Source organism: Bufo gargarizans, chromosome 2, assembly GCF_014858855.1.
Source record: "Bufo gargarizans isolate SCDJY-AF-19 chromosome 2, ASM1485885v1, whole genome shotgun sequence".
NCBI lineage: Eukaryota > Metazoa > Chordata > Amphibia > Anura > Bufonidae > Bufo > Bufo gargarizans.
The window spans coordinates 273,705,302-273,993,659 of NC_058081.1; the positions used below are offsets into that span (position 1 = coordinate 273,705,302).

Below are 288,358 nucleotides of genomic sequence, written 5' to 3' on the forward strand. Positions count from 1 at the left end.
GAAGCCTGAATCTCTGCTATGGGACCTCTCTCCTCTGTCTGGGTGCCGGGGCCTAAATATAAGACAATGGACTGTTCCAGTGTTGGCTGACATGAAGCCTGATTCTCTGCTATGACATGAAGACTGATTCTCTGCTGACATGAAGCCTGAATCTCTGTTATGGGACCTCTCTCCTCTGTCTGGGTGCCGGGGCCTAAATATCTGACAATGGACTGTTCCAGTGTTGGGTGACGTGAAGCATGATTCTCTGCTATGACATGAAGCCTGAATCTCTGCTATGGGACCTCTCTCCTCTGTCTGGGTGCCGGGGCCTAAATATATGACAATGGACTGTTCCAGTTTTGGCTGACGTGAAGCCTGATTCTCTGCTATGACATGAAGACTGATTCTCTGCTGACATGAAGCCTGAATCTCTGTTATGGGACCTCTCTCCTCTGTCTGGGTGCCGGGGTCTAAATATCTGACAGTGGCCTGTTCCAGTGGTGGGTGACATGAAGCCAGATTATCTGCTATGGGACCTCTCTCCAATTGATATTGGTTAATTTTTATTTATTTTATTTTTATTTTTATTCATTTCCCTATCCACATTTGTTTGCAGGGGATTTAACTACATTTTGCTGCCTTTTGCAGCCCTCTAGCCCTTTCCTGGGCTGTTTTACAGCCTTTTTAGTGCCGAAAAGTTCGGGTCCCCATTGACTTCAATGGGGTTCGGGTTCGGGATGAAGTTCGGGTCGGGTTCAGAACCCGAACCTGAACATTTCCGGAAAGTTCGGCCGAACTTCTCAAACCCGAACATCCAGGTGTTCGCTCAACTCTACATATGATTGCCTTTTGAATCTGTGAAGCACAAAACAAGGTATACACATTCATGGACCAAAAGCAGTGCTGAAATTCAGTCTGTCTCTTCTATATCTGGACTGCTTTGAACTGCCTACCATCCATATGTAATGTTAATAAAAAAATAACATCAATTCCTAAAAAATTAAATGGAGCACGCATCACAAGGCCATGTTGGTAGTAGTAGTTACTATTCAGCTGTACGGACACTGTTGGCGCATCAGTATGCTCTATTTAATAAAGTGTATTATGTATGTTATTTTTTTTTATAAAAAAAATTGATTTTAGAGGACTATATTTTGAGGGTTTTTTTTAAAGATGAAAATATGTAAATGTCAATTACAGTACCGAAGAGGTACCGAAACCTAAAACCATCATAATAAAATTGGCGTGTATGTTCCAACAATTATGAACTATAAACCAAACTTTCAAAAATGGCTACACTATTCTGGGCCCCAAAAAGAAAACAGGCTTTTCTATCAATTTTCAAAATGATTACCTATACACAGGATAAGTACACAAGATCATATTGGCCGAGGAACAACAGCCAACCACCATGACGAACAACTGTATGAGGAGACAATGCGTGCAGTGCGCACGGGCCATCTCTCTTCCTGATTCCTGCTCTAATTGCTGAAATCTATGTGACTTGTTCCTGAAAATGGTGCCAGTTAGGGAATAAAAATATACTGGAGGCGCCATGTGCGCTCTGCACGTGTCGTGTCATCATCCTGCTCCTCATCGGTGGTGGCCGGTGTTACTAACCCACAAAAATAATTAGGTTCACCCACACAAAGGATAGTTCTACAATTGTTCAACGCCCATGGGCGTTGCTCTAGGCCAGGGGGTGCAGAGGTAACAGTCGCTAATGGGCCCAGGAGCCTGAGGTGGGCGAAATACCCTTGTGCCACATTAGAAGACACACAATGCACTGAGGGAAGGTGGACCAAAGCTGAACTCTTGCACCAGGGCCCATGAGCCGTTAGATACGCCCCTGACAACGCCACACAACTCGTTTCATTGTAGACCACTATGGCATAATTCCAAATTTGGTAGTAATAATTAGCATGACAAACACTTTTATTAACATAAAAAAAACGTACAGCCTCAAATCCATGACCGGACGCAGAAACTGCAATTGCGTTTTTTCGAACCCCCTTCACCACTGCGCCCTTGGGCATTCATCTCCCAGCGAAACTGGTCCCAGCAGCTGTTCCACCTTGTTTTTGTTAGCTTGACTAAAAAAAATAAAATAAAAAATTGTCATTTGTTGTGAACAAAAGTCAGTTTAAACAATTAAAATATATCTGTACAAATAGTAAAGGGCAAAAATTATTAAAAATCAAGTTGCTAACTGTGATAAATGTATGAATAGGCCGGATCATACAGCACATGGTACAGTACTGCAGGTGTGGGGATACTCATGGAGGAGATTAGTCGTGCAAGCCATTTGGCCTTCATGAATTTAGAATATGACATGGAGACAACTATATAGGATGCTCAATTACAAAAGGGACACGTGTGAGGAAATAACAAGTGCACATACAGGTTTGTGACATGAGTACTGTTTGCTGGAGCAAAGGGAGGCTCCGCCATTTTGCAGAAAACAAATGGGGTATAGTATTTAGTACACGACTGTTCCCAAAACCATCTGCAGGTTTTAAGCCAAATGAAGCTGGACCCCAAAATATACATTCTTCTAACCGCATGGAATTTATAGCTACATCATTTTATAGGGACAGACTAGGCAAGGACAGTACAACGACATTGATGGCACTTACCTAAAGCTGCTCGGCCACGTCCATCAGCTTTGGCTTATTCTTGCTGCCTCAGATTTCGGGCCACTTGCTCCCAAGCTGCATCTTTTCTGACACGGTCCTGATAATTCCTGGATCGGGTGTCCCAGAGTTCTGGCCTCTCCTGCACCAGACATATCAACTCCTCTACATTCCAGCGTGGTATATTTGTGGCCTCCAAACTGAATATAGCCAAAGATAAATCACAGTAGCCAGACAGCAATGGCTCACCACTCTGGAATTTCACCACAAGTGCCTAGCAATTTGCATATCCTGTGATATTAAACTTCCTGTATCTGCTTTTTTAAAATTTTATTGGCACAAGTTCTGGCAGACAGTTTTGCCATGGCAAACAAGAGAAATAAAATGGACGCGGACGACAATCGGATGTGCTTCCGCGTTTTTTCACGGACCTATTGACTTGAATGGGTCTGCAAAACGTTGTCCGTCAAAAAAATAGGACAGGTCTTATTTTTTTGACGGACAGGAAACACGGATCACAGACGCGGATGACAAACGGTGCATTTTCCGAGTTTTCAACTGACCCATTGAAAGTCAATGGGTCCGAAACGGAAAACGGAACAACGGCCACGGATGCACACAACGGTCGACAAAAAACGAATACCGTATATGCCGGCGTATAAGACGACTGGGCATATAAGACGACCCCCAACTTTTACACTGAAAATATAGAGTTTGGGATATACTCGCCGTATAAGACTACCCCTTTTTCAACACACAGCAGTACATTACTGCATCCCACCACCATCCCTGGGTACCTCTGCCATCCCTGAATCCCACCACCATCCCTGAGTACCACTGCCATCCCTGCATCCCACCACCTTCCTTGTCCTCCCTCCCTGCCTCCCAGACCCTAAACATGTGCCACCTGTACCCTGAACATGTTTTTGTTATGTTATTCTTCATATTCACATTCACATATGCACATCTGCGCCGCACTTAGGGCTCTTTCACATCTGCGTTATTGTCTTCCGGCATAGAGTTCCGTCGTCGGGGCTCTATGCCGGAAGAATACTGATCAGGATTATCCTAATGCATTCTGAATGGACAGTCCGTCCTTCAGGATGCATCAGGATGTCTTCCGTTCCGGAACGGAACGTTTTTTGGCCGCAGCAAATAGCGTAGCATGCTGCGCTTTTTGCTCCGGCCAAAAATCCGGAACACTTGCCGCAAGGCCGGATCCGGAATAAATGCCCATTGAAAGGCATTTATCCGGATCCGGCCTTAAGCTAAACGTCGTTTCGGCGCATTGCCGGATGCGACGTTTAGCTTTTTCTCAATGGTTACCATGGCTGCCGGGACGCTAAAGTCCTGGCAGCCATGGTAAAGTGTAGTGGGGAGCGGGGAGCAGCATACTTACCATCCGTGCGGCTCCCGGGGCGCTCCAGAGTGACGTCAGGGCGCCCCATGCGCATGGATGACGTGATAGCATGGATCACATGATCCATGCGCATGGGGCGCTCTGACGTCACTCTGGAGCGCCCCGGGAGCCGCACGGACTGTAAGTATACCGCTCGCCCGCTCCCCACTACTACTATGGCAACCAGGACTTTAATAGCGTCCTGGGTGCCATAGTAACACTGAAAGCATTTTGAAGACGGATCCGTCTTCAAATGCTTTCAGTACACTTGTGTTTTTCCGGATCCGGCGTGTAATTCCGGCAAGCGGAGTACACGCCAGATCCGGAAAACGCAAGTGTGAAAGAGGCCTTAGATACGCCGCATGGAGATCTCGCACATGCGCAGGAGCGAGATGTGAGCGGCCGTGAGGATCCCGTGTATCCACGCTCGCCGCATGAAATCTCGCACATGCGTAGGAGCGAGATGCGAGCGGCCGGGAGGATGGCGGTACAAGGAGCATACAAGGTACATAGCAGGGGGCGGTATACAAGGTACAGAGCAGGGGGGAGGCATACAAGGTACAGAGCAGGGGGCGGTATACAAGGTACAGCGCAGGGGGGGCATATGCCGTGGGTTACATCGCAGCTCTCAGCTGCTGGGGATACAAGGCAATAGCCCGGGCTCTCTCTGTTGATAATTCGGGCGTCCCGGCACTGCAGTGCCCGCCATACCCGGCGTATAAGACGACCCCCCACTCTAGAAAATATTCTCTAGGGCTCAAAAGTAGTCTTATACGCCAGTATATACAGTATTCGTTTTAACGAATATATTTCAATATATCCTAAATATTTGCAAATTATCGAAGTGCCAATATTTTTCGCAAGAAAAATTTGCTATTCGAATATTTGCGCTCAACACTAGTAATAACTAGATTATACAGAAAACCTACATCACATAGTCCTGTACTCAGAGCTAAGAGTTGTCATCCTTCTCACACTGTATGCAGTATTCCTGTGGGTAAGTATACACGCACACTACTCGCATGCTCTGATAGTCCTGATTTCCACATGGCATGTCACAACATTGATACACAGGTACAGGAAAGGGGTTATTAACCCTTTATGCTCCAAAGACCCAAACACATTCCACTAGGGACAGGTTTTCCCTTTTTAAAGGGGTCGTCCAGCCATTAATATTGATGACCTATTGTCAGGATAGGTCATCAATATCTGTTTGGCGGGGTCTGACACCCGTCATACTCGCTGATCAGCTGTTTGAAGAAGAGGTGGCGCTCCATGCGAGCACTGCTTCCTGTTCATTATACTGCACTTCGTCTTGGAAATGCAGTGTAATAGAAGCACTCGTTCCATTCAAGTGAATGGAGCATGTACTTGTAATTATACTATGCCCCCACTCCACAGGAGACAAGATGTGTTGTAATGACGAGGAAGCGGTGCTCACATTGAGCGCCGTCTCCTCGTCAAACAGCTGATCGACAGTGTCGGACCCTGACGATCAGATATTGATGACCAATCCTGACGATAGGTCATTAGTATCAACATTATTAATCATATGCCTGCACCTGTGACCAAAAAAACAGCTACTCATACCTTCTATACTAAGTACTCTCTTGAATATCATTGACATCATAAAAAAATATCTTCATATACTGGATGAGGACCCTGTGTTTAAAAATATATTGGGAGGGGATGCCAATTTGTTGCCAGAAGTGGAGTTTCCATTGGCAAGATGGTAGCCCTTCCATATATTCTTCTAATAACAAACAACCACAACATATACTGATAGCATATATAGATGTTGCTCTATGGAAGTGAGCTGTTCACACCTTGTCTATATGACCTATACTGTGCCCTAGTCATACACTGTGCTGTGCCCTCTTGTTGTACCCTGTACTGTGTCCCCTTATACCCTATACTGTGCATCTAGTCATATAATGTACTGTGTCTACTGTGTCCCCTTATAATGTGCCCCTAGTTATAGCCCTTAACTGTACTGTGCCCCCTTATACCATTCCCTGTGCCCCTATACTGTGTCTCTAATCATATACTGTAGTGTGCCTCTTTATACCCTGTTATCCAGTCACAGTCAATTGGTGTTATTCAGTCATTGTATGGTGGTGTTATCCAGTCACACAATATGGTAGTGTTATTCAGTCATTGTATGGTGGTGTTATCCAGTCACACGGTATGGTGGTGTTATTCAGTCATTGTATGGTGGTGTTATCCAGTCACACGGTATGGTGGTGTTTTTCAGTCACACGGTATAATGGTGTTATTCAGTCACACGGTATGGTGGTATTATTCAGTCATTGTATGGTGGTGTTATCCAATCACATGGTATAGTGGTGTTATTCAGTCATTGTATGGTGGTGTTATCCAGTCATTGTATGGTGGTGTTATCCAGTCATTGTATGGTGGTGTTATCCAATCATTGTATACTGCTGTTATCCAATCAGCGTATGGTTTATTATGCAGTCTCAATATAGTGGTGTTATCCAGTCACAGTATGGTGGTGTTATCTTGTCACGGTATGGTCATGTTATCTAGTCACTATATACAGGGCGGGAAAAAGGTATTTTGATTCCCTTGGCAGCTGTCAAATTGCACCCACTTCCTCCTCATACACACATATGATTTATTATTGCTCCAATGGCTGTTTTTGGCATAGAAAAGTAACTAACATGCATTTTACACTGCCCTTGCCAAGTCTACAAAAAGGAGGCATAATGAGGGTTTATCACATGTGGACCCAACCTAAAGTGGCTATCTGAAGGTTTTGACAATATTCAGGGGCGCAAAATGCTAATAAAACAAAAAAAGAATCTTAACGTACCTGCTAAAGGTCCCTCTGTGGGTCCAGTGCTTTGGGTCCTGCTTCAGGGCTTCCAGTCCCAATCAGACCAGAAGTGATGATGTGACATCCATTGTTCATGTGACCACTAACCCGATCACTGGTTAGGTGCCTTTTTAAGCACAGGTTACCATAGAGGCCATTTTTGGGCTGAGCTGCCAAATAAAACGACAGACGCAACGTCATCACTTCCAATCCGATGGAGACCAGATTCACAATGCTGGAATGGAGCAAAACAATTTTTTTGCTTATAAGCCTGTCTGCTCCCCTGAAGGTTTTCAAAACTCTTGTACAACCCCAAAAAAGACATTCTGAGAATGTTTTCTCTTGACACATCGTACTTCATGTTTGTGGTGAATTTGAGATGATACGTGCCATTTTCAAAATTAGAATTTGTTTGCTTTTAAGACGGACAGTGATACTTTATAAAATAGTTATCACTTTACATTCCCCATATGTCTACTTTATGTTGGCATCATTATTTTTTTTTGTAAATTAGAAGACTTAGAATTTTTTTTAAAATTAATCATCTTCATTAAAGAATTCATATTAACAAGAACACAAAAAAAATTATATTAACATATAAAATAACAACTTGACTGCCATTTATATTAAAGTATTCCTGCAATAAATCAGTTTTTCTCTTTTTCCACTTTATTGTTGGTTTAATACTCCTTTTCCCACCCCTACCTCGTCCCTCCCCATGACCCCCCAAAAAGAAGAAGAAAAGGAGGTAGAAATATAGAAAGAGGGGGGACAAGCTTTCCCTGCTTCCTCGCCCCCTCCCCACCTCTAGCTACTCACACTCATTACTCCACTTTCCCCACAACTTATCAAATTTTTCCTTCTTCTTCCAAGATCTTATACAGGTCCTTCTCAAAAAATTAGCATATTGTGATAAAGTTCATTATTTTCTGTAATGTACTGATAAACATTAGACTTTCATATATTTTAGATTCATTACACACCAACTGAAGTAGTTCAAGCCTTTTATTGTTTTAATATTGATGATTTTGGCATACAGCTCATGAAAACCCCAAATTCCTATCTAAAAAAATTAGCATATTTCATCCGACCAATAAAAGAAAAGTGTTTTTAATACAAAAAAAGTCAACCTTCAAATAATTATGTTCAGTTATGCACTCAATACTTGGTCGGGAATCCTTTTGCAGAAATGACGGCTTCAATGCGGCGTGGCATGGAGGCAATCAGCCTGTGGCACTGCTGAGGTGTTATGGAGGCCCAGGATGCTTCGATAGCGGCCTTAAGCTCATCCAGAGTGTTGGGTCTTGCATCTCTCAACTTTCTCTTCCCAATATCCCACAGATTCTCTATGGGGTTCAGGTCAGGAGAGTTGGCAGGCCAATTGAGCACAGTAATACCATGGTCAGTAAACCATTTACCAGTGGTTTTGGCACTGTGAGCAGGTGCCAGGTCGTGCTGAAAAATGAAATCTTCATCTCCATAAAGCTTTTCAGCAGATGGAAGCATGAAGTGCTCCAAAATCTCCTGATAGCTAGCTGCATTGACCCTGCCCTTGATAAAACACAGTGGACCAACATCAGCAGCTGACATGGCACTCCAGACCATCACTGACTGTGGGTACTTGACACTGGACTTCAGGCATTTTGGCATTTCCCTCTCCCCAGTCTTCCTCCAGACTCTGGCACCTTGATTTCCGAATGACATGCAAAATTTGCTTTCATCCGAAAAAAGTACTTTGGACCACTGAGCAACAGTCCAGTGCTGCTTCTCTGTAGCCCAGGTCAGGCGCTTCTGCCGCTGTTTCTGGTTCAAAAGTGGCTTGACCTGGGGAATGCGGCACCTGTAGCCCATTTCCTGCACACGCCTGTACACGGTGGCTCTGGATGTTTCTACTCCAGACTCAGTCCACTGCTTCCGCAGGTCCCCCAAGGTCTGGAATCGGTCCTTCTCCACAATCTTCCTCAGGGTCCGGTCACCTCTTCTCGTTGTGCAGCGTTTTCTGCCACACTTTTTCCTTCCCACAGACTTCCCACTGAGGTGCCTTGATACAGCACTCTGGGAACAGCCTATTCGTTCAGAAATTTCTTTCTGTGTCTTACCCTCTTGCTTGAGGGTGTCAATGATGGCCTTCTGGACAGCAGTCAGGTCGGCAGTCTTACCCATGATTGCGGTTTTGAGTAATAAACCAGGCTGGGAGTTTTTAAAAGCCTCAGGAATCTTTTGCAGGTGTTTAGAGTTAATTAGTTGATTCAGATGATTAGGTTAATAGCTCGTTTAGAGAACCTTTTCATGATATGCTAATTTTTTTAGATAGGAATTTTGGGTTTTCATGAGCTGTATGCCAAAATCATCAATATTAAAACAATAAAAGGCTTGAACTACTTCAGTTGTGTGTAATGAATCTAAAATATATGAAAGTCTAATGTTTATCAGTACATTACAGAAAATAATGAACTTTATCACAATATGCTAATTTTATGAGAAGGACCTGTATGTAGCTTTTCACAAGCCAGTGAGCATTTCACCAAGCTTTCCCACATTTTTATCGTCAGAGATATTTTGCTTACCCATTGCTTTACTATACATCTTCTGGCTTGAAATGCGATTTTAGCCGCAATTTCTTGAGATCTGGTATTACTTAAAGCCTACATATCACCCAAAACACACATACAGTATTTAAAGTTTTTGGGATTCTGATCTTATGATAGCTCCAAATTTGGGCAATAACTTTATTCCAGAACTTTTGTAAACATTGACATTCCCATAATAAGTGTATGTCATCTACTCCCTCCTCTCCACATTTAAGACATTTATTTTTATACCATTTCATCAATTTGGCTGGGGAATAATATAATCTATGTACCACATAAAACTACGTAAATCTATGGGCTGGATTGGGGGAGACCCTTCTGATTTCAGCATATACTCTACTCCAGTCTTCAGGAGTCATTGGTGCCACCCTATTGTCCCATTTATTTACTTCTACTCTATTCCCCAGTTTACATCTGCTTTGCTATTATTAAATATTATAAATCCTAGTTATTCTTCCTCTCCCCATTGCCATTACACAAATTTATAAGACTTAGAAGTTTTTTTTTCTTAAAAATTTAAAAATGTGCTTCTAAACTTCTAGAAGACTTAGAAGTTTAGAAGCACATTTTTAGATTTTTAAGAAAATTTCCAAAATCTACTTTGTTAAGGACCATAATCTGTGGGTTGATACAGTTAGTTATGTTTTACAACTTTTTCAGTAAAAAAAAAATCACTTTTGTGTTAAAAATAAATTATATTTTGCATCGCCATATACTAAATTCCATAACATTTATATTTGTTGACTATTGTAGCTGTGTGGCAGCTTGTTTTTTGCGTGATGAGCTGTACTTTTTATTGGTATCATTTTGGGGTACATATGTCTTTTTGATCACTTTTTATACAATGTTTTGTGAAGGTGAAGTGGGCAAAAATAGAAATTCTGTCAGTTTATTTTTTATTTTTATGGGGTTTCTCTTGTGGTAAATATTATATGATTATTTTATTCCGTGGGTGGATATGTTTATGGCGATACCAAATTTATGTAGTTTTTTTATGTTTTACTACTTTTTTCAGCAATAAAATCACTTTTGTGTTAAAAATAAATGATATTTTGCATCGCCATATACTAAAGTCTATAACTTTTTTATTTTTTCACCAACGTAGCTGTTTGGGGACTTGTTTTTTGTATGATGGGCTGTAGTATCATTTTGGGGTACATATGTCTTTTTGATCACTTGTTATTTATTTTTTGTGGACGTGAGGTGACAAAAACAGCAATTCCGTCATTTTTTTCTACATTATTTTTTATGGTGTTTACTATGCGGGATTAGTAATATGCTACTTTTATAGATCAGATTGTTACGGACGTGGCGATACCACCTATGTCTAGGTTTTTTATTTATTTAATTTTTTTAATGACATAAATGAACGGATATGAGAAAAGACTATTTTATTTATTTTTTTAATGTATTTTTATTTTTTAGTTTTTTATTTATCAAGACCAATATGGATTTTGAAGATCCAGTGGGCCTGATGGCTATACAGTGAATTGCAATAGTCATCAGTTGCAATGCACTGTATAGTCAGTGCTACACTTACACTAAGGCTGATCAGACCCTCAGTAAGTGATGTCAGCGGTGGCCCGATGCAAGAGAGAGGGAGCTCCCTCCCTCTCAACCCCATGGATGCCACGGGAGGCTGCTATCTATGGGGTTAAACAGCTTAACTGTAAGTTACAGCAGACACTCTTCTGATGGCAGCGCCTCCGTTTCTTGAGCCGCTGCCATCACAGCCGGCAGAGAGGACATGGCAGCAGGGGGCATCTGGGGAGCCATGGGGGGCAATGGATGCATATGGGGGCCACTTACATTTATCAGGAGCAGTGGGGCACGGTGGCAGTCATGCCTGATTTCTGGACTCTGGTCCCTTGCTGGCTTCCCCGGTTTCTCTGCTCTCCGGGGTAAGCAAATTGGACATGACTGTATGTCGAAATGCAGAAAGTCATTTACAATTTGGATGTACAGTTGCATCCAAATGCGTAAAAGGGTTAACAGAACTGGACCCAGCTATCGACGAAAATTGGGGGTTAGCAAAAGAAAGGGGCACACTCAGATGGGAGCACTTGAATTGCCAAGGTATACAATTTAATAAAACATATAAAACAGATACTAACCCCTAAAAAATGGGCATAAAACCATACATAAAAATGGCCCTATACAATAGTAGAACCACTTGAGGAGCAAATGGTGAGTCTCATGGACCAGTGTACTGCTTTTTGCCCTTGGCTGTTCAAGATATAAGCAATGGTGTAAGTGAGACCTGTATCAGCTCCGCACCGTGATGAGTGCACCAGATGGTCAGTCCAGTCTACAAATGCGCTGCAATGTGAATAGCCGTTTCAATGTAAATAGCCGTTTAGCGATTCGTCCACTCAGACATGTGGCTATCACAGTAGCATTAAAACATACTCCAAATGCAGTCCAGTTCATAAACGCGACTTAATCACAGTCACCCAATGCAGCTCAGAAATATGCCTCCGTGACAGTGCCCAGTGAATGCACAGCTACAAAACAAGCTCCCCACAGGAGCAGGGTCTTACCCTTCTTCACTGCCACTCTGCAGCGCTGGTCCCAGGCGGCCGCACACCAGCGGCATCTCACGTGGTGTGCTAACCATAGTTACAGTAAAACTGAGACATACCACTAGAGGAGTTTACATGATTATTAATAGTGAACTCCGCTAGAGGTAAAAACCTTCTACGTTCATTTTGGCAGTCCGAAGCGAAACACCTTAAGAAATACTCAAATACCTGGTTGACTCTTTCGGTTTGCCCATTTGTCTCAGGGTGGAATGCGGATGAGAAGGAGAGGTTGATCCCCCAACTTATTACTGAACTCCCTCCAGAGTTTATAGACAAACTGAACACTCCTATCCGAGACAATGGAGTCTGGAGTACCATGCAGTCTAAGGATGTTATCAACATACAAGGTAGCCAAAGACAGACGGCTGTACAGTCAGCGCTACACATAGCCACATTGGCAGCACCAACGTAGCCAAAATCAATACAACAATAAAATACACAACATACAAAATAAACTAAAGACAGACAATACAATCGTTAGGCAGTGTTTGTACATACGGTATATCGTTTTTATGCAGATATAGTTTTGTACTACAGGGCATCCAACTATATACTAAGCCTCTCAGTCAGGGGATGGTAAAGCAAGCGGGGAAGTCCTCTAGCCAATTACTTAGCACTGGGAAGTTTCTTTAAAGACACAAGATGACACATATTTGAAAATCTATTGATTACAACCCAAATGACCGACCTAACATGGGAGGGCGGGAGGTCCGTAATGAAATCCGTCAAGATGTGGGTCCAGGGTCTCTGTGGAATGGGGAAGGGACAAAGCAAATCTTCAGGATGTCTCCTGGGTTCCTTGGCCCTAGCACACACATCACACTCAGAAACAAAGGCCCCCACATCATGTGACCACGTAGACCACCAATAGGTGGTACAAAATTGGGGGCGATGGAGGGTAGTCAAAAATAGCTAAGCCAAAGTCAGAACCAGATGGGTATCACGGTACAGAAACATAAGACAGAGGGAGGTCAAAAGGCAAGTTGAGGTCAACATACCAAATACCAAGTACGCACAGACAGAAGCGGGAGCACAGCAAGGGAGAAAAACCTATAACTGGCAAAGGTGTATTGCCAGCAGGGGATTTAAATAGAACATGTAACACCAAAAATACTGGCCCTAGCACACACATCACACTCAGAAACAAAGGCCCCCACATCATGTGACCACGTAGACCACCAATAGGTGGTACAAAATTGGGGGCGATGGAGGGTAGTCAAAAATAGCTAAGCCAAAGTCAGAACCAGATGGGTATCACGGTACAGAAACATAAGACAGAGGGAGGTCAAAAGGCAAGTTGAGGTCAACATACCAAATACCAAGTACGCACAGACAGAAGCGGGAGCACAGCAAGGGAGAAAAACCTATAACTGGCAAAGGTGTATTGCCAGCAGGGGATTTAAATAGAACATGTAACACCAAAAATACTTCACTATGTAATAATAATTAACCCATATACATGATAACACAGAAAAGCAACAAACATATATGGATTCAACGCATAATAATTAGTATAGTCACAAACAATTCATAATTAATATATATCATTTTTTTAGCAAATAGAATGTAAACATGATTGGCACAACACAATTAAGTTAAAAACATTAAAATTCATCAGGACGGTGGTCTGAGAGTGGAAAAATCAGATAAAGTGCAAGTGCGTAAACTGGTCAGAAATCACTAATTACTAGAAGCCCCATGAAAGTGCATATAGTATAAAGAATACACAACTAATGCAAGTAATGACACAGCAAGTGCAAGACGAAGCAGACCGTGAAACACGCGTCGGGGGGTGGATTGGTGGTCTTAACTTTGTTGCTGTGGGATTTACTCTTGGTCAGTATGCTGTGTACCCTATGAATTGCTACTCTTGTTTAAAGCATTTTACATTGATCCTGTTGGACTTATCTTTTTCACTTGCTATGATCTTAATCTATATTAGTTTGCTGTCAGGGTTAATTAATTGCATTAATCCTTATGAATTTTAATGCTTTTAACTTAATTGTGTTGTGCCAATCATGTTTACATTCTATTTGCTAATAAAATGATATATATTAATTATGAATTTTCTGTGACTATACTAATTATTATACGTTGAATCCATATCTTTTTATCGGTTTTCTAAATAGAACATGAAGTCCCTGGATCAGAACCTGATAAGTCCACGGACTCGGTGCCCCCTATTTAACCAGAACTCTAGTATCCATAGTTACTCAGCCTGCATGGTGGCATAATTTGTATCTTTTACTAATTTGCTATATAATAAATAATGAAACCATAACAATTGAGTTAAATATGAACAATTTATTTATATTATGTAAGGGATCGCTCTCTCTCAGGGGGTCGTCATCACAAATTTCCTCTCAGACAACAGATTCCATGTCCAAACATTGCTTTTATTTGGCACTTTTCACACCATATATCCGAGTTTTGACATCACTCGGCACTTTGAAGTCGCAGCTTCAACTCACACTGTGTTACATCAACACAATAAACACTCGCCCGGCTAGGCACTCACTAAACTAAGATGCAATTCACATTGTACGGTATTCACTTCGGTCCGACAGCCAATGCAAACCACAAGTTCTCGTGGTGGCAGTGAAATACCTTGGGGGGCTTGGGTCCAGCAGTCCTCCTGACTCCGACCTTGCAACACCTCTCTTCCTTAGGCGTCGCGGGTGTCCCCCCAAACTCAGGCTTCCTTAGCCTCCTCCTGGCTGGAGCTACTCAGAGCCTCTGTTCCAAAATCCTCCCTCTCTCAATCTAAGGATCGTTTTATCCCCATGTGATGATCACACCTGGTCTTACGGCAGACCTGGTAAATGTGGGGAAAGCCCTGAAAATCCTGACATACATCTCCTCTTGTAGCTATGAGGCCTGTCACTGCCTCACAATTATTAATATTGTTTGTTGGTATAATAAAGGCTGCAATGTTTTATAAACTAAATAAAAATGTAGCAAAAATAATTCTTTAATATAATTTTTCATTATCATCACCAGGAACACAACGCTGGGCGACTTACCCCACGTTTTTAACGGTACATTGCGACAAGGGAGGAGTGGTGGGGGATGGTAGTTTCTTCTGTTTCCAGCTTCATGAATGCGCACTGACAGTTTACTTCTTTTATAGGTTTGCCGGACCACGTGACCGTCTCTTGCTGCCTGCTCAAGCTCTCCATCTTCATCCTCATGTGGACTCAGGACCCATGGATCAGATCAACATAACTATCGGTAAGTATATATATTATAACTTTAATCCTCTATTGCCCCCATGTGGCTCCTTTTGTAACTAACATACAAAAGGAGCCATGTCATTATCAACCCACACACCTAGGAGATATAATCCCTAAATATCCATCAACACAGACCACCTATCTCCCCCAGAGTGCGTGTGCTGTGAGGAGGCGGTAAGCGAGCGTCACCAGAGGGTCTGGTCGGGCCTGAGCCCAGACCATGGTCCAGACAGATAAGTTGATGATATCTATGGTGGTTGTGTTATCCAGTTATGGCATGGTGTATTATCCAGTCACACTATGCTCATGTTATCCAGTCAGTGTATGGTGTATTATCCAGTCACAATATAGTGATGTTATCTAGTTACAGTATGGTGGTGTTATTCATGGTATGGAGATGTTTTCCAGTCATGGTGTGGGGCTATTATAGTATGGTGTTTGTTATCCATTCCCAGTATATTATCCAATATGGTGGTATTATTTGGTCTCTGTATGTTGCTAATATGTAGCCACTAAACATATCATTATCATTATTATTTGGGGGTAGGGCTAAGCTACATACAGTATACGGATTCCAGTACATGATACTGTGCTGTCCCCTTTATTTCCCAATGGAAAGGAGTCTTGAGGAACACAGTCCACACCACAGATCCACAGGAGCAGGCTGTGCACTAGGTAGCAGGGAGTGGTGTTTCCATGTATTAATTGTGCCAGCAATAACTATTTTTAAAGCATCACCACTGATGTTCAATGATAAATGATAGTTTTATCACTGATCTTCTCTTTTGTTAACACTGTCCATTTTATTATTACATTTGATAGAAACCAATGAATCGTGGCAGTAGTTGGCAAGTGTACATGTACCTTTAATGAGGGCATATTCAACCTCAGTGCCTATGGTAGCTTGAGCTGTAAATCCAGCCCTGCCAGCAGGTACTGAGCAGTGATTGCCAGTTCGCCGCGTTCGCCCGCGAACACAAGCGGGCTGCCATCTTAAATCACAAGTCCGGCGAGGCACAGGTAAGTCCTTACCTGTGCCTGCACTGCGAGCCGGTCTGAAACAAATGTGGTCACCGGGAGCAGGCAGTTCCGAGAACAGCTCGGTGAAGGCCCCCGGTGGCTGTTCTCGGAACTGCCTGCTCCCGCTGTCCGCATTTGTTTCAGACCGGCTCGCGGCGCAGGCACAGGTAATGACTTACCTGTGCCTCGCCGACTTGTGATTTAAGATGGCAGCCCGCATGTGTTCGCGGGCGAACGCGGCGAACTGGCCATCATTGGTACTGAGTGCATCAAGCATCTAAAACAGGCGTAGCATACCTCCCAACTTTTGAAAAGAAGGAAGAGGGACACTATGTGCTTTGCGTGCCGCGGCAATTTTTCTACACTAGGCCATGCCTCTAACTCCGCCCCAATACATAAGTAAACGTCTAATCCCACCCAGTCCCCTAAATTCCCCCACATAGTAATTATTCCCCCTTTATGCCACCACACAGTAGTTATGCCAGCATTGTGCCCCCTCACAGTAGTTATGCCCACATATGTGCCCCCTTACAGTAGCAGTGCTCAGATATGTGCCCCTCACAGTAGTTATGGCCAGATATGTGCCCCCTTACAGTAGCGATGCTCAGATATGTGCCCCCTCTCAGTAGTTAAGGCCAGATAGGTGCCTCCTCACAGTAGTTATTCCCATTTATGTGCCCCTCACAGTAGTTATTCCCAGATATGTGCCTTCTTCACAGTAGCTAAAACCAGATATGTGCCCCTTCACAGTAGTTATGCCCACATATGTGGCCCTCACAATAGTGATGCCAAGATATGTGCCCCCTCTCAGTAGCTATGGCCAGATAGGTGCTCCCTCTCAATATTTATGCCCAGTTATGTTCCCCTCAAAGTAGTTATGCCTAGGTATGTGCCCCTTCACAGTAGGTATGCCCAGTTATGTGCCCCTCACAGTACTTATGCCCAGTTATGTGCCCCCTCACAGTAATGTGCCCAGCTGTACCCCCACACAGTAATATGCCCAGCTGTGCCCCCCTCACAGTAATATGCCCAGTTGTGCCCCCTCACTGTAATATGCTCAGTGGTGCCCCCTGACAGTAATATGCCTAGATGTGCCCCCTGACAGTAATATGTCCAGATGTGCCCCCTGACAGTAATATGTGCCTCTTTCATGCTGATGGAGAGGCACTGGGGGCTTATTGGGGTCTTATTAACATTGGGGATCTTATTGGCGCTGTCAGCTGAGGTCTGATTAATATTGGGGGTCTGATTGGTGGTCTGACCTAAGGTGTAATAAAATTATTATTTTTTCTGGAGCAGCTTGGAGAAAAAAGGCCTCACAGTCTCCTACACTCCTTTTGCCCAGCCAAGCCTGTCAGCAGCCCTGAGGCCAAGCCAGCCAGCAGCCCTGAGGCCAAGCCAGCCAGCACCCCTGAGGCCAAGCCTGCCAGCACCCCTGAGACCAAGCCTGCCTGCACCCCTGAGACCAAGCCTGCCAGCACCCCTGAGGCCAAGCCAGCCAGCACCCCTGAGGCCAAGCCTGCCAGCACCCCTGAGACCAAGCCTGCCAGCACCCCTGAGGCCAAGCCTGCCAGCATCCCTGAGGCCAAGCCTGCCAGCACCCCTGAGGCTAAGCCTGCCAGAACTGTAAGTAAATTATATATATAAGGGGAGCTTATAATATTAAATAGATGAATTATGTCAGAGTGGCTCTTCACCTACACGTGTATCAGCACTAGATACAGGCTGGGACTGACCCACAGGGGTACAGGTGAATCCCCCGGTGGGCCCCTAGTCTCCCACCCCCTGCACAAGTGGCATCATAACACAGTAGACTTACTGTACTACATACATATATTTAATGTACAGCACCTCAACCAGCCTATGTTCATATAAAAACCTGATAGATTATTGAAGAAACTCCTCAGTTTATTATTATAGACACAACCAGATAGCTGAGATGACTTCTAGGTATAGAGGAAAGCTCGCCAGTATCTTCTTCTCCCCAGGACCTACCTTCTCTATGCAGTGATCCCCATATTCAATCATCTGGAAGCATCTTTCTGCTGTGTGAGCAGGTAGTATTTGAATGTATCTGTACGGTGAGCCCCCAAAATAAATTTTACTGGAGGGCCCTAGGCACCCCAGTCCGACACTGACTAGATATATACCCCTTACTCTCCCTAATACCCAAACTACACAAGATACATATCCCTACCTTCTGTCTAATATACATACACACCCCACAATATGTACTTTCACCTTCTTGTGTTACAGACCCCTGTACAATTTAACAATCTTCTTTAATACACAGACATTTAGATTCATACATTTCCTACACTGGCACAAATGCGTTGCCAGTGACCAACTGTCTGTGCTCAGTCCTACGCGTAACCGTCGCAAGTGCATGAGGAGCTGCGGATGTGGCGGCGAGGTCCGAGAGGTATGTGGGGGGGAGGGCCATAATTTTTTTTTGCTATGGGGCCCAGTCATTTCTAGCTACGCCCCTGACTCCAGCTGTTGTGAAACTACAACTCCCAGCATGCATACTTTCTCTGCTCTTCTCAGAACTCTCAAAACAGCTGGCGTGCCGAAGGTTGCTTTAGCTCCGCAGTGAGCACATTACAAAGGTTTAACCGATTGCTGGCCACTGAAAGTCAATTGAAGGGTTAACTGAATTTTAATAGGGCAACAGTTCTTGGGCTACTTAGAACCATAGTCTCTTCTGTTTCTTGGCTAGGTCCCCCTGCTCAGTCTCAGGGATATATGTTGCTGTATGCATGTGCAGTATTTGTGTGCAAATATGAAAGTAACAAGCAGAAGGTTGGACACTAGATGGCAGTCTCGTTACATTTTTATAAAAGATTTCTACTTTAGATAATCTTGCAGTTTGGAGTATTTCATTTTGTGCAACGCATATGTATTTACTTCACTCACAGCAATTTGTGGTGTTTTTGTTGGTTTGTTTCACTCAGTCTTTTGCACATTTTTTATGGTTAAAAATTTATAAAAATATAGCATTTAGGTTTTCTGTGGTTTGGGGGTCTATTGCTTATTTTTAATCAAAACAGCATGCTAGGTATGGAATTTTTTCTTTGTTTTTCTCTATAGGCATCTCAATCGAACTTCAAAAACATCAGGAAGAATGTTGATCCAAAAATTTACAACAGTGAAACACCACTACCACTGCATATAAAAAATCCCATAGATAAAATGCTTTAAACAGCTGGTGTTTTTTGTGTTTTTTTAACATAAGTTTTAGTGAGCGTGTGAAGACTATGTGCTGAGATTATTGGTCATGTAAAATTTTATTTTGAGTTATTCATTTTACTGTACATAACCAATGACCCAATGGTCAAATGTATACAAATAAGATGCAAGTACTATGTTTAAACAACACTAGAAAGAGTAGATACACATCCCAGAAAAAAAAAAAAAAATTATAATCTTTATTAGGCCTCTTTCACACTTGCGTTGTCCGGATCCGGCGTGTACTCCACTTGCCGGAATTACACGCCGGATCCGGAAAAACGCAAGTGTACTGAAAGCATTTGAAGACGGATCCGTCTTCAAAATGCTTTCAGTGTTACTATGGCACCCAGGACGCTATTAAAGTCCTGGTTGCCATAGTAGGAGCGGGGAGCGGGGGAGCGGTATACTTACCATCCGTGCGGCTCCCGGGGCGCTCCAGAGTGACGTCAGAGCGCCCCATGCGCATGGATGACGTGCCATGCGATCACGTCATCCATGCGCCTGGGGCGCCCTGACGTCACTCTGGAGCGACCCGGGAGCCGCACGGATGGTAAGTATGCTGCTCCCCCGCTCCCCGCTACCCTTTACCATGGCTGCCGGGACTTTAGCGTCCCGGCAGCCATGGTAACCACTCTAAAAGAGCTGAACGTCGTATACGGCAATGCGCTGAAACGACGTTTAGCTTAAGGCCGGATCCGGATCAATGCCTTTCAATGGGCATTCATTCCGGATCCGGCCTTGCGGCAAGTCTTCAGTTTTTTTGGCCGGAGCAAAAAGCGCAGCATGCTGCGGTATTTTCTCCGGCCAAAAAAACGTTCCGTTCCGGAACTGAAGACATCCTGATGCATCCTGAACGGATTTATCTCCATTCAGAATGCATTAGGATAATCCTGATCAGGATTCTTCTGGCATAGAGCCCCGACGACGGAACTCTATGCCGGAAGACTATAACGCAGGTGTGAAAGAGCCCTTAGACATAATCACAATATGAACATAATCTTAATAATAATTTTACATGTAATAGCTGATAGACATTTAGTAAATGTATCCAATTAATAACACCACCTACTAGTTATATATTGGCCTCACTAAAGGTAAAGAAGTCTATGGGAAAATGCTGATGTGAAAGAAAGGGAAGTGCTATAAGCTGAATATACTGTATATATTGAATCAGGGGGGAGTGAACTATTATTTGAATACAGAATGCTTAGTACAATAGGGCTGGAGGGGTTAAAAAAAATAAAAAAAATTTAACTCACCTTAATCCAGTTGTTCGCGCAGCCGGCATCTCTTCTGTCTTCTTCTTTGAGGAATAGGACCTTTGATGATGTCACTGCGCGCATCACATGGTCCATCACATGATCTTTTATCATGGTGATGGATCATGAGACAGACCATGTGATGAGCGTAGTGACGTCATCAAAGGTCCTATTCCTCAAAGAAGAAGACAGAAGAGAAGCCGGGCTGCGCGATCAAGTGGATGAGGTGAGTTAAATTATTATTATTATTTTTTTTAACCCCTCCAGCCCTATTGTACTATGCATTCTGTATTTAGAATGCTATTGTTTTCCCTTATAAACATGATATAAGGGAAAATTAATAATGATCGGGTCCCCATCCTGATTGTCTGCTAGCAACCGTGCGTGAAAATCGCACCGCATCTGCACTTGCTTGCGGATGCTTGCGATTTTCACGCAGCCCCATTCACTTCTATGTGAAAAACGCACAATATAGAACATGCTGCGATTTCCACGTAACGCAAAAGTGATGCGTGAAAACCACCGCTCATGTGCACAGCCCCATAGAAATGAATGGGTCCGGATTCTGTGCGGGTGCAATGCGTTCACCTCATGTATTGCACCCGCGCGGAAATCTCACCCGTGTGACAGAGGCCTTAAGGACTGAGCCTATTTTCATTTTTGACTTTTTACTATCCACATTTTAATAGCCATAACTTTTTTTTTTTTTCCGTCATATGAGGGATTATTTTTGGCAGGACAAGATGCATTTTTTAATAGCACCGTTAAATTTACCATGTTGTGTATTAGAAAACTGGAAAAACATTTTTTGGGGGGTAAAATTGAAAAAAAAAAAAATATATATTCTGCCAAAGCTTTTGGGTTTTGACATTATGGTGTTCAATGTACACAAAAAATTTAATGACATCCATATTCTGTAGCTCAATATAATTACGGTGATACTAAACTTGTTTTTATTTAGTTTTATTACTTAATAAAAAATCTTTAAAAAAAATAACATTTTCTTTGCATTGCCATTTTCTGACAGCCACAACTTATTTATATTTATGTCTACAGAGCTGTATGAGGGTTTCTCTTTTGCAGGACGAACTGTAGTTTTTATTGGTTGGTATGTACAACTTTTTTAATCACTGTTATTGATTTTTTTTTTGGGGGGGGGGGACAAGGTGACTAGAAAAATAGTGAATCGTGTGTTTTTATTTATTTTTTCCTTTACAGCATTCACAGCTTAGCAGGAAGCTCACCATGGCAGGCATAGGAACCTCCAGCAGGGCCCAGGCTGTCATGGTAATTGATCGAAGCACTGCAGTTTCACTGTGGGGCTCCGATTGGAAGTCAGAGGGAGACGCATTCCTCTTTCTTACCTCATAGATGCCACAATCACTGTTGAACGCGGCATCTGATGGGTTTATTGACAGGATTCGGCGTAATCTCCAATCTTCGTCATTGCGGCTGGAGCCTGCTGTACTTAACAGCAGGCACCTGTCATGTATGAAGCGGAATTAGAGCATCAGCATGTAGGCATTATGCGTCTAAGTTTTTGTGTGTTACCGAAGTGATGGGGGGGGGGCCAGGTAAAATAATAAAAATCTTTACATTGCAAAAAAAGCTAAATGTAGCAGGCGGGGGGGAGGGGGTGGGGGGGGGGGGGCAGAACATGCCCTGTGTGTATTGCTAACTAAACTGGCTTCATCAGGGATGACACAATATATGTGGGGCATGTCTTCACCCTCTACTTTCATCCTGCTACGCCTGGACCCTTAGTATTTTTTTGTTAGGTTATTTTTATTGCATTGTTTTGTTGCTTTTCTCACTTGCAGGTCACAGTAGTTTTGCACATCACCCTGCAGCCAATCGCTTTGCTCAGCTATCAGTAATTAGTTGCAGCGGTCACATGCCATATCCAGGCAGATGACTGCTTGTTTGAAAACAAGCAATGGTGGGACTACTGGTCCAGCATTGCAGAGAACTAGTGAGTATATCATGTTTTTGTTATTTTACCCTTTAACCACTTAAGGACCAAAGGTTTATACCCCCCTAGTGACCAGGCCCTTTTTTACAAATCGGCACTCCACAACTTTAGCGGTTTATTGCTCGGTCATGCAACTTACCATCCAAATTAATTTTACCTCCTTTTCTTCTCACTATTAGAGCTTTCATTTGGTGGTATTTCATTGCTGCTGACATTTTTACTTTTTTTGTTATTAATCGAAATTTTACGATTTTTTTGCAAAAAAATGACATTTTTCACTTTCAGTTGTAAAATTTTGCAAAAAAAAAACGACATACATATATAAATTTTTCGCTAAATTTATTGTTCTACATGTCTTTGATTTAAAAAAATGTTTGGGTAAAAAAAAAATTGTTTGGGTAATAGTTATAGCTTTTTGAAGCAGCTCTGACTTTCTGAGCACCTGTCATGTTTCCTGAGGTTCTACAATGCCCAGACAGTACAAACACCCCACAAATGACCCCATTTCGGAAAGTAGACACTCTAAGGTATTCACTGATGGGCATAGTGAGTTCATAGAACTTTTTATTTTTTGTCACAAGTTAGCGGAAAATTATGATTTTTTTTATTTATTTTTATTACAAAGTCTCATATTCCACTAACTTGTGACAAAAAATAAAAACTTCCATGAACTCACTATGCCCATAACGAAATACCTTGGGGTGTCTTCTTTCCAAAATGGGGTCACTTGTGGGGTAGTTATACTGCCCTGGCATTCTAGGGGCCCTAATGTGTGGTTAGTAGTTTGAAATCAAAATGTGTAAGGCTACTTTCACACTAGCGTTCGGGTGTCCGCTCGTGAGCTCCGTTTGAAGGGGCTCACGAGCGGACCCGAACGCAGCCGTCCAGCCCTGAGGCAGTCTGAATGGAGCGGATCCGCTCAGACTGCATCAGTCTGGCGGCGTTCAGCCTCCGCTCCGCTCGCCTCCGCACGGACAGGCGGACAGCTGAACGCTGCTTGCAGCGTTCGGGTGTCCGCCTGGCCGTGCGGAGGCGTACGGATCCGTCCAGACTTACAATGTAAGTCAATGGGGACGGATCCGTTTGAAGATGCCACAATATGGCTCAATCTTCAAGCGGATCCGTCCCCCATTGACTTTACATTGAAAGTCTGGACGGATCCGTCCGAGGCTATTTTCACACTTAGCTTTTTTTTGCCATTTTAATGCAGACGGATCCGTTCTGAACGGAGCCACCGTCTGCATTAATATGAGCGGATCCGTTCAGAACGGATCCGCCCGAACGCTAGTGTGAAAGTAGCCTAAAAAATGGCCTGTGAAATCCGAAAGGTGCTCTTTGGAATGTGTGCCCCTTTGCCCACCTAGGCGGCAAAAAAGTGACACACATCTGGTATCGCCGTACTCAGGAGAAGTTGGAGAATGTGTTTTGGGGTGTCATTTTACATATACCCATGCTGGGTGAGAGAAATATCTTGGCAAAAGACAACTTTTCCCATTTTTTTATGCAAAGTTGGCATTTGACCAAGATATTTATATCACCCAGCATGGGTATATGTAAAATGACACCCCAAAACACATTGCCCAACTTCTCCTGAGTACGGCGATACCAGATGTGTGACACTTTTTTGCAGCCTAGGTGGGCAAAGGGGCACACATTCCAAAGAGCACCTTTAGGATTTCACCGGCCATTTTTTACAGATTTTGATTTCAAACTACTTCGCACACATTAGGGCCCCTAAATTGCCAGGGCAGTATAACTACCCCACAAGTGACCCCATTTTGGAAAGAAGACACCCCAAGGTATTGTGTGAGGGGCATGGCGAGTTCCTGGAATTTTTTATTTTTTGTCACAAGTTAGTGGAATATGAAACTTTGTAAGAAAAAAAATAAATAAAAATAAATCATCATTTTCCGCTAACTTGTGACAAAAAATAAAAAATTCTAGGAACTCGCCATGCCCCTCACGGAATACCTTGGGGTGTCTTCTTTCCAAAATGGGGTCACTTGTGGGGTAGTTTTACTGCCCTGGCATTCTAGGGGCCCTAATGTGTGGTAAGTAGTTTGAAATCAAAATGTGTAAAAAATGACCTGTGAAATCCGAAAGGTGCTCTTTGGAATGTGTGCCCCTTTGCCCACCTAGGCGGCAAAAAAGTGACACACATCTGGTATCGCCGTACTCAGGAGAAGTTGGGGAATGTGTTTTGGGGTGTCATTTTACATATACCCATGCTGGGTGAGAGAAATATCTCTGCAAAAGACAACTTTTCCCATTTTTTTTATACAAAGTTGGCATTTGACCAAGATATTTATCTCACCCAGCATGGGTATATGTAAAATGACACCCCAAAACACATTCCCCAGCTTCTCCTGAGTACGGCGATACCACATGTGTGACACTTTTTTGCAGCCTAGATGCGCAAAGGGGCCCAAATTCCTTTTAGGGGGGCATTTTTAGACATTTGGATCCAAGACTTCTTCTCACGGTTTCGGGCCCCTAAAATGCCAGGGCAGTATAAATACCCCACATGTGACCCCATTTTGGAAAGAAGACACCCCAAGGTATTCAATGAGGGGCATGGCGAGTTCATAGAATTTTTTTTTTGGGCACAAGTTAGCGGAAATTTTTTTTTTCTCACAAAGTCTCCCTTTCCGCTAACTTGGGACAAAAATGTCAATCTTTCATGGACTCAATATGCCCCTCACGGAATACCTTGGGGTGTCTTCTTTCCGAAATGGGGTCACATGTGGGGTATTTATACTGCCCTGGCTTTTTAGGGGCCCTAAAGCGTGAGAAGAAGTCTGGAATATAAATGTCTAAAAAATGTTACGCATTTGGATTCCGTGAGGGGTATGGTGAGTTCATGTGAGATTTTATTTTTTGACACAAGTTAGTGGAATATGAGACTTTGTAAGAAAAAAATAAATAAAAAATATTTCCGCTAACTATGGGCCCAAAAAAATTCTGAATGGAGCCTTACAGGGGGCGATCAATGACAGGGGGGCGATCAATGACAGGGGGGTGATCAGGGAGTGTATATGGGGTGATCACCCCCCTGTCACTGATCACCCCTCTGTCATTGATCACCCCTCTGAAAGGCTCCATTCAGACGTCCATATGTTTTTTACGGATCCACGGATACATGGATCGGAACCGCAAAACACATACGGACGTCTGAATGGAGCCTTACATGGGGGTGATCAATGACAGGGGGGTGATCAATGACAGGGGGGTGATCAGGGAGTGTATATGGGGTGATCACCCCCCTGTCATTGATCACCCCCCTGTAAGGCTCCATTCAGACGTCCGTATGCGTTTTGCGGATCCGATCCATGGATGCGTGGATCCGTAAAACACATATGGGCGTCTGAATGGAGCCTTACAGGGGGGTGATCAATGACAGGGGGGTGATCAGGGAGTGTATATGGGGTGATCACCCCCCTGTCACTGATCACCCCTCTGTCATTGATTACCCCTCTGAAAGGCTCCATTCAGACGTCCATATGTTTTTTACGGATCCACGGATACATGGATCGGAACCGCCAAACACATACGGACGTCTGAATGGAGCCTTACAGGGGGGTGATCAATGACAGGGGGTGATCAATGACAGGGGGTGATCAATGACAGGGGGGTGATCAGGGAGTGTATATGGGGTGATCACCCCCCTGTCACTGATCACCCCCCTGTAAGGCTCCATTCAGACGTCCGTATGCGTTTTGCGGATCCGATCCATGGATGCGTGGATCCGTAAAACACATATGGGCGTCTGAATGGAGCCTTACAGGTGGGTGATCATCCCATATAGACTCCATGATCACCCCCCTGTAAGGCTCCATTCAGACGTCCGTATGCGTTTTGCGGATCCGATCCATAGATGCGTGGATCCGTAAAACACATGCAGACGTCTGAATGGAGCCTTACAGGGGGGTGATCATCCCATATAGAATCCCTGATCACCCCCCTGTAAGGCTCCATTCTGACGTCCGTCTGCGTTTTACGGATCCGATCCATGCATGCGTGGATCCGTAAAACACATACGGGTGTCTGAATGGAGCCTTACAGGGGGGTGATCAATGACAGGGGGGTGATCAATGACAGGGAGTGATCAGGGCGTGTATATGGGGTGATCACCCCCCTGTCACTGATCACCCCCCTGTAAGGCTCCATTCAGACGTCCGTATGTGTTTTACGGATCCGATCCATAGATGCGTGGATCCGTAAAACACATACGGACATCTGAATGGAGCCTTACAGGGAGGTGATCAATGACAGGGGGGTGATCAATGATAGGGGGTGATCAGGGAGTGTATATGGGGTGATCACCCCCCTGTAAGGCTCCATTCAGACGTCCGTATGTGTTTTGCGGATCCGATCCATAGATGCGTGGATCCGTAAAACACATACAGAAGTCTGAATGGAGCCTTACAGGGGGGTGATCATCCCATATAGACTCCCCGATCACCCCCCTGTAAGGCTCCATTCAGACGTCCGTATGTGTTTTGCGGATCCGATCCATGTATCCGAAAAAATCATACGGACGTCTGAATGGAGCCTTACAGGGGGGTGATCAATGACAGGGGGATGATCAATGACAGGGGGTGATCAGGAAGTCTATATGGGTGATCACCCCCCAGTCATTGATCACCCCCCTGTAAGGCTCCATTCAGACGTCCGTATGTGTTTTGCGGATCCGATCCATGTATCCGTGGATCCGTAAAAATCATACGGACGTCTGAATGGAGCCTTACAGGGGGGTGATCAATGACAGGGGGGTGATCAGGGAGTCTATATGGGGTGATCAGTGGTTCATAAAGGGTTAATAAGTGACGGGGGGGGGGGGTGTAGTGTAGTGTAGTGGTGTTTGGTGCTACTTTACTGAGCTGCCTGTGTCCTCTGGTGGTCGATCCAAACAAAAGGGACCATCAGAGGACCAGGTAGCAGGTATATTAGACGCTGTTATCAAAACAGCGTCTAATATACCTGTTAGGGGTTAAAAAAAATCACATCTCCAGCCTGCCAGCGAGCGATCGCCGCTGGCAGGCTGGAGATCCACTCGCTTACCTTCCGTTCCTGTGAGCGTGCGCGCCTGTGTGCGCGCGTTCACAGGAAATCTCGGCTATCGCGAGATGACGCCTATTGGCGTTAGTGTGACCTGGGAGAGCCGCCGCGATGACGCCTTTCGGCGTTAGCGTGGCGGCAAGCGGTTAATATCCCTTGATAAACTTGTTAGCGATATTTCTGGGTCCCATTTTCTTTTCTGTATTTCCATATTAGTTATATTCATTGTCATTGCTGTATGAACTCAGCACAGTGCTCTGTATGAACACTGTATTATACGAGCATCACAGTGGTTCCGTGGTTAATACTCATGCCTTGCGGAGCTGAGATCCTAGGTTTGAATCCGACCATGGACAACATCTGCATGGAGTTTGTGGGTTTCTTCCCAAAGACATACTGATAGGGAAATTAGCTTGTGGACAGCTTGATGCTAATGTCGTGTTGCGGAATATTTAAGTGCGTAAAATAAATAAATTTGAGTTTTCTCAGATTTTAATACTGATGACCTATTATCTGGATAGGTCATCAGGATCTGATCGGTGGGTGTCCGACACCTGGGACCCCTGGCGATCAGCTGTTTGAGAAGGCCCCGGGGCTCCTGTGAGTGCTGCAGCCTTCTCAGTGCTTACCAAGTACAGCACCGTACATAGTATAGCAGCTGTGCTTGGTATCGTGCTCTGCCCCATTCACTTCAATCGGGGCTGAGCTGCGCCTAGGCCACATGACCGATGAACGTATCGTCGCTGGCCTAGAAAAGCTGAGAGGTTTGCGGCACTACTACAAACAGCTGATCTGCAGAGTCCAGGGTGTCAGACCCCCACCGATCAGATACTGATGACCTATCCAGATTAAGCCAGACAATAATTGGATTAAAATAAAGCGGAAAAATATTTCCTTCATAGCTCTTTTCTTTGTAGCACACTGCATGTTTTTACTAAAAATGCATTAAAACTGCACGCCCATCTGTCTTCAGCTCCGATTTACACAGTTTAGACTCTTGATCAGGATATTTAGCTATGCCCGTAATAGAGGCATCTAGCCCAATTCCCAACATTACACTCAAATAACTCACAGAGGAAGGCTATGACACTCATCTAACTGAGCTAGCAAGCAGCAGGAGTGGTACTATGCAGTAACAGAAGACCCTGTGAGATCTTCATATTGGCAGGGAAGTATTTATCTAAGGTATGCCAATGGGGTGAGTGCGTCTACTCAAACTCTTGGCTTTTAGCTGTTGTCTTGAGAGTCACTTTAATAAAACATATTTTATGTGATTTATTTTTTTAGGTTCTATTTTATTTACATTATTAATAGTGATTTTTCCTGAGCATTTTAATGAACTGAAAGCGAATGTGTCATGAGGAAATAACCTATTGTTTAAATCACGTTATTACACTGAACATATATTTTTAAAGTTTTTTGAAGATTTTTGTTTTAATGCTCCATGTCACTAATTATAATTTAAAAATATCTTAAACCATGCAGTTTTCACATTGGATACTAGGCCGAATAACCTGTCAGTAGTAATATTATTATTATCACAGGCATAATTACAATCAGGGATATTACCTATATTTAGATAACATATAAGCCACCATTCACAATAGGTGATGTCGCAACCTCTCTACCCTTTCCTCTGCACAGGTCACTCACCATGCCTAGAAAAATCTCCTCTAGAAGTCAGTGGGGTCCCCTCCAGTCTATTATATCTACGGACCATGTGGCGGCACTAAAAGAACAGTAAGTCTTTACAGATTTTAGGCCTAGTGGCCAGTATGAAATTTGCATAATTGTAGTTTTTTTTTTAAAATATAGAAAGGAACATGGAAAATTTAAAATAAAAATGTCTATAAAAATATGTTTAAAGGGGTTGTCCGGGCTCTTCAGGCTCTCCAATATTGATGACCTATCCCCAGGATAGGTCATCAATATCAGATTGGCGGAGTCCAACAACTGGCTGCCCTGCCAAACAGCTGTATGAGGAGATGGCGCACGCACGTGCTGTCTCCCTTCTCTCTTCCTGCTCGCTGCTGCTATGTCTATGGCGACCAGGAACAGAGAAGGGAGACGGCTTCTACGCACTACGCGCACCGTATCCTCATACAACGATAACCCCGCAGATCTGATATTGATGACCTATCCTGAGGATAGTTCATCAATATTAAAAACCTGGACAACCCCTTTAAAATAAAACTTTAAGCTAGACAATCACCATATAGAAGACACTATATAAAATGCTTCTGTCTTTACGTATCTTTTTTTTTACAGTTGAATGGCTTTGTATAAGATGTACCTTTTTTAGTGATAAATGGGAAGAGTCTGTCTCATCTATAAATTCTGTCTTGCCAATAATGAATCAAGGGCTGCACTTAAACATATCTATGCACCTGCTCTAGGTCTTCCACCACACAGATTTATTTGACTGGAAGGCTTTAATCATTACTTATTATGTCTAATCATTTCCAGATGTGACTTCTTTATTGTGTTAACTTGTAATAGCATTTTAGCTCTTTTCATTTTTGAGATTAATGAAAAAACTAACTGATCTGATATATGGTATCTGGCGTATACTATTAGTTTACTGTTTACATGCTTGAAACATTGATAATTGCTTACAATAATGCCATAAGTAAAATAATTGCTGCTCATCTCGAGCTATGAGATACCATCTTGCCATTTACACAATTTGCTGACTGAACACTCTGCAGTCAATAAATGTGATTGTATAGGTGTTCTTGTCCATGGCACTAGACAGATAGGGGCGATTTGTCAAGCTTCTATTCTATACCAGTTTTCTCTAGTAGAAAAGTCACAAATGTTGGTGCAAGTCTTTTTGCAACATAATTTGCAGCTTTTTAGCTTTTTCCGACACCCTTGCCCCTTTTCCAAAAAGTGGGTGAGTGTGGACTGGGTGGGACCTCCACAGCCTGTCTCATTTAACATCGAGTGCACTAGAAAACTGGCGGACATCACACCAAAAATCTACTTCAGCTCCTGGTCAATCTGGATTTCAGGAGCATGGGTAGAGGCGCATAACTTTGTCTTTTGCTGCCGCCGGCTGTGCGACATGCTTTAAACTATGCCAGCGCTCTTGTTGGCGTAGTTTAAGGCCATTTTCCATGCCATAAACTGATGTGTGAAATGATGAATTAGAAAGGCCAGCCTTCCCTCATCCCCGCCCATGGCAAGCCCCCTTTTTCTACAATAATGATTAAAGATAAAGTGCAAAAGTGCATATATATTATCATAATACAAATACAATTGTGTAATATCCATAGGCGAAAAAATCGCCACAGTGTTGCAACCAAAATACAATAAATGATATACATATTATCACCTACAGTGCGGTAATCAATGATAAGAGACAGGTGTACACAAAGTGGGAGGAACAAGAGATAATGATGCTGCAAGAAGGAGAGGAGAGCGGTGACAAACGTCGACCGATCTCAAGACGCGACTGAATAATCATCGATTTTATTGCGACAGGAGGCTCCCATTGTGCATTAACTTTCTTTACTACTCCCATTAGCAGCAAGAATAAGTATTACAACAGTTGAAAGTTTTTTCAAAACAGGTAGTAAATATGTAAATGAGGAAGTCCAGGTAGCCAATCAGTGATCCCCTTAGTGTATAAATGATGGTGCTGGTATAGATTCTGCCTCTTTCTTGCTGCTCCCAACCAAGGAAAGATATGTATTAGTACCATTTATGTTTTTTCAAATGCATAATATGTAATTTTATCTTTATCTACCATATTTACATGCGGTACTTTACTGCCGCATTTCCCCAGTCAGGTTCCGTATCCCCAGTCACCGCTTGTCATTGCGGTATTGCTTTTTCCTGACTGACTGACTGAATAAATCTTCCCTGTGCGCCTTTACATACACATTCCGGCCGTCCACCCATTACTGTATCCACAAATCTCACCTCCGTTTCCTCCTTCAGTCCCCAGACACCACTTCCTTCTATTCTAGCCGAAGTCTCGTGTATCGCGAGACTTCGAGCGCTCCACTCTCTGGTCTGTGAGGTGATTGCGCGCGCTTTTCAAATCTCCTCAGCGCAGCTAAATCACCTCACAGTGATAAAGCACGTCCGTACAGTTTGCTCCTCCTCACAATAAAACAACGATTACATATACACATATATATACACTTTCCTTCATATATCTACCTCATCTATCTAATTGTAAGTATACTTAATATTTTTACTGTGCATGCATTCAGGGACTTATACTGGTCTGTATATATTTATGCTGACTAAGTATATGTACCTGAGTGCGCGTACTTGTGTTCATACAGATAAAAAACACTGATTTTTTTTTTCCCATTTTCTCTCCCATTTCATATACACTTATTTAGCAATATGAATCCTTCTGAGGAACAAACTAATACCCAATCCATTCAACCCATTCCCATTGGATATGAGGTATTAATTTCGGATTCTATCCAACAAATGGTGGATCAATCCGTCTCAAAATCTGTATCTGTGGCGATACAATCAGCCATGGTATCCATTCAGGACTCCATTACTAAATCCATTTCCCTAGTAGTGAACCAAAGGTCCCCTCAAAATTATCCATCTACCCCAACCGACAACTTCCTCTCAGCGGAAGATTCAATTACGGAACTGGCCAAAGGTGTTAAACAACCGGGCAAATCAGCCAAAAAGAGAAAATTTACAGAAGACCCAAAATCCTATACACTGGGAAAGGGTCAAAATTTTAAAGAATGTCCGCACAAAACCTGCGGAAAAGATAATGGTGGCGAAAATCCCCACAAAAGACCCTCCACCCGGGAGGAGACTAACAATAGCCGGGTTATGACAGCCAGTAAGAGGGCTAAGTTCATCTCTTACAAAGATATATCGTCCTCTGCATCATCAGATGATTCAGATTCAATACTGAAAGATGAACTCCGATTTTATTATGAGGATGACTATCCCGAGGACCCTGAAGAATCCCCTTCAACCAGCCAAATACCAGAATCTTTAATTTTAGATAGTCAGGGTATCCCTTTCTTTAACCCCGACCAGATAAAACACCCTAGATCTGGAGAATGGGTTCCCCAACCCCAAATTTCTAAATTTCTAATGCACTGGGTCAATAAATCCCTGGATAGATCCTCTAAAAACAAATTAAAAGCAGAATGTCCAAGACCAACTCTACCACATAAAAAATCCCTAACTCCTGAGCTAGACCCTATCATTTTTAAATACTTAAATAAAACGGGTAAAAACCCCAAAAGAGGTCTGGACAGATCATTTAAAATTTGCCAAGATAAACTTCTAGATTTATTGGGGCCCCTCACAAAAATATTAGATCTATCTGAGCAATCCGCTATTACAGGCCAACCGGTAGACACGTCGGTCCTTCGGGGCTGGGCCCAAAGAGCCATCTGTTTCTTTGGAAATGCTAACTCTGCCCTGAGTGCGGAAAGAAAACGCAACATACTAATGAAATTAGACCCACAACTCTCTCATCTGGCCAATTCAGACCCTGATGAGTCGGCTGAGGGCCTCCTGTTCGGAGATTCCCTTATCAAGGAGATAGGGAAATTTGTAGGAGTATTTTCCTCTCTTGACAAGGCCAAGACATCCTTAAAGAAAGTGGGTCAACCCAAAATTTTTGGCAGGGCTGGGAAAGGCAGGGGCCGCTTTCCCAGCCGAAATACACAATTCAGACAAATTCAACAGGCCCCCTTCCAACAAGACAGACCTTTTACCTTCACACCATCCACTACACCATTTTTCCCTACCAGAGGACGCCCATGGAGAACCCGAGGCCAACGAGGTTTCCCTAGATCCAGACCATCATCAGGTAAGCTCTTTTACCCCAAACTATCCCCACATTCCTCTAGGGGGAAGACTGAAACATTTTTTCCAAACATGGTCTTCTCTAACCTCAGACTCATGGATCCTGAACACCATCTCAGGATATCAGATAGATTTCCAATCCTCTCCCTCACAGAACCACATTCCTCAACCAATACATTTCTCCACTCTAGATCAAGACCTCATAGAGTCAGAGATACTAGATCTTTTCCACAAGAGAGCTATCATTCAAGTACCCCTTCTATCCCCAGGCTTTATCAGCAACATCTTCCTAGTGAAAAAGAAAGACGGAGGTCACAGACCGGTCATAAATTTGAAAACCCTCAACGATTCCGTAACTTATCACCATTTCAAAATGGAGGGAATTCACCTTCTCAGGGACCTATTACTCCCTCAAGACTGGCTAATAAAAATAGATCTCAAGGACGCGTACCTCACCGTACCCATACATCCTCTCCATCAACCTTTTCTACAATTTTTCTGGAACAACCAAAAATGGCAATTCACTTGCCTTCCATTTGGCCTATCATCAGCCCCTTGGTGTTTCACCAAATTAATGAAACCAGTGATATCATCCCTAAGATCCCGAGGGGTACGTATAATCATATATTTGGACGATATCTTAATTATGGCACAATCACTCTCTTTAATTCTTACCCATTCACAATGGACCATTTCTCTTCTAACCAGTCTAGGTTTTCTAATCAATTACAAAAAATCCATCCTATCCCCATCCAAAGAAGTAGAATTTTTGGGATTCAACATCAACACCGACTCTGCTCTACTGAGTCTTCCTACCAAAAAACTCACTTTGATTCGAAAAGAAATCCGTTCAATACTAAACAAACATCTAGTCTCACTACGAACCATTGCTCGGATTGTAGGCCTTCTGTCGGCCTCCATACAAGCAATCTTCCCCGCCCCACTACACTACAGAGCCCTACAACGTCTAAAAGCTCAACATTTAAGGGAGGGCCTACAATATTCAGACAAAGTCCCACTATCCTCGGAAGCCAAAGAAGAACTGCTTTGGTGGCTTCAACACATTCAGATATGGAATGGGAAGATGATATTCAATTCCCTACCAGATCTGATTCTGGAATCAGACGCCAGCCTTTCGGGATGGGGCGCTCGCTGTGGTCCTTATTCCACAGGAGGGAAATGGTCAGGTTCAGAATCCCAGCTACACATCAATTGTCTGGAATTACTAGCCGCCTTTTTCGCCATGAAAAGTTTCGCGAAAGACAAATCACACTGCTGCATCCTTCTACGTATGGACAATATTGCGGCAGTTCAATACATCAACCGTTTAGGGGGCACTACCTCCAAGACACTAACCGACATTGCCAAAGAATTTTGGCACTTCTGTCTAGACAGGGATATCATTTTAAAAGCAGAATACCTTCCAGGTCTAATAAACTCAGTTGCCGACTGGAATTCCCGATACCTTACGGATTCCAGCGACTGGCAATTGAGCCCGATCATCTTCAAACAAATCAACAATCTATGGGGTCCCCTCCTCATAGATCTATTCGCATCACGACTGAACACCCAACTTCCCACCTTCTTCAGTTGGCGCCCAGATCCAGAAGCCTTAGCCCTAGATGCTCTCCGCCAAAGTTGGCCACAAGGACGCCTTTACGCCTTTCCCCCCTTTGCACTAATCTCCAGAGTTCTACTTCAGACAATCACTCAGAAATCCACACTAGTGATCATCACCCCATGGTGGCCGTCCCAAACATGGTTTCCCACACTACTCAGTCTGACGATAGATATCCCGAGAATTCTTCCCTCTCCACAAGATCTACTCCGAGACCCTTCGGGTCACCTACACCCTCTAATACTTTCGGGACACCTAACATTGATAGCTTGGCTGATTTCAGGCAACAAACAATCGATCACGACCTTTCACAATCTGCTATTGACATCCTATCCGACGCATGGGCCCCGGGTACCAAAAAGGCTTATAGATCAGCCTGGAAAATTTGGCTTCATTGGTGCACTCAACGGAATCTGGATCCCATTCATGCACCTGTTACCCACATATTAAATTTTCTTTCCGAATCTCTTAATATGGGGAAAGCTTATAGGACCATAAACCTCTATCGTTCTGCAATATCATCGGAACACGCCCCTATTAATTCAATCCCCGTGGGCAAACATCCCTTGGTTTGTAAACTTATGAAAGGTATTCGCTTTAGAAACCCCCCGAGACCTAGATATCACTCCACTTGGGATGTTACCTCCCTCCTAAATCTTTTTTCCACATGGGAAGATAATGAACATCTCCCATTAAAATTACTCTCTTTCAAAATCACGACCCTCTTATGTCTCATATCCATTAAAAGGGTTTCAGATGTCAGAGCCTTAGACATTTCTCACAGATTCTTCACCCCTAACGGTGTAACCTTCCAAATCACCAGAAGAACCAAAACCAATCTTCATACGGTCTCTTACCCGGCTTTTCCTTCTAACAATAAACTATGCATCGTCCGTTGTTTAAAAACATACGAATCCATGACCCAATCTTTACGCTCTCCTCAATCGTCCCAACTCCTTATCTCCTTTTGCAAACCACATCTTCCAGTATCTTCCCCTACATTAGCGAGATGGATTAAACTGACCATGCAAATGGCAGGAATCGACACAGCAATCTTTGGCCCACATTCTCTTAGAGGGGCGGTTTCCACTAAAGCATTCCAAAAAGGAGCTTCCCTCTCGGAGATTTTGAAGGCCGCGGATTGGTCTTCAGAATCCACTTTTAAAACCTTTTATTATAAACCAGATTCTCATGTATCCATGTCTATCATATAAACTATATATTGTGACTTCGGATATACATTTTAGCTTTAAACTTGCACAATGGGAGCCTCCTGTCGCAATAAAATTGGAGATTTTCCTAGCTACTGTAACGGAAAATATGGATTTTATTGAAGACAGGAGGCGAGCATTGTCCCCCCCTATTAACCCAACCCTAATCGGATATATTTTGTGTTTTTCATAGCATACTAGAATATCTTCAATTTCCTCAATCCTTCAGCGACCTTCGAATGTTCCTGTTACTCCGGTTTTGTTCCCTCCAGATTTCTTCTACATTCTGTTTATACTCAAGATCCATTTAATTCTACTTACTACATCTCAAGACATCAAGAAAGAGGCAGAATCTATACCAGCACCATCATTTATACACTAAGGGGATCACTGATTGGCTACCTGGACTTCCTCATTTACATATTTACTACCTGTTTTGAAAAAACTTTCAACTGTTGTAATACTTATTCTTGCTGCTAATGGGAGTAGTAAAGAAAGTTAATGCACAATGCTCGCCTCCTGTCTTCAATAAAATCCATATTTTCCGTTACAGTAGCTAGGAAAATCTCCAATTATCCATACGCAAAAGAAGAAAGGATCTCCCTGTTGCCAAACATTTTACGGAATTTAAACATTCCGAAAAAGATCTCAAATGTTGGGCCATTGATCCTGTAGACGTGGGGGCAACAGGGTGTTGATCCTTAAAAAGAGAGAGCTTTTTTGGATCTACACTCTTAACAGTTTGAAACCCAAAGGGCTCAATGTGGATTACAATCCGGGGATATATGTTTAGATGAGCAGTTTGCCCCTAATGGCTTTATATGCATTATGTGTATGAATATGAACACCATTAAGCCGTTTTTTCTGATTCTTTTTCTTCTTTTTTATTCACAGACAAGAATAATGCTGCGGGATCGAGAAGTGGGACGTACCCGGTGCATATACATTGTGTCCACATGTCTCCACTTGTCTATATGAGTGTTTATTTATATTTGTTTGGTTTGGTTAGCTATTCATTTCTTTTAGATTCAGTAATTTTGTGTTACTCCACGCTGTGTGGCAAATATTTGAGGTGGATTTATGGGGGATCTATGGGCGAGGTGGGTGAGGATCGCAACGGAATCCGTTGCGGTCTCCACTGTATTTTTCCCATATGATGTTGGATCTGTATCTCCAGTGAGCTGCAGCTTCTCCTTTGTCCCCCTTGAATTCATGTCACTAAACACGGTCTTTTGTCCGTGTTGCGCTGTCCGGTCTATTTTTTACATGGACATGCGCACACACAGCGATGGGACACATTGACCCTTTGCAAAATGGCCGACCAAGACACTCAGCAATAGTGCGCATGTCTCAGCAATGACTGGTTGGCACGTCATGCCGTGATCGGACGCTGTCTGGCGTCTGCGCATTGCTTGTATCCGAACGCCGGATTCAGCGGTATGCGACATGTTTGACACGATGAACGGCGCTGGGTATGTCACCGCTCTCCTCTCCTTCTTGCAGCATCATTATCTCTTGTTCCTCCCACTTTGTGTACACCTGTCTCTTATCATTGATTACCGCACTGTAGGTGATAATATGTATATCATTTATTGTATTTTGGTTGCAACACTGTGGCGATTTTTTCGCCTATGGATATTACACAATTGTATTTGTATTATGATAATATATATGCACTTTTGCACTTTATCTTTAATCATTATTGTTGATTGATTGGATTATGATGTAATGGGGGTTGGACTATATATACCCCAACATGCACTGTGTTCATTGCTTGAAAAAGGCTCTTGTTTGAGCTGAAACGTGTATAGAGGGACATCCAGTAGAGTAAGGCCTTGTTCACACGTCCGTTATTTGATCAGTTGCTTCCATCAGTGATTCTGAGCCAAAACCAGGAGTAGAAGGGAAAGATCTGCCCCTGTTCTGTGTTTCTGACCCGCACCTGGTTTTGACTCACAATAACTGATGGAAATAACTGACCAAATAACTGACGTGTGAACAAGGCTTAAGGGCTCATGCACACAAACTTATTTTCTTACCGCTTCGGTTCCGTTTTGTTTGCGGACCGTATGCGGAACCATTCATTTAAATGGGGCTGTAGAAAATACAGAAGTTACTCCATGTGCATTCCGTTTCTGTTTGTCCGCATGGCCACTATGCAAAAAAGTTGTGGATGTCCTATATTTTCCGCAAATCACGGTCCGAGGCCTCATTCAAGTCAATGGGTCCGCAAAAAATATGGAACGCACGTGGAACACATCCGGATGTCATCCGTATTTTACGGATCCATACTGTAGAAATGCTATGCCCAGCCCATATTGCTCATGTGTTTGGTGATTAATAAGTTACTGTTTCTGTATACGATCGGCAAAAAACGGATCAAATACGGAAACCATACGGATATGTTTTGTGCAATAAATAACGGAAGAGGACTTAAATAAGAGAAAAAAAAAACAGATATGGAACAACGGATCAGTGAAAAACGGAACGCAACGGTCGTGTGCATGAGCCCTAAGTCTGTAATGGCAGCCAGGCAAAAAATAATGAGAGATTTATCAAAACTGGCATACAGAAAAACTGGCTTAGTTGCCCATAGCAACCGATCAGAAACCACCTTTTATTCTCTACTAAAGGATCTCTGAAAATTGAAAGGTGGAATCTAAATGGTTGCTATAGGCAACTAAGCCAATTTGTGTTTACACTGGTTTTCATAAATCTCGCCATATATATTCCAGTCTCTAGAGGAGATTTTCCAGAGGAACAATCCCGCTCCCCACATAAGTCAATGAAGGAATGAATCATTGCACGTATCAATAGATGAGTACAATTATCACCCAGCAAGTGAAAAATACTTGCTTCTATGGGACGGCTCGTTCCAATTATACACTTGAATCGAAACGAGCCATCCCATTGAAATGAATAGTATGGCTTGTAGTTACACCTGCTCACCACTGCGATGTTGACAGTGAGCAGGTAAACAAACAAGGGTAGGCTGCGCTCAAACGGCCTTCCCTTCAACCAGCTGATCGGTGGGGGTGCCAGGTGTCGGACTGCCACCGATCTGATCAATATTAAAATCCCGGAAAACCCCTTTAAAAGTCTAATTACATTGTTATGCTGGATTGACACGTCTGAATTCTGGATGTGTTTGCAGGCCCAATCATCATAGACTCCTATGATACTGTGTGCTTAGCTCAGTAAACCCACTGTTAGGGCTTTGTGGTCCCCAAAACATGGATACCATCCGTGTGTGTTCCACATTTTGTGGGACTTACAGGCCATAAAAAAACAGTCCTATCCTTGTCCGTAATGGGGACAAGAATAAGACATGTTCTATATATTTTGCGGATGCCACTGAACGGACATGCGGATAGCACACTCTTTTGTGGCCCCATTAAACTGAATCCTCATCCGACATGCAAAAAATGTGGGTCGGATGCATACCAAAACTACAGTCATGTGCATGAGCCCTTAGGTTGAGACACACATCCAGAATATGGACTCCAGAATCCAGATTTGTTAATCTGGTTTATAACTATATATCAGTGAAGGGGTGTTCTGGTGTATGGACATTACCTGTTGGAGGTCTGTATCTCTGTTGTTTTTCATCCACTATGGCTTGTAATTAAAGGGAACCTGTCACCGGGATTTTGTGTATAGAGCTGAGGACATGGGTTGCTAGATGGCCGCTAGCACATCCGCAATACCCAGTCCCCATAGCTCTGTGTGCTTTTATTGTGTAAAAAAAACGATTTAATACATATGCAAATTAACCTGAGATGAGTCCTGTACGTGAGATGAGTCAGTGATAGGACTCATCTCAGGTTAGTTTGCATATGTATAAAAATCTTTTTTTTACACAATAAAAGCATACAAAGCTATGGGGACTTGGTATTGCGGATGTGCTAGCGGCCATCTAGCAACCCATGTCCTGAGCTCTACAGGGAGTGCAGAATTATTAGGCAAGTTGTATTTTTGAGGATTAATTTTATTATTGAACAACAACCATGTTCTCAATGAACCCAAAAAACTCATTAATATCAAAGCTGAATATTTTTGGAAGTAGTTTTTAGTTTGTTTTTAGTTTTAGCTATTTTAGGGGGATACCTGTGTGTGCAGGTGACTATTACTGTATATAATTATTAGGCAACTTAACAAAAAACAAATATATACCCATTTCAATTTTTTATTTTTACCAGTGAAACCAATATAACATCTCAACATTCACAAATATACATTTCTGACATTCAAAAACAAAACAAAAACAAATCAGTGACCAATATAGCCACCTTTCTTTGCAAGGACACTCAAAAGCCTGCCATCCATGGATTCTGTCAGTGTTTTGATCTGTTCACCATCAACATTGCGTGCAGCAGCAACCACAGCCTCCCAGACACTGTTCAGAGAGGTGTACTGTTTTCCCTCCTTGTAAATCTCACATTTGATGATGGACCACAGGTTCTCAATGGGGTTCAGATCAGGTGAACAAGGAGGCCATGTCATTAGATTTTCTTCTTTTATACCCTTTCTTGCCAGCCACGCTGTGGAGTACTTGGACGCGTGTGATGGAGCATTGTCCTGCATGAAAATCATGTTTTTCTTGAAGGATGCAGACTTCTTCCTGTACCACTGCTTGAAGAAGGTGTCTTCCAGAAACTGGCAGTAGGACTGGGAGTTGAGCTTGACTCCATCCTCAACCCGAAAAGGCCCCACAAGCTCATCTTTGATGATACCAGCCCAAACCAGTACTCCACCTCCACCTTGCTGGCGTCTGAGTCGGACTGGAGCTCTCTGCCCTTTACCAATCCAGCCACGGGCCCATCCATCTGGCCCATCAAGACTCACTCTCATTTCATCAGTCCATAAAACCTTAGAAAAATCAGTCTTGAGATATTTCTTGGCCCAGTCTTGACGTTTCAGCTTGTGTGTCTTGTTCAGTGGTGGTCGTCTTTCAGCCTTTCTTACCTTGGCCATGTCTCTGAGTATTGCACACCTTGTGCTTTTGGGCACTCCAGTGATGTTGCAGCTCTGAAATATGGCCAAACTGGTGGCAAGTGGCATCTTGGCAGCTGCACGCTTGACTTTTCTCAGTTCATGGGCAGTTATCTTGCGCCTTGGTTTTTCCACACGCTTCTTGCGACCCTGTTGACTATTTTGAATGAAACGCTTGATTGTTCGATGATCACGCTTCAGAAGCTTTGCAATTTTAAGAGTGCTGCATCCCTCTGCAAGATATCTCACTATTTTTGACTTTTCTGAGCCTATCAAGTCCTTCTTTTGACCCATTTTGCCAAAGGAAAGGAAGTTGCCTAATAATTATGCACACCTGATATAGGGTGTTGATGTCATTAGACCACACCCCTTCTCATTACAGAGATGCACATCACCTAATATGCTTAATTGGTAGTAGGCTTTTGAGCCTATACAGCTTGGAGTAAGACAACATGCATAAAGAGGATGATGTGGTCAAAATACTCATTTGCCTAATAATTCTGCACGTAGTGTATACCCAAAATCCAGGTGGCAGGTTCCCTTTAAACCTTGTAAATTACAGGTAAACAAAGAAGGGAAGGCTCAACCAGCTTATTGGCGATGGTCCCTTGTGTCGGACTCCTACCGATCTGATATTGATGACCTATCCTGAGGAAACCCAGCCTAAATTTTTTTTGAGTCAGAAGTATTGCATTACATTTTTCAGGAAGCAGCTGAAATGAAAAACACTTGTAGGTACTTTTGTTTCCCTTTAAATTTGGTTATATTATTCATCTACGTGACTCAGGTGTTTTGAGACAGGTTATTCTAAAAGGGAGGCTTTTCAATTCCCTTTCACAACCACTCCCAGTGATATCACTCTGGCACCAATGCATGTATCACAGCCAACTCTGATTTCAGCTGGTTATCTGTCTGTGCATGCTTTGAGCCCCACCTTCATGTCCACATTTGTAATAAAGTACTTAACTACTTGCTGACCGCCTGTTCACCAGGGGAGTTGCTAGGTTAAAACATTCGGGGCCTGGGCCCCTGATGTTTTGTCCTAGGCTCCGAATGTACGTACTGCCTGCCAGATATATCCGACTGTATTGGCATCCTCAGGACGGCAATATAATTTAATCTAATGCCTTGCAAGAGCTGAAGGACCTGTGATGACCTCACAGTCAATGTGATCAGTTCTAAATGCATTAGCTGAAAAGGACCTGCGATAATGTCACCATCATGTGACCAGTGCAGGAGAGGACAGCTCAGCAGCAAATAGAAGTCCTGGGAAGAAGCTGTGGTGATGTCTGTACATGAGGAGAGGTAAGTGAAGGGGTAGATAACTTAGTGTGAGAGGCAGGGCAATGTTGGGAGTTGTAGTTGGTTAACCACCCCAGGACCACTTATTCCGAGTGGACGCGCCGGCGCGTCCTCTCGCGAGAGGCGAGATTTCCTGTGAACGCGCGCACACAGGCCCGCGTTCACAGGATCGAAAGGTAAGCGAGTGGATCTACAGCCTGCCAGCGGCTCAACAATTGATGACCTATCCTCAGCGTAGGTCATCAATATCTGATCGGCCAATCAGCTGTTCGAAGAGGAGGCGGCCCTCCATGCGAGCACAGCTTCCTGTTCAATACACTGTACTTCGTCTTGGAAGTGCAATGGAATGACTAGTAATCGCTCCGTTCACTTGAATGAAGCAAGTAATTGTAATTACACTATGCCACCGCTCCAGAGGAGACGACACGTAGAGTACTTACCTACTTGTGTCCTCTGGTGGTCGATCCAAGCAAAAGGGACCACCAGAGGACCAGGTAGCAGATATATTAGATGCTGTTATCAATACAGCGTCTAATATACCTTTTAGGGGTTAAAAAAATCACATCTCCAGCCTGCCAGCGAACGATCGCCGCTGGCAGGCTGTAGATCAGCTAGTTTACCTGCACCTTCTGTGAACGCACGCGCCTGTGTGCGCGCGTTCACAGGAAGTCTCACGTCTCGCGAGATGGCGCCCCGGCACGTCCAGGAGGAATAACAGGGCCGCCGTAAAGACGGTTAAAGAGGATGCTGTGCTCCATGTGAGCACTGCTTCCTGGTAAGTACTCTACGTGTCGTCTCCTCTGGAGCGGTGGCATAGTGTAATTACAATTACTTGCTTCATTCAAGTGAACGGAGCGATTACTAGTCATTCCATTGCACTTCCAAGACGAAGTACAGTGTAATGAACAGGAAGCTGTGCTCGCATGGAGGGCCGCCTCCTCTTCAAACAGCTGATCGGCCGATCAGATATTGATGACCTAAGCTGAGGATAGGTCATCAATATAAATCACTGCACAACCCTTGGAATGTTTAGTTTAGTGTGATCAGGTAGCACAGTAGGGTCAGTAAACAAAGCTAGCAGAGCTGAATTTGATGTATAGCATCCTGTCAGTAGTGTTGGACATAGGAAGTGGACAGCATGACAGGTTCGGCCTTTGTCAAGCTTTTTACAAAGAACCAGCCACCACATGGGTCAAAACATTTCTTATCTTTTTGTATGCTGAAATTTACACAGTGAACAGAGGAATTGATTAAGGATGCGGTCCTCATGTGTGGTGGGGCATGTGGACCTTCCCCCTTTCAACACCAGCATCTCACTACATAGTCAAGTCTGTTGCTGTCTCATCTTTGTTATCTGTATATGCTTATTTGAAAATGTCAACATCAGTTCTGACAACCTTCCTAAAGGGTATATTATTAGAAGGGCAGATTTTTCTGCCCGATAATCGCTAACAGGCGTTCGTAGTAATGCTCATTAGAGATCATCTGGCAGTAGAATACTACCTCCAATTGCCTGATGAATTGGGCAATGCAGATCTTTCAGCATGCTGAAAGATCTGGATTTGCTGGGGTCATATTATGCTGTGCAATTCACTATCTGCTGCCGACACAGCACTGTATTGCATGGGGACGAGAGCTGGCATAGCGGTGGTTCCTCCTCATGCTGCGGAGGAGATACCTGCATGAAATAGCTGTGATGTCCTCTGCTAGCTAGCAAGCGACTGCTTCCCTCCCAACAATAGCTTGCAACATCTGGTGTCTAATACACTCCTAAGCAAATAAAATGATACAGAAAATTGCTCATCTGTTTGACCTAGAGTAACCAACAATGAGTTATTACAAAACAAAGTGCTTTTTATGCCATTTCTGTTATTGTGTTTGTCAAGATCTGTTTTTGATACTTTGGGGAAGAAGGGCAACTAAATTGAAGAGGACCTGTCACCACGTCTGCCCGTTTTAGTAAATGCTTCAGTTTACCATATCATAACAATTCTGCAGCATCTTCTCTTAGACCTCTGTGTAGTGCCTCTGTTGTTCCTTCTAGAAATGTATGATTACATTGACAATTAGGTGTAACCAGTTTACAGTGTGTCCCTGGACAATCTCACAAGGTCCCATTGGTCCCAATAGGAATGCTAATACAGAGTTGTCAATTTATTCATGAATATTTAAAAGGAATAACTGAGGAACAACACAGAGTTGTAAGAAAAGATTCTCCAGAATTGTTATTACATGGGGGACACATACATGTGCATTCCCACTCTCTCCTGACAGATATATCAGAAGTGGTGACAGGTCCTCTTTACTAAGGAATGTGGAAGTTATGGGCAAAATATATATATCCTAGTGTAGCATATGATATATATATATATATATATATATATATATGGTATATAAAACTGCACCCTATAAATGCAATCTTATTCTTTTACAGAGGGGAGTCCAACACCCGACAACCCTGCCAATCAGCTGTTTTGAGCAACAGAAACGGAAGCACAAGGTTCAGTCCACTGTGTAATGACTGTGCTGGAATGCTGCAGCTCAGCTCCAAATCATACGTCGGAGTGCTATATTACCGTTATACTGGATGGCTGCTAGAGATATTGATATGGGGTATGGTGTACATCTAATTCAGTTATCTCATAGTTATCTCAGAACCACTTCAATTTCCATACCATTAATAAACTGAAAAAGACTTAAGTGATATCAGGTGTATATTTCATTAAGGAGGCCTATGTACAGAATGGGCTGTCTCTGAAGCCAGCTATTTTTTTTCTGTACTTCCTGCCAATAAGCAATGCTATAGTGTGTTGTTTTTTTTTAGGATAATATTGATTTAGTTAAATCATGAGGTTTCTTCTTTCAAATTTATATTAGGAAAGTTCAATAATAATTTGCTAAAAGGTTAAGAGGAACTCTTATTGTGAAATAGAATATTTTGTTAAGAAAACAGGAAAAAAAATAATTCAAAGTGTGTCAATTTTCTAATTCACTTACATTTTTGTAAATAGCACTGGCGACAGAAGTATGCAGAAATGCTCTAGTGTATTTCACTTTTACATTATCACATGGGTCAGGAGATGCTCCCAACAAAAGACGGTAATAACATTTACTGCGACTATAGTAACAAATAGCCAGAAAGGCTGCTTGGATGTTTTACTAAACTATGTACTTCTACTAGTAAAAGGATTTACTTCTTTTGATCTTTTGAGCCATATCTTACTTTTCAAAATGTGTTTCACTGCTGGTGTTTAAAGGGAATCACCCCCAGATTCTGGTCTATTATCTATAGTAATACATTTGCCACAGCGATTGTGGACCATTGTCTGCAGTATTACATGAGTAGTACCGCAGATATGGAGTCTAGATCACTATTTTTTTATTTTCCTACCACCCCCGTTCCCCTGCTGATCTGCACTGAAATACATTGTCAGGACTACTGTGTAAGGAACAGCACAGGCGCATCTTTGAATGTTGACAGTGGGGTAACCAGGGGCAGTAAGAATTTATAAAATAGTGACCTGGACTTCTTATCTGCAGAACTACTCATGTATTGCTGCAGACAATGGTCCAAAATCGCTGTGGCAAATTCCCTTTAAATGCTAGTTTCTTGTAACAAAAAAAAGTGAAATTATTCCTTAGTCTTAAACTCCAAAATGAACAAGATCTCATAGAGCTGGAACTTTTTCATTTATTTAATGTAATCTAGTGAAGAGGGGCAGGAGCCTTGTTGTAGGAGCCTGAGGGTGCCCAAATACATACATATGAGGACATCATTATTTCATAGTACATGGTAGGTGGTGGCTCTGTTACATATTTTTTCTCTTGGGCCTAAAAACTTAAGTGGAACAAAAGAATTGTGTGTTTTAGTACAAAACACACCAAAAAAAATTGTAAAAAACTGTAAAATGATTTAGATTGTTAAAGGGGTTATCCAAGAGTATAAAATGTTCCCCCATATGCCCAGGCCCCCCACATGGAATATACTTACCCTGCTCCCTGCCCCCCCCCCCCCCCGACACTGGATGTTTTCATCCATGTATGGGAAGAAAGGCGGTGCGGGGACCAGAAGCAGTGCCGGGAGCGGGGTGGGGGTGGGGGGGTGGGGGGAGGGGGCCCGGGCATATGCAGGGACATTTTATACTCTTGGATAACCCCCTTAACAATCTAAATTATTTTACAGTTCTTTACAATTATCTAAATCATTTTACAGTTCTTTACAATTATTTTTGTGTGTTTTGAGGGGACATGTTATACTCTCTGAGAACCCCTTTAAAAATAATTGTTAGATCTGTGGCCAGCTCAAAACATGGTGTTTGTCAAATTCTTCATGTTCCAATGTTTGGATAAAACACACATAGCGTAAAATATTCTAAAATCATATGGATGTTCAATCTAAAACTGTATATTTGTAGGTGTGATTTATTTGGTGAGCAAGCAAAGCGGCGGGCGGTGATCGGAACCCTGTGCCTGCTCAAATCATTGAGCAGGCACCTAGGCTAAATGCACCGGGGGGTCCTGTGACCCCCCCATGTCGGCGATCTGCGTTTCCAGGTTATTCGGGTCTCTAAAGACCCGATAACCCGGAACAAGATGGTGATGGTGGTGTGATTTCACCCCACCAATCACCATCCAGCGATCCTGAGTGGTGATGGTGACATCACCACTCAGGATTGCTTCTGATTGGTCTGTGGGCGGGCCGGCGGCAGATTCAAAAGAGGCAGGCGCTCCTCTCCTCCTCCTTTTGTGTTCCGGAGCCGGAGGAGAGAGGAGCTGCCTGCACGTGTCGTCCGTCGGTGCCAGCATCACCGCATCTGTGCCCCCCAGGACCCGATCTGTGCCCCAGCACCCCCCATCTGAACTTCAGGTACATAGGGAAAGTATAGGGAAAGTTTGGGTTAGGCAGGAAAAAAAAAGGGAAAGTTAGCTTTGATTGCATCACCCTAATTTAGGGTGTCTGGGGTCCATGTTAGGGACCCTGTGGCCCAGCCTAGTACGAGCAGCTCTGGGGCTCGTACTGGTTTCCCGGCCCACCAGTTAAATCCACCGGAGCACCCTGCCGGTGAACTAGTCTGGTGTAGCCCAGAGCGATACAAGCCCGTGATTCCTGATTTTGTAGGCCCATAAGGAATCCAGATTTCCACAGTGGGCTACACTGAATATGAATTTTTTGTAATTTTTTCAGTGACACACTGGTAAATCTGATGGTGTACGCCCAACAGTTCGTTGCTCAACACCCGGGCTCCTTTTTGGTCCTTTTTGGCCAGGTCCGGTGGCTGGACGCCGGTCAGTGCAGCCGAAATGAGGACATTTTGGGGCCTTGTGCTGCATATGGGCCTGTTCAAGAAACCCAGTGTCAGGCTGTATTGGAGTGGGGACGTCCTATACCAGACCCCACTTTACAGTACGGCCATGACACGCTCCCGGTTTGAGGCCATCCGGAAATGTCTGCATTATTCCGATAATGCAGCATGTCCCCCCCCGAGGTGATCCTGCCCATGACCGTCTGTATAAGATATGGCCGGTCATCGATCACTTTGGGGCCAAATTCATGGAGACCTATGTACCTGGAAGGGAGGTCGCGGTTGATGAGTCTCTCATTGCGTTCAAGGGCATTTTGCGCCAGTATGTGCCCTCCAAGCGGGCGAGGCATGGCGTGAAGCTATACAAAATTTGTGAGAGTACCTCAGGGTACACTTACAAATTTCGTATATACGAGGGGCGAGATTCCTGGATTCAACCCGTGTTACCAGGAAACTTGTGTGGGACCTTATGCACCCACTGCTGGATAAGGGTTACCACCTGTACGTGGATAACTTTTATACCAGTATCCCCTTGTTCCAGTCCCTTGCCGCCAGATCCATGTCCGCTTGTGGGACCATGCGGAAAAATCAACAAGGCCTCCCTGCCCTCCCCCTCCAGGTACCTATCCCCAGGGGTGAGACCCGTGCCCTTACCACTGGAAACCTGTTGCTGGTCAGGTATAAGGACAAGAGGGATGTCCTTATGCTGTCCACAATTCATGGTAACGGCATCACCCCTGTCCCTGTGCGAGGTACCGCGGCAACGGTCCTCAAGCCCGATTGTATCGTCGACTACAATCGGTATATGGGAGGAGTTGATCTCTCTGATCAAGTCCTCAAGCCATATAACGCCATGCGCAAAACCCGGGCATGGTACAAAAAAGTTGCGGTCTACTTGGTACAGGTTGCCATGTACAACTCTTTTGTGCTGTCCCGGAGTGCTGGCAACACAGGGATATTCCTCCAGTTCTATGAGGCAGTCCTTAAGGCCCTGATCTTTTCGGACCGGGAAAGAGCAGACCAGAGTACCTTGGGAACTGTAGGCGCCCGGATCGTCCCTGGCCAACACTTTCCAGGTGTGGTCCCCCATACTGGAAAGAAGGGACGAACCCAAAGAAGGTGCAGAGTGTGTCACAGGAGGGGGATACGGAAGGACACCACAACTCAATGTGACACGTACCCCGATCATCCGGGCCTCTGCATTATTGGTTGCTATAGGGAGTATCACACTTCTATGGAGTACTAAATTTATATCCCAATTTAGCACCGACATCGGATAAAAAAAACTGGTTCTCAGACTTGAGATACCCAACAAAACAAAATTAAATTATTAAAAGTAGACATATTAGGTATCGTTGCGTCGGTAATAATCTCCTCTATAAAAATACCCCATGACCTAACCCCCCAGATTAACACGGTCCAGAAAAAAAAAAAAAGGTGCAAAAAAAGATTTTTTTGGTCACCTTACATAATAAAAAGTTTAATAGCAAGCGTTCAAAAAGTCATATAGCCCCCAAAATAGTGGCAATAAAACCGTTGTCTCATCCCGCAAAAAATGAGCCGCCACATAAGATAATCGGATAAAAAAAAAAATAATGACACAGACTTTAGAGATACAAAATTTTCTTGGGTATCAAAAAGGATAATAAATGTAAAAAAAGTTGACTTATTAGGTATCGCTGCGTCCGTAAGAATCTCCTCTATAAAAATACCCCATGACCCAACCCCCCAGATTAACACGGTAAAAAAAAAGGTGCAAAAAAAGAATTTTTGGGTCACCTTACATAACAAAAAGTTTAATAGCAAGCGATCAAAAAGTCATATAGCCCCCAAAATAGTGCCAATAAAACCATCCTCTCATCCCGCAAAAAAATGAGCCCCTGAGTTTTTTCCGGTAACAAAACAAGGGTTAACAACCAAAAAAAAGTTAATATTTATTACCCTGATACTGCAGTTTACAGAAATGTGGCCGTAAACTGCTGTATCAGTAAAAGGGAGGCCGCAAAAGGAAAGGACCAACATGGTTTCTGGAAGGCCGATTTTGATGGCCTTTTTTATTGACACCATGTCCCTTTTGAAGCCCCCCTGATGCCCCCCTAGAGTAGAAACTTCATAAAAGTGACCCCATCTATGAAACTACACCCCTCAAGGTATTCAAAACTGATTATACAAACTTTATTAACCCTTTAGGTGTTCCTCAACAGTTAATGGCAAATGGAGATGACATTTCAGAATTAAAATTTTTGGTAACCTTGCCTCACAAAAATGTAATGTAGAGCAACCAAAAATCATATGTACCCTAAAAATTTCAAGATTTGCTTCTAAATTTCTAAGCCTTGTAACATCCCCAAAAAAATTAATATCATTCCCAAAATAACTCAAACATGAAGTAGACATATGGGGAATGTAAAGTCTTCACAATTTTTGGGGGTATTACTATGTATTACAGAAGTAGATTAACTGAAACTTTGAAATCTGCAAATTTTTCCAAATTTTTGGTAAATTTGGTATTTTTTGGTGCAAAAAAATATTTTTTTTTTTACTTCATTTTACCAGTGTCATGAAGTACAATGTGTGATGAAAAAACAATCTCAGAATGGCCTGGATAAGTCAAAGCGTTTTAAAGTTAAAACACTTAAAGTGACACTGGCCTGGTCATCGGACCCCCCCTTCCTCCCTCTATTGTGATAAATCGTTGGTGGCACAGTGTGCGCCCCCCATCGGCCCCCCCTCCCTCCCTCTATTGTAATAAATCATTGGTGGCACAGTGTGCGCCCCCCATCGGCCCCCCTCCCTCTATAGCAGTAACAACATTGGTGGCCAGTGTGCGGCCTCCCATCTCCCCCCCCCCGATCATTGGTTGAAGCGGAGTTTCGATCGGAGTCCCAGTTTAATCGCTGGGGCTCCGATCGGTAACCATGGCGACCAGGACGCTACTGCAGTCCTGGTTGCCATGGTTACTTAGCAATAGTACAATAGTAGAAGATTCATAGTTACCTGCTTGCTGCTGCGATGTTCGTGTCCGGCCGGGAGCTCCACCTACTGGTAAGTGACAGGTCTGTGCGGCGCATTGCTAAATGAACTGTCACTTACCAGTAGGAGGAGCTCCCGGCCGGTCACAGACATCGCAGCAGCAAGCAGGTAAGCATAAATCTTCTACTATTGTAGTATTGCTAAGTAACTATGGCAACCAGGGCTGCAGTAGCTTCCTGGTTGCCATGGTTACCGATCGGAGCCCCAGCGATTAAACTGGGACTCCGATCGGAACTACGCTGCCACCAATGATCGGGGGGGGGGGGGGGGAGATGGGAGGCCGCACACTGGCCACCAATGTTGTTACTGCTATAGAGGGAGGGGGGCCAATGGGGGGCGCACACTGTGCCACCAACAAATTATTACAATAGAGGGAGGAAGGGGGGGCGATGGGGGTGCACACTGTGCCACCAACGATTTATTACAATAGAGGGAGGGAGGGGGGGCGATGGGGGGCGCACACTGTGCCACCAACGATTAATTACAATAGAGGGAGGGAGGGGGGCCGCACTGGCCACCAATGATATTCAAACTGGGGAGGGGGGGGGGTCTGCCCCCTGCTGCCTGGCAGCCCTGATCTCTTACAGGGGGATATGATAGTACAATTAACCCCTTCAGGTGCGGCACCTGAGGGGTTAATTGTGCTGATCACGGCCCCCTGTAAGAGATCGGGTGCTGCCAGGCAGCAGGGGGCAGTCATGTACACAGTTTGTAGTATATTCTAACCTGAAGCGTCCCCATCACCATGGGAACGCCTCTGTGTTAGAATATACTGTCGGAACTGAGTTTCACGATGTAGCTCATATCCGACAGTATATTCTAACATAGAGGCGTTCCCATGGTGATGGGGACGCTTCAAGTTAAAATATACCATCGGATTGGAGAAAACTCCAATCCGATGGTATAAAAGAACTCCAGACTTTACATTGAAAGTCAATGGGGACGGATCAGTTTGAAATGGCACCATATTGTGTCAACGTCAAACGGATCCGTCCCCATTGACTTGCTTTGTAATTCAGGACGGATCCGTTTGGCTTCGCACGGCCAGGCGGACACCAAAACGACTTTTTTTTCATGTCCGTGGATCCTCAAAAAATCAAGGAAGACCCACGGACGAAAAAACGGTCTCCGATCACGGACCTACGGACCCCGTTTTTGCGGACCGTGAAAATAAACTGTCGTGTGCATGAGGCCTAATGGTGCGTTTTTTAGCTGACAGGTTCTCTTCACCTAACCTGTGGAGAGAAGATTTTGATCAGTACTTTGCCGATTTTGCGATTCCGGTTGGGATCACATGGCTGTGTGACTGGCTGCAGGCTCTTCCTCTGACATTGGTTTTTAGCTGCATAATGTAGATGTAGCTGAACAGGAAGAATGAGGAGCACATCCGCTCACAATGTCAGAGGAAGATCCCACAGGCAGTTGGGCAGTCACATGATCCCAGCCAGGATCACGGAATTGGCAGAGCAATCTAAGGGTATGTACTGTACAATGTATCTCACCTTCACAGGTTACCTGAAAGTGGCTTTTTAGGTACAGGCCTTGAGAATGCCTTTAATGAATATGGGGCAAGCATATTTTGCTCTGTGACTGTCCCTCCAGCCATATGCAACATTTAATGGCATCATACTATATACATACAGCCTACATGCCACTTGTTCACTGTTTGTCCTATCTTTTTACCAGAATTTTGTTTTTTGTTAAATAAAGCTTTATGTTAGGTACCTTTTTCTTTTTTTACAGGATAGCCAAGGAAATCCGACTGAAGTCAGTGTCAAAAGAGTTGTAAAGTATTTCTGGGTTGTATTTTTCCTGATACAAGTGAAGGATATGGGATTCTGACATCAGTATAGGAAAAGGATCTTTACAATTTATGTTCTACCTCAAAAGGTAGTGATGGCAGATACATTACAATACCATTCATAAATGGGCTAGATGTTTACCTGATGACAAATGGCATTAAGGGTTAAACATAATTTCGATTTCTATGTAACTGCATAATATACAGGGAGTGCAGAATTATTAGGCAAATGAGTATTTTGACCACATCATCCTCTTTATGCATGTTGTCTTACTCCAAGCTGTATAGGCTCGAAAGCCTACTACCAATTAAGCATATTAGGTGATGTGCATCTCTGTAATGAGAAGGGGTGTGGTCTAATGACATCAACACCCTATATCAGGTGTGCATAATTATTAGGCAACTTCCTTTCCTTTGGCAAAATGGGTCAAAAGAAGGACTTCACAGGCTCAGAAAAGTCAAAAATAGTGAGATATCTTGCAGAGGGATGCAGCACTCTTAAAATTGCAAAGCTTCTGAAGCGTGATCATTGAACAATCAAGCGTTTCATTGAAATAGTCAACAGGGTCGCAAGAAGCGTGTGGAAAAACCAAGGCGCAAAATAACTGCCCATGAACTGAGAAAAGTCAAGCGTGCAGCTGCCAAGATGCCACCTGCCACCAGTTTGGCCATATTTCAGAGCTGCAACATCACTGGAGTGCCCAAAAGCACAAGGTGTGCACTACTCAGAGACATGGCCAAGGTAAGAAAGGCTGAAAGACGACCACCACTGAACAAGACACACAAGCTGAAACGTCAAGACTGGGCCAAGAAATATCTCAAGACTGATTTTTCTAAGGTTTTATGGACTGATGAAATGAGAGTGAGTCTTGATGGGCCAGATGGATGGGCCCGTGGCTGGATTGGTAAAGGGCAGAGAGCTCCAGTCCGACTCAGACGCCAGCAAGGTGGAGGTGGAGTACTGGTTTGGGCTGGTATCATCAAAGATGAGCTTGTGGGGCCTTTTCGGGTTGAGGATGGAGTCAAGCTCAACTCCCAGTCCTACTGCCAGTTTCTGGAAGACACCTTCTTCAAGCAGTGATACAGGAAGAAGTCTGCATCCTTCAAGAAAAACATGATTTTCATGCAGGACAATGCTCCATCACACGCGTCCAAGTACTCCACAGCGTGGCTGGCAAGAAAGGGTATAAAAGAAGAAAATCTAATGACATGGCCTCCTTGTTCACCTGATCTGAACCCCATTGAGAACCTGTGGTCCATCATCAAATGTGAGATTTACAAGGAGGGAAAACAGTACACCTCTCTGAACAGTGTCTGGGAGACTGTGGTTGTTGCTGCACGCAATGTTGATGGTGAACAGATCAAAACACTGACAGAATCCATGGATGGCAGGCTTTTGAGTGTCCTTGCAAAGAAAGGTGGCTATATTGGTCACTGATTTGTTTTTGTTTTGTTTTTGAATGTCAGAAATGTATATTTGTGAATGTTGAGATGTTATATTGGTTTCACTGGTAAAAATTAATAATTGAAATGGGTATATATTTGTTTTTTGTTAAGTTGCCTAATAATTATGCACAGTAATAGTCACCTGCACACACAGATATCCCCCTAAAATAGCTAAAACTAAAAACAAACTAAAAACTACTTCCAAAAATATTCAGCTTTGATATTAATGAGTTTTTTGGGTTCATTGAGAACATGGTTGTTGTTCAATAATAAAATTAATCCTCAAAAATACAACTTGCCTAATAATTCTGCACTCCCTGTAGTCATAAATTCTTCCATTGTACATCAGCCATCCAAAAGTCCTACAGAGCACTTGTAATATATAATATATTAGTATAGTTCAGTTTACCTCTTGGATACCTTTAAACTTGTCCAGAGCTCATAGAAGAAGCTTCCAGGCATGTGTGGTTCATTTGTTTGTAACAAGCTAGCTACCCACTGATGGGGCTCACTGATGGGGATCAATAAGACGTTGACTAGGATCATTCTTTACTTCCTTGAACAACAGCTGCACTTCAGTCCAAAGACTTGTGACTCCAAGCTTTCTTCAGGATGACTTTGATCCAGCTGAAAAATACTGACAATATAATTAACGTAACGTGAGTAATGTAGCAGCTCCTGCCAAACATTGTTAAAGAGAACTAGAGACCATCATGCGGAACACAAAGCTGAATCACTGAAGCCAATGTGATAAAAGGTCAATGTAACAAATAAAAGACACTTTTATCAGGGAGCTTAGGAGGAGGCGCATTGCTACTGGACATGGGAACAAAGATATTGACTTGCTGTTCTCTTGGCTCTTGTTGCTCGAGTATGTTATTTAAATATCATTTCATAGAAAGAAATTGCTGCAACAAGGAATACATGTGCTTTACTGTACAAGGTGGTGTATGTGCCCCTCAGACCAGATATGTGCATGTCTATCCTTCATTGTGTATGAAATAAAAATATTGTTTTACATAGTTACCACTGTTGAAAAAAACTAATTTTATTACTACTTTTTACTGTATTTGTCACTTAAATGTGCAGATATTTGAACCAGTGTTATGGATTTGATTGGATATTGTCTTACTGGTACTTCCCAGGGTGATGGCTTGAGTCCACCGACAGAATGAAATGCAAAAGATAGACAGCAATGGAAAACAATCAGAGGTCAATGCCACAAGGTCACTATCACATAATTACACCTTGAGAACCAGTGCAGTAATAGCATAGTGGAAAGAGGAGTCCTCAGGGGACCGATGCCATACTGTTATGGCACTCTGACAATATGGGTTCAGCTGCAGTCCAGCTCTAGCAATGGAGACCTCTGATCTCCATTGTTGAAACCCACTATATGCAACAATCATGGCTGACTGCGGCACCAAAGGGAAAGCAAAGTGGGATGTCTTATGACTTGATCTTCACCCATACCATGCATGGGTAAGCAGTCCAGTGTTCAGTGAAGGATCCTAGGACTGTCTGTTCAGATGTTAGGGCATATTTAGGTATGTGTACTTATTCAAACACAGGTTAAAGGGGTTGTGCAGTGTAAATATATCAATGACCTGTTGTCTTGTATAGGTCATCAATATCAGATCAGTAGGAGTCCAACTCCCAGCACCCCTGTCAATCAGATGTTTGAAGAGGCAGCGATGCTTGTGTGAGCTTCTGCTTTAAAATTATCTTTGTGACTTCTTGCTTGTAGTCATCTCAAGTGAATAGGACCAGCAGTTGTAATTACACATTGCTGGTGCTGCAAAGGAGACACAAGCGACGCTACCTCAAACAGCCGGTTGCGGGTCTCCTGGGAGCTAGACCCCCGCTGAGCTGATACTAATGACCTATCTCGAGGATAGGACATCAATATCTTTGCACTTCATATTTTCTTTAATGTACTTGTGCGTATATGTGTAGCATTATTTTATAGAATAATTTATGAAAATCCCATTAGAGTACAAATGTTAATGAAAATTTGTTAAAAATAACAGTGAAAGTAAAAAATTAAAAATACACCAACAATATTTTATATTTTATAAATTGTATTATGCAATAAAACAGAAAATAATATACACACATTTGATTTAACTATAACCCTAATATCCTGTCAAAACTCAAACATTGTTTAAAGTGATTGGTGAATATTGTAAAAATAATAAAATTAGTATAGAAAAATGACCTTTTTGTAAATATGGCAAAATATAAATGAATCATTGTTCATAATAAAAAAAAAAAGAATTTATCAATTAAAGGCGTCTGGCATAATGGCAAAACCAAACAGTGGTCTGAAAGCAGGGTTGAACTGGCACACCAACCAGTGTGCCAGAGGATCCTGTGGTGGCCCAAGTTTTAATAGTCAATCCCTAATACAATAGAGGCCCTAAGTCTAGAAGAAGATAATTTGGAGCTGGTGTTGGAACTAATAACCAGATTAGATATACCATATGCGCAGCCTATGCAGGTGCAGATGGCTGCCAGTAGGAAAGGGAAGCTCACAACCATCATATGAAGAAAATCACAGTGCTTCCTAATGTCTACTTTACTGCATGTTAACTACTGTCATAGCTATTAGGTGGATTACAATCCCCAAAAGAACTTGGTGCACCATTGAATAACTTGCAGAAAAGGAGCTCTCAAAAGAAGGGATCATTTTTGGACCACTTGTTTTAAACAAATCATTGCTTATTCCAATACCACTGTGTTTAAACACCTTCAGGTATCTGGTCCCAAGAGGCATCATTTCTGAGCAGCTTTTATTTTTAAAAAGTATAAAAATCTGACAGTGCAGCGTGTTACTACCGGCACCATCCATTTACCCATAGACTTATCCGTTGCTGGCACTTTGTCATCACTAATACTGTCTTTGTGTTAAAGAGCTTGGCACAATCCTAGGAGACCACAGAGTGTCATACATGACTGTTCAGGGCAACTGGGGAAAATTAGGTTTAATATTTATTCGGACAGAAACTAATCTGACAGCTGAATTGATCAAACCGGAAACAAAATACATTTCAAGAAATTTGTGAATCTCTAATGCAGATCCTAAACAAAGGATCCCGTCTTATTTACTCGGAGTTCCCTAAGGCTCCATTCACACGTCCGTAATAATGGGTCCACATCCGATCCGCAAATTCTATGGGGACGGAATGGATGTGGAGAGCACACTATGTGCTCTCCGCATCCGCATTTCCGTAGCACACCGCCGATCTTCTGGTCCGCGGTTCTGGAAAAAAATAGAACATGTCCTATTCTTGTCCGCAATTTCTATGGAGGTGGCGGCTGGGTGTTTTACGGATCCGCAATTTGTACATGTGAATGGACCCTTACATGGTATATTTATATGGGTTTAATAAACTGGACAACCCTTTTAATGATACTGGGGCAGCTGTCCATGCACTTCTGAGCGACACCTGTATGAAACGCTCAGTAATAGGAAATGTTGCAAGCTGATTTACCTTCTCTGATTGTTTCCATGACTCTTACTAAGAGTAGTTTCAGTACTTTCACAGCTAGTTTGTAACCTAGAAAAGAGTATTGTACCAACGAAGAGAGATATTTGTATGCTTCAGCCATCAGTTATCTTATTGTGTTAACTACCATTGATATTACTATTTATGTAAAGGCGGTAGGGACAAACACGGACAGTGAGCCCTGACCTAGAACCCAGCCTGCTTTCCAGGGGCGGATTGGGAACTGAAAGTGGCCCCGGAAAAAAAAAATTTGAAGTAGCTCCATGTTGTAGGCGGAACCAAAGTGGTAAAAGGTGTAGCCAAGCCAAGTACGGTAAGTGTTTTTTTTTTTATGGGGCACTCTGTTGGTTTTATTGACACAATTTTGGAATATATATGGCTTTTTGTCATTTTTGATCATTTTTTTGTTTTCGAGTTGAAGCAACAAAAAAATGGTGAATCCACAATTTTCATAATTTTTTCATTATGGAGTTTACTGTACAAAATAAATATGTTTATATTTTGATAGTACAGGCATTTTGTGTGCAACAGTGACAATAATCTTTATTTTTTATTGTTTATTTTTGTTATTACTATGAGAAGAGGGGCTGATAACTTTTTTCATATTTTTTTTTTTTACCTAAAGGGGTTGTCTCACTTTCTAATGGATTGTGATTGTCCATATTGCTTCCTTTGCTGGCTGGATTCATTTTTCTATCACATTATACACTGCTCATTTCCATGGTTACAGACCACCCTGCAATCCATCAGTGGTGGTCATATAGAAAAAATGCACTAGCCTATGTGTGCTCCCGTAATCCCAGCAACCAGGCTGATTCTTTTTCCTATAGTGTGCAAGCACGACCACCACTGATAGATTGCAGGGTGGTCTGTAACCATGGACACAAGCAGTGTATAATGTGATAGAAAAATGATTCCAGCCAGTAAAGGAAGCAATATGGATAATAACAATACATTAGTAAGTGGCTTGTATTAACTTTCTCAAAGTAATAAATGCCACATACTGAAGAGAGACAACCCCTTTAAAAAAGGTAAAAGTCATTTTCCCTTTACAGAGCTCAGATGCTCTATTAGCAGGATCTGAATTGTTTCTCTCTTCTGTCAGGCAGGAAGCTGATATGGTTCCTTATCTCTGCTCTTTAAGGCTGGGTTCACACTTGAGCGTTGCGCAAACGCGCGTTTTACGCGCGTTTTTGACGCGCATTTTTATGCGCGTTTTTGTAATAGTAAACGCGCGTTTGACGCGCGTTTGTGTGATTCACTACAGTGTCCTATGGCCACAAACGCCCCAAAAGTCGCTCATGTACTTTTTGGAGCGTCGGGCGTTTTACAGCGCGATCGTACGCGCTGTAAAACGCCCAAGTGTGAACCATTCCCATAGGGAATCATTGGTTTCTCCTTGTTGAGCGTTTTACAGCGCGTAGGAACGCGCTGTAAAACGCTCAGGTGTGAACCCAGCCTAAAGGGAGTCTTTCACGCTGATTGACCCTATTAACCTATTAACACACTTATGTCCACGGCATCCCCCCTATTAAAACTGTTCTTACCGTTAGTTCCCTGCTAGCATCATTCGTCCCAAAAAACACTTTTATTCCGTATGCAAATGAGGCTGTGAAGGTGCCCAGGGGCGGCCTTACAACGGCCGCTGCCCAGGCCCCTGGGTCATTTTCATACCAATTCACTCCCCCTCCTCCGCGTCTGCCCGCCCATCCACCGCGTCTGCTCGTCCATGGTCTCTTCTCTATCTTTCCTCCTACTGTCCGTAATCCCGCGCATGCGCCGATGACCGCGATATCGTCGCGTGCGCATTGAATGACCACAGTCTGGCCGGGGCATCACAGTTTACTGTGCGCATGCGCCGGCCCGAGCCTAACTTACGTTCTTGCCGTGATGCTGTGAGGCCGCCCCTGGGCACCTTCACAGCCTCATTTGCATACGGAATAAAAGTGTTTTTTGGACGAATGATGCTAGCAGGGAACTAACGGTAAGAACAGTTTTAATAGGGGGGATGCCGTGGACATAAGTGTGTTAATAGGTTAATAGGGTCAATCGGCGTGAAAGACTCCCTTTAAAGCTCAGTTATTATCTTACTGATAAGAATGTGGCTTAAATAAGTGTTTATGATCTCTTAGTCGTTTAGAGATAAGGGTTATTAGATGATCAGAACAAAGTGAAAGTAGGATTCACAAAGCTAGAAAAACTGTTAACCCTTTGTGACAGAACGGATCAATATTTTTAATAAAGACCAACAGAAATTTTTTTTTTAGCCCAAAATTAGTAAAATGCGATCTGAAGATGTACATAGACTTTAAAGGGAACCTTTCACCATGAAAATGCAATGTAAGCAGCAGGCAACATGTTATAGAGCCAGAGGAGCTGAGCAGATTGATATTTAGTTTTATGTGAAAAGATTCAGTAAAACTTGTATTTGTACAGCTCTCTCTGTATACACAGTCATAGAGGGAAGGCTGTCAATCACTGATAGGACCGTCTCCTTGATTTCAAAGCCCAAAATGAGCTGGGATGTAAATAAATATAATACAAGTTTTGCTGAACCTTTTCACAAACAACTATATATCAGCTCAGCTTCTCCTGCTCTATAACATGCAGCCTTCAGCATAAACACCATGTTCAACGTGACAGGTTCCCTTAGGGGACTTTAACATGATTTACCATCAGCAGCATGCACCCATCAGCTATGGTGCCTGCTCAACTTCTGAGAGGGTGCTATGTTTAAAATTTTGACTTCCACTGTACATGTATAGCAGAGGTTGGGAAGGGGTTAAAACAAAAGTCATTCCCCCACATAACTAGGGCCTTCAGCATTGAAATAGTGATTGAGAACACCCCTGTGTTTTTAAAAACTTTTATCCAAATGGTCACAAACCCAGGACCTTCCGTATCGGAGACAAAAACCTTACAAGCTGAGCCACAGACTTGACAAATTTACTAGTATTCTAATATTCTTTCCTGCCTTCACAGAGCCATAACTTTTTTATTGTTTTTTCGTGGGACAACTTGTACTTTCTAATTCCACCATTTATGATAGCATACAATGTAGTGGGAACCGGGGAAAAATTCCAAATTGGGTGGAACTGGAAAAAAATGCAATTCTGCCACAGTTTTACAGGCTTCGTCCCTACGGTGTTCCCTATGAAGCAAAGCTGACCTGTGCCCTTTATTCGCTGTGTCAGTATGATTACAACAATACCAAATATGTATAGGTATTTTTTGTGTTTTAATACTGAAACTTAAAAAAAAAATTTTACATCACCTGATTCTGACCCCCAGAACTTTTTTTTACAGTTATGTCTGCCGAGGATTTTTCGCAGGGCGATCTGTAATTTTTATTGATATAATTTGTGAAGTGTGTGACCTTTTGCTCACATTTTATTCAAGTTTTTGGGTAAGTGAAGCAATGAAAGAATGGCGAATCGGCCATTTTAAATATTTTTTTCCGTTACACCATTCGCCATATGGGATAAACTTTTTTATATTTTAATATTAGTGATGGATGAACATCTGTTGCAATCAAATGTTTGCAAACTGGAAGTTCGCGGCGGGCCCCATTCATTTTAATGGCAGACGAACCTGAAAAAGCTTCAGCTCATATTTGCAGCCAAGAAATAATTACTAGAAGTGCACAAATAGTCCCACAATATGGACAGTGACATACCAGATGCATAATTAGAATTTGCGATCTCCATTCATAATTTTTTTCAATGCAAAATTTGGGCAATATAATTTTCGTGTACGCGCATGCACACCCCAGTTATAATCATTTTTTCCAATACCGTTTGTCACTGTGTGTAGCAGAGGGAACGCAGCAAAATCACAAACAAATGCTGCTGTACCCAAATGCACTATATAGAAAGTATATTATTGGTATATAGCACCCCGTTTCTATCAGTTTTTTGGGGGGGTGACTGGTATATCACACCAGTTATAATAATTTTTTTCCAATACCATTTGTCACTGTGTGTAGCAGAGGGAAAGCAGCAAAACCGCAAACAAATGCTGCTGTACCCAAATGCACTATATAGAAAGTATATTATTTATATATAACACCCCATTTCTATCAGTTTTTTTGGGGGGCGACTGGTATATCACACCAGTTATAATTATTTTTTCCAATACCGCTTGTCACTGTGTGTATCAGAGGGAACGCAGGAAAACCGCAAACAAATGCTGCTGTACCCAAATGCACTATATAGAAAGTATATTATTGGTATATAACACCCCGTTTCTATCAGTTTTTTGGGGGGCGACTGGTATATCACACCAGTTATAATAATTTTTTCTAATTGCGTTTGTCACTCTGTGTAGCTGCAGTATTGCTGCAGAACCGCTCACCACTGCTGCAAAATACAAATCCACTATAATATGCTTTCTATGTTAGAAAGTATATTATAAGTGTACAGGGAGTGCAGAATTATTAGGCAAGTTGCATTTTTGAGGATTAATTCTATTATTGAACAACAACCATGTTCTCAATGAACCCAAAAAACTCATTAATATCAAAGCTGAATTTTTTGGAAGTAGTTTTTAGTTTGTTTTTAGTTTTAGCTATTTTAGGGGGATATCTGTGTGTGCAGGTGACTATTACTGTGCATAATTATTAGGCAACTTAACAGAAAACTAATATATACCCATTTCAATTATTTATTTTTACCAGTGAAACCAATATAACATCTCAACATTCACAAATATACATTTCTGACATTCAAAAACAAAACAAAAACAAATCAGTGACCAATATAGCCACCTTTCTTTGCAAGGACACTCAAAAGCCTGCCATCCATGGATTCTGTCAGTGTTTTGATCTGTTCACCATCAACATTGCGTGCAGCAGCAACCACAGCCTCCCAGACACTGTTCAGAGAGGTGTACTGTTTTCCCTCCTTGTAAATCTCACATTTGATGATGGACCACAGGTTCTCAATGGGGTTCAGATCAGGTGAACAAGGAGGCCATGTCATTAGATTTTCTTCTTTTATACCCTTTCTTGCCAGCCACGCTGTGGAGTACTTGGACGCGTGTGATGGAGCATTGTCCTGCATGAAAATCATGTTTTTCTTGAAGGATGCAGACTTATTCCCGTACCACTGCTTGAAGAAGGTGTCTTCCAGAAACTGGCAGTAGGACTGGGAGTTGAGCTTGACTCCATCCTCAACCCAAAAAGGCCCCACAAGCTCATCTTTGATGATACCAGCCCAAACCAGTACTCCACCTCCACCTTGCTGGCGTCTGAGTCGGGCTGGAGCTCTCTGCCCTTTACCAATCCAGCCACGGGCCCATCAAGACTCACTCTCATTTCATCAGTCCATAAAACCTTAGAAAAATCAGTCTTGAGATATTTCTTGGCCCAGTCTTGACGTTTCAGCTTGTGTGTCTTGTTCAGTGGTGGTCGTCTTTCAACCTTTCTTACCTTGGCCATGTCTCTGAGTATTGCACACCTTGTGCTTTTGGGCACTCCAGTGATGTTGCAGCTCTGAAATATGACCAAACTGGTGGCAAGTGGCATCTTGGCAGCTGCACGCTTGACTTTTCTCAGTTCATGGGCAGTTATTTTGCACCTTGGTTTTTCCACACGCTTCTTGCAACCCTGTTGACTATTTTGGATGAAACGCTTGATTGTTCGATGATCACGCTTCAGAAGCTTTGCAATTTTAAGAGTGCTGCATCCCTCTGCAAGATATCTCACTATTTTTGACTTTTCTGAGCCTGTGAAGTCCTTCTTTTGACCCATTTTGCCAAAGGAAAGGAAGTTGCCTAATAATTATGCACACCTGATATAGGGTGTTGATGTCATTAGACCACACCCCTTCTCATTACAGAGATGCACATCACCTAATATGCTTAATTGGTAGTAGGCTTTCGAGCCTATACAGCTTGGAGTAAGACAACATGCATAAAGAGGATGATGTGGTCAAAATACTCATTTGCCTAATAATTCTGCACTCCCTGTATTACACCCCTCTGTACTGCACACCTATCAATAGTAAACCTATACCAGTCCTTAAAAGGACTTTTGTGGACCTATTTGATAGAGTTTTTGTCCCTAACAGTCTGTCCCTGCTCCACACAGCAACCTTTCCCTACACTGACAAAAGACTGAATGTAAAATGGCGGCCAGATCAGGTTTATTTATAAGGTAGGGGGTCTGTCCATGTGCTGAAACTTTTCAATTGACTGTCCTGTACCACCTTATGGAAGTGTCATAGGTCAAAGTTCTTCACAATGTAAAAGAATATGGCGGGCGCGAATATCACCATATGTTCGCATGTTCGGCAAATAGCGAACGAGCAAAGTTTGCCGCAAACTGACCGCTGGGCGAACCGCAAGGCCATCACTATTTAATATCACAGCTTGGAGTAAGACAACATGCATAAAGAGGATGATGTGGTCAAAATACTCATTTGCCTAATAATTCTGCACTCCCTGTATTACACCCCTCTGTACTGCACACCTATCAATAGTAAACCTATACCAGTCCTTAAAAGGACTTTTGTGGACCTATTTGATAGAGTTTTTGTCCCTAACAGTCTGTCCCTGCTCCACACAGCAACCTTTCCCTACACTGACAAAAGACTGAATGTAAAATGGCGGCCAGATCAGGTTTATTTATAAGGTAGGGGGTCTGTCCATGTGCTGAAACTTTTCAATTGACTGTCCTGTACCACCTTATGGATGTGTCATAGGTCAAAGTTCTTCACAATGTAAAAGAATATGGCGGGCGCGAATATCACCATATGTTCGCATGTTCGGCAAATAGCGAACGAGCAAAGTTTGCCGCAAACTGACCGCTGGGCGAACCGCAAGGCCATCACTATTTAATATCACAAGTGTTTTTGGACAAAGCCACGCCCATGAGTGACTGCCACTTTCCCTACCTACTTGTAGTACAATTCCTAGGAAGCAAGACCGCAACTGGTCGACTGTCCATATACTAATAACATGTATAGACACACAAACAGGGTCCTATGTAAATCGTTCAGAACCAGACAGGCTATGCAGTACCAAACAAGAGACATAGGGCCAGATTTATCATTACTCTGACAGCTCACTCCACTTTCACATATGGCTAAAGTCAGTTTCAGCCAAGTCAGATTTATGATCGGTGCTTTAAGACTGTAATAAATGTGGTTTGACGGTAGCAGTTTATCCGTCAGGAAGCAGCTTTACAAAAGTCGCACATCTTTACGAAAAAGTTGCATGTTCTATTAAAAACTCTCATAAGATAAGCATGGTCCTCACTGGAGTGAAATTGCTCATTTTTGTGCGACTTTTTAAATAGTCGCAATAGTAAATGCCTAGAGATTCATTTACATAATAAGATGTATCTCAATTATATGGTAATGTCAGTTATAAAATGGCTTATTTCAGGATATGCACATATGAAATTCAGTTGATATGATTCAATCTTGTTCATACATATTAATAAAGTTACTTAAAGGACTTTTCTCACGAACAACACTTTTCACCCATCTACAGAACAAGTGATGAATGTCTGATTGTTGGGGGTTCATTCTGAATGTGATGGTTTGGTATGTACACTACCCCTTCGTTCACACTGTAAGGGATGGATTGGGATATCTCACCCCTGTACTCTTGTCAGTCCATCAGAGTCTGAATGGATTGGCACCCAATGATCAGACACATATGGGGTCATTTACTAAGACTTACTTAATACCCCTTGTGCTGGCGCATGATGCACCTAAGGCATATATCTATAATAATAGCATGAAGAAGAAAGCACCACGGCACTCACCACTGGTCACAAAGTTGCTGCTTGCAGTTTATTTTTCAAATACACATCGTGGACGCGGACAGGACACAGGTGAATGAACAGGCTACAGCTGTTTCGCGCTTTGTCAAGCCTCCTGTGACGTGGAGGAGGAGGGGTAAGAAATACCCTCATCTCGTGCACGTCACTGGTTACAATTGAAGTGATATAAAAGACATGTGTGCTAAAACCAATCAAATGAAAACAGCTAAGTCATTCTTGTCATTTAACCCTAGAGGGCCCATGGCTTGTGTTTTGATTATCCATGCAGCTTCTCTCTGCAGGAGAATGCGTTTTCTGTCCCCCCCTCTCATGGGGGTCTGCATGCTCATTATGTATATGCTCAATTAATCTAGTTGCTCCATTTCTGGTAATGATAGATTTTTTGTGTTCCCTAAAACGTACATATAGGCACCTGTTTGTCTTTCCAATGTAAAATCTCTCAAAATCGCATACACAACATATTGGGTCTTACAGTGTATAAATTGTTTGACTACATGTCCTACATGTCAAAGCTGCAGGTATTTCTGTTTTTATACATGTGCGCACATAGAGCAGTGTCCACATGGGAAGTTTACTCTGGGAGCACTCCTGCCCAGCCAGACTGGACGGGGGAGGTTGCTCCAGACAACGGCATCTCCTATAGTTTTACTTCTGTGAAAACTGACAATGGGAGGATTGTCCACCATAGCTGCCAGGGAGGGATCCCTCTGCAGCATCTGCCAGTTATTCAAAATTACTGTCTTGATAGTGGAAGCCATTGGGGAAAAGTCGAATGTGAACACCGCTCTACTCTTGCCATCATTATTTATTATTAAAGTGCCAGTTCACACCGTAATGCTGATAAGCGTCACAACGAATTCAAGCCAGGCTATTGTGTATTCAGGAGAAACACTATACGCACATGCTATTAGACCAGTTATTGGGGGGAATACTATAGCATTTAATAAGATTGTAAATTGTTGTGCTATACCACAGGCTACCCCACATCACACACCCAAATAATTGTTCCTGATTCTAGGGTAATAACAGGTATGGCGTGGCTGGTCTAGTTGAGCCCGCCTGTAGGTAAATTCACTTTACATCCCCTGGAGGGCGCCTCACTGTACAGAACAAGGGTCCCAGCCTCCTGGCTGGGTGTCTGTAAATGTATTCATGTGTAACCAGCATCTGTGATCGCGTTCATTACCATGTTTAAGTAAAAATACAGTTTAGGCAAAACTGGTGTTTGAGTTTGTGACTTCTCTGTGTCCTGGGGAGTCAAACCTGGTACACAGCTTACATATACACACTACATAGAAAGCTACAGAATGCCAATCTGCTAAGCTGATTTATGACCAAAGCAAATTTCAGCAGAAACTACGAGGGGCGAAAGTTTTGTGTCACAGTTGCACTAAGCTGTCAATGAGTATTAGACATTATGTCAGTAAGAAGGTTATGTCTGAGAACTTTAATAGCACTTGGAAACATCACAAATATTATACAATATTTTAACCATTGCACATTAACGTTATATTGTACATTGCATTAAAAATAAACATTTATTATAAAAATATAAAACTTTAACTGTCATACTTTAAATCAACATATCCAGTTACATCCCACACCAAATATCTGGACAACATTAAACAATTCCACAGGAACAAGCATGTTCTTTCAGGTCCTTTGTAATGTTATGTAATAAATGTGCTGCTCCAGTGTTCACATTCCTAATATTCTAGAATCACCAAATCTTTACATTATATACAAGTATGCTCTTCTTACATGGTGCAAACAAACGTCTGTTTTGGAAGTGCCAGCCTTTGAGAAAGGTAGTAAGAGGACGAGTCCTTGTCCATGCTGGGCTTCTTCCTGGCAGCTAGTCTGGTAGTTGTAACATTTGGCTCTGTTGATAGGATTAGTGGGCTGGCCTTGCTCAACCATTTAATAGAAAGGACATGAACTGTACATCTGAATTCCAGTGTTTAATTACATATGACAAAAGAAACATATTTAACATCATATTTATTGTACATCTCTCAGTTTCATCAGTTTTCCCCCACTCCCAAACACTCTCTAGAAAGGGGGTAGCGTCGTTTGTGCAATACACTATTCAATGTATGTGAGATCACAACATGCCCTTCACAGGCTTTACAAGAGACCTACCAGACGAAACCTATAAGGCCATGTAGTGTACATTACATTTTATATCTTGAGTCCTGAGATATGATAGCTTGAACTTTCATCCCAAATCATAAAGCTGCACTACTGAGAGATTTTCACGATAACATGTGCCCTTTCATGTATCTGTTAGGGGCACTGTGGCCATGGAGACCTTGTGTGAATTGAAGTTACCATCCACATCAATAACTAATGCCTACCTGTCTTGAATAGTGGCAGATACATGTGTATGACTATGTTGGCATTGAGTTGAATCCATGCAAAAGAGCCAACACTACATTTCAGAGTTATCAAAAAGAGACATGCAGGCCTCATCTCCCAGTAGTGCAGCCTCTGGCTTTGGGTCTAAGCATTTAAGCAACCTTATCTCAGCAGAGAAGTAAGATAACAAAAGTTTTTAACAATTTTATACATTACACCCTGTAAGTGCCTCTCATCAATGACTTCTGGCAGATACAATCTAAGCAACTTGCCGTATGACAGATTTTTTTTTTTTTTGGTTTCCTTAAACATTTAATAATAATACCTGATTGCTGAAACATTTTAACTTAATTCTGCCAATTATCTTTGACTACCAAAAATGTTCAGAATTAAACAGAAATGCTACTAAAGCATCACAACACATTGACTCGGTAACAACTATGTCGCTGACATGTAATCTTGGTCCAGTATGGGTACTCAAAACATCAGCCGAGATCACGCCCAAACGTTCTACCACCTATTCACCAATTACACATTTTTATTCTTTCTTGGCCTTCCAAGTTTTAACTATGGCATCTTCATCTGTTTCTTATGAGCGTTATATTTATCATATAATTGCCATAAGCTGTAGCAATGTTATCATTCTTCTTGAACTATATATCTTTTCATTGTCCATGTTTTTCTTCCATTATTGAGGATATTGACCCACTTACTTAGGCAGCAGTATCTGCTTAGATAAAAGTGCTATACAGACAACACAAAAAAAAATACGGTCACCACAATCACAAGAACAGCCATACAGTAGATTGTCCGCCTTTACTTTATGAGCTATTTTCTTTGTATTGGTGAACACATGGCAACTGAAGACTAAACAAAAAAAAAAACGTGAAAAATGTTGCTTATCTTGTACCATCTTCTGGATATCAGTCTTTAGTTGTCCTTATTTAAAAAGTTATGCTTCTAGTGCAATAAAACAAAACGCAATCCAGCGCCACCAGCGCTGACTAACACATTGAAGAAGTACATGGACAAATAGAAATCTCTTGAAGTGAAGGGAAGAATCACGTATTCAGGTTAAAATCCATGTTTTCTTCTGTCGGTAATAGAGATGGGTATGGAGCTGAACATTTTATGTTGACATATGTTGTGTTGATAAGGACATAATGCTCCCCAATGAAAGTTGAGAAGATGGAAGAAATTCTTGAGACCAGTTCAGAAAACGTTGGACGTAGCTCTGGTTTTGGATGCCAACATTTCAACATAACGTCAAATCTGTTTTGGAAAAAAAATAATATTGTTTATGGGGTCTAAAGACATTTTCTGTGTCTGGAAATATTATGAAATCAGCAAAACTTTCAAAATTGATTAATCATGTCTAACACTGAATTGACCAATTACCACAGACCATTGATAAATGTGTTCATGAGTAGATACATTATTAGTGGATTGCTTTAAGATAAACATTGCTGCTGATACTAGATAACAAAAAGCGGTACTCCCAGATTATAAATTACAAAAACATCCTCCCTCGGCAAATATAGCAAAGATCTCCTCTTAAGTTAGAAGTATAGCTAGATTTCTTTCAACTCGATTTTTGTTAATAATGTGAAGCAGAGGATACTATCAACAGAATGGGACAAGTAATAATCTTTAATACTTATCTTCAAAAGTCTACAAAAGGCTGCTGGGGTTCTCCAGATCCTGCAGTCTGCCTGCCGGACCCCATTGACTATAATGGGGTATGCAGAGACCTGGCTGCTACCTGGCAAATATGTTGTGAATAGTTCGCACAAAACATGTTGTACACAAAGGTTTTTGTCTGGCTGATTCCCAACATTCTACAGTCACAGCTGAACCCAGACATATCCCCCTCTTCAGCCAGGCCGCCACTCTGACATGAGCATCGGAGCATATCATGCTCCGATGCTCTCCTTTGCCCTGTGCTGAATCGCGCAGGAAAAAGGCTTTTTCTGGAGATCCAGTGACGTACTGGGCTCTCAATGGGTAAGCTAGACAGAGGTTTCTGACCTAATAGTGAGCCTGGTGACGTCACCGTAACTAATGGGCGGGCTTTAGCGCTGCCCTAGCCTGTAAAACAGCTAGGGCGGCGCTAAAACCCGCCTATTAGTGCTGGTGACATCACCGGGAACACTGCTAGGTGGAAGCCTCCACCTAGCAGTGTAAAAATATGAGCAACAAAGCCCCTGCCCATTTAAAAAATGGAGATTTCTAGATTGTAGGAAATGTATCTAGGTTGGGTTGCCAGCTTCCCCATAGTCACCTACAATGACTATAGTCATCAGCTTAAAATGAATTTTTTATGCTCAGAATCACATTTTCTGACCTAATATTATAAAAATTTTAGTTAGGCTTTCAGTCAATTTGTCAGCAAAATTTAAATTTAGAAATGTGGTTAAGTTCAGCAGTTAAAATCTTTAAATCCTAATGAACTATTACAATATTTTCAACACCTTTACAGGTTGCAGTATTATTTTTTATTAAATAAATAGTTGTGTCATATAGATATTAATATAACCAGAACATTGTAACAGCCATATGTAACATGGCGCATCTGAAACTTACAGTGCATCAGGGCAGTATTCAGGCTGCAGAAGTCTCCGTCCTTGCAATAAATATACAGTTATATCAAAAGAGTTAACATCCGCATAGGGGGGCGCTCCCCTGGTCATTAACTCCCATAGTAGTATGCCAAATGACCACTGCAAAATATAATGAGAGACATTTAGATATAGATACTTGATCACTATGTTGAATGTATTTGGCTTTAGATGTAGACATTTTTATTGCTGCCTCACATTAGTACTCCTTGCTAAAGTATTACACTGATCACTGTCCTGTAATGGCGGCTTAATATTCATTATGAAAGTTGTCATTCTGGAACATTCTGTTTAATAATGTGGTAACCAGATCATCAATGACAATCCCTTTCTGGGTTAAAAGACATCATTATGTAATTTATAATAAGCTCAAAACTGGAAATGCCTCAATTCTGCAGGATTGCAGTTACTACAAAGTTACGAACTGTAAGATCATAAAACCACCATGTCATTGTCGGACCGGGGTGCCTAGGGCCCACCAGTAAAATTTATTTTGGCCCATACTGATACATCAAATATTACCTGCTTATACAGCAGCAAGATGCTACCAGATGATTGAATATGGGGGTCCCTGCAGTGACTTTGAGAAGGTAGGTCCTGGGGAGAAGAGGATACTTGCGAGCTTTCCTCTATACCTAGAAGTCATCTCAGCCATCTGACCATGTCTATAATAATAAACTGGGGAGTTTCTTTAATAATCTATCAAGTTTTTATATGAAAATAGGTTGGTTGAGGTGCTGTACATTGTATATATATCTATGTAGTGCAGTAAGTTTTCTGTGTTATGTGCCACTTGTGAGGGGGTGGGAGACTAGGGGCCCACCGGGGGATTCACCTGTACTCCTGAGTGCCAGCCCAAGCCTGCACCAAGGGCTATTTCACCTAGGTGGTTTCTGTAAGGACTGTAGATGAATATATCAGTAGATACACAAGTGAGTAATTGACATGTAACACCACTGAGAATATTGATTTGCATGTAATACAATTAGATGCTATGACAGAGGTGATAAATTATTTGGCATTACTAGGAAACCTAAATATGATAACATTAATGTGACACTTGCATAGGTGCTAGGGTAAGGGAGAAAATGTCATCTTAAATTCTTTGTAACTTGTATTTTTTCTAGAAATACTGGCCGTATAGGGTATAGCAATAGTGGCACATAACAAATGTCAAACAGGGCCTCAGACCTCAGAGGCCTGCGGTCACGGTGGTCAATGCTAATCATGTGTATTGAACCCCATACGCCATTGATGTTACTCCTAATGTGTTATATAATACTCCAGGAAACCTGGCCCCTTGTGCAAATGTTACAGTTTATCTGGGCAAAACTCCAACCGCCCTAAATGAGTTGAAATACTGTACTACTTATAGGTAAATGAAAGCAATTGATTTTTTCCCCCACTATCGTTGAAGTACTGCCTCATCTCACTTTTAATTTGGCTATCAATTTATATTCCTGAAAAAAAAACATTAACTCTCAACACAAAAACTGCATTAAAACTGATAAAAAGTATAGTTAAACAGTAATGAATGCAATAAATAAAATAATTACCACATCAGATTTGGTGGTGAACTTCTGGGTCTGCAGACTTTCCAGGGCCATCCACTTCACTGGCAGTTTGGCTGCGGTTTTGTTGTGAACACTGTAATATTCCTTATCATAGACATCTCGGGCAAGACCGAAATCTGCCACCTTGACAGTGAATGTTTCATCAAGCCTACAGGAGGACATTAAATTCATGACTGAATAATTTTTTCACAGCCTTGCTCTATTTCAAACCAATTTGTCTAAAACTCTTGAAGAATTCAGCATTACGAAATATTATTGCAGAACATAAGGGTAGACTTGGCGTGGTGGATTTGCCAGGAATTGTTCTACAGGATTTGCACAGCGAATCTGCAGCAATTTAGAGTGTAATACAAGTAGACTGGATTTTCAAAACCCAATTCTCATCTATCAATGTGGATTTAGACATGTGGAGTAGATTTTGAAATAGGCAGCACGCTCATTATGTTTTGGATTTTTTGAAGAGGCCAAAATCCACAGCAAAATCTGGAGGTAATGTACTATTGTGTATTTTGCTTCAGATTACCCATGGATCTGCAGCAAAATCCACAACTATGGATTGCAAAACCATTGGCTTTTTACTTTTAAATTCTTTTCAGATTACATAGGAAAATCCACAAAGTAAATCCACACCAAAATCTGCATGATTCAGTGCAGATTTGTATGTTGAAACCATTGTAACGTGAGACCATAACTGTATAAAGAACTAGTAACTGGACCCAAAGCCCAAGTCATCCTATAATAAAATAGAACTAAGATTAACGGAAATGAAGCAGCTACATACTACAGATACAGCATGCCCTTACATATTAAAGTCAGGAATAGATGGAAGCTGTAAATCACTGAGGACAGGAGCTTCTTCAGGTTTAAGTACAATACACACAGTGCACCAGAAAAATAAAATGGACACCAGGTGAGAGCGGCTCCAAAGAGGCAGCTCATACAGATACAGGTAAAGGGCAGTACAAGACATGTAATACCACACTGTACTGTAGAGAGGCGCTACTAGACAGCCAATACTGGTGTTTGACCAGTGAAATGGCTGAGTTGACTGGTTGGGTCTTTAAGTCATTCACATGAACCACAAGTCAGCAGTGTCTAAGGCATTGCACATTATGTTAAAAGGGTTGCCTCACTTAAGTCTGATTCAAAGTTAAGACTGCTCAGAAAAGACTATTGGATGTTGAAAATATAGTATTCTGAGGCCATTGTAAGTTAAAGGACCTCTGTATTTGTTCACTGACAGTGTATGGGAACACACCTGTGAGCTAAATACATCAAGGGTAACCTGTCACCACAAAAATGCAATGTAAGCTGCAGGCAGCGTGTTATAGAGCATGAGGAGCTGAGCAGATCGATATATATTGATATATAGTTTTGTGGGGAAAGATTCAGCATAACTTGTCATTCATAACAAGGTGTTTGAGCGGCAGGCAGTATGGTTTAGAGCATGAGGAGCTGAGCAGATCGATATATATTGATATATAGTTTTGTGGGGAAAGATTCAGCATAACTTGTCATTCATAACAAGGTGTTTGAGCGGCAGGCAGTATGGTTTAGAGCATGAGGAGCTGAGCAGATCGATATATATTGATATATAGTTTTGTGGGGAAAGATTCAGCATAACTTGTCATTCATAACAAGGTGTTTGAGCGGCAGGCAGTATGGTTTAGAGCATGAGGAGCTGAGCAGATCGATATATATTGATATATAGTTTTGTGGGGAAAGATTCAGCATAACTTGTCATTCATAGCAAGGTGTTTGAGCGTCAGGCAGCCTGTTATAGAGCAGGATGAGCTGAGCAGATTCTATATAGTTTTATGGGAAAATATTCAGTAAAATTTGTACTTTACACATTTAGGTTCCTGTTCGTTCTGGGCTTTGAAGACAAGGAGACGGCCCTATCAGTGACTGACAGCCTTCCCTCTATGACTGTGTATACAGAAATAGCTGTCCGTCACTGATAGGACCAACTCCTTTACTTCAAAGCCCAGAATGAGCAGTAATTTAAATGTGCAAAGTACAAATTTTACTGAATCTTTTCCCATAAAACTATATAGAATCTGCCCAGCTCATCCTGCTGTATAACATGCTGCCTGCCGCTCAAACACCTTGTTTGACCTGACAGGTTCTCTTTAACAGGAGCTGCCTACCTGTTACTGATAGTTTGTTACACTGTATCACATTCTGAAGTCCAGGCTGTTAGGTGCTGCCACATGTGCAGGTTTTAGATGAAGTTTTGGAAGACAAGACCAGGAGTGGAGAGAGAGAGAAGGTATCTGTCCTGTATACTTTCCCTCCTTTTTTGATCCACTCTTGACTTTGGCTTCAAAAACTGCATAAAACACCTGACAGTGTGGCCCTACTCTCATAGAGCATTGCCTGAATCGTATCCACTTTTCAACAGTGAGCAATAAGTCTGATGACTCTGAGTGTGCTGCCGGATCTCATTCACTGACAACAAAAAAGTATCTTGATGGACAGAAACTGAAGCACAAAAATTATTAGAATATGACATCAGTGTTCCTGAGCCCTCCACAAATAGGTAAATCAAGTAGCAATCCGTTAATGTTAGAACACGTTTTAGCTGGAAGTTGGAGCCTACTCATAAATGCAGTTATTGCTTAAGATCCTACAGGATGAGAACTGTTCATATGTGTGCAATTTTATTATTAGCATCACTGTATTCAGGCTAATGAAAACTAAGAAATATGACACAGGAAATTTAGTATAAAGCAGGGAAACCTGTGAACCTATTAACATTCATCTTCATGATAAAATCATGTGGCTGAATGATGGGAAATTGATATTGTTCTTTCCGGTGATAAAACAATTTTTTCTTTTTGTGTGGAATGCCTTAAAATCTAAAAGATTCTTAACACATGGTTATGGCAACTCAGGACTTTTACATATTAACCCCTTGGATTCAGGATGCAGCCAATTTTTCCTCCCCGCATTCTTTTATTTTTTTTCTATTATGTTTTACTAGTTGAAAAAAAAAAAACATTTTTATTTTTCCTTCCACAGAGCTGTGTGAGTAATCATTTTTTGCTGGGCAAGCTGTTGTTTTGCCTGGTCCAATTTTGCGGAACATCACTTTTTATTCAATGTTTTTAGGAGCAATGTTGGCAAAAAAAACTGCAAATTGCAGCAATACTAATGATTTTTATAATTTTTATTATTTATTTGGAAAAGGGATGATTTAAAATTTTAAAATGTTTGTGTTTTTTAAATTTTATCATTGAAACATGAAAGAAAAAAATAGTCCTGTCGACAGGACTATTTTGTCTGTCACATATAACGGAACCAAAAGGAACCGTTATGCATCCCCATAGACATGTATTAGGACGGAGCATGTATTTTTTTTATACGCCATGTAAACACGCCCTAATACATATTACTAATACATACAACTGGTTTGAGTATACCAGTAATATACATTAGCTTTGTAAGCATACAGCCACTCTTCTCATGGTAAGGCTATAGTAAGTAGTGTATACGTACAAGATATGAGACATCTCTGCCCTCAGCATGCTGATTTCTAGTCTGGTCAATCAAGGTGAGGGGGGAGTCTGTAGAGCACAGGGGTGTTACAAAAGCAATGCTCCAAGGATTCAGCCGTGCCCTCTAATTTGAATATGAATAAAAACACAGATATCTCTGCAGTTGTTTCGTTGTTTCACATACAGACAAAAGAAAGGTGTCGTTTTAATCAGCATCATCAACCCTACCAGGCAGTATGCCATGTTTAATAGTGTTGACCATGCTGACAGAGGCTCTTTAAAATACTTGTATGACTTAGGTTTTGCAGGGAAAAAATAATTTCTTTTATTGGTTTGTTTTTATGTTAATTTTCTGGGGGTTTGAGTGAAGGAAAATAAAAGTACACGTAACATGCTGTTTTGTCTGTAAGTATACTGTACCTGGCACAGTATATTTAATTGATGTGCTTGAAACAATCCATATCCCTGAATAGGGGAGGTTTGGCCATAGACCTTACAGGGAAATTTCCCGGTGGGCCGATACCCAGGTGGGCCGCCTGGGCCTTGCTCACGGCCGTCCAGTGGAAGTTTTTGGAGATGTATTTTGTGCTGCTGGCAGTATTTTGCGATGGACTGTGGTATTTGGCTCAGTTGGGGTAGTATAATGTGCCACAATATGGTATTGCTGGCCCTGCCTACTTGTGTTCAGTGCCGGACTGGGGTGCCTAGGGCCCACCAGTAAAATATATTCAATTTATTATTGAATGTATCATATATACCTGCTCACACAGCAGCAAGATGCTACCAGATGATTGAATATGGGGGTCCCTGCAGTGACTTTGAGAAGGTAGGTCCTGGGGAGAAGAGGATACTGGCGAGCTTTCCTCTATACCTAGAAATCATCTCAGCTATCTGATCGTGTCTATAATAATAAACTGGGGAGTTTTGTCTATAATCTATCAAGTTTTTTTATTTTTATATGAACATAGGCTGGTAGAGGTGCTGTACAGTATGTAGTGCAGTAAATCTACGGTGTTATGTGCCACTTGTGCAGGGGGTGGGAGACTAGAGGACCACCTTGCTCAGGGGCCCACTGGGGGATTCACTTGTATCCCTGTGGGCCAGTCTGGGCTTGCTTCTGTTGGCCCTGCCTTCCATCTATCTGGACCCGACTACAAAACAAGGCCACTTTTAGTACTTTTTCCAGGGCCAAAGCATGCATACATAAATTCAAAGGTTATTCCTTTTTCCTTTGATTTTATTTTGCTAGGATATGCCAACATTTTATGATGAATGGGTGTTTGACCTCTAGAACCCCATCAATCTTGGGGCCACAGCACTTCTAGGTTTCTCCTGCACATTGACAACTGCAGCATAAGCCTATTCACTTTGAGCCATGCTGCAGTTACAAGCACAGATGGTGGCCTGGGTGCCATTAGACACACAACACTTGATATAATGAAGTAGGAAGGCTAGGAAAGGCAAAACAAGTTGCAGACCATGTTCAAATGCGGCTATAACGCAATCTTGGAATATATTCTACCTATATGTATGTGCCTCATCTGCTGCTGTGTCCCTTAGTGTATTGTATCTCCCAGTGAAGAAAAATAACTAAAGCAATAACATTAAGCTACTGTAGGAAAGCGCAAGGGGCCGTCTGCATCATAGTGCCCCTATTGGATTGGAGGCCACATTGCTGACTATAAAGTGTAACTAATTGCAGCACTATCATATACTTTGCAATAGATGGGGATTCAGACAACTGTAACTGAAGCAATATCTGTGAGAGGGGAAGTGGATCATGGGAACAGTAGTCCTTTACAATAGTAACCCCACCCCGAGCAAGTCCTGGCAGCATCAAAGCAAAAATGCAACACAGAACTGGGCAAGATAATGAAAATGATAAAAAATTACTTCTGAGCTATGCTGGCATCATCTATTGAGCATTCACTCACAAATAGGCCCTTTTTGTATTTGCTATAAGCTAGGGAAACCCCTTTACAGAAAGGTTTTTCTATGTTTTTCTGTAACAGTGAAGTAATAGAATTACATAGGATTTCAGATTAAATCTATTGTATATATTTAACTGTAGACTAATTAACAGAGTTTTCAGAGATTTTTTTTAAAAACGTAGCCCAGAGCCGGACGCTATATTAATAAAGGAAAAAACCCTCAATCACCTTTTCTATGTTCCACCACTCCTGCGCTGTGCTGTGGTCCTAGTTGTTCCAGTCCTCACTGTTCCTGCAGATATCTTGTGCCATCATTCACTTCACTACTGCAGCCAATCCATGGCCGCAGCTGTCATATGTGCATGAATGGCATGTGACTGCTAAGGCCAGTGACTGGCAACAGCAATTGGAAGAGAAAGTGATTGATAGACATGACATCATCGCTGCAGAATCGGGGGGGGGGGGGGGGGCACAGCACCTGGCACCACAGCTTTGGAGTGGCGGGACACAGACAAGGTGAATAAAGGTTTTCTACTTATAATATATAGTCACCTGCTCTGGACCAAGTTACAAAAATCTTGTGAAAAACTCTAAAACAACACTTCAGAAAGAACTAATATTAGCTCTGCGCCATCTGTAGTCCTCAAACAACATAGAAAAACGTTTGTGCTGTTATAATGAATGTCTATTTAGTAACATATTCTTCCAGGTCACAGTAAAAGCAATGTAACATTTCTAATGTGTTGTTCTCTACATTATAGATTACGTTACACTGCTGCAGCATAGACTTCTCCTGTTTGCCATTTGACCTATTCACTTTAACTTTAATTTACAGCTCTATGGCGTTAAAATCATTATGTCATAGTAAATTTAAAGACTTTTTAAGTACAATGACCTGCCTTTAATTAAATGTGGATTTTATTGCTAGAAGTCGAAATGAGAAATGACTCAGACATGGCATCAATCATCTAAGAATTACAAATACATCTATAAAGAAGGGGTAGACTGGATGGTGCAGGAAACATTTCTACAAGGACAAAAAGGCAATGCAGAATTGCATCTTTCTAATAAATGTCTCATGGTCTCGTGTTTATTCTATCTATCTATCTATCTATCTATCTAATATTTATCTATCTCATATCTGTCTGTCTGTCTATCTATCTATCTAATATCTATCTATCTAATATCTATCTAATATCTATCTATCTATCTATCTAATATCTATCTAATATCTATCTATCTAATATCTATCTAATATCTATCTATCTAATCTACCTATCTTGTCTATCTATCTATCTATCTAATATCTATTATCTATCTGTCTATCTATCTATCTATCTATCTATCTATCTCATATTTATCTATCTATCTATCTATCTATCTATCTAATCTACCTATCTTGTTTATCTACCTATCATCTCAATTTATCTAGTTTTATCACTGTTTCTCTATGGGCAAAAGGACGTGAGACATGGCATTGATTGCAACTGCAATATTTGTGTTGGTGAAGTTTTATTATGTTAACCTGACTTGCAATTTACCACATTCAATGATTCATAAAGAAGTACATAGCTTAGTTCCCTTATTGCCAGATGGGTAAAACCAACATTTAAATCTGCACTATAAATAACCTGAATGCCAGATCAGCTTCCTAAATATCCCCTGAAAAGAAATGTGCTTTGTTTGACTGGATATCCTTTTGTAGAGGCCATACACATTTCCTGGAATAAATATTTTCCCTCTGGGATAAAAATTGACACATAAAGCTATGTCTGTGACTATGCTATGCCCGCATCAATAAGAAAACATCTCTTCTGGTCTGGTCTTCTAAACTTTGAAGCCTTAAATGCATTTGTATATGAGAGAGAGAGAAATTATGAATAATAAAGAGGAGAGAGGTAAGAGAGAAAAAGAGTCCTTTGAGACCTCATAGTGTCATACAGAAATTTCCAAGCCAATAGGAGCATTCTTGATTCAGGTAGAATTTATCTGGATCCGAATTGAATCAGATGACTTTTAAGTGATTTGCCCATCCCTAGTGCTCAATGTCTATGTGCAGTGTCCAGTAGACCTAGACGTTTACTTCTGAGTCTTTCCCGCCATGGTGGCCTTAATATTTCATCCTGATGTGACAAACTGGAAAGTAACTAATGTGGTCTATTGCTTTTGGCAATTAGAATCATTTCCTAAAATGATGCCATCACTTTTCTGATAGGGAATCAAACCCATTTCCCTGAAAGGTCTGCATTGTCTCTTCCTGACTGGATTAAAGAGCTGCATTGTATATACAGACGTGGACAAAATTGTTGGTACCCTTTGGTCAATGAAAGAAAAAGTCACAATGGTCACAGAAATAACTTTAATCTGACAAAAGTAATAATAAATTAAAATTCTATAAATGTTAACCAATGAAAGTCAGACATTGTTTTTCAACCATGCTTCAACAGAATTATGTAAAAAAATTAACTCATGAAACAGGCATGGACAAAAATGATGGTACCCCTAACTTAATATTTTGTTGCGCAACCTTTTGAGGCAATCACTGCAATCAAACGCTTCCTGTAACTGTCAATGAGACATCTGCACCTCTCAGCAGGTATTTTGGCCCACTCCTCATGAGCAAACTGCTCCAGTTGTGTCCGGTTTGAAGGGTGCCTTTTCCAGACTGCATGTTTCAGCTCCTTCCAAAGATGCTCAATAGGATTGAGGTCAGGGCTCATAGAAGGCCACTTTAGAATAGTCCAATTTTTTCCTCTTAGCCATTCTTGGGTGTTTTTAGCGGTGTGTTTTGGGTCATTGTCCTGTTGCAAGACCCATGACCTGCGACTGAGACCAAGCTTTCTGACACTGGCTAGTACATTTCTCTCTAGAATTCCTTGATAGTCTTGAGATTTCATTGTACCCTGCACAGATTCAAGACACCCTGTGCCAGACGCAGCAAAGCAGCCCCAGAACATAACAGAGCCTCCTCCATGTTTCACAGTAGGGACAGTGTTCTTTTCTTGATATGCTTCATTTTTTCGTCTGTGAACATACAGCTGATGTGCCTTGGCAAAAACTTCGATTTTTGTCTCATCTGTCCACAGGACATTCTCCCAGAAGCTTTGTGGCTTGTCAACATGTAGTTTGGCATATTCCAGTCTTGCTTTTTTATGATTCGTTTTCAACAATGGTGTCCTCCTTGGTCGTCTCCCATGTAGTCCACTTTGGCTCAAACAACGACGGATGGTGCGATCTGACACTGATGTTCCTTGAGCATGAAGTTCACCTTGAATCTCTTTAGAAGTCTTTCTAGGCTCTTTTGTTACCATTCGGATTATCCGTCTCTTAGATTTGTCATCAATTTTCCTCCTGCGGCCACGTCCAGGGAGGTTGGCTACAGTCCCATGGATCTTAAACTTATGAATAATATGTGCAACTGTACTCACAGGAACATCTAGTTGCTTGGAGATGGTCTTATAGCCTTTACCTTTAACATGCTTGTCTATAATTTTCTTTCTGATCTCTTGAGACAGCTCTTTCCTTTGCTTCCTCTGGTCCATGTCGAGTGTGGTACACACCATATCACCAAACAACACAGTGATTACCTGGAGCCATATATATAGTCCCAATGGCTGATTACAAGGTTGTAGACACCTGTGATGCTAATTAGTGGACACACCTTGAATTAACATGTCCCTTTGGTCACATTATGTTCTGTGTTTTCTAGGGGTACCATCATTTTTGTCCATGCCTGTTTCATGAGTTTATTTTTTTACATAATTCTGTTGAAGCATGGTTGAAAAACAATGTCTGACTTTCATTGGTTAACATTTATAGAATTTTAATTTATTATTACTTTTGTCAGATTAAAGTTATTTCTGTGACCATTGTGACTTTTTCTTTCATTGACCAAAGGGTACCAACAATTTTGTCCACGTCTGTAAGTCTACCATACAAGCAAACTGGCAATTTTTTTCCATTGCGGAGTTCACTGTACACAATAATGTTATATTTTATTAGTTGAGACATTTTCGGGTGCGCAATACCAATTATGCTTATTTTTATTGTTTATTTTTATGTATTAACTTTGGAAAGGGGGTGAATTGAAATTTTTATATTTTTGTTTTAAACATTTTTTTACTCAGATATTTTTTATTAAGTTTTTGGCCATACGAAACAAAAAACAAAAAAGGATACACAAAATAAAAACATCCCCCCATAACCTGTCCCCCCAAGCTCTTTGTGTGCAGTCCAGTCCAAAGTTTTATCCAGGTAAATACTGTGTTGATTGCAGAACTTCATGTAAAACAAGCTAGGTCCACTGCAGAAAGAGCAGACCCCTCTAAATTACGCACTTTATTCCATGCAGTTCCATACAGGTAAGTATATATTCACAAAGGACACATTGGGGGAGATTTATCAAACTGGTGTAAAGTAGAACTGACTTAGTTGCCCATACCAACCAATTAGATTCCATGTTTAATTTTTCACAGCTCCTTTAGAAAATGAAAGGTGGAATATGATTAGTTGCTATAGGCAACTGAGCCAGTTTTACTTTACACCAGTTTGATAAATCTCCCTTATTGTGTCTACAAAGTAATTAGAAATATAACATGAATTTGACTAATAGTAGGAGGACCATCTACCACTACTCATGCGTCTTCCCTAATACGTCTTCTTCCCTACAGTATTAATGACAATACCTCCTATTCATCCTCATAACCTAAGACAAACTGGAAGTATCAATCCATTATCCCCATATAGCTCCACTTTTTTGATAAATATTTTTAAAAGTATTTTTTTAACTTTTTTACGGTATTTTTTAGTCCTTTTATGTGATCTTCCGATCCCTTGACCAAAGACTATGGGATTTTCACTGGTTTACTGTTCAGCCTTCTCAGTCTTTTGGCAGTAATGGCCTTGATATATTATCCTGCTGCAACAAACTGGAAAGTAACTGATCTTTATGTGGTCAAATTAGCTTTTGGCAATCAGAAGTATTGCCTAAAATTATGCCATTACATTTCTAATAAGGAAACAAACCCAGCAACTTATTTCTCTGAAAGGTCTACCAAAACGTATACATGCATTTGTCTCTTCCTTATTGGATTACGGCACTGCATTGTATGTAAATCTACCAGAACAGATCTGCAGCCAACAAATGTGCCCTTCAATTTCTATTGCCTTCCATAAAAATGGAAAATTATTTTTAAAAGGGTTTTCCGAGATTTAAAGGGAACCTGTCACCAGTTTTATGGTGTCCTAACTAAGGGCAACATAAATAAGTGACTGATTATTTTAGCAAAATGCTGGGTCACTTTCTTTAATTGACCCAGTCAATCTGCCAACATCTTGTATTGAAAAGCTCCAGCTGATAATGAGGAGTCCTGAATATTCATGAGCTCCTGACTATCCCCGCCCACCTGCTGCTGAGTGACAGTTATTTTCCATATGAATCAGCAGCAGGTGGGCAGGGGAGTGGCTATAGCTCTGAATTAAATATACCCTGGACTCAATGACATCACGCTGGACTCCAATCAGCTCATTAGCATACGGCATCTTTGTGTGTATATTATGAGGTAACCATCTGTCACACCAGTAAGTGAATACATCTAAGGTACTTTTTAGTAGTTAATGATTGTATATAATTAGTTAGATTATAATCAAATATCCACATGACAGGTTCCCTTTAAATACTGATGACCTATCCTCTGCAGTGCTCCAGACTAAAAAAAATACCTAGTAGCCATTGGCTCCTGAACTGAAAAATTTTTAGTCGCCAAATCAAAACCGAATCAAAATTTTGGTATCGTGACAACGCTACGCCAATCAGATCGGCATAGGGTTGTTTTGATACCAAAATTTTGATTTGCTTTCACCAAAAAAAGCCGCGTGCATTTTGCATTTTATGAAACGCTCAGCCCATAATAGAACAGTCCTATCCTATTTTTGGGGTGACAAGGTGACAAAAAAATGGCAAATGCTCACCGCAAAGGAGATATTTTTTAATAATTTTATAGTTTGGACAGCGCTATTTAATATGTTTATTTATTTATTGTTTATATATTTTATATGTAAAATTGTAAAATTGGGAAAAGGGGGGATTTAAAGTTAATATTTTAGGGTACTTTCACACTAGAACAAAATCACAGACATATAGTGGCCAATATGGGGGAACTGCCCAAACACCAAACACTGTAGCGTGTTTATCATTGGGCGAGCAGTCCCACCGCGTGTGAACCACTAAAATACCGTGGCAAGTATGGGGGAGCTGCTCAAACCCCAAACACTGTGGCGTGTTTCTCATTGGGGGAGCAGTCCCACCGCATGTGGACCGCAGCAAACGACCATCCCGAGCAATTATGCGTACAAAGGAGGACGCCCGCGCGGTCCACATGCACCACAACAGCATCCTACACAGACCGGAGCATTGTGCGGATGACAATACAATTATACAAATCACTGAAGAAAGTGCACCAAACGGATATACCACTGACTATACTAGCTGGTCATACAAGCAGATGTTAAAAGCTGAGACTTTTGCCAATATATTCCTGTCAGGAAGATATCGGAGCCCAACATGCACCACGTCACGGTTCTCAGCATGGCAAGGGGTCCTACCACTGCGCTAACTATGGTGTGAACACGGTCTGAAGGTGATGAAATCCAGCTCACAGCCAAGCTTCCACACAACCGCATAGCAGGACAGCTAATGCAATGTGAACAAAGCAATACTGTAAGCCACACCCATATCAGATCATGTGATGGAGGTTTCCAGGTGCAAAAGAATGTTCAATTGCCAGATGAAGGCACATTCAATACTTATAAAACAAAATCACAGACATATAGTGGCCAATATGGGGGAACTGCCCAAACACCAAACACTGTAGCGTGTTTATCATTGGGCGAGCAGTCCCACCGCGTGTGAACCACTAAAATACCGTGGCAAGTATGGGGGAGCTGCTCAAACCCCAAACACTGTGGCGTGTTTCTCATTGGGGGAGCAGTCCCACCGCATGTGGACCGCAGCAAACGACCATCCCGAGCAATTATGCGTACAAAGGAGGACGCCCGCGCGGTCCACATGCACCACAACAGCATCCTACACAGACCGGAGCATTGTGCGGATGACAATACAATTATACAAATCACTGAAGAAAGTGCACCAAACGGATATACCACTGACTATACTAGCTGGTCATACAAGCAGATGTTAAAAGCTGAGACTTTTGCCAATATATTCCTGTCAGGAAGATATCGGAGCCCAACATGCACCACGTCACGGTTCTCAGCATGGCAAGGGGTCCTACCACTGCGCTAACTATGGTGTGAACACGGTCTGAAGGTGATGAAATCCAGCTCACAGCCAAGCTTCCACACAACCGCATAGCAGGACAGCTAATGCAATGTGAACAAAGCAATACTGTAAGCCACACCCATATCAGATCATGTGATGGAGGTTTCCAGGTGCAAAAGAATGTTCAATTGCCAGATGAAGGCACATTCAATACTTATAAAACAAAATCACAGACATATAGTGGCCAATATGGGGGAACTGCCCAAACACCAAACACTGTAGCGTGTTTATCATTGGGCGAGCAGTCCCACCGCGTGTGAACCACTAAAATACCGTGGCAAGTATGGGGGAGCTGCTCAAACCCCAAACACTGTGGCGTGTTTCTCATTGGGGGAGCAGTCCCACCGCATGTGGACCGCAGCAAACGACCATCCCGAGCAATTATGCGTACAAAGGAGGACGCCCGCGCGGTCCACATGCACCACAACAGCATCCTACACAGACCGGAGCATTGTGCGGATGACAATACAATTATACAAATCACTGAAGAAAGTGCACCAAACGGATATACCACTGACTATACTAGCTGGTCATACAAGCAGATGTTAAAAGCTGAGACTTTTGCCAATATATTCCTGTCAGGAAGATATCGGAGCCCAACATGCACGTTGGGCTCCGATATCTTCCTGACAGGAATATATTGGCAAAAGTCTCCGCTTTTAACATCTGCTTGTATGACCAGCTAGTATAGTCAGTGGTATATCCGTTTGGTGCACTTTCTTCAGTGATTTGTATAATTGTATTGTCATCCGCACAATGCTCCGGTCTGTGTAGGATGCTGTTGTGGTGCATGTGGACCGCGCGGGCGTCCTCCTTTGTACGCATAATTGCTCGGGATGGTCGTTTGCTGCGGTCCACATGCGGTGGGACTGCTCCCCCAATGAGAAACACGCCACAGTGTTTGGGGTTTGAGCAGCTCCCCCATACTTGCCACGGTATTTTAGTGGTTCACACGCGGTGGGACTGCTCGCCCAATGATAAACACGCTACAGTGTTTGGTGTTTGGGCAGTTCCCCCATATTGGCCACTATATGTCTGTGATTTTGTTTTATAAGTATTGAATGTGCCTTCATCTGGCAATTGAACATTCTTTTGCACCTGGAAACCTCCATCACATGATCTGATATGGGTGTGGCTTACAGTATTGCTTTGTTCACATTGCATTAGCTGTCCTGCTATGCGGTTGTGTGGAAGCTTGGCTGTGAGCTGGATTTCATCACCTTCAGACCGTGTTCACACCATAGTTAGCGCAGTGGTAGGACCCCTTGCCATGCTGAGAACCGTGACGTGGTGCATGTTGGGCTCCGATATCTTCCTGACAGGAATATATTGGCAAAAGTCTCAGCTTTTAACATCTGCTTGTATGACCAGCTAGTATAGTCAGTGGTATATCCGTTTGGTGCACTTTCTTCAGTGATTTGTACTTTCACACTAGCTTTTTTCTTTTCCGGCATAGGGTTCCATCCTAGGGGCTCTATACCAGAAAAGAACTGATCAGGCATATCCTCATGCATTCTGAATGGAGAGTAATCTGTTCAGGATGCATCAGGATGTCTTCAGTTCAGTCATTTTGACTGATCAAGCAAAAGATAAAACCGCAGCATGCTACTGTTTTATCTCCGGCGAAAAAAAACTGGAGACTTGCCTGAATGCTGGATCTGGCATTTTTTCCCATAGGAATGTATTAGTGCCGGATCCGGCATTCAAAATGCCGGAATGCACCCGCGCTAAATCCGGACCCATTCACTTCTATGGGGCTGTGCACGCATCACTTGTGCGTTACGTGAAAATCGCAGCATGCTCTATGTTGTGCGTTTTTCACGCAACGCAGGCCCCAGTAGAAGTTAATGGGGCTGCGTGAAAATCGCAAGCATCCGCAAGCAAGTGCGGATGCGGTGTGATTTTCACGCATGGTTGCTAGGATGAAAGTCTATTCACTGTATTATTTTCACTTATAACATGGTTATAAGGGAAAATTATAGCATTCTTTAATACAGAATGCATGGTAGAAGGTCAATATAATAAACATTATATACACCCCAGTATAATAAACATTGGTGGCGCAGTGCGCCCCCCCAATATAATAAACGTTGGTGGCGCAGTGCTCCCCCCCAATATAATAAACATTGGTGGCGCAGTGCGCCCCCCCCAATATAATAAATATTGGGTGCGCAGTGTGCCCCCCAATATAATAAACATTGGTGGCACAGTGCGCCCCCCCAACATAATAAACATTGGTGGCGCAGTGTGCCCCCCCAATATAATAAACATTGGTGGTGCAGTGCCCCCCCAATATAATAAACATTGGTGGCGCAGTGTGCCCCCCCCTCAATATAATAAACATTGGTGGCGCAGTGTGCCCCCCTCAATATATTAAACATTGGTGGCGCAGTGTGCCCCACCTCAATATAATAAACATTGGTGGTGCAGTGCGCATCCCCCCATATAATAAACATTGGTGGCGCAGTGTGCCCCCCCTCAATATAATAAACATTGGTGGCGCAGTGGGCAGTGCCAATGAGGGTTAAAAAAATTGAAAAATAATTAACTCACCTCCTCCAATTGGTTGTCTCCTGTTCTTTTTTCAGGACTTGTCAAAGGACCTGTGGTGACATCACTGTGCTCATCACATGATCCATCACTATGGTAATGGACCATGTGATGAGCTCAGTGACGTCACCACAGGTCCTGAAGAAAGAACAGGAGACCGGTAGCTACGCGATCAATTGGAGGAGGTGAGTTAATTTTTTTTTATTTTTTTTAACCCTCATTGGCACTGCCCACTGTGCCATCAACGTTTCTTAAACTGGGGGGGGGGCGCACTGTGCCACCAACGTTTCTTATACTGGGAGGGCGCACTGTGCCACCAACGTTTATTATACTGGGGGGGACGCACTGCGCCACCAATGTTTATTATACTGGGGGGTGGCGCACTGTGCCACCAATGAAGATAGCTGACCTGTTAATACAAATACAGGAGGCGAGTGCCGGAATCAAATAGCCGACACCCGACCTCTGACAGGGAGCTGCGATCAGCGGCAGTTAACCCCTCAGGTACCGCACCTGAAGGGTTATCTCAACTGCCGCTGATCGCAGCTCCCTGTCAGAGGTCGGGTGCCGGCTATTTGATTCCGGCACCCGCCTCCTGTATTTGTATTAACAGGTCAGTTATCTTCATTGGTGGCGCAGTGGCCACAGCCCCTCCCCTCCTCCTCCCGTCTCTCTTCTTATTGACGGTGGTGGTGGTGGCAGCAGCACAGGGGGAGGGAGACTCCTCCACTGCGCTACTGAGAAGAACATCGGTGGCGGCGGGGCAGGGAACTATCAGCTCCTGTGCCCGCCGCTGTATTCAACGGCAGAGCTGCGGCGGCGGGTATAGTCGCAAATGGCGACAAGACTAAAAGGTCTTGTCGCCATTTGTAAATTCTAAGTCGCATTGGCGACCATTTTGGTCGCCATCTGGAGCCCTGTTGTGGGCTTTTAATTATTCTTTGAAGGGGTTGTAACATTCCCCTGTACTGGCCACCAGTGTGTTGTCTGTAGTAAATAAAGCAGTATGTGGTATGTAAGGACTTGAATATGGGTGGCAGTGGCGCAGTGGGATAGCATAGTCCTGAGTTGGGAAAACACCCAATGATAATAATAATGCTGCAGGCGGTGTTTAGTAATCTCCCAACTTGGCAGGACAAGAAGCACACAAGAGGTTAGTAGACCAATAGGATGAATCCTTCTTCCACTGTGGGCAGGCATGGAAATCTCCATCATATACCGAACATACGCAAAGATTTACACCTCCTGAACCATGCAAGATTGGAAAATGGATATGAAAAATGATTAAAAGACTTCTGCATTACTTACATGCAATTCCTTGCTGCCAGGTCTCTGTGTACAAACTTTTTGCTCGCTAAATATTCCATCCCCTTAGCAACTTGTAGGCCAAATCCTATGAGATCTTTCACTGTTGGGTTCTGAAATAAAACATTAGTACATGCATTTTATTCCAATGAACATAGAATACATTTTAAATATGCAACAATTGTTCCGCTCTGTCTGAATGCAATGTCTATAAAGACTACTATCTTAGCAGCAACCTGTTCCTGCTCTTGTCCATGGTCTGTGTCAGGTATTGCTGTTCTATCCACTTGATATAATGTTATAATTGCAATACTCCTCTTAGCTTATAGTGATATTTTATTGTGGTCTTTTAATACACTCTATTCTGCATTCAAAAAACAATATAAACTGCCATAAACTCTTTAAACCAACTCCATGTTATGTACTGTTGTCCATACTATAGGCACTGACTGTATCTCACCATTCACTCAAGCTTTCAATAGAAATTGGTTTAGACAGTGGCTGCAGGGCTGGCAAGGTACCGCATGATGCATAGTTTTATGAATGTGCTCATGCATCATTGTTTTCACATAGCATGGTTTCGCTATGAGGCCAGCACAATACTAAATTGTTAAAATTAAAATATAATTACTTATATAAGAATACAATTAATAGAGTTTAGATTAATATACCTTTTTTTTAAGCGAGTATGTCAGCAGTTTTGGCCATGCTGAACTGCTGACAGCTCTAGGTAGATGCTGGGGAGGGAAGAATAAACATACCCCTTTGTGGAGCTTTTATCATCAAGAGCAGTCTGGATATGAATCTTCATTCTGTCAGATTGTGCTCTTGCAAGTGCCATGGGGCGGGGCTTCATTGTGAATTGCTCTCTTCCTGCATTGAGCTACTTCACAGCCCCTCCTCTCTGCTATGATTGGTATATATAATGTACTGGTCTCCTGGTTGGATGCCAAAGCTATCACTCAAAGCAGAAAGGAGGGCCCATGAAGTGCAGGCAGAGATCGGGGGGCAGTCCACAGTGATGCCCCGTCCCCAGGATACTTGCAAAGGCAGAATAAAACTTCATACTATCACTACTCCTAATAAAAAAAGCTCCACAAAAGGTATGTTTGTATTACAAGCATAGCATGATCAAAAGTGCTGACAGATTCCCTTTAAAAATTCCTGACTTAGGCTACTTTCACACTAGCGTTAATATTTTCCTGTATTGAGATCCGTCATAGGGTCTCAATACCCCAAAAAGATGCTTCCGTTTTGTCCCCATTCATTGTCAATGGGACAAAACCTAACTGGACAGAACAGAATGCTCCAAAATGCATTCCGTTCCATTCTTATACCGGAGAGCAAACCACAGCATGCTGCGGTTTGCTTCCCGTCCTGGGATGCGGAGCAAGACGGATCCGTCATGACCCACAATGCAAGTCAACGGGGACTGATCCATTTTCTCTGACACAATAGAAAACGGATCCGTCCCCCATTGACTTTTAATGGAGTTCATGATGTCTTGGCTATGTTACAGATAATACAACCGGATCCGTTTATAATGGATGCAGACGGTTGTATTATCAGTAACGGAATCGTTTTTGCTGAACCCTTCCAGACCCAGCAAAAACGCTAGTGTAAAAGTAGCCTTAGGAAATGTATCATAATGTCTTCAGAAAGAGGTTAGAATTGTAGTAGGCGCTAACAATTGGCCAGACTTTGTTCTATGTCTTTATATGATAAATACTCAATGTACTTACATGAGATTCATTTCGAATAAAGTTTCTGAGATCTCCATGCTTCATAAATGGCAACACTACCAATGGAGAACCCTCTGTGGGCAGACAAATGCCCAGCAAAGACAAAACATTTGGATGGCTGAAATCTTTCATGATTATGCCTTCTTTGAGAAACTGTGAGACTTCTTCAATATCTGTAATACCTTTAAAATTAAATTAAGACATAACTCAGTATTGTAGTACAACCCCTTTAATTTTAGAAATAATCTTAGTAATAGATTTACAGGAAACCCGTTCAGTGTTTTAGTTTCATAGGTTGAGCAATCACAAAGGGGAATTAACTTCAAAGAAATGATAAATTATTATGTAAACAGGAAAAACTATTGTGAAATCTTCATTACTATGTAATAATTAGCCTCATATCATTACAGGTACAAGTTCACTTTCAATGTTAGATATGGATTGTGTGTTTAGAAAAAAGTAATAAATGTAGGTGATAACTGTATCCAGTTATTGAAATCGGTCTTTGCTTTGTGCTAATGTTTTTAGATTATACATTTTTTTATGAGGGCATATGGATGTCACACTCGGATGGACCTACATGTATTTCATGGTTGGCCATTCGTTTCAATTTGCTGCCAGGGAATCCAGGAGCTGGACTTCTGGTGATCATTTGTCTTAAAGGGGTTGTCCGGGTTCGGAGCTGAACCCCATACGTATCCCCTACTTCAACCAGGCAGCCCCTCTGAGATGAGCATCGGAGCAATTTATTAGCTTTCATTATCTTTTTCATTAGATCCGGTGATGTACCAGGTCTCTGCTCCATATATTTTTAAATATGATGCCATCTTCCTAGACTAGCTTTTTTCACTAGCCTAGCACATGGACCTAATACTAGGCTGGGTTACCCTACAAAATTCAGCTTCCTGTCCTGTATGTTTCTGTAATATTCGGACCAAGTCATTTGGGTCTTCAGTGTTAATAGATATTACAACCACTGTAAATATAAGAGGGTCTGGAAACTTTTTTTTTTTTGCCAGAGTTGGAATTTAAGTATTGCACCTTTTGGAGCCATATTTGCATTAAAATGACCCCTTACTCTGCTTTATTAATGTTGTGTTATTTTGGAGTGCTGTTACCAGTGCCATGGGAGAACTTTATCCCCTTTAAAGTGTAGTTTCTTTTATATTACAGATTCTATTTAATTCGGCAAACAGGTTACTAACAAAGAATATATCAGAGAATAATCAAGGTAATAAGTACATGTGATTAGTATATGTAAAAAATAATTCACACTGTTTCTATAGATATTTTATTATGATGATAGTACTTAGAGAAGACAAGCATATGTTCTCTGTTATACTTACGGTTTAGAGATTTCACGGCACAATGTAATTTCTTCCCATCAGTGTCTAAAAGCGTACCATGATACACACATCCAAAATGTCCTGAAATTAATCAAAATGTAGTTATGTTTGTTTCCCAACATGCCCAGTATTATTATTTTTTTTCATATTTTCAGATTATATCATGATATCATTTAGTACTTTTAATATAATGTATAATTCTTACCTCTTCCTATTACTTTGTTAAAGTGCACTAGGAGGCGGTCCACACCAATAACCATGTGCTCTATTTCTTTCACAAGGTCTGCACTTAGGAGACTTGAATCAATATGGACATATGTCTGTAACAATGGACTGGCAATGTCTGAATCTCCACTTGACAATATAGGGGAGAGGTCTCTGTGAGGATACTGAGCTACTCGGCATGATCCACCATGAGATGAATTTGGAAACTGATCTAAGTTGTGCAAAGAGAAAATAAAACTTTAAAATGAAGACATTCAGGTTTTGACAAACACACATTTAAGTAAATGCTTAGGATATAAACGTTGTGATGAACATGTGAGCATTTTGAAAACCCTAAAAACGAATTGTGTTCTGTTGTACTATACAAAAGATTAAAAGAGGTCGTTGGTCCAGTATAGAGTGCAGCATGGTGGCTGGTAAAGAACTGGAGAGGTTGTATACCCCCTGGGTGAGGTAAAAAAATTCAAGAAAGCTGGGTGTTTTCAGTGTAGTTGCTGAGGCATTTTTCTTTCAAGTATTTTATGGGCCTGGATTTTTATGGAATGGTGGGTAGGTTGATAGAGGGACCTGTCATTCTCACTCCACTTAAGTACAACTATTTCCCCTAGCCCAAGGTAAACCTAGGTGTAGCTACTGGGATCATTACTGGGGAATAAATACAGGGCTGAAATGATCATTCAGTGTTAGAAGCCTTTAAGCTGCATGACCTGTTGACTGTGTAAAGCCTGATCTCCCATGTGTTGCTGAGTGTTTTAGGCGCGAAAACCGAGGTTCAGTTAGAGCCCAGACGGGCAAGGTATTGTTGTTATGTTATGTGTCCTTTCACCGTGGAATTCATACCAATGAATGCCACTGCTTTATTTTAGAGAGAAAATATATATTAACTGCTGAAGCCTGTGACGTGTCATTGCCAACTCCACCCCAAGTAACAAATCCGTGATGAGTTATTATCATGCTTCTTCTCCTATAGTGTGTCCATAATATTTGAGGTGGCCATACTATGGGAGACATCGCACAGTCATGTTTCAGTCTGGTCTGACTGTATTATCACAATCCTTGTGAGATTTAGGTTAGCTGTAGACATATAATTTCAGTTGTTTGACCAGTCAGTTATTTAACCATGCTTTTGGCCCATTGCTCCAGAAATATGTGCAACTGGATTTAGCAGGGAGAAGAAAAAAGAATATATGCATTTTATAACAGGTACATGTAACTAACTAATTGTACCATAAGGTTCAGGCTATGATCAGTCACTGGACAAGAACATCCAAAACTACAGATCAACACTAGAGAAAAGTTTCACGGTGAACATAGTACACGTAATATTAGACTATATGGGTTCAAACACTGAAAGAATATATCAAATACTGAGCTATTTGTTATTGGGAATTCTCAAGACTGCATATGAAAATATGTAAAATGTATTTTATGATATGAGTAAAAGAAAGGTAAGATATGCTTTATACATAATCTATAAAATTATTCATAGTGTAATAGTAGAAGACTACAATTTACATATCTTATGTAAGAGAACTGCATGATACATATGAAATTATGTGTGTTCAGCTTTAAGGTTCAGTAACTATGAAATCAAGGAAATGCCAGGAGGTGATTCATATCCTGCAGTCTTAGGAATGAGAGTTTCACTAGCAATCTTCATCTTATCAGGAATGCAGAGAAGCAGATAGGACAGAAAGAAATGTATTGTTGGCTATCAAATCATCAGATGAACTGAACTAGACAATCTAATATGAGAGTCGGAACAAACCCTTCTACTGCACAGAAAACTCTGGTTTCAGAGGATTAAACTATTATTTACAACCAAAACCCAACCTTAGAATAATATGGGGTCTCAAAATTACAATTCAATATGTAATATCATGGTATTATTTATTATTTAAGGATCCTGTCATCGGTTTTTACCCCTCTAAACTCATAACACTGCTAAATAGGTGCTAGGGAGACAAAACATACCCATGTTATTCTACACCAAGTATCCCTGAGAAAATGAACTTTTATGTACTCACATACCACATGCAAACGAGTTTATGGGGGTTAAAACTGATGAAAGGCTCTCTTTAGAACAAACAGTATTCCATTGTAAATGTATATTACATGTGACCACCTACTGCACTGAATGTACATTCTCAGGATGATATCTATCTATCTATCTATCTTTGATAATCAGAATCCAAGCAGCACTGCAGATCAGCCAATGTACAGAGGACCAAGCAGGTGAAGATGTAACCAGTCATCCACAATATGAAAAACAAAATAGGGCAGCACTTCCAATGATGGTGATAAAGTAGTGTCCTTTATTCACCCAAGGAGTAACTTTTCAGTCCTCCTAGTGGGCATGAGACTAGTGCCCATTTTTCAGCTGTTTTAACATACAGACAAAAGAAAGGTATTGTTTTATCAGCATGATCAACTCTACCCGGCAGAATGCCTGGTTTAATAGGGTTGATCATGCTGACAGAGGCTCTTTAACGGAAACATCACATTTTCAGGTGCCCACTGACCATACATCTTCAAAACCACTCATTCGGCTGACAGCTATGTCTCCAGGCTCCCTGTAAGGTTTGCCTGAGCATGTATGTGCTTTCAATGGAGAGAAAGGAAAAACCCACTGCCAGACACCTCAAATTCAGTGCTCGATCCTTCAGTCTCCTTACATCATATGTCAGGCAGAGTTGGGAGCTCCCCAAAGACATAAGGCTGTTGACTGTTTCCAACAAAAACTGTGGGTTGACCAATAATAATTTATGATACTATAATGTACTTTTACATGCAGGTCTAGCTGTGGCAGCATGGAATATTGTTTTGTTGCGAAATGATTCAGTATAAACCCTCTTTCACATCTGTGTTGTGCTCTAATTTCAGAATATTCAATAGCAGGAACCGTGGAAACCTCTGGCCATGCTGGATTTAGTGAGCTCTGGCAGGCTGTCCTCTGCCAGAACAGCCTGTCGGAGAGCTAATGCTAGTGTGAAACTAGTCTAACTTATTTATTTAAATCTCTGCTCGTTCTGTGCTAAGTAGCCCAGTTGACGGTACTACTTATTGATTGCCAGCTATATTACTATGCACAATCATACAAGGACAGCTCACTGATTAGGACCGCCCACTGGACTCCTAAGCATAGAAAGAGCAGAGATCTAAATGAGTAAATACAAGTTTTACTGAATCAGCACCTCCTGCTGTATACCAAGCTTCCCTTACAGCCAGTGTACCATTCTTTTTTGGCGGAAGTGTTGTAAAGGAAGAGTAGAGGAAGTTAACTTAATAAGCTTAGGAAAATAATTGCTGGTCTGAGAACATGTACATCAGTCCGGGAACAATAATTCAGTTTTGAACATACCTTGATTAATGCTAACTCTTGTGTAAAATATGAACAGGGGAGTGTGTGTTGCAATCTACTATACTATCCATAATACAGTATGAATCATGAAGAACAAATATGATTCACACAAGAGTCATCCACTTAAAACCTGGCAAGGCAGAACATTAGAGAGTTGTCTTACCTTTGTAATGAGTGATAACTATATTCACTTTCAGTGGCTACGTGTGTAACGAACATCAGAGCATCTATTTCTTCTCTTGCTGAGACCTCACCCATCTAGTCAATACCTCTATATCATGGCCACTGACTATGTCTTAAAGAGACACCAGCATCAGAAATGTTTGTATCACATTACCAGCCGATATAGAACTATTCTATGTAAGTTTTTATACAGAAAAAGGATTGGATGGTTTTCTGGATATCATTTTTTTGAAGCACTTCATGTACTCAGCTTCCTGTCCTGGCGCTTTCTCTTAAGGTTGTATTACACAGCACAATGTTCAGGCGGTGCAGGCGCTGATGGATGATGACACGTCCATCTCACTCATTTGCCCGCATTTGCACCAGCCTGATTACTCAGGTCAATGTAATCTGAATGTGGGAGGAAGGATTGCTACCAATTAGTTCTGTTGATTATCGGCTGCAGATCCCTGATTACACAGGAAAATGTGCTGCCAATAAATGGGCATCTTTCATCCTGATGAGAGATGCCCATCAGCCAACAAACCCATCTGCTGATTGGCTGCATGATTATATGGGCCAATTATTGGGAAAGGGCATTCCTAATGAACACTTTCCACTAACTGGCTCAAAAATCATGTGGTTTAATAGGGCCCTTACTCTTTTGTTTGGACCTTTAGCACAGTAAACAACCACACTTGACTTGTTTACTTAGACCATTCACGGCAGAGAGAGCGGGAAGGGAATGACTGACTTAACTACAGCATCACATATTGCACTGATAGGTGCAGTGCTTTTCTATACGCATCTTTATCTCGGACTATCCAGAGAACAATAGAGCTATCATACTGTCATCCAAAATTCTACACCTACTATTATACTGGCAGATAAGAGCTTCCCCGTGCAGCAGCAGTACAATATCAGTAGGATCTCTGCTATTATAGGTTTTATCTCTCTGTGCTGACTGCTAGAGAATGAAACTATTTTATATTTAATTTTTAATGGTATAGTACTGCTGAAATGAAAAATTAAAATTCTTAGAAATCTTTTCTATGAATATTGAGTTGAACAAGAAAAAAACTCTTTCTGACAGTAGTGCCCCTTTAAAGAAGCATTGCTGCCTTCTTACCCACCTAGCTCACTGATAGAGACTGATGGTAGGAAGGAAAGCTCAGTGTGGGTTGGTTTAAATTATTACATTTAGACACAATTATTACATTTCGCATTTAGATATTCAGAACCGGGTTCTATATATCCTATGTGCTGTGTATAGTATATAATAACAAGTACCATTACAGTTTCCTTGGCTGACATGGTTTTTAGATGTATCATTCATGATGTAAATAAGTTCACGTATGGAGAAAAAAAAAATATAATTTGGAAACCATACATGTAAAGTTAACATATTAACCTGACCTAATATATTAGGTGATTAAGTGGTTTGGCAGGTGCCATAGACATCATATTTTTGGTGACAATTTTCATAAGTTCAGCACACAAGAAATGCTTATTCCTCCTGTAAGAGAATCCTGCCAAGCACATTGTCTGAATTCAGTCCCTTGGAGGTTTGAGGTCCCAGAAGTATCAGGCCATTAGTATGTACTTACAAAAAGTCCTGACAGGGAACACAGTGATTCTGAGGAACAAGTCAGATTAATGACCGATCATGTGAACTATGGCAAAGAATAAAGACTCTTACCTTCTGGAAATGTAGAGCGGTAGTCCATAGATTCACTGGATACCATTTCGGTTGTAGGACTTACACTCCTTGCACTCACAAGTCTATCCAGATGAGGTGTATGTACCCTGCCATCAAATAGGACCCGTTCACTGCCTATATCTGTAATAAAATATAGTTAGGAATCTGGAAGTAGCTCCTCATAAAGAATCCAAAGTCACTGAAGAACAAAAGTTTTACCTTTGAGCTGCTTTCTCTTCCTTACACATTTGAAAATCACAAGTGCAATTAAAACCAGTAAGACACAGGACAGAACCCCAGTGATTATTCCTGTGTAATTGTAGTTTGGTTGGACTTTCACCATGCCAATGACAATGGAGGAGGATTCCTGCAGGAGCTGATATTAAGATAACAATTAAAAAGTCATACAGGGTATAGGAAATCATCCAGTCATACATGTTTGGAGTTTTAAATGTATCTCTGCTTAAAAAAAGTTTTAAAGGCGTATGTATATTTGACAGTCAGAAAACAAAATTGCTGTTGACAGTGACTGGCTCCTTGGTCTCGTGATGTTCCATCATTATGGACTATATACCATTGCGTCTGCAGGGGCGAGGATCTATGAAGACTACTGGCAGAAGTTTATTATTTATATGGAGGTACTTAATGGGGTTGTCCCATGGAAAATATTCAGCAGTTTTCAAACTAGCACCTTAATACTCATTTACTCTATAACTTTTTCTGTCCTCATGTTCACATACTGTATAATTATTGATCAGGCACCATTGATTATGAAGCACCATCTTCTACTCTAAAGTTAGCTGATGGGCCTTTAACCTGTTCCAAACTGTCTTATACACATATATGTCAGCGGGAACAATAGCCACCAGATGCCTGCTGTTTAATAATGTATGCGATCACGCATTTAACCCCTCAGGCAATTTAAAATGGCCCTGGAAAAAATACTAAAAGTGGCCCCGTTTTGTAGTTGGGTCCAAGTTGATGGAAGGCAAGCCAGCAATACCATATTGTGGCACATTATACCATCACAACAGAACTAAATACCACAGTCCATCACAAAATACTGCCAGTAGCACAAAATACATGCCCAAAAACTTCCACTGACTGGCTGTTAGGAGGACTCAGGCGGCCCCCTGGGCATCGGCCTACCGGAAAACGTCCCTGTAAGGTCTATAGCCAATCCGCCCCTGGATAGTCATATGTGACAACGGCATCTGAGAGGTCAAAAACTGGGAGCCCAGCAGTGCACCAGCCACCCCTAGCGAGGATCAGGAGAGTTGGATGGTGTGTGCAGGAGTCTCGGTCCTCCTGAATGATCTGAGGCTGCCGCACATTACTTCCTAAGAAGGCTCAATAGGAACACAGTGACATCCTTATAGACCAGGGGTAGGCAACCTCCGGCACTCCAGCTGTTGTGAAACTACAACTCCCAGCATGCATACTTGCTATGCTTCTCTGAGAACTCTCATAGAAATGAATGATGCATGCTGGGAATTGTAGTTTCAGAACAGCTGGAGTGCCGAAGGTTGCTGATCCCTGTTATAGACTCTAATGCATTGGCGTCTATGAGAGAAGCAATCTACGGTAATCATTGCTTGTTCACATTCCCTTAGGGGAACATTTAAAAAGTGTAAAAAAAGAACAAATATTTGTAAAAATATTTACAAAATAAAAAATATATAAAAATTCAAATCATCCCTCTTTACCCCCCAAAAAAATTAAATGAAAATAAACATCATGGTCATATCTATGCCATAGGGAAAATGTCAGATTCGCTGTTTTTAGGTTGCTTCCAAAAAATGGAATAAAAAATGATCAAAGAATCATACATACTCCAAAATATCAATGAAAAGTACAGATCACCCTGCAAAAAATTTAGCCCTCACACAGCTCCATACACATAAAAATAAAAAAGTTATGGGGGTAAGAATATGGTGATGCCCAAAAATATAGTTTTTTCCATAGTTTTTTTTTTCAGTATTAAAACTCAAGAAAAACTATACATATATGGTATCGTTGTGATCGTCCAGACCCATAGAATGAAAGCAACTGGTCAGTTTTACAGCATATTAAATATTGTAAAAGCAAAACCCATAAAACTGTGGCACAGTTTTTTTCTTATAATTCCACCCCATTTAGAATTTTTTGCTGTTTCCCACTACATTTTAAGCAACCGTAAATGGTGCCATTAGAAAGTACAACTTGTTCCACAAAAACAAGCCTTCATATTGTTATGCAAATGGAAAAAATAAAAATTTTGGCTTTGGGAAGGCTGGGTTAAAAAACTAAAATGAAAAAATAGAAAAAGGCCTTTCATGATTTACCTGTGTAATCCTATTTAGCACACTTAGTTAAACAACAATGGCATGTCATTTCCTTATAGCTTGTGTATCTTCCCTACATTTCGATCATCCTGAACACGCAGTGGGGGAGGCTGGAGGGGGTCAGGAGCGCACCTGCCTTGTTCGGCATCTTCAGATAATTACAGATGAGCTCCACACACGCTACAAGTGGTAGACGTTTATAATTCACAGCAGACGTGCGGCTTAATTATTCATGATGTACATAAAAAGACATTCTCAATTCAATCAACAGTAGCCAAACATATGGACCGAACAAACACTGTAGTGCAGAACGATTATGAGGAGAAAACACGCTGACCTTCAGTAATAATATATAAGCAGATGTATGCAGACAACTGAAGTTTTCATTTGGACAAATAGGAACAGATCCTACCTCTATTTTCAGCTCACTGTTACTTTTCATCAAGTCACTGGAAACAGCACAAGAGACAAAATCTGATTTGGATTGAATAATTTCACAGCTCTTGTTACCAACTTTCAGCACTTCTCCTCTTATAGCATCAGAATCAATATTATCTCCCTAAAACCAACACAATCAGCATCAGTTATGGAAAGTAAGACTAAAACATACATAAAACGACCAATTATTGGTTTCAATAAAGCACCCATATAATATGGTTATCTAATATGATTAAATGGAATCTGTCACCAGAATATTCACTGTTAAGGCTACTTTCACACTGGCGTTTTGGCTTTCCGTTTCTGAGATCTGTTCAGGGCTCTCACAAGCGGTCCAAAACGGATCAGTTTTGCCCTAATGCATTCTGAATGGACAAGGATCCGCTCAGAAGGCATCAGTTTGCCTCTGTTCCGCCTCCATTCCGCTCTGGAGGAGGACACCAAAACGCTGCAAGCTGCAAAACTGAGCCAAACGGATCAGTTCTGACACACAATGTAAGTCAATGGGGATGGATCCGTTTTCACTGACACAATCTGGCACAATAGAGAACGGATCCGTCCTCCATTGACTTTCAATGGCGTTCAAGACGGATCCGTCTTGGCTATGGTAAAGATAATAACAAACGGATCCGTTCTGAACGGATGCATGTGGTTGTATTATCTGAACGGATTCGTCTGTGCAGATCTATGACGGATCCGCACCAAACGTGAGTGTGAAAGTAGCCTAAACCAGGCACAATGCCTTGCAGGGCTATCTAAGCTGAATGTAATGATGGCTTTCACTTAATGATCTGTTACTTTATTCTGGAGAAAAGGTACTTTCAATTAATATGCAAATGAGCAGTTAAGTGCACTGAGGGTGGGCCCAAGCTACTCTTGCTCTTCCCGCCTCCTCTGCCAGCCCCTCCCTCTCCTTATTGACCGATAGTCATCTTGCCTGGCCCTGTCAGTCAAGAAGGGGGGGGGGGTGAGCTGGCAGAGAAAGCAGGAGGAAAAAAAGTGCACACTATGGCTTGTGCCTGCTTTCGGTGGACTTGCAGGTACATTATGCAGCTGAACGGGAAGACAAAGGAGCATATCCAGTGGGAACTTCACCAGAAGAGTCCACAGTTACATGACCTCGCCCAAAGTACCCCTTTCAACTTTTGAGTTTGATTTGTACATATAATACATCAGCACAATCAAACATGCAACTTACAACCATGAGGGGGCCTAGCTATAAGCAGTACGGAGGTACTTGTTGCACCTGGGCCCTGGTGTCTAGAGGAACCAAAAGTCCTTTTGCCACCAGTAATATAAATGGTATATGATAAGTTAGGGACCCTGTTATATAGTTAGCACTGGACCCAGGAGATTCAAGTTAGGCTAAGCTCACACCTCAGTCATTTGGTCAGTGATTGTGAGCCAAAACCAGCAATGAAGCCTACTCACAGACCAGGTGGAATGATTTGATTTGCACCAATTCAGTGTTTTTGACCTGATGGAAATAACTGACCAAATAACTGAAGTGTGAACTCAGCCTTAGGGCTGTTTCACACGAGCGGATCCCGTGCGTGTCATCCGCAGCGTGAATAAGAGCCAAACCCCGCTCCGGACAGCAGAGACACGGAGCAGTAACATGATTGATAATTCTCTTTGCCTCTCTGTGATCTTTTTACTACAAAATCACGGTGACAACTTTATCTCACAGTGATTTTGTAGTATAAAGATCACAGAGAGGCACGGAGCATTATCAATCATGTTACTGCTGTCCGGAGCGGGGTTTGGCTCTTATTCCCGCTGAGGATGACACGCACAGGATCCTCTGGTGTGAAACAGCCCTTAAGGGTGTATTAGACACCCCAAGGCCGCAGATAATTGTCGGTAATCGTCAGCGATGTCCTCCGTGGCATGGGGAGGAGCGATCACTATGCCATCGCTTGTCCCCATGCAGGGCAGCAGTGTGACGGCAGCAGATCGCTTTAACACAGCACGATCTACCGCCAGCACTGTTGTGATTTTTAAGCATGTTTACAAATCACAATGGCCTGATGAACGAGTGCTTGTTCATCAGGCATTTAGAGGCAGTATTAGAATGCCATATGATCTGGCAGTGTAGCCCATCCTTTACACGTCCATAAAGGGAGTCTCCCTGATAAATTTCTGCTCTTCTAAAAACTTTTGGTTTGTATTTCTTTTTACCATATATTATGCCACACCTTCCTGACTGCATCCTGAATGCTGCCCACTTGATCTCTACAGAACACTGTGACTGGGTGTGAATATTTATGTTGGAGGATAATTGTGGAAATATCACTGGATTTTAAGGAAACCTGGTAAACAAGCATGGTGGTGATACATAGTAATACATTATATATTGCAACACAAATAAAGAAGATAGATTACATTATTTCAGATTGGCTGTAAATCTTACCTTAATTTCCAGGATGTTCCCCATTGAAATCACCAACGTTTTTTCAAATTTTTTAAATACAGGATTATTTACATAAATGAATTCAAAAGCAGAAGATATGGCTCCATCGAAAACAAAAAAAACTTGGGTTACAATTGGTGGCGCCAGATTTAGCCCTTTCAGGGAAGGGGTTGAAGTGCAGATTATCTCAGAAGAGGATTTATGTACACAGGTCTAGAAAAAAATGTAGGAAAAAGGTTAAGATAAGATATGGATTTTACGATACACATATATAAGAACTCCTTTGGATAACCCCTTTTTGAAAACAATCTTAATTGCTGTATGTTACACTAAGGAGGGTGGGTCACACATAGTGGCATAAATCTCAAAGTAGTGTGGGAAGTCTAGGCACATCATGAGCAAGAAATTATATCACTTAACATTTATTTTCGAATTAAAAGCACATAATGAAACATGTTGTTTCTAATCTGGTTTTATTTAGTGATGGTAATTTTTGTTAATTATTTTATGAATGATTATAGGGGCAGATATTTTGTCTAAACTGCCATTGACAGCATAATGGCACAATAGACAAGCAATGATTCCTTGTCCGGTTTAGAGGTCATTATGCAGGGAGCAAGAGAAGATAAACTATAACCTAGTCTATTGTGAATGGTGGATCCTGTGCTATCTAGATATAGGTCTTACCTGTCATTGAAATCCTGCCTTCAATGACAATAAGATAATATCGTGAAGTGATCCTTACAGAACAGAAATTGCAACCCTATTATTAGGCCTAACAGCCAGAGTGAAAATTGCATACATTTAGGATTTTTTAAAAATATAGATAGGGACATGGAAAATTAAAAACAAACCCAAAACTCTTGAAATTCCGACAACATATTCCCAATAAATACTTATTGGTGTTATTTCCCATGGAAACATATAATAAGAACGTGTCCATTGGTTTTCTAACACACACACATTGTACAGTGATGCTGCAAGCAGTAACCCATCGTAGGATAGCACCTAATTGTACTGCTGACGTCTTCTCTAACCACGAAAGGGTCATAAATCCCAATAAATCACATTGTTAACCTTTGCAGAGAAAGACAAAGATACTCCCTAGCAGATGAGAGGCTTTTATAACTAGGTGTGATGACTTTATTAGCGTCATAGTTTACTTCACAGTGATTGCAGACTTAGCAGCGGCTTATTCTCAGCAAACCCCTTGCTGTGTCTGTAATCATACAGTTAATGCATAACTAATCACTCAACCACACACAGAGCAAAAACAACTAACTGCCATGCAGTGACATCCTGCTGTTAGAACAGCACAACATTTCAGCTTTTCTTTCCTTTGTGGATTATTTTCAGTGCTTGTTGCAACCATATATCCGTGCATAGAGTATATACAGACGTGGACAAAATTGTTGGTACCCTTTGGTCAATGAAAGAAAAAGTCACAATGGTCACAGAAATAACTTTAATCTGACAAAAGTAATAATAAATTAAAATTCTATAAATGTTAACCAATGAAAGTCAGACATTGTTTTTCAACCATGCTTCAACAGAATTATGTAAAAAAATAAACTCATGAAACAGGCATGGACAAAAATGATGGTACCCCTAGAAAACACAGAACATAATGTGACCAAAGGGACATGTTAATTCAAGGTGTGTCCACTAATTAGCATCACAGGTGTCTACAACCTTGTAATCAGCCATTGGGCCTATATATATGGCTCCAGGTAATCACTGTGTTGTTTGGTGATATGGTGTGTACCACACTCGACATGGACCAGAGGAAGCAAAGGAAAGAGCTGTCTCAAGAGATCAGAAAGAAAATTATAGACAAGCATGTTAAAGGTAAAGGCTATAAGACCATCTCCAAGCAACTAGATGTTCCTGTGAGTACAGTTGCACATATTATTCATAAGTTTAAGATCCATGGGACTGTAGCCAACCTCCCTGGACGTGGCCGCAGGAGGAAAATTGATGACAAATCTAAGAGACGGATAATCCGAATGGTAACAAAAGAGCCTAGAAAGACTTCTAAAGAGATTCAAGGTGAACTTCATGCTCAAGGAACATCAGTGTCAGATCGCACCATCCGTCGTTGTTTGAGCCAAAGTGGACTACATGGGAGACGACCAAGGAGGACACCATTGTTGAAAACGAATCATAAAAAAGCAAGACTGGAATATGCCAAACTACATGTTGACAAGCCACAAAGCTTCTGGGAGAATGTCCTGTGGACAGATGAGACAAAAATCGAAGTTTTTGCCAAGGCACATCAGCTGTATGTTCACAGACGAAAAAATGAAGCATATCAAGAAAAGAACACTGTCCCTACTGTGAAACATGGAGGAGGCTCTGTTATGTTCTGGGGCTGCTTTGCTGCGTCTGGCACAGGGTGTCTTGAATCTGTGCAGGGTACAATGAAATCTCAAGACTATCAAGGAATTCTAGAGAGAAATGTACTAGCCAGTGTCAGAAAGCTTGGTCTCAGTCGCAGGTCATGGGTCTTGCAACAGGACAATGACCCAAAACACACCGCTAAAAACACCCAAGAATGGCTAAGAGGAAAAAATTGGACTATTCTAAAGTGGCCTTCTATGAGCCCTGACCTCAATCCTATTGAGCATCTTTGGAAGGAGCTGAAACATGCAGTCTGGAAAAGGCACCCTTCAAACCGGACACAACTGGAGCAGTTTGCTCATGAGGAGTGGGCCAAAATACCTGCTGAGAGGTGCAGATGTCTCATTGACAGTTACAGGAAGCGTTTGATTGCAGTGATTGCCTCAAAAGGTTGCGCAACAAAATATTAAGTTAGGGGTACCATCATTTTTGTCCATGCCTGTTTCATGAGTTTATTTTTTTACATAATTCTGTTGAAGCATGGTTGAAAAACAATGTCTGACTTTCATTGGTTAACATTTATAGAATTTTAATTTATTATTACTTTTGTCAGATTAAAGTTATTTCTGTGACCATTGTGACTTTTTCTTTCATTGACCAAAGGGTACCAACAATTTTGTCCACGTCTGTACATTTTCAGATGCTTCCCAATTCAGCATGTAACTTTATAAAATGGATGCTTTAACTTATATTCAATAGTGTTAGCGTAAATGGTTTTTCATGAACATATTAGGTAACCATGTAATGTTGGAATGGAAATGGAGCTATAGGCTCCATATATGGTTGTAAATAATTAGGTGTAAACTCTATTTCCTTCTGGAAACACAAGATAATATTTGATTTTGCTTCTACCACATTTGATGGAACAGAGGGCATGTATTTGGACATTATACAAATAATAAACAGTCTTTAATATTAACGCTATAATAAGCAATTCATCTTTTTTCTAACTGAACTAGAAAGCATATTAAGAGTAGGACCTTTGTATATTACTGTTGGTAATGTTTTTTTTACCATTTGACAACCCCCTAATGATTTTTCCATCCTGCGAAACCCCTACATGATCAGTTTGGATGTGAACTGTATACTGATTACCACTTCAGCTGTTGTTTTCAGTGGAACCATGCTATGGATCTAGCCCATCTAGTTATATAGGGCTAATATGAAACCAGTTCACTTTCAACTTGTGTTGCCAAAATGAATCACATGTACACCACAACATAATGTAAAACTGTGGTTCACACATTGTAAACTGCCAATAAAAGCTGCAAGGAGATGCCAGCAAGAAGGTGGCTTTTCATCATACAAGGTTTCAAAGGAAGACTTAGTCATAGACATAAAGTCTGCACACTTTACCACAGGTCTCTAAAGGAAGTGCGGCATGGGAGGAGTATTTCTTTCAAATGACTAAGGACCTCTAACCAAATCAAGGCAAGTTAAAAGTTTTGACATGACAGGTAAATGGTAGATCATTTTTAACCTTTCCTCTATTTTCACCTAACTGAACTTTTAATAGAAACAGTGGAAACATATAAAATAAAAAGGGAAGAACTTGGAATAAAAACACATATATGGCTAGGTTTACAAAGCTGCATGCAGTGGTATTTTATCTTGAGGAATGGGATCCATTGGGCAGATTTGGTGTTTGGCATATGCCAGACCAGGCAATTTTCTACTCTTAGGACATATGGGGGGGAGAATTGCAAAGAGGGACTTTTACCCGTTTGGCAAAGGCACTACATTTAGGAAGGTGGTTGCCCAACCCCTTTAAGCCTATTTTCACATTTGCGGCACAGAATTCTGGCAGGCTGTTCCATGAGTTCTCTGGATCTGGCATTGCCAGATGTTACCAGAATGCCTTCTGGCCCCATTAACTAAAACTATTAACTATGATGGAGTCCGGCGGATATTTGGCCACTACCTGCAAATATGCTGGGATTTGGGCTGAAAAAAAAAAAAAAGGTGCACTACACGCAACGGTTTTTGTCCGGCCAATACCTAGATTCTATGCCGGCATATCCTGCAGGAAGGCTGTGTATAAATGTGAAAGAAGCCTAATACATTCACGGCACATACTCTGTGTACCGAATTTTGAAAGCAAAAAATATTTGATAATTCACCAGCAGTGCATTGTCAGCACATCACATTTATTGATGAGTGTTAAGTAACAATAACGCACAATAATTTCCTGTCTCAAGGAATAGTTATATCAGCCTCATGAAATATGATGACACTAGACATTGTGGAACTTTATCAATTGCCAGTATCAACTTCACATAATTCAAATATTTAAAGACGTGGCAGTGATATTCCTACTGCTTCCTAATTCTTATTCTATTCAAGGCCATGGTAATTCTCAACTTGCTGTTCTAATATTCATTAAATATTAAATAATTTAAAAGGCAAACAGTTCTATGAAGAATGCCATTTATAATTGTAGTCAAAGACGTTATGAAAAATGGATAAAGCTAATTAATAGATGGTGCTTGTATATATATATGTACAGCTTTGCCTGTTGTCATTTTCCAGTTTATTTCCTTGCAGGACTCTTTGGGGTCAAGTCCTTGTAGGTCTTCTTGTGATCATAGTTTGTGAATATTTGGTTTGATGTTGTGTTTCAAGAAAATGACATCCAAAAAGTTGTTTTCTCTTTTGGTTAATCTAGGTTAAGAAACTATATACATGAAAAATTTTACCATATAATGCTGTATTATGTTTGTAATAAGAAAAAAACAAATTTACTTGTTGAGCTAAAAGCCTAAATAATGGAATTAAATGTACTCCAATATCAACCACAATTTTATATGTGTTTTACGTTTCTAAAATATTGTCTGCTCTTTAAATAATTGGAAAGATATGAAACAGAGGCACTAATGCTCAAAGTAACCCAGACACTGTGCATTGGCATCAGAATCAAGAACGGAGGATATACTTCAAAATTAAAGGGAATATATCATCAGAAAATTGCCTATGGTTTAAATCAAGAATTGTTGATGATTTTTTGATTAGTTTAATGTTGCATGTCACAAAAAAATCCTAAAATCTGGTATGTTTTCCGTTTAAACAATGCCCGCTGAGTTTGAGTTTTACAACTATGTAGAGATCACTTTTCAGCAGTCATCTCATTATCATCACAGGAAGGATTACAATTAAAGGCAACATCTCTATTATGAAGCTGGAGACAGATAACAAAGGATCACAAAATTAATAATGGATAGAGACAGCTTTGCTCTACCTCCTGTAAAGTGAGCTGAACACAGGTCACAGAACATGCCTAGAACATCCTCCCACGACTCAATGAGTCATCTAGAGAGACCAATTTATTAAGTTCATGTGACTGCTGTAAAGCAAATGACTGCTGATAATACAGAAAGAGCAGCAGGTCAGGCAACATGGTTTCCCCCATAATCACATAAAAATCTACAATCAGAAAATAAAAAAATATTAAACAAATATAATATGTTCCGTATCTGGTTTTACTTGCAATTTAAGTGAGGTCCTAAGCCCACACATTCCCTATAGAAATTCATACACAAGTCAAATATGTCTTTAGATATACTCAACAAAACAGTTTATACCTATTGGTTACCTTGCTTGTGTAAGATGAAGGTCATGCAAATATCGTATTCCTCCACCAGTAGGTGGCAGTAATCTAATAAATATGGGGAGGCTTGTCTAAGCAGATACAAGAAAGGCAGAAAAAAACAGAATTCTATTATGGGAATGCTGACAATATAATAAAATAGCTCAAAGTGTTATTGCTGAATTCTTTACTGCGTCTCTATTGAGTGCAACTGAATTCATTGTGGTCCTAATTTATTTGGACACTGTAACATAATCAATATTTTGGTGGGCTTGTGTCGTCTAAGACATTGTTGATATATTACTCTGGGACCCACACCTAGCTGTCGAATGGGGCCCCCAAAGTGAACAAGGAAGCACCATGCATGAACGGCCACCTCTCTATTTATCTGTGTGGGAATTCCGGAAATAGCTGAAGCGGCACTTGCTTATTATTGGAACTCCCACAGAAGCGAATGGAGGGTGGTCTGCACCTATCTGACATTGGGGCAGATCCTAGCGATATCTTAGATGAGACAACCCCTTTAAAGAACTTTTAAATCAAAGTCTGTTGCTCAAAGAAAGATCATTTTCTTATAGTTAGTGCTCTTCATACCCTAGGCTGACACCAAGCCCTTTCTTCTTAGAAGAGGGTCACGTTCCTTGAACTGTGACGGGCTCGTATATTCTGTAATCTTTCCTCTTTATTGTATTATTGGTGAATTCATTGCTCTAGTTATCAACTGAAGAGTAGTGATGTCCTTTAAATTAATAATGGTGGTATATGTAAGTCTCTTTGAGGCTGTTCCATAGAAGTGGTTCACGGGTGCAGACCACACACTTTACCAGACAGGTCAGTGGAGAAGATGCTCTTATGGAATGATAAAATCTAATAATGCTCTTTAGAAGTGATGCAATATGACTGATTGGTAGGGGCAGGAAAATCTCATTTGCGATGACCTTGCTGTTATGTGATTTGACATGACATTTTAAGCTCCAAATTGGTTTTAGCAATTGAAGAATACGATGGTTTTAGTTTTCAAGAAATATTGGATTGCAGAACAATGAGGAAATGCTGTAATTTAATCTACTGGATACTCAATTAGAATACTGCCCACAAAGCAGCACCTTTGGTTATGATTGAATTAAGTGTCTTTTAATGGGAAGACTGAATTTCCCCTCTGCTGTGTGTTTGTCTTATAGGAGAAAACTGAAAATTATCTGTTTGTCAATAGCAAAGACCACAAAAAAGTCCGGAGAGCTACATTCCCATGAATCTCTGGAATTGTAATAGTGCCAAGCTAAACAAAAGGTACTATCCGGCCAAGTCCTGTTCATTTTGTCTTCTACTACCAGTCTTATAGGTGATAAATAATGTTATTCATATGTGTGCGACTGCTTCCTGGAGTAGGGCAGGAAGGAACAGAATAGTAGAGATCAAGCCTATGGGTGTGAATGTTACGTAAAGATGTTACAGTAATTATATCTGCTTGAATTTATGTCTTATTCACGTAATACTGCTTCCGTATGTCCAAATCGGGATGTGTTCTGAAGCTCCCATAATGTAAAGGATAGACAATCATTAGTGCAAGATCTATGTATGCTGTAAAACTGATCTAATGCTTAGTCTGGTGTGATTACATTGAAAATATAAGGAACCATATATCCTTGCAGTGTGTGTTCTGCAAATTACTTGGATCTCCTTGGCCCCAATGCAAAATCTGTAACAGGGCCCCCACCTATCATGTATCATTTTTAATACCAATGTTTTCTTATGTGTGACTGTATTCTATGCACCCCTATAGCTACATGCCTGGCTATACACATATATATTTATAATTTGTTTTTGGTTTTCAGCTCTATTCATAACAATTATGGCAATTTACGATTGTTGACTTAATTTTTTACGGACAAGAAAAAAAAAATCCTACCCACAAGCCCTCAGGAATAGTGATCCAGTAACCATTTTAAAGGGGTTCTTCAGGATTTACATATTGATGACCTATCAGGTCATCAATATGTAAATCCCAAAGAACCTCAGGAATGATTTAAAATGACCACAAGAACCCTGACCTAGAATGTGAACAGGACACAGGACTCAGACCAAGCGGCTGCCTTAGGGCGCACCCTGGGGGAGGGTGGAAAAATGAACTTTTAAAAAAAAATCACTTACTTTTGAGTTGTGCCACAGCGCCGCTGGCTGCCCACCCCAGCCTGCGTGCGTCGTGCGGCCCCGGCCCTCCCTCACAGAGCGGCACGGGCCCGGCAGCACAACAACACGGTCACGGGGTCAGGCCAGGGGAGTGTGACTGGCGAGTGGCGCAGCGGGCAGCAGCAGGGACTGGAGCTGACTGTGTCTGTGGGACTGACTCACACACAGCAAGATTGCCGTAGCAGAAGGACAGGTGGGTAGGTGATCACTGATGAGCGCACTAGCGCCAGAGTGCACGGCATAAATGTGTTTGAAAAAAATGATTACACAAACAACAATCATACATTTATGTCTGTAGTCTGTGACATGGGGATGGGGCCAGGGCTGGCCGGGGGGGGGGGGGGGGGTGGATGATGATGTGCCATGGAGAGGGGGGATGTGACACAATAGGGGTAATGATGTGATCATGATGTGACACAAAGGTGGTAATGTGACAATGGTTTGGAGGAGAAGAAATGTGACAAGGAGGGCTGATGTGACATAGGTGATTTGACATGGAGGGGGAAAAATGTGACATTGAGGCCTTGAGGGGGAGAAATGTGACATTGAGAGGGTGAAATGTGACATGGAGGGGGAGAAATCTGACATGGGGAACATGATGGCTTACATGGGGGCATGATGGCGGGGGCATGATGGCTTACATGGGGGGCTGATGGCTCACATAGGGGGCTGATGTGAGGCATTGGGGGTCTGATCTGAGGTCTGATTAACATTGAGGGTCTGATTGCTGGTCTGACCTGAGGTGTTATAGAAAATATTTTTTTCTTATTATTCTCCTTTAAAACCTAGGTGGTCTTAGAGGGCCAAAAAATGTAGCTTCGCTTTTGTTTGGCAAAAATCCTTGCACCAGGCCCTGACAAGACTGGTTGCTTCCACAGTACATTTTGTACTGCCCTTTAGCTGTGTCTGCAATAAGATGCTCCATTGACCACAAGGTGAAGGAGACTTGATAATATTTTTCTAGTAAGCTATTTACTGTACATGACCCTGAAGAAGCTCTGTCCTCAACACAGAAATTGATTTATAGCTTCCAACAGCTATTTGCTACCTTTATATGTAGGAATTGCTTTATTTGTATTAGATATTCTATAACCTTAATTTTTTTCTTTGACAATTTGGAGGCTTCAGAACCAATTTTTGTATAGAGTTATGGTGTCAAGATAGATTGCTTTACAATGGTTGTCTGGGACCCAAATAACATTTTAACACTGTAACTTGGAAAATACAACAATTATTTAATAAAATATTTCAATTATTAACAAAACTCAATTCCCTGAATATTTCCCTGAAATATTATAAATCAGGATATATAAAACTTGCTAATTACTTGAAGTCTATCACTTTTGTTGGCGTCACTGTTATATTAATAACTCTTATAAGGAGGCAAGTTTGACTCATCACTTCCAGAGGTGTGCCATGTAAGTGATTGAAGTTCATGCTGTGTTCAGTTCTCTCATCATGGAAAAATGGTGGGACAGTGTGACAATACTGAACAGAAAATGCAGTTCCTAAAAGATCACATAAAAGCCTCACACTATGTCACTGGAATGAGGTGCAGAATCTTGGATGACTGAGATTTTTCCACATTCTGTTTATTTGTGCCTCATGAGAAGTGCTGCTGGTTTTCCCACAAGACATTATTTTTAGGCCAGTTAAGTTTCTACCATATTTCTGGTAAGTCTGCTCTTCCTACTACTATAAATGGATAATCAAATGCAGGAAGAACATTGATAAAGAAAATGTCTTCCTAAAACTTAAGGGTCAGATCAAAGTATAAAAGTGCATTTATTATAAATTAGCAGTAATAATAACATAAAAATATAATAAACTAGATTTTTTATTTAATGAATACTCATTTCTCAAACTTGCCCAAGATGCCAACCTCAAGAGGATTAATAAATCTATTTGTCCATCCATCCTTCCATTCCTATCTATCTATCTATCTATCTATCTATCTATCTATCTATCTATCTCTATCTATCCCTTTTACATACCGTATATATGTAATTGCTATATGGAGATGTTTGTAGAACTAATTAGTAAAAATGCAAACATCCTTATTCATGATTAGGACCCATTTACATGGGCTGATACACAGGGTGGTCATAGAGAACAAACTATTAATTCCTGATCCTTGCCCACTTGTTAGATGCATTTACATGCAGCAATCATTTCCTCTATATGGAGATGAAGGATTATTACCGTGATCGTTAAGGCCCAAACAGATTTGTTGCTTGTAGGAAGCAGATCCCCGTTTACAAAGGGTGATGTGTTGCAGACAATCGGATAGTCGGATCACCTGACAAACGAGTATTTGCTCATTTATCAGGTAATCATCCGCACAGTTAGACAGAGCAGTTACTGAGAACGAGGGTTCATGCGAACATTCTTTTCCGCCCTTAGATAGCAGACTCTATATAGTATATATATTTTTTTATACATCAAGGCTCTTAAAGGCTATGTATACCTTTAATGGACAATTCTTTTATGACTGCATTTGCTGCTAAAAATCTTTTTTTTCAATTGGTTTATTAACCACTTCAGCCCCCCTAGCTTAAACCCCCTTAATGACTAGACCACTTTTTACAATTCTGCACTACACTACTTTCACCGTTTATTGCTCGGTCATACAACTTACCACCCAAATGAATTTTGCCTCCTTTTCTTCTCACTATTAGAGCTTTCATTTGGTGGTATTTCATTGCTGCTGACATTATTACTTTTTTTTATATTAATCGAAATTGACCAAAATTTTTGCAAAAAAACAACATTTTTCACTTTCTGTTGTAAAATTTTTCTATTAAAACTACATTTCTATATAAATTTTTCTCTAAATTTATTGTTCTACATGTCTTTGATAAAAAAAATGCAATAAGTGTATATTTATTGGTATGGGTAAAAGTTATAGCGTTTACAAACTATGGTGCAAAAATGTGAATTTACGCACTTTGACTTTCTGAGCACCTGTCATGTTTCCTGAGGTTCTACAATGCCCAGACAGTAGAAACACCCCACAAATGACCCCATTTCGGAAAGTAGACACCCTAAGGTATTCGCTGATGGGCATAGTGAGTTCATGGAAGTTTTTATTTTTGTCACAAGTTAGCGAAAAATGTTTTGTTTTTTTCTTACAAAGTCTCATATTCCACTAACTTGTGACAAAAAATAAAATTTAACATGAACTCGCCATACCCCTCAAGAAATATCTTTCAGGATTTCACAGGGCATTTTTACGCATTTGGATTTGAAACTACTTCTCACGCTTTAGGGCCCCTAAAATGCCAGGGCAGTATAAATACCCCACAAGTGACCCCATTTTGGAAATAAAGACACCCCAAGGTATTCCGTGAGGGGCATGGCGAGTTCCTAGAATATTATTTTTTTTTGGCACAAGTTAGCGGAAAATGATTTTGTAAGAGGAAAAAAAAAAACATTTTCCGCTAACTTGTGCCCCAAAAAAATAATATTCTAGGAACTCGCCATGCCCCTCACGGAATACCTTGGGGTGTCTTCTTTGCAAAATGGGGTCACTTATGGGGTATTTATACTGCCCTGGCATTTTAGAGGCCCTAAAGCGTGAGAAGAAGTCTGGAATATAAATGTCTAAAAATTTTTACGCATTTGGATTCCGTGAGGGGTATGGTGAGTTCATGTGAGATTTTATTTTTTGTCACAAGTTAGTGGAATAAGAGACTTTGTAAGAAAAAACATAAATAAAAATTCCGCTAACTGAAAAAAAAAATCTTCTATGAACTCGCCATGCCCGCAGCGATTTTACAGTGTTTTTGCAGTGATCTGAAAAAAAGAATTCTGTCACTGCGGTGGGGCGGACTGAACGCAAGTGTGCGCACAAGATCAGGCCTGATCGGGCGAACACTGCGTTTTTTGTAGAGCCTATAGAACATGTCCTATTCTTGTCTGCAATTGCGGACAAGAAAAGGGATTTTCTATATAGTTCTGGCAATGTGCGGATCCGCAAAATGCGGAAAGCACATTGCCGGTGTCCGTGTTTTGCAGATCCACGGTGTCCGTGTTTTGCGGATCCGCAAAACACATACGGACGTCTGAATGGAGCCTTACAGGGGGGTGATCAATGACAGGGGGGTGATCAGGGGTTAATAAGTGACAGGGGGTGTGTAGTGTAGTGTAGTGTGGTGCTTGGTGCTACTTATTACAGAGCTGCCTGTGTCCTCTGGTGGTCGATCCCAGCAAAAGGGACCACCAGAGGACGAGGTAGCAGGTATATCAGACGCTGTTAACAAAACAGCGTCTGATATACCTTTCAGGGGTTAAAAATCGCCGCTAGCAGGCTGTAGATCCACTGGTTTACCTTCGGTTCCTGTGAACGCGCGCTCCTGTATGCGCTCGTTCACAGGAAATCTCGCCTCTCGCGAGATGACGCACCGGCGCGTCCGGGAGGAACAACAGGGCCGCCGCCAGGACGCAATCCTGCGTGCAGCGGTCCTGGGATGGTTAAAAATATTGATCCATTCTGTCCCAAAGGGTAAACAGTTTTTCTAGCTGTGTGCATCCATCCTACTTTAACTTTGTGCCATTCATCTAATAACCCTTATCTCCAAATTGCTAAAAGAGATCACACTCTTATCGGTAAGATAAGGATTGAGCATTGATGAGTGTTATAAGGTCTCAGCATAGATAAGGAGCCCAGCACCTCCCTGTCTGATTCCATACTTTTTATAAAGACCTACACTAATAACCCCCCTCCCCAAAGGTGTACATAGCCTTTCATTCCTCTAGACACATTTTCCTGGCTATGCTTCATTTTTATAAAGTTATCCATTAGATACAGCCTAAATAAAATATTTTTTTCAGAGATGCATTTACTCTGCAGTTTATTTGTGACACTTTTTTTACAGGTTTTTATAAAGTTAATGTCACAGTTCCCCAGGGTGCTGTTGCCTTCATGTGGCAGCAGCATCCAGTTGCCAGGTGTCCTTTCTGCTGTAGCTCTGTCCCTGTAGCTGTCACAGCTTATAACAGTAGAGACAGCTGGTGGCAGTTAAAGGATGGAACTGAACATCTCTGTCCACCTGAACATGGTGGACAGAAAAATAAGCAAAAGAACAAACAGCAAGTTGCACTGTATACAGATAGACTTTATTGAATAATTTGGTGGATATACTACATGGAAATACAAAAGTATTCAGATTCTGGTGCTGGTTTGTAAAATGTAGAATATTTTAGTGGGACTACCCCTTTAAAGACATCTTTACTATTCACTTCAGCTGTTTCTAAGTTATCGTGGTCTAACAGAAAAAATGAAAACCACTACATTGCTCCAAATTGCGGACTGTGAATGTCAGCTTTATAATCTCAGCAGATTTATTCCATTCCCATGTAACTGCTCATATGTCACTGTATTTCTGTCAGCCCAGTAGCTTTACATTATGTATATGAATCAACATGTTCAGGATGAAAAATGCTGTAGGCTTAGATAAAAAGTGGGTTGCCATGCATGTAATTGTGGGAGAACACCGGGACAAAGTTTATGTATGGTAGAATAAAGGATTTGTAGAATAATATTTGAATGCTTACCATATTGTACTGTATGTTCGGTTCGGATAACTGGATTACCATTCGAGGAGAAGCTACTACATTCAGATTTGATCCTTGTGCAATTATCGTGCTTCCGCCACTGTGGAAAGCATTAAACATCATGTCACAATACATGTCAGAACTTAGCAACAATATATGGATATATACTAGATAAATATATATATATATTAGATAGCCAGATGTAAGATAGATGAAAGAAAGGAAGAAGGGAAAGGATATTAAACATAATGTCATGACAAGAACTCACCAGTTATATATATGTATATATATAGAGAGAGAGAGAGCGAGAGAGAGAGAGAAAGAGAGGAATACAGGTAGAGAGTAAGAGAGGAAGAATGAGAAAGGAAAAAAATTAAGAAACAAAGAAAAAAATGAGTGGATAGTTCATACATAGACAGAAAAAAACTATTATGTAGGCCAAGGGTCTCAAACACATGGTCCATATGCGGCCCCCGAGTCAGTTTTCTGTGGCCCAGGAGACCTCAAGGATCAAGGCTATTAAAAAATTAGCGTTTCTATTGTGAAAGCACTCATTAGTACAGGAGAGATGATGCAGTAAGTATGGCACTGCTAGTGCCACGCTAGCATTAGTCACTCGGCACTCTTCACCTGGCACCGACCATGTCCTAATAGGGTACAGCTTCAAGATGTAGTATTTGTAGTCGAGCCCTATGATCTGATGCTGTGCAATGTCAGAATGCAGTGAAGCGCTGGCACCAGGACACAGTTCTGCACTTTAGAGCCAAAGTGGTGGCAGTGTACAGAGGGAAGGTATTTTTTTGTCTGTTCTGAGGTCTGCCTAGAAAACAGAGAGGTTGGGTGGGGGTTATAGGGTCGGGTCGGCAGTAGTCTAATTTGGGGTCTGTATAAATTTGGAATCTGATCTGGAGTCTATATGAATTTGGGGTCTGATTTGGAGTTTTAAATTGTAAGTTCTCGTGTGCAGGAAACTCTCCCCCTCTGTACTAGTCTGTTAATAAGTTCATGGCTATTGTACTTGCGTTTTTACATTATACATGTATACTCCCTCTTAGGTGTACAGTGCTATGGAATGGTGCTCTCTAGAGATGAGCAAATCGAATCGACAAAGTGGAATTCGACCCAAATTTCAGGAAAAATTTGATTCACACTGAATCCGAATTGCCACACGCTTCGTGGTACTGAATCGCATATTTTCCTAAAATAGCTGCTGCACGTGTTAGGACATGGAGAAAGCAACTCTGGGAATGAGGGATCACCCACAATGCCATGCATGCAGCCAAACAAGTTATATGTTCTTAAGCCCTTTTTGGAGTGTATTAGTGGCAAAAAAATATATATTATTTGCCGTTCAGCAGTGCAGTTTTATGTTCTAAAGCCCTTTTTGGAGTGTATTAGTGGCAAAAAAATATATATTATTTGCCGTTCAGCAGTGCAGTTTTATGTTCTAAAGCCCTTTTTGGTGTGTATTAGTGGCACAAAAAATGTATTTGCGGTCGTGTGGTGAAGTGAGAAAATTACAGCTCTTTTTGGCGTGTATTAGTGGCAAAAAAATATATATTATTTGCTGTTCAGCGGTGCAGTTGTATGTTTATTGGGATAATGAGAGAATAACACACACCTGGCCATGGAACAGCTGAGAAGCCAATTGTCCCATTACTTTTGGTCCCTTAACAAGTGGGAGGCACATATGCAAACTGTTGTAATTCCTACACCGTTCACCTGATTTGGATGTAAATACCCTCAAATTAAAGCTGACAGTCTGCAGTTAAAGCACATCTTGTTAGTTTCATTTCAAATCCATTGTGGTGGTGCATAGAGCCAACATTGTTAGAATTGTGTTGATGTCCCGATATTTATGGACCTGGCTGTATGTAGAACCGAAGGTAGGCCAGTCCTTGAGCCTGTTGTCTGCTAAAGTGCATTGCAGCGCCGACGTGTGGAGCTGTAACTACGGTCATGAACAATACATGTCCTTTACGACCTACTGGGTGAATGTGGTTCCTGCACAGCCACACCAGCAACTTGGCCAGGTGACGCCACATCTGCCTCGATGTTCTCATGGCTCATGGTCCTATGACAATGTCTGCCTCTGCCTCCTCATCTACCACCGTGTCCTCAGCCTCAACTGCAGGAACAATTCACAGTGCCCCTCTGCCAGCATACCACATGTGCAGGGCACGGCGGTATCATACTGTTCTACACCTCGTTTGCCTGGTCGAACTGAGTCACATAGGGGAGGAACTGCTTTGTGTCCTTCATCAAGAAATCGAATCCTGGCTTTTTCCACGACAACTCAAAGTCACAACCGTGGTGACGGACAATGGGAAGAAGATGGTGTCGGAGCTGCGTCAAGGAGGGCTGAGCCATGTGCCCTGCATGGCACACGTGTTCAATCTGGTTATCAAGCGGTTTTCTGAAGTCTTCCACCCATCTGGAATTCCACACTCCATATGTTGGACCGACTATACGAACAGAGAAGAGCCATAAACGGTTTGTTGATGATCCAAGCCAATGGCAGCTCATGCGTGACACCTGCCGTTTGCTTGGCCCTTTCAGGAGGCCACGTTATTTGTTAGTTGCCAGGACTACGTCATTCCACTGCTTTATGTCCTGGAACAGATGCTGGTAAATCTGGCTGGTCAGGGGACTGGAGATGTAGCGCCTAGATCTCACAGCCACATGAGCCCTGTGGGGGCTGAACTGGAGGAGGAGGAGGACATTGGAGCACAAGCAATGTGTAGCGAAATGGGTGGTTTTTATACACAGGTGACAGTAGAGGAGGAGCAGGAGGAGCCAGAGGAGCTACAGGGCGATGAGGAAGAAGAGGCAGAGGACCCAGACATACCATGGCACTATGCAGTGGAGATGGAGGCAGGGAGTCCCTCCGAGTCACATGCACAAATGGCCCGATGCATGCTCACTTGCTTGGGTAGTGACAGCCGAATTGTTACCATTCGGCAGAGGGATGACTTCTGGCTCTCCACCTTGTTGAACCCTCTCTACCGATCCAAAATGGTGGCCTTTTTTAAACCTGCTGAGAGGAAGTACAAACTGAACTACTTTAGAGACATCCTATGTAGTCAGTTGGCCGCTGCCTATCTGCGCCATCGCCCATCCTTTGGCAGGTCTGACCGGGGGGGGGCCCTCTGCGCTCACGTTCCACTGCCATGGCTGCTGTGGCAGGGTGGAGGGATAGGAGCAGTTCCACCTCAATCAGCAGCAACTTGAGTCTGGAGTCTCTGATGAGCAGCTTTCTTCACCCGCCTAGTTAAGAAACTACTCACCAGCAGCAGCAGGTAGTGGCATACTTGGACAGCACCCTGCCACCCCACATTGAAGATCCGCTGGACTACTGGGCAGCCAAACTGGATTTGTGGCTGCAACTGGCAGAGTTTGCCCTGGAAAAGCTGTTCTGCCCGGACAGTAGTGTGGCATCAGAACAGGTGTTTAGTGCAGCGGGGGCCATAGTTACCCCAAGAAGAACTCGCCTGTCCACCCAAAATGTGGAGAGACTGACCTTTGTCATGATGAATCAGGCGTGGATCAGCCAGGATTTCCACCCACCAATGCCTGATGCATCAGACTAGATCATCCATGGTGCCACACCAACACTTTGACAAAAGAGACCGGTTTCTTCTTGCTAGCTGCCTCAGCTACTATTCTGATGCTGCCACCCGCCTGATGCCACACATCTGATGCCAAGTGCTCCTTCTTTCACCCACCATCTTCAGCTGGTACTGGTATTGCCACCCACTTCCCCATTCTGTCAACCGGTCACTCTGTGGTCTCCTGATGCTGCTGGTCTCCTGATGCTGCTGCCACCTCACCACTCACGTCTCCTGATGCTGCTGCTGCGACCTCCACACTGTCAATATGCCACCCTATGGCCTCCTCCTGATGCTGCTGCTGCCACCACCTCCACACTCTGTCATTGTGCCTCCCTGTAGCCTCCTGATGCTGCTGCCACCTCCACACTGTCATTGTGCCACTCTGTGGCCTCCTCCTGATGCTGCTTTTGCCGCCACTTCCACACTCTGTAAGTGTGCCACTCTGTGGCCTCCTGATACTGCTGCCACCTCCACACTGTCATTGTGCAACTCTGTGGCCTCCTCCTGATGGTGCTGCCACCTCCAGACTCTGTCATTGGGCCACTCTGTGGTCTCCTTATGCTGCTTCCACCTCACCACTATGTCACAGGGCCACTCTGTGGAGTTCTCATGCTGTTATCTCCCTCCTTACTTTATTACTGGGCCACTATTTTACCTTTTGGCCTGGCTGACATCATAATTTATTTGACCCTTTTTCTGATCTGTCAGGAGGAAGGAAAAATGAGACGCACAATGGATCCTATCTATGTAACAGCCGTAAGGCCTGCATGACAGGGTCCCTATTTTGCATCAGAATTGGCTTATGATTTGGTAGCCAAAAGCAGTAGTATGTACAAAACACAGAAGACATGCAAATATTCCATTCACGTGTCATCTCTGTTTTGGATCCACTCCTGTTTTTTTGGGGCTTTAGCAATACTGATGGATTACTGACCAAATGCTGACCGAGTGAAGGCGGATGCTCCACAGACAGGATCAGTTTTTTGGGGGTCATTGTTCTGATGGATCAGAGGAAGGGCTAAATAATCAGTGATGGCAACACAAAGTTACTGCTGACACCAACTCCACTCTGTTGGGGGGCTCTACTTGTATAAGCGTTTAATAGCACAGGTTCTGTAGACATCTATGTGAAATCAGCTGACGTGGGTGTAAAATGAGTGCGCTCTTTTACGCTATAGTAGGATCTTGGGCCTCTGCACGGTTCTTTATACCTGGCTCTAACATTGACCTGTAAAGCTGAGTTCACACTTGAGTTATTTGGTCAGTTTTGGCCCTGTAACTGCCCAAATAAGTGAAGTGTGCAGTGATTCTAAGAGTGACGCCTGTCATCTGCATGTCATACTGACTCACATTATTTTTTCACTACCACAGCACACTCGCTTTGCATGTTACTGCAAGGCACAGTGTTCTTCACCACTATAAAGGCTCTCTGCAGCCAGGAAATTGCAGTTTTTAAAGAGATTCACCGCTAATAAATTTGAATCAAACCAAATTTTTTCTGAAAATTTGGCGAACCGGCCGAATTGAATTTTTGAGAAATGTGCTCACTTCTAGTGCTCTCAAATAAATAATAATAATTGACTATATAAATTTGGGAGCTGATTTTTAATCTTAGTTTTGTATGAAATTTGGGGGCTGATTTGGGGTGTAATCTGGAGTCTGTATAAATTTGTTGGCTGACCTGGTGTCTGTATTAATTTAGAGGTCTGCATTATTTTAAGGTCTGATTAGGAGTCTGTATACATTTGTGGGATTACCTGGAGTCTATATGAATTTTGAGGTTTCATCTGGGGTCTGTATTAAGAAGGGGTTGTCCAGCCATGTGAAATAAATTTTTGGAAAAATGATTAGAATGCCACAAGGAACGACATGGATACCAAAATATGTACTGTATGAAATATCTCATTTATTACTTGAATCTAAAACTAAAGTATTACTAGAATATAAATAAAATATGACAGGCACTCTTATCTTGTTTCTTAAGCATGTAATCTTTGTTTCCAGACACACTAAGCACATAACTAAGTAGCACAATCTTCTCTTTTGTATCAAGACTGTACGACATAAAGTATTCAGGAAGGAATCTGCTAATACCAATGGTTTTATAGGTTTGGATTGGTATAACCATTACCTCCCCACAAATTCCTGCCATTCTAAACATGTGCAGGCCACCCTTTTGTCTTGCTTGGTTTTAATGACACCTGTACTGTATTCAGTAAGTATAAACTACTACTGCAGGGTGAATTAAATCTCATAAAGATCAATGTGATTATTTCAAACTGTGGATGAAAAAATGGTCAACTGTGTACAATGTATCCTGGAAATGTTGCCTGTTCACCACTCTTATCTAATAGAAAGAAAATGCGGTGGTGTGTAAGAGGGTGGAAATGAAGTGCACTCCCTCTTAGAAAGAAGAACTAATAGAGGAGATGTACCAAAACTGGTGTAAAAGAAAACTGGCTAGTTTGATAAATTATTGCTACAGAAGTATGGACATATAAAGTCTGATATGTTTGAAATTTCTACTTTATAAGGTCTATACAAGAGCCAATGTTTCACTTAATTTATATTTACCAGCTCCTGCCACACATGCATGCTTACCTGAGGAAAGACTTGGTTGGGTGTATCTTAGAAATGACCGGATCATCTCTATATGTAAATGAAGCACTTGCCTCTCGGCGAGCATTGTCAATTTTCAGCATAATCCGATAAGAGTTACTTTTTTTTCTTGGTGTATAGCACTCGATAGCAGTACTGGAGACACTGTAAAAATGAGAGAAAATACAGGTACAATAGCCATAAGAACAAAAATGAAATAAAAAAGTGAATACTACAGAATAGATGATGCAGTTTAATGAAAAGAATACTGTACATACTGGGGGAACTGGTCAAATCTCTCATAACATGCATAGTTTTAGGAGACAGCAAAAACAGTGCAAACTAAGCCCAAGTTTTCAAAATGCCACATGTGGAATGATAAATTTGGCACAACGGGCTGGACATGTCTTCTCTCTTCCATACGCCACATTGTGAAGACTGCACTTTACAGAAATATATTGTGCTAACAAGATGGTGCATGCTATATGCCACATTATACATTATATGAATCCTCTGTTACTACTGTTGAGCAAGAAAAGAAAAAATACCAACTGCATTTTGCTTTGTAAATTTTCCCAAATGTGTTGATGCTTTTTAATATACTCTATGTATACAGTATTGTAGGTACACCATGTTTTTTTTTTGGGAGGGGGGGGGGGGGGGTGTCTTGATACAAATTTGCCATCAGGACCTGGGAGCTTCAAAGTGCACAGAAATATTACAAAAATGTATGTTTCCTACATAGGATTTCATGGGGGTGTAATATAAAGCAAGGAAAAGCAACAGGTTTGAAACAAGCTATCACACCTCCGCCACCCAGCTGTTGTGAAATTACAACTACCAGCATGCTCCACTCAATTCTATTGGAGTTCTGAGAACAGCTAGGCCAATTTGCATGGTAGGAGTTGTGGTTTCACGATGGCTGGAGTTTGGAGAATAAAACACAATGGTACAGAATATGATTTAGTTACCTCCTGATGGTGCAGATTTCATTACCAATATACACATTTCTGTCTTGTCCACTGTTCAAGTAATGTCCTTTCAAAGTAAGCAAAGTTCCTCCTGACTGTGGTCCATAGCTTGGTGTAATGCTTTCTATCACAGGATTCTTATACACAGAAACAAATAGAGAATATACAGGTGAAATCAACCAATATGTATATGTAGTGGAAATGCTCAAATTCACTGAAGATTGCACTTACCACAAAAGAGAAGGTGTTAAAATGGACGGTCTTCCTTCCATTTGACACACTAGTGCTTACATTAAATCTGGTAGTGCCTTCTTGGCCTACTCTGCAGACCAACCTTAAAATGAAATACAATTGTCAAATATATTAGAAACTATTTCCTGCTATGTATTATTACTATTTACTGAATACTAAGGGCCTGAACACCATTACCTCTGATATATACAGAGCTCTAGAGGATGCCCGTAGTTAATTTCAAAATCTGCTCTGGTGGCTACTTGCATTCCCCATGTAATACCAATTCTGGAGCATCTATTCTTATGACTCTGTGTTGTGCTGTTCCTTTATTATTCCTTCTAGAAGTTATGAATAAATTAACTGGCGTCTCCAATGAAGATCTAGAGAGGTGTTACCAGTTGGGGTGTGTGTCCCTGTACAGTCTGACACTGGCAGCACTGACTGGATAGTGTCAGAATGTCACACATCCCCAACTGGTAACACTCATCTGGGCCTTCACTGAAAACTGCTAGTAATTCTCTCATAACTTCTAGCAGATGTAAAAAAGAATGGCACATGATGAGTGATACGAATAGATCCTCCAGAACTGTTATTAAAAGGGGGATACAAGTAGTTGTTAAAACAGACATGTTAGGAGAGGTTACACGTCCTCTCTGAATAGCTTGGTACTGAATATTTCAATATTTCCAATATTCACACATTTTATTAGTGGCATGAGAAACGTGAAAATCTTGCCTGTCCACTAAATGGCCACTGACTTGGAATTCCTACATATATTACTTCAGGTATATTAGTAGAATTGTGTGAATTCCACGGGACGCTATGGCCCATCACCAGCAAGAAGATGCTGGCTGGCAAAAGATGATGAAGTGACGGCCACTAAACTGGGTGAATTCCTTTTCCTTGCTATCACTCATGGAGAGGACTCGCTGGCTGATATGAATATTGTTATACAGCATTAATGTATTCTGAACTTCAAACATCAGCATTAGAGAAAATCATCTTACTTGTTCTGTTTGCTATTCTTTCCATCTATTTTGCAATTGTTTTTTCCAACGAGGACTGAAGCTTCCTTAAATCCCAAATTATCTTTCCTGACAACCAGATCCCATCCACATATTGTTAAAGGAGTGCCACCATCAAGTGGAGCAGCTACTGGAAAGATCTGGGAAATAAAAGTCAAAAATCAGACATCAGCAAGAAATAAAGTGAGCTGTACTTAAAGGGGTATCCTCACATTATACTTTTAAGGCATATCTACATTGAACTCTATGAAACTTACTGGAAGAAGTAAGCATGCTAAGTATGCACAGCCATTGTTCCACTGAATTCAATGTGAAAAACTGCCACAGAATAGGTGGACAGATAAATAGATACGGTAGAGGAATAGAGAGATAGATAGATAGATAGATAGATAGATAGATATTAGATAGATAGATAATATGTAGATAGACAAATAGATAGATAGATAGATAGTAAATAAAAGCAGTGATTTGCAGATCTCATAGACCCACATGTTATTCACAATATACCATAGAACACATATCAGATGTTGAAAGTGAGACATTTTACCATCTCATGAAAAAATAATTTATTTTGAACTTTATGGCAGCAACGCTCTGAAAAAAGTTGGGACCGGGCCATGTCTAACCATTGTGTAGTATGCCCTCTTTTAACAGCAGTCTGTAAACATCTGGGAAGTGAGGAGTCCAATTGCTGGAGTATTGGCAGTCCATTGTAAATGAGCTCTTACCCAGAGAAGACAGCACAGTTTCTGGATCATGCTGACATATGGCCTCTTTTTTGCATGATACAGCCTTAACCTGCATTTGTGGATTCCACAGTGTTCACAGACAATGATGTCTGGAAGTGTTCCTGAGGCCATGGAGTGATTTCCAGTTCACAATCATGCCTGGGTTTAATGTAGCACTGCCTGAGGACCTGCAGAATACAATATTGACCGTCAGCCTTGTCCCTTGCACACATGGATTTTTCCAAATTCTCTGAATCTTTTGATGGTATTATGCACTGTAGATGGGATATTCAAAGTCTTTGCAATTTTAAATTCGGAGAGACTCGTCCTCTCTAACATACTCTTTATACCCAGTCATGTGAATTTGTTCCAAATTGCATATTCAGCAGTTTTTTTTATTAGTACTACTTTACTTTTCCAGTCTTTTGCTGCTCCCAACTTTTTGGAGATGCGTTGTATCAAGTTCTAAATAAGCTATTTTTTTTATGAGATGGTAAAATGTCTCACTTTCAACATCTGATATGTGTTCTATGTTCTACTATGAATAAAATAAGGGTCTATAAGATTTGCACATCATTGAATTCTGTTTTTATTTAAATGTGGTTTTAGAGGCAGGTATCACTAGTACCCACCTCTAAAACTGCCCAGAACAGCACCATATACCACCCACTTGAGCAAGTGATGTCACCGGGCTCCCTACTAGGTGGAAACATAGTGTTGTCAAGTCACTGGTAAGTAACTGGCTCAAAACAAATCGGCCTTACCTTGCTCGATGCAGAGTAAGACAAAGGGAGAGACGGAGCAAGGAAATCCTACATGCTAAGGAAGTGAAGGGAAGCTTATGTCCGGGTTCAGCCCTGAACCTGGACAACCCCTTTAAATTTTACACAGTGTCCCAACTATTTTAGAATTGCGGGTTGTAGATTGATATTAGAGAAACAGATAGAAATAGATAGACAGATTTCTGTACAGCAACCATTTTATATTTATTTGCATTTATGAAACTGCACAATTAATGTCTGTAACCTGAAAAGACATTTTGGGAACAATGAATTGCATGGAAGGAAGTCCTAAACACGGTCAGCTCAATTAGGTGTATACAGGACAAGAAACATATTCTGATTCCTTCGCACACACTACATACGGCCATTATTCCTCTGAACTTTGTTTGCCTCCTATTCTTTCGGTAATAGAAATAGTGAAATATGCCAAGCTGTGCAGTGACAATTATTAAAGGAAAGGCTTTTTTTCTATATTGTAAATTGTGTTAAAATGACAACAATGGTGGGAAAAATACAAACATGTCATTATGAGGCATTATATTGTTCTTTAACAACATAGGTAAAAAGGGACCAAAAAGAGTAATATAACAATTTAGTCCAAAATATAATAATAATATAAGAATTTGCCCCTCAAATGATTTCTTCTATTTCTGCTGATTTGACACATTTGAATGTTTCAGCTTTAAAATGATCATTCCTTTTATTGAAGATAAAGATTTATTCAAAACCTATATTGTCTATGTAAAAAGTAATTGTCTCCTAAACCTAATAACTAGTTGGTCCACCAAATGTTGCTACGTCTGCTCAGCTCCTCCTGCTCTATAACATGGTGCTTTCAGATTGCATTGCATTTTTTGGTGACAGGTTCTCTTTAAGTATGATGTTTAAGAGCAGGGTCAAGAGATTTTACAATAGCAAGATGAACGTTTGCTCTAAACTGTAGTGTCATTCACATTTGCCAGGTCAAATCTACATACATGGTTGACTGTCTCTTTATATAAGTATTTTACTACCTATAAACAGATTTCTGGTACATGACATTATTTTCTCCATTCAGCTCTGAAGCTTTTGTTGAAATTCGGCATACGGTCAGAGGTTTATCTCTCTTCTGCCAGCAGACCTGTTAGACATAGCTAAAACCGTGTAACAGCCTTCTGAGCTCACACAATGCTCCGCTGTCTACAGCTTGCATTGATGTCATTTTGGTTGTGTGTGTAAATGAAGAAGAATACATCATGCTATAAAAGATAAGCACAAGCCATTTCTAGCTAAAAGGTTACTTTTTTTCTGATGAAGATTGGGGGTCTGATGAAGATTGGGGTCTGTACTGAGGTCTGATGAAAATATTTTTTTTCCTTATTTTCCTCCTTTCAAACCTTGGTACAAACTTAGGAAAACAGCCGGCACTCCTCTCTTGCGTCGTGGTGCACGCGTCAAGGGCATGAAAAACCTACTTCAATATTCAGGAAAAGACCGGCACTCACTATTTGGTAAATCAGTTGGCTTTATTCAAAGCATTCAAAGGAAGCGACACGTGTTTCGGCTCAACACTGAGCCTTTGTCAAGCAAAGTGAAATCAATTACAAGGAAATTTAAATGCAGCGCCATATCCGGCGTTCAGACGTGGTGACGTCACACACTCACGGTTACAATGCATACACAAAATGAATACAAAATGAACAAATAGTAACCACCGAAGACGGATCACCTCAACCTATGGTCACAGTGGTAAGTAGATACTTGTAAATATTCATATATGCAAAACAAGATGAAGGAAAAAGGAAAAGGGAAAAAAAAGGGAAAAAAAAGAGAAGTAGGAATGGCAGGCATGTAGTGCAGCCCAATATATAGAAGCCACTGCAAAATTTAAATATTCAAAAAACAATATCTTGAGATATCTTCATCTCTTACAAACTAAATCTAATTACATAATTTTTATAATTTGTATTAATAGCAATATATTCCGCATTTTTCACATTATTTTCAAATATTTTCACTTTTCATTTTTTCTGTGACTGAAAAAGAAATGAAATTGATCAAACCCGTAATGTACCACAAGTAAAAGATATTTGAAAAATATTAAACATATAACATCTGATACCCTATAGGAAAGAACTCACTTCATAGTCTCGATTGAGACCTTTTGGTTCCAGAGTCTGCAGAGTGTGAATCCAGTAGCTTTCCCGTTTTTTTAACATTAATAACCTGTTACCCCCTCGACGTGGTTGCTGTATCTGTTCAATAATTTGAAACCTTAGTTGTGATATATTGTGGGAACAGCTGTCAAAATGAAAGGGGACAGGTAATAGCAGATTTTTCTTCCGTATACTGGATTTATGATTACTGAACCTATCTTTCATTCTGACAGATGTCTCACCCACATATATCAAACCACAGGGGCATTTCAACAGGTAAACCACATAGTTGCTGTCACAAGTAAAAAACCCTTAATAGGGAATTTTTTACCTGTGTGTGGGTGGGAAAAGGTTTCACCTTTAATTACTGCTGAGCAATGGACACACTGTAGACACGGAAAGGTGCCCTTCTTTGGAGTAGACAAAAACAATTGACGTGACATCTTACTGCCTCCTATGTCAGCCTTAACAATTGTATCCCTAATGTTTCTGGTTCGTTTGTAGCAAATCATAGGTACATCTCTGAATTCCAAAACATCAGGGTAGGCTGCACGCATAATCCCCCAATGTTTATTGATCACATGTCGAAATTTGTTGATCCATGGATGATACTTGACAATAAATGGTAACCGTTTTTTATCACTGTCAGGTCTTTTTTATTTTTATACACTTCGCCACTACACTTCTTTAGCTCATCATCCAATAAAGGTTTCGGATAACCCCTAGATGAGAATTTGTCTGCCATCTCTTGCAATCTTGTTTTCTTTAAAACTTCATCTGACACAATTCTTTCTACACGCCTGAATTGTGAGAGAGGCAGAGATTTTTTTACCGATGGTGAATGATTGCTAGAGAAGTGGAGTAGACTATTTTTATCAGTTTTTTTGGTATACAAATCAGTCTGTATTGAATTATCCGGCCCTTTTATTACCCAGGTATCCAAAAAATTCATTTTATTTAAATCACTTTGAACTGTGAAAGATAGTTCAGGCCATACATTGTTCAAATGTGTAGTGAATAAATTCAATGATTCGATGCCGCCCCGCCATACGCAAAAAATATCGTCTATAAATCGACGCCAAAAAATGCAGGATTGCGTATATAATGAATTGCTATATACAAAATGTTGTTCAAACCAGGCCATATAGCTATTTGCGTATGGCGGTGCGGCATGCGAACCCATCGCGGTCCCACGTTTTTGCTTGAAGAATGTATCCTGGAATAGAAAATAGTTCTCCTCTAGAACTAACTGTAATAATTGGAGAAAAAACATTTTCTCTTGTATGTTATAATCCGAAAATTCCAGAATCCATTCAACCGCAGTAAGGCCTTTCACATGTTCAATAGATGTATATAAACTCTTTACATCATATGTAACTAGAAGATCTCCTGATTCTAAGTGTACCTTTCTAATCTCCGATAAAAAATGGGTGGTATCCAATAGGAAAGAGGGAGTTTTCTTTGTCAATGGGGTCAGAACTTTTTCAAGGAGTATTGCTGGTGCAGACAATATTGAATCATTAGAGGCTACAATTGGCCGACCAGGTGGTGCCATCAAGCACTTATGGATTTTTGGCAACGTGTATAACACAGGGGTTACCGGATGTTGATTAACTAAAAATTGACATAATTTGTCATTTATTACTCCTTTCTCATTATGCCTATTCACAATTTCAGATAATTTACGCTTGATATCAAACACCGGATCCCTGTCTAATGAATGATATGTATCACGGTCAGATAATTGTGATAAAATTTCAGACACATAATATTCCTTATCCAACATTACCAAGGAGCCCCCTTTGTCCGCAGGCTTAAAAATAACAGTTTTATCGTCTAATATGGTGTGTAATGCATTTCTTTCCTCCTTTGACAAATTTTGTGCGATGGCCAAACCCTCATGACGAAAATCTGAGATGATTGCATCAAAATCTCTTTGCACCAAAGATATGTAGGTCTCAGCAGGATGATATATTTTTGGAGGCTGAAAATTACTTTTTAATCTTAAACCAAATTGATTCAAGTTTAAACCTGTTTGTATAGGAGTACTAGATGTGGAGACCGACATATCTTTGCCTGCAAAGTGAGCCTTTAAGCGTATACTTCTGAAAAACCGGCGACAGTCCATGTCAAATTGAAAACTATCAAATAATTCAGTAGGACTAAAGGAAAGACCTTTCTGTAACAATTTTAACTGTGTGGGAGTTAAACTTTTAGATGATATATTAAATAGCAAAGTCTCATTTATACCTGGGATCTCGTTGCCATCGGTGCTTGCGGCTCTCCTATAATGGCGTCCAGCTCTCCTGGTGTTCTTCCTCTTCGACGTCTTTGCCCTAAAAAAGACGCCGAGGGACGTTGATTGATGCTGTAATCGCTGCCAGATCCTGATGATTGGGACCCTCCACGGCGTGTGAAGCGACGAACCAACGGGGTAGCTGTGCCTGATGAGTCTTGCCATCTATATACTCTATGATTTTGATAGTCCTCCAAATCTCTGGTGTACTTCTTACGTTTAGTGGCCTCAATGTCCTTTTGCAAATCGTTACAATTCTTCTCAATTTTTTGTTTTAAAGATGTAAGCTCCTCCAATGATAAAGCGTCCTTCAATTGTTGCTCAATAGCACTTATCTGAGTTTTAATCTCCGCTATAGAGGTATTCAAATGTTCAATGGTCAATACCATCAAATCATATGAACATTTGTTCAATATATTAGCAAACTGTGTGCAATACTCTATATTATCACAGAAAAAGGTGGGTCTCAGATTTACCCTTAGTCCTCGTGGGATCCTATGATGTCTGCAATATTCCGCTAGTGTAGCTGCATGCAACTCCCACGCTACCAGCCTCCTTGATTCCCTCTCCCACTCCTTACTGCGTGATTCAGTAGGCGGCGTCTTCAGGAACTCCGTGCTGGTGGTGACCTCAGACACAATCTCCCGTGCTCTCTCCTCGCTGTATGTAAATGACATTTGTACGAAGGTGCTCGCGCTGTGATTCAATCGAATACAAACTTAGGAAAACAGCCGGCACTCCTCTCTTGCGTCGTGGTGCACGCGTCAAGGGCATGAAAAACCCACTTCAATATTCAGGAAAAGACCGGCACTCACTATTTGGTAAATCAGTTGGCTTTATTCAAAGCATTCAAAGGAAGCGACACGTGTTTCGGCTCAACACTGAGCCTTTGTCAAGCAAAGTGAAATCAATTACAAGGAAATTTAAATGCAGCGCCATATCCGGCGTTCTCTTTAAGTATGATGTTTAAGAGCAGGGTCAAGAGATTTTACAATAGCAAGATGAACGTTTGCTCTAAACTGTAGTGTCATTCACATTTGCCAGGTCAAATCTACATACATGGTTGACTGTCTCTTTATATAAGTATTTTACTACCTATAAACAGATTTCTGGTACATGACATTATTTTCTCCATTCAGCAGTGAAGCTTTTGTTGAAATTCAGCATAAGGTCAGAGGTTTATCTCTCTTCTGCCAGCAGACCTGTTAGACATAGCTAAAACCGTGTAACAGCCTTCTGAGCTCACACAATGCTCCGCTGTCTACAGCTTGCATTGATGTCACTTTGGTTGTGTATTTAAATGAAGAAGAATACATCATGCTATAAAAGATAAGCACAAGCCATTTCTAGCTAAAAGGTTACTTTTTTTCTGATGAAGATTGGGGGTCTGATGAAGATTGGGGTCTGTACTGAGGTCTGATGAAAATATTTTATATCCTTATTTTCCTCCTTTCAAACCTAGGTGTGTCTTATCATCAGGTGCATCTTATAAAGCGATAAAACAAGTACATAACTACTAATGATGAAGCTAATGGTACCTGAAAGCACACATCTCTGAATGTCATGCTTGGCTTTTTACATGCTACAATGTCTAACACAGGTAAAGCAAAGACAACAAAGACAGCAAAAGTATTCTAATAAATATTACATGCACCTACAGTAAATGATCATGCTGACAGAGACAGTAGGACACTAATTATATTATTCCATAATAACCCATTTTAGTTTTTTTTTCTACTGGAACAAACATGTATACTCATTCTTTACCTCTTAGGACAATGTTTCCTCTAATAACAGACCTTGAGGCAACATAGTTTGTGTTAAATGGAAACCATCCATGGAATATGGTTGCATAAAATCAGAAAACTGGAGGCACAGGTGAGTACACCATGGATGTGTAATGCAGCTACATGCATGAATTCTTTTGTGTGTCTACATATTGCTACTTTTGTGTGTAAGACTAGGCAGTTATGTAAAGAGCTATAATAAAATACACTGTGGTAATAGTTCAGACTTTATAACAAAGCACCACAGCTATTTACTCACAACTAACATGTAAATGGAATAGGATTACATTGATATCATTGGAACTGGTCCATGGCTATTTAAAGTGTACCTGTATTTCATATGTTATAGTGACATATTAAAAGTTTTGATTGGTGGGGTTCTGAGTGCTGAGACGAAGTGCTCACAGAGACTGCTCTCTCCTCAATGCAGGAAATGGATATGTGATTGTCTCATAGACAGTCTTCGGCAGTGAGGAGAGAGTGCTGTATGTGAGCGCTCCTTTCTCCTTGTGCTAGCAATCGGGTTTTATCAAATTTATCAAATTTGTAAAATAAAAAATTCCAATAATAATATAACTTTTTCTAACGTATCTTGATCAAAACAACCGTATTTGTGGGAATTGCTGTGATTCCCGGGCAGCAATATTATATACTGGTAAATCTCACACTCTAAAATGTCCAAAGAAAACACAATGGGTACATTTATCAATGCATTATTAATTAAAAGCTGGAGTGAAAGGGCCCTGGGAACTCTCTTGGGTGACTTGTATCATATTTATCAAGCAGCTAAAAGCATTTATTTTTTATAGGCTAAACACATCTACAAACTCATTTCTCATTCATTTCTCTTGGTATGTAAGAACCGCTATGCTTTTGTTATTTTTGGGACATCATTATATTTATGGTGATAGACTAAAATATGTTGACTGTTATGACGTGTCTGAGCACTGGCATGCACAGAAGAGAGGGGACCCCATACAAAAGATCAGAATGGGTCCCCTATCAGAGTCTCCAGGTTTGCCCTCCACACGCTTCCGATAACCCCTGGACTATTTCATCATATCTTAATAATTCTGGAGGGAAGAGTTGTACAAAAGTTATTACCACCTAATAGCAAAGAGGATAAGACCAACTCGAGCTAGAATCCCTCTCACCAGGGCACAGTATCAGCCCCATAGTCTGCCTCTTTGGTATGGACACCCTTGGGTCACAGCTGGTGCAGAGCTTGACCTTGCTTTATAGCAATAAATACTCTTTTAACAATTATTACAAAGTCCTGAACCTCTTCCAAGGCCAATGACGTCACTGTACATCGGTCATGTGGCCTAGGTGCGGCTCAGTCCCATTCCAACGAATGAGGCTGAGATGCAATACCAAGCACAGCCACTATACAATTATTGCGCTGTGCTTGATAAGCTTTGAGGAGGTCATGGTGGTCACCAGAACTCAGGTGAATGCATCGGCTGCTTCAAATAGCTGATTGCCGCCGATCTGATATTGATGACCTATGCTCATAGGCTCATCAATATCAGATTCCCAGATAACCCCTTTTACTTCTGTAGTAAACAGCTTTCCAGTGCTATTACTTGAAACTCTTCAATTATTTAGCTTGAAGTAACTGAATGTAAGAGAAAAATACTATAAGAGAAAACCAAGTAAAATCCTCCTGTCATCTCCATGTGACAGATGCATTATATATAAGCAGTCCGTTTAATGAATTGGCACTTGAAATGATATCTCTACTTACATGAATCATTTTCTCCACATCTAGAAATGGATCTAATTAAATACATTCACATGAATAAAAATAGTCTAAAACTGTAAATAAGAGAAAGCATAAAAACTTGGGCGTGGGCTCTGGGAAATCTATCTCATTTAATTACATCCATTGCCAATGTGAAAATGCTCTTAAATATGGCATACATAAACATGAATGCTTTTACATGGCAGTTTAATTTGCCCATCGTTTACAGGAATATTAAATGCAAACAAACTTAGTTTGGATGACCCAGATAACTTGTAAATTTGAAGGCGCACTTAAATTGCGCAATTGTGAGGCAGATTAAAGGGAACAAATGTTCCTATGAATGTCTGTTCACGATAATCTACACGTGTAAAGGTGACGCAGATCACCCGATTAATGAGCAAAATGCTTATTTATCGGATGAAATGATCTTTGGTGTAGACACCTCACCCATTGTTTCTGGGCAGCAGATTGTGCTGGGTGAACAACGATCTGATGTCCAGAAACAATGAAACTGTAAGCTTCACCCCCACTCATGAGCAGGTGATTGTTGGGAATTTGCGATAATTCTCTGCTAGCCTGCGCAGTGTAAATGCACCTAGTGATGCACAGTCTCATACTCCATGTTAGGTCTGCTTTATTTATTTATAGACCTTATTGCAGTATTGGGGCTGATCATTACACTAAAACTATGGTCACAGAGCCTTACTTCGATGAATATATGTTGGGAGTACTCCCTAACACATAGTTCTGATAGAAGGCGCTAAGATATGCCACTATGAAGACATACAATGGCACACATCAGCCATGGTCTACAAAAAAAGTATATATTATAGTGAAGGGCTGTCCCTGCTGCTGAAGAGGCTCCCCCCGCCACTTGATTGACCGGCCAGACACTAACAATCTTGTGCTGGTGTTCTGCCAAATCTCTATAAGTTTGCGAAAAGTCTATACCGGAAGTGACGCGGCCGCACAGGAATCAGCTGGATGAGGGTGTGCGCAAGCGCACATCCACCGGCTTAGCAAAGAATTATTGCAGCGCCGCGATAGAAGTACTTAGTACATTGGTTACCAAGGCGGCCAGGACGCTACTGAAACCCTTGCTGCCATGGTAATCTCCCTGCTGCTGTGTGCACTATAGAGCTCTATTAGGGTGAATAGGACAAGGGATTAAAATATCACAGGTTCTCTAGCCCCTAAGGGGGGGAAATAGTTATTAAATAAACAGTAAAAAAATATATATTTAAAAAACACCTAAATATTAAGTATAAATCACCCCCTTTCCCAATTTTACATATAAAATATATAAATAAATAAATAAACATATTACATATCGCCATCTCCAAAAATTCCAAACTATTAAAATATTTTAAAAAATCTCCTATGCGGTGAACGCCGTAACAGAAAAAAATAAATAAAACTGCATGATTCGCCATTTTTTTTAGTCGCCTTGTCCCCCCCAAAAATAGGATAGAACTATTTGATTATGGGCCGGACGTTCGATAGAATGCGGAACGCACATGGCTTTTTTTGGTGTTTTTTATTTTTTTCGCGTGGTATTGAATGGTATCGAGTATTGCAATACTTTTTTATGCTATAGAAAGCGAATCAAAATTTTGGTATCGAAACAACCCTAAATCAACACGAGCAAAATATTGCATGATATTAAAACTGCAAGTGTAAGCCTGCCACATAGGAGCCATGTCCCAACATATACCGTACATGAGCCGAGAAAAGATGTTTTTGCAGATTTGACTCTTCAGCTGTTTACTCCGACAGCTAAGGATTCCAAAATGAACAGTTCATTACATGCCTGTTTCCAGTGCGGATCCTTATGTCAGAGGGCGGTGTAATTCTAGCTTTCAGAGTCCAGTAATTTATGAGTCTTATCTGGGTTAGTAACACTGATTATTTCCTAAACTGGGAAACACGGAAATTATCTACAACTAATACCAAACAATTAAAACCCTGATAATAGTTGGGTCAATTTAAAATTTACCAATGTTGTGCCCTATGTAAGCAACTTCGTATACTCATCAAATTCTTTACCTTACTCACGACTGGAGAGCAGATTTCTTGAGTCCATTCGTTATTTGAACAATCCTTTCTTGTGGAGCAATGATCTTTGCACCAGCCACACTTCATATATGCAGGGGTTGAGATGCAACTGCTGCAGGACCTTTGCTGCTCGCACCCGAGGCCTGTTAATGGAACTTTTATTATCTGCAATACATATATATATACATAGAAATTAATAAATGTTTCCTGCAGTCAGTGACATGGCTAATCCGTGTGCTTGACATGAAAACACAGGATTCTTTGTAATCTATATCCATCCTCCAAAGGCTGCAATAAATATATTTTTGGGTAGAAGTTTGTTTTTTCCCTCTGTGTTCCATGTAACCTTCTGCATTGACAGTAAAATTGGTCTATATTCCTGTTGACCTCAGACAATAAAGAATGTGATCTCATGCAAGGAACGCTATACAACCTCCATGTACAGGGCTCTAATACAAAACCCATGGAAGTCTAGGGAGTTCTACTGAACCTTTGTATTCCTCTGATTTCATAGGCCATCAATATCAAAATCCTGGACAACCCTTTTAAAGTAAAGAAATTGGTGCCCTACAGTATGACATAATCTGAACTGTATAACTACAATCCGATATAGCAAACAAAATACCTCTTGAATAAAACATTTTGTCCAGACGTGTACAGATCAATTGCAATGTATTTTATATCCATGTAGTGATGCCAACAATCATTATTAACCCAAACCATATGTTATATTATGCATACAATAGTAATAGGCAATCCTAAGAAGTCTTACCTTCATTCCTGTGCTAACTAACATGTAGCCATTATCCTTGGATGTTTCATTAATAACGACTGTTGGAGAAACAGGATGTTGATCAAGTGGAATATTAACATGGGGTTTAGCATGGCTAGAACGAGAAACAACAACCTGAAAAACAGAAAAAGGTCACAAATATTTTTGGGCAGAAAATAATTAAATGTATTTTTATTTTGAAATCTATTTGACCGGACACTGAGAGCACATCGCGGCAGAGCAAACACTGTGTGTAAATGAATAACTGCCAAAAAGATGTCCAGAATACTGGTCAAAGTTTTGTCCATTTTCTTCCACCGCCAATAAAATGCTTCAGGGAAGTGATAGGGACGTAACACACCTAAAATATAAACAAAATGCTGCTCACAACAGTAGACAATGTAGACAAAGCAGCTTAGAACCAGCAGAGGACTTGCACTTGTTTTAAATCAGCTGTGACCAGGCCCTTGCCAGGAGGATCCAGAGGTTCCCCTCACCACAGCCATAGAGTTACAGCTGCAAAGTCCTCTCCATACCCTCCCTGCACTCATCTCTATGATCAGTGAAGAGAGGCATCAGGAAGCTATACAGCCGGTGCAGTGATAGAGCCTGGAGAGGTTGATAAACGTTGGACCTCATAGATGCAGCATTCTTTACTCAAGAATTCTGACTTCAAAAAGTCGCAAAATAGGGCTTTTGTGACTTTTTGCACTCGCTTGCACAAGCATTTTACGACTGCATTTTTACACAACCACTCCAGTTCTGTATTGTGGGTAGAAAAATGGGTGTGGTTAGCTATGTTAATGAGTTTCACTCCCGATTTATCATTGAGAATTTTTTTCAAAAGTCGCCCAAAAAGTCTCAATATCATTAAAATTGGGGGGCTGGAGTAAGAAAACAGAAGTGCTTGGTTTAAGAATAAGACAAATTTATCAAACAACCTGTGACATTTGATAAACGTGGCATAAAGTAATCTAATGCATACTTCTAATATTTCCCTAATGATAAATTTACCCCAGTGTATTTGGGAAAAATGCCCATGCAGTTGGAGTTTTTGAGTGAAGCCCTAATTGACTTATGGAATGGGAAATGCTATTTAAGCCACCCATAGAGAGATTTCATTACAAAGAGATGGCACAGAGATAAAAATGACATAATGTGGGCCTCTGTCTAAGACGAATTGGCTTGTTGGTGCTACCTCTGGCATGCAGTACTTCGAGCACATGCCCTGCCAGCCCCCCAAAGACAGACACTTTTGGGCCACAACTGTATGGACTGCACTGTGAACCTAGCCTTAAAACCAGAGATGGACTGGCCATAGACCCTACAGGAAAATTTCCCAGTGGACAGATGGCCAGGCCCCATCATGACCGCCAGCTGGTTACATAACAATCTGATGCGCTCAGCATTAATTAATGCTAGAAGCATCAGGTACTTATGCCCCTGGCCAGCATCCGCAGGCGCCCTCCTGAATTCAACTGTATTACCATCCTTAGGACAGTGATACAGTTGAATACTATGAAGGCAGCAGTATTTTATGCTGCACTGTGGTATTTAGTTCTGCTGGGGCGGTATTTTATGGTGTACTAATGTACTGTTGACCTCACCTACTTCTGTTGAACCGCTTTTTATCAGTCTGGATCCGCCTTCCACATAGGGCCACTTTTAAGGTTTTTTTTCCGAGGCCACTTTAAGTTTCCAGCCCCCCCCCCGGGCTTAAAATTTTTCTCCATGTGCATGTGTGGACATAAGGCCTCATGCACACGACCATTGTTTTGGTCCGCATCCGAGCCGCAGTTTTTGCAGCTCAGATGCGGACCCATTCACTTCATTGGGCCACAAAAGATGCAGACAGCACTCCGGATGCTGTCCGTATCCGTTGCTCCGTTCCGTATCTGCGGTTTGTGGACCACAGAAAACAGAACGGTCGTGTGCATGAGACCTAACTGTGTGCAGCAATGATCTGTAATTTTGAGAATAAAGAACTATGGGGGTCATTTTTCAACCAATATACGCCAGATTTTGTCGCAAAGGTGTTTTGCGGAAAAATCGGCCACTTTTCCACCTTGTACGCAACTCACACCGGTACAGAGAAAGGGAGCATGGCGTGGGCGTGTAAGAGGGCAGGCTTATCTCATTTAGCATTTTCTACGCCAGTTTTTGCAGTAGAAAATGGCTTATATCTACGCCAGCAAGGGACGATTGATGTACGCCTCCGGAACATGCGCCTAAGGCTACTTTCACACTAGCGTTTTTGCTGGATCCAGCAGGGGTCAGAAAAAACGCTTCCGTTACTGATAATACATCCGTCTGCATCCGTTATGAACGGATCCAGTTCTATTATCTTTATCATTGCCAAGACGGATTCATCATGAACTTCATTGAAATGATCCGTTTTCTATTGTGGCAGATTGTGGCAGAGAAAACGTATCCGTCCTCATTGACTTGCATTGGGGGTCATGACGGATCCGTCTTGCTCCACATCCCAGGACGGCAAGCAAACTACAACATGCTGCGGTTTGCTCTTTGGTATGGGAACGCAACTAAACGAAATGGAATGTATTTTGGAGCATTCCGTTCTGTTAAGTTTTGTCCGGATTGACAATGAATGGGGACAAAACTTAAGCATTTTTTTCCGGTATTGAGACCCTATGACAGATCTCAATACCGGAAAACGAAAACGCTAGTGTGAAAGTAGCCTAAGTTATGTAGACGCTTGCACCTTTACATAATTTAGGAGCATCCACCACCAGCGCAAGAGTATAAATCGCCGGTCTTAATAAATGACCACATGACCACATATATATTTAGCAGTATTAAAAACACATTATACTCATTAATTGTTGAACAGAAGGCATAGGGCCGGTCTTTGGTTATGATATCAAGTTTAAAGGTTTCCACAAAGTTTATTATATAAGGAAAAGCTGTCATATGTCTGCAATTTCACAATTCTTGAGTCTTCATGCTCTGGTTCTCGTGCATAATGAACACAACCGCTACCTTATAGCAAGCGACCCAGTCTACAATTTAACAAGTTCATCATGAAATAAACCCTGACATGCCTTTCACATTTCTGTGAAATATCTAATTACCTTGCTGACATTCTTACACAGTGGAGAAGTGATATTAACTGGCAACGCTGCTCATTTTTACACTTTCCAGAAACACATCCATTGTAAAATACCTGATTCACATTGCACCCAACAGCTGGACTCCGAGCACTATTTCCCAGCCCCAGCCTGGAACCTAACAATGTGAGAGGCTCAAACAGCTGCAACGTTTCAGAAAAAAACTAGCATGAAAAGCTTTTCACCAAGTCCCAGCATAGGAAGGAAGTGAAATTGTTTCTCTTTTCCGCTTTCTGCTTGGCAGCTGCCTCAAAAACTATATTACCCGTCTGCTTTGTCATATTCACACCGTCTAGTAAAAAGCTGCGAGCAGGAGACAAGCCCTAACACTTGTTTAGCCAAAACATCTCACTGCATACGCCACTATTCAGAACTTCAGGCTTCTCACTAAAAACATCTCACTGCATACGCCACTATTCAGAACTTCAGGCTTCTCACTAAAAACATCTCACTGCATACGCCACTATTCAGAACTTCAGGCTTCTCACTAAAAACATCTCACTGCATACACCACTATTCAGAACTTCAGGCTTCTCACTAAAAACATCTCACTGCATATATGCCACTGTAAGGGGGCACTTAGAGGACATCACTTTGTGTGGAGGACACTTAAAGAGGCCTCATTCTGTGTGTGGGGCACTTAAGAAATTATCCTTCTGTGAGGGGGTACTTGGAGGCGGGTTCATATTATGTGGGGGCAACAAGGGATCACCTTGTTGTGAGGGGGCACTTAGGGGACATCCTACTGTGAGCAGGCACTTAGAGTCATCCTACTTTGAGGGGGGCACTAAGGGTGCATAATACTCTGTAGGGGCACAAAAGGGATATCATACTGTCCGAGGGGCACTAAGGGGGCATCAATATTGTTAGGTGGCACCAAGAGGACATTCTTATTATGTGGTGAGGCAATAAGGAGGCGCTATTACCGTGTGGTCGGCAGACAGGGGTGTGGCTTATTCTGAAAAAAAAAATTGCTACAGCACTACAATACATTGGTGTTGTCTCTCCTTAAAATTGTTTTGCTGCTCAAACCTTCACACTACAGCATAGGTATGTGGACCTGTACAAGAAGTACTTTAGTACTCCTCTCACAGAGGGTGCATGCTCCAACAGCTAGTGCAAAAAGCTTGTTAAGAGTATGCTCACATACTGGGACATGGAATAGCAGACTGAAAATCTACAGTGTATTATAGTATCAGCAAAGTGGATAATATCTGAAAAACTGGCATGTCATGCGGAATTAAAATTAGCAGCGTGGTTTCTGAATTCCATGGGGAATCCTCAGCAGAATCCCTGACAATACAGCATGCTACTCATGCTGATTTTACCTTGGATTTTGCCATGAAATCTGCAGCAGATTTTTCTTTATCTCCTGTGTGGATGCACCCTAAGGCTCCATTCAGAACATGTCCATTCAGAACAGAATGTCCATTCAGAACATTATCCATGTGTGTTTTGCGGATCCGCAAATCACGGACACCGGCAATGTGCGTTCTGCATTTTGCGGACTGCACATCGCCGGCTCTTAATTGAAAATGCCTATTCTTGTCCGCAATTGCGGACAAGAAAAGGACATGCTCTATTTTTTTCGGGATCGGAATTGCGGACCCGCAATTTCCGGATCCGGGCCGCACGAATAGAAATGAATGGGTCTGCAGAACAGAATTGCGGACGTATGAATTCAGCCTTAAAAAGGACCTGTCACCCAAAAATGCAGTACAATCTGACAGCATCCATGTTGTAGAGCAGAAGCCGAGCAGATTGATATATATTTGTGTGGGAAAAAATTCTGTAAAACCTGTAATTTATACTTTTATATCTCTGCTTTTTCCACCTCTTGTGAACAGCTATCGGAACAGGAGGGAGGGGTTATCAGTGATTGATAGCATTGTGTGCATAAGTGTGCATAGAGAGATATCTGTCAGTCACTGGTAACACCTCGCTCCTGTACCGATGGTTGTTCACAAGGCTGCAAAAAAGCTGAGGTTTACATGCATAAATTACAAGTTTTACTGAATCTTTTCCCACAAAACTATACATCATTCTGCTCAGCTCCTCCTGCTCTATAACATGCTGCCTGCAGATTGCACTACATTTTCTGGGGACAGGTTCTCTTTAAAGTTCTAAATACATCAAACAAAAAACAATAATCTATGCATATCTGAATTATCCATTTTGACAGCTACCACTAACATTGTTTACAGGGGACAATTATAGATGCAAAATATATGTTCTTTCTTATTGAGATTGAAAAAATAATAGGTTTGTGTAATGGGCAATTAACCACTTCCAGACCGGGCCATTTACCCCTTTCCTGACCAGGCCTTATTTTGCAAATCTGACAAGTGTCACTTTATGTGGTAATAACTTTGAAATGCTTTTACTTATCCAAGCCATTTGAGATTGTTTTCTCGTGACACATTGTACTTCATGTTAATGGTAAATTTGAGTCAATATGTTTTAACTTTATTTATTAAAAAAATCCAAAAGTTAACGAAAATGTGAAAAGATTCACTGTTTTCTAAATTTGAATCTCTCTGCTTTTAAGACAGATAGTGATGCCTCATAAAATATTTATTAATTAACATTCCCCATTTGTCTACTTTATGTTGGCATTATTTTAGTAATGTAATTATTTTTTTAGGACGTTAGAAGATTTAGAATTTTAGAAGCAATTTTTGAAATTTTGAAGATTTCCAAAGTCAACTTTTTTAAGGACCAGTTCAGTTCTAAAGTCACTTTGTGGAGCTTACATAATAGAACCAACCCATAAATGACCCCATTTTAGAAATGTCACCCCTCAAAATATTCAAAACTGGTTTCAGATATCTTGTTAACCCTTTAGGTATTCCACAGGAATTAAAGCAAAATGGAGGTGAAATTTCAAAATATCACTTTGTTTGCAGATTTTCCACTTTAATATTTTTTTTTCCTGGAACACTTCAAGGGTTAACAACAAAACAAACCTCAATATTTATTACCTTGATTCTGCAGTTTGCAGAAACACCCCATATGTTGCCATATACAGGTGTTTGGGCACACGACAGGGCATAGAAGGAGCGCTATATGGTTTTTGGAGGGCAGATTTTGCTGAAATGGTCTTTGGGCACCATGTTGCATTTGAAGAGGCCTTGCGGTAACCCCACAGTAAAAACCACATTTTGTAAACTACACTACCCAAGGAATTTTTAAGGGATGTAGCAAGCACTTCACTAAACTGCTGTTTCATAGAAGTTTTAATACTTGGGTGTGAAAAAGATATATATTTTTTTTTTACAAGAAAATGATGCTTTAGGCCCAAACTTTCTTTTTCAAAAAAGATAACAGGAGAATATCCTTCCCCCCAATTTTCTACCCACTTTCTCCTGAATACAGTAACGCCCCAAATGTGGTCGTAAGCTGTTATTTGGGGATATGCCAGGGCTCATAAGGGAAGGAATTTTCTGTCATGGTTTTTAAGAGCAATAACTTTTTTATTTTTTGTTCAATGAGCAGTGTGAGGGCTTATTTTGTGCGAGACAAGCAGTAGTTTTTATTGGTACCATTTTGGGGTACATTTGGCTTTCTGGTTGCTTTTTATATCATATTTGGGAAGTGAAGTAATAAAAAAAACTGTTTGGTGTCATTTTTCAAATATTTTTTTACACCGTTGACTTGATCGGGTAGATCATGTGATATTTTTATAGATACGGTCATTATGGACACAACGATGTCTATTTTTTTATTTTTAAGTTTTAACCAATAAAAACATTTTTAGAAAAAAAATCATGTTTTTGTGTTTACATTTTCTTAGAGCCATATTTTTTCATTTTCTGGCTATAGTCTTGTGTGAGGGCTTGTGTTATGCAGGAAGAGGTGACGTTTTTATTGCTACCATTTTGGGGTGCATACGAATTTTTGATTGATTGATATTATGTTTTTTGTGAGGTGAGGTGACAAAAAAACTGTTTTAGCATAATTTTTATAGTTTTTTTTACACCGTTCCCTTGATGGGGTAGATCATGTGATATTTTTGTAGAGCCAATTGCTACAGGACGCGGAGATACCAAATATGTATATTTTTCTTTATTTTTTTAGATTTTACACAATAAGAGAATTTTTACCAAAAAAATCATGTTTTTGTGTTGCATTTTTAGTAGAGCCATTTTTTTTTCTGGCTATGGTCTTGTGTGGGGGCTCATTTTTGTGGGATGAGGTGAAGTTTTTATTGCTACCATTTTGGGGTACCTATGACTTTTTGATTGATTAACATAATGAATTTTTGGGAGGTGAGCTCACTAAAAAAAATCTGTTTTGGTGCAATGTTTTATTTATTTTTATGGCGTTCACCTGGATGGGGTAGATAATATTATATTATTATAGAGCCGGTTGTTGCGGACGCGGTGATACCAAATATGTCTATTTTATTTTTTTCTTATTTTTTTTTACATTTTTCAAAACACTTCATTTTTTTATTTTACACTTTGTGTCCCCCATAAGGTCATACAAGACCTATGGAGGACATTTAACTTCATTTTTTTTTTTTCTATTGATTTCTCCTGTAACTGGGGCTGACATAGTAGCCCCAGTTAGAGGGGAAATACACCCCCCAGAGAGGCTGTACAACGTAATTGAGCGCTGTACAGCCTCAGTGCAGGGATGATCGTGGTCTATGGAATACCCGACAGCTCCTGAACTCACCCGGCCTCGCCGACCACATGACCACCGGGCCGGGACAGGAAGTGGCATAGCAATCTTGAAGGCAGGGACACCCAGGAAAAGTCCCTGCCTTCTCTCTGGGGTGCCCTGCTGTCACTGACAGCGGGCCCCCCGCTCGGTGCCATCTCTGAAAGGATAAGGATGTTCCAGAATGTCCATTCAGAGATAAACCCGACCGCCCAGGACGTTTATAGTCAATGGGTGGTTGGGAAGTGGTTAAAAAGACTACAATACAACTATATTGCTGCAACTGTTATGACCAAACCAAAGAATAAAAACAAAGGGGTAACAAATTACAGTGATAATTCCATGACACGTCCACCCAAAACTGAAAAGTGGTCTTCTAGAGGATCACATTACTCTGCATCACTAATAGAGGGCTGTCACAATGGGTTATTCTTTGCAAAATACATGTATATTAAGAATCATTGATAACAAAAACTAATGTCTACAAGACTCCTGGATCCTAAAGGGTTTGTCCTGCCATTCGTCAGGATAGGTCATCAATATCTGATAAGCGGGGGCCTGACTGCCAGCACCACCACCGATCAGCTGTTTGAAGAGGAGCCGTCACTCCATGTGTGAGCAGCTTCCTGTTCATTACACCATGCGTCGTCTCCTGTTGATCGGCGGCGTAGTGTAATTACACGTAATCGCTCAATTGAAGTGAATACAGCGACAACTTTCCATTACACTGCACTTCCAACATGCAGTGTAATGAACAGGAGGGTTGCATGGAGGGCCGTCTCCTCTTCAAACAGCTGATCAGTGGGGGTGCCCCGCCTATCAGATATTGATGACTTATCCTGACGATAGGTCAGCAATATAAATGGCAGGACAACCCCTATAATCATTGGGCCTGTACTTAGTTAATCAAATACTTCCACATAGGTTCCATGTACATCTCGAGAATTTCCACCAGGTCCAGTGCTACAGCTGGAGAAGAAGGAGAAAGCTTGAGATGTCTGCTGCTTGGTTACTGTACATTAGAACTGCAGTTAAAAAAAAGCCGTAGACATTACAGTTCTGTGACTTCATATTTTTGTTCGCAAACAATAATCTAAAACTTCCCTATGAGATGACGAATGGCTGCTCTGTTAGTGGCAATTTGAAGACTGATGCCTAGATAAAGTGTTATCTACACTTTGACTGATGTTGCATGCCAACAGTGTCTCAGAGAAACGTGCAAAGAGCTACTGATGGTCTAGTAAAATCAAAAAGATGTAATCACTGTATAGCAAAAAATCATTGTACTGTTTTACATGCTGGTAATGTTAACGTGCTATTATTTAAGAACACAGCATATTATGTAGTAAGGCTACAGCACTAAGGCGGTTCTGCTGTGCAACATAATCTCAATAGATGACAGGCTAGGCATAACTATAAAATCAGGATCATAATGTCTAATGAGTAGTGATTGAGTTTACCTGTATAAAGCGTCCCCCAGATGTGCCTAGATTGGCTATGGTAAGGTCACCTTGAATCAAGATGGAAATGGATGTCAGCAACACATTGTTAAATTGGCCCATTAATAAATCAAGACGCTGTATTGGCAAGGTAACTTCAAATCGATTTTCTTCAATTGGAGATGAACAGTGGGAGACATTCTTTAAATAAGTCTGGAAAGGAAACATACAGCAAATTACCAGAGTAATGCACAGCAGGACTGTCGTTACAGTTGGTGCTAATCTAGATTTGTCTGCGAATTTACCCTAAAGATTTGCAAACGTCAAGATGTGATTTTTATAGAAATAAAGCAATCCATTACAATGAACCAATTCTAATGCTGCTACATCGTTACATGAACTACTTCTGAAAGTAGCCATAAACCTAAAAGGGTTCCTCTGGATAGGTCATCAGTATCAGATCAGTGGGGGCCCAACTCTTGGGACTCCCGACGATCAGCTGTTTGAGAAGGCATCGGCGCTCCTGTATAGCGGCTGTGCTTGGTATCACAGCTCAGCCCAATACACTTCTATGGGGCTGTGCTGAGCTACTGTAAGCACCGCTGCCTTCTCGAACAGCTGATCAGTGGGGGTCCCGGGTGTCAGACCCCTGCTGATCAGTATTAAATTCTCGGAAAAAAACTCTTTAACTTTACAGAGGCTGACTGACAAGGCCATTATTGGGAGTAAACGGTCCATTCCTGATAACTGCCTGCTCAGTAGAGGAGGTGAAGGCTTCATTTACACAAAGCACTTATCCATCCCTGCTATATGGGAACTGGCAACTGCTACTGTGATCTTTCATCTCCAGACAGATTTGTTGTTTCTGGGCAGCAGACCCCTGCTTATTATACAAGCGTTCATTGACCAATAATCTTTTCATGTAAAAGGGATAGAAGAAGAAGAGATCCAGCACCAGATGTAATCTTGAATAAAAGCCAAAACATTCGCAAATCACAAATACAAAAATGCATAGAACTAAACCCCTTCTGCTAGGCGTATGCGTTTCAGAGAGAATTATTATTTACAGCCTTTGTCACAAGTGGATCCTCCTACCAAACGGAATGATGAGCCGACTATAGAGTATATTCATTCTAAGCCACGCACATATGTTTTCTCAATGGGGAGAAAGTGATGAGCTGCTTACAGACCCCTATGGCAGCAGCTTATTTCCCACAGAAGTAGGTATAGGACATGTTAAAGGAAACCTGTCATGTTGAACATGCGGTCTGATCTGCAGGCAGCCTGTTATAGAACAGGAGGAGCTGAGCAGATTGGTGTATAGTTTTATGGAAAAGATTCAGTATAATTTGTCATTTATACATTTACATCCCTGCTCATTCTAGGCTTTGAAGAGAAGGAGACGGTCCTATCAGTGACGGACAGCTATTTCTGTATACACAGTCATAGAGGGAAGGCTGTCAGTCACTGATAGGACCGTCTCCTTGTCTTCAAAGCCCAGAACGAGCAGGGATGTAAATGTAAAAATGACAAGTTATACTGAATCTTTTACCAAAACCTATATATCGATCTGCTCAGGCTCCTCCTGCTATAACATGCTGCCTGCTGCTTACATTGCATTTTCATGGTGACATGTTCCCTTTAAATGCAAACATACCCAGGTATTTTTCACCTGGTATCTTAGATACATTAAATTGACAGCTTTGACATTTATTTAATTTGCATGGGCACGGTATGAGACCTGCACATGGAGTTTGTCTATACAGTTGTTTAGACAGATGTGCCAAAGGTGCAACCAACAATAAAGGCAGGTAGACAACAATGTATCAAATTAGTAAAATAGCACAATAATATATACACACATGTACTTGATTCCAGTGTAGACAAGTTTTGATAAAGAATTAGAATTAATTATTAAATAAATAATTAATTAAGAATTGATAAAGAATTAGAATTAAACCCTTCACGACATTTGCCATATATGTCAAGTCTTTAAATATGGCCATAGCTAGAGGGTGCCTGCTGTTTCAAGACAGGTTTTGTGTGTACTAATAGGACAGCGGCCATTTTATTTCCCCATATGAATGCTGTCCGGACAAAATGAGCCGTTAGAACTAATGATAGGTATTTGGGAATATAGTTATAATAAAGTAATATTAAAATATTTGTATTTTCTTAATTCCTGGAGAACCCTTTTAAGAAGAACACAGTGCTTGCACGAGCAGCCTCTTCAAACAGCTGATCAGCGGGGATGCAGGGGTGTTGGACCCCCGGCAGATCTGATACTGGTGAGCCTCGGGATAGGTCGGTCACTGGTATCATGCACAATCTTTTTCAACATGTTGATCCTTCTTGCCCTTGGAGAACTAATATAAGCGGTCTGGACAATGTTAATGTGTGAATTTGATGTATTATTTCATTCTTTTCTTTATTGTAGAAGGTGGCAAACATGTGCTGTGATGCTATGATTCCTTATCAAAAATTGGAGTTGGGAGGAGGGAGGCTGTAGGAAATCTTTATCCTATTTTTCCCATATCTAGGCTAGATATTAGAATATATGTTACGTAAGAAGGCAGTGACTCAGTATCTATTTCAGATGCATGAATACAGTTACACAGTATCTCAACTTTTACCAAATCATTACTGCTGCTGTAATTAGCCATTGCTAAAAATACACAGAAGTCTGTACTAGTTCTGCAGTGATACGCTTTATTCTATTCTCAGGTGTTTATTATAAGTTTATGCATGCACCTCCAATAAACTCCGATCTGATCCATCATAGGTTTCATGCTCATGTAGTCTAGACAGTTCATTAAAATTCTGGAGTAGTGTATTGTACCTCAGGATTCTTCTCTCTGAGCACGCTAACTGCCCTGAAAATTCAATAGGAATCTATTAATTGGTAATGCGGTTAATATTGATGATGGCCTTTCATTTCAGACAGATGATACTGGCCACGTATAGGTCCCCATGAGGACCAACATCAATGAAACGGTCTGCAGAAGCGGCATACTATATTATTTCCTCCTGTCGTAACTTACATTCGATTATCCTACTTTGTACAGATCTTAATCTACACAGGAGTGCAATGCCTGCCTAATGGTGGTTTCTTCAGTTCCCTAGCAGTTCTGCTGTATAAAACAGACATAAAGCTACACACTTATTTAAGGGTTAAATAAGCTATGTTTTTGCTAGTTTTATATGTAAGAATTGTGCCTCCGAAGTTGATGTTCATGATACATTGGAGTCTATGAGAGAAGCAATATAATGATTACTTGTTATAGTTCCCTATTGGAACTATTAAAAAGTGTAAAACAAAATAAAAGTTTAGAAAAATATTTTACAAAATAAAAAAGTCTCCCCCTTTCCCCAAAATTAAAAATACATAAATAAGTTAAAAATTAAACATCATGGGCATCACTGAGTGCAAAAACACCCATACTATTAAAATATAACAATATTTATACTATACAGCAAATGGCAAAATGGAAAAAAGTCAAAGCAGCCGATTTGCTGTATTTTGGTCACTTTGCCTCCCACAAAAATAAATAAATAAAGTGATCAAAAGTCATACACACCCCAAAATGGTATCAATGAAAACTACAGATAGCCCTGCAAAAATGAGCTCTCCGTACACATAAAAATAAATAAAAGTTATCGGGTTAAGAATATGGTGATGCACAGAAAAAAAATTAGTTTTTCCAAAAGTTTTTGAAAATACAAGAAAAACTATTAAAATGTGGTTGTAATTGCACTGATCCGTAGAATGAAAGTAACTGATCAGTTTTACTACAAAGGAAATGCTGTAAAAACAAACCCATAAAACTGTGGCCGAATTGTGTTTATTTTTTATTATTCCACACCATTGTAAAAAGGGTCCTCGTGGAGCTGCGGGACAGGTTACGTGTTTCTCCATTGATACACCAGCTCCGACCCCTTTGCGAACCGACGGGGGGATGCGTTCGCATGTGCGCTGGAGGGGAAGACCGCATGGCTTTCGGGGACAGCTTGGCCGGGCTAGTAGCAGTACGCTGCGGCCGAGCTTGTCTCCGGTGCCTATCTCGGATTCCATTCCGGTGTCCATGTCGACGCGCTCGCGCACTCTCGCAGAGCCTGTTGTGCATCCGCATTTACATTTGAAAATGGGTTTGCAAAGGGATACGCGGTCGCACATACGCACTTCTTATGTGCTTCGCCGACCAGCGAAGGGAATAGCACCTGGCCGCAAGTTCAAAGCAGATTAAGGGGCTAGCATTGGTCTAATACTCTAATTGAATAATGACCGACCAAAGCCTTGTATACAGGTGTAGGGCAGGATCATGACCTATGGGGAGTGGACACTTGGCGCCCAGGGATTTGTTAGCAGGCACATAAAAGGTGGCCTCCCAGGTCGGTCAGTGCCCACTGATATCCTTCCTTATCCAGGTGCAAGTCAGTACTGCTAGCTACTGACTGAAACTTGCTGGGACTCCGTCCGTTCTAGTTGGACCCAGGACCCGGGACTTTCCGTGACGCATCCGTTTACCTGGCAATTTGCACAGAGACTTATTCATGGATCGGGACTACTTCTGGCTTTTTCTTAGTTTTTTGTTTGCCTGATATTTGCCCAGTGAAGTTTACCTGGACTTTGTTTATTTTGTCAATAAACCCCTTTGACTTCATCCTCACTGGTCTGTTTCGTTGGTGCCTTGCATTATAGCCATTTTGAATTTTTTTCCAACTTGTCCCACAAATAACAAGCTTTCATAAGACTGAGTGAATGGAAAAATAAAAAAAGTGATGGCTTTGGGAAGGCTGGGAGAAAAAAATGGAAAATCTACCGGTCATTAAGTGGTTAAGAAGGTGGCCATTCCTGGATATGATGAGCCAAGATGAAAGGTAAGGAAGGACAGACCGGTATATTCAAATGAATATCTGTCCTTGTAATTCATGGACATGCAGAGTCTACCTGAGTGGGAACTTCGATCCTGAAATACCTACCAAGTTCATATATCCCTAGAGAGCACATTGAAAATAGTTGTCTTAATAATACATTTCCTTTAAGCTTCTATTTTATAGATGCACATATACATTGCCTGAAAAATCCAATTGGGTGTTACCAATCACTTCCTGTCCCCCCAAAAAAATCTCATTTGGGATTACTGTACTCATGAAGCAAAATTCAATTTTGTTTCAAAATGTGTATATTAGTTTGCACGTCACTGCAAAGAATCACCAAAAGGCAATGAAGGCACTTCATGCGCACAGTAATTTGATAGATCTGCCTATTATACTGAAATGTACGGTTATGTAGATACTAATTTGATTAGAGCAGTGGAATTAAACGTTATTGGCTCAGACAAATATAATACACTAATTAGTTTCTCTTATAACCAGAAAACTAATTGTGAGATATATCTGCAACAACAAAGAATGCAGTTCCCTAATTCAATGTGAAACCCGCCTTGTGTGGGCCCACCCTAATTGTGCCTGTGGTTCCCAGTCTTCTTGGTTTACAAGATTAATAAACCAGTGAACGTGCAAACACTTTCATATACCAGCGATCTCATCCAAGAGAGCTATCGTCTATTTAAATCCAATAGTCAAACCTGCCAGATGCTAATTTACCAATTTCAGACAGTATGCCCCCAAATATCAGAAAGTTACTAGATTTCTACACCTCTCCCTACTGCTACAGCATACAAAGACACTGTGTGTGACTAATAGCCATGTGGCTGGATGGATCTATGTAGCCAAGTTAAAAAACCCTGATGCAAAGTAGAGCAGACTCATAGAGCAAAAGTAAAGGGAAGGGGCATGATTTGGACATAAGATGTTCAGAAAACAAATATGACTATGACGTTTCAGGTCATGCTTTCTTCCATGGACAATATTCCTGGCACTCGGGTACTGTAGCCTTTAAAATGCAGCATGCTCAAAAATAGCTGAAAAAAAAATAAAATAAAATATGTTGTGTATATGGGAATATCATAGGGTACGTTCTGGCTGCAGCAGGGGAAAAAACTAAAGACAATCCCAAACGGTGTGTGAACCTGGCCTAAGCCCTTTACAGGAGTGTCTGCAGAAAGAGCTGTTGTCATAGTCCTTGCCTGACGTAACCATCACTAACACGTTTCAGGTAATTGATTGGTGGATTAGTAGAGCACACATAATGAATTGAAGTGTCATTTTTGGTGCAGTTTAAAATAATAAATGCTGAATCAGTCACTAATTTAATAAAGGTCTGCAGCATTCATCTTACTGAGGCTGGGCAGATCACATTACCATTCTAATGCTCTGACAGCGCTGTCTATCTCTTTCCTTATTCACTTATTTCAAGGCATTTGGTTTCCCTTTGCATTAATCTGCATTGTCCTAGAGCGTCACCGCCTCACATTCCTGGAGCTTTCTCCTAATGTATGGATCAAACAACGATGTCTGAGCTTTCTAACATCAAAGGAATTATTAACGGATAAAATCTAATATCTGTCTAATAACTACCTATCTATCAAATATGTATATGTCTTCTATCTATCTACCTGTCTGTCTATCTATATCTATCAATGAATCTGTTATCTATCTATTTATCTATCTATCTATCTATCTATCTATCTATCTATCTATCTATCTACTATCTATCTACCTGTCTATCTATCTATCTATATCTACCAATCTATCTGTTATCTATCTATTTATTTATCTATTATCTATCTACTATCTATCTATCTCATATGTATCTATCTCCTATATATCTATCTATCTCTTATCTATCTATCTATCTATCTATCTATCTATCTATCTATCAATCACATATCTATCTATCTATCTATCTATCTATCTATAATCTATCTCCTATCTATCTATCTATCTATCTATCTATCTATCTATCTCATATCTATCTATCTTTCTATCTATTTCATATCTATCTATCTATCTATCTATCTATCTATCTATTCTATCTATCTATCTATATCTATCTATCTTTCTATCTATTTCATATCTATCTATCTATCTATCTATCTATCTATCTATCTATCTATCTCATATCTATCTATCTATCTATCTATCTCATATCTATCTATCTTTCTATCTATCTCTATATCTATCTCTATCTCTCTCTCTCTCTCTCATATCTATCTATCTTGGTTGATGGATGCACAAAGAGGTAACTAGGAGCAGCACACTATATGTGCAGGGTCTGCTCTCCTGAATGTAGATGCCCAACGGCATAGGTAGGTTAAGAGTAGGACCTCCCTGACTGAGACCACCTTGGTGCTGGTAGGCGGGTACAGATGTGTTTTGGGTGAGAGTCTCAGATTTTATCATATCAGAGTGAGGGCTTAGTCCATATATTATGTTTGCATGTGTTGTGTTAGTGCATTATTATCTGTGATTTTTCTTTTATAAATGTTGCCATGTACATCCGCATATCCAGTTATCATATCATGCAGGATGTTTTGTATCTTTATCTGTGATTTTTTTATATTTGCTAAGCACCTCATATTCATTTATACTGTGAGTATAGCAATAATGATAATCTATATATTCAGTGTATGCAGAATGCTGTTGCCTTGTGTTTGGTTTTACTGATGTGGGATATAGAAATCTATGAAAATGATGAAAACAGCCAAGATAAGCTAGGATCCTACTGTATGATGATCACTGAGATTATGCCTATTCTATCATGCTGTTTTCTAAGTACTATATCTGCATAATTTGCATGACTTGACTAAATACAAATGACAGCCCCAGAGAGAAGTTGATGAATTGACTGTCGAATGTTATTTCCATCACGTTCTTTATAATATATGGTGGATTTGGTATTAGGTAGGGCTAACACCTCATTTCTAATCTTGTCCACTAGAATGAAACATTACTTTAAGAGGAGAAATCCAGACCATTATTGTTGTTCTCCAGGATTTATTTGGACTACGTTTTATATTACTGTTTTCAGATCACAGTGATCGGTGTGAAGGCTTTTTATTATGCAGCTGTGTTATTACTTTTAATTTAGTCAAAATTACTAGACCAAATGATGTGTGGGATTCAGCCGATAAGGTCCCCAAGGAACCATTTGTCTTAGTTTAGTTTATTTTATCTTATTGGACAAGTTTAGAGGAAGATAAATCTATACGCGCTATTGTGGTTTTTTCCCTATTGAGCATTGCAATTGTATACTTTAATTAGATTGCACAAGGAAACTAATGCTATTCATATATCATCTTTTTTTTATTAAAAATAAACTTAAAGTGGTTTATACAAGGTTGTTGTCTAATTTTTCAACAACTGATTTGTTTTGCATTTCCCAAAATATAGAGGTCATGTATGTGACAAGTAGCTTTTCCATATAATAAATGGTCCAAATTAATAGTTTCATGAAGACTTTTTGGAATGATCTCACCCACTGTTTAAAAGGCGTTGACCCATCACTAGAATATGCCATCAATGTCAGATAGGGGTGGGTCCCACATCTGGGATCCACTCCTATCTCCAGAACAGGTCTCCCAAAGTGAAGAACAGCACAGCAGCATGTGCAGCCACATCTCCATTGACCACTATGGGACCGTCAGAAATAGCAGTGAGATGAATGAAAATAAGCCCTGACCACCAGGTGGCCGGAAAACAACGGTACGGGCAAGCGCTCTGGGGAAACAGCATAGTTGTGGTCAGGGCGGACTGGGAACATAAAGTGGCCCCGTTTTGTAATCGGGTCCAAATTAATGGGCGGCAGGGCCAGCAATACCATATTGTGGCACATTATACCACCCCTAACAGAGCCAAATACCACAGTCTATCATAAAATACTGCCAGCAGCACAAAATACATCCCCAAAAATGTCCACTGGCCACCGTGAGGAGGGCTCAGGCGGCCCCCTGGGCATCGGCCCACCGGGAAATTTCATTGTAAGGTCTATGGCCAATCCGCCCCTGCTTGTGGTGCTACACTGTTTCCATAGCTCCCGTGTACTGCAGTGGGAGCTACTTATACAGCAGAGCGCCCACCTGCTCTGACGTTTCCCAGTCACTTGGTGGTCTAGCCTTGACCGCAAGATTAGACAACCCCTTTAACAGAAACTGATGATCACTTCAATAATGGTTTGGACACTTGAAACAAATATTAAGGAGGCATATGTAAATACACAGAAATAGTTGCTGAACCTGTCTGAGTACCAATTGAGGCCAAGAAGGGTTTTTTTCTGACCATTTTTTTGCCTTTTCACATTTTTTAATGCCACAATGTAACTGCTATCCATAGTAATTAACCACACTACAGCTTGTAGTTTTAAAACAGTCCTGTAAAAAGAGTATTGGATGCTTTCGTCAATAATGTAATCTTTATTCGCAAATCATGGAAACACCTCTTATATACCTAGAAGCTGTTTTGCTGTGTGCATACTATGAATAACGCTGTAACCATTCACAGGGAATCTGTCAGGGAACTGCTCCGAGGGCTCAATCTATAGATCTTATTTGTACTTTACTAACAGCTTTAGAGATAAATTCTTGTCAGCTTGATAAGAACTTAGCTTAGGTGTTTATGAGCTGTCAGGATTTCAGAGATACATAGATACACTGAAAGTGAAAGTCGAAGAGGAAAAATTAGAGGAAAAGTTTGTATTAAAGATCAATTGAAATGATGTTTCTTAGCACAAAAAACAATAAAACTACTAACTTATCTGCTTTGAAAGTGACCACATCAAGTATTCCTAATGCTTCTTCTAAGTTAGTCTAAGCAGAAACAACCACCACAGAATACAGTTCTCACCCACAAAGCTCTCCACAGTGCTGCACCTCCATACATCTCCTCCCTCATTTCCATCTACTACCCTGCTTGTGCTCTCCGTTCTGTTAGTGATCTAAGATTAAAATCCTCCATAATTCGTACCTCTTTCTCTCTTTTTCTGGAGCTGCACCTACTCTCTGTAATGATGTGAAAATCAGGTCAATTCCCAACTTCCCAACCTTAGAAGCCCATCTTTTCAGGCAGGCTTATCAAGCTTCCTAAACTGACTGTTCCCTTAGGCTACTTTCACACTAGCGTTCGTCGGTCCGCTCGTGAGCTCCGTTTGAAGGAGCTCACGAGCGGACCCGAACGCCTCCGTCCAGCCCTGATGCAGTCTGAATGGATGCGGATCCGCTCAGACTGCATCAGTCTGGCGGCGTTCAGCCTCCGCTCCGCTCGCCTCCGCACGGACAGGCGGACAGCTGAACGCTGCTTGCAGCGTTCAGCTGTCCGCCTGGCCGTGCGGAGGCGAGCGGATCCGTTCAGACTTACAATGTAAGTCAATGGGAACGGATCCGCTTGAAGATGTCACCACATGGCTCAATCTTCAAGCGGATCCGTCCCCCATTGACTTTACATTGAAAGTCTGAACGGATCCGCGCAGGCTACTTGCGCACTTGCGAAATTTTTTAAAGTTATTAATGCAGACGGATCCGTACTGAACGGAGCCTCCGTCTGCATTAATATGATCGGATCCGTTCAGAACGGATCCGATCAAGCGCAAGTGTGAAAGTAGCCTAAGTTCCCCCAATTCCTCAGACCTGAACTCGATCTTCTAACAGTCCACACACCCGATGTAGATCGGCCTACACCACTGCTTTCAGTCCAAAATGGCTCAATCACTACTTATCACAATCAACTACTTTTTGTGTCACCCCCACTTCCTCATAGATTGTAGCAAGCTCTTGTGAGCAGGACCCTCACTCCTAGTGTTTCAGTTGTATATTAGCCAGTTATGTTGTGATGTCTTTTGTTTTGTACCTGAACCCTCTGAATTATAACGCGCTGTGGAATATGGAGGCACTATATAAATAAATATTATTATTATTATTAATATTATGGTGGTGTAAAGCAGTACTTATAGTCCGCCATTGACATTTTATTAACTAGTTATTATTTATTATTAAAGCGCCATTCATTCCATAGCGCTGTACATATGAAAAGGGGTATACATACATAATACATACATCTAATCCTGGTTCGTGTAGTCTTCCCATCTTTAAGACCCATAAAGTAAAAAATGATGTCATTATGTAATGAGCTAGATTTCCGATGTCTTGACTTAAGGCAATGTGCATGTCACAGAGTGTAATAACAGCCTGACAGTATGTTGATTTACTCGTTTTCAGCCTTAAAACACATGGAACACATTTGCTTTCGCTGATGTAATTTCGTGGAGGGTACTGTGGGACATAACCTTACTTCGACCTTGTGTCTCTGGGATGATTCTATCCACATCATGGTTAACATACTAAAGCTAATAAAGGATATTCCAATATTAACACAGGCATTTATGATGTAATAACAAATCTTAGGAGGGTTGAGTTATGAGAGTCAAGTTTTCTTGAATTTCCTAACATGTGATGTTTCAAGTACAGCTATCAGTTTTACTAACACATGGTACTCACCCTTTAACACCTGTTTACACAGTACCCAAGTATCCTGCAGAGGTTGTCCCTAGGGCACCTAACATGGCTGCTATAATAATATTCCTACAAGCTGTGGCTTGCTTGAACACACTAGGGCACACACATTAGAAGAATGACGGCCAATGCCGCCATTTTCAGTCAGATCATCTAATGCATTTATGAGCCTTCTGATACCTTTCGTAGGGAGAGACAAAGGTTAGGCAGTTAGATATCAACATGCTTGATCCTTCAGCTGGAAGCAGCTTAATCTGCCCTCTCCTTTTAGAACAGCTATCTAAAATGTATGGCCATCACAATTAAAAGCAAGCCAATCGAACACCCCACTGGATAAATTAATTCAACACTATAGTCAAAAATTAACCCATAACTTGCCAAGAAATAAGGCAAATTTTCCCCTTAAAGGGAACCTGTCATCAACTTTATGCTACCCATACTAACGGCAGCATAAAGTAGAGACAGGTGAGTTATTTTTAAAGGGTCTGTCATTTAAAAGTTAAAAGTAAGTGGTTGCCAAAAACCAAGATCACAGTCATTGCAGACTGGGCCTGGAAAAGAGTCACGGCCACCTGAGAAGAGTCATGGTTATTCATGAATTCCTGCTCTCCTGCCGACCTGCTGATGACTGACAGGCTTCTACCTAGTTTTCTCCCTTTCTGTCTAGGAGAGAACTGCCAATCATCAGCAGATGGACAGGAGAGCAGGAGATTATGGATAACCAGACTCTTCTCAGGAAGATTTGACTCTTTTCAAGGCCTGGGCTGCAAAGATTATGATGCTGGTTCTCAGCAACCACTTACTTTTAGCTCTTGAGTGACACACCGCTGAGTTCAGCATTTCTGTCACTACTTCATACTGCCCTCAGTGAGGTCAGCATACAGTTGACGACAGGTTCCCTTTAATGGTGAAAACTACACTTGATATAGAAAGAACTCTGTATTCTGGGATCTCTGAGCTATCAGACTGTTCTGAATGACTGAAGCTTGAGTATAAGTCTCATTTCCTTGCAATCTTCTCATCTTGATCTGGAAACTTGAAAGAAGGGAAATCTTTTAAACAAAGGGACACTTAGTTTCTTACATTATAATGGACCCAAGATATGACTTTTTCAGAGCCCCATTTATCCATCCTCAAACTGGTTTCAGTGAAAAAGCCTTGGGTCCCCTGGTTATTCCTGGCCTGCTATACGTGGACAAATGCTCGATCTACTGTTTGATGTAACTCTACTACTAGGACACTGAGGATTTACTACTGGAGTGAAAGATGAAAGCACAAGTTTTATGGCTTTTGATAGATGTCTTATACTTAATTCAGTAAATGACCATTACATTCCCTGTATAAAATACATTGCCGTGGAACAGTGAAATCTGTGACAAGAAGGAGATATAGTAAGGTAGAACATTCCTGATATTGCATGGATTGTCATTGATATGATAAACTAACTCTTCTCTAATCTAGACCCGATGTGCATATGAAGAAACAAGAGAATCAGATCATGCATGAAAAGGTTTTATACTTATTGCCGCTGCAGAGAATTTCATTTTTTTCTTACTTTTGGCTACATAATACAATCATCTGCCAGTGGTACTTAGAACATGCAGAAAACGTATCTTAATTATACAATATAGCAAACTTAATGGTTTTTACTAATGTATCCAATGTAACAACTTTATATGCTCAAATATGAAAATTGAATGACAGACAATTCCAAATGTGGGGACTGTTCTTGAGATAAAGTGGTTAAAATGGTTGTGGCAAGTATTAAAGTTATCCCCTAACCACAGGATAAGGGATAAATAACTACCGTATTTTTCGCCCTATAAGACGCACCCCCCCCCCCAAAAAAAAAATGTGAGGAAAATGGCAGTGCGTCTTATGGGGCGAATGCTGCTGTTAACACTGATGCACTGCCGACCGCATGCTGCACAGTACGGCCGGCATCTAGTTTTGTAATGGCAGCGGAGCCCGGAGCAGTCACTGTACTCTATTGCACCAGGCCCCACTCACTGTACTAATGGTATCTACGGTAACTGCAGGCAATGTTTAACTATAGAATATGTTCAATCCTACAGCCTGTACTTATGACCATAGCAGGCAGGAGGCAGGAGGCTGGGGGGGCGGGCGGGCACTGGCAGCGTAACTTCCTACGTCACATGCCTGCTCCGCCCACTTTATGAATAAAGCAGCTGGCGCGGGCAGTGATGTAGTGAGTTACGCTGCCAGTGCCCACCTGCCTGCCCAGCCTCCTGCCTGCTATGGTCGTAAGTACAGGCTGCTGGATCGAACATATTCTATAGTTAAACATTGCCTGAAGTTACCATAGATACCATTAGTACAGTGAGCGGGGCCCAGTGCAATAGAATACAATGACTGCACTGGGCCCCCGCTGCCATTAAAAAATTAGTGTAGATGCCAGCCCCCACCCCCTGTATTGGGGGTCATTCACAGTGGCTGACACTGTTATAGGGGGGATCTGTGGAAGTATAAGATGCTATTTATCTGCCATCCACAGATCCCCCCATAGCAGTGTCATGCCATCCACAGATGCCCCCATAACAGTGCCATCCACAGATCCCCCATAACAGTGTGTCATCCACAGATCCCCCATAATAGTGTCATTCACAGGCTACCATTAGTTCAAAGCACACCAAAAGCACACCTTTTGGTTCAATGTTTTTTTCTTCTTACTTTCCTCCTCAAAAACATATCTTCTCGTCTTATGGGCCAGTGCGTCTTATAGGGCGAAAAATACGGTATTCAGTAGGGGTCCAACCCCTGGGACTGCCGGAAATAATTGAGCACTGTTCTCTATTTCCAACAGTCCCATAAAGAATGGATGAGCAGGGGCTCATCAGGAAGGGAACATGGAACCCCCGTTCTAAGGATTGATGGGGTCCCAGACTGATCAGTTATTTATACTATAAATAAGGGACAACTTTCATACTTGGCACAACCCCTTTAATATACTTAATGCCAATCCAGCCTTCAGCTTAGCAACATGTGAGATAGACTTAGTAAGGGTATGTTCACATGTGGCAGATTGTTTTAGACTGAAACTCTTTCTATATATCCCAAAGGAGTTGTTTCAGCAGAATTTTTCTTTTACAAAACCCATTTAAATGTATAGAGTATTCAGAGAAATGTATTTAACAAACCTGCCGTGGGTGACCATACTCTAAGCACCCATACTATAAGCATACATCTAAGCACCATGGCCTGTAATATGTCCGTCCCAACCTCTGATTATTCAGTGCATCTACTCGAGGCTTGATAGGCACAGTCACAGCGAGTTGTCAGAAACCATGCTTTGTATGCAGTATGAAAGAAATGTTGTAGTAATGGAAAGGCAGTAAAACTGTATATAATGGTTTTATAGGAGGCAAAAACAGCAGCTTGGTAACCGGTTGAAATTGGGTGATAAGTCCAGCCTAACCTGAGAGGCGCTATATAACTGCATAGATAACAGTTTCCTCAGGTCATGTCATTACTGGAAATACTAGCCTTGGCAGCAGCAGAGGGCAGATAATGATCCTGACTCCTGCGTATTTATGTCCCAATGCCTGCCAATGAGATCTGTCAGCAGAAACAGACTGGTTTAACAGAGAATACACTGTCAATGTACAGGCTGCTGTCAACACAGATGTGTATACCTCCGGATAGATGTGCAGAGCAGGCGTAAGACATTTTATGAATGTTATAACGCTGAGGACAGGGCCTAGCCATACACCTGCTCCTCACCACTGCAGCCTGTAGACAGACAGCGGAAAGACCAACCGGTGGTGGAGAGAACGGCACAGAAGAAAGAGGTCAGTATGTCATCTTTTTTATTTTTACAGCATTTGGGACCATTACTATATTTTTTTTTTTTATGATCTCAGATAACCTCTTTAAAGGGTTTCTCCATGAATTAAAAAAATGAAAATACTTAAATATTATTTATTAATAAATATATTCACAAATACCTTTCATTAGTTATAATGGCTCGTTTTGTCTAGGGAGCAATCATTAGGAGTAATAAAATGGCCGCCGTCCTATCAGTGCACACAAAACCTGTCCATATCACACAGGAGGACAAGATACTTCACCACAATGAGCCATAGTGCTGCCTCATCCTCCTCTCTGCTCTGCTTGTCAGGAATCATGATCCTGAATACAGGTGAATCTCTGTGGAAATGGAGTTCATGAGCAGACATGAGAGGGGGGTGAGGTGTGGCTAATGAGCAGCAGCACTTGTATGCAGTCTCCATTACCACAGCCCCACATTACCAGTGTCTGTCCTGTCCATCCTCTCCGTATTTCATGTCTCCTCATGCACTAAATTCTCCAGAGATTCAGCTAAAGTTCTTATTAACTTGGCCCTGTCAAACAAAGTGGAGATGGAGTAGCAGATCCAGAGAGAGCAGAGCCTCTAGGTGTAACACCAACTCCCCCGTTGCTCCTAGAGGCTCATTTGCATATATTAAAACATCATTCTTCTCAGCAATGTGGGCACATATGAACATGGGACCAACACAGATGTCTTCAGCTGCCAAGTGCACATGTAACAGGTCAGCCAGTGTCATAGGTACAGATCTGCTGACAGATGCCCTTTAAGTAACTCTGCAAGTAAATGTTGTGCCTATGGATTCTATGCAAATCTACTTCTTGCTGAACTACCAAATGTTAGTTAGTGAGAATTATGGGCCAGCTAGAAGGGAGTATGATTACAGGACCAGAATAAACAGGGTTTGCTTTAAAAATAAATTTTACCTTCAATATGGGAGGATACCAACTCTGCCAAGATGGCAGATGTTTGGGAAAAGAAGGGTCAGGCATGTTGGATTTCAATATACTCCATCTTTTTGATAAGCCACCCCCAGAGGTGTTTGGCTTATTCCCCTCTCCCCATTCAGAACCCATGTTTGCTTGGCCTAGCCCAGCATCCACGTGTATGAGGGGGTTGGGGGAAATAGCTGTAGGGTCCATGTTAAGAAGTGGACATCTGGCTGGTGGACATTTACCATTACAGAGAACAGAGATCTCTGTAATCCAATTACACAGACGTGTTGTATTAGAGGAAATTATTTTTAAGCTTTCAAAGACTTTTAATCATCCCGTTAGTCAATACAGTTATTATGTAGGACGGTTTTCATAGAGGGAACTGAAACATGGTTATTAAACGTGTTACTGAAGAGGAGACACAAAGCTGGCTCAGAAACCACACTGTGTACCATTAATGAAGTAATCTGTCACTTCTCATGTGCAACTTCAAAACCAAAGAGCCTAGACTGATGTGACATCTGCCATGCTTTGAAATAAGGCTAGAAAATTGAAAGGGTTAATCCGAGCTGCGCACTGGAGTCATTATATTCTCCTGAGACATGCTCTATCAACATGTAAGAGATTCTCCGGGGGCAGCAGCGGCTGGCCAGGCTCAGTATGATACCAGGGTATCATCTGATTTTGGGTAAATTCTTGTACTCCTGTAAAGCTTTTTACCTGCTACAAATAATCATGTTCCGCAGTTGGGTGGATTCATCTTTGTGAGTTATAAAGACACCATTGGTCAGGATCTGAATGAACTCCCTTACTGGGGACCCTAATATTAGTCCTTATCATGGATCTGGGGTAGTTGTAGCTTACATTTTTACAGCTTTACATGATGACTGGAGGAGAACACACATATCAGATAGAAAGACTTGGTCTTAATTATGCTGCTAATACTAACTATTTTAAGGCTGGAGAAGGATGTAATGTGTAAAGAGGTAGCCCAGCAGATATCAGTAGAAAAGGGGATCAATATACTGGATTTCACCACTCTGGGGGAGGTGCTAAGCAATAAGGTTCCCTAGCTTGCTATACCCTGCCAAGGTGTTTGTTACTGTCTGATCTCATGTTCTTGACTTTTGCCCATTTACCTTATAATACTTGTTGTGTCTGCCCTGACTTTATTAAATTTACTGCATTTTGCTTGCCCTGACCTCAGCTTGTCTATTGGCTAACATTTCGCCTGTCTCCTTAGTGCCACGCACCGGAGTCTCAGCTGTCACTGAATGGAAAGTACTCACATAGGTAGCGGTGGTAGTTCCCTTGCAGCAAAGACCAGACAGATCCCTGTATATGGATGAAAAGGTGAAGACCAGGGTAGCCATTTAGGTAGCAGTCTAAAGAGTAGCCCAATCCATTCAGTGACACAGGTGGTTTAGATGGAGGAATGTCTACACACCAGGTCTCCATAGTGTCACATGGGCACCTAGAGTTGTAATGCCATATGTTGCAATATATCAAATGTTTAGCCCCCAAAATATCGGCTGACCATACCACAACCAGATACTTATTAACTCTGTTCATATTTGGGGTATAATAACCAGTCAATGTGTTAATTAGCAGGCCATAGTTTTGGATGCGTTCAGTTGCAACTAGATTGTGGTGAAAGCTGATTGGTACTTGAGCTATTATACTCCCATTTTATAGCCCTGTCCTATAACAGTTTACAACTCATCTCCCAACAAAAACGTCTCTCACTGTTGCTTGGACGTTAAGTTCCAATACAAGGAATGCATAGATAACAATGAGCAGAGTTTTCACTGTGAACACTTCCCCCTGCCATTCCCTGCACCCTGCTTTTCCCTGCATTTCTTCTCTCGGCTTCTACACACTGGCGTGTGTATAATATTCTGCTTTGGGGGATACTATAAAATGATAACAATACATTGGGTTAATTTAGCTGCTTTGGAACTGATATTAAAATATTGAAGGTGATCAACAAACTGGGCCATTTCTGTGGATTAGAGACATGAGCACTAGTAATATATGGAGTCAGATCCCTGCTACACCAGGAAATACAGTACCCTTATCTCTTACAGAGGAGTCGCATTTCTCAAACAAAATGTAAAGTTTAAAAGTTCAAGTAAAGCAGAAATTAGCAGTATCCTCAGCAATGAGTAATCTCACTGCTGACCCATATACTGCCCTACACAGAGATGCATAACATGATGGAGAGTTACATGTAATGTGATTAATATGGAGCATTTACATGTTATAAAAATGTAAACTCAGACCCTGAGCCATTATAGGAATAGGATGCAATGACAACTAAACAAAAGGACTAGAGGGGCACATTGAAAACGACACCTTTAGTCGGCTTTAGGCTACTAAAGGGAATCTGTCACCACGAAATTCACTGTTACGCCAGGTACACTGCCATGTAGTTCTAGCTTCACTCACTTATCCATTGCTTCATTCTGGAGAAAAAGGGGTTGTCTGGGTTCAGAGCTGAACCTGGGCATATCCCCTTCTTCAATCAGGCAACCTCTCTGAGATGAGGGAGAACAACTGATCATGAAATGCTCCGATGTCCTCCTTTGCCCTGCGCTGAATCGCACAGGGCAGGAGCGTTTTCAGCAGATTGGGTGACGTACCAGATCTTTGCTAGGCGGAAGCTTCCACCTAGCAGTGTTCCCAATGATGTCACCAGCACTAATGGGTGGGCTTTAGCGCTGCCCTGGCCTGTGAAACAGGCGAGGGCGGCATTAAAGCCTGCCCATTAGTGCCGGTGATGTCACTGGGAATACCTCCAGGTGGAAGCCTCTGCCTAGTAAAGATCCGGTACGTCACCCAATCTGCTGAAAATGCTCCTGCCCTGTGCGATTCAGCGCAGGGCAAAGGAGGACATCGGAGCATTTCATGATCAATTTCTGTCCCTCATCTCAGAGAGGCTGCCTGGTTGAAGGTGGAAGTCTCTCCCTAGCAGTGTGGGAAACAAAAAAGCCCTTGAAAAGCTCTAATTCTCATCTCACAGGGACTGCCTAGGTGAAGCCTGTGTGAACCCGGACAACCCCTTTAAGTGAACTAAGGGTCTGGCGAGATAATTATGAAGGAACTGAGCCCTGCCAATCAACAAGAAGAGGAATGGACTGATAGAGAAAGCAGGAGGAGCAAGGGTGCACAAAATGGCTTGGGGCCGCCCTTGATGCACTTAACTGCTCATTTGTATATGGATTACAATGAAGCAATGGATTGCTAAGTGAAAAAGTGTTATTACATTCAGCTAGCACTACAAAGCACTCTGCCTGGTTTAACAGTGAATTTCCTGGTGGCAGATTCCCTTTAAATATATAAATTAATTTACAGAAATCAAGATGGTATGTTTACCAACTAGACATATGATGCGCTCTTATCTAAATCTGTAACTTCTGCATTAGTGCTAAATGCAAAAGTTTCAATATTGATCAGATTTTCTAACTCTAATAAAGAATGTAAAAAAATTATATATATATACAGTTGCAAGAAAAAGTATGTGAACCCTTTGGAATGATATGAATTTCTGCACAAATTGGTCATAAAATGTGATCAGATCTTCATCTAAGTAACAACAATAGACAATCACAGTCTGCTTAAACTAATAACACACAAAGAATTAAATGTTACCATGTTTTTATTGAACACACCATGTAAACATTCACAGTGCATGTGGAAAAAGTATGTGAACCCTTGGATTTAATAACTGGTTGAACCTCCTTTGGCAGCAATAACTTCCACCAAACGTTTCCTGTAGTTGCAGATCAGACGTGCACAACGGTCAGGAGTAATTCTTGACCATTCCTCTTTACAGAACTGTTTCAGTTCAGCAATATTCTTGGGATGACTGGTGTGAATCGCTTTCTTGAGGTCCTGCCACAGCATCTTAATCGGGTTGAGGTCAGGACTCTGACTGGGCCACTCCAGAAGGAGTATTTTCTTCTGTTTAAGCCATTCTGTTGTTGATTTACATCTATGCTTTGGGTCGTTGTCCTGTTGCAACACCCATCTTCTGTTGAGCTTCAGCTGGTGGACAGATGGCCTTAAGTTCTCCTGCAAAATGTCTTGATAAACTTGGGAATACATTTTTCCTTCGATGATAGCAATCCGTCCAGGCCCTGATGCAGCAAAGCAGCCCCAAACCATGATGCCCCCACCACCATACTTCACAGTTGGGATGAGGTTTTGATGTTGGTGTGCTGTGCCTCTTTCTCCACACAATGTTGTGTGTTTCTTCCAAACAACTCAACTTTGGTTTCATCTGTCCACAGAATATTTTGCCAGTACTGCTGTGGAACATCCAGGTGCTCTTGTGCAAACTGTAAACATGTTTTTTTTGGACAGCAGTGGCTTCCTATGTGGTATCCTCCCATGAAATCCATTCTTGTTTAGTGTTTTACGTATCGTAGATTTGCTAACAGGGATGTTAGCATATGCCAGAGACTTTTGTAAGTCTTTAGCTGACACTCCAGGATTCTTCTTCACCCCATTGAGCAGTCTGCGCTGTGCTCTTGCAGTCATCTTTACAGGATGGCCACTCCTAGGGAGAGTAGCCGCAGTGCTGAACTTTCTCCATTTATAGACAATTTGTCTTATCGTGGACTGATGAACAGCAAGGCTTTTGGAGATACTTTTATAACCCTTTCCAGCTTTATGCAAGTCAACAATTCTTAATCGTAGGTCTTCTGAGAGCTCTTTTGTGCGAGGCATCATTCACATCAGTCAATGCTTCTTGTGAAAAGCAAACCCAGAACTGGTGTGTGTTTTTTATAGGGCAGGGCAGCTGCAACCAACACCTCCAATCTCATCTAATTGATTGGACTTCAGTTGGCTGAAACCTCACTCCAATTAGCTCTTGGAGATGTCATTAGTCTAGGGGTTCACATACTTTTTCCACCTGCACTGTGAATGTTTACATGGTGTGTTCAATAAAAACATGGTAACATTTAATTCTGTGTGTGTTATTAGTTTAAGCAGACTGTGATTGTCTATTGTTGTGACTTAGATGAAGATCAGATCACATTTTATGACCAATTTGTGCAGAAATCCATATCATTCCAAAGGGTTCACATACTTTTTCTTGCAACTGTGTATGTATATACAGGGAGTGCAGAATTATTAGGCAAATGAGTATTTTGACCACATCATCCTCTTTATGCATGTTGTCTTACTCCAAGCTGTATAGGCTCGAAAGCCTACTACCAATTAAGCATATTAGGTGATGTGCATCTCTGTAATGAGAAGGGGTGTGGTCTAATGACATCAACACCCTATATCAGGTGTGCATAATTATTAGGCAATCCTTTCCTTTGGCAAAATGGGTCAAAAGAAGGACTTGACAGGCTCAGAAAAGGCAAAAATAGTGAGATATCTTGCAGAGGGATGCAGCACTCTTAAAATTGCAAAGCTTCTGAAGCGTGATCATCGAACAATCAAGCGTTTCATTCAAAATAGTCAACAGGGTCGCAAGAAGCGTGTGGAAAAACCAAGGCGCAAAATAACTGCCCATGAACTGAGAAAAGTCAAGCGTGCAGCTGCCAAGATGCCACTTGCCACCAGTTTGGCCATATTTCAGTGCCCAAAAGCACAAGGTGTGCAATACTCAGAGACATGGCCAAGGTAAGAAAGGCTGAAAGACGACCACCACTGAACAAGACACACAAGCTGAAACGTCAAGACTGGGCCAAGAAATATCTCAAGACTGATTTTTCTAAGGTTTTATGGACTGATGAAATGAGAGTGAGTCTTGATGGGCCAGATGGATGGGCCCGTGGCTGGATTGGTAAAGGGCAAAGAGCTCCAGTCCGACTCAGACGCCAGCAAGGTGGAGGTGGAGTACTGGTTTGGGCTGGTATCATCAAAGATGAGCTTGTGGGGCCTTTTCGGGTTGAGGATGGAGTCAAGCTCAACTCCCAGTCCTACTGCCAGTTTCTGGAAGACACCTTCTTCAAGCAGTGGTACAGGAAGAAGTCTGCATCCTTCAAGAAAAACATGATTTTCATGCAGGACAATACTCCATCACACGCATCCAAGTACTCCACAGCGTGGCTGGCAAGAAAGGGTATAAAAGAAGAAAATCTAATGACATGGCCTCCTTGTTCACCTGATCTGAACCCCATTGAGAACCTGTGGTCCATCATCAAATTTGAGATTTACAAGGAGGGAAAACAGTACACCTCTCTGAACAGTGTCTGGGAGGCTGTGGTTGCTGCTGCACGCAATGTTGATGGTGAACAGATCAAAATACTGACAGAATCCATGGATGGCAGGCTTTTGAGTGTCCTTGCAAAGAAAGGTGGCTATATTGGTCACTGATTTATTTTTGTTTTGTTTTTGAATGTCAGAAATGTATATTTGTGAATGTTGAGATGTTATATTGGTTTCACTGGTAAAAATAAATAATTGAAATGGGTATATATTTGTTTTTTGTTACGTTGCCTAATAATTATGCACAGTAATAGTCACCTGCACACACAGATATCCCCCTAAAATAGCTAAAACTAAAAACAAGCTAAAAACTACTTCCAAAAATATTCAGCTTTGATATTAATGAGTTTTTTGGGTTCATTGAGAACATGGTTGTTGTTCAATAATAAAATTAATCCTCAAAAATACAACTTGCCTAATAATTCTGCACTCCCTGTATATATATATATATATATATATATATGAAAATAATCAAGCAACAAAGCAAAATAACCTGTTTTGATTATGTAATATAGATAGATGACAGATAAATAGAGCGATAGATAGATAGAGAGATATGAGATAGATAGATATGATGTAGATATATAGATAGTGAGATAGATAGATAGATAGATAAATAGATAGATATGATGTAGATAGATAGATAGATGGATAGATAGACAGATAGATAGATAGATAGATAGATAGATAGATAGGAGGATGAGGCTCATTTCCTGCTGCGGTGCCCCAAATACTGAGCAGTGAGGGATTCTCACTTCAGGAGACTGTCTGATCTCTGCTCAGACTTCACTTCTATGGAGGAGGAAGAGAGACTCTCCATACTGCTGGGGGATGAGGAGAACACAGTGGCCATAGCAGCACAATATATTACTGCCTGCCATAGACTGAGATGAGCCTGATATATCATGGACACCCCACTCTGGACGTGTCCTCATCCCCTAAACTTACCCTATATCCCCACTCTGTATGTGTCCCCATTCCTCAACCCTACCCAATTATTTCCCACTTGCTTTGGCAATGCTAAAATGTATTTAGTCCTGCCAATAAAGCTTATTTGATTTGATTTTATAGGAGTAGACAGATAGATATGAGATAGATAATAGATACATATGAGATAGATAATAGATAGATAGATAGATAGATGATAGATAGATATGAGATAGATAGATAGAAGATAGATGGATAGATATGAGATAGATAATAAATCAATAGAAATTAGATAGATAGATAGATAATAGATATTAATAGATAGAGAACAAATAGTGCTATTTCAGCTGCAGTTTTACATTCCATCACGTAGTACAGATTACAATAACCAATCAGCGACACATCTCGTCTTGCACTAGTTGTAATAAATCGGCCCCATCATTTTGCATACCTTGCATGATTTAATGTTACTTTGACTTCTACAAATAGTGAGGCAATACAATTATATGGTATGGGATGTTTTTCTTTAGGGCACATACAGGACATTGATCTACATTTTATTACAATACAAATAATAAAGGAAGACATAAAACTTACTTTTTGGATGCATGCTTGGTAGTTGTCTCTTCCATAGAAATGCTCCAGACACTGGCTGTTCTTTTCTGCACCATTGTCAAAGAAGTCATTGATCATGTTTATGGACATGGCACACAAAGCAGATCTATTCGATACTTCAGCAGAGTCGGAATTACTCTGGGCAAACACAGCATATAAGATATCTTCTGTTTCATTGAAGCCTAACTCTTGGGCCAAGGTTTTACCTGCTTTGCTTACATACGCAGCTTGTAAAATGTTGAAATACTCACGATCGGCCAATCTCTTTCTGCGCTTTTCTGTATAAATACATACTATGGGCATCTCAACATAAGACCGCAGTTCTGGATCTGAAGAACAGAATCGGACAATTCTTGTGTGGTAGGCTGAAGAAGTCAGGGATTCCCTTTGTACAGTTAAAAAGTAAATAAAATTTCCACTTTCAAACGTATGAACATATCGGATCGGATAGGACTCTCTCAACTCGGGGAGGACATCCAAGTAGGAATGATCTGTGAGGAACTCAAAGCCATCTTGTGTCTCCTTCTGTCTCCTGACTGATAAGGAATGAAGATTGGATTGTGACTTTGATAAAGTATTGCCTACATAAAATTTGACAAATCTGTCCTTTACCGTCACCAGGATTTTACTCCCCAGCTCACTGACAACACAATCTGGACAGGTGCCTGTGATGTTTTTAACTGGAGCAGAATACAGGCAATGAACATCACTTGATATATCCCAAGGTTTCTCTGGGTTCAGCATGTGTCGTTGACATGTTCCTTGGTTTATGCTTCCACAACTTATAAGTTGATCATCATAGAAGTCTTCAAAAAGTAGTGCCACATTGACATTGTCATTCCAGGTGCCATTCGATAAAGGTACCTCATTCAGACATCCTTCACATGGTGAACCACAGTTTCCATGGTCTAGCACAGGCCCCGTTTTGTACTCGGATACCTTAGTAAGGTTTTCATTGAGTACATAAATTTTATTTATAGCTCCCACATATACGTAGCCTTTGTGCTGGAGAAAATTTTGGATTGGTGTGTCAGTGCTGAAGGACTTAAAGTGGTATTTTAGATCCAGATTCATGCCTGACATCTGAGCCGCATCTTCGCATTGTTCCAGGCTGTTTTGCACTAATCCGAAGATGATTATTAGTACTGAGGTAGCAGGGGCATTTCTTAGCATCTTGAAGCAAAGTACCTGCATGAAGAAGAGCGAGAGTTCAAGAAAAGGGAACAGTCAACATGGAACACAAAAAACATGAGGAAATGTCTAGATGGCACAAAGAGGACAAGTAATGCGGTCACTGTGTGAAAATCGGTATCCTTGAGTTTTAACAAATAATATACTGGACTTGGCCTTAACTCAATATTAAACAATGATAGCCTGTGTCTAATGTGGTTTCAGATCTAATTTTGTCCCTGCATTGATTAGGTTTACAAAGCTCACACTTTTCTTTTATCCTAAATTACAGTGGTGCTTTTTGATGTGGCTCAGACTGATGACCAATGTGACATTTCATACTCTATGAGGAGTCGTACTGCGGCTTCACACAAGTGTGAGCGCCGCAAACATAGTGTGAGTCATACATCATGTTGTTCTAGTGATACTACATCGCAGTTCTTGAGTAACACTTAATCACACTATGTAGGGGGAATCAGATGTTGTTTGCAAGGACAATTGTGAAGAAAAGCTCACAGTCGTTGTTCCATGATCCACCCCCACCCGTTGACTGAAAATATCAACGTCGGCTCATTCAGCTTCTTTACGTCTTTTCCCAAAGGAGTTTTAAGAATAGGTAATAATAAAGTAAATACATTCATTGCTTTGCAGGACATTTCATGATTTGTACATCCTTATACAGTTGGGTCCGCAGTGTATGATTTGTATGAGATTATACAAAATGGTCTTCCTTTTTTTCCAGAAACAGTGCCACTCTTGTCCATGGGTTGTGTCTGGTATTGTAGATCTGCTACATGTTCACCCTATTACTCCTATTATTCCTACTACAGAAAGTGATGGCGTATAGCTAGAATAGGCGACCGCTTTCTGATTGGTGGCTGCTAAAATGTCATGACCCCCATGACAGGGCTGGTTTAGTTCTGTGACCCGTACACAGTTTTTCTCTACATAGCAACGCTCCCAGTCACCCACTGCTCAGGGAACTACAACACACAACTGTGCAGAGGACCCCCACTATGCAGCACTGCATCCCCATCATGCTCAAGACCATTGGGTCCTGGCAGTCTGACCTCCACTGAATTATGATATGTCCTAGTTACGGTATATGTCATCACTTTGTATCACAGGATTAACCCTTTAAGGGATATCATTGCCCAGGCGCCTACTACACTACAATATATTGGGACATTGAATGAATAGCATTGAAAATATCTTGAAGTAGTAAAGTAATTCCTCTATACTAGGAGAGCCCACATCAAACAGGAGCATTCAAATCAATGCAGTTTTTCTATGCAGTTTTGAAGCAAAAACTAGCTGTGGATTTAAAAACTGTGCAAAAGTTATATATACAGTGGATATAAAAATTCTACACTCCCCTGTTAAAGAAACAAAGATAAATCATTTCACAACTTTTTCCATCTTTAATGTGACCTATAAACTGTACTACTCAATTGAAAAACAAACTGGTGGAGGGAAGAAAACATTTTTTTTTTTAAATAATGTGGTTGCATAAGTGTTCACACCCTTTTATAACTGGGGATGTAGCTGTGTTCAGAATTAAGCAATCACATTCAAAATCATGTTAAATAGGAGTCAGCATACACCTTCAATCATATAAAGTTCAGCTGCTCTAGTTGGTCTTTCCTGAAATTTTCTTAGTCGCATCCCACAGCAAAAGCCATGGTCCACAGAGAGCTTCCAAAGCATCAGAGGGATCTCATTGCTAAAAGGTATCAGTTAGGAGAAGGGTACAAAAGAATTTCCAAGACATTAGATATACCATGGAACACAGTGAAGACAGTCATCATCAAGTGGAGAAAATATGGCACAACAGTGACATTACCAAGAACTGGACGTCCCTCCAATATTGATGAAATGACGAGAAGAAAACTGGTCTGGGAGGCTACCAAGAGGCCTACAGCAACATTAAAGGAGCTACAGAAATATCTGGCAAGTACTGGCTGTGTGGTACATGTGACAACAATCTTCCGTATCCTTTATATGTCTGGGCTATGGGGTAGAGTGGCAAGACGAAAGCTTTTTCTTATGAAGAAATACATCCACCAAGCCAGGCTACATTTTGCAAAAACAGATCTGAAGTCTCCCAAAAGCATGTGGGAAAAGGTGTTATGGTCTGATGAAACCAAGGTTGAACTTTTTGGCCATAATTCCAAAAGATATGTTTGGTGCAAAAATAACACTGCACATCACCAAAAGAACACCATACCCTCAGTGAAGCATGGTGGTGGCAGCATCATGCTTTGGGGTTGTTTTTCTTTAGCTGGAACTGGGGCCTTAGTTAAGCTAGAGGGAATTATGAACAGTTCCAAATACCAGTCAATGTTGGCACAAAACCTTCAGGCTAATGCTAGAAAGCTGAACATCTTTCAGTATGACAACGACCCAAAGCATGCATCCAAATCAACAAAGGAATGGCTTCACCAGAAGAAGATTAAAGTTTTGAAATGGCCCAGCCAGAGCCCAGACCTGAATCCGATTGAAAATCTGTGGGGTGATCTGAAGAGGACTGTGCACAGGAGATGCCCTCGCAATCTGACAGATTTGGAGTGTTTTTGCAAAGAAGAGTGGGCAAATCTTGCCAAGTCAAAATGGGCCATGCTAATAGACTCATACCCAAAAAGACTGAGTGCTGTAATAAAATCTAAATATGCTTCAACAAAGTTTTAGTTTAAGGGTGTACACACTTATGCAACCATATTATTTTATTTTCATATTTTTTCTTCCCTCTACCTAAAAGATTTCAGCTTGTTTTTCAATTGAGTTGTAGAAGTTTATAGATCGCATTAAAGGTGGAAAAAGTTCTGAAATGATTTATCTTTGTCTCATTTTTTTACATCACAGAAACATGACATTTTAACAGGGGTGTGTAGACTTTTTATATCCACTGTATATTTATAATTTCTGTCCATTTCCGCTTCCATCCACGTCTGAATCAAAGGCTGCCACAATAACTGCATGTGTTATTCTGGCTTAAGAGGACCGGATGTTCAAAGGTCCTAGAATTTATCAAGCACTGAACAACACAAATTTTTAGTTAGGGTACTTTCACACTTGTGTTAAACTTTTCCGGTATTGAGTTCCGTCCTAGGGGCTCAATACCAGAAAAAAACGGATCAGTTTTATCCTAATGCATTCTGAATGGAGAGCAATCCATTCAGTGTGCATCAGGATGTCTTCAGTTCAGTCACTGTACGGTTTTTGGACGGAGAAAATACAGCAGCAGTCCAAAATTCCGGAACACTTGCCATTATTTTCCATTGAAATGCATTAATGCCGGATCCAGCCCCAAGTGTTCCGGAAAAATGGATCCACACCTTCAAAAATGTGAAAAAGATAAATACCGGATCAGTTTTTCCGGATGACAACCAGAGAGATGGATCCGGTATTGCAATGCATTTGTGAGACGGATCCGCATCCGGATCCGTCTACAAATGGTATCCGTTTGCATACAGATTGCCGTATGGATGGATTCCGACAGAACTGCCTGCCAGAATCCAACAACGCAAGTGTGAAAGTACCCTTAAATGTAAAACATAGGATGTATTAGATATTAATATAGAAATAGTGTTTGTAAGACTATAAAAGATGCATATGCGTCCGGTTCAGCTTATTGTTCTGTAATGCTGATCCAGAAAATGTAAAAAAATCCTCGTCGTAGGGGGAAAAAAATTCCTTCTCCGCTCCAAATCTGGCATCAGAATAATTTCCTGGATTAAAACTGCTGAGAAGTTTCCATTGACCAGTGATTAGCAGAGTGGTAGAACTTGTATGTTCTGTTAGGGCAGGGTTTCTCAACTTCGGTCCTTGGGACCTACCTACCGGTCAGGATTTGAGAATATCCCACAGAATAAATACCTGTGGTAAGTCCTGATGCATGGACACTAATTCTATCACCTGCTCAATACTAAGGAAGCCCTGAAAACATGACCGGCAGGTGGGCCCCGAGGACCGGAGTTGAGGAACCCTGTGTTAGGGTGTAGACACGATATGACATGAAATAAAAGACAGTTATGAAAGGGCAGTAGTTGTTTTCTGCTTCTTGTTACCTTATCAGCCATTTGGCCATATCGTAAAGCTAGCACTAGTGATTAATGACATGAGTGTTTACTACCAGTGACTAATGACACATACTGGTTTCCATTAATTCTTGGCAATGGTCTGTGAGTTCAGGTGTAACTTGTATGCAGGCTCTCACATGAAATGTATTCTTCTAAAGGATCACTAGAAAACCTAATATCAGCTGATTAAACATAGAAGCCTTAAAGCGACCCCCCAGTTCAAGAAAGAAAATCAAATTAACTGGGGAAAAAACACTACATCATGCCCGATGCCTTTTTAGCTGCAGATCCTGGGCTACTCTTCAGTTATTTAAGGTGGCCGCACTGCTTCTCAGACCATATGATGCAAACTGTGCATCGGTAGCCCAAGACACTTTCTACTTGTCTAGTCCTGCTCTTGGATTGGCCAGAACTGTCCACATGAGCATTGCTGGCCAATCAAAGGGCAACAGGATATATCCATTCCGAAAATTCTAGAACATGTCCTATTCTGGCCCATAATGTGGACGAAAATAGCCATTGATGAATTGAGTACATTGTAGAATGTACATGGAAGGTATATGTAGGTATCACAAGGAAGGTATCTTTTGCAGGTTTGAGGATCAAAATATGGACATAGTCATGAGCGTGACTCTTTGTTGTGAGGGTTGCATTATGGGACTGTGCATTATACCTTGTAAGCACTGAAAGAATATTTTGTAGTTCTGCACTGGACATGGTATTTTTAGGCTGGTCGGATTTACTGGTATTGAAAGGTAAGAAGTCATGTTTTCTGTCCCTTTGACAAACAGGTCCTGGGGCCACAATACTTGTGGTTCTGATGTAAACTGTAACTTAAACCTGGAGATAACAATGTCATTTTCCTCCCAGGGCCATACAGAACGCAGGACAGAGAATTTAAAGAATATCTTGTCTCTTTGATGATCTGCACACATTTCTCTGTATTTTTGTCCTCCTGAACTTTCCCAGGACAAGCTAAAAATGGGATTCCTTGTGAAACTGATCTATTCTGAACAGGTGTCTCATAGCGCCAGTAAATCAGCATATTCCCTCTTATCACCTTTCAAGCCAGTTTATAGTTTATAAGGAGGGAAAGATGAAGAGCAATAAGGTTAAAGGTCAGAAATACATCAATGGAAGAGAATGGTTGTCATCCAGTGCAGAAAAGAGACATCAAACCCTATGTGTGCTATAGACCCATATGTGAATATAATCATTAAAGGGGTTTTCAGGGACTTTCATATTGATGACCTATCCTCAGGATAGGCCATTAATATCTGACCAGTGGGGTCTGATTCCTCTTCACAGTGCAATGTATCTCCTTCGTGGGCCATCAACAGCCAATCACTACTTCAGAACGGGTGTGGTAGGGGATGGGTGAGTATTGATTTGGGGGATGGGTGAGTATTGATTTAGGGGATGGGTGAGTATTGAATTGGGGGATGGGTGAGTATTGATTCTTTACATTTTTTAACCCATTCTGAGCCTTTTGTAGAAATAAAATTCCATGATTCTGGAGATACTTGATTGCTATGCAATACATTTTTAATTTGAACAAATGGCAGCTAATATATTAGGATTTGTGGTGCCCCCTATTACCCTATTAATAATTTTACATGACCTTAAAACGTGTTGTGGTTGAATGGGGGAGGGGGGTAGACAAACCTCCCTACTAGGCCTGACCTGTAAAGGAAAGATGACTTATCTGCTTCCCAGCACCAGCTCCCTGCTCCTTTTCCTCCAGGCCTGCAATGCTCCACTGGGCTCCCTCGATGTCAAAATCCGGATTGACATTGCTGCAGCCAATCACTGTCTGTGGCAGTGACCGGCTACCCTTACTTCATGACAAATGGTCACATTACGCAAGGGGATCCAGTCTCTGTCGTGGCCAGTGATTGGCCGCAGCAATGGCAAACTGGATGTTGGCATCAAGGGAGCCCTGCCAGGGCCTGGAGGAGAAAGGTTGTGAGCCAGCCCGGAAAGCAGGTAAGTAATCCTTCCTTTACAGATCTGGCAAAGAGAGGGTCTGCAAAAAAAAAAAAAAACATATTCTGGCAGAAATCCTTTAATGGGGCGGAAGTGGCTGTCAGCAGCAGTATATTTATGTAATGCTTCACAATCTATTTACATTTATATGTGGTCTCTGGGTTGAGAAGTAATATACTGCAGTTACTGTACCATTCTTTATTAAGATGCCCATACACTTAACCCTTTCAGCCCCCAAGGTTTTTCTTCTCATTTTTGCATTTATGTTTTTCACTTCCTGCCTTTCTGGGGCTATAACTTATTTACTTTTCCGCTCACATAGCTGTATTTTTTGCGGGACAAGTTGCACTTTCTAATTCCACTATTTAATATTGCATATGATATAGTGGGGAGCTGGGAAAAAATTCCAAATGGGGTGGAAATGAAAAAAACACACAATTTCACAATGGTTTTATGGGTTTTGTTTTTACAGTGTTCCCTATATGGTAAAACTGATCAGTTACTGATCATTAAAGCCTCATTCACCTGACAGCTATTCCATTTGATTCAGCTGAGCATGCATGTTTTTGGCAATTAGCCATTGCCAGACTCATCTGGCAATGGGTTATTAGCCTACAGGAACAAAGGATTGTTGCAATTTAGCATGCTGGATCCGTCCTCACTCAAGCATCTGTCATTTGAGAAAAGACATTAAACCTTCATACATTTGAAATCATCGCCTGATTCTTTTGAAAAAGCCAGGTTTGGCCAGCATTTATCTAATGTGTATGGCCTGATTTACCCTCATGTTTTCAAGCATGTGTAGGTCAACTGTGCACCTTCTAGAGAAGAATACAGGGGGACAAATATCAAGTCTGCTGTGCCAGTTTTGGGGCGTAAAAACATTACAAGGGATTGCCGTGTGCGACATTTGGTGCCTATTTTGTGCTACATTTTGTCAAATTTTGCAACATTTGGTGAGCCTCTTCACTTTTAGAATTTTTGGACTGAAAAGTAGGTCAGGATTTCAGATTACAACATCTTTAAGTATCATTTATGATCTGTGACTTTTTAAAAAGTCACCAAAGAGTTGCATCTCCACATGAGGCAACCCCCTTGTGTATTTTTACAGGCATAGGTGTAAACCATATTGCATATGTGCCAAATATATTTATTACTGTGCGTAATTTCATAAATTTAGCACAGCCTCACAAAGCAAAGACTGGCTTAAAACTGACACCAAAACCACTGCAAATGATAAATTACCCCCACAGTGCCTTGCCACGGAGTGCAATATGGGTCTTCAGAGCAGACTATGCAATCTTATAGGTCTCTATGCCTGAGATTGGCTCTGTGCATGAGGCTTACAGGGGTATTCCCATCTGAGAAGATGGGGGCATATTGCTAAGATATGTCCCCATTGTCTGATAGGTACAGGCCCCACCGCTGGGACCCATAACTATATGGAGAGTGGAGGACCTGGGTTAGGCCACCACCAAGCGCTCCCCCCACAGAAGTGAATGCACAGCCACCACTTTCATGTGGCCGAGGGAAATAGCCGAGCCAACGCTTGGCTATTTTCGGCGGCCCCATAGAAATGAATGGAGGGCGGCTGCGCATGTGCAGTGCGCCCTCCACCACTTTCAGGGCTCCGTTCTCGGTATCCTAGCGATAGGCCCCCATTGTCAGAGATGGTAATAACCCTTTAATGTTAGATTTATAGCTACTGAATCTAGAACGGATGAGTCAAGCGTATGGTCTGCAACTAGAGATCACGGTGCAATAAGGTTAGTATATTCTTGCAGGCTTTATTTGAATATTTAGACACTATATCATACACATATATTTGTTTAATTAATAAGCTGGCAAAGAGTATGTATATTAAATGACTTGCTCTCAGTTTCAAAGCAGTCTTTCTACCTGTGCTATATGTCAGGTGTTATGTTGTAATGTCAGTTGTGCTCTATATTTGCTATCCAAAGTTCCTAAACTGGCAGCCCATGTTTACTTAGCAGGCTACTGTTTAGCTAGAAGTTACCATGTGGGGAAGTTAGATTAGAGATTAAAGGGAATTTGTCTACAAAGCTTTTTTTTCTGCTAAATGCCTCTGCATTTCTGCCACATTATTATTGGAACTCCTTTCTTCTGCTGTATGGTCTTTACGTAAATTATGCCATTCCGAAGGGAAAAAAAAAACGGTTCTCCTGTTATAATTTTTTTTTAAAGTTATGAAAGTGTCAGTGGTACATATAGCTCCTCTCATAGGTTGCTTGATGCACACATAGGTAACTAGGAGCAGCACACTTATATATGCAGGGTCTGCGCTCCTGAACATAGGTAGGTATAGAGCAGGACCTGCCTGACCTGGGACCACCGTGGCGCTGAGTAGGTGGGCACAGTTGTGTTTTGATCAAAATATATTGGCTGAGAGTCTAAGGCCCCTTTCACACAAGCGAGTTTTCCACACGGGTGCAATGCGTGAGATGAAGGCATAGCACCGCACTGAATCCTGACCAATTCATTTCAATGGGTCTGTGTACATGAGCGTTTTTTTCACGCATCAGTTCTGCGTTGCGTGAAAATCTCAGCATGTTCTATATTCTGCACTTTTCACGCAGCCCTGGCCCCATAGAAGCGAATAGGGCTTCAGTGAAAAACCCATTGCATCCGGATGCAGGTGCGGATGCGATGCGTTTTTCACTGATGGTTGCTAAGAGATGTTGTTTGAAAACCTTCAGTTTTTTTATCACGCACATGAAAAACGCATCAAAACGCATTGTACCCGCACTGAAAAAACTGAACAATTGAACGCAATCGCAGACAAAACTGACTGAACTTGCTTGCAAAATAGTGCGAGTTTCACTGAACGCACCCTGAACGCATCTGGAGCCAATCCGTCACGCTCGTGTGATAGAGGTCTATGATTTTCTTAGTCCATAGATAATGTTTGCATCTATTGTGTTAGTACATTTTTTTCCGGGATTTTTCTTATAAATGCAGCCATGCACATCTGCGTTATTTAGTTATCATATCGGGCAGGATGCTTTTATCTTGGTTTTTTATCGTTACTTTTCTCAGTGATTTTTATAAAAGTATCATCAACAGACATCATTTTTTTTTAAAGAAGTCAAGTACATAGTATTTGATAATTAAAGAAAATGGCAAGAATACCTCTGCATAATAAATTAATTTGCCATGAAATTACATCAAAATAGGGCAGGGATCAGCAACCTTCAGCACGCCAGCTGCTGTGAAACTCCAACTCCCAGCATGTAAACATGCTTGACTTTTCTTCTAACTCCCACAGAAGAGAATGAAGCATTCTGGGAGTTGTAGTTTCTGAACAGCTGGAGCGCTGGAGGTTGCTGATCACTGCAATAGGGAATGTAGCGGCAATAGGGCGTGGATATGATTTTAAGAAATGTCAATTTAGGCTACTTTCACACTAGCAGCAGGACGGATCCGACAGGCTGTTCACCCTGTTGGATCCGTCCTTCTGCTATTTTGCCGTGCCGCTGGACCGCCGCTCCGTCCCCATTGACTATAATGGGGACAGGGCGAAGCTCCGGAGCAGCACGGCAGTTCACGGCGAGAGCCGCCGGACTAAAAAGTCGGACATGCAGGACTTTTAGTCCGGCGGCCTTTTCGCTGGGCACTGTTGTGCTGCCCTGGAGCTCCGCCCCCGTCCCCATTATAGTCAATGGGGACGGAGCAGCGGTCCGGCGTCACGGCAAAATAGCGGAAGGACGGATCCGACAGGGTGAACAGCCTGTCGGATCCGTCCTGCCGCAAGTGTGAAAGTAGCCTTATGCTGCAGATTTCCAGCACAGTTTTACCTATTTGCAAAGCACAGGGTGAAATCCATTGTAAATCTGAAGCAAAATCCTAGAAAATCTATTTATGCAGATTTTGGATGGATTAAATTGTCCCCATACAGCTTCAGATGAATGCAAATTATTGTGCTGAACATACTCTTCGGCAGGGTGGCTAACCTGATTAAGTCTTTTTATTGGACAAGGTATCTTTAAATCATGGACAACCAGCATTCTTCACGAGCGTGTTGGAAAACCATAATGAATGATAAAGACTGTAAGTAATATGTATCCATAGCTTAGAATACTGATCTGAACACATTGGAAACATTCACTGTGAACCATCAAATGAAGCTAATTGCAATCACAACAATCTGGACTGTGGAAAAAAGTCCTCAAACATTAAGGACTGGCTAGGAATCTTTGCTTTGTGGGCAACTCTAACATAAAACTGTGAATGAGCCAGCACAGAATCTATAAATTGAAAGAAAACCGATACCTTCTTAAAGGGGTTATCCAGATTCTAAAAGATCCCCTACTCTGCCGCGCAGCCGTCCCGCCCTCCGCAACTGTACCTGCGATCTATTAATAAAGGTCTCATTTGACCGAAACGTCTGAAACATCGCAACTCTCCACATGTCTCACGGCGCAACAATATTTTCATTATTACGGAGCAATTAACGCCTGACTGGGGCATTATCTTGTAATTTTACCAGCAGGATCATTTACTTGCTTATTATTGCAAATGTTGCTGGCACCTACTTCACAGTTTGAAGTGTATGACTCACAATAAATCCACTTGGCATATCTAAACTCTCAAGAGTGTGCGTGGTTTTCTCTACAAATATTGATTTCAAAGAGTCGGCCAAAAAACATTAATTACTCCGTGTGCATTCTGTTTTCTTATGTCCGTTCCACAAAAAAATAGAACATGTCCTATTATTGTCCGCAATTACAGACAAGGATAGAAAGGTTCTATTAGGGGCCAGCTGTTCCGATCCGGAAAATACAGAATGCAGGCAGACGTCATCCGTATTTTTCGCGGATCCATGTTTTCCGGACTGCAAAATACATACGGTCGTGTGCATGAGCCCTTATTCATAGTCCAGCACTCCCCGCTCATTTGCTGATGCAAAATTCTATTAATTTTCTCTGGGTTTTGAACACACATCCAGATCCATCTGAAGCAAACTGATATCATTCATGGATCTGAGGCACAAAATATAAAAATAAAAAAGGATAGTAAAAAAATGTGAAAGTAAAAAAAAAAATGAGCACAACTTCACATTATTATTCTCCTCTACTACTCCATGCAACGCTGAACATCTTCAGATCATACCTACAGGTAATGGGAACAGATCCACAAATAATGTCAGAGTAGTGAAGCTGTTCCTTAATATATGCTAGAAAGTGATTCCAGGGGTCTGGTAAGAATTGGGTTTATACCTGCTGTATTTTTCCCTACTGTGCTTTTGTTGGCTGGGAAACTTTCCAAGCAGTAACACAGTACAACATTTCCGTGCAGAACAAATCGAGCACAACAAACACTTAGGGCGCCTGCACCTATGTCTGTCAATCCAGAAGCCAGAACTGATACCATAGTTTTCATGGGATTGTTCATATTTATCCGGCACATCAGTTGGAATGTAGGATGTCCAGTGCTACCGCTCTATGGGCGCCAGACCTGTGCAGTGAAGTACACATATATCAGTAACTAAATGTGCATCCAACCTAAGGCCTCATGAACACAGCCGTGTCCAGTTTTCTATCTGCATGAAATGGATCTGGGAAAATCAGAGAGCTACTGCATGCATTCCATTTTTATTTCTCACTCACATCAATAGACTATTCTCATCCACAAAATGGATAAAAAAGGACCTGCAATGGGATCCTCTCATGGGCACATCCATGAAAGAAACTGATGTGTGATTAGCCTCACTGACTTGGAGAGGTCAATGTGCTGTCCATTTTAAATAAATGGAGAGCTCATGGAATAAAAAATACTATGGGGTGAATAACCATTGAAGCCTATTTTCAGAGATATGAATAGAAACCGGTTAGGATATATACATCTTATGGGATGCAATGCAACAATTACATTTCTTTGCTAAAATTCCTACCTTTTGTATTTTTTACCATTAAATTATGTCACACACTGTCAACTAGTTTTACCTTGAATCTACTACCTACCTACTTCTTCCCTAAGTGACGTCGTCATTGAAACACTGTTCTTCCCATAATGCCATATATATATATATATATATATATATATATATAATGTTTAAAACTATAAACTAGGGTTTAAATCCAATTACATCTAAGGCCTCATGCACACGATCGTTCCGTCATTTTTCACAGTTTAGCGGAGGTCCCATTAATTTCTATGGAGCTGTGAAAAAAAAATGATAGTCCTCCGTTTTTTCTCCGCGTCTGTGATTCCAGTCCTATTCTTGTCAGGATGGAAAAGGGAGGACGGACCCATTCAAGTCAATGGGTCAGTCAAAAAAAACTGATGCACAACTGGTATGTCATCCGTGTCCGCATCCGTTTTTTTCTACAAGACCTTGGTGCAATAAAATTACACTTTTCATTAACCTTCCTTTTTTCCCCCCTGTCAGACAAAAAAAAGGAAGACACAAGGAAACACAACTGAAGCAAAATCTGACACGGACCACTGAAGCCAAATCACTGACAGTGAAAAAACACCTCTTGTGCATGAGGCCTTACAAGCATATCTCTGAACCATGAAAAGATTGGGAGAGGTGGGTTCTCCCAGCAAAGAAACCTTAGGGCTCATGCACCCTGAAAAGTGTCACACAAACTGGTCTGGCACTCTAGTTTGTCAGCTTGTCAGGACAAGCTAATTTTAATTTATGAGCTTTATTTTATAACATAGATCTTCACTAATGTCTGCGGGAGAGTTTTTTAAACATGCTCTGTGACCTGCGTATCAGTAATTGTGCAGGCAGGGGGGAGAGGAGCTGTGTCTATTCTCTATTGTGAATACTGTCATTCTGTCTTATCTATTTACAGGAGTTACATGTCACTGTAATCCCGGTTGTGATGATAATCAGATGACTTCTGAAACATTAAAGGGTAGCTTTTGCTGTGGACAGTGTGAGGATCCATTCCAGTCTCTCTCAGCACTTTGGACTTCTTATATTGACTTCTAGCTTCCCCAGTGTGCTGCTCCTGCATCCAGCACTCTCCTCAAGCCTGGGGACGTGTCCTAATACAGGCAGTCTGCCAGTATTATACTGCTCTAGATTTTTTCCCCATACTTCTAGGCGAATTAAGGGCTCGTTCTGCATTTGTAGATCCGCAATACACGGGCACCGTTCTGTGTGCATTCCACATCACGGGTGCGGACCCATTCACTACGGAGTGCTTCCTGGGGTTCTGTTCCCTGCCTGCGCTCCGCAAAAAGATAGACCATGCTCTATATTTTTGTGGAACGGAGGGATCGCGGACACATTCAAGTGAATGGGTCCACGGTGCCCGTGCATTGCGGACCGCAATTTGCGATCCACAGCACGGGCACGAGCTTCACACGTTCGTGTGAACGAGCCCTAACAGTGAGCCCTGCCCAATCCTTGCACTTATCCTCAGCACATATAGGCCCTGATTTATCATTCCTTCACTCCAAAATTCTGGCTTCAGAAAGTCGCAAAATACAGCTTTTGCATTCGACTTTTTGCAGTTTTACACCAATCACTCGAGTTTTGTAATGTGGGTGGAAAAGTGGGTGTGGTTACCTTCACTCCAGATTTATCATTGGTCACATCAGTCACAGCCTCACTCTAGTAGAGAAAACTGGAGTAGCATTTATAGGCAAAAATGTTAGGTTTAAGGCCTCATTCACATTTCCGTGTCAGTGTCACGTCCGTGAAAAAAAGCGTACGTGTTTTATCCATGACGATGTCTGTGAAGGATCCGTGGTTGGTCTGTTTTTACCATCCGTGGGTCATCCGTGAACTGCTCAGCTGAAAATGTATTTCCAAAGAATCTCCTATTAGTCTTCAGTGAAAAATGGACGCAACATTGACACATGCAATCCGCATTGTGTCAGTGATTTTCATGGACCCATAGACTTCAATGGGCGTGCTTGGTCTGCATCACGGATCAAAGTAGTGCATGTCCCCGTCTTTTATTGAGGTCAGTAAAAAAATACAGAAATGTGAACAGACACATATAAATTAATGGTTACGTATGCAGCACACATCGTTAAAAAACAGAAATGTGAATGAGGCCTAAGGATAAGACAAATTTATCAAACAGCGTGCAACATTTGATAAATGTGGCATAAAGTACACCAACATAGACTCAAGCAAAACTGACTTCAAATATTTCCCTCGTGACAAACTCCCCCCAAACTCTTTATTTAAAGAAAGTGTCATGGAGGAATGATTGGTCCATTTTCCTTTTGAGAAGGAGGATGAGCTAGTCATCTGCTCAGAGACATTCAGATCACCGTCAGGTGCACTGATATGTCCTCCTTATAGCCCTATTACTGGTTGAATTGTATTGAAGGGATTGGCCATAGACCCTACAGGGAGATTTCCCGATGGGCCGATGCCCAGAAGGCCACCTAAACCTTCCCCCTGGCCAAACGCCAGGTACAAACAGATCTGTTGCTCTAAGCATTTATTATTTACACACTGTCGTATCTGGGGCTACTTTTCGGTTTTTTTTCGAGGGCCACATTAACTTCCCAGTCCGCCTCTGTATAAACGTATGGACAATTGACCAGCTTTAGAGCCAGTGGTCTGATCTGAAGCTTTTAAACAAATAGTGACATACTCCTAGCTCTACATGTGCTGTCAAGACTGCATTACATACAGCGATTATGCAGGCGATTGTCGCTATGCCATAGTTCTTCCCCATACCGACTAGTTTTTTGCTGGCAGCAGATCACCATTTGCCGCTGGCAAACAATGATTTTTAAACCTGTTGAAAGATTCCAATTGCTTGATAAACGGTAATTGGCGGCAGTATTACACTGCCAAATGATCGCTAATGCTTGTTAGTGATGTTCTGGCAGACGATCTGCCCGTCTAATATACCCTTCAGTCTTCTATTGCTGCAGCTTTATGGCTCTATTTGCGGTTTTATTTATTTACCTGTTTTTTCAATTACTGAGCAAAATAAATATAAATCTTCTTTCAAACTTGTTGAGGAGCGAGAATAATAGCTTGGCAGATAATTAACATCTTCAATAATCTGAAAAGAGGCTAAGTGATTCATCACTGCACTGCGCTCATTGAAATTCCTTCACTCTCCTTTGTGTTGTATACAGCAGTCTGTCTTCTGGATTGATCAAAAGTAAGGCTGGGATGAAATGCTTTATGAGGTTACAGAACACCAGCGGTGTATACACTGATTTATATTCAAATGAAAATCAAATATTATCTACATTTAACAGCTTGGAAATTGAAACAACTTTTCTTCGGACAATTGATGCTTGCACGTATAAACAGATTGAGAGACTGGACAAATAGGTAACATAATAATAGTTCTGAACAGCTTTACATCAGAAGAGGTTTGTGGCAAACCATTGCTAAATTAGCGTGCCTCCAAACGTGGTGGCAAAATTCACCAGAAAACATGCAGGTGCAGATTTTTACAAAATGGAGGATTTTGGTGTCTGGATTTTGGTGAGGATTTCTGTGCAGATTATATCTCCGTTAAAATTGAGACATCCTACTTTAGGGCTCATGCACACGGCCGTAGCCGTTTTTGAGGCCCACAAAAAATATGTATACTGGTCGTGTGCTTTCCGCATTTTGTGGAACAGAAAATCCAGCCCATAATAGAACACTTCTATCCTTGTCTGTAATGTGGACAAGAATAGGACCTGCAAAAAAAGCATTTTAGATACCGACAAAAAATACGTTTATGTGCATGAGCCCTTAGGCAGCAAAATGTTTGACACTTTTCAACCCCATAGGGTAATATACAGGAAACATAGTATAAGGCACCCTTATATAACTCTGCCACATAATATAAGGCACCCTAATACTAATTGCTAGGCTGGACTCACCCTGCGTTTTTGAAACCAAGATAAAAATGCACCTGAAAACCTGCATATAAAAATGCATGTGTTTTTCGATTACTTAAAGGGGTTGTCTCACTTCAGTCAGTGGCATTTATCATGTAGAGAAAGTTAATACAAGGCACTTACTAATGTATTGTTATTGTCCACATTGCTTCCTTTACTGGCTGGTTTCATTTTTCCATCACATTTTACACTGCTCGTTTCCATGGTTATGACCACCCAGCAAAGAGTGTCGGCTTCTATGGTGGCTGGGCCGTGGGAGCTCACATAGGCTGGTACTTCTTTCTATAGTGTGCAAGCACGGCCACCACTGATGGATTGCAGGGTGGTCGTAACCTTGGAAATGACGAGTGTATAATCGAATGGAAAAATTAATCCAACCAGCAAATGAAGCAATATGGACAATCACAATACCTTAGTAAGTGGTTTGTATTAACTTTCTCTATATGATAACATTTACTGAAGTGAGACAACCACTATAAAAACACAAAAGGCATGTGCATTGAAATAAAGCTATATTTTACATGCCTTTTTTTTGTTTTTCCCTGCATTTTAAAAAGTAAAATTACCCAGTGTGAACCTAGCCTTTTTGTATTTAGGAGAAAATTATGTGACATGTGATGTATGACATGTTATCAGAAAACTCCCTGAGAGCCTCCAAATGTGCTAAAACAATTTATTCCCCGTCGTTTGCAGCGCTGCAGCTCCGGTCCTGCCCTCTGGTTCCTGTCTACAGGCAGCATACAGCATATGTCGTCTGCATACAGCATGTGACCCCTGCCACAAATCACTGGCCTCAACGGTCATGGGCCGTATACCGATAAGGTGAGTGATTGTCTGCAGCGGTCACATACTGTATACTGCTAGGTCACCGCTGCAGCCTGTAAACACAATCCAGAGGCAGGGGCAGATTGGCCATAGACTTTACAGGGAAGTTTCCTGGTGGGCCGATGCCCAGGAGGCCGCCTGGGCCCTCCTCACGGCCGGTCAGTGGAAGTTTTTGGGGATGTGTTTTGTGCTGCTGGCAGTGTTTTGTGATGGACTGTGGTATTTGGCTCTGTTGGGGTAGTATAATGTGCCACAATGTGGTATTACTGGTCCTGCCTTCCATCAACTTGAACCCAAAAAGGGGCCACTTTTAGTATTTTTTCCAGGGCAACTTTAAGTTCCCAGTTCGTCTCTGTCCAGAGGTGAGGACCAGAGTTGCAGCGGAGGACTAAGTGGTGAGTATATGTTCTTTCATTATTCTAGCACATTGGGGAGTTTTCTTAGAACTCGGAGAACCTCAAACTCCCAAACATCAATTCCAAATCTTGTCCTACATTTATGTATATTTTAGAATAAACAGGTACATCTGAGAAATTGATCAGGCTTCAAAAACTCAGGGCCTTTATGCAAAACAACAGACATGCTCCAATTATGCTCAGTTTGGGAAATGTAAATGGATGGTACAACAAAAGCTTTCTTTCAGTCAAATAAAGCGAGTATCTATCTAATAAGATTGAATTTGGGTAGAATAATATTGTGCCTGCGTGCAAGAGAAAGCAACAGGGGGTACATTATGTCTACCAGAGCCCAAACTAGAAAGGGTCTGATTGAATATGACTTGTCAAGCAGCTAGCAACAATGTCTCACTGGAGACAGCAGTACAGCGCATCTACATAAGAAAATCCCCTGCTGTTTCCTTTCATATAATCACAAGCGTCTGTGCTGCATAAAATGAATTTTAATAAATGTCGTCCATTGTGAGATGTGGGCAGATTTCAAACCGTATCAGTACAGGTCAAAAACCTGAGGCAGAATTGATGGGAATGTCATATCTGCAGAATTTTCCAAGCATCACAGCAAGATGATGCTGACATTAATATGACACAGAAAGCACGCTTAGCGCAGGACGAAAACTGCTGAAGAAGAGACATTTATGCTGATATTATGTGCTGCTGAAAGGACAAATGAAACATACTGTAAAAGCTTGGCCATAATGTCCTGCTTCCTTTCAGTTAGAGCAAGGGCCAGTAGACTGAGGTCCAAGGAACCAGCCACGTTCAATTCTGTATACTTTGTTCTTTCACGGCAAATAGCTGGGGGGTTAAAGGACATGACCGGCAAAAACAGGCATACAAGCTTTGGTATAAAACATGTAAATCAATATTTGTTTAAGGGTACTTTCACACTTGCGTTTTTCTTTTCCGGCATAGAGTTCCGTCACAGGGGCTCTATACCGGAAAATAACTGATCAGGCATATCCCCATGCATTCTGAATGGAGAGTAATCCGTTCAGTTTGCATCAGGATGTCTTCAGTTCAGTCGTTTTGACTGATCAGGCAAAAGAGAAAACCGTAGCATGCTACGGTTTTATCTCCGGCGAAAAAAACTGAAGAAATGCCTGAACGCCGGATCCGGCATTTTTTTCCATAGGAATGTATTAGTGCCGGATCCGGCATTCAAAATACCGGAATGCCGGATCCGTCCTTCCGGTCTGCGCATGCGCAGACCTTTAAAAATGAAAAAAAAAAAAAAACGGATCCGTTTTGCCTGATGACACCGGAAAAACGGATCCGGTATTGCAATGCATTTTTCTGACTGATCAGGCATTTTTCTGACTGATCAGGCATTTTTCTGACTGATCAGGATCCTGATCAGTCAGAAAAATGCCTGATCAGTCAGAAAAAATGACATCCGTTTGCATACAGTTTGCCTGATCAGGCAGTCAGTTCAGGCAACGGAACTGCCTGCCGGAATCAAGCAACGCAAGTGTGAAAGTAGCCTTAGGAATTTTACAATTCAATTTTTAACACTATTGTTGTATGTTTCTAAATGGGACCTTTACAGGATGAAGATGATGAATGGGAGTGCTAAGTGTCAGATCACCAGCTATCCAAGGTTGATAGAATATCCTAAGGATAGGCCATAACTTTATTTTTAAAGTCCTAGAAAATCCCTTTTTTCAGTTTTTAAGATCTCTTTCTAGGATTTCCATGTAACAGCCCCTCCAAGTGCAAAAGAATCACTTTACTGCAGTTATATATGATTCTAAACCTGCCTGTAATGATAAGGAGATATCACCTAGGTGCAGAGATAAGACAGGATTCATCATTCACAAGAGGTGATTGTCAAAGCTTATCTATTCTTCCCTTGTACAATGACCTCTGCACAGATCATAGAATATGCCTGGGAAACTCTCCATAGAAGCCAATAAGGTCCCCTGCTGACCATTGTGTCTATGGCCCATGGGGCTGCTGTAAAACATTTTTTTTAATGCTATGTAAATGCTGTACAACAGCTCAGGTGAGATGGCTGCCCCTATAATCATGTTCAGAAAATAGAATAAAAGAATCAGCAATTATGGTACTTTCACACTTGCAGCAGAGAACTGCCTGCCGGATCCGTCAAAACGTATGCAAACCGATGGCATTTATCAGACAGATCAGGATCCTGATCCGTATGACAAATGCATTGAAATGCCGGATCTGTTTCTCCGGTGTAATCCAGAAAAAAACGGATCCGGCGTTTATTTTTTTTCAAATTTTTTACAGTCTGAGCATGCGCAGAGCGCAATGCTGGATCCGTTTGCCGGAACACTCGGGGACGGATCCCGCATTAATGCATTTCAATGGGAAAAAATGCTGGATCCGGCATTCCGGCAAATGTTCGGTAATTTGGGACGGAGATAAAACCACAGCATGCTGCGGTATTATCTTCGTCCTGAAAAGGCAAAAAGACTGAACTGAAGACATCCTGATGCATCCTGAACGGATTTCTCTCCATTCAGAATGCATTAGGATATAACTGATCAGGTCTTTTCCGGTATTGAGCCCCTAGGACGGAACTCAGTGCCAGAAAAGAATACCGCTAGTGTGAAAGTACTTTTAGAAAATAAAAACTGTTTAGATAAAAAGGAGATGTGTCACTATCTGGTTTTAACTGGCAGATACATTTTTTGGTGACACATTTCCTTTAAAATCAAATAAATAAGGTTGGTAGTGAGGTTCCTGCCTTGCTCAAAATAGGGGTCCTCTTTCATCTACCTGTGGCCTCTTCCTTTGTTCGTAGGTACCTAGATGGAAACCCCTAGTATGTTTGGCCACTAGTGGAGTACCGGCCCTCGGATAAGAAAGCCAATGCAGGACCCTTGGGCCTGACCTGATAAGTTTCTCTCCTATATGTAAAGTCTATCGCCCCCTCCTCTGATGCTCACAAGGAGCAGCATGTGACGCAGAATGAAATAAAGTGGCAGTATTAAAAAAAAGTCCTATCTAGGAGAGGCAGGTGTACATAGCTTTATAGGTACGTGGTGAGCATGTGCTGATGTGAAATTACTTGGGATCACAGTTTAATAGTAACATAATTTTGCATTTAACTAGAGATGATCCTTTAACTATTGCCCCAGACTCACAATTTTACTCTTCTACATAGACGTGATTTAACAACCAAAACATATATGTTAGTTAAATAGTAATAATAGGTTTGTGAGAGGCATGTAAAGCTAAAGGTGCATTTAGACCAGGGATACCCAACCTGCGGCCCTCCAGCTTTTGCGAAACTACAACTCCCAGCATGCCCGGAAAGTCCACAGCTATCATCTTACAGCAGGGCATGATGCCATGGTGCCATAGGTGCAGAAAGCAAACATTAGTGCATGACAGAAAGCAAGGTTGTTCAAATGCAGCTGATCACCAGACATCCCTGGTATATAAAAGCTGGTGCAGATAAAAAGTGAAGCTGCCAGTAACAACTATACAGGTTAATATACATTCTGACCAGCAGTGAAAATCACCACAGCTTTGTAGACAGAATACAAGCTTATGTATATACAGTATGTCTCCGATAGCTTCTGCTAGTCAATGGACTTGCTACCAAGCAGCTCCAAATACCTACATTGCATATGTAGCTCCCATATTACCGCCAGCAGCACGTGGCAAGCACCACCATGCAGAGCACATAATACCCGCTAGTGCAGTATTCTTCACCAATCACAAGAATGGGGGCCCTGTACCCCATGAGACCCCTGAAATGCATTTTGAGGCAGGCTGAGTATGTGCATTGCCACTTTGTTCATCTCTATAGGATGACCAGAAAGCGTTATACTTTCCAATCTCTGGCAGTCCCATAGAGATGAAAGGAACAGCAGTGTGTATGCTCCACTTGCTACCACATTCACTTTGGTGATCCTCACAGGGCACTTGGCCTCAGTTCTCATGACTGGTGAGATCTCCACTAATCTAAAGGTAATCCCCCATTATCCCCTATTGGGGATACCTTGATATAACTGGAATACCCCTTTAAGAAAGAGTTAGACATCTTCCTTAAGAAACTCAGTATATAGGGCTACTGTCATGAAAGGCGTAATTCCATGACGAACATTTATAACTTATCCACAGGATAGATAATACATATATGACTGCTGGGGGTCTGACTGCTGGGACCCCCACAATCACTATAACAATTATCCTGAGACCCCTGTTCCAGAGGCATTTGAATGGAATGGTTGCCACACATGCGCCCTGATGCTCCATTTAGAGTCTATAGGACTGACAGAGAGAGTCCAGTACAGTACAGAGATCTGTGAGGCTCCTAATGGTCAGACCAACACCGATGATACACTTATTGCCTATCCTGTGGATAAGTGGTGGACGTTTGCCATAGATAACCCAATTATTATGGAATGTTGATCCAGGGATCTGTCCGATTGCTGGTAGATTTCAGGAAGGAATGCTTTGTGGGAAAATGATCTGTATTACTCAAGGATGGTTTTACCTTCTTCTGGATCAACTGGGGTTTTACAGTATAAGGTTGAACTTTATTACTTTTTTTCAGCCCATGAACTATGCAACTACAGTATGACTAAATTACGATTTTGTGAACGATAATTGGCGCATCTAAAGGGTCATTGTTGAAACATTCACTACACCAAGAAACAACTCGTTTGTTGCTCAATCGTACCAATCATCTAACTATGTAAAGATACCTTAACTAGACAGTGTAAGAAGAGGAGAACTCAATAACTTATTTGGATGGTAAGCTGTTAATTCTTGAAGGAATGTTCCTTAAAAACATAATTTCAGGTTTTTAAAACCATTTTAGCATTATGCACCTACTTGCTTACAACTTGCTATAAAAGACAGGAGAGAAGAGAAACAACCAGTACCATGTATAGTACATTTATATTCCACGCAGCGCAGTAATAAATCTGGCTTTGAATAAATTCATACTAATAAGAATAAGATACAAAACAGATGTCTCAGATACTGGACCAACATTTTTCTCCCTAGACAATAACAAACTGAAGTAAAGCTCAGATTGTATGATGAACACAATCCACATTCCTCTATTACATAAAAAACTTCCATATAATACGGTAAAATTGTATAACATATAGAGGGACATTCATCACGACTGGCGTATCCATACACCAGTCCTTATCTCCCTGCACTGGCGGGAGATGTACCTAATTTATTAAGAAGCAGATGCCCTCCGCCAGATACTGAGGTCTATGCTAGCCAGGGTCTGCAGCACACTTCAGCTATAACTTACGCCACTTTCTGGTAAAAGTTATACTGAATCTGTAAATTCGGTGGGTGGTGTGAAGCCCCCTCCTGCTAAGCCCCGTCCCAGTTCTTGACACTTCAGAAAAGTGCTGAGAAGCTTAAAATTGGCATATGGCATGCACCACAATCTGTGACTTTTTTACGCCTCAACTGTGGAGTAAAAGCGTTAGCAAATGTATTCCATATAGTATTTTCTGGTCAGTTTCCTCTAGCATTTGTATGTAAGATTGGTGGTAGATATTTTATCATTGTTAAAGGGGTTCTCCGGGCTTTTAATATTAATGACATATCCTCAGGATAGGTCATCAATATCAGATCGGCGGGGGTCTGACTGCCAGCACCCCCACAGATCAGCTGTATGAGGAGATGGCGTGTTCAGTGTGCATGCGCCATCTCCCGTCTTTGCCATAGACATCAGTGGTGAACAGGAAGAGAGACAGGAGACGGCACATGTGCACTGCACGTGTTGTCTCCTCATACAGCTGATCAGCAGGGGTGCCAGGTGTTGGACACTGAGGATAGGTCATCAATAGTAAAAGCCTGGACAACCCCTTTAATGGAGTTTTCCAGGTTCCTGATATTGATGACCTCTCCTCAAGGTAGGACACTTATACTTGATCAGTTTCAGTTGGACACCCCTCCATTGATCAGCTGCAGCCTCTGATGTCAGAAATAACACTACTTTGAATGGAGCCAGAAGCACAGCTCACTTTAATGGGGTGTGGTAACCCTGCATGACCACCACACGTGAACTGAGGTTGCAGGGAACGGCTGATTGGTTGGGCCGCTGGGTGTTGGACCCGACCAATCAGATGTTTCATTAGCAGTGCTAAAGATTTTGAAGGTGTGAGCGGAGACACCATTTCTTGTAAAATAATCCACTCAAATTGTGGCCGTCAAGTACCATACATTTTGTGGCATGCAATGCCCAGGCAGGTAGTGATCAGCAATGTCACACAGCATCTAGATGACCGACATGATACAGTATTTAGGGACCATCCAGACTATTAGTGCTCCACGAGGTTCTGATAAATAGTGCATATAGCATTAAATGTGTATACCTTGCCTAAATAAATACTGTATCGGGGTATTCCCACCTTAGATAGTTATGGCATGTCTACTCAATATGCCTTAAATGCCTAAAAGAGGAGGGTCCCACCTCTGGGACCTCTATGTGGCCTTTTCTGTAATAAAATTAGACCAGCGCCTCCAAACTATTTGTAATAAAGTGCAGGTGTCCACTACACTGCATGCTTTGCACCACAATTACCCACTGTTTCACACTTTTCAAGGTTTTTATGCCTTGCACAACAAGGGGGTGTAGCTTCATGGCAAAGCGGCTTCACGTGAAATGGGCATGGCCTAAATGCAACTTTGTGCACCAAAAATGCACCAACATTATAGGGCATTCTTGGAGAAAACCTATGGCAACTTATAGGTGGTCTAAACTTAGACTAAACTTTTTTTGGGGCGCACACTCATATTTTTTGGCACACAGACAGAATTTTTGGCTCAGATAAAATTGTGGCACACGGACAACTTTATGGCGCACAAACAGAATTCCAGCGTAAATCTGGAGATTAGTTTTAGAAGATTATGAGATTCAGCTTTCAGCTATGCAGGTATTTTTTGTAGGATATGGAATGACCACCGATCCTGGTAGTGAAAGGAGCACCGGGGATGAATGTACTACATGACTAATTTGAGAATCATCTATTCTATTGTGTTATAAATTCCTGTGGCTAATCTGGAAGAAGAATTTGTAAATTGTGCAATACAATCTAAAATAAAATAGAGCAGAAATATAATATTGATGCCATCAAGTTATTAAGATTCAATCCAAAACAGTAGCATAACTTCTATCAAAAAAACATATATTAGAATGAAATGTGTAATTCCAAGTGCCGTCTGTTTAATGTTCTGAAATGAAATAATCTACCATTAATATCTTAGCCAGAACATGACGTGGCGCTACAAGAGCCTTCAATCTTCATTATGTCAGTAATGAAGGAAATGCTTCGTAAAATAAACTAAATTATGTCAGAGGGGTTCTTTATTCATTAAAAACTGTCAAAATGTCAAATTCCAAGATTCATTAACTTTTATTCAGATTTTTTTTATTTTTTTTACAGTTTTTGGCCTATTAGAGCATGTTTAGAAATTAGAGATGAGTCTCCTGTTTTAGACCTTTGGGAACCACGTTTACTTACATATGGGGTCATGTATCAAACTGGGGTAAAGTAGAACTGGCTTAGGTGCCCATAGCAACCAATCAGATTCCTCCTTTCATTTTCCAAAGGAGTTGTCAAAAATGAAAGGTGGAATCTGATGGGTTGCTATGGGCACCTAAGCCAGTTCTACTTTACACCAGTAAATGACCCCAATAGTTCTTGTTGATGCCCACTGAGGACGTTAGGTGATTACACAAGACCTCCACATCTGCTTCTCTCTAGGGCATTTGCAATATTTCAGGGGTACAACTAACAAGGGGGCAGAGCTTGCACACTGGAGTCTGAGACTGCTCAAAAGACCACTCTACTTTATGTAACCAAGTCAGTACTACACATGACCCAGCATAGCTGGGGGCACTGTTATAAAGGCTTTGCTTCCAACCACACCATTGAAAATATCCTATCGACTGCAAACATCAGTAAAAACTGGCTTATTCCTGTGCATTCACCAACAGATATATTTCATTAAAGGGGTTTTCTGGGAGTTCAATATTGATAGCCTAGCCCAGGGGCATACTCGCCCTGGAGAAAAATCTAAAAGTGGCCCCATGTTGTTGGTGAGTCCAAATTGACAGAAGGTGGAGCTACAGAAGTAGGCAGGTCCAAAAGAAGCTACAAGTGGGCCAGCAATACCGTAGTGCAGCACAAAATACCGCCCCAGCAAAAGCAAATACTGTAGTGCAGCATAAAATACTCCCCTATCACCAAACTGAGGACGGTAATACAGTTGAGTTAAGAAGGGCACCCGTGGCTGCCGGCCATTAATGCTGAGAGCATCAGATGGTTATGGACCTGGATAGCGGCCGTGAAGAGGGCTCAGATGGCCCCCTGGGTCTATGGCCAGTCTGCCCCTGACCTATTCTCAGGGTTTGTCATCAATATCTGATTGGTGGGGGGGGGCTCACTTATCTGTTGTTTGAAGAGCCCACTGAGCTCCGGTGAGTGCTAAGGCTTCTTTCACACTAAAGTTTTAAGTTCCAGCAGAGCTCTCAGCACGCAGCGCTGCTCTCCGCCAGACCCCATTATAGCCAATGAGGCCAGCGGGCACTGCGTTAACATCCAAGAATGATGCTACCAGAGAGCACCAGTAAAGAAAAAAGGGGGTCAGTCAGCACATCCCAAAGCGCAGGAGCACGTTGCTATGGCTGAGAACAAGACTGTTAAACAAGACATACAATGCAACAGCTCACTGCAAACCAAATAAAGTACAAAATTGCGTAACAGTTGCAAATGCTATACTAATAAGTTAGAGATGCTTGGCAAATCATTTTGTACAAAATTATTTGAGCACGTCTGCCGCGCGTCAAGTGACGCAATTTTGTACTTTATTTGGTTTGCAGTGAGCTGTTGCATTGTATGTCTTGTTTAACAGAGAGCACCAGTAGCATTATTCTCTGCTGCAACACATAAGGTAAAGCTAGCCTAAGCACAGCACCATGCATTGCACAGTGGCTGAGCTTGGTATTGCAGCTCATGCCTATTCACTTCAAAACAGCTGATTGCCAGGAGAGCTGGGAGTCAGACCCCCACCAGTAAGATACTGATGTCCTAGCCAAAGCACAGGCCATCAATACTGATCTCCTGGAACAAGCCTTCAAGAGAACCTGTCCTATAATATGGCATTATATGGTAGTCTAATTAATATGATCACAGCTTTATACATCCCTTATTGATGCCATCCTCAACTTGCACCTGAAACTATTTGCTCCAGGTGACAACTGTGCCTCACCCTTCTCTGACTGCAGGGGGCAGAGTTTTGGCAAATATACATTTTGTCATTTTGTGCACTTTCTACACCTCAATTTTGGGAGGAGTGGTGCTATTTCACCTTTCATCCCAGGCATCAAAAATGCTAGGAAGACCACCTGCACTTGGTGTAGACCTCAGTGGAGTAGGAGGAGGGATGTTCATGGACAATATGTAAGGGTCCACTTTCCCTGGCCTAGCCGGCAGCCATGACACTATCTGATGCACTCTATATACTTAGAAAAGTAGAGTTGCTCCAGGTACTATATCTAAGTTGACACAGAAACCACCAGTAAAGAGGAAAATAAACTCTGAGATAGGTCATTCCTGCCTATAAAATTATGTTCCAGTTCCCCATGGCAAAACCTTGCTGTTTCCTGGTTTGGTGGTAAGCATCAAATGTCACCGTGGACGAGACACCTCCATGGCCAGGACACAGGCACATAGGACTTATGCACTAGTCTACCACTATATACAGAGCTTATAATGTCCTATTTGAGGAATCTTCAGGGGCTTTGTTGGAAACCCCTTTAAATCAGAAATGGGGCTGTAGGACAAGAAGTGTATAAACTAAAATAACTGGAAATTAGAAAAATAACATGAATATACAGCATTAAATATGCAACATGTAGTAAAACTGTTGCTGGATGCATCAGTTTTTCTATATGTATTTCTATACAGAGGATGTACAGAAAATAAGAGACTAAGAAGAAGGAAACAGACACGGTTAATAGTAGCTCTAAATAGGGATCGACCGATATTGATTTTTTAGAGCCGATACCGATAATCTGCAAACTTTCAGGCCAATAGCCGATAATTTATACCGATAATCTGTGCATTTTCATTTTTGAAAATATTTAAATAGTTTGGACTTTTCGGACATTATATGTTTATTTACTTATTGTTTATATATTTTATATCTAAAATTGGGTCATTTTCACTTAATATTTTGGTGTTTTTTTCTTTTTTACTTTTTATTTAATAACTCTTTTCCCCCTTAGGGGCCAGAACCTGAGATCTTTTCATCCCTTGTCCTATTCACCCTGATAGACATCTATCAGGGTGAATAGGACTTCATACTCTCCCTGCTTCCCTGTGCATAGTGCACACAGCAGCAGGGAGCTTACCATAGCAGCCAGGGCTTCAGTAGCGTCCTGGTTGCCATGGTAACTGATCGGAGCCCCAGGATTACACAGCTGGGGCTCCGATCAGTGGGGGACACATTGCGCCACCAGTGATTTTAATACTGGGGGGTGGGTGCACTGCGCCACCAATGATTTTAATACTGGGGAGGGCGCACTGCATCACTAATGATTTTAATACTGGGGAGGGCGCACCGCCCCACCAATGATAATTAACATTTAATACAGGAGGCGGGTGTGTTGGCTGCAGACTCGCATAGCCGGCACCCTGCCTCTGACAGTGAGCTGCGAATAGTGGCAGCAGTTAACCCCTCAGGTGCGGCACCTGAGGGGTTAACTGCCGCTGATTGCAGCTTCCTGTCATATAGGCTGGGCACCGCCTCCTGTATTTGCACTAGACCTTAATTATCATTGGTGGCGCAGTGCACCTCCTCCTCCCGTCTCTTCTCATTGGCAGCGCGGCACAGGGGGAAGGAGAGAGTGACTCCATCTCCCCTGTCCTGCTGAGGGAACATGAGCACGCTGACAGCAGCACGCTCATGTTCTATGATAGCGCGCTGGACGCATTATCGGCATATCGGCAAGGTTAGAAGCCGATATCGATAACTTTAAAATTCATGAATATCAGCCGATAATATCGGTAACTCCGATAATCGGTCGATCCCTAGTTCTAAACATACTAGAGTCTCCTCATCCACACTGACAGTGATTAGTCTCCTCATCCACACCAGCCCGACTTATACCAGCAGACACCTGACAGTGACTAGAGTCTCCTCATCCACACCGGCCCGTCTTATACCAGCAGACATCTGACAGTGACTAGAGTCTCCTCATCCACACCGGCCCGTCTTATACCAGCGGACACCTGACAGTGACTAGAGTCTCCTCATCCACAACGGCCCATCTTATACCAGCAGACACCTGACAGTGACTGGAGTCTCCTCATCCACACCGGCCCATCTTATACCAGCAGACACCTGACAGTGACTGGAGTCTCCTCATCCACACCGGCCCATCTTATACCAGCAGACACCTGACAGTGACTAGAGTCTCCTCATCCACACCTGCCCGTCTTATACCAGCAGACATCTGACAGTGACTGGAGTCTCCTCATCCACACCGGCTCGTCTTATACCAGCAGACATCTGACAGTGACTGGAGTCTACTCATCCACACCGGCCTGTCTTATACCAGCAGACACCTGAAAGTGACTGGAGTCTCCTCATCCACACCGGCCCGTCTTATACCAGCGGACACCTGACAGTGACTAGAGTCTCCTCATCCACAACGGCCCATCTTATACCAGCAGACACCTGACAGTGACTGGAGTCTCCTCATCCACACCGGCCCATCTTATACCAGCAGACACCTGACAGTGACTGGAGTCTCCTCATCCACACCGGCCCATCTTATACCAGCAGACACCTGACAGTGACTAGAGTCTCCTCATCCACACCGGCCCGTCTTATACCAGCAGACACCTGACAGTGACTAGAGTCTCCTCATCCACATCGGCCCATCTTATACCAGCAGACACCTGACAGTGACTGGAGTCTCCTCATCCACACCGGCCCGTCTTATACCAGCAGACATCTGACAGTGACTAGAGTCTCCTCATCCACACCTGCCCGTCTTATACCAGCAGACATCTGACAGTGACTGGAGTCTCCTCATCCACACCGGCTCGTCTTATACCAGCAGACATCTGACAGTGACTGGAGTCTACTCATCCACACCGGCCTGTCTTATACCAGCAGACACCTGAAAGTGACTGGAGTCTCCTCATCCACACCGGCCCATCTTATACCAGCAGACACCTGACAGTGACTGGAGTCTCCTCATCTACACCAGCCCGTCTTATACCAGCAGACATCTGACAGTGACTGGAGTCTCCTCATCCACACCGGCCCATCTTATACCAGCAGACATCTGACAGTGACTAGAGTCTCCTCACCCACACCGGCCCGTCTTATACCAGTAGATACCTGACAGTGACTGGAGTCTCCTCATCCACACCGGCCCGTCCTATACCAGCAGACACCTGACAGTGACTAGAGTCTCCTCATCCACACCGGCCCATCTTATACCAGCAGACACCTGACAGTGACTGGAGTCTCCTCATCCACCCCGGCCCATCTTATACCAGCAGACACCTGACAGTGACTGGAGTCTCCTCATCCACACCGGCCCATCTTATACCAGCAGACACCTGACAGTGACTAGAGTCTCCTCATCCACACCGGCCCATCTTATACCAGCAGAAATCTGACAGTGACTGGAGTCTCCTCATCCACCCCGGCCCATCTTATACCAGCAGATACCTGACAGTGACTAGAGTCTCCTCATCCACACCGGCCCGTCTTATACCAGCAGACATCTGACAGTGACTGGAGTCTCCTCATCCACACCGGCCCGTCTTATACCAGCAGACACCTGACAGTGACTAGAGTCTCCTCATCCACACCGGCCCGTCTTATACCAGCAGACATCTGACAGTGACTGCAGTCTCCTCATCCACACCGGCCCGTCTTATACCAGCAGACACCTGACAGTGACTGGAGTCTCCTCATCCACACCGGCCCGTCTTATACCAGCAGACATCTGACAGTGACTAGAGTCTCCTCATCCCCACCTGCCCGTCTTATACCAGCAGACACCTGACAGTGACTGGAGTCTCCTCATCCACACCGGGCCGTCTTATACCAGCAGACATCTGACAGTGACTGGAGTCTCCTCATCCACACCGGCCCGTCCTATACCAGCGGACACCTGACAGTGACTAGAGTCTCCTCATCCACACTGGCCAATCTTATACCAGCGGACACCTGACAGTGACTGGAGTCTCCTCATCCACACCGGCCCGTCCTATACCAGCGGACACCTGACAGTGACTAGAGTCTCCTCATCCACACTGGCCAATCTTATACCAGCGGACACCTGACAGTGACTGGAGTCTCCTCATCCACACCGGGCCGTCTTATACCAGCAGACACCTGATGCACAGCACTCACCAGATCTCCGTACACAGCTAAGACTACTTTCACATTTGCGCTTTCCCTTTCCGCTATTGAGATCTGTCATAGGATCTCAATAGTGGGGGAAAATGCTTCAGTTTTATCCCCATTCATTGTCAATGGGGACAAAACTGAAGTGAAGGGAACGGAGTGCACCAGAATGCATTCCCTTGCGTTTGGTTGCGTTCCCATGACGCACACAAAAGCACAGCAAGCAGCATTTTTGAGTGCGTCCTGGGATGCGAACAGGACGGATCCCTCATTACTCACAATGTAAGCCAGTGGGGACGGATCCTTTTTCTCTGACACAATGTAAAACGGATCCGTCCTCCATTGACTTTCCATGGTGTTCATGACGTCATGACCATTTTAAAGATAATACAACGTTAATAACAGAAGCGTTTCTGCTGATCCATGACGAGTCCAGGAAAAGCGCCGGTGTGAAAGTAGCCTTAACGGGACAGTAATGTGAAGAACATCAAAAATGAATCCAACAGAAGTTAGAAGCACTTCCAGTAGATCCTGGTAAACCATGGGATAACACACGGAAACTAATACTAAACTAAACAAAATACGTCCTACATATTGGTATCTATCAATGTATCTATCTATATCCGTCTATCTACCTATCTAAAGTATCTATCCATCTATATCTATGGCATCTATCTATCTATCTATCTATCTATATCTATCTATCTTTCAATCTGTTTCTCTATCTATATCTACCTATCTATCTATCTATCTATCTATCTATCTGTCTATATTTATCTGAAGTATCTATCCATCTATATCTATGGCATCTATCTATCTATCTATCTATCTATCTATCTATCTATCTATATCTATCTATCTTTCAATCTGTTTCTCTATCTATATCTACCTATCTATCTATCTATCTATCTATCTGTCTATATTTATCTGAAGTATCTATCCATCTATATCTATCTATTATCTATCTATATATTTATCGCATCTATCTAATATCTATTTATCACATATCTATCTAATCTATGCATCTATTGATCACATATTTATCTATCTATCTAATATCTATCTATCTAATATATATCTATCTATCTAATATATATATATCTCCTATCTATCTTCTATCTATCTATCTATAATCTATCTATCTATATAATATCTATCTATCTCACTATCTATCTATCTCACTATCTATCTCCTATATATCTATATAATATCTATCTATCTATATAATATCTATCTATCTATCTATCTATCTATATAATATCTATCTATCTCACTATCTATCTATCTCACTATCTATCTCCTATCTATCTATCTAATATCTATCTATCTCCTATATATATATATCTATCTATCTCATATCTATCTATCTATCTATCTATCTATCTATCTATCTATCTAATATCTATCTATCTATCTATCTATCTATCTATCTATCTATCTCACTATCTATCTCCTATCTATCTATCTATCTATCTCATATCTATCTATCTATCTATCTATCTATCTATCTATCTATCTATATATCTATCTATCTATCTCACTATCTATCTTCTATCTACTATCCATCTATCTATCTCCTATCTATCTCCTATCTCTCTAGCTCATATCTATCTATCTATCTATCTATCTATCTATCTCTAACCCTGTGGCTGTATTTCAGGACACATTGCACAATGCCCCCTCACACCTGCAGGTACATATTTCAGATTGTTCTCTCCCGCTAGACAATCCCCCTATGTAACAGTAATAAAAGTCGCACAATGTGAATGCCAGTGCAGCGTCCACCCTGGCTGGGCACACAGACCCCTGGCACCAGAACTACCTCGTCACAGTCCAATGCCAGGAATCCTCTGTAATTACACGACTCCTCGGAATTATTCACTCTGCAGTCATACGATATTAAATATTAACTCTCCCATTGCCGGGCTTCTTCTCACCTCGTCCACTGCAGAAAGTTTCCGCGGACTCCAGGTCATACGTCCTCCATACACGGTGCCCGTGCCCAGTCCACGTCCTCCCAGTCCAGTGCTAGCTAACGGTGCCCTTACCTGGTGCCAGCTGTCAGAAGCGGGGCTCCCTCCCGAGCATCCACATGTGTAAGTAAGGTCCTTCCCACAGAGAGGAGCAGTCAGCGGAAGGTGCCTCTGCCCACACGAGCTCCTGTGCAGTGAGTCCTCCTCTCAGGAATCCGGCAGGAGGCGGCCACTGCCAGGCCCTCGGCGCTGCGGGCTGCACTTGCTTTCTTATTCGTCAGGCTCTTATTTACATCATTTGGATTTTAGTTTTTTTCAAAGAATTTTGAGGAGACCTTACAAACAGTAACAGAAAAAGATGCTTCCCGTACATCAGCTGAAAACGACATTAAAATACAAAAGATAGGCACAAATGGGCATCAAAGTGGGCACAAGTAACTGATGTTTGTAAGGGGTTAAATGAATTTGGGCCAGTGATGTCGCACTGCCAGCATACAGTGGGTGATGCCCCACATCAGATACAGTGGAGCTCAGCCTGGCACAAACAGGTGCTGGGCATGATAACTGCCATCAAAGTGGGCAGACAGGCACTTTTCACTAATTTGAATAAGTAACTGATGTTTTTAAGGGATTAAATGAATTCGAGCCAGTTATCTTGCACTGCCAAAATACAGTGGGGGATGTCCCTCAGGTACAATGGACTTAAGCCTGGCCCAAACAGGTTCTGGGCGTAACAACTGGCATCAAAGTGGGCAAACAGGCACTTTTCACTGAATTGAATAAGTAATTGGTGTTTTTAAGGGGCTAAATGAATTCGGACAAGTGATGTCGCACTGCCAACATTCAGTGGGTGATGTCCCGCATCAGATACAGTGGAGCTCAGCCTGGCCCAAACATTTTCTGGGCATGAAAACTGGCATCAAAGTGGGGCGACGGCCACTTTTCACTGATTTGAATAAGTAACTGATGTTTTTAAGAGGTTAAGTGAATTCAGGCCAGTGATGTCGCACTGCCAACATACAGTGTGTGATGTCCCGCATCAGATACAGTGGAATTTAGCCTGGCCCGTACAGGTTCTGGGCATGAAAACTGGCATCAAAGTTGGCAGATGGACACTTTTCACTGATTTGAATAAGTAACTGATGTTTTTAAGGGGTTAAATTATTTCGGGCCAGTGATCTTGCACTGCCAACATACAGAGGGTGATGTCCTGCATCAGATACAGTGGGGCTCGCCTGGCCCGAACAGGTTCTGGGCATGAAAACTGGCCTACCCACTTTGATGCCAGTTTTCATGCCCAGAACCTGTTCATTCCAGGCTGAGCTCCACTGTATCTGATGCAGGTCATCACCCTCTATATGTTGGCAGTATGACATCAATGGCCCAAATTCATTTAGCCCCTTAAAAACATCAGTTACTTATATAAAATGAGTGAAAAGTGTTCATCTGCCCACTTTGATGCCAGTTTTCATGCCCAGAACCTGTTTGGGCCAGACTGAACTCCACTGTATATGATTTAGGGCATCACCCTCTGTATGTTTTCAGTGCGACATCACTAGCCCAAATTTATTTAACCCCTAAAAAACATCAGTTACTTATTCAAGTCAGTGAAAAGTGTCCTGTCTGCCCACTTCGATGCCGGTTTTCATGCCCAGAACCTGTTCGGGCCAGGCTGGGTGCCACTATATCTGATGCAGGGCATCCCTCTCTGTTTTTTGGCAGTGCAAGATCATGGTCCCGAATTCATGTAATTCTTTAGATCACACTTTTTTGTACCCACTTCAATGCCCATTTTGTGCCTGTCTTTTGTAATTTATCTCAGCTTTCAACTGATGTACATTAAGCACGTCTCACTGCATCTTTTTTCTGTTACTGTTGATAAGGTCTCCTCAAAATTCTTTAAAAAAAATAAAAATATAAATGATGTGAAAAAGAAACTGACGAATGAGAAACCAACTTCAACCTCGAATAAGAAACTGGCCGAATAAACCAACTTCAGCCTCATCTCAGCACTGCCCTCCTCCACACGGGCACAGAGGGCCGAAGTTCTGCAGAAGTGACATCAGGGTGACTGGAACCTCACTGCTCACAAACAGGAGAGTTACAGAAATAGTCTAGCCTGGGCAGTGCTCTGCAGGGTGGTGGTGGGCAGTAGGCACACAATACTCACCCTCCATGGGCACACCTCATTTTAGGGTCATTTCACACACAGCCTTTTTGTTCTTTTTGATGCTGCAGTTTTTGAACCAAATCCTGAAGGGTATTCAAAAGGAATGAATAGCCCCCCAGAGCGTTTAGCTTGGGGGGCACAGGCACTTCAGTTATATATGTAGGCTAGGTATATATAGGTACGCTTGTATGTTTGTACATGTGTGTGGGATGTATGTACAGACGTGGACAAAATTGTTGGTACCCTTTGGTCAATGAAAGAAAAAGTCACAATGGTCACAGAAATAACTTTAATCTGACAAAAGTAATAATAAATTAAAATTCTATAAATGTTAACCAATGAAAGTCAGACATTGTTTTTCAACCATGCTTCAACAGAATTATGTAAAAAAATAAACTCATGAAACAGGCATGGACAAAAATGATGGTACCCCTAACTTAATATTTTGTTGCGCAACCTTTTGAGGCAATCACTGCAATCAAACGCTTCCTGTAACTGTCAATGAGACATCTACACCTCTCAGCAGGTATTTTGGCCCACTCCTCATGAGCAAACTGCTCCAGTTGTGTCCGGTTTGAAGGGTGCCTTTTCCAGACTGCATGTTTCAGCTCCTTCCAAAGATGCTCAATAGGATTGAGGTCAGGGCTCATAGAAGGCCACTTTAGAATAGTCCAATTTTTTCCTCTTAGCCATTCTTGGGTGTTTTTAGCGGTGTGTTTTGGGTCATTGTCCTGTTGCAAGACCCATGACCTGCGACTGAGACCAAGCTTTCTGACACTGGCTAGTACATTTCTCTCTAGAATTCCTTGATAGTCTTGAGATTTCATTGTACCCTGCACAGATTCAAGACACCCTGTGCCAGACGCAGCAAAGCAGCCCCAGAACATAACAGAGCCTCCTCCATGTTTCACAGTAGGGACAGTGTTCTTTTCTTGATATGCTTCATTTTTTCGTCTGTGAACATACAGCTGATGTGCCTTGGCAAAAACTTCGATTTTTGTCTCATCTGTCCACAGGACATTCTCCCAGAAGCTTTGTGGCTTGTCAACATGTAGTTTGGCATATTCCAGTCTTGCTTTTTTATGATTCGTTTTCAACAATGGTGTCCTCCTTGGTCGTCTCCCATGTAGTCCACTTTGGCTCAAACAACGACGGATGGTGCGATCTGACACTGATGTTCCTTGAGCATGAAGTTCACCTTGAATCTCTTTAGAAGTCTTTCTAGGCTCTTTTGTTACCATTCGGATTATCCGTCTCTTAGATTTGTCATCAATTTTCCTCCTGCGGCCACGTCCAGGGAGGTTGGCTACAGTCCCATGGATCTTAAACTTATGAATAATATGTGCAACTGTACTCACAGGAACATCTAGTTGCTTGGAGATGGTCTTATAGCCTTTACCTTTAACATGCTTGTCTATAATTTTCTTTCTGATCTCTTGAGACAGCTCTTTCCTTTGCTTCCTCTGGTCCATGTCGAGTGTGGTACACACCATATCACCAAACAACACAGTGATTACCTGGAGCCATATATATAGGCCCAATGGCTGATTACAAGGTTGTAGACACCTGTGATGCTAATTAGTGGACACACCTTGAATTAACATGTCCCTTTGGTCACATTATGTTCTGTGTTTTCTAGGGGTACCATCATTTTTGTCCATGCCTGTTTCATGAGTTTATTTTTTTACATAATTCTGTTGAAGCATGGTTGAAAAACAATGTCTGACTTTCATTGGTTAACATTTATAGAATTTTAATTTATTATTACTTTTGTCAGATTAAAGTTATTTCTGTGACCATTGTGACTTTTTCTTTCATTGACCAAAGGGTACCAACAATTTTGTCCACGTCTGTATATGTATATATATATATATATATATATATATATGTATAGGTAGTGCTCCCCCCCCCTTCTCTCTCTTTTCCCGCTCTTTTGTTTTAGGGTACCTGTAAAGGTGTTCTGAGGTAACCAGATTTTTCCTGTTCTGGGATGTTGGCTGGCTGAAGAATCCTGGAAGCTGATTGGTGGAGAGCAGTTGCTGGGGGAGAATTCCGGAGATTTGATTTGCTCTGATGTTTGCGGCGGGAATCTTGTCTCCTTTCTATTGCAGCTGATCCGGTGGTTCGTGGCCAGTCTGAAGAGAGAAGAGGAGCATCGCCCCGCCCCCCCCTTTAAAAAAAAAAAAAGGTTTTGTCGCTTTTTGTCGAGTTTGCCGAGTTAGTGGGGCAGAATCACTCAGTGTAGCTGGGTGGATGTAGTTCTAATTAATTGATTATGCTTATGGATTATTTAATTAATTATTTATTGGAGAAGTATTTATAATTATTTAATTACTTACGATAATTTATTCTGGTGTTAATTTAATTAAGGTAACCCATAATAAAGCATTGCGGCCTTTGTTTATCCAACCCAGATTGTGATGTCTTATTTATTGTTTGTAAGTTCTTAGGAGGAGGGTGCGATGTGCCTCCATGAGAAATATAAAGGAAGGACTAAACATCTAGCTTTGGTTAAAAAAATTATTGCACCAAACCTGTAGTGGCATTTTACCGTAGAACAGCAGGGCAGATTTACTAATAATGTCACACTTTGCACCGTCTTCGAATATGAATCACAGTCTTAATGTTAGACAAATTTATTATACTTTAATAAATCTGAAGTACCATAAATCCTGTGCCAGATTTCCGATAGATTTCGGTCCATGAAGTAAAAAAATTTCTGTGCATCAAAAAATTTGTCCGTGTTCCAAATGTACTGCTAGTCTAAGTTCACGCAACCTGTAAATTGATGTAGTTTTGCTCCAAAAATGCAATAAAATTTGGCACATTTTTGATGCACGGAGGTGCATTTAGGTGACGCTTTTTCCAGAGAAACCATGCTGCTTTCCAGTAAAGCCACAGCACCTTGTCAGGTGAGGCACAGAAAACTTAGAAAAGTGTGCAAAACAGTGGATAAATGTGATGCAAAGCATGCACGCAGGGTCGGACTGGGGTTCCTTGGGCCCACCAGTGAAAATGATTATTGAGGCCCGTACCTAAAGGCTTATGGGCCCTGGTGCAAGAGTTCAGCTTGGGCCCCAATTCCCTCAGTATTTTGTGACAACGGGCAGGGGTGCACCTAGCCTTTCTGCTGACTGAGGTAAAAATTGAAACTGCCCCCCCATGCCAAATTTTCCCCCATACCCCCATAGTACTCTCCACACCCCAATGTCACCATAATTCCCCCCATAGTGCTCTCCCCACAGTGCCCCCCAGTAGTTCTCTACCCCCACAATGTCCCCATAGTGCTGTAACAACCCCAATGTCACCATACTGCCACCAGTAGATGCCCCCATAATGCTCTCCCCACCCCCAATGTCACCATAGTGCCCCCAGTAGATGCCCCCATAGTGCTCCCAATAGATTGCACCATACTGCTCTCCCCCCAAAATGTCCCCATAGTGCCCCCAGTAGATAGCTCCATAGTGCTCCACCCTCCCATGGTAGATGGCCCGATAGTGTCCCCCCATGGTCCCCATAGTACTCCAGTAGATGCCCCACATCATGGTGCAAAATGCATCAAGGCAAAGCGTGTAGGCAAAGGCAAGGCAAATGGGAGTGTAGGAAATACTACTCTAATACTAATAAATAATACACCCAAGGTAACAATGTTCTGCAATTCACGACCTGCAGTCTGATATTTAGTAGTTAACACGATGCTAATGGCTTTATAGGTTACAGGGTAACTTGTATTACTTCATTTTGTTAATATATAACTATATTCAGTTTTACCAGAGCTGTAAAGGAATACACCGAACTAGCAGTATGCATGTACTAGAGTATTTACTGTAACATGACCTATGGGTGACAACATCCTAGTTCTGTGCTCTTGTGGGGATCTGGCATGGTCATTCATATTGCAATAAAGAACTTCATTGTACTTCATACGTTACCAGCTCCTTTAGTCCTGGTTGCTGAAATAGTTAGATGTCATTTAAGACTTTCAGAATTTGTATTTAAAAGTCAATATACCTTTAGAGTCTTTTTTTTATATTACCAGTTTACATGTATTTTGAATTAAACAAATTTTTTTACAACAGAGTTTTATAAAAAATGCACTGTTTGGTTTCTGCTAGTTCTGTTTTACGGTGCACAGCAAATACAGAAAGCTGTTCAGTGATAAATCCGGCATAATGGCTGTCTGACAGCTCCTTCTACAGCCCCGCTCTCTCCTGAATGATCCTCTAAACTGATTTATGCCCAAATCAAAGATCCACTTAACGTTCCACTAAAAGTGGAGGCTCTCTCTCCTCTGTTCTGATAAGAGTCTTGAAACACTTTCTTGGAGCAGCCCATGCTGCCATCCTCACCACTAGAATAAGTAAATTGTGGCACACAGAATGTTTGCTTGAAATGTTGGTAATTTATTCCTGCAATATCATACAAAAATCATGATCGAGTTACATAGTAGGTTCAGTTAGACAACCACTTTGGATAATGGAGATGACCAGACATTTCAGTCCAAGCGGACCTTCTTCAGCGGTCTAATTATCTGGTTAGTGTGGTTGGGTGGCCCTGGGCTGCATCCAGCCCAGCACCACCCAACTACACTAACGCGATAATAAATGTCCATAATTGCAAACAAACACTCTGCCGCAATTTACCTATTATTGACTACGACTACTTAGTCGTTGCGAGCACCAGCAACTATAGTGTGCGGCGCTCCATCTCCTTACTATGCTCACCATTAGAGTGAGGTCAGTGTCCCATCACTGATACAACAGGTTTTTATATTATTTTTCTTATGAAAATGGAAGCGCTCTCCTCAGATAATGTTGCATTACTTTTCAGAATTCCACGGGATGACTGATATTCTTTTGATGGTCTGGGAAAAGGTCGAATTCGGAATCTTTTCCCTCCCTCCTCTCTTGAACAATCATTTGCTGGACACCGTTGAGGTGTCACCACGTGTTGCTACTCTCCGGAAGGGATGGTAAGGCGTGGTGGACCCCAATGGGAAATAAGTCCAGACAGTCAGGGTCTGCAGTAAACCAGGGTGCTTCTTTACTGGAGGAATTTAGGTACAAAACACTATAGGCGAGGCATTGGGCTGGCTTCTCCAGTCTCCTCCCTAGCAGAAGCAGGGTTTGATGCTGAAGAAAGGTGGGTAGCTGTCCCACCTTCTCTTCAGAAGGCTTGTACCCTGGTCCAAGGCTGGTGATCCATTGTCTGTGGCAGCATATTCCTGTCTCAGCGCCTCTTCTGGTCACAGTAGTCTGGCAGAGTCTCCTCTTCCAAGCACTGTTCCCGAAATGCAGCACACTAAGGGCTCTGACTACTCTCATTATATACAGTTTTTGCTAGACTGGAACCTTCTAGTGGGAGATGTGGAGAAACTCAAGTGGAATACTCAATCTCTGTGCAGACTGCCCGATCCCCTGAAGACGCCATGTAGATGGCGAAACATGTCGGGGGGCAGTGTTTAGATTTTTAGGCTACAGCAAACCCAGTAAAAGTGTGCAAGCTACCGAGTAGCTAGTAGGTAGTTTAGTAAGCAATTGCGCCGCCACCAGAACCGAAGCACATGAATTGAATGAGCGAAAGGAGACAGTCAGAAGGCAGCAAGTGCAGCAATTGAACAGCTATCAAATAATAGTTACAAGCAAGGGCAACATAGTTATACAAATGTGTCAAAAGAAACAGACACTGAATAGCTAGCAGGCAGTATAGAAAGAAACAGCGCCGTCACTGGAATTATAGCAGATCCAACGTATATGTGAAAGCAGCTAGCAAGAAGGTAGCAAGTGTAACAAATACGCTGCCACTGCAATAATAGCTATTGAAAGAGAGAAATAAACGCAAGTACAGCACACAATGGGTCCACTGTAGATAGTTTTAATATAGTAGGTTATACAAAAGCGTTCACTATTTATTAAAAAAGCAAAAAATAAAAGTACAATTTTAAAAATACAAAAAAACAGAATATGCACATGTCAAGAGCAGGCAATCAGTAGTCTCAGACTAAATGTAAATACAATACAAGTGCCTCTATATGTGCAGGGTATACACAAGTGTAATATATATGAGTGGAGAAACTCAGCACAAACAGATACATTGTTTCAGCTCCTGTCTGGTATAGACTTACATTAGAGCTTCAATGATACTTAATGGCAATAACACAGCAGGTTTTCCAGACAAAAACAAGTTTCCAGACATAACAACATAGCTAAAACCTGACATTTAAAAGGTCAGGCTGTCTGATTTTGGTTGTAATCATGTGTAGATTTTTCCCTCCAAAAACATAGTGGTAAACAAGTCTGGGGTTTTCCCTCTAAAACATGGTCTTCTTTAAACCCTATGGTATCTGTGGAAAATTACCAGCCTCTCAAAGTCCTAACAGTCTCTCAGTATTCATTAACCCTTTCCACAGAGCCATGTAAATACAATGATAATGAACAGGATATATATCACAACATATATATAAAATGCAGTTACACAGTATTAAAAAGTGCAAGTTAACCATTTTAGTTGAAATAAAGTAAGAAGTTGTAACTTTGCATAGGGGAAATAGGCAAATGTCCAAATGTCAAAGTACTCCCTGCTCCAGGGCACTACACAATAAGTTGCCATTGCAAACTGAGGCCTTGTGAATGATCCCAGGCATGTCAAGGCTAACTGCCTAAAAAGTTGTGTCCAAGGAACTGTTTCTCAGGCAGCCTTTTTTTAAAAGAAGTAAAACACAATAAACAACATACAAATTTGGTATCACCGTAATCATACCGACCCACCGACCGACTAAGGATGTCAGGTCATTTTTATCACACAGTGAACACTGTAATATGAAAACCTAAAACTCCTTGGCAGAATTTTTTTTCAATTTCACCCCACAAAAATTTTCTTTTTCCAATACAAGATATGGTAAAGTAAATTAGCAAAATATAAATATATGGCTTTTGGAGGGTAGAAAGGAAAAAACCAACACGCACCAGCAAAACTGGTCAGTTCCTTAGAGGGGTTGGCCCACCTCATACATTGGGGGCATATCGCAAGGATATGCCCCCAATGTATGATAGGTGTGGCCCTACCTCTGGGACCTGCACCTATCTCTAGAACAGAGCCCACAAAGTGAAGGAGAGTGGACCGCCCATGTGTGGTCACCCTCCATTCATTTGTATGGGACTGCTGAGCACTGGCTCAGCTATTTCTGTCAGCCCCAATAGAAGTGAATGGAGCGGTGGCTGTGCTTGCGCTGTGCACTTCCTATTCTTTTCGATGGTACTTCCAAAAATAGTAGGGCATGCTGCTAGGCTATTTTCTACACCCCCCTTCCCCCTAGAAATGAATGTGCAGTGGATATAAAAAGTCTACACACCCCTGTTAAAATGTTAGGTTTCTGTGATGTAAAATAAATAGACAAAAATCATTTCAGAACTTTTTCCACCTTTAATGTGACCTATAAACTGTACAACTCAATTGAAAAACAAACTGAAATCTTTTATGTAGAGGGAAGAAAAAATATAAAAATAAAATAATATGGTTGCATAAGTGTGTACACCCTTAAACTAATACTTTGTTGAAGCACCTTTTGATTTTATTACAGCACTCAGTCTTTTTGGGTATGAGTCTATCAGCATGGCACATTTTGACTTGGCAAGATTTGCCCACTCTTCTTTGCAAAAACACTCCAGATCTGTCAGATTGCGAGGGCATCTCCTGTGCACAGCCCTCTTCAGATCACCCCACAGATTTTCAATCGGATTCAGGTCTGGCTGGGCCATTCCAAAACTTTAATCTTCTTCTGGTGAAGCCATTCCTTTGTTGATTTGGATGTATGCTTTGGGTCATTGTCATACTGAAAGGTGAAGTTCCTCTTCATGTTCAGCTTTCTAGCAGAAGCCTGAAGGTTTTGACTGGTATTTGGAACTGTTCATAATTCCCTCTAGTTTAACTAAGGTCCCAGTTCCAGCTGAATAAAAACAGCCCCAAAGCATGATGCTGCCACCACCATGCTTCACTGTGGGTATGGTGTTCTTTTGGTGATGTGCAGTGTTGTTTTTGCGCCAAACATATCTTTTGGAATTATAGCCAAAAAGTTCAACCTTGGTTTCATCAGACCATAACACCTTTTCCCACATGCTTTTGGGAGACTTCAGATGTGTTTTTGCAAAATGGCTTGGATGTTTTTCTTTGTAAGAAAAGGCTTTCGTCTTGCCACTCTACCCCATAGCCCAGACATATGAAGAATACGGGAAATTTTTGTCACATGTACCACACAGCCAGTACTTGCCAGATATTCCTGCAGCTCCTTTAATGGTTCTGTAGACCTCTTGGTAGCCTCCCAGACCAGTTTTCTTCTCATCTTTTCATCAATTTTGGAGGGACGTCCAGTTCTTGGTAATGTCACTGTTGTGCCATATTTTCTTCACTTGAAGATGACTGTCTTTACTGTGTTCCATGATATATCTAATGTATTGGAAACATTTTGTACCCTTCTCCTGACGGATACCTTTTAACAATGAGATCCCTCTGATGCTTTGGAAGCTCTCTGTGGACCATAGCTTTTGCTGTGGGATGCGACTAAGAAAATTTCAGGAAAGACCAACTAGAGCAGCTGAACTTTATTTGGGGTTAATCAGAGGCACTTTATATGATGGCAGGTGTATGCTGACTCCTATTTAGCCTGATTTTGAATGTGATTGCTTAATTCTGAACACAGCTACATCCCCAGTTATAAGAGGGTGTGCACACTTATGCAACCACATTATTTAGTTTTTTTTTTCTTCCCTCCACCTAAAAGATTTCAGTTTGTTTTTCAATTGAGTGGTACAGGTTATAGGTCACATTAAAGGTGGAAAAAGTTCTGAAATTATTTATCTTTGTCTCATTTTTTTACAGCACAGAAACCTGACATTTTAACAGGGGTGTGTAGACTTTTTATAACCACTATAGGTGGCTACGCATGTGCTATCTGCTCTCCTTCACTTTGTGGGCTCTGTTCTAGAGATGGGACACGCACCTATCAGATGTTGGGGCATATCCTAGCTATATTTTCCCAATGTATGAGATGGACCAGCCCATTTCATAAGTTAAAGGGCTTGTGCAAAGAAAGAAAACTATCTCCCACAGGATAGTGCATAAGTATTTGATCAGTGGGTCCAACCACTGGGAATGAGTTACAGCAGACATGATCCTGTTCTTGTGGTTAGTTGGGCAGCTAGTGGACAGATCAGATCATTACTGATCAGATACTTATCCTCTGTCCAGAGGATAGGGGATGCATCTCTAGCTTGGCATAGCCCCTTTAAAGTAGAACTTTAATAACCTCCTTTGAGGAGCTTCAGAAGATCATGCTGTATATTATTCTAGCTGCCTTGCTGAAGCTATATACAGCACATGAATAATTTATTGTGAATTGTGCACATCACAAGCAATATAGCTCAGAGCTAGTGGTGTAGCCCCACAGGTTGGACCTGCATGCCCTATATGCCAGAATGCTCCTCAGAATATTCAAATGTTGAGACACTAGCGTATACATAACATGGTCTCAATTATCTTCTGTCAACACTAACTGTATCAGGAAACCTGAATATGTGGCTGTACCCTCTGCATGATAAGAATGGTTCTATCAGCAGCTGCCTGCTAATACTACGTAGGGATCAATAGACCATCGGTGAAGTCAGTGAGGAAATACATACACATTTGAGAAATGATACAAAATGAATGTACTCTATTTGACCAAATGCAGATATATCATGTCTTTGTCTGTGCTGTGGTCCAGCATTACTGTGCTCATCTGTTATTTGCAGGGTTTATGTGGTGTTTCAATGTATTACATGCACCATCCGTAGTATAACAGGTGAAGGTCACCAGCACATTAACAGATAACATAGCCCTCTTTACATATGGAGGGCAAGTGACCCCCAGGAGGTTCTTCAGTTTGTAGTTACCCTCACAATAGATAAGGATGACTGATAGACCCTCATAGAACATATTTATTTTCTCCTGACAGCTGCAAGTGTTTTCTTCACATTAGTTGATTTTTATCTAAAGACAGTTTAGTTATTAGAGGTCATAAATCTGTCACTTCTGTCTTTTTCCACCCTTCTCCATTCACCCTGAAAAGTGTTCTCATCACACACACTACTCACAAATACCCTAAAGGTCAAGAAGGGGCGCTATGTGTATATAATAGGGCTGTGAAGAGTAAGTACTTGAGGTGCTAAAATGTTTCTTCTTTCATGTGAATAGTTTATGGTCTCAATGTTGTCATAAAATAAAGCAGATCAGCTGGAAAGTGAATCTCTACTATAAACCAATCAGAGATCCAAATATCAGCTATTCCCTAACATAGATTGAGGAAATACAGTCAGACAGCTGTCAAACATCAGGTTCCCAGCAGCTGCCATCTTGGCTCCATCAACAGGATTTGTAAAAGTAAAACATACACTGTGTTTAAAGCAAAACACCAAGTGAAAATAAGCACACCCCATAGTAACCCCTTTATCCTGAGCTTTAGCAACATATTGATTCTGCATACTCCATGTTTTACATTTTTTTTCTTATTTTCTCATTTTTATTGTTCTGAATTCTGGTCATGTAGGCAGAGCAGATAGTGTTACTTATATTCTTGATTTATTATTTATTTCATTCAAGGACACTGCTGACAAATGTCTGTTGTGCAGAACAGCAGTCACCCAAAAGCTATGGCGCTTGCTCTGCTCCTGTCACGAACCAGCGGGTGTGAACCTACTGTGCCACATGTCCCACCTCCTCAAGGGCATTGTCCCCTCGATCTTCACATACCCCTAATGGTGGGGATAGACTTTTCCGAGGGGAACACTAGGTTGCTATCTCTTGAGGAGGATAGGCACACGAGGAAGCTGGTCCAAGCAGACCAGGAGGTACCTGAGAAAGGCACAAGCGTTGTCAGCAGGCTGAGTCGTTACCAGGAGCAACAGTGCAGGACCAAAGGATGAGGCAGAGGCGAAGTCAGACAGGCAAAAGGTCAGGGCAGGCGACACAAGTACAGATCAGGCAATCCGAGTCGGCAACAGCAGAGTCAAGGCAAGCAGGCAGAGATCAAACGGGTAGCAGAATCCAGGAACACAAGTGTGAGTCAGGGACACAAGTGGATATCAGGAACCTTAGCAGGACACAAGGACCTTGACACTGAGGCATCTGGGAAGGGGGCTGAGCCACTTATATACAGATCCATAAATATTGGGACATCAACATTTGGCTCTATACACCACCACAATGGATTTGAAATGAAATTGACAAGATGTGCTTTAACTGCAGACTGTTGGCTTTAATTTAAAGGGATTTACATCCAAATCAGGTGAACAGTGTAGGAATTACAACTGTTTGAATATGTGCCTCCCACTTCTTGTTAAGGGACCAAAAGTAATGGGACAATTAGCTTTTCAGCTGTTCCATGGCCCGGTGTGTGTTATTCCCTCAATATCCCAATTAAAATAAGCAGATAAAAAGTCCAGAGTTCATTTCAAATGTGCTATTTGCATTTGGAATCTGTTGCTGTCAACTCTCAAGATGAGATCCAAAGAGCTGTCACTATCAGTGAAGCAAGCCATCATTAGGCTGAAAAAACAAAACAAACCAATCAGAGAGATAGCAAAAATCTGTTGATCTCAGAAACACCAAAAGACCCGAAGACCACGGAAAACAATGATGACCGAATAATTATTTCCCTGGTGAAGAAAACACCCTTCACAACAGTTGGCCAGATCAAGAACACTCTCCATATATGTGTGTCAAAGTCAACAATCAAGAGAAGACTTCACCAGAGTGAATACAGAGGGTTCACCACAAGATGTAAACCATTGGTGAGCCTCAAAAATAGGAAGGCCATATTAGAGTTTGCCAAACGACATCTTAAAAAGCCTTCACAGTTCTGGAACAACATCCTATGGACAGACCAGACCAAGATCAACTTGTACCAGAGTGATAGGAAGAGAAGAGTATGGAGAAGGAAAGGAACTGCTCATGATCCTAAGCATACCAACTCATCAGTGAAGCATGGTGGTGGTAGTGTCATGGCGTGGGCATGTATGGCTGCCAATGGAACTGGTTCTCTTGTTTTTATTGATGATGTGACAAAAGCAGCAGGAAAAATTCTGAAGTGTTTTGGGCAATATTATCTGCTCATATTCAGCCAAATGCATCAGAACTCATTGGACGGCGCTCCACAGTGCAGATGGACAATGACGCAAAGCATACTGCAAAAGCAACCAAAGAGTTTTTTAAAGGAAATAAGTGGAATGTTATGCAATGCCCAAGTCAATCACCTGACCTGAATCCGATTGGGCATGCATTTTACTTGCTGAAGACAAAACTGAAGGGAAAATGCCCTAAGAACAAGCAGGAACTGAAGACAGTTGCAGTAGAGGCCTGGCAGAGCATCACCAGGGATGAAACCCAGCGTCTGGTGATGTCTATGCGTTCCAGACTTCAGGCTTTAATTGACTGCAAGGGATTTGCAACCAAGTACTAAAAAGTGAAAGTTTGATTTATGATTATTATTCTGCATTACTTTTACTTTTGGTCCCTTAACAAGTGGGAGGCACATATGCAAACTGTTGTAATTCCTACACCGTTCACCTGATTTGGATGCAAATACCCTCAAATTAAAGCTGACAGTCTGCAGTTAAAGCACATCTTGTTTGTTTCATTTCCATTGTGGTGGTGTATAGAGCCAAAAATGTTAGAATTGTGTTGATGTCCCAATATTTTTGGACCTGACTGTATGTGCAGGGGGGCTAGGCTTGGTCAGCAAGGTCACATGACCTAACCCATAAAGCCCAGGAAGTGACGTGTGCCGGCCCTTAACCACCTCCCGACCGCCTAACGCGCTGATGCGTCCGGGAGGTGGTTGATTTACTCCTCCTGGACGCATCGGCGCGTCATCTCGCGATACCCGAGATTTCCTGTGAGCGCGCGCACGCAGGCGCGCGCTCACAGGAACAGAAGGTAAGCAAGTGGATCTCCAGCCTGCCAGCGGCGATCGCTCGCTGGCAGGCTGGAGATGTGATTTTTTTTTAACCCCTAACATAACAGCGTCTAATATACCTGCTACCTGCTCCTCTGGTGGTCCCTTTTGTTAGGATCGACCACCAGAAGACACAGGTAGGTTAGTAAAGTCGCACCAAACACCACACTACACTACACCCCCCCGTCACTTATTAACCCCTTATAAACCCCTGATCACCCATGATCACCCCATATAAACTCCCTGATCACCCCCCCCCTGTCATTGATCACCCCCCTGTCATTGATCACCCCCCTGTCAGGCTCCGTTCAGACGTCCGTATGATTTTTACGGATCCACAGATACATGGATCGGATCCGCAAAACACATACGGACGTCTGAATGGAGCCTTACAGGGGGGTGATCAATGACAGGCGGGTGATCACCCATATAGACTCCCTGATCACCTCCGTCATTGATCACCCCCCTGTCATTTATCACCCCCCTGTAAGGCTCCATTCAGACGTCCGCATGTGTTTTGCGGATCCGATCCATGTATCCATGGATCCGTAAAAATCATACGGACGTCTGAATGGAGCCTTACCAGGGGGGTGATCAATGACAGGGGGGTGATCAGGGAGTCTATATCGGTGATCACCCCCCTGTCATTGATCACCACCCTGGTAAGGCTCCATTCAGACGTCCGTATGATTTTTACGGATCCATGGATACATGGATCGGATCCGCAAAACACATGCGGACGTCTGAATGGAGCCTTACAGGGGGGTGATCAATGATGGAGGTGATCACGGAGTCTATATGGGTGATCACCCCCCTGTCATTGATCACCCCCCTGTCATTGATCACCCCCTGTAAGGCTCCATTCAGACATTTTTTTGGCCCAAGTTAGCGGAAATATATATATTTTTTTGTTAGTTTTTTCTTACAAAGTCTCATATTCCACTAACTTGTGTCAAAAAATAAAATCTCACATGAACTCACCATACCCCTCACGGAATCCAAATGCGTAAACATTTTTAGACATTTATATTCCAGACTTCTTCTCACGCTTTAGGGCCCCTAAAAAGCCAGGGCAGTATAAATACCCCACATGTGACCCCATTTAGAAAAGAAGACACCCCAAGGTATTCCGTGAGGGGCATATTGAGTCCATGAAAGATTGAAATTTTTGTCCTAAGTTAGCGGAAAGTGAGACTTTGTGAGAAAAAAAAAAAAAAAAAACAATTTCCGCTAACTTATGCAAAAAAAAAAATAATTCTATGAACTCGCCAGGCCCCTCATTGAATACCTTGGGGTGTCTTCTTTCCAAAGTGGGGTCACATATGGGGTATTTATACTGCCCTGGCTTTTTAGGGGCCCGAAAGTGTGAGAAGAAGTCTGGGATCCAAATGTCTAAAAATGCCCTCCTAAAAGGAATTTGGGCACCTTTGCGCATCTAGGCTGCAAAAAAATGTCACACATCTGGTATCGCCGTACTCAGGAGAAGTTGGGGAATGTGTTTTGGGGTGTCATTTTACATATACCCATGCTGGGTGAGAAAAATATCTTGGTCAAATGCCAACTTTGTATAAAAAAATTGGGAAAAGTTGTCTTTTGCCAAGATATTTCTCTCACCCAGCATGGGTATATGTAAAATGACACCCCAAAACATTCCCCAACTTCTCCTGAGTATGGCGATACCAGATGTGTGACACTTTTTTGCAGCCAAGGTGGGCAAAGGGGCACATATTCCAAAGTGCACCTTTTGGATTTCACCGGTCATTTTTTACACATTTTGATTGCAAGGTACTTCTCACACATTTGGGCCCCTAAATTGCCAGGGCAGTATAACTACCCCACAAGTGACCCCATTTTGGAAAGAAGACACCCCAAGGTATTCTGTGAGGGGCATGGCGAGTTCCTAGAATTTTTTATTTTTTGTCGCAAGTTAGTGGAATATGAGACTTTGTAAGGAAAAAAGGAAAAAAAAGAAAAATCATCATTTTCCGCTAACTTGTGACAAAAAATAAAAAATTCTAGGAACTCACCGTGCCCCTCACGGAATACCTTGGGGTGTCTTCTTTCCAAAATGGGGTCACTTGTGGGGTAGTTATACTGCCCTGGCAATTTAGGGGCCCAAATGTGTGAGAAGTACCTTGCAATCAAAATGTGTAAAAAATGACCGGTGAAATCCAAAAGGTGCACTTTGGAATATGTGCCCCTTTGCCCACCTTGGCTGCAAAAAAGTGTCACACATCTGGTATCACCGTACTCAGGAGAAGTTGGGGAATGTGTTTTGTGGTGTCATTTTACATATACCCATGCTGGGTGAGAAAAATATCTTGGTCAAATGCCAACTTTGTATAAAAAAATTGGAAAAGTTGTCTTTTGCCAAGATATTTCTCTCACCCAGCATGGGTATATGTAAAATGACACCCCAAAACACATTCCCCAACTTCTCCTGAGTACGGCGATACCAGATGTGTGACACTTTTTTGCAGTCAAGGTGGGCAAAGGGGCACATATTCCAAAGTGCACCTTTCGGATTTCGCAGGCTATTTTTTACACATTTTGATTGCAAAGTACTTCTCACACATATGGGCCCCTAAATTGCCAGGGCAGTATAACTACCCCACAAGTGACCCCATTTTGGAAAGAAGACACCCCAAGGTATTCTGTGAGGGGCATGGCGAGTTCCTAGAATTTTTTATTTTTTGTCGCAAGTTAGTGGAATATGAGACTTTGTAAGAAAAAAATAAAATAAAATAAAAATCATCATTTTCCGCTAACTTGTGACAAAAAATAAAAAGTTCTATGAACTCACTATGCCCATCAGCGAATACCTTAGGGTGCCTACTTTCTGAAATGGGGTCATTTGTGGGGGTTTTCTACTGTTTGGGCATTGTAGAACCTCAGGAAACATGACAGGTGCTCAGAAAGTCAGAGCTGCTTCAAAAAGCGGAAATTCACATTTTTGTACCATAGTTTGTAAACGCTATAACTTTTACCCAAACCCTTTTTTTTTTTTGCCCAAACATTTTTTTTTATCAAAGACACGTAGAACTATAAATTTAGCGAAAAATGTATATATGGATGTCATTTTTTTTTGCAAAATTTTACAGCTGAAAGTGAAAAATGTCATTTTTTTGCAAAAAAATCGTTACATTTTGATTAATAACAAAAAAAGTAAAAATGTCAGCAGCAATGAAATACCACCAAATGAAAGCTCTATTAGTGAGAAGAAAAGGAGGTAAAATTCATTTGGGTGGTAAGTTGCATGACCGAGCGAAAAACGGTGAAAATGGTGTAGTGCAGAAGTGTAAAAAGTGGCCTGGTCATGAAGGGGGTTTCAGCTAGCAGGGCTGAAGTGGTTAAGGAAGTGCTGCAGGAAACAAGCAGCATTAATGCTGTGGCCAGGGCTGAGAGGAAACTGAGGAGCGGATTCCAAAACAACAGTACCTACACAGACAGAGCCCAGGACTGCAGCGCTAAATGGGAAGCACTGGCCACAGATGACCGCTGAACACGGCGCCCGGGACCGCGGTGTAAGCAGGGCAACAGCGGCGCCCAGCAGCCGCTGTTACAGCTCCTGAGTGGGCACCATTTGTATTGGGGCCTCCCAATTTTTCCCAAAAGGCAGAGGCCTGGTAAGGTAAGGATCGGGCATGTTGAATTTCAACTGCCTGATCCTTTTGTTCATTAGAATGAGCAGCAACTTCCTCCTCCTTTTCTTACTGAGAGCACATGCTTACTCAACTGTACAAATCAGACATGTGAATGAGGGTATAAATATTCAGCCAACAGCTCTCTTGTGTGTATGGCCAGCCTAATTTGTCCATGTTAATAGGCATTGTTTCAGGAAGATGTCCCCATTTTAGACTAAAGCCATAATTGTGATCATCTGATTGCTTGGTGTCCGGCTTCTTACACCTCGTCAAACACTTAATCTTGAAGACAGAAGTGGTTAAGGGCTATAGGGGCATATGCAAGCATGGGATGCCAGTTCCCTCCAATTCATCAGATCCGGTTGTTAAAATTACAACTGGATCGGAGAACCGCGTTACCGGCTGAGTCCCGATCCGGTGCTCTGGCGGTGGCAGGGCAGCTGGAGATGTTTGCTTCCATTGCATCGCATGCCGCTGATAGTTTAGCTCCTTAGTTGGGTGGTATGTGTGTGTAGTGTATATATGGTGTATTTATGTATGTGTACCATGTATATGGTGTATTTTTGTGTGTGTACCATGTATATGGTGTATTTATGTATGTGTACCATGTATATGGTGTATTTATGTATGTGTACCATGTATATGGTGTATTTTTGTGTGTGTACCATGTATATGGTGTATTTATGTATGTGTACCATGTATCTGGTGTATTTATGTGTGTGTACCATGTATATGGTGTATTTATATATGTGTACCATGTATATGGTGTATTTATGTATGTGTACCATGTATCTGGTGTATTTATGTGTGTGTACCATGTATATGGTGTATTTATATATGTGTACCATGTATATGGTGTATTTATGTATGTGTACCATGTATCTGGTGTATTTATGTGTGTGTACCATGTATATGGTGTATTTATGTATGTGTACCATGTATATGGTGTATTTATATATGTGTACCATGTATCTGGTGTATTTATGTGTGTGTACCATGTATGTATATGGTGTATGTACAGTATATGTAAACCTGTCATGATGCTGAGTGTCCGCCGTTGAGTAGGGAACCTGTTAAAAATTTGAATCCCACCCTTGGGCATCCATTGGATTTTAATTGCTTGAAAATAAATGTCACTGCTTTTATTGGAAGCTGGATCCATTCTTTGTATTTTCAAGTATGTACAATTTAATTTTGTAGAACGTATTCCCTGAAATTAGCACTTCACAGGGTATCCCTAAGCTAGACCATTAACCATCAGCTGTAATATTTGGGGAAACCCTGCAGATATTGTCCCGCAGTGCTACCACAGGAGAAATTAAAGGGGTTGCCTCATGTAATATGTGGGTGTGCTGGGTCCTCCGGAGAAATAGAATCAATTTGCGGCTGGACTATTCTATGGCTACCAAACACATAAGCATCCTGAAGAGAAAAACCCGTGTTATGCTGCTTGCTCTGGACTGTATTCAGGTAGACAGCAAGTTTAATTTCATAAAAACCTCTGTTGACTACGATGCCGCATCTGTCATCACCAGATCTGCCTTAGGCTTCAACGTTCTTGAAGGGCTACTATCAGTAACTATTCACTTAGCATATGTGAACCATGAGGAACATAACATCTGTTTAATACAGAAAAAACATTACTTTAGGCAGCTCTGTTAATCCATAATATGAATAACAAAATGTACAAAAAAGACAATCTGAGCAAATAGAAATATTAGTGTAACAATCCTAATCATCAAGCACAATAACAATGGTGTCAAGGTTATTACTGATTTTATAAAATGCACATTAAATATGCAACTTATGGGAAAATGATTAAAACAACAGATGTCACACAAAGCTTTATTTTCCACAAACGTTTATGATGACAGGTACAGAATGAAGGATGATCTTCACAGACTATTGATTTTATGTTCTACACTTCAGTAGAAATGGCCACTTGAATATAGATAATATATATTGAAATACATTTCATCACCGCTTCTCAAATCCAGACAGACTCAGGACATGGCTATAAAACATTAAGGCTACATGCACACGACAGTTGTTTTTCTCTGCGTCCGTTCCGTTTTTTTTGGCTGATCGGATGGTTACCCATGCATTTCTATGGAACCGTTAAAATTGCGGTGTTGTCAACCATTCTTTTCCGTGTCCGCTGTCCGTGTTTCCCGTCCGCAAAAAAAGTATTGCATGTCCTATGTCAATGGGTCCACCATAAAATGCGGATGACCAACGGAAGCCATCCGTATGTCATCCGCATCCATTTTATTTTGCGGATGGTTGCTGGGAAACCTGTATATACCTGCATCCTGGGTGGGGATATTTAAACTTCAAGAATTACAGCCTTCAGGTTTTTTGCGGACCGCTAAAAAACCCTGAAGGCACAAGGAAACACAACCTACAAAATTTGCAGACAAACGGAACGGATGTGGATGTAAAAAAACAGGAACACGGATCCGCTATATGTGTACCGCAAAAAACAGCTGACGTGCATGTAGCCTTAGCGGCAGAAGCTAAAACCAGGCCTTGGTGCTTGAGGGGTTTCCAATGCTTCTGTGCCACAGAAGACACCAGTATTATAAATGACACTTGGTAGGTGTGTGGCTTTGTTATGCCGTTCAGGAACTTGAACTTGTTCCTCTGCCCAGGCAATTACTGCTTTGGTCATCCATTGCAGCTGTAATGGGACAACTTTTTGTTTTAACTTGTCATCCAGTTCTCCCCTCCTAATTTTAGCCTTCAATTAGGCTACATGCACACGACCGTATGTGTTTTGCGGTCCGCAAAAACACCCGGATGACATCCGTATGCCTTCCGTTTATTTTTGTGGATCCATTGTAACAATGCCTAAGGCCTCATGCACACGACCGTGGTGTGTTTGGCGGTCCGGAAATCGCAAACGGATGGCAATTTGTGGAACGGTGCGGACAGCCTTCAATATAAATGCCTATTCTTGTCCACAAAGCGTGGATAAGAAAAGGACATGTTATATTTTTTTTAACGGGGCCACGAAACGGAGCAACAGATGTGGGCAGCACACGGAGTGCTGTCTGCATCTTTGGCGGCCCCATTGAAGTGAATGGGTCCGCATCCGAGCTGCCAAAACGACGGCTCGGATGCGGACCAAAACAACGGCCATGGGCATGAGGCCTAAAACAGACAAGAATAGGACATGTTATATTTTTTGGGCGGGGCTACGGAACGGACATACGGATGCGGATAGCACACGGTGTGCTGTCTGCATTTTTTGCGGACCCATTGAAATGAATGGGTCTGCATCCAATCCTCAAAAAACGGAACGGACACGGAAACAAACAACGTTCGTGTGCATGTAGCCTTACTGTCAGTTCTACTGAGAGAGGAACTGTCCCCAGCACGGAGATATGCTTGAATGAATATATGCCTGTAGAGTGTAGAGTGTATCTGTATGTTTTTGCCCATCAAGGATGCTTTTATCCTAATGTATACCCTATAAACTTACAACTTAAAGTGGTTTCCATTTTTGAAAATTAATTAGCTAACAGGGAGATATTGTATAAAATAATAGAAGATGTAGCCAATAAACTGAGTCTGCTTCCACACCTGCGCCTTCCCTTTCCGCTATTGAGATCCGTCATAGGATCTCAAAACCGGAGGAAAATGGTGACGTATCCGTCTTGTTCATTTGGGATATAATACAACCGGATCCATTCTGAACAGATGCAGATGGTTGTATTATATACAGGATGTGTTTTTGCTGAACACATGACAGATCAGCAAAAACGCAGATGTGAAAGTAGCCTGACTGCAGTGGTCATATGTTATTGATGTGACTTAAGAGATCGGTGGGGAGAATCACAGCACTGCTGCTTGAATGATCTAAAAAGTACAGGCTTTTATTATTATTCTTATTACTATTAGACCTCTTTCACACGAGCGTGTCCGGATAAGGTCTGGATGCCTTGCGGCAAACCGCGCGAGTAGGTACCCAATTGCAGTCAGTTTTGACTGCGATTGCGTTCCGTTGTTCAGTTTTTATCTCGCGGGTGCAATGCGTTTTGCACGCGCGTGATAAAAAACTGAATGTGGTACCCAGACCTGAACTTCTTCACAGAAGTTTAGGTTTGGGTTCAAGCTTGTGTAGATTGTATTATTTTCCCTTATAACATGGTCAGGCCGGGTGCTGCGATGCGGGCTCGCTGCGGGAGGAATGCTCGTCTGCAAGGGGCATTAGCACAGGGGGGCCCACTGAGGCTTTATCGCCCAAGGGCCCACGTGAACCTGGAGCCGGCCCTGCATAACAGTGTCATCCACAGATCCTCCATAATAGTGTCATCCACAGACCACCGATAGTTCAAAACCCACCAAAAGCACACCTTTTAGTCCAAAATATTTTTTTCTTATTTTCCTTCTTAAAAACCTAGGTGCTTCTTATCATCAGGTGCGTCTTATAAAGCAACAAATACGGTACTTGCTTGCTCCTCCTCCCGACCTCCCCTGCCCTTTGCGTACGCCCTTGTGCCGTGACGTCACACGGAGGCACTGCAACGCTAGGATGAGCCCCGGTCTCCTTCCTGAACTGTAGAGTGGTGCCCACTTCCAGCCCTAAGCCCAGCTGCCCAAAGCACTGATCCAGAGCCTGCTGGAGTCTTCAGAACTGTAAGTATTTATATTAATTCATTGTAAGCTATTATATATATATATATATATATATATATCTATATCTATATATATCACTTGTTTTATGTGAGTAAGGGTGCTGGGTAGTTGGAGAAGGGGGGTGGAGAATGGGGAGGGAGGGATGGATGGAGGGGTTAGTAGTACAGTACATCTGCACATTGTGGTGGAGGGCGTGATTGCATACTAGGGTGTGGGAAGGTGGGATCCAGGGGGCCCAAGTAAATTCTTCCCCAGGGTCCAATCAATATTAAATACGGCCCTGAATAAAATATAAATATTGCTGAATCATGCATGTCTCATAGAATTGATATAGAATGTTAGTTTAGGAAAGAGGAAGAGGAAGAAAACAGCTAATAACTGAAGAGCAAGAAATTTTTCTCTGATAAGATATATTACAAAGTTTTTTTTATATTTGCCTGTACATCTCTCTCATAGTGTGGCAGATTTGGCATTTGTCACTATTTTATGCTACTACAGTTTGTGGCTGACACTGCCTTTGACCTTCAGTATTGTATATGTGCTACTGTTTGTGTACTAATGTTGACTTCTGTAAAGTGCCATCACTAAGTACAGAAACTGAATTATGAAGACTTATACAGTAAAATTAAAATATGAAGTAAAAAAATCACTTGAAAATATACAAAATACTGAGAGGATAGATAGACCATACAAAAAAAAGATAGACAAATGGGAGTTGGGTTAAGATTAATATGGCTATGTTCACTGTGTTGTGGTTTCCAAGAGAAGTTAGAGCAGGGACTGGATTGTTAAACACAGTCCTGAGAGACCAGAATACTGAGGTAAAAGCATCTATTATTAAAATTCAGCCTCAGGTTGTGAATCCAAGTGGATTGTTCTCTGTAATAATGGTAGATTCGCTGCCTCCTCCAATAAAACAGACAGTTAACACTTTACCTACTAGAAGAAATGCTCTGCAATGTGGTAGACTGCAGAGCATACAGAAATACCATATACAAATCTAAAATATTTATGCTGATGTAACAATAAGATCACTGTGTTGCTCAACAAAGGTTGCAACTAGTGTTGGGCGAGCATGCTGAACACCATCTTCACTCGAGCATTGCGATGCTCGGCACATCGCGGTGTTCGGCCGAACACTGCATGTGCTCGAGTGCGAAGCTCGAGTCTCCTCCCCGCACGTTTGTTGACTGCTACTCAGCCAATAAACGTGCGGGGTAGAACTGGCCCTCACTGTAATGCCGTAGCCATGTTGGTTACTGGCATTACAGTGATTGGCTGGCCAGAACGCTTCATCGGGTGCTATATAGCACCCAATGACACGTGGTTCGGCTCAGTCTTAGTCAGGGAAAGCTTCAGCAGAAGGGACAGATAGTGTAGGGACAGGAATTGTTTAGTGTTCAAAGGTGTTAGAGACCCAAAAGTCCTTTTAAGGGTCCATTCACGCGTCCGTAAGTGTTTTGCGGATCCGCAAAACACGGACACCTGCAATGTGCGATCCGCAATTTGCGGACCGACCATCACAGACACTATAATAGAAAATGCCTTTTCTGGTCCGCAATTGCGGACAAGAATAGGACATGTTCTATTTTTTTCCCGAACGAAATTGCGGATCCCGAAAAAACGGATGCGGATCCCGAAAATGTGGATTTGCATCCGTTCCAGCCCCATTGAAAGTGAATGGGTCCGCAAATTGCGGAACGAATACGGACCCAAATTACGGACGTGTGAATGGACCCTAAGGACTATTGTTTTATCTGGCTGCAATAACCACGCAACAAAAAAAAACTTTTCGTCTGCTACTGGGCAAAAACAATTTGTCCTATACTAAATCGAGTGTGCAGATTATAAATCCGAAGTCAGAATTGTTGTAACACGTCACAAAATTTTGCTATGCATGAGTATGCCTAAATGAATTAAGCACTTGGAAAGCATTGAATATTTTTGAACAGAACGAGTTTTACTCCAACAATTACCTGATCTACATCACTTACGTGTCCCAAATTGAGTGGGAAAAAGTCAAGATGGGAATGTAAAAAATGAACTTTCAATGACATTCAGCAGCCAAGTTGTTCAAATGCTGTAAGCATGTTGTCTACTAATTCAGCATAGTTTGCACTACTAGCACAAATGCATCCCAAACTGCAAGTTCAAGATGGTTGAGTTTTGTTCTGAATGTGTCATCATTCATTAGTTTGTTGATTTCGGGGCCAATAAAAATTCCAGCCTTTATTTTAGCATTAGTTTTCAGTGTGCTAAACTTCTCCTTCAAATACTGGAAACAATTTCCATCACGATCAAGTGCAATTGCAAGATTTTCCATTAAACCAAGTTTAATGTGAAGTGGTGGAATATAAACTTGAAGTGGATCGACCAGTGATTTGTGTTGTACATTGTACCGACCAACTGTGTGCTTGACTCTGAGAGGCCACTGTCTCATTTTTTAATGATTGTTGTCATCACGACTTTTCCATAAGCACAAGAAACACATATGCTTTGTGTATCCTAACTGTAGGCCAAGCAGCAGTGCTACCACTTTCAGGTCAGCACACATTTTCTATTTATGTTCTGAGTATTTGATCATTTTCAAAATTAACTCCATAGAAGCATGGGTCTCTTTCATTCCAACCGCATGAGCCAATGGAACAGATGGTTTTTCGTTACCATTGTGCAACAAGACAACTTTCAAACTTGTTTTACTAGAGTCTATGAATAGCCTCCATTTATCGGGAACATGTGTACCATCTAACTCCATCATAAGACCGTTTACATCAGTACAGAAACAGGCATCGCTTTCCATTGCATAGTATGCAGCTAACTTGGTGTGTCGATGACGAAAGTGTGAAGTTGTGGTGCCTCGTTGTAGCAAATTCCATTCCTGAAGTTTAGAAGCTAGCAGTTCTGACTTTTCTTTAGATAATGACAGATCTCTTACCAGATCATCTAAATCTGATTGGCTCAGCTGACCCTCCAGTTGTTCTGGATCAGGAAATAAATTTCAACATCTTCTTCTTTATTAGAATCAGAACCATCTGTTTCAATCGCCGTTCCTGCTGTGGGAGGGGCAGGCACTGGATTCTTCTCTACATTGTGTGCTACTGGTTTAAGAGCAGACTCACTGTCAGGATACACAATTTGTGACTTGTTTCTCTTTGAATATCCGTTGATTTTAGTCATGCAAAAGTAACAGTCTGAATGGTGATTTTTCTGCTCACGCCAAACCATAGGCACTGCAAAAGCCATTCCTTTCCTTTTACCATTCAACCACTGCGTTAGCCCAGAGTAACACACAGTGTAACAAACATGAGGTGCCCAGCTTTTATTTTGATCTACAATTTTACAGTCAAAGTAATTCTTGTAAGCAAGATGCAATCACTTTGTCAGATTCTTGCACTGATCATAAGTAGTGTATTTGCCACATACAGTCAGGTCCATAAATATTGGTACACCAACACAATTCTAACATTTTTGGCTCTATACACCACCACATTTTATTTGAGATGAATCAAACAAGATGTGCTTTAACTGCACACTGTCAGCTTTATTTGAGGGTATTTACATTGAAATTAGGTGAACGGTGTAGGAATTACAACAGTTTGCATATGTGCCTCCTACTTGTTAAGGGACCAAAAGTAATGGGACAATTGGCTTCTCAGCTGTTCCATGACCAGGTGTGTGTTATTCCCTCATTATCCCAATTACAATGATCAGATAAAAGGTAAAGAGTTCATTTCAAGTGTGCTGTTTGTTACATTTCAAATCCATTGTGGTGGTGTAGAATGTGGTGGTCTAGAATTGTGTCGATGTCCCAATATTTATGAACCTGACTGTATGTAGCAGAAATTGTCTGGATCGTTAACAGATTTGTGATCATTTTAGTATAAATCACATGTTTTTCTCTCAGTAGCAAAATGATTGTTGCGTGGTAAATTATTAGAGCAACCTGTGCTAAATTGCATGCAATTGTTTGGCCGCTGCTACCAGTGACTGCTACATCTGTTGTGTTACATTAGCGCATCCTAAATATCTGTGACATTCAGCGCAATTGTTTGGCCACTGGTGACAGCGACATTACCTGTGCTACATCTCCTGTATAACGTTTGCGCATCCTAAATATCTGTGGCAGTCAGTGCAATTTTTTCTTAGCCGCTGGTGACAGAGACATTACCTGCGCTATACCTCCTGTATAACATTTGTGCATCCTAAATATCAGTGACATTAATTCAGTGTAATTTTTTCTTAGCCGCTGGTGGCAGCGACATTACCTGCGCTACATCTCCTGTATGACGTTTGCATATCCTAAATATCTGTAAAATTAATTTTATTTTTTTCACTGCTGGTGACAGCGACATTACTTGCACTACATCTCCTGTATAACATTTGCGCATCCTAAATATCTGTGACATTAAGTAAAAAAAATTCTCTACTGTTGACAGCGACTTTACCTGCACTACATCTCCTGTATAACTTTTCCGCATCCTAAATATCTGTGACATTCAGTCTAATTTATTTGCGCATACACTTACAAAACCTGTGCTACTGTACGTGTGACATACTTGCAAGCACATATACCATTTAATATGCTCAAGGCGAGCAGTAAGAGACAGCGAAGTGTCCGTGCTGCTGATGGTGCACTCAGAGGCCGTGGCCCTGGGCGCGGTGAAACTGTGCCTGCTGCCAGAGCACAAGAAACACACTCATCCACTATACCTAGTGTGAGGAATATGGATTAATATTTACTGTCAGCCATGTCCTCACACCCCCAGTTGCTGACAGATAGCTGAGGTAGTGAACTCCACAGGAGGGCCCTGCTTCAAAAGCCTGATTGTCATTTGATACGCCTCTTGGCATGTTCAGTGTACATGCAAAATAAGTTTCCACCCCCCCCAGCCATCTGAATGTCAGTTGGCAAGGAAGAAAGCCCCCAGGGGGGTCCCAGCTTCAAGGAGAAGGTCACACCTCAGTCCACTAGTTTGGAGCAAAGCCAAATCCTGCAGGAAAACACCCAGCATGGGGTATCCGCCCTTGCCCAGGATCAATGAGACCTCCCAGACATGTTGGCACCTACCTTTCATAAGGAATTATGAATCGCCTGGCCATCGCAGGCGCAAACCGGATACATATTTGTGTCCCGGTGGCCACAAGGTACGTTCCCATGGTCTTTTTTTCCTGGGACGAGGTCAGGGTAGGGAGATATCCATATCTCTCTAAAGAAACCACATAATGGTACCAGGTTTGGGCTCTACTTGCAGCCGGAACCCAGGCAGGTCCATTGGTCCCAGAACCATCTCCCTGTGATCCTCTGGTCTGGAGCTATGAACCCTAAAGGGTTTTGTGGGTCATTTGCTGCCAGCCCAGAAGAGGGGTAGTGGACCCCTCCCTGAGGCCGGGAGGGGTGGGGCTGGCTACAGGTTAAAAGTCTGGTGCCAGCAAGTAGGCACGTCTTTCTCTGAAGAGGGGTCACATCCTACAAATGTGTTTAGAGGGACCCAGGAAATAGCTGAGCTCACGGCCCTTCATGTGGACTCCAGCAAAGAACATCTCAAAGGAACTTTCATCATACTCGGTAACTGACTTTTACACTGCTTAACCCTGTTGTAACCATATAACCTGTAATCTGTAACCTCAGACCACTGTATATATTGTCTGTGTATATTGTGTCAAATCTAGTGTGCTCTTACGGCGATTAAATCTATAATTTAATCTTGTGCTATCTTGTATCTCGATCACGAATCCCCACGTCCGTGTTTTGGCCTAGTTATAAGCTACCGTGGGTTGGTTTCTGACCCAATATAATCCCGTTAGCGGACCGGGCTTATATCAAACGAGAACTGGTGGCAGTTACCCAGGCTGAGGGCATGCTGTTTTCACTGCTGAAGTGAAAAGGCTCTCTCAGCTTGTTGCCTCTCTGTGCCCGCGTGGACAGGAGGTGTGTGTGTAAACTATACCAGCCTGACCTTACGTGCTCCTCTGGAAGGCGTAACTTCACGTTTTGGTGGCCCCGTGACCATACCAGGTCTCGTGAGCTCGACGTAGTTGACGTCAAGCGGGCACGAGGTGTGATATTCATCACACCTAGCTTCATGTCCCAGTTTGCAGGGTGGCGCAGGACATTACTCTTGAAGTCACCCCAGTGCGACCAGGTGGTCGGTTAGATTGCAGCAGATAATGCTTCCAGTCGGTTAAGCACCACCCTGTCTTCCACAAAGTCCAGTCTCAGAAACCAAGATTCTAAATTCCTCACCCTGATCCTCCTTCCTCCCACCATGGAGAGTCTTGGCAAACATTCTGAGAAGCTCTTTTCAGTGCTATTTCTTTATTTGGGCCTCTCGCCAAGCCCGCTTGAAGAGGGACATGAGGAGATCTTGTGCACTGATTCCCAAACTCTTGAGCATCCACAGTCAGAAGAAGATGACGGTGGGGAACGCCAATTAGTGTTTAGTGGATGATGATGATGAGACACACTTGTCAATAAGTCAACGGCAATTACTGTCTCAAGAGTTTGATGATGAGAATACGACACAGTTGTCGATAAGTGAGGTTCTTGTTAGGTCAACAAGTCAGGAGGATGACCAGAGTGACGAAGTGGAAGAGGAGGTGGTGGACGATGAAATTACTGACCCAACCTGGGAAGGTGGTAAGCCAAGCGAGGACAGCAGTACAGAGGGGGAGGAATCCGCAGCACCGCAACATGCTGAAAGAGACAGTGGGGTGGCAAAAGGTAGAAGGCGGGCCACACCAAACAGGCCTGCAACTATTCTCCAGGGCACCCGCTTGCGGCAATCTCCCTTGCCAAGGAGTAGGTGTTCCGCAATCTTGCACTTTTTTTAGGAAAGTGCGAACGATAAAAGAATTGTCATTTGCAACCTGTGCTGTACCAAAATAAGGGGCGTGAACACTAGCAGCCTCACCACCACCAGCATGATCCGCCACATGGCATCAAAGCACCCTAATAGGTGGGCCGAAAGCCTGGGTCCACAACCAGTGTCTGTGGGTCACACCACTGCCTTATCTTCCCCTGTGTTACATGCTGACCAATACCCTGTCCAAGACGCAGGCCCAGATGCCTCCCGCCCTGCACCTGGACCTTCGCAAGCACCATCAGCTAGCACATCCATTTCTGTGTCCCAGCGCAGCATACAGATACTCCATACCCCAGGCCTTTGAACGAAAGCGCAAATACCCAGCCACCCACCCACAGGCCATAGCACTAAATGCGCACCTTTCCAATTTACTGCCCCTGGAAATGTTGCCATTTAGGCTTGTGGATACTGAGGCTTTCCGGAGCCTGATGGAGGCAGCTGTCCCTCGTTACTCAGTCCCTAGCCGCCACTATTTTTCCCGGTGTGCCATTCCCCCCGTACACCAGCATGTGTCCCGTAACATCACCTGCGCCCTGACCAGCAAAGTTATTGGGAAGGTCCACTTAACGACTGACACATGGACAAGTGCTTTTGGCCAGGGACGCTACATTTCCCTGACGGAACACTGGGTGAATGTTGTGGAGGTCGGAAGCGAGTCGTACCCTGGGATGGCACAGGTGCTACTGACACCAAGGATTGCAGGCCCTACTTCCATCAGGGTTTCCGCCACCACCTACATTAGTGGTTGCAACACCCATTTCTCCTCCTCCACCTCCTCCTCCACTTCCATCTCTGAATTGTCATCTTGCAGCACCAGTCAGCTATCAGTCAGTAGCTAGAAGCAGTGTAGCACTGCAGTGGGGAAGTGGCAACAGGCCTCGCTGAAACTAATTTGCTTAGGTGACAAACAGCACACCACTGCAGAGCTGTGGCATGGTATAAGGGACCAGAATGAGCTGTGGCTCTCACCACTCAACCTACAACCAGGCATGGTTGTGTCTGATAATGGGAAAAAAGGACAATGCAGCAGCACTCTGCAAACACAAATAAAGTACAATGCCATAATTATAGAAAGCATTCTGGTGCTAATGCTACGCTTATTTTTCAAATTTAAGATTCTTGGCAAATACATTTTGTACAAAATTATTTGGACCCGTCTGTGAAACATCAAAGCGATCTCTATCAGACGGGAACCTAACACTAAATCCTACCTGTTATGTGCCATAATGGCCACCATAAAATTCAGGTAGTGCAGGTTACACATGCATGCTGGGTCCACTCTGCTTTTATTATATCTTTTCATGGGACAACTCTAAAGATATGATACTTTGATGCAAAGTAAAGTAGTGTACAGCTTGTATAACAGTGTAAATTTGGTGTGCCCTCAAAATAAGTCAACACACAGCCATTAATGTCTAAACCGCTGCCAACAAAAGTGAGTACAAACCTAAATGAAAATGACAAAATGTTGCCCTGTTAGCCATTTTCCCTCCCGGGTTTCATGTGACTTGTTTGTATTGCAAGGTCTCAGGTGTGAATAGGAAGCAGGTGAGTTAAATGTGGTGCTATTGCCCTAACACTCTCTCATACTGGTCACTGGAAGTTCAACATGGCCCCTCATGGCAAAGAACTCTCTGAGGATCTGAAAAAAAGGGTTGTAGCTCTACATAAAGATGGCCTAGGCTATAAGAATATTGACAACACCCTGAAACTGAGCTGCAACATAGTGGCCAAGGCCATACATTAGTGTACTTATTTAGTTCAGATGGTGTCAAGCATGTGTGGCCAGGTGAGGAGTACAAAGACAAGTGGGTTTTGCCTAAAGTCAAACATGGTGGTGGTAGTGTCATAGTTTGGGGCTGCATGAGTGCTGCCGGCTATGGAGAGTTATAATACATTGAGGGAACCATGAATGCCAACATGTACTGTGACATACTGAAGCAGAGCATGATCCCCTCCCTTTGGAAACTGGGCCACAGTGCAGTATTCCAACATGATAATGACCCAACACACCTCAAAGACGACCAAGCCTTGCTAAAGAAACTGAGGTTAAAAGTGCTGGACTGGTCAAGCATATCTCCAGACCTAAACTCTATTGAGCATCTGTGGGCCATTCTCAAACAGAAGGTGGAGCAGCGCAAGGTCTCTAACATCCACCAGCCCTGTAATGTCATCATGGAGGAGTGCAAGAGGATTCTAGTGGCAATCTGTGACTCTAGTGAACTCCATGCCCAAGAGAGTTTAGGCAGTGCTGGAAAATAATGGTGGCCACACAAAATATTGACATTTGGGCCATAATTTGGCCATTTTCATTTAGGGGTGTACTCACTTTTGTTGCCATTGGTTTAGATATTAATGGCTGTGTGTAGAGTTATTTTGAGGGCACACCAAATTTACACTGTTATACAAGCTGTACACAGACTACTTTACATTGAATCAAAGTGTCATATCTTCAGTGTTGTCCCATGAAAAGATATAATAAAATATTTACAAAAATGTGAGGGGTGTACTCAATTTTGTGAAATAATGTATAATTTAAAAAGGCAGTTCTTGAAGTTAGAAGCTGAAAAAGTGGTACAAGGAAGGAAGGCTCACTGATGTGCATGGGGAGCAAAGACTTGCTTTTCTGATCCAATGCCACAGAAGAGTAGCACACATTAATGAAAAAACGGTGTCAAAACATGTAGTGCATTTCAACTTGCTGCATGTGGGGCTGCATAGCTGCAGAACAGTCAGAGTTCTTATACTGGCCCTTGTCCAGAGCAGAAGAACTGAACCATGGAACAATGAAAGGTGGCCTGGTCTGATGAATTTTCCTACTTCATGCAGACATTTTATTTTGCTTACCTGGGGAATAGATGACACAAGTAGTTACTATGGGATGAAAACATGCAGTAGAGGTATTGTGATCCTTTGGGTTAGGAACTGTTTTCTGGAATGTAGCCTTCATGAGGAAGTTATTTCCTAAAGTGCCACATACCTATACATTGTTAAAGTATACCGCTTCAGTGGTCACTTTTTATCAGGGTAATGCCCCCTGCCACCATGCATAACATTTTCAAAAATGGCTTGAGGTACATGGCAAGGTGTTGACTGGGCATTCAAATTTCCCCAGATATCAATCAAATAGAGCATTTGTAGAATGTTCTAATTCACCACCTTTCAACTTAGAGGATTTAAGCGGACCTGGCACGCCCTCCAACATTCGTGGCCTCCATTACCTGGCTGTAGTTGCTGCTCCACAGGTTCCGGTGGGTGCTATTCGTTTTTCCCTAGGCCCCCTGTTACCGTGCAAGTGCCGAATAGCATATTGGGATCTGGTTGATTGTTCGTGAATAGGGAGCCTAGGAAAAAAAATTATCACTGGAATCTGGGGAGCAGTGGCACTCGATAACTCCTTTAGAGATTTGGCCTTAACAGATCACAACTGTTTTGGTGGCAAGAGGGGCAATATATATACACTCACCTAAAGAATTATTAGGAAACCTGTTCTATTTCTCATTAATGCGATTATCTAGTCAACCAATCACATGGCAGTTGCTTCAATGCATGTAGGGTTGTGGTCCTGGTCAAGACAATCTCCTGAACTCCAAACTGAATGTCAGAATGGGAAAGAAAGGTGATTTAAGCAATTTTGAGCGTGGCATGGTTGTTGGTGCCAGGCGGGCCGGTCTGAGTATTTCACAATCTGCTCAGTTACTGGGATTTTCACGCACAACCATTTCTAGGGTTTACAAAGAATGGTGTGAAAAGGAAAAAAACATCCAGTATGCGGCAGTCCTGTGGGCGAAAATGACTTGTTGATGCTAGAGGTCAGAGGATAATGGGCTGACTGATTCAAGCTGATAGAAGAGCAACGTTGACTGAAATAACCACTCGTTACAACCGAGGTATGCAGCAATGCATTTGTGAAGCCACAACACGCACAACCTTGAGGCGGATGGGCTGCAACAGCAGAAGACCCCACCAGGTACCACTCATCTCCACTACAAATAGGAAAAAGAGGCTACAATTTGCATGAGCTCACCAAAATTGGACTGTTGAAGACTGGAAAAATGTTGCCTGGTCTGATGAGTCTCGATTTCTGTTGAGACATTCAAATGGTAGAGTCCGAATTTGGCGTAAACAGAATGAGAACATGTATCCATCATGCCTTGTTACCACTGTGCAGGCTGGTGGTGGTGGTGTAATGGTGTGGGGGATGTTTTCTGGGCACACTTTAGGCCCCTTAGTGCCAATTGGCCATCGTTTAAATGCCACGGGCTACCTGAGCATTGTTTCTGACCATGTCCATCCCTTCATGACCACCATGTACTCATCCTCTGATGGCTACTTCCAGCAGGATAAGGCACCATGTCACAAAGCTTGAATCATTTCAAATTGGTTTCTTGAACATGAGTTCACTGTACTAAAATGGCCCCCACAGTCACCAGATCTCAACCCAATAGAGCATCTTTGGGATGTGGTGGAACGGGAGCTTCGTGCCCTGGATGTGCATCCCTCAAATCTCCTTCAACTGCAAGATGCTATCCTATCAATATGGGCCAACATTTCTAAAGAATGCTATCAGCACCTTGTTGAATCAATGCCACATAGAATTAAGGCAGTTCTGAAGGCAAAAGGGGGTCCAACACCGTATTAGTATGGTGTTCCTAATAATTCTTTGGGTGAGTGTATATACAGTACAGACCAAAAGTTTGGACACACCTTCTCATTCAAAGAGTTTTCTTACATAACAATCAAGAAGCTCATCAAGAAAAAAAAAAAAAAAAAAAAAAAAAAAAAACACAAGCTAAAGTACCCAATTTTTCCAGACCTGGTCCAGGTTTAAAAACTTTTTTTTTTTTTTTTTTTTTTTCTCTCTCTCCACGCGGGGGGTAATGGGAGGGTGGGTGTCGGGAGGTGGTTGGGATGGGGTGAAAGAAAGAAAAAGAATACAAATGAAAGATGAATTGTAACCACCATTTGTTAATAACTTTTTCATATGTATTGTTGGGATAATGTTGTGTTACGGAAGTATTTATTGTACGAAATGGAAATAAAAAGATTTAAATTAATTACCACCCATAAAAAAAAAAAAAAAAAAGAAGCTCATCAAGAGAATGCCAAGAGTGTGCAAAGCAGTAATCAAAGCAAAAGGTGGCTACTTTGAAGAACCTAGAATATGATATATTTTCAGTTGTTTCACACTTTTTTGTTATGTATATAATTCTACATGTGTTAATTCATAGTTTTGATGCCTTCAGTGTGAATCTACAATTTTCATAGTCATGAAAATAAAGAAAACTCTTTGAATGAGAAGGTGTGTCCAAACTTTTGGTCTGTACTGTATGTATATATATATCTATATATATATATATATGTTAGGAAGGCTGAGGTTCAACCTGCATTTGTGGGAGGGTCGTCTGCCCCTTTTATTCACCGGCTCCCTTACCCCAGCACGCGTCTCTCTCGTGCCCCACCCTCCCTCCCCTTTTCTCTGTTGTCCTCATCAGGGTATGCCCCCTTTTAGGCCTACCCGCATTCCTGGCTCCAGGCACAAGTCAGCCAGTGTAGGGTCCGGGGTAGGCATGCTTCCCCGATTCGTTCACAGGTAGCCATGACCACAAATATATATATATATACATATATATATATATATATGTATATATATATTTAAGATCAGTGAAGTGTCGTTGGATCATTTAAAACATTTGATTTGTGTCCACATCCATTCTACCCAAATCAAAAGTGCTCCAACTGGCCTGAAAATACAGGTGAAACTTGAAAAATTTGAATATCATGCAAAAGTCCATTTATTTCAGTAATGCAAATTAAAAGGAATTGCATTAATGCAGCTTAAAATTAGAATTTTGTGAAAAGGTTCAATATTCTAGGCTCAAAGTGTCACACCCTTTTTTTTTTTTTTTCTCCTTTCTTTCCTCTCTTCAAGAAGGAGTAGACAATGAATAAGGGAGGAGGGTGGGGAGGGTATATAATGCTATGTAACTAAAAGATAGTTATAACTTTTTTGTATGATGTAAAAAACTATAAAGATTTAAATAAAAAATAAAAAAAAGTGTCACACTCTAGTCAGCTAATTAATCCATACCCCCTGAGCAAAGGGTACCTTAAAATTGTGACTTTGGGGTTTCATAAGCTGTAAGTAGGGATGAGCGAACTCGAACTGTATAGTTCGGGTTCGTACCGAATTTTGGGGTGTCCGTGACACGGACCCGAACCCGGACATTTTCGTAAAAGTCCGGGTTCGGGTTCGGTGTTCGTCGCTTTCTTGGCGCTTTTGTGACGCTTTCTTGGCGCTTTTTGAAAGGCTGCAAAGCAGCCAATCAACAAGCGTCATACTACTTGCCCCAAGAGGCCATCACAGCCATGCCTACTATTGGCATGGCTGTGATTGGCCAGAGCACCATGTGACCCAGCCTCTATTTAAGCTGGAGTCACATAGCGCCGCCCGTCACTCTGCTCTGATTAGCGTAGGGAGAGGTTGCGGCTGCGACAGTAGGGCGAGATTAGGCAGATTAACTCCTCCAAAGGACTTGATTAACTGATCGATCTGCAGCTGTGGATCATTGAGCTGCTGATCCTCAATTGCTCACTGTTTTTAGGCTGCCCAGACCGTTTGTCAGTCACATTTTTCTGGGGTGATCGGCGGCCATTTTGTGTCTTGTGGTGCGCCAGCACAAGCTGCGACCAAGTGCATTTAACCCTCAATGGTGTGGTTGTTTTTTGGCTAAAGCCTACATCAGGGTGAAGCTGTCACACCAAGTGCATTTAACCAGCAATAGTCTGTTCATTTTTTGGCCATATACAAAATCAGGGGCAAGCTGCGCCTGTCACCAAGTGCATTTAACCCTCAATGGTGTGGTTGTTTTTTGGCTAAAGCCTACATCAGGGTGAAGCTGTCACACCAAGTGCATTTAACCAGCAATAGTCTGTTCATTTTTTGGCCATATACAAAATCAGGGGCAAGCTGCGCCTGTCACCAAGTGCATTTAACCCTCAATGGTGTGGTTGTTTTTTGGCTAAAGCCTACATCAGGGTGAAGCTGTCACACCAAGTGCATTTAACCAGCAATAGTCTGTTCATTTTTTGGCCATATACAAAATCAGGGGCAAGCTGCGCCTGTCACCAAGTGCATTTAACCCTCAATGGTGTGGTTGTTTTTTGGCTAAAGCCTACATCAGGGTGAAGCTGTCACACCAAGTGCATTTAACCAGCAATAGTCTGTTCATTTTTTGGCCATATACAAAATCAGGGGCAAGCTGCGCCTGTCACCAAGTGCATTTAACCCTCAATGGTGTGGTTGTTTTCTGGCTAAAGCCTACATCAGGGTGAAGCTGTCACACCAAGTGCATTTAACCAGCAATAGTCTGTTTATTTTTTGGCCATATACTACATCAGGGGCAAGCTGCGCCCGTCACCAAGTGCATTTAACCCTCAGTAGTGTGGTTGGTCAAGCTGTGACACCAAGTGCATTTAACCAGCAATAGTCTGTTCATTTTTTGGCCATATACTACATCAGGGGCAAGCTGCGCCCGTCACCAAGTGCATTTAACCAGCAATAGTGTGGTTATTTTTTGGCCATATCCCAGTCTAATTCTGTCACTAAATCCATACCGGTCACCCAGCGCCTAAATACTAGGCCTCAAATTTATATCCCGCTAAATCTCTCGTTACCGCTGTCCTGTTGTAGCTGGGAAAGTTATTTAGTGTCCGTCAAAGCACATTTTTTGTTCTGGGTTGAAGTACAATTCCCAATTTAGCAATTTCATAATTTAGTGGTTTCTGCTATATCAGAGCTATTTGAAATCTATCCCTAAAAGGGTATATAATATTCAAGGTGCACATTGGGTCATTCAGAATAACTTCACACACACCCGCTACTGTGTATTTTCAAGTCTAATTCTGTCACTAAACCCATACCTGTCACCCAGCGCCTAAATACTAGGCCTCAAATTTATATCCTGCTAAATCTCTCGTTACCGCTGTCCTGTTGTAGCTGGGAAAGTTATTTAGTGTCCGTCAAAGCACATTTTTTGTTCTGGGTTGAAGTACAATTCCCAATTTAGCAATTTCATAATTTAGTGGTTTCTGCTATATCAGAGCTATTTGAAATCTATCCCTAAAAGGGTATATAATATTCAAGGTGCACATTGGGTCATTCAGAATAACTTCACACACACCCGCTACTGTGTATTTTCAAGTCTAATTCTGTCACTAAACCCATACCTGTCACCCAGCGCCTAAATACTAGGCCTCAAATTTATATCCTGCTAAATCTCTCGTTACCGCTGTCCTGTTGTAGCTGGGAAAGTTATTTAGTGTCCGTCAAAGCACATTTTTTGTTCTGGGTTGAAATACAATTCCCAATTTAGCAATTTCATAATTTAGTGGTTTCTGCTATATCAGAGCTATTTGAAATCTATCCCTAAAAGGGTAGATCATATTGAAGGTGCACATAGGGTCATTCAGAATAACTTCACACACACCCGCTACTGTGTATTTCCAAGTCTAATTCTGTCACTAAACCCATACCTGTCACCCAGCGCCTAAATACTAGGCCTCAAATTTATATCCTGCTAAATCTCTCGTTACCGCTGTACTGTTGTTGCTTGGAAAGATATTTAGTGTCCGTCAAAGCACATTTTTTGTTCTGGGTTGAAGTACAATTCCCAATTTAGCAATTTCATAATTTAGTGGTTTCTGCTATATCAGAGCTATTTGAAATCTATCCCTAAAAGGGTATATAATATTCAAGGTGCACATTGGGTCATTCAGAATAACTTCACACACACCCGCTACTGTGTATTTTCAAGTCTAATTCTGTCACTAAACCCATACCTGTCACCCAGCGCCTAAATACTAGGCCTCAAATTTATATCCTGCTAAATCTCTCGTTACCGCTGTCCTGTTGTAGCTGGGAAAGTTATTTAGTGTCCGTCAAAGCACATTTTTTCTTCTGGGTTGAAATACAATTCCCAATTTAGCAATTTCATAATTTAGTGGTTTCTGCTATATCAGAGCTATTTGAAATCTATCCCTAAAAGGGTAGATCATATTGAAGGTGCACATAGGGTCATTCAGAATAACTTCACACACACCCGCTACTGTGTATTTCCAAGTCTAATTCTGTCACTAAACCCATACCTGTCACCCAGCGCCTAAATACTAGGCCTCAAATTTATATCCTGCTAAATCTCTCGTTACCGCTGTACTGTTGTTGCTGGGCAAGATATTTAGTGTCCGTCAAAGCACATTTTTTGTTCTGGGTTGAAATACAATTCCCAATTTAGCAATTTCATAATTTAGTGGTTCCTGCTATATCAGAGCTATTTGAAATCTATCCCAAAAAGGGTATATAATATTCAAGGTGCACATAGGGTCATTCAGAATAACTTCACACACACGCTTCTGTGCATTTCCAAGTCTAATTCTGTCACTAAATCCATACCGGTCACCCAGCGCCTAAATACTAGGCCTCAAATTTATATCCCGCTGAATTTGAATACAATACATTGGGCCAAATAATATATTTGTTGTTGTGGTGAACCATAACAATGAGAAAAACATCTAGTAAGGGACGCGGACGTGGACATGGTCGTGGTGGTGTTAGTGGACCCTCTGGTGCTGGGAGAGGACGTGGCCGTTCTGCCACATCCACACGTCCTAGTGTACCAACTACCTCAGGTCCCAGTAGCCGCCAGAATTTACAGCGATATATGGTGGGGCCCAATGCCGTTCTAAGGATGGTAAGGCCTGAGCAGGTACAGGCATTAGTCAATTGGGTGGCCGACAGTGGATCCAGCACGTTCACATTATCTCCCACCCAGTCTTCTGCAGAAAGCGCACAGATGGCGCCTGAAAACCAACCCCATCAGTCTGTCACATCACCCCCATGCATACCAGGGAAACTGTCTCAGCCTCAAGTTATGCAGCAGTCTCTTATGCTGTTTGAAGACTCCGCTGGCAGGGTTTCCCAAGGGCATCCACCTAGCCCTTCCCCAGCGGTGAAAGACATAGAATGCACTGACGCACAACCACTTATGTTTCCTGATGATGAGGACATGGGAATACCACCTCAGCATGTCTCTGATGATGACGAAACACAGGTGCCAACTGCTGCGTCTTTCTGCAGTGTGCAGACTGAACAGGAGGTCAGGGATCAAGACTGGGTGGAAGACGATGCAGGGGACGATGAGGTCCTAGACCCCACATGGAATGAAGGTCGTGCCACTGACTTTCACAGTTCGGAGGAAGAGGCAGTGGTGAGACCGAGCCAACAGCGTAGCAAAAGAGGGAGCAGTGGGCAAAAGCAGAACACCCGCCGCCAAGAGACTCCGCCTGCTACTGACCGCCGCCATCTGGGACCGAGCACCCCAAAGGCAGCTTCAAGGAGTTCCCTGGCATGGCACTTCTTCAAACAATGTGCTGACGACAAGACCCGAGTGGTTTGCACGCTGTGCCATCAGAGCCTGAAGCGAGGCATTAACGTTCTGAACCTGAGCACAACCTGCATGACCAGGCACCTGCATGCAAAGCATGAACTGCAGTGGAGTAAACACCTTAAAACCAAGGAAGTCACTCAGGCTCCCCCTGCTACCTCTTCTGCTGCTGCCGCCTCGGCCTATTCTGCTGCTGCCGCCTCGGCCTCTTCCTCCGCCTCTGGAGGAACGTTGGCACCTGCCGCCCAGCAAACAGGGGATGTACCACCAACACCACCACCACCACCTCCGTCACCAAGCGTCTCAACCATGTCACACGCCAGCGTTCAGCTCTCCATCTCACAAACATTTGATAGAAAGCGTAAATTCCCACCTAGCCACCCTCGATCCCTGGCCCTGAATGCCAGCATTTCTAAACTACTGGCCTATGAAATGCTGTCATTTAGGCTGGTGGACACAGACAGCTTCAAACAGCTCATGTCGCTTGCTGTCCCACAGTATGTTGTTCCCAGCCGGCACTACTTCTCCAAGAGAGCCGTGCCTTCCCTGCACAACCAAGTATCCGATAAAATCAAGTGTGCACTGCGCAACGCCATCTGTAGCAAGGTCCACCTAACCACAGATACGTGGACCAGTAAGCACGGCCAGGGACGCTATATCTCCCTAACTGCACACTGGGTAAATGTAGTGGCAGCTGGGCCCCAGGCGGAGAGCTGTTTGGCGCACGTCCTTCCGCCGCCAAGGATCGCAGGGCAACATTCTTTGCCTCCTGTTGCCACCTCCTCCTTCTCGGCTTCCTCCTCCTCTTCTTCCACCTGCTCATCCAGTCAGCCACACACCTTCACCACCAACTTCAGCACAGCCCGGGGTAAACGTCAGCAGGCCATTCTGAAACTCATATGTTTGGGGGACAGGCCCCACACCGCACAGGAGTTGTGGCGGGGTATTGAACAACAGACCGACGAGTGGTTGCTGCCGGTGAGCCTCAAGCCCGGCCTGGTGGTGTGTGATAATGGGCGAAATCTCGTTGCAGCTCTGGGACTAGCCAATTTGACGCACATCCCTTGCTTGGCGCATGTGCTGAATTTGGTGGTGCAGAAGTTCATTCACAACTACCCCGACATGTCAGAGCTGCTGCATAAAGTGCGGGCCGTCTGTTCGCGCTTCCGGCGTTCACATCCTGCCGCTGCTCGCCTGTCTGCGCTACAGCGTAACTTCGGCCTTCCCGCTCACCGCCTCATATGCGACGTGCCCACCAGGTGGAACTCCACCTTGCACATGCTGGACAGACTGTGCGAGCAGCAGCAGGCCATAGTGGAGTTTCAGCTGCAGCACGCACGGGTCAGTCGCACTACAGAACAGCACCACTTCACCACCAATGACTGGGCCTCCATGCGAGACCTGTGTGCCCTGTTGCGCTGTTTCGAGTACTCCACCAACATGGCCAGTGGCGATGACACCGTTATCAGCGTTACAATACCACTTCTATGTCTCCTTGAGAAAACACTTAGGGCGATGATGGAAGAGGAGGTGGCCCAGGAGGAGGAGGAGGAGGAGGAGGAAGAGGGGTCATTTTTAGCACTTTCAGGCCAGTCTCTTCGAAGTGACTCAGAGGGAGGTTTTTGGCAACAGCAGAGGCCAGGTACAAATGTGGCCAGCCAGGGCCCACTACTGGAGGACGAGGAGGACGAGGATGAGGAGGAGGTGGAGGAGGATGAGGATGAAGCATGGTCACAGCGGGGTGGCACCCAACGCAGCTCGGGTCCATCACTGGTGCGTGGCTGGGGGGAAAGGCAGGACGATGACGATACGCCTCCCACAGAGGACAGCTTGTCCTTACCCCTGGGCAGCCTGGCACACATGAGCGACTACATGCTGCAGTGCCTGCGCAACGACAGCAGAGTTGCCCACATTTTAACCTGTGCGGACTACTGGGTTGCCACCCTGCTGGATCCACGCTACAAAGACAATGTGCCCACCTTACTTCCTGCACTGGAGCGTGATAGGAAGATGCGCGAGTACAAGCGCACGTTGGTAGACGCGCTACTGAGAGCATTCCCAAATGTCACAGGGGAACAAGTGGAAGCCCAAGGCCAAGGCAGAGGAGGAGCAAGAGGTCGCCAAGGCAGCTGTGTCACGGCCAGCTCCTCTGAGGGCAGGGTTAGCATGGCAGAGATGTGGAAAACTTTTGTCAACACGCCACAGCTAACTGCACCACCACCTGATACGCAACGTGTTAGCAGGAGGCAACATTTCACTAACATGGTGGAACAGTACGTGTGCACACCCCTCCACGTACTGACTGATGGTTCGGCCCCATTCAACTTCTGGGTCTCTAAATTGTCCACGTGGCCAGAGCTAGCCTTTTATGCCTTGGAGGTGCTGGCCTGCCCGGCAGCCAGCGTTTTGTCTGAACGTGTATTCAGCACGGCAGGGGGCGTCATTACAGACAAACGCAGCCGCCTGTCTACAGCCAATGTGGACAAGCTGACGTTCATAAAAATGAACCAGGCATGGATCCCACAGGACCTGTCCGTCCCTTGTCCAGATTAGACATTAACTACCTCCCCATAACCATATATTATTGGACTCCAGGGCACTTCCTCATTCAATCCTATTTTTATTTTCATTTTACCATTATATTGCAAGGCTACCCAAAGTTGAATGAACCTCTCCTCTGCCTGTGTGCTAGGCCTAAATATATGCCAATGGATTGTTGCAGTGGTGGCTGACGTGAAGCCTCATTCTCTGCTATGACATGCAGACTGATTCTCTGGTGACATGAAGCCAGATTGTCTGTTACGGGACCTCTCTCCTCTGCCTGGGTGCTGGGCCTGAATTTATGACAATGGACTGTTGCAGTGGTGGCTGACGTGAAGCCTGATTCTCTGCTATGACATGCAGACTGATTCTCTGCTGACATGAAGCCAGATCCTCTGTTGCGGGACCTCTCTCCTCTGCCTGGGTGCTGGGCCTAAATTTATGAAAATGGACTGTTGCAGTGGTGGGTGACGTGAAGCCTCATTCTCTGCTATGACATGCAGACTGATTCTCTGCTGACATGAAGCCAGATTGTCTGTTACGGGACCTCTCTCCTCTGCCTGGGTGCTGGGCCTGAATTTATGACAATGGACTGTTGCAGTGGTGGCTGACGTGAAGCCTGATTCTCTGCTATGACATGCAGACTAATTCTCTGCTGACATGAAGCCAGATTGTCTGTTACGGGACCTCTCTCCTCTGCCTGGGTGCTGGGCCTAAATTTATGAAAATGGACTCTTACAGTGGTGGGTGACGTGAAGCCTGATTCTCTGCTATGACATGAAGACTGATTCTCTGCTGACATGAAGCCAGATCCTCTGTTACGGGACCTCTCTCCTCTGCCTGGGTGCTGGGCCTAAATATCTGACAATGGACTGTTGCATTGGTGGCTGACGTGAAGCCTGATTCTCTGCTATGATATGAAGACTGATTCTCTGCTGACATGAAGCCAGATTGTCTGTTACGGGACCTCTCTCCTCTGCCTGTGTGGTAGGCCTAAATATATGCCAATGGATTGTTGCAGTGGTGGCTGACGTGAAGCCTGATTCTCTGCTATGACATGCAGACTGATTCTCTGGTGACATGAAGCCAGATCCTCTGTTACGGGACCTCTCTCCTCTGCCTGGGTGCTGGGCCTAAATTTATGAAAATGGACTGTTGCAGTGGTGGGTGACGTGAAGCCTGATTCTCTGCTATGACATGCAGACTGATTCTCTGGTGACATGAAGCCAGATCCTCTGTTACGGGACCTCTCTCCTCTGCCTGGGTGCTGGGCCTAAATTTATGAAAATGGACTGTTGCAGTGGTGGGTGACGTGAAGCCTCATTCTCTGCTATGACATGCAGACTGATTCTCTGCTGACATGAAGCCAGATCGTCTGTTACGGGACCTCTCTCCTCTGCCTGGGTGCTGGGCCTAAATTTATGAAAATGGACTCTTACAGTGGTGGGTGACGTGAAGCCTGATTCTCTGCTATGACATGAAGACTGATTCTCTGCTGACATGAAGCCAGATCCTCTGTTACGGGACCTCTCTCCTCTGCCTGGGTGCTGGGCCTAAATATCTGACAATGGACTGTTGCATTGGTGGCTGACGTGAAGCCTGATTCTCTGCTATGATATGAAGACTGATTCTCTGCTGACATGAAGCCAGATTGTCTGTTACGGGACCTCTCTCCTCTGCCTGTGTGCTAGGCCTAAATATATGCCAATGGATTGTTGCAGTGGTGGCTGACGTGAAGCCTGATTCTCTGCTATGACATGCAGACTGATTCTCTGGTGACATGAAGCCAGATCCTCTGTTACGGGACCTCTCTCCTCTGCCTGGGTGCTGGGCCTAAATTTATGAAAATGGACTGTTGCAGTGGTGGGTGACGTGAAGCCTGATTCTCTGCTATGACATGCAGACTGATTCTCTGGTGACATGAAGCCAGATCCTCTGTTACGGGACCTCTCTCCTCTGCCTGGGTGCTGGGCCTAAATTTATGAAAATGGACTGTTGCAGTGGTGGGTGACGTGAAGCCTCATTCTCTGCTATGACATGCAGACTGATTCTCTGCTGACATGAAGCCAGATTGTCTGTTACGGGACCTCTCTCCTCTGCCTGGGTGCTGGGCCTGAATTTATGACAATGGACTGTTGCAGTGGTGGCTGACGTGAAGCCTGATTCTCTGCTATGATATGAAGACTGATTCTCTGCTGACATGAAGCCAGATTGTCTGTTACGGGACCTCTCTCCTCTGCCTGGGTGCCGGGGCCTAAATATCTGAGAATGGACTGTTCCAGTGGTGGGTAACGGGAAGCCAGATTCTCTGCTATGATATGAAGACTGATTCTCTGCTGACATGAAGCCAGATTGTCTGTTACGGGACCTCTCTCCTCTGCCTGGGTGCTGGGCCTAAATTTATGAAAATGGACTCTTACAGTGGTGGGTGACGTGAAGCCTGATTCTCTGCTATGACATGAAGACTGATTCTCTGCTGACATGAAGCCAGATTGTCTGTTACGGGACCTCTCTCCTCTGCCTGGGTGCCGGGGCCTAAATATCTGAGAATGGACTGTTCCAGTGGTGGGTGACGGGAAGCCAGATTCTCTGCTATGGAACCTCTCTCCAATTGATTTTGGTTAATTTTTATTTATTTAATTTTTATTTTAATTAATTTCCCTATCCACATTTGTTTGCAGGGGATTTACCTACATGTTGCTGCCTTTTGCAGCCCTCTAGCCCTTTCCTGGGCTGTTTTACAGCCGTTTTAGTGCCGAAAAGTTCGGGTCCCCATTGACTTCAATGGGGTTCGGGTTCGGGACGAAGTTCGGATCGGGTTCGGATCCCGAACCCGAACATTTCCGGGATGTTCGGCCGAACTTCTCGAACCCGAACATCCAGGTGTTCGCTCAACTCTAGCTGTAAGCCATAATCATCCAAATTATAACAAATAAAGGCTTGAAATATCTCGCTTTGCATGTAATTAGTCTATCTCATATGTTAGTTTCACCTTTTAAGTTGCATTACTGAAATAAATGAACTTTGCACGATATTCAAATTTTTCGAGTTTCACCTGTATAGTGTATGGTTTTAGACCAGGTCTCAGCTCTCTAGGACGTACCATTCCTGAGAAATTCCCCAAAAATTACCTGCATTAGCCAATACAAGCCTGCAAGTCTTTCTCTTCATATCCCAACTGCCATACCCACGGTCACATGTCCCTTATCAGCCAATAAAGCTTGCAGGCCCTTAGTCTCCACATACACACAGTTTTCTCCAGGTTTCCATAACAACCCAGCCATTTTTCTTCACTGCTGTAGGTCAGCTTTAGGCTAGGGCTACACGACACATAGGGCACAACTACACTGCTACATGTGTCGCGCGACATTGATGTTGCACCAATGTCGCACGACAAGTTTTATAATGATAGTCTATGGTGTTGCACTGCGACATGTGACATGCTGGGACTGCGATAGATTTCTTGCAACTGTCGTGTCGCAGTCACAGCATGTCACATGTCGCATTGCAACACCATAGCCTATCATTAAGAAAATTGTTGAGACAAAATGTCACGCGACACATGCCGTCGTGTAGCCCTAGCATTAAAGGGACAGGGCACTGTGGAGGTCACTGTTAAAGGGGCGGGCACTGTGGAGGTCACTGTTAAAGAGGCGTTCACTGTGGATGTTACTGTTAAGGGGCAGACCGCTATGGAGGTCACTGTTAAAGGGGCGGACACTGTGGAGGGGGGCAGAGGCCACTAGTAAAGGGGCAACTGCTGTGGAGATCACTGTTCAGGCAGCAGGGTGCTGTGAGGTCACTGTCAAGGGAATGGGGTGCTGTGTGCATGGTCACAGTTAAAGGGGCGGGCTGCTGTGAAGGTCAAAGTAAAGAGGATGGCTGCTGTGGAGTTCACTGTTATGGGGGATACTGTCGATATCTTTTAACGACACACACAAACATTGAATGAAATGGATGAAATATACCCATGCGAAGCCGGGTCCTTCTGCTATATATATATATTTGTATGTATATATTTGCAATATATTTTTTTTTAGCAAACCTGGGCTACATATCTAGGTTTTTCAGACAAGGTAGCTGTTATTGTTACCATTATTCAGAATTCTCTTTGGAGGCTGATAGGTTACAGATATATAAAAATATCAATTTCCTTGAAGAAAACCTGCTGGGTTTTAATATAATGAAAATGTTGTGTTTATCAAAGAAATCCAGAAAAGCTCACACACAACCGGTTATATTATAATAAGAAAGAGTACTGCACATCTTCATATCTATTGGCAACAATACTCTATGCCTACGTGATTTCAAAACTATAGTAATATAGAAGATGTCTAAAGGGAGAATAAATTTGCTATGTTTTAAAGGTGTATTATCCCTTTACAAAATGCAGCTGAATTGCATTAAAATGTCTTCCTAATATGCAGATATTTCTTTTTATTGTGCTCCTACTGATCTTTTAACTACTGATTATCAAACTTATTATCAAACTAAGGCCTCTTGCACACGTATTCATTTATTCTGTTTACTTGTTATGCCCAACCTTACATTTCTTAGTGTGGTTTAGGACCTGTGTTTTTATACTTCCTTGACTATGTCAGATAGATAGGTAAATTCACATGCGATGTGTACCAGGGATCGTGTACTTGGTTCCTCACATATGCCCTATGCAGTTAACCCTTTATTGTTATTTTGAAACCGTTTATACTGCGTACACCATGAGCTCTATACATTCAGTTTTTTGTATTGTTTTATTGTTTTTTTGTATTGGTTTGTAATTTTTGAATTCTTTGTATTACTTTTTTGACACGATTAGCCGATACGTCCTATGGCATGAGATCAATGATATTTTTATATATCTGTAACCTATCAGCCTCCAAAGAGAATTCTGAATAATGGTAACAATAACAGCTACCTTGTCTGAAAAACCTAGATATGTAGCCCAGGTTTGCTAAAAAAAAAAGTATATCGAAAATATATACACACAAATATATATATATATATATAGCAGAAGGACCCGGCTTCGCACGGGTATATTTCATCTATTTAATTCAATGTTTGTGTGTGTCATTAAAAGATATCAACAGTATCCCCCATAACAGTGACCTCTACCCACCCTGCCGAGATATTGTTTGTTGGACCTGAGAACTGTGATGATGCCAACTGATCATCTTTTTTTATTTAAATAAGTTCACACTTGACGTCATTCTAATATGACTACCTTGTATTGCTTATATTGTTTCACAGTGTTTGAAAAAGGTCCCTCTCTGACCGAAACGTCACTTGAATGTGAAGTTGCTTTACGAATAAAGATTGAATACTGCATACATTTGGAGTGCTGCTGTTTATATCTATTCGTAATCTGTTATAACCATCAAATGAAAGTTTACACTATTACAACTATTAGATGTACGTGAAACAATAGTATTCACATATTAAGTTGTGCTAGTAATACAGTATGGCACAGGCACGATTTTCAGCTCAGTGACTCACAGACAATAATAATGATGTGTGTCCGATCAGTTTTTTTGTGCATTTACACTGAGCAAATGCTTGGAACCATTATAAATGATTATGTGTAAGCAGTAGGGATGAGCGAACTCGAACTGTATAGTTCGGGTTCGTACCGAATTTTGGGGTGTCCGTGACACGGACCCGAACCCGGACATTTTCGCAAAAGTCCGGGTTCGGGTTCGGTGTTCGTCGCTTTCTTGGCGCTTTTGTGACGCTTTCTTGGCGCTTTTTGAAAGGCTGCAAAGCAGCCAATCAACAAGCGTCATACTACTTGCCCCAAGAGGCCGTCACAGCCATGCCTACTATTGGCATGGCTGTGATTGGCCAGAGCACCATGTGACCCAGCCTCTATTTAAGCTGGAGTCACATAGCGCCGCCCGTCACTCTGCTCTGATTAGCGTAGGGAGAGGTTGCGGATGCGACAGTAGGGCGAGATTAGGCAGATTAACTCCTCCAAAGGACTTCACTTGATTAATCGATCGATCTGCAGCTGTGCATCATTGAGCTGCTGAAATTCAAATGCTCACTCACTGTTTTTAGGCTGCCCAGACCGTTTGTCAGTCACTTTTTTCTGGGGTGATCGGCGGCCATTTTGTGTCTTGTGCGGTGCTGCGACCAAGTGCATCCAAGCTGCGACCAAGTGCATTTAACCCTCAATGGTGTGGTTGTTTTTTGGCTAAAGCCTACATCAGGGTGAAGCTGTCACACCAAGTGCATTTAACCAGCAATAGTCTGTTCATTTTTTGGCCATATACTAAATCAGGGGCAAGCTGCGCCTGTCACCAAGTGCATTTAACCCTCAATGGTGTGGTTGTTTTTTGGCTAAAGCCTACATCAGGGTGAAGCTGTCACACCAAGTGCATTTAACCAGCAATAGTCTGTTCATTTTTTGGCCATATACTAAATCAGGGGCAAGCAGGGGCACCAAGTGCATTTAACCAGCAATAGTGTGGTTATTTTTTGGCCATATCCCAGTCTAATTCTGTCACTAAATCCATACCTGTCACCCAGCGCCTAAATACTAGGCCTCAAATTTATATCCCGCTAAATCTCTCGTTACCGCTGTCCTGTTGTGGCTGGGAAAGTTATTTAGTGTCCGTCAAAGCACATTTTTTGTTCTGGGTTGAAGTACAATTCCCAATTTAGCAATTTCATAATTTAGTGGTTCCTGCTATATCAGAGCTATTTGAAATCTATCCCTAAAAGGGTATATAATATTCAAGGTGCACATAGGGTCATTCAGAATAACTTCACACACACGCTACTGTGCATTTCCAAGTCTAATTCTGTCGCTAAATCCATACCGGTCACCCAGCGCCTAAATACTAGGCCTCAAATTTATATCCCGCTAAATCTCTCGTTACCGCTGTACTGTTGTGGCTGGGAAAGTTATTTAGTGTCCGTCAAAGCACATTTTTTGTTCTGGGTTGAAGTACAATTCCCAATTTAGCAATTTCATAATTTAGTGGTTCCTGCTATATCAGAGCTATTTGAAATCTATCCCTAAAAGGGTATATAATATTCAAGGTGCACATAGGGTCATTCAGAATAACTTCACACACACGCTACTGTGCATTTCCAAGTCTAATTCTGTCACTAAATCCATACCGGTCACCCAGCGCCTAAATACTAGGCCTCAAATTTATATCCCGCTAAATCTCTCGTTACCGCTGTACTGTTGTGGCTGGGAAAGTTATTTAGTGTCCGTCAAAGCACATTTTTTGTTCTGGGTTGAAGTACAATTCCCAATTTAGCAATTTCATAATTTAGTGGTTCCTGCTATATCAGAGCTATTTGAAATCTATCCCTAAAAGGGTATATAATATTCAAGGTGCACATAGGGTCATTCAGAATAACTTCACACACACGCTACTGTGCATTTCCAAGTCTAATTCTGTCGCTAAATCCATACCGGTCACCCAGCGCCTAAATACTAGGCCTCAAATTTATATCCCGCTAAATCTCTCGTTAGCGCTGTACTGTTGTGGCTGGGAAAGTTATTTAGTGTCCGTCAAAGCACATTTTTTGTTCTGGGTTGAAGTACAATTCCCAATTTAGCAATTTCATAATTTAGTGGTTCCTGCTATATCAGAGCTATTTGAAATCTATCCCTAAAAGGGTATATAATATTCAAGGTGCACATAGGGTCATTCAGAATAACTTCACACACACGCTACTGTGCATTTCCAAGTCTAATTCTGTTAGTAAATCCATACCGGTCACCCAGCGCCTAAATACTAGGCCTCAAATTTATATCCCGCTAAATCTCTCGTTACCGCTGTACTGTTGTGGCTGGGAAAGTTATTTAGTGTCCGTCAAAGCACATTTTTTGTTCTGGGTTGAAGTACAATTCCCAATTTAGCAATTTCATAATTTAGTGGTTCCTGCTATATCAGAGCTATTTGAAATCTATCCCTAAAAGGGTATATAATATTCAAGGTGCACATAGGGTCATTCAGAATAACTTCACACACACGCTACTGTGCATTTCCAAGTCTAATTCTGTCGCTAAATCCATACCGGTCACCCAGCGCCTAAATACTAGGCCTCAAATTTATATCCCGCTAAATCTCTCGTTAGCGCTGTACTGTTGTGGCTGGGAAAGTTATTTAGTGTCCGTCAAAGCACATTTTTTGTTCTGGGTTGAAGTACAATTCCCAATTTAGCAATTTCATAATTTAGTGGTTCCTGCTATATCAGAGCTATTTGAAATCTATCCCTAAAAGGGTATATAATATTCAAGGTGCACATAGGGTCATTCAGAATAACTTCACACACACGCTACTGTGCATTTCCAAGTCTAATTCTGTTAGTAAATCCATACCGGTCACCCAGCGCCTAAATACTAGGCCTCAAATTTATATCCCGCTGAATTTGAATACAATACATTGGGCCAAATAATATTTTTGTTGTTGTGGTGAACCATAACAATGAGAAAAACATCTAGTAAGGGACGCGGACGTGGACATGGTCGTGGTGGTGTTAGTGGACCCTCTGGTGCTGGGAGAGGACGTGGCCGTTCTGCCACATCCACACGTCCTAGTGTACCAACTACCTCAGGTCCCAGTAGCCGCCAGAATTTACAGCGATATATGGTGGGGCCCAATGCCGTTCTAAGGATGGTAAGGCCTGAGCAGGTACAGGCATTAGTCAATTGGGTGGCCGACAGTGGATCCAGCACGTTCACATTATCTCCCACCCAGTCTTCTGCAGAAAGCGCACAGATGGCGCCTGAAAACCAACCCCATCAGTCTGTCACATCACCCCCATGCATACCAGGGAAACTGTCTCAGCCTCAAGTTATGCAGCAGTCTCTTATGCTGTTTGAAGACTCCGCTGGCAGGGTTTCCCAAGGGCATCCACCTAGCCCTTCCCCAGCGGTGAAAGATATAGAATGCACTGACGCACAACCACTTATGTTTCCTGATGATGAGGACATGGGAATACCACCTCAGCATGTCTCTGATGATGACGAAACACAGGTGCCAACTGCTGCGTCTTTCTGCAGTGTGCAGACTGAACAGGAGGTCAGGGATCAAGACTGGGTGGAAGACGATGCAGGGGATGATGAGCTGCTCGGGTCCATCACTGGTGCGTGGCTGGGGGGAAAGGCAGGACGATGACGATACGCCTCCCACAGAGGACAGCTTGTCCTTACCCCTGGGCAGCCTGGCACACATGAGCGACTACATGCTGCAGTGCCTGCGCAACGACAGCAGAGTTGCCCACATTTTAACCTGTGCGGACTACTGGGTTGCCACCCTGCTGGATCCACGCTACAAAGACAATGTGCCCACCTTACTTCCTGCACTGGAGCGTGATAGGAAGATGCGCGAGTACAAGCGCACGTTGGTAGACGCGCTACTGAGAGCATTCCCAAATGTCACAGGGGAACAAGTGGAAGCCCAAGGCCAAGGCAGAGGAGGAGCAAGAGGTCGCCAAGGCAGCTGTGTCACGGCCAGCTCCTCTGAGGGCAGGGTTAGCATGGCAGAGATGTGGAAAACTTTTGTCAACACGCCACAGCTAACTGCACCACCACCTGATACGCAACGTGTTAGCAGGAGGCAACATTTCACTAACATGGTGGAACAGTACGTGTGCACACCCCTCCACGTACTGACTGATGGTTCGGCCCCATTCAACTTCTGGGTCTCTAAATTGTCCACGTGGCCAGAGCTAGCCTTTTATGCCTTGGAGGTGCTGGCCTGCACGGCAGCCAGCGTTTTGTCTGAACGTGTATTCAGCACGGCAGGGGGCGTCATTACAGACAAACGCAGCCGCCTGTCTACAGCCAATGTGGACAAGCTGACGTTCATAAAAATGAACCAGGCATGGATCCCACAGGACCTGTCCGTCCCTTGTCCAGATTAGACATTAACTACCTCCCCTTAACCATATATTATTGGACTCCAGGGCACTTCCTCATTCAATCCTATTTTTATTTTCATTTTACCATTATATTGCGAGGCTACCCAAAGTTGAATGAACCTCTCCTCTGTCTGGGTGCCAGGGCCTAAATATATGCCAATGGACTGTTGCAGTGGTGGCTGACGTGAAGCCTCATTCTCTGCTATGACATGCAGACTAATTCTCTGCTGACATGAAGCCAGATTGTCTGTTACGGGACCTCTCTCCTCTGCCTGGGTGCTGGGCCTAAATTTATGAAAATGGACTGTTGCAGTGGTGGGTGACGTGAAGCCTCATTCTCTGCTATGACATGCAGACTGATTCTCTGCTGACATGAAGCCAGATTGTCTGTTACGGGACCTCTCTCCTCTGCCTGGGTGCTGGGCCTAAATATATGCCAATGGACTGTTGCAGTGGTGGCTGACGTGAAGCCTGATTCTCTGCTATGACATGCAGACTGATTCTCTGCTGACATGAAGCCAGATTGTCTGTTACGGGACCTCTCTCCTCTGCCTGGGTGCTGGGCCTAAATTTATGAAAATGGACTGTTGCAGTGGTGGGTGACGTGAAGCCTCATTCTCTGCTATGACATGCAGACTGATTCTCTGCTGACATGAAGCCAGATTGTCTGTTACGGGACCTCTCTCCTCTGCCTGGGTGCTGGGCCTAAATATATGCCAATGAACTGTTGCAGTGGTGGCTGACGTGAAGCCTGATTCTCTGCTATGACATGCAGACTGATTCTCTGCTGACATGAAGCCAGATCCTCTGTTACGGGACCTCTCTCCTCTGCCTGGGTGCTGGGCCTAAATTTATGAAAATGGACTGTTGCAGTGGTGGGTGACGTGAAGCCTGATTCTCTGCTATGATATGAAGACTGATTCTCTGCTGACATGAAGCCAGATTCTCTGTTACGGGACCTCTCTCCTCTGCCTGGGTGCCGGGGCCTAAATATCTGAGAATGGACTGTTCCAGTGGTGGGTGACGGGAAGCCAGATTCTCTGCTATGGGACCTCTCTCCAATTGATTTTGGTTAATTTTTATTTATTAAATTTTTATTTTAATTCATTTCCCTATCCACATTTGTTTGCAGGGGATTTACCTACATGTTGCTGCCTTTTGCAGCCCACTAGCCCTTTCCTGGGCTGTTTTACAGCCGTTTTAGTGCCGAAAAGTTCGGGTCCCCATTGACTTCAATGGGGTTCGGGTTCGGGACGAAGTTCGGATCGGGTTCGGATCCCGAACCCGAACATTTCCGGGAAGTTCGGCCGAACTTCTCGAACCCGAACATCCAGGTGTTCGCTCAACTCTAGTAAGCAGGCATTAACTTTACCGTACATGGAATTCCTGTCATGTGACCAGATGTACAGACATCTGTTGAGTTTATCATTGGAGCCCCAGACAGGGCCGGTTCTAGGTGAAATGGGGCCCTGGGGCAAAGAACAATAAGGGGCCCCCCCTCACATGACACTTGCTGACTTTAACCTCCCCCCCCCATTACTACAGAAATACAGCGCCCCATACCTCCAGTGACGTCTCCTTTGATGTAGATGTTCTCTGTCCTCGTCTTCTCCTTTCAGACCATCAGACCATACCACCGTTTTGTCGCCATTTTCCGTCTCTGCAGTTTGACAAAAAAAAATAAAAAATCTTAGTTTACTACTTTTCCATCATCCTCCCATCTTCTGGACAAATCATCCTACTACCCCCAATACTGTGCCACTGTGCTCCCCAATACTACACTGCAGAAACAGATAATACTAGTACCACACAGAGCCCCCCATATAAAATACCCCTTCTTTATGGCCTCAGTAGAAGCCTCCATACTGCCCCATAATAATGTGCCAGTATCAAGTGTCTCTCTTCCACCCCCCATGTGCCAGTAACAATTGCCTCTCTTCCCCCATGTGCCAGTAACAAGTGCCTCTCCATGCCCCCCATGTGCCAGTAACAAGTGCCTCTCCATGCCACCCCATGTGCCAGCAACAAATGCCTCTGCATGCCCCCCATGTGCCAGTAACAAGTGCCACACCCCCTATGTGCCAGTAACAAGTGTCAACCCCCCATGTGCAAGTATCAAGTGCCAACCCCCCATGTGCCAGTATCAAGTGCCAAACCCCCCCATGTGCCAGTATCAAGTGCCAAACCCCCCCATGTGCCAGTATCAAGTGCCAAACCCCCCATGTGCCAGTAACAAGTGCCAAACCCCCATGTGCCAGTAACAAGTGCCAAACCCCCCATGTGCCAGTATCAAGTGCCAACCCCCCATGTGCCAGTATCAAGTGCCAACCCCCCCATGTGCCAGTATCAAGTGCCAAACCCCCCCACCCTCATGTGCCAGTATCAACTCCCTCCCGCTCCCCCCATGTGGCAGTAACAGATAGCCCCCCTTGCCTATATGTAAGTGCCGGTCCTGGCCCCAGAGATAGGTGAAAACAAAGGTGAAGAAAAAGAGGTGTCTAATGGAAAGTTGCATGGTTTTCATTTTCAAGTATTTCCTTTTTAGAAAAACAATGTCACCTTAATTATTTCCTCCCTTCTTTCCTTCCTGCCTCCCTCATTCCTTCCTTCTTTGCTTTCTCCTTGCTTCATTCCTCCCTCCCTTCCTTCTCCCTCACTCGCTCCTTCCCGCAAGTCTTTCTTCACTACCTGCCTACATTGCCTTCTCTGTGATGGGCTGAGAATAATACAATTCTGTGTTTTCCCACAATTCTCTTCCTACAAGGTGCCAGTGACCCCTGTAGATTGTTATGCTGCACCTCCTGCCAGCCATTACTCCATGTTGGAGATGTGCCATCAGCAGAGGGAATTTCAGTGCCAAATGAAAGTTTTTAGATTTTCCTGCAATACTGTCATTTGCAGCTTTGAACGTATTATTTGTTTCAGCCCATCTCATACTTACTGTTATGACATCTGTTCACATTTCTATTGTACGCTGTGTGGGCTGGTTTCCGGGAACGTGTTGGGGTGTATCTAGGACCATGTGTCAGTGGGGCAGTGCATATTCGTCTTGTGTGTACTGGCTGCGGACACTTGTGGTGTGACCATGTTCATTGTGTATGGCTCTACTCTTTGTTCTGTTCAGCAAGGCAGAAGTTAATTTCCCTGGCTCGCTGTGTGCCTTGTAGAGGTTACAACTTTTTCTGTTTGTGCTCTTGTTTGACTATGTGCTAGTTTAATCTGCTTTATTAGCTCTTGAGCTCAGTGTCAGTACTAGATTTGTCTCTTGAGAGCTATGCCCTGCTTAGGTTTTATGCATTTATGCATTCATATTGTTGTTTTGCCACGATCCATTTGGTATCTGTATCTATCCTTGTCTGAGTAATTGCTCTAGTCCAGGCATGCTCAATCTGCGACCCCCCAGCTGTTGTAAAACTACAACTCCCACAATGCCCTGCTGTAGGCTAATAGCTGTAGGCTGTTCGGGCATGCTGGGCGTTGTAGTTTTGGGGGGCTGCAGGTTTAGCATCCCTGCTCTAGTCTGTATGAAGTTTGGTCTGTCTGAATGTCCTAGTCCATGTTCTCCCTTATCTTCTGTGTCTGAACAGTGTCCAGGTTCTGAGTTTGGCAGTCCTCAACTGCTTCTGAGTCTGTCCTATTCTGCCTTCGGTAAGAAGGCGTCTGGGTTCTCCGGAGGGAGGATATCAGGAGATGTTACATGTCAGTTCACTGCGCCATTGGTTCCGTGTGCTGGTTGCCGTATACTGGTGGATGTGTATCTAGGGCCATGTGTCGGTGTGGCAGTGCATGTCTGCTTCTGTTCAGTGCATACTGGGATTCTTGTGGGTGAGAACTGTACTTCTGTGGCTGGTATCTCTCTCCTGTCTGAATCTGTTCAGAGCCTTGCAGTGCATGTCTGCTTCTGTTCAGTGCATACTGGGATTTCTTGTGGGTGAGAACTGTATCTGGCTGGTATCTCTCTCCTGTCTGAATCTGTTCGCAGTGCATGCTGCTCCGAATATGTCCAGTCTGTATTTGTCTGTATCTGTTCAGTCCGTCCTGAGCCTTGCAGTGGATAACTGCTTCTGAGTCCGTCCAGTCTGTATTTGTCTGAATCTGTTTAGTCCATTCCGAGTCTTGCAGTGCATACTGCTTCTGTTCAGTGCATACTGGGATTCTTGTGGGTGAGAACTGTATCTGGCTGGAATCTCTCTCCTGTCTGAATCTGTTTAGTCCCTTCCGAGTCTTGCAGTGCATGCTGCTTCCGAGTCTGTCCTATTCTGCCTTCGGTAAGAAGGCGTCTGGGTTCTACAGAGGGAGGATATCAGGAGATGTTACATGTCAGTTCACTGCGCCATTGGTTCCGTGTGCTGGTTGCCGTATACTGGTGGATGTGTATCTAGGGCCATGTGTCGGTGTGGCAGGGCATGTCTGCTTCTGTTCAGTGCATACTGGGATTCTTGTGGGTGAGAACTGTATCTGGCTGGAATCTCTCTCCTGTCTGAATCTGTTTAGTCCCTTCCGAGTCTTGCAGTGCATGCTGCTTCCGAGTCTGTCCTATTCTGCCTTCGGTAAGAAGGCGTCTGGGTTCTACAGAGGGAGGATATCAGGAGATGTTACATGTCAGTTCACTGCGCCATTGGTTCCGTGTGCTGGTTGCCGTATACTGGTGGATGTGTATCTAGGGCCATGTGTCGGTGTGGCAGTGCATGTCTGCTTCTGTTCAGTGCATACTGGGATTCTTGTGGGTGAGAACTGTATCTGGCTGGAATCTCTCTCCTGTCTAAATCTGTTCAGTTTGTTCTGAGCCTTGCAGTGCATGCTGCTTCCGAATCTGTCCAGTCTGTATTTGTCTGTATCTGTTTAGTCCGTCCTGAGCCTTGCAGTTGATAACTGCTTCTGAGTCTGTCCAGTCTGTATTTGTCTGAATCTGTTTAGTCCATTCCGAGTCTTGCAGTGCATACTGCTTCCGAGTCTGTCCTATTCTGCCTTCGGTAAGAAGGCGTCTGGGTTCTACAGAGGGAGGATATCAGGAGATGTTACATGTCAGTTCACTGTGCCATGGGTTCCGTGTGCTGGTTGCCGTATACTGGTGGATGTGTATCTAGGGCCATGTGTCAGTGTGGCAGTGCATGTCTGCTTCTGTTCAGTGCATACTGGGATTCTTGTGGGTGAGAACTGTATCTGGCTGGTATCTCTCTCCTGTCTGAATCTGTTCAGAGCCTTGCAGTGCATGGTGCTTCCGAATCTGTCCAGTCTATGTCTGTCTGAGCCGGTCTGCATCTGTTCTGGTTTTCCGACATAGTTTTGGCAAGTCTGCTTTGTCTGTCCTAGTTCCAGTAGTCTGTCTGTCTTAGTTACAGTAGTCTGTTCTTGTAGTCTATGTCTCCTAGTGCTTGTAGTCTGTGCCTGGGTTCCTTGTCATGTCTTTGCACCAGTGTTCCTGAGTCCGAGGGGCAGTTGACAAGTATATACCGGTACCATCCCAAGTCCACATCCCTGTATAGGAGTTAAAGGATAAATACCTGGGAGGCACCAGAATAACACCCTTAGGGTTTGGCCCAACCTCAAACCAATTACTTGGCACAGTGGTTCTCCAACGCTTGATCCATGTCTCTTACTATAATAGTTCTCTTGCAGCTTTCACTTTGTACAAACCAGATTCCAAAAAAGTTGGGACACTATACAAATCGTGAATAAAAACTGAATGCCATGATGTGGAGGTGCCAACTTCTAATATTTTATTCAGAATAGAACATAAATCACGGAACAAAAGTTTAAACTGAGAAAATGTACCATTTTAAGGGAAAAATATGTTGAATCAGAATTTCATGGTGTCAACAAATCCCCAAAAAGTTGGGACAAGGCAATTTTCACCACTGTGTGGCATCTCCCCTTCTTCTTACAACACTCAACAGACGTCCGGGGACCAAGGAGACCAGTTTCTCAAGTTTAGAAATAGGAATGCTCTCCCATTCTTGTATAATACAGGCCTCTAACTGTTCAATCGTCTTGGGCCATCTTTGTTGCACCTTCCTCTTTATGATGCGCCAAATGTTCTCTATAGGTGAAAGATCTGGACTGCAGACTGGCCATTTCAGTACCCGGATCCTTCCCCTACGCAGCCATGATGTTGTGATTGATGCAGAATGTGGTCTGGCATTATCTTGTTGAAAAATGCAGGGTCTTCCCTGAAAGAGATGACGTCTGGATGAGAGCATATGTTGTTCTAGAACCTGAATATATTTTTCTGCATTGATGGTGCCTTTCCAGACATGCAAGCTGCCCATGCCACACGCACTCATGCAACCCCATACCATCAGAGATGCAGGCTTCTGAACTGAGCGTTGATATCAACTTGGGTTGTCCTTGTCCTCTTTGGTCCGGATGACATGGCGTCCCAGATTTCCAAAAAGAACTTTGAATCGTGACTCGTCTGACCACAGAACAGTCTTCCATTTTGCCACACTCCATTTTAAATGATCCCTGGCCCAGTGAAAACGCCTGAGCTTGTGGATCTTGCTTAGAAATGGCTTCTTCTTTGCACTGTAGAGTTTCAGCTGGCAACGGCGGATGGCACGGTGGATTGTGTTCACTGACAATGGTCTCTGGAAGTATTCCTGAGCCCATTCTGTGATTTCCTTTACAGTAGCATTCCTGTTTGTGGTGCAGTGTCGTTTAAGGGCCCGGAGATCACGGACATCGAGTATGATTTTACAGCCTTGACCCTTACGCACAGAGATTGTTCCAGATTCTCTGAATCTTCGGATGATGTTATGCACAGTTGATGATGATAGATGCAAAGTCTTTGCAATTTTTCGCTGGGTAACACCTTTCTGATATTGCTCCACTATCTTTCTGCGCAACATTGTGGGAATTGGTGATCCTCTACCCATCTTGGCTTCTGAGAGACACTGCCACTCTGAGAAGCTCTTTTTATACCCAATCATGTTGCCAATTGATTAGTGTTAATTGGTCTTCCAGCTCTTCGTTATGCTCAAATTTACTTTTTCCTGCCTCTTATTGCTACTTGTCCCAACTTTTTTGGGATTTGTTGACACCGTGAAAATTTGAATCAACGTATTTTTCCTTTAAAATGATACATTTACTCGGATTAAACGTTTGATCTGCCATCTACGTTCTATTACAAATAAAATATTGACATTTGCCATCTCCACATCATTGCATTCAGTTTTTATTCACAATTTGTTTAGTGTCCCAACTTTTTTGGAATCCGGTTTGTAAGTTATACATTGTAAAATCATGATAAATCTATATGTATGGATGTTTTCTGCACAATACACCACTGACTGACTCTGTACTGTATCCTATAACCTAATTACAAAAAACAAGATGGCTGCACACCGTTATATAAACACCAATAATAGATAACTCACGAGTGAGTATGCGTACTAGGCCTGTACATCAAGTATCAACACCAAAAAAGGAGAAAAAGGCAAAGCATGACTAACAATATTTATAAACTATATTATGGTTCCCAAAGAGGGAAAATCCAATAAAATACAACGACGGACAATACAATGGTGGGTAAGAGACACACAGGGTGGAAAAGGATCACAATATAGACAACATGTAAAAACTATTAATGAAAAGGTCAAGGAGATACTAAATAATTAATGAATACCCAAGTGGAGAACGTATTACAATGACCTCGCCAGAACCATGAACAAGATATTGGAGCCAAATACAGTACATAAGTATTAAAGTGCAAAGTGCAAAAGATACAATGTACATGGACAATAAAATGAACAGTATGATAAATAGAAAATTACATAAATACCTAAATAGTGATCCAAAAAGCCTCAACACGCGTTTTGCGTAAGCTCCCTCAGGGGGTGTATGTTAAATTAGTTCTCTTACAGCTTTCACTTTGTAATTTATACATTGTAAAATCATGATGAATCTATATGTATGGATGTTTTCTGCACAATACACCATTGACTGACTCTGTACTGTATCCAATAACCTAATTACAAAAAACAAGATGGCTGCACACCGTTATATATACAAATAATAGAGCTAAGAAAAGGGGGTCATTCTAAATAAAAGTGGTACAATACGGACTATAAATGAGTAATGGAAGCTCTTAGCGCACATACACGTCGGGCCCATCTACCAGGCGTCAGGCCCGACACGTATGTGCTCTAAGAGCTTCCATTACTCATTTATAGTCGGTATTGTACCACTTTTATTTAGAATGACGCCCATTTCTTAGCTCTATTGTTTGTATGTATAATGATGTGCAGCCATTTAGTTTTTTATAATTATGTTTGCGGCTGTGTACAATTTGTGACGTTTCGGCCACACATTGGCCTTCATCAGACTACAGCAAAAGGAAAAAAAGGGGGTAAAAATAAAGTAAATAATGTGATCACATCTAACATAAATATTTGCATAATGTACCATGGCAAGTAACATGGAAGGAGACATAGGTATAAAGCAATAATTAGAGTCCAGAAGGTTCTGTAATCTTGTCCACCTGTCAATCAGTGGCTGGACATAACCGTATATCCGTCCCTAAGCAGATAGACATACTTGGTACAGGTACTGTGGTTAGGTCCCATAGTGAGGCTATCTCAATTGAGAACATGTTAGGAGGTATAATGTCCATATAAAAAAAGAAATCCATAGTATATTTGGATAATCCATGGGCATCAGCAGCGTTACCGCAGTGAAAAACACGCATTGTCATGACAATATGATACAGTCACCAGGTAGAACTAAGGTTAGATATCCCTATGTTAGAATGGAACACAGGTATATGAAACAGCAGGAGGTGGATCCATGGGTAAATGAGAAGGATTGGAAGGGGGGGGAGAAAGAGGGAGACAGCGGGGAGGGAATAGGGTGGAAATGATCACAGAATATATAGTTTGGCTACTCATCATATGTTCCTGGTACACAAGGAGAAATTGTGTGCCAATCACAAACGAGGTATGCATAGCTATCACTCTAGAATTGAATTTAGTCCTACCTTCTGCCGCTTAGGGGTAGATATCCAGGATGTAGGCGTAGGGTAAAAGTGCAATTGCACTAACTGGAAAGCGCCTGTGTAGCTCAGGATGCGCGCCCTTATTTAAGGGATCGTGTCCGGTAATAGGGGGTATAGTGCATGCGCAATGGGTTCCGCTGCGTGCCAAGCCTCACTACTGTTGGGGATTAGATCCGGTATGTGGTACTAGCGTTGCGCATGCGCAGAGAGTACCCGTGCGTGTCAAGCCTCGCTCTGGCCCCCGTTCTGACTATAAGGAATATCTGGAGCGCACATAGTCCCAATGTAGAGTATAGAGGGAAAGTTGAATATAAGGAGGTATAAGTGGACAAAAGACAAGGCGTACATAGGAAAGGATACAAGGGGAAAGTAAAGACCAGGGATACATGAACATAGATAATATGGGCATATGACATACGGACATGCGGACATAAGACATATACATGTAACATACCATGACGTGAAAAGGATACTATTGATGACCCCAGGATGTGAGGGCAGTGCAATTAATTCATCTAAAAAGGAATGACATGATAAATGAGATGGTGGTGGAAATTGCATCTCCACATGCTATCACCTACATAGATATACAGTATAGAGGTATATGAATCCTAGGCGGACTTATCATAGGAGGATCTATGGATATAGTGAAAAATAGGAAAAAATTTCGTAAATTTGAGAAAGGGAGAGCATATTCGAATCTGAACAATAGATATTATTGTGTAGTTAATTATATTGTACCTCCGTGCATTATACTGTGTATGATTGATGTTTCAGATGAGGCTGTTAATCTCATATTCCCCATTTAATCCTTTGGGTTCCAGGCTATCAAGCGTGTGGCTCCAGTATGCTTCCCTCTTTTTTAACAGTTTAATTCTATCACCTCCCCTCCTACTTGGTGTCACCTGTTCTATCACTTGGCATTTTAGTCGCGATAGATTATGACCTGCTGCCTCAAAGTGCGCTGGTACTGGAAGTAATAGATTTTTACGTCTGATATTGGATTTGTGCTGGCATACACGATCACATATTTTTTGGGTTGTTTCTCCTACGTATATCTTTCCACAGGGACACTTTAATAGGTATACGACAAAATTGGTCTCACATGTGAAAAAGCCGCGAAGCGGAAAGCTTTTACCTGACTGTGGGTGATGGTTATATTCTTAGTATCCTATAACCTGTTATTTATCCCTCAGCACTATAGTTTATTGCACTGAAAATCAAGTCAGCTGTCAGAAGTGAAAAAGAGAGACTTGTCTGATTCAAATGTCTTAGATAAGGAACCTCTTTAGAGAAACACACACACTGAAGATTATTGATTGTCTTGGACTGCATGTAGTCATTGCTTTGTCCCAGAGAAAGCTCATTTATAGAAGAGAAACATAAGGGGATAGAGAACGACCAGTGTAGTCATGCAGCGTATGTTATTGACTATCAATATCCAGCAACATTACAAATACATCATATTAGTCATAAACTCAATTCTATAACTCTCTTCCATATTGTTATAGGTTGCGTCATCTTATCTAATCACATTTGACAGTATAATAACTTTATATTTGTTATATTTTATCCATGGAAGGCAAACATGATCATAATATGATTACAAATAAATGGAACAATTCTCTTTATGGTTTGTTAAACCTAAATCTGCCAATTTATAGTCACAGTTTAACATCTGAACTTTAGAAGTTGCAGTCATTAAAATGAGCTTAAATAAATTGTTTGTACCCGTAGGGCATAGCTGTACACTGGCACAATGAAGAACTTCAAGGGTATAATCCTCCTAAAAACTAACTAGAAAATAAAATGTAGATAATGTAGAGAATCGCTACTTTTTGTGACGTTACATAGCCTAATAATAAAATCTATCCTGAATCTCCTGAATATAGAAGGCTCCAAACCTCTTCTATATCTGTCATCGTTTTTGACGATTAAAGGGGTATTCCCATCTTCAGTTTTAATACTTACCTTTATCCAGCTCGACGTTCACTTCCTGGATTCAGCTGGGCTTGATTGACGCTTGCGCAGAAGCATGAAGATTCTCTCCCGGCCCATGTGCCATGGCGACTTATTCCAGGCCTGTATAGTACAGAGCCGGCGTGCGCGTTCGCGGCTCTGTACTATACTAGCCAGTAAGAAGTCATCATGGCGCATGTGCGGCAGCGTGCGCGTTCAGGACATTGCGTGGCCCGGCCGGGAGAGAATCTTCAAGCTTCTGCCCAAGCGCGGCCCGGCAGGATTTCGACAGGAGAGGTGGCTGTAACCAAGGGAGATGAAAGACAACAATCAGGTAAGAGGGGACTTATTTTCTCAAAAAAGGTGGGAATTGGGCAATAAAATGTATTTAGAAAAATGATCACTGTTAACAGATTTAACAGTGATCATTGTGATGGGAATACCCCTTTAAGGCAGTTTAAAATTATTTTATTCATATAAATTGAATATGTATAAGTGCTCTTTAAATGTCTGATACCAGTGAGCCTGACAGAATGTATCATACAAAAATGTTAAAACTTTCTATAATTACCATTTTTGGGTGTAACTGCTAGGGTGACAGATATGACAGCTGCTATTGGGCCAATAGCTAACAGGGGTGTATGGGGGTCTGATGTCTTTTACTAGGGGTCGGGATCGTAAGTTATTTAGGTAATCTGCCCTGTGGTGTAATTACAGTAAAAAGTGGCCAAGGAAAGAAAAAAGTGCTCATAGGATAAATAAGTTAAAAGCCGAGCCTCCAAAGAAACAGGAAGAGTGGTACTGCTCACCTGTTGTTGTTGCACCTATTGTTCAGTGCAACTAAACTGGAGGTGAATAGGAGTGATTACTTCTCACTGGTTGATGCTGCCGAGTCCGTCCGCGTTCCCCTTTGGCGGGGGCCAAGCCGCTGTCTGGGTCAATGAATAGGGTATATTTCCACTGGATCGGGGGTCCAGTGGAGTGGTGGACCGTAGGCACAAAAATGCAACCAGAGTATTTTTACAAACCAATAGTTTTTTTTATTATTGTTATAGTGACAACGTGTTTCGGGGTTCTGCGGACCCCTTTTTCAAGTCTAAAAAAAACACAAAATCTCGCAAATTAGAAACACACTGGTGTGCCTCAGGTTACAGAAATGTCTGGTAAAAAGAGATAATACTGGATAAAAAATGATACTAATAGTAGTGGTAACATGACCGTCATGAGTAATGATAGTAATAAAAGTGATAACATGACCGTCATGAGTCATGAGGCCGTGACTGGATAAAAGGGTACATATATACGTAAATGCAAAGCTGTCAATGCTATAAGAAGTCAATAAATAGAGATTGAGAGCTAGGTATGAATTGTAAAAACAAAACACAAATAAAAAATATATAATATAAAATATATATATATGTATATATATATATATACATATCTATCTATATATATATCTATATACACACACACACATACAGTATATAAGTATATATATCTAAAAATATGCACACATATATATAAGGATAAAATGGGCGCCGGTTGTAATTAAGGCAGGATATTAAGATTAAACGGCGCAATAGCGGGTAATATATAGTAGATGGTAGATGACTGGTTTTTGGTGGCGCGTCTGAACATGAATCCTGATGGTAGTGTGTGATGCCAATTAATCGGTAATATCATGGTTGGTTAAGGGTTAAACTGTGCAAAAATTCGATTAGACACAAGATCAGGGTGCAATATAACTGCAGCGTCAACCGTACAAATTGATGTCGTTGTAAGGGTAGGGTGAATTAATATAGACTGGTAGTGCTAATCATGGTAAAAGAAACAAGCATGAAATGGGGTGTAGTTGTTATAATGAGACCTGAGGGCAAATGGCATGAAGAGGTTAAAGTGCAGAGGGATGCGAGCGGAGGGGAAAGACAGGGTCTTACCGGTGGATGGAACCGCTGGTGGAGAGAGTGCTGCCTCCAGCTCCTGGCACGTGTGGCGTCCAGATGCTGTATGTTTTGGAGCACGCGCTGGGCCGGCTATAAGGGGGCAGGAATGGGTGGGGACAAGGCCTTGTCCCCGCCCATTCCGCCCCCTTATAGCCGTCCCAGCGCGCGCAAAAATTGTGCAAAAATTCTATTAGACACAAGATCAGGGTGCAATATAACTGATTTTGGAGGGGGGGGGGTCTTTATTAGGGGTGTCTGGTCTGGGAACATTCACACAGGGCAAGTATACTGAGGATTTTCCACTACAGACTACAGTCAAAAATCTGCAGCTTTATACAGTAGCAAAGTGGATCAGATATAAACAAATCTAATCCACATGCTACGTGAACAAATCTGCACATAATCAGCACAGAAAAGACCGAGCAGTACATTTTATATCCACAGCATGTCAGTTGATGCTGCAGATTTGTGGCAAAATCCATAGTGGAAAAGCTCAGCAAGGTGACGTTGACTGAAGCCACAGTGTGATTTCATAGTGCACTTGATCTTTTCTGGCAGGTCTTATGATTTCATGGTGGACATGGTCCTTGTAATGTGAGATCACTGTGAGGATTACAGCATATACCATCATGCTTCGTATAATCTCTATGATAAACTGCACTCCATAGATTATCAATTATCACTGTACTGTGTAAAGTGTACTATCCCTGCACTGTGAAATCAAATGTATATTTTCTCACTCTTGTGATGTCACTGTGTACATTATTCCTCTATTGTTACATCACTTTGTCCATTATCTTTGTGCTCTAGGGAAAGCAAATAATCTTTTTTTTTTCATGATCTCGACTTGCTTCTGAAGATGGTGTGGGGTTTTGTTCTGGTAGACAGGATTAGTGGACGCAGTATAGAGGCAACAACAAGTTCTTTGGATCAAACAGCTCAGTGTTTTATTCACACTTTAGGCAAGTGCCAAAACAAGCAGTCATAATCAAACAAGAAGTCAACGTGCGGTGTTGGTGATAATTCACACCATGCGGCAATTTTGCCTCAAAGAGTCCTTGACCATAGCAGCACCAACCTGTTTTCACTCCAAACAGGTAGCAAGCCTTCATAAAGACACAAGGCTCCCAGATCCCAACACAGAGACATGGCTTCTGAGCCCATCTGCCTATTTAAGGACAGCCAGTCCTGGTCCGGATGTTTGACCTCACCTGGCTGTAAACATGCTGGGAGAAAAATACCTGTTTTCCCAGACCAAACCTCTCACTGTGTCACAATGGTCATAATGGAATGAGACCCCATGTTTATCCGCAGTTGATGGATTTGCACTCAGGGTTGGACTTATCCTCTGGAATACCAGGATGTTCTAGTGGGCCTGGGCTCTGACACAATAATGGACCCTAAAGATACAGAAAATGTATATTCTCATTTGGAAGTTATCCCCTTGTACTTCTTATGGGTGCAACAATAACAACAAAGTTTACAATGCAATTATGAATGGCCATACCTGTAATCATTGTATAGATGGAGGGTGAGCTCACAGGATTATTTTCTCTGGTGAGCCCTCATAAAAATCAGACACTATCTGCATTAATAATACTGTATTAGGCCTGATTCACACTGCTGTTCTGGCAGGGAGCTCTCTGAATATGGCATTGCTGGATGTTGCCATAATACCCACATGCCTCATTGACTAGAATGGGTCTGGCCGAGATCCATCGACAAATATGCTGGGATTCGGCCAGAAAAAAATCACCTATACCCATATATGCAGATTATCCTTCCTAGAGCGGATAGGATCTTGCAGCAAGACAAGGCGACATGCTGCAAGGCTAGAAATGTTCAAGACTGGTTGGAAGAGCATGATCAAGACTGTCAAGTGCTACCCTGGCCTCCTTATTCCCCAGACTTGAACCTACCTTGAAGGTTATGTTCGCTCTATGGATCCTCCCCCATGCACCATATATATATATATATATATATATATGTGAGCTAGCAGCATCTAATGTCTACATGGGAAGCCAGAGACTCAACAAAGGGACCAGAATCAAATACAGTAAATAGTATTTCTCTGATCCAGTTATTTTACCAAGTAGTAAGTTGTACCTGAAAATAGCTCAAAAGTCCCACTATTAAAATAAATGGCTGCATTATCACAATGATCTGGTGTAGATTAGGTAGGGTGTCGTAGATTGAGGGTGGGCACCCACATAGAAGTGGCTGCATGTGGCCATAAACCATGCCCACTGCAGACATTTGTTGGGTTAAAACTACTGGCAAAATCACACAACCATGTCCTATTAATTTGAAAATGTGCAGTGGCTGATATGTGTATCTCTATCGTTAAATAATAAGCGATGTTCAGCTTCAGCCTGAGCACTGACCAGCTAACACTGGACTTTACAGATGTAGCACAGCTTGCATGAATGTTGCTATAAAGAGGCTGCCTGGAGCAGTAAGAGAAGATATGCACAGCAGTCATCTTTCCGTCATAGTCATGTAGCTGACTATGGATTCAAATAATCCCTTGTAATGTCATATGGCTCCTAATTTTAAAAATGATCGTATGGAAGCATTTACAGGCTCCTTTATGTTTTTAAAGAGATAATCCAAAATTAAATGGAACAGAAATTACAAATGATCAGAAAACAACACTCACAAACTTAAATGTATTTTATTGGAAATGTATGTGATACGCCAACACAAAGTAGCAAGTATGTGTGAAGAGAAAAGAAAATGTTTTTTAGAATTTTTAATAAATACAAATCTGTGGTGTGCATTTGTCTTCAGCCCCCCTGAGTCAATACTTTGCAGGACCACCTTTCACTGCAATTACAGCTGCAGATCTTTTGGGGTATGTCTCTACCAGCTTTGCACATCTAGAGGCTGAGATTTTTGAAATTTTCCCATTATTCTTTGCAAAATAGATTAAGCTCAGTCAGATTGGATGGAGAGTGTTTGTGAACACAGATTCTCAATGGGATTTAAGTCTGGACTTTGACTGGGCAATGCTTACCCATGAATGTGCTTTGATCTAAACCATTCCATCGTAGCTCTGCCTGTATGTTTAGGGCCCTTGTCCTGCTGGAAGGTGAACCTCCACCCCATTCTCAAGTCTTTTGCAGCCTCTAACAGGTTTTCCTCCAGGATTGCCCTGTATTTAGCTCCATCCATCTGTCACGACCCTTGGTCATGGTTGTGACTCCTTAGGTGCCGCATGCTGTTGCCCGCGGTTTTCCATTGTCAGCCGCAGCTGGGAGCACTTCGGTGTTGCCTCAGGTGCGGTTGCCGCGGACAATAGGCATGCGTGTGGTTGCCCTTGGCAACGTGTGTTTGTTGTGCACGAGGTGGTGTTTGTATGCACTTGGACTCCTCCCTTCACCTGCGGTTGTCCGCGGCAACGTCTGGTGATGTTTGCATGCTGTGGAAGTGTCTCGGCCCGTTGGCTGTTCTTGAGGACACGGTTGCCACGCATGCCGTTGCCGTCGGAGACAGGTGAGTGAGTTTGTGTGCTTTCCCCTTTATGTGTGTTTTCCCTTCTGTGGTGTAGGAAGGGTTAACTCCCTTCCCAGTGTGTCTGTGAGTCACTGGGTGTGTCTTACCGTTGGGTGTGGCCACCTGGCCTATAAAGCCTCAGTCCCTGGCTTGGTTCAGTAGGTTGCTCTCAGCCATGCTGGCTGGAGCAGCCTCCTGTCTCCTCCATCTGCTTGGTGGGGACCATCCTTCTGTTCATAAATCTTTGTTACACGGTGTTATCTAGGTGTGTGTGGGGTTTCTGTATCATTGCAGCTTATGGTCCGGGTCCCTGTGTGATGTCTGTGTGTGCTGTCATTGTTGGTGTCCTGAACAAACAGCACTTGCACATGGGTTCCTGGTTGTGTTGTTCTGTGGCAGGTGAGTGTTGTGTTGATTGCGTTTGCCTGTCACTGCCATAAGGTTGTTTTCTGTTTCCCCTTGTTGCTTGGCCATTGAGACTCCTGCTCCTCCGTGCCAAGGAGGAGCAGGTCGTCTCACCTAGGTCAGGGATCTGCGGAGGGTCAGCAGGGATCCGAGGTTCCTGAGTATGGGCCCTCCTACCATCAAGGTCGGCCCATGCAGGTAGGAGACAGGGTCAGAGCTAGGGACGCAACAGGAGGTGACCTGCTCCCTAATTCTGTGTTGTTTGGCCAAGTGGTAACCCTACCATCTCCTGGCACCGCACGGCTGGGGGTTTCCCCCACCTCCGTCAGCCGTGACACCATCTTCCCATCAACTCTGACCAGCTTCCCTGTCCCTGCTGAAGAAAAGCATCCCCACAGCATGATGCTGCCAACACTATGTTTCATGGTGGGCATGGTGTGTTCAGGGTGAAATGCAGTGTTAGTTTTCTGCTACGCTTAGCGTTTTGCATTTAGGGCTCTAACCAGAGCACCTTCTTCCACACGTTTGCTGTGTCCCCTACACGGCTTGTGGCAAACTGCAAATGGCACTTCGTATGGCTTGTTTTAAAAAATGCCTTCTTCTTCCATACAGGCCAGATTTGTGAAGTACACGACTAATAGTTATTCCTGTGGACAGATTTTCCCACCTGAGCAGCAGTTCCTCCAAAGTGACCATGGGCCTCTTGGCTGTTTTTTTTCTAATTATTGCTCTGCTTGCCTGGGCTGTCAGTTTAAGTGGACGGCCATATGTTGGTAGGTTTGAAGCTGTGCCATACTCCTGCCCATTTTCTGTTGATGGATTTAACAGTGCTTTTTGAGATGTTCAGAGCTTGAGATATTTTTTTAAGACCCTAACCCTGCTTTACAGTTCTCCATAACTTTATCCCTGACCTGTGTGATGAGTTCCTTGGTTTTCATGCTGCTGCTTGATTTCTAATGTTCACTAACAAACCTCTGTGGCCTTCACAGAACAAGTGTAGTTATACTGAGAATAAATTACATACAGTTGGATTCTATTTACTAATTAGGTGACTTCAGAAGGCCATTGGTCACAATAGATTTTATTTAGAGGTATCACAGTACAGGGGGCTGAAGACAAATGTATGCCACACTTTTCAGATTTCTATTTATTAAAAATGTTGAAAATCATGTATACATTTTTTTTTCACTTAACATATATTTGTTACTTTGTGTTGGTCTATCACATAAAATCCCAATAAAACACATTTAAGTTACATGCATAGTAACATAGTAACATAGTAATGTAGTTTGTTAGGCTGAAAAAATACATCTGTCCATCTAGTTCAGCCTGCTATCCTGCAAGTTGATCCAGAGGAAGGCTAAAACCCCCATAAGGTAGAAGCCAATTTTCCTCATTAAGGGGAAAAATTCCTTCCTGACTCCAATCAGGCAATCAGACTAACTCCCTGGATCAAAGACCCCTCTCTAGTAGCTATAGCTTGTAATATTATTACACTCCAGAAATTCATCCAAGCCCCTCTTGAATTCCTTTATTGTACTCACCATCACCACCTCCTCAGGCAGAGAGTTTCATAGTCTCACCGCTCTTACCGTAAAGAATCCTCTTCTATGTTTGTGTACAAACCTTCTTTCCTCCAGACGCAGAGGATGTCCCCTTGTCACAGTCACAGTCCTGGGGATAAATAGCTGATGGGATAGATCTCTGTACTGTCCCCTGATATATTTATACATAGTTATTAGATCTCTCCTCAGTTGTCTTTTTTCTAAACTGAATAACTGTATATATACTGTATATTAACCATCTCTAATTAGTTGTAACTGCCCTTTTACTCGTATGGCAGAGAAGGGAAATATTCCACACATATTTATGAATTCCACCACATAGTTATCGATTTCCATCATAGCTGAGTTCTAAATGCATTATACATATGACTATCCAGTAACCATCTATTCATCTGAAAAGATGTAATAAACTTTATTTCATTTATGACTTATTTGATTTTTCGTCTTCCCAGGAGATTTATGTATATGAATGTGAGGCATGATTGTTTGATGATTACATTCTCCGAGGTTCCATTTTACTGTTCAATGAATCTGCCTACAGCTATTCACCAGAACACAGCAGGTACTGTAGGATTGAAGCAATACTATGGACCGTAGGAAAATAATGTGAATACTATGGACAGCAGAATTATTATGGGGAAAGTTTTAGAGGAAATAGTTTTATAATACTTGTATCTGGCAGTAATTTTGCTATGTGCTCTGATTTTGCTGCATATATTTTGGCTAACACATACTGTACATAAATGCTACAACATGGAATTTTGTCAGTTGGAGATTAGTATTTAATTTTGTAAACACTATACAGTACAAGAGATGATAACCGATCTTACATGTCTTCTCTTCTTATATGGGGAGATGCAAGCAGCTTACAAAATCTTCATACAGTAATATTTCCTCTGATAACCTCTGAATTGCTCAACTTTGACTTATTTGATACCCAAAAGGATTATCTCCCAATGCAAACCCATTTCAATATGCCTGGGACATATGCTTAGAACCTCCCTCTTTTGGCCAGAGAGGAGAGTTGCCAACAAAGAGCAGCTCTTGTTCTGGTGGACCTGGCAGTTGATGTTTCACAAGGTCAGCCATTTTTCACTTAGTCATATGTGGTCGTTGGAATCAAGTTGGTTCTGCAGACACTTTGTCACAGTAGTAGATGAATTCATTGATCCTTCCATGTATATGAAAGCATCAAATATTGATTCTAGCAGGGTAGAAATTCAAGTTGTGCAACCAGTTCAGCTGCATAGAAATCATACAATATGGAGGGGGACAGCAGAGACTTTTACTACATTATTGATAAAGTGTCCACTCTATCATAATTCCCAAATTTCCCAACTGCCAGCAAGTGTGTCCCCTGAGTGTGTCCCCTGAGGAAGACGATGAATGACTTAAGACACATCGTTCAATATCAAACATTTATCTAAAGTATCATGAGACATTAGTACTATAAGGATGCCTGTAAAGGGTAACAGAAGCAAGACGAGATAATTCACATTCCTGTAGGCACTAATTGGTAAGATCTAGGTACTGAATGCATTTTTGGTTTCTCTAGGCACTGTATACATTGTTTCTCTGCCCACTGTTTACAGTTACCTGTGCGGCATGTTCACAGTTTTTTTCAGGCACCACAGTCCAATAATCTGTTATTCACCCTGTCCAGCTCCAGCATAAAGCCTTGTTTTGACCCTGACCTTGACCTCAGCCTTGTTCCAGGATATTGTTCTTGACTTGCTGTTTGGATAATTCTCCTTGTACTTGTTGCCCTGACTAGCAAAAATGTTGACATGTGTTGGTAAAAGGTAAAAAAAAATGCTCTCACTCATGAGGAACCTAGCACAACCATATACTGTAGAGTACATGTTTGCCATTCATATTCATTTTCTTTAATGGGGTATTCAATTAGAAAAATGATGTTCTACTAATTACAGCAGTCTCATCAGTTTAGAATATCCCATCTAAATAACCCAACTGCTTGCTGTAAATGTGATAGGAAAAAGTCAATACTGACTTGTATATCCCTTGCGATGCAGGACTCCCCCACCAGTTATATGTTTTCCTTGACGAAGCAATGATGTGATGCTGTTCCTGACATGAGCTCTGTGGCCAGTGATTGGCTGGAGCGGTCATGTCCTGGTATGCTAAAGCTTTAAGGTACATTTAGACTGTCTTGTTAGGCAGATTCCTACAAACATTCATTCCTGATAATTTACTTGTGTAAATATGCTACAGATCTCCTCAATAACTAGCAAAATGCTTGTTGATGATTGGGTGAAATGATCTTTCATGTGGACACCTCAATCACCATTTATGGGCAGCAGATTGTGATGTCTAAACAGAGTTCTGCTGCCCAGAAACAATGAAATTGTATGAGGACGAGTGATGACATTAGACATTGTTTGTCCCCATATAGGGGAGGAGATCGCAATATGTAAATACAGCTCTTCAACTCAATTGACAAGCAGGCAATTATCAGGGCGATTATCAGGAAGGAACGCTGCCTTCCTGATAATTGTCTTCTCATCGACGCAATGTAAATGCTTTTTTTTAGCAAACTAAACACAGACCATTGAGGAATTTAAAAGGTTTAAATGAGTTGTTTTTTTAAGCTCAGATGACTTTTCTGTAAATATAGTGCAGTGCTTAAAGGGAACTGGTCACTACAAAATACAATGTAATCTGCAGGCAGCATATTATAGAGCAGGAGGAGCTGAGCAGACTGATTTAATATTTATATCTATCTATCTATCTATCTATACATAAATATATATATATATATATATATATATATATATAAATATATATATATATATATATATATATATAGTGTGGATATAAAAAGTCTACACACCCCTGTTAAAATGTCAGGTTTCTGTGATGTAAAAAAATGAGACAAAGATAAATCATTTCAGAACTTTTTCCACCTATAATGTGACCTATAAACTGTACAACTCAATTGAAAAACAAACTGAAATCTTTTAGGTGAAGGAAAAAATAAATAAAAAATACAATAATGTGGTTGCATAAGTGTGCACACCCTCCTATAACTGGGGATGTAGCTGTGTTCAGAATTAAAGGGCTTCTGTCACCCCACTAAAGTGATATTTTTTTTTTGGGCTAGTGAAATTAGTTATATTGCGATATATGACAATATAATTGTGTTACTTACTTTGATCCAGCAGTTTCTGCAAAAAACGAAGTTTTATAATATGTAAATTCGGTCTCTAACAGCAAGTAGGGCGGCTACTTGCTGCTAGCTGCTGCAGAAATCCGCCCCCTCGTCGTGTTGATTGACAGGGCCAGCCGGGATCTCCTCCTCCGGCCAGCCCTGTCGGCATTTCAAAAATCGCGCGCCTCTGTTGATTCGGCGCAGGCGCTCTGAGATGAGGAGGCTCGTCTCCTCAGCACTCCCTCAGTGCACCTGCGCCGATGACATCTTCTATTTCGGTGAAATGCCGACAGGGCTGGCCGGAGGAGGAGATCCCGGCTGGCCCTGTCAATCAACACGACGAGGGGGCGGATTTCTGCAGCAGCTAGCAGCAAGTAGCCGCCCTACTTGCTGTTAGAGACCGAATTTACATATTATAAAACTTCGTTTTTTGCAGAAACTGCTGGATCAAAGTAAGTAACACAATTATATTGTCATATATCGCAATATAACTAATTTCACTAGCCCAAAAAAAAAAATATCACTTTAGTGGGGTGACAGAAGCCCTTTAAGCAACCACATTCAAAATCATGTTAAATAAGAGTCAGCATACACCTGCCATCATTTAAAGTGCCTCTGATTAACCCCAAATAAAGTTCAGCTGCTCTAGTTGGTCTTTCCTGAAATTTTCTTAGTCGCATCCCACAGCAAAAGCCATGGTACACAGAGAGCTTCCAAACCATCAGAGGGATCTCGTTGTTAAAAGGTATCAGTCAGGAGAAGGGTACAAAAGAATTTCCAAGGCATTAGATATACCATGGAACACAGTGAAGACAGTCATCTTCAAGTGAAGAAAATATGGCACAACAGTGACATTACCAAGAACTGGACGTCCCTCCAAAATTGATGAAAAGACGAGAAGAAAACTGGTCTGGGAGGCTACCAAGAGGCCTACAGCAACATTAAAGGAGCTACAGGAATATCTGGCAAGTACTGGCTGTGTGGTACATGTGACAACAATCTCCTGTACTCTTCATATGTCTGGGCTATGGGGTAGAGTGGCAGGACTAAAGCCTTTTCTTATAAAGAAAAACATCCCAAAAGCATGTGGGAAAAGGTGTTATGGTCTGATGAAACCAAGGTTGAACTTTTTGCCCATAATTCCAAAATATATGTTTGGAGAAAAAGCAACACTGCCCAACATCCCCAAACATCCCCCCAACATCCCCAAAAGAACACCATACCCCCAGTGAAGCATGGTGGTGGCAGCATCATGCTTTGGGGCTGTTTTTCTTCAGCTGGAACTGGGACCTTAGTTAAGCTACAGGGAATTATGAAGAGTTCCAAATACCAGTCAATATTGGCACAAAACCTTCAGGCTTCTGCTAGAAAGCTGAACATGAAGAGGAACTTCAAAGCATACATCCAAATCAACAAAGGAATGGCTTCACCAGAAGAAGATTAAAGTTTTGGAATGGCCCAGCCAGAGCCCACACCTGAATATGATTGAAAATCTGTGGGGTGATCTGAAGAGGGCTGTGCACAGGGGATGCCCTCGTAATCTGACAGATTTGAGTGTTTTTGCAAAGAAGAGTGGGCAAATCTTGCCAAGTCAAAATGTGCCATGCTGATAGACTCATACCCCAAAAGACTGAGTGCTGTAATAAAATAAAAAGATGCTTCAACAAAGTATTAGTTTAAGGGTGTGCACACTTATGCAACCATATTATTTTATTTTCATATTTTTTCTTCCCTCTACCTATTTTTTCTGTTTGTTTTTCAATTGAGTTGTACAGTTTATAGGTCACATTAAAGGTGGAAATGAAATGATTTATCTTTGTCTCATTTTTTTACATACCAGAAACCTGACATTTTAACAGGGGTGTGCAGACTTTTTACAGACGTGGACAAAATTGTTGGTACCCTTTGGTCAATGAAAGAAAAAGTCACAATGGTCACAGAAATAACTTTAATCTGACAAAAGTAATAATAAATTAAAATTCTATAAATGTTAACCAATGAAAGTCAGACATTGTTTTTCAACCATGCTTCAACAGAATTATGTAAAAAAATAAACTCATGAAACAGGCATGGACAAAAATGATGGTACCCCTAGAAAACACAGAACATAATGTGACCAAAGGGACATGTTAATTCAAGGTGTGTCCACTAATTAGCATCACAGGTGTCTACAACCTTGTAATCAGCCATTGGGCCTATATATATGGCTCCAGGTAATCACTGTGTTGTTTGGTGATATGGTGTGTACCACACTCGACATGGACCAGAGGAAGCAAAGGAAAGAGCTGTCTCAAGAGATCAGAAAGAAAATTATAGACAAGCATGTTAAAGGTAAAGGCTATAAGACCATCTCCAAGCAACTAGATGTTCCTGTGAGTACAGTTGCACATATTATTCATAAGTTTAAGATCCATGGGACTGTAGCCAACCTCCCTGGACGTGGCCGCAGGAGGAAAATTGATGACAAATCTAAGAGACGGATAATCCGAATGGTAACAAAAGAGCCTAGAAAGACTTCTAAAGAGATTCAAGGTGAACTTCATGCTCAAGGAACATCAGTGTCAGATCGCACCATCCGTCGTTGTTTGAGCCAAAGTGGACTACATGGGAGACGACCAAGGAGGACACCATTGTTGAAAACGAATCATAAAAAAGCAAGACTGGAATATGCCAAACTACATGTTGACAAGCCACAAAGCTTCTGGGAGAATGTCCTGTGGACAGATGAGACAAAAATCGAAGTTTTTGCCAAGGCACATCAGCTGTATGTTCACAGACGAAAAAATGAAGCATATCAAGAAAAGAACACTGTCCCTACTGTGAAACATGGAGGAGGCTCTGTTATGTTCTGGGGCTGCTTTGCTGCGTCTGGCACAGGGTGTCTTGAATCTGTGCAGGGTACAATGAAATCTCAAGACTATCAAGGAATTCTAGAGAGAAATGTACTAGCCAGTGTCAGAAAGCTTGGTCTCAGTCGCAGGTCATGGGTCTTGCAACAGGACAATGACCCAAAACACACCGCTAAAAACACCCAAGAATGGCTAAGAGGAAAAAATTGGACTATTCTAAAGTGGCCTTCTATGAGCCCTGACCTCAATCCTATTGAGCATCTTTGGAAGGAGCTGAAACATGCAGTCTGGAAAAGGCACCCTTCAAACCGGACACAACTGGAGCAGTTTGCTCATGAGGAGTGGGCCAAAATACCTGCTGAGAGGTGCAGATGTCTCATTGACAGTTACAGGAAGCGTTTGATTGCAGTGATTGCCTCAAAAGGTTGCGCAACAAAATATTAAGTTAGGGGTACCATCATTTTTGTCCATGCCTGTTTCATGAGTTTATTTTTTTACATAATTCTGTTGAAGCATGGTTGAAAAACAATGTCTGACTTTCATTGGTTAACATTTATAGAATTTTAATTTATTATTACTTTTGTCAGATTAAAGTTATTTCTGTGACCATTGTGACTTTTTCTTTCATTGACCAAAGGGTACCAACAATTTTGTCCACGTCTGTATATCCACTGTATATAGTCAATAAAGCTTGTAATTTATACATTTAAAACTCTGCTCTTTTTATGCATAGGAGTCATGTGGGTGATGCCACTCAGTGATTAACAGCTAACTATGCATGACTACGTATATAGGAAAGCTGTCAATCACTATGTGACACCTCCCACATGACTCATGTATTTCAAGATTGCACCACATTTCATGGAGACAGGTTCCCTTTAAGGTCTATATCTGACCAAATAAAACTAGAAAACTATACAAAGTGCACAATTAATTGGTCTGCACCCAGTTCATTTATGGGATTGTTTGGAAGGGTTACATGCCCAGTGTGGTTCTTTTCATTGTATATGCATGTTGCCGCTATAGACTTTTTATATTATTTGTGATGGATTAATAAAGCATATAATTCTAAATTAATTGTGTACTGTGTATAGTTTACTTTTTGGTGTGATGGATTTATTGTAGCATACACAGTGGTCACAGCATTCGGAGCCCTTTGTTATATTGGGGTGGCAAATAAAACTAGAGCAAGGGAGAAGGCAATTTTTGTTTAGTAACCTACAACCCAAGCCAGAGACATGTGTAAAACGTGTGAAACATCTCATTGTGACTGCTGTTTAAATATCTGAGAGGAAACTAAAAAGGAAGTAGGTCAGCATCCAAAGATCTTAACTGGTCAAGAAAAACAAAATTAGTTACTACCGGTTAACTCATTTACCTAATGAAGTGTGATGCTGCCTAAAAACACAAAGCTGCCGAAAACAGTGCAAAACATATATTATCACATCTATTGTAAAGTACCATGTGTCATACCGAATGGCACTCATCAGGATGCAGGTGGCTTCATTTACTGCAAAAACAGGCTAATGTAACTATAAATGTATACAGCCAGTTTTTATTAAGTAAACTGAGCAACTAATCCAAAACATCTCATATATCTAGAGTGGTTTTAAGTGATGGATAAGCATTATAAAAATGCAGTGTCTTTTTTCTTTCTAAGCTACACACATACATAGTAGCATTCAGATGGGATAGTGGAAAAATACAGTATACTGTAGTCTTGTAAGCATTAAAGGGGATTTCCACTTTTAGCATATTGATGGTCTATCGCCAGGATAGGCCATCAATATCAAATCAGTGTGGGTGCAACTCTAAGCACCCTCGCTGCAGTGCTGATGGGTGTGATGCAGTCTCTTCATTGGCCCTTCTACCAGTATAGATGTCTACCTGAGGATAGACCATCAATATGTTGAAGCCAGAAAATTCCTTTCATATTGTCCTAATACTGTTTCTTCCATTACATCAAAGGTTAACCCTTCTTATTTCGTTTTAGGCTTTCTATATTTTAGCGAGATCCTCCTTAATGAGAACTGCCTGGTGAGTACTTTAGGATAGGCCATTAATTTCTAATCTATAATGTCGAACCTTTGGGACCCCCATTAATAAGCACTAAAAAGGGATAGTACCACTCCTGGAGGATCCCTTTAGGTAATTTATTAGTTCTACTTTATGTCGTCATGCACACAATTATCTAAATACAGTATGTTGATGGTGTTCTGCATGACCCGCGCCGCATTGAAATGCAATTGATGTAGATCTCATATACACTTTTATTCATGAGCCCTAATTTATACATTATATGAGAACGACTTTTAGAATATATTATTTCATTTGTTAAAGGATTTACTTAGTTTTTTTTTAAAGCATGGAACTTCTGAAGTTCTACAGGAGTTTGGCATAAATATGTGATTTGGATCTTTATTTAGTTATTTCCTCACCACAGCATTCACGTTGCTATGTGACTTTTGTATTTATTGATGGGGATTCCAGTATGAGAGGGTTCCTATTTTTCTCTATCACTTCAGTTCACTAATGATGTAATTAATTGAGAGGTCTACTAGTAACTAGCTAGCCATTGTGATAAGTGAAAATGTAAAAGAAGATAAAAGGATGTAAGCTTTTATGCCAGGGGTCAGCAACCTTCTGTACTCCAGCTGTTGTGAAACTACAACTCCCAGCATACATACTTACTCTGCTTTTCTTGCAACTCCCATAGAAGTGAAAGAAGGATTCCGGGAGTTGTAGTTTCAGAACAGCTGGAGTGCCGAAGGTTGCTGATGCAGCGAACTGGACAGTAGGGGAAACATGTGAGGCACGGTGGGGGTATTAGTAGTTTTACTCACGGTTAGCATAGCCTTCCTGGGCCGGCGTGCAGTGATGGGGAAGACAGCACTAAATCCTCCGGGGCACTCTCTAGTACAGGGATTACCAGCCAGATGGTAGTTAAGGTGCCCTTGATGGTAAAGGTGTTTAGGGTGCTTTGGAGGCTGGGACCCCGGTTGTTCGTGACGCCAGCACCGTTAGGTGCAAATGAAGTTGGTAGAAAGGATGAGGAGTCGGTTATAGTAAAACTGTTAAACTTTTACTTAAATCACTTGTCTCCAGGTGGTCAGTACAGTTCATTTATATGGAATAAAGATGTGACTCGGATATTGATTTAGCTGTAATCCTTTTAACAGGCACGGAAATTGTAACTTGAGGAGTTTTCCTTCTCTCTAGATCTGTCTATACTTTGTCCACACTCTAGCACTCAGGTACTGAATATAATAACTCTACTGGTCAGTAGCAATACAGAAGGCGGCTCCCTAATGGCAGGCCTCAGTCTTCTGCTCCATTCTTTGGAAAGGATGCTCACTGAAAAATTATGGTCCACTATGTTCATAGAGGCATGTGGTAAAGGACAATTCTGCTCACTAATCATCCGGCTGTGTCCGGGTACTTTTAGGTTTCTCCTGGTGACTGGTGCTTGTGAAGTCCATTGGCTAATTTAGCTCTAACCTCCACTGGACTTTCTCAGAATCCAGACGTAGACTCACTGGTCTGTGCTAAGTAGCTATAAGGATCTGGTCCACACTCCCTTAGCTTGATCAGGGCTAAGGGGCTAAAATGGAAGCTACATAATGGACTGCTCTTGTTCACCTCCTCCATTAACTTTCTCTCTTCTCTCCTCTGAATTCACTTCATCCAACTCTCTAATTTTATTAGCGTACCTCAGACTATATATATATATATATATATATATATATACAGTACAGACCAAAAGTTTGGACACACCTTCTCATTCAAAGAGTTTTCTTTATTTTCATGACTATGAAAATTGTAGATTCACACTGAAGGCATCAAAACTATGAATTAACACATGTGAAATTATATACATAACAAAAAAGTGTGAAACAACTGAAAATATGTCATATTCTAGGTTCTTCAAAGTAGCCACCTTTTGCTTTGATTACTGCTTTGCACACTCTTGGCATTCTCTTGATGAGCTTCAAGAGGTAGTCACCTGAAATGGTTTTCACTTCACAGGTGTGCCCTGTCAGGTTTAATAAGTGGGATTTCTTGCCTTATAAATGGGGTTGGGACCATCAGTTGCGTTGTGGAGAAGTCAGGTGGATACACAGCTGATAGTCCTACTGAATAGACTGTTAGAATTTGTATTATGGCAAGAAAAAAGCAGCTAAGTAAAGAAAAACGAGTGGCCATCATTACTTTAAGAAATGAAGGTCAGTCAGTTCGAAAAATTGGGAAAACTTTAAAAGTGTCCCCAAGTGCAGTCACAAAAACCATCATGCGCTACAAAGAAACTGGCTCACATGCGGACCGCCCCGGGAAAGGAAGACCAAGAGTCACCTCTGCTGCGGAGGATAAGTTCATCCGAGTCACCAGCCTCAGAAATCGCAGGTTAACAGCAGCTCAGATTAGAGACCAGGTCAATGCCACACAGAGTTCTAGCAGCAGACACATCTCTAGAACAACTGTTAACAGGAGACTGTGTGAATCAGGCCTTCATGGTAGAATATCTGCTAGGAAACCACTGCTAAGGACAGGCAACAAGCAGAAGAGACTTGTTTGGGCTAAAGAACACAAGGAATGGACATTAGACCAGTGGAAATCTGTGCTTTGGTCTGATGAGTCCAAATTTGAGATCTTTGGTTCCAACCACCGTGTCTTTGTGTGACGCAGAAAAGGTGAACGGATGGACTCTACATGCCTGGTTCCCACCGTGAAGCATGGAGGAGGAGGTGTGATGGTGCTTTGCTGGTGACACTGTTGGGGATTTATTCAAAATTGAAGGCATACTGAACCAGCATGGCTACCACAGCATCTTGCAGCAGCATGCTATTCCATCCGGTTTGCGTTTAGTTGGACCATCATTTATTTTTCAACAGGACAATGACCCCAAACACACCTCCAGGCTGTGTAAGGGCTACTTGACCATGAAGGAGAGTGATGGGGTGCTGCGCCAGATGACCTGGCCTCCACAGTCACCGGACCTGAACCCAATTGAGATGGTTTGGGGTGAGCTGGACCGCAGAGTGAAGGCAAAAGGACCAACAAGTGCTAAGCATCTCTGGGACTTCCTTCAAGACTCTTTTAAGACCATTTCAGGTGACTACCTCTTGAAGTTCATCAAGAGAACGCCAAGAGTGTGCAAAGCAGTAATCAAAGCAAAAGGTGGCTACTTTGAAGAACCTAGAATATGACATATTTTCAGTTGTTTCCCACTTTTTTGTTATGTATATAATTCCACATGTGTTAATTCATAGTTTTCATGCCTTCAGTGTGAATCCATAATTTTCATAGTCATGAAAATAAAGAAAACTCTTTGAATGAGAAGGTGTGTCCAAACTTTTGGTCTGTACTGTGTATATATATATATATATATATATATATATATATAGTGATGCCAGTGCCACCTAGGGGCGAACAGATGTAATAAAAACTAAACAGCCTGTTGTTGCGGCAGGCCAAGGGTCAGCCATGTGATAATCGTTGCCTCGTGTTCAGGTGAATGACGTCGACGGAGGAAAATTACAGAAGTCTGAGTATAGTTCAAAACCTTGTCAGGACCCTAAAGTGAAAGTGTCCTGGACCCTTTATTTATACACAGTTCAAAGGGTGTAACCCCTCAAAGTAAAACATGATTGGTTTACAGACATTTCAATAATGGCTTTTGAATCCATCTATTGATTGGTTAGTTATTTTCCAAGTTTCACTTTTACAAAAATGTGTTAACTAATGGGTTTCGAATTTTTTAGCAAAAGAGGCAAAATTTCCCAGGAGTAGTACAAATGTTATCTTATCTTAACACACACAGTTCACTTCTATAGGTTTTTTAGCTTATGCTTGTTCTTTTCAAATGTCACCACATTATATCACATTTACAGAGAAAATGAAAAACATCTTATGAATTTTATATCCACTTTCAGAAAAGCTGGATAATTTCCTTAACACTGTTAATAGGAATTACAGCTTGATACAACAATACATTAAATATGACAGTTTCAAAAGTTTAAAGTGCCCATGACCATCACTGAGTGGGACACTGCACTGATCCCTGTTCTATGCTGACCTCTGACCAAGTAAGAAAAAAAAAAACATCTCATCTGTCCACGGACCAGATGTGGCTTGATCTCATGACTGCTGTAGCCAGTCACTGGCCTCAGTAGTCACATGTTCTACAATGGCACGTCACTAGCAGTGATGTGCTGTTCAAGCACATGTGACAGATGAAGCCAGTGATTGACTGCAGCTGTAACAGGACCAAGCCACTTCTGGGTGGTGGTAACCAGAGGTGGCCAGGACCAAGACCATGGACTGGTGAGCTATTATTTTCTTTATTTTGCCACACATTACCACCATTGGAGTTTTTGGCTACTAGACTTGACAAACTTGTTAAGATGACCAAAGATTGCAACAGTTCTAGGGGATGAATATTTGTATGAATGCTCGTTCCCAATAATTGCCCAGTGTGCTGCCAATCACCTGACGAATGGTTAAATATTTCTTTACTGGGTGATCACATTTTTAAGCAGCACAAAAAAATCATCATTTATTGGAAGCACTTTTTTTTTTTAAACAGGAAAGTGTGCTGTCAAACAAAACTCATCATGCTTGACATCATCTGTTGAGGAAGAGTCTGGAGGCCCCCATACACAATAGCTAGTCGTCAGACCCCGCCAAAATCAGCAGGTTGAACAATGATTATCTAATGCTTATGGGGCCTTTAAACTGGCCACACACATTATATTAATATTGGCCAAACTTGCCGACTTCAGAGGGATAGTCAACCTTCTAATATGAATGGCAGTGGTCTGACTCTTCCCTGATGGCAGATGTTGGATTTCAACATGCTTGATCATTTCACGCTCAGGAAAGAGGTATCTTGCAGCAGCTCCTCTCTCCCTATTTAGAACACATGCATTGCACCCAAGCCAGTGTGCAGAGGTAAA

At 42.0% G+C, this 288,358-nt stretch overlaps 1 protein-coding gene across 2 annotated transcripts; it reads right to left on the reverse strand.

The window, feature by feature from the left end:
* Nucleotides 1-67,038: 67,038 nt before the first annotated feature.
* MET (MET proto-oncogene, receptor tyrosine kinase) lies at nt 67,039-204,068 on the reverse strand. 2 transcript variants are annotated; one of them, XM_044280296.1, is made up of 21 exons: nt 203,936-204,068; nt 170,117-171,322; nt 146,220-146,411; nt 136,967-137,101; nt 136,186-136,359; nt 124,647-124,804; nt 123,637-123,739; nt 123,406-123,542; nt 122,438-122,599; nt 116,226-116,325; nt 102,497-102,709; nt 100,058-100,204; nt 97,541-97,697; nt 97,322-97,462; nt 92,080-92,310; nt 91,875-91,955; nt 90,529-90,710; nt 88,790-88,899; nt 72,144-72,309; nt 70,553-70,689; nt 67,039-69,241 (listed from the first exon to the last, which is right to left on the reverse strand). In XM_044280296.1, exons 2-21 carry the CDS (start codon nt 171,305-171,307, stop codon nt 69,031-69,033), a joined length of 4,128 nt encoding a protein of 1,375 aa, XP_044136231.1. In that variant the 5' UTR covers nt 171,308-171,322; nt 203,936-204,068; the 3' UTR covers nt 67,039-69,030. The 2 variants fall into 2 exon arrangements, with proteins under 2 accessions (XP_044136231.1, XP_044136230.1); XM_044280295.1 differs by having other exon boundaries at nt 203,825-204,066.
* Nucleotides 204,069-288,358: the final 84,290 nt, after the last annotated feature.

Coding starts and splice junctions, on each gene's coding strand:
- MET (XM_044280295.1), bottom strand. CDS start 203,863: ATGACCTGGAGTCCGCGGAAACTTTCTGCAGTGGACGAG. Junction 171,323..203,824: donor AACTTTCTGCAGTGGACGAG/GTGAGAAGAAGC, acceptor TTCTTCATGCAG/GTACTTTGCTTCAAGATGCT. Junction 136,360..136,966: donor TAGTTAGCACAGGAATGAAG/GTAAGACTTCTT, acceptor TATGTATTGCAG/ATAATAAAAGTTCCATTAAC.